Below are 288358 nucleotides of genomic sequence, written 5' to 3' on the forward strand. Positions count from 1 at the left end.
TCACACAGAGTGACTGAGGAAGAGTCTAATTTAGAATGAATCAAAGCTCTTGACTCTCTTAAGTCAAACTATAGGATGGTCCCTGGCTCCAGCTTTCTGATTATCTCAATATTCCTTTGTAATGAGAATATCTTGTCCTCCCAACACCAGGCAGTATTGTCAGGGGCATCTGCTCTTCCAATATGCCACTGAGGAGCAGTTTTGTGGCCACGAGAGATGCAAAGATAGTCTAGAATTGTTCAGTGGATGCATATTTTCACTGGGCATTCCAGGGACTCAGTCAAAGGGGTGGGAAGCAATATGGCTGCTGCTAGGTCTCTTTGTCCCGTGTGTGAGGAAAGTTCCTCTCTCTCTACAGTCTCTCCAAAGTGTTTGTCATTCAAAGTGCTTTAGCAAGGTGGGTGAGGAGTATTATCTCCATTTTACAGATGGGGAAACTGAGGCACAGAGAGGGGAAGGTCAACGTTCTCAAAAGCATCTACTGATTTTTGGGTGCCTTCATTTCTTGTGCCCAACTGGGGACACCTGGATATCAGTGGGGCTGTGAAGCCGGTACTCCCATTGCCTTCAACTGAATTTGGGGCTAGAGCTGGTCTGGAGGTAAAAGGCGTCTGCATGGAGAGCCCTAGCCTTCTGCGGTGCTCTGGGGATGTGCAGGGCTTGTGGCTTTCTTCCATCTTGGCCCCCTACCAGGATGATGTGGAGGTATCTCAGCTCGGGTCTCCTCAGGGAAATTTCCTCCCCCAGAGCCTTCTACCATGAGCTCTGCCCCTAGTTGGTTCGTCCAGCACTTGCACCAGGAAATTGTCCCCTACACTTTCCACTTCTACCATGAGTTTGACCATGGTGGTGGGATGACTTAGCCACAGAATCCCAAGAAACTGCATCCTGAAAACAATTCAGGTCAGATCAAAACCCACATTGGACAAAAGATCACGGTGCAGTATGAGCGAATGGTGTTAAGGAAAAGTTAGCACATGTGACTCCATTTCGGTTTGGGGCCCACCATTGTCTAAAAGCAAGCACATCATGCACCAGGAGGCATACTAGTTGAGCATGAGGAATGCACCAAGCAGGGATAGGTGGTAGATAAAAAAAGGGTTTGTTTATTGGCTACGGTTTCTGATGCACGAGGGCAACATGCTTTGCTAAAAAGTATATAACCTTTGTATAATCTGTATTCGGGGTCCCCTCCTGGCTAGCAGGGGGGCACTACGCTCGAGCGTAATAAACTTAGTGTTTTTTGGGAACTCTGCAGTTGTGGACTTTGTTAATGTGCCTCAGCCTAGATTCGAACTGTGCGTGACCTATCAGGTATAATTCGCAGCAGTTGTGTGCGTGTCCTACCAGGTACAATTCGTAACAATGGCAAGAACAAGCAACGGCTGTGTGGGACTTTCTGTACTCTGCTACTTTCTGGAAGCCAAATTCTTCAACATGGGAAATTCACTGGGCCCAAATTCTTCTCTTACAGAGATGTATCTTTAAATGACTGCCCTGGTCTGATTTCTAGCTCCATAATAACCCATGCTTATTAAACTCTTAGGGGACAATGTGAATGCCTATTGAGCACATTTGCAGAAGTGGAGACAGAGAGTCTATATTTTAATACATGATTGAGTTCAAGCTTCTCTGGCTGCTCACACTTCTGGGAATGATTTCAGCAACTGTTCTGATCATCAGAGAAGTTGTCACAACGAAGGCCCCGATCTTACAAGCTGATCATTGCGGGTGGCTCACTGCACCTAGGATGAAGCTCATCGAAGACTCTGCAGGCGTCCACCTACACGGAGCTGCTAGCAGGGTTTGAGCCTGAGAGGGTTTGAAATGGGGTCCCCTTTCTACCTATGATTCATTTACAATGCAGCTGATGTAACAGTGACAACATAGTGGTGTGAGTAAAAGTATTTGAAGGTGTAAAATTGCCATACAATGGGGTCAAACTCAGTAGAAGTCCCAGTGCTATCACTAATTAAAATGGATTAATCATCTCTCTTGCATGCAGTGATGACTATAAAGTAGCACATTAAAGGGGGATGTTTGTAAATGCTGAGATGAAAAAGTCGTATTCTTTCAAAGATCCCAGTTTTACAATGAGATAAGTGTGGGTGGACCTCTGCGGCTGTACGGAGCTCAGACATGTTTGGGGGCCAAAGCCACTGATCCTCTAACTGATCCACATGGAAGGACTTTTATGCATGTGCAGAGCCGCAGTGAAGTCGATTAGACTATTCACATGAGCAAACTCATGCAGAAGTGACACAATCCCGCAAATGGGTCCACTTGGGGGGATCCCTGCATGCATGTGGCAGACCCTCGTTGGCTTCCATGGAGCTGCTTGTAGGTGTAAGGACTCGAGTGCGCAGGGCCTCTTGTGGAATCCTGGCCAGTGTTTGCAGGGACAGGGCCTGATTTAAAAGAAGATGCAACAAGTGAGTGTGACGAACACTAGGAGGAAAGGGCATGTGAAATGAGAGTGACAGGAACAAGTCCAGCCTGGTCCATGGGCTAGTTGTGTGTGGTTGGTTTGTGGGTATTTTTATATCATAGATTACCCTATGTGGTTCTGTTCGGGAGTGTGTGTGTTTTCTCACATCTCTGCCTGTTTGTAGTCTGTCTTGTAGAATCATAGAAATGTGGGACTGGAAGGGATCTTGAAAGGTCATTGAGTCCATCCCCCTACCTTCATAGCAGGACCAAGTACCATCCCTGACAGATTTTTGCCCTAAATGGCCCCCTCAAGGGCTGAGCTCACAACCCTGGGTTTAGCAGGCCAATGCTCAAACCCCTGAGCTATCCCTCCTGTGGCCCCATTGCTGTAGCAGTTCAGCACCTCCCAATCTTTAAGGTCTTTATCCTCACACCGCCGCTGGGGGGCAGGGCAGGGCTGTGACCGCCCTTGCCGGGGTGGGGACCTGAGGCACGGAGAAGGTAGGACTCCAGTGGGGTTTAGGTGCCTAAACCCGGGAGGATCTGGGCCCAGGGGACTGGCCCCCCGCGGCCCTGGGAGCCTGCGGCACGGCAGGGCCTGGTTCCGCGGCAATCCCGGGGCTGACCCCATGGCCGTTCACAGCCGGGCCCGGTCCCCTCCCCAGAGCGGCGCGAGGGACCCGCCGGGGCGCGCGTCCCGCTCTTTCCCCGCAGCCGCCGCAGGGGGAGCCCGGGCCAGGAACCTGGGACCGGGGAGCGGAGGCGGAGCCCGGATTGCCCGTTGCCAGGCGACAGGGAGAAGCGGGACCCAGGCCCCGCCCCCAGGGCGCTCCCTCCCCACCGTGCCCCCCGGCACCGCACATGCGCAGTAGCCCACAGGTGCAGGATCCCCCGGCGGCCGGACTCCGGAGCTGTGTCTCCGCCCTGGCCAGGCCCCGGGGCCGAGGCACCGGCGCTGGAGCGGGCCGAGACGTTCCTCTCCGAGCCCTGCTTCGCCGACGGCAGCCTCCGGGGCAGGCGGGAGCCGGACCGGGCCGCCGCTAGCGCCGCCCCCTCCGGCCGGGAAAGAGCGGCCTGCGGGCGTCCCCCGAGCCGGTGTCCTGCGGGGTGCCGCTCGGCGTAGGAACGTGCCACGTACGGGCACTGAGCATGCTCCGTTCATCTGCTGAAGCCGCTGCCCTTCCCCCTGCCCTTACACCCGCAGGACTCTGCGGACGCCTTCTGGCCGGGGGGCAAAGGGGGCGAATCGTGGCCAGGGTCTGAGCAGGGGGTGGAAATTTACTGGTCTGGGGGGTGGGGCTGGAGGTTGATTCCATTATCCATGCATCCTTCATTCACACACCTGAACTAAGTTAATGAGGTTACAGCAGGGTTTTGCAAAATGGAGTAAGCATTTTAAAATGGGGTTTTAGTTACAATATGGAATCTTATTAAAACACGTGTAATGAATATTTAGAATGTTGGGGGGCAAACAGGAGTTACAATGTTAGAACAGTGAAGTTTGGTTTGTTCATTTGATGCAAAATAAAGTCAAATTTCATAAATTCAGCTCTACCTTTACCCTCAAATGACCCTTCAGTCCAGCGGTATTTATTACTTTATGTAATTGTCTCAAGGCTATATAATTTTTTTGAAACAATCTGAGCTGGTGGTTTCAGTATCCAACAGAACATACCACACATTACAATTAACATTAAACGTATCAGAATAAAGAAAAGAATAATTGGGTGTAACAATTTTTAAAGTTGAAGATCAACAGGGGGCCCATCCTTTAAGAATATCATACCAATGGTGTGTTTTAATTTGTTCTGCTTGTGCAGATACTCTTTATATTTCAGATCCCTGATATAAATTAGCCAAACTGCGTGTCTGAACCTGGGCCTGTGTGATTTCAGTCAGCTGGATAATTTGGTTGTTTCTCTTCATTAGTTTGTACGACCTTGTCCAATTGAGCCACAAAGAAAAGTTTAAGTTTATAATATTACTGGTATCCAGTGTGCTAGTTCTTTTATCCTCATGAATTGGGAAGTAATAGGTTAAGGTGGGAGTTTTTAAACATAATTACACATGCATTGGTCTACTGGTGGTTCTTGCCACAAAAGCTCCTCTAATCCAATGGCACTGTAGCGAGGTCGAGACTCGCCAGCACAGCACTTCCTTCTGGTCATCCAGGGAATTAGCTCTCCAGTCTATAGAGCGCCTCCTACTAGACAGTGTCTTACCTGCGACTGGCACCCATATCCCTGCTAGACTCCGGTGCCCTTCACCTTGGGGTGCTGCCCCTGCAGTAACCCCTTATTCTGGGTTTCCCCTCCCAGGGAACCCCAACCCTCTAAACCCACCTTACCTCAGTGGCTACCGCCAGTCATCATCTAGCCTCCACTCACTGGGGCAGACTGCAGTGTAATGGCCACTCATCATTGGCAAGGCGTTAGGACCTGCTGCATTTGCCTATCCCTGGGCTGCACCTCTGCAGCCACCCTGTACCTTTTCAAAGGCCTTCATCAGGGCCTGCAGGTTTAACAGGCTGGAGCTCCCCTTGACCTTCTCCAACAGTGTGCCCTTGTTGCCAAGAAGGCCAATGGCATTTTGGGATGTATAAGTAGGGGCATAGCGAGCAGATCGAGGGATGTGATCGTCCCCCTCTATTCGACATTGGTGAGGCCTCATCTGGAGTACTGTGTCCAGTTTTGGGCCCCACACTACAAGAAGGATGTGGATAAATTGGAGAGAGTCCAGCAAAGGGCAACAAAAATGATTAGGGGTCTAGAACACATGACTTATGAGGAGAGGCTGAGGGAACTGGGATTGTTTAGTCTGCAGAAGAGAAGAATGAGGGGGGATTTGATAGCTGCTTTCAACTACCTGAAAGGTGGATCCAAAGAGGATGGTTCTAGACTATTCTCAGTGGTAGAAGAGGACAGGACAAGGAGTAATGGTCTCAAGTTGCAGTAGGGGAGGTTCAGGTTGGATATTAGGAAAAACTTTTTCACTAGGAGGGTGGTGAAACACTGGAATGCATTACCTAGGGAGGTGGTAGAATCTCCTTCCTTAGAAGTTTTTAAGGTCAGGCTTGACAAAGCCCTGGCTGGGATTATTTAATTGGGGATTGGTCCTGCTTTGAGCAGGGGGTTGGACTAGATGACCTCCTGAGGTCCCTTCAAACCCTGATATTCTATGATTCTAAGTACCTTATTCCCCTTCCCCCTCACTCCAGGGCTAGAGTGAGACTTCTCCAGCTTGTGGCCCACAGCCCTCTTATCAGGGCCAGCTGGGCCCTAATTGAGCTGGCCACAGCTGTGTACCATCCAGAAACATATGTAAGGAAAAGGTCATTTTCATGTTTTGTCAGCACAGGAGTTAAGACTGTCATATCTTGAGCTTGTACCCAATCCATGTCACTTTCTGTTAGCATAAGAGCTAATGTTCAGAACACCACAAGGCTAACAGGTACGGCCCTTCGCAACTCTCAGGAACTGCTAATGGTAAGAATTCACTGAGGTCAGCTGATGTAGCTGATTGCTACAGATAACGGTCTCACATACCCATGGTGTGAGAAGGTCCTGCCTGTAGGAATTAGCTTCATCCCATTGCAGTGTCACAGGCAGCAGGGCATCCCTGCAGCTTGCAGCAGCGACAGGTCCAGCTTTGCTAGAAACCGTATTTCAAGCAGTCTCACGTAAAACCAAGCGGATAGCTTTCTTTAACAGTGTAAAAAGCCGACAAGCAGTAGATACGGTCTATCTTGCCTTTAGTAAGGCTTTTGATGCTGCCTCCCATGACCTTCTCATAAACAAACTATGGAAATGAAACCTAGATGGACATAACGATAAATAAGACGGGCATAATGAGTGGGGTTCTCCAGGGATCAATTCTGGATATGTTTCTATTCAAAATCGTAATGATTGAGATAATGGCATAGAGAGTACACTTATAAACTTAAGGTCTAGAAAACATGACCTATGAGGGAAGATTGAAATATGATAAGACTTTTCAAGCATGTACAAATAAAGTAGCATCTTTTTACAAAAGCTGTTTCTTACAATCTATACGTATCGCCAACTGCTATAGAGAGCACCTTTCTTCATGTAGTGATTTCACGTAAACTATAGTGCAAGAAACTGCTATCAATAGGCATTTGCTACATCAGGTAGCAGTTTAATACAATAGCAATTTCTTACAATCCATACGTACTGTGACAGACCCAGACCAGTGGGGTGCAGGAATCTGGTCTTATTGGGATCCGGGAAGTGGGCGGGCGAAGCCCTTCCACTGCTAAAGGATCCCCCCCAACCTAAGGTGGGGGGCGGGTCCACAGGATCTGGAAAACCAAATAATTACGGGGGACAACTAATGAAAAACAGGGACGGGAGTGCGGTCAAAGGGTCAAACGAAGGGAACTGGACGGGGACACTGAGCAGAGAACCCCGGACAGCGCCCACCGCTCCTGCAGGAGTCTGGTCCTATTGGGATCCAGGAAGTGGGCGGGCGGAGCTCGTCCACTACGAAAGGATCCCCCCCAGCCTAAGGGGGGGATCCACAGGGCCTGGAGAACCAACTAATTACGGGGGACAACTAATGAAAAACAGGGACGGGAGTGCGGTCAAAGGGTCAAACGAAGGGAACCGGACGGGGACACCGAGCAGAGAACCCCGGACAGCGCCCACCGCTCCTGCAGGAGTCTGGTCTATTGGGATCCAGGAAGTGGGCGGGCGGAGCTCGTCCACTACGAAAGGAGCCCCCCCCCAGCCTAAGGGGGAGATCCACAGGGCCTGGAGAGCCGACTAATTACGGGGGACAACTAATGAAAAACAGGGACGGGAGTGCGGTCAAAGGGTCAAACGAAGGGAATCGGCGGGGACACCGAGCAGAGAACTCCGGACAGCGCCCACCGCTCCTGCAGGAGTCTGGTCTATTGGGATCCAGGAAGTGGGCGGGCGGAGCTCGTCCACTGCGAAAGGAGCACCCCCCCAGCCTAAGGGGGAGATCCACAGGGCCTGGAGAACCAACTAATTACGGGGGACAACTAATGAAAAACAGGGACGGGAGTGCGGTCAAAGGGTCAAACGAAGGGAACCGGACGGGGAACCGAGCAGAGAACCCCGGACAGCGCCCACCGCTCCTGCAGAAGTCTGGTCCTATTGGGATCCAGAAAATGGGCGGGCAGACCTCGTCCACTACAAAAGGAGCACCCCCCCAGCCTAACCGGGAGATCCACAGGACCTGGGAAGCCAACTAATTACGGGGGACAACTAATGAAAAACAGGGACGGGAGTGCGGTCAAAGGGTCAAACGAAGGGAACCGGACAGGGACACCAAGCAGAGAACCCCGGACAGCGCCCACCGCTGCTGCAGGACTCTGGTCTATTGGGATCCAGGAAGTGGGCGGGCGGAGCTCGTCCACTACGAAAGGAGCCCCCCCCAGCCCAAGGGGGAGATCCACAGGGCCTGGAGAGCCGACTAATTACGAGGGACAACTTATGAAAAACAGGGACGGGAGTGCGGTCAAAGGGTCAAACGAAGGGAACCGGACGGGGACACCGAGCAGAGAACCCCGGACAGCGCCCACCGCTCCTGCAGGAGTCTGGTCCTATTGGGATCCAGAAAATGGGCGGGCAGACCTCGTCCACTACAAAAGGAGCACCCCCCCAGCCTAACCGGGAGATCCACAGGACCTGGGAAGCCAACTAATTACGGGGGACAACTCATGAAAAACAGGGACGGGAGTGCGGTCAAAGGGTCAAACGAAGGGAACCGGACGGGGACACCGAGCAGAGAACCCCGGACAGCACCCACCGCTCCTGCAGGAGTCTGGTCCTATTGGGATCCAGAAAATGGGCGGGCAGAGCTCGTCCACTACAAAAGGAGCACCCCCCCAGCCTAAGTGGGGGATCCACAGGGCCTGGAGAACCAACTAATTACGGGGGACAACTAATGAAAAACAGGGACGGGAGTGCGGTCAAAGGGTCAAACGAAGGGAACCGGACGGGGACACCGAGCAGAGAACCCCGGACAGCGCCCACCGCTCCTGCAGGAGTCTGGTCTATTGGGATCCAGGAAGTGGGCGGGCGGAGCTCGTCCACTACGAAAGGAGCCCCCCCCAGCCTAAGGGGGAGATCCACAGGGCCTGGAGAGCCAACTAATTACGGGGGACAACTAATGAAAAACAGGGACGGGAGTGCGGTCAAAGGGTCAAACGAAGGGAACCGGACGGGGACACCGAGCAGAGAACCCCGGACAGTGCCCACCGCTCCTGCAGGAGTCTGGTCTATTGGGATCCAGGAAGTGGGCGGGCGGAGCTCGTCCACTACGAAAGGAGCCCCCCCCCAGCCTAAGGGGGAGATCCACAGGGCCTGGAGAGCCAACTAATTACGGGGGACAACTCATGAAAAACAGGGACGGGAGTGCGGTCAAAGGGTCAAACGAAGGGAACCGGACGGGGACACCGAGCAGAGAACCCCGGACAGCGCCCACCGCTCCTGCAGGAGTCTGGTCTATTGGGATCCAGGAAGTGGGCGGGCGGAGCTCGTCCACTACGAAAGGAGCCCCCCCCCAGCCTAAGGGGGAGATCCACAGGGCCTGGAGAGCCAACTAATTACGGGGGACAACTCATGAAAAACAGGGACGGGAGTGCGGTCAAAGGGTCAAACGAAGGGAACCGGACGGGGACACCGAGCAGAGAACCCCGGACAGCGCCCACCGCTCCTGCAGGAGTCTGGTCTATTGGGATCCAGGAAGTGGGCGGGCGGAGCTCGTCCACTACGAAAGGAGCCCCCCCCCAGCCTAAGGGGGAGATCCACAGGGCCTGGAGAGCCAACTAATTACGGGGGACAACTCATGAAAAACAGGGACGGGAGTGCGGTCAAAGGGTCAAACAAAGGGAACCGGACGGGGACACCGAGCAGAGAACCCCGGACAGTGCCCACCGATCCTGCAGGAGTCTGGTCGAAGGCAAATATGCTGGCCACTGGATAAACAGTTTTCTGTTTCCTGAGTGACCAGAGCAGGGACTGCCCTAGCGCAATCAGGAACCTGCTAGAACCAATTAAGACAGGCAAGCTAATGAAGACACCTGGAGCCAATTTATAACATACTAGAACCAGTTGTGGCAGGCAGACTGATCAGGACACCTGGTTTGAAAAGGACCTCCCATCAGTTAGTAGGGGTGTGTGCAAGGAGTGAGAAGGCAAGCTGCTGGAGGACTGAGGAATAGAAGTGTGATTAGGCTTCAGGAGGAAGATCCTGTGGTGAGGATAAAGAAGGTGTTAGGAGGAGGCCATGGGGAAGTAGTCCAGGGAGTTTAGCTGTCACACAGCTGTTACAAGAGACACTGTAGACAGCTGTAATCCATAGGGCCCTGGGCTGGAACCCAGAGTAGAGGGTGAGCCTGGGTTCCCCCTATCCCTCTCAACTCCCTATTTGAGAGGAGGTGACCTAGACTGTGGGTCCCACCAGAGGGGAAGGTCCCTGGCCTATCCCCTGACCCACTAGGTGGGTCAGCAGAGACTGCGGGGATTGTTCTCCTTTCTTTCCCCATGCTGGCCAGTAATGAGGTTAGCTGAGTGAATGGCAGGTTTGAGCCACTAGCAAAAGTGGCCAAACTGAGGGTGGCTGTGAGTCTCTGAGCCAAGCAAATCTGCCGATAAGCGCAGGACCCACCAAGGCAGAGGAAGAACTTTGTCACTGTATTCATAAGTGCTACTGGTAGCACATTCCTACGTGGAGCAGTGTCCTTCACTACAGACAAGATGCCCTGATTTTATAGGGACAGTCCCAATATTTGGGACTCTTTCTTATATAGGCACCTATTACCCCCCCCCACACACACACACACCCTGTCCTGATGTTTCACGTTTACTTTCTGGTCACCCTAGTTAGAGAGCAGGGTACCTCAGGGTCACCTGCAGACAATCCCAGCTGAGTCTCAGGCCCAGCACGACACAGGCCCCCCGCTGTGGTGTACAGGCAAATGTGGCTGCAGGGAACACCCCCCACCCCCAAAGTAGCGGTGGGAGTTCATTCTACCCCCCTGCTCACAGCTGAGCTCCCGGGGAGGTGCCAATACTTAGCCCAGCAGCAGGGCCTGCTCGGGGGGGTCAGGTTGAGTGTCTCCTGTCTGCTGGTGCCCACACAGATTCCGCTGGGGGAGGAGTGTTAGCAGTGCCTGGCGGGGGCTGGGCTCCTCAGGATCTCTGGCGCGCGGTTGCCCCGTTCCCCTTTTTTAAGGGTCAGGGCCAGCCTTAGGGGAAATGGTGCCCTAGGTCACGGGCTCTCAACCTTTTCCTTGCTGAGGCCGCCCCCATGCTATAAAAATGCCAGGACCCAGTGGTAGGGTGGAGGAGGAGAGCTCAGGCCTCCTGGTTGGGGATCCTGAGGCATAGGGAATTTCACTTCGATTTGGGGGGTGGAAGTGAGGGGTGACAGGGCTTGAGTTAGCTCCGCACAGTAAGGTCTGGGGGGGGGGGGTTTGAGTGCCACCTTCACCCCCTGGCTCAGTCAAGAGGCTACTCTGCCTGTCTGGGCTGTGGGGGACGCAACCAAAACATAACTCAAAGGGGGAACTCAGTTCAGAAAGTTTGCAAACTGCTCAGGGTGCAGCGAGAGGGTAGCTCGGAGCTGTGTGAAGTGAAGGGAGTAGCTCAGGGTGCAGGGAGGTGTGGCTGGGGCTCTGTAGGGGCAGGGGGCTCCTAGTGGAGCCCCCAGCCTCAATGTGGGGGCGCTGGGGTTCCCGGCTTCAGCCATCTGCTGCTCCTGGCTTGGGGGGGCACCAGCTTCAGCCCCGCTCCACTCCTGGCTTCAGCACTGGGGTTTGGGGGCACCGGGTTTCGCCGCGGGACTCTGCGGCCCCCCTGGAAGGGCTCACGGACCCCAGATTGAGAACCGCTGGTCTCATCTAAATGCTGTTTGCGTTTGACCCTTCAGCTCGCAGATTATAACCCAGCACACAGATCTCTGAGTGCAAGCCAAATCCTTCCCCAAACTGACAGTTTAAACAGTAACTCCCTTTAGAAAGAGCAGGATTTTTGCCTTAGAGCAGAACAGTGTACTTCCTTTGTTTTTTATCTACAGCGAGAGATTGAAGAAGGTCAATTGATTTCACTGAATGGAAGTTAAGAGGCGATTTAATCAGCGTTTTAAATACATTGTTTTAAAAATTCCCAGAGGGGGGAATATGTGATTTTAAAGGGTTCCTTAATTCACCAGAGGAAGGTTGAACAAGACCCCTTTGGCTTGAAGTCGATGTCACAAAATCCCGACTGGAAATGACCATTTATAACAGTGAAGCTAATTATCCAGCGCCACAAGGGGCGGGGTCGATTCCCCATCGATTGCAGTTTGTAACTTAAGGTCGCGGCTCTGGCTGCGAGACACCCGGTGTGTGGGTGCCCCTGTTCCCCTTTTATAACCTCCAGTACATGGGATCCTTCAGGACCCCCAGCGGGCGGGTGCTCCCATCCCCCCATCCAGGATGGCCGGTGGGTGTGTGGACAAAAAGAGACCGCGTCTCCCCGGCTTGCCCAGGCTACGCTGCAGGGACTATTCACAGGCGCGATCCCACTAGGGCTCGGCAGGGGGGTTTTGACCTGCTCCGTTTCCGACCTGGGCCGGTTCACCCCTCCTTAGGCAACCTGGTGACCCCAAGCTCCCCAGGGCTCACCATATCGCTGCCGAGCTTAGTGCGGACACCCGCTCGGCACCGCCCGCCGCAGCCTAGAACCCCCGAGATCCAGCGATCCGCCGGCCTCAGCCTCCCCAGGAGCTGGGATCACAGGCGCCTGCCACGGCGCCCGGCTGGGTTTCCCCGCTCCCATCTCCGGCTTTAAACGGCGCTGGGGAGCTGTGTGCCTTGGCCAGACGGGGGCAGGCTGCCATGGGGGGATGCTCCTGCTCCCCCCGGCCTCCGGGCTCTCCTGTCGGTGTGTGGGCTCCGCTGTCCTCCCAGAGCAGACCCCGGTCCCCAGCTGGTTCGGTGCCCGCATCCCCCGTCCAGGAGCCCAGGTGCGGGGAGCCCAGCCCCGCATACAGAATCCTGGACGTGTCGGTGTCCGTCCCTGTGTAGAGGATCCGGGAGTGTGGATGCCCTTGTCTCCCCATGCAAGATCCTGGGTGTGTGGGTGCCACTCTCCCCCCACAGATCTCTGGTGCGTGGGTGCCGCTGTTCGCCCTTACAGGGTCCCTGGTGCATGGGTGCCTCCCTCCACCCCAATTCAGGATCCCCAGGGTGTGAGTGCGCCCACCCCCGATAAAGGAGCGGGGGGGGGGGGGGTGTATAAGAAGAGACGGGCTCTCGCTGTCTTGCCCAGGGGTGCTCCAGCCGCTGTTCACGGGTGCAGCAGTCCCCCTATCAATCCCCGCGGGAGTTTTAACTTGCTCCGGGGGGCCCTCCTTAGGGAACCTGGGGACCCCGAACTCCCCAGAATCACCATCTTAACGCCAACCTTAGCACAGACACCTGCTCAGCATAGCAGGGTGCAGCCCTGAACTCCGCCAGCTCGCCTCAGCCTCCTACTACATAGCCAGGATTACACACAACGCAGGAGCCCTTCTACCCAGCGTGCCCAGGTCCCTCCCAGCCCCCGCTTGCAACGCGGCTGGTCAGTTCCACCCTTTGGCCAGACGTGGGCAGCACTAGCGGTCTCATCTAAATGCTGTTTGCATTTAACCCTTCAGATCGCGGATTAACACCCACAGACAGATCTTTGAGTGCAAACCAAATCCTTCCCCAAACGAAAAATGTAAGCAAGCACTCCCCTTGGAAAGATCAGGATTTTTGCCTTAAAAAACAAGGAAAACGTGCACTGTTCTGTTCTATCTACGCCAGAGATTGAGTTTCAATGATTGTAAATCAAGATCGCAGCTCTGGCTTCAAGACACCTGGTGTGAGGGTGTCCCTGTTCCCCCTTCAGAGCCTCTGGCACATGGTGCCTCCCTCCCCCCCATCCAGGATGGCCGGTGGGTGTGTGGACAAAAAGAGACCGCGTCTCCCCGGCTTGCCCAGGCTACGCTGCAGGGACTATTCACAGGCGCGATCCCACTAGGGCTCGGCAGGGGGGTTTTGACCTGCTCCGTTTCCGACCTGGGCCGGTTCACCCCTCCTTAGGCAACCTGGTGACCCCAAGCTCCCCAGGGCTCACCATATCGCTGCCGAGCTTAGTGCGGACACCCGCTCGGCACCGCCCGCCGCAGCCTAGAACCCCCGAGCTCCAGCGATCCGCCGGCCTCAGCCTCCCCAGGAGCTGGGATCACAGGCGCCTGCCACGGCGCCCGGCTGGGTTTCCCCGCTCCCATCTCCGGCTTTAAACGGCGCTGGGGAGCTGTGTGCCTTGGCCAGACGGGGCCAGGCTGCCATGGGGGGATGCTCCTGCTCCCCCCGGCCTCTCCTGTCGGTGTGTGGGCTCCGCTGTCCTCCCAGAGCAGACCCCGGTCCCGGGCTGGTTCGGTGCCCGCATCCCCCGTCCAGGAGCCCAGGTGCGGGGAGCCCCGCCCCGCATACAGAATCCTGGTGCCCGCTGCCAGGTGCGACCCGCTCGGCGTAGGAACGGGCCACTTTCTGCCCCAGGCAGCTCGAAATTTTTAATCCTGGTTTTGCCATAGCGCAGCTGAATCCTGCACCCTGAGCGAAATATTCCACGTCTCGCTGCTGCTCCTCGTTTGGAAATGGGGGAGCGGGCAGCTGTGCTAAAGGACAAGCGGGCTGTAGCTCAGGAAAGCTCATGCTCAAACAAATTGGTTAGTCTCTAAGGTGCCCCAAGTCCGCCTGTTCTTTTCGAGCATGCTCCGTTCAGCTGCTGAAGCCGCTGCCCTTCCCCCTGCCCTTACACCCGCAGGCTTGCGCGGGCGGCTTCTGACGGGGGGCAAAGGGGGGAATCGGAGCTGGGGCGGGCAGGGTCTGAGCAGGGGGCGGAAAGTGGCTGGTCGGGGGCGTCAAGCAGCCGGAGGCAGCAGCAGGAGAGGGGCTAAAGGCAAAATCAGGAATGCGGGGGGGCGCTGGCAGTACACCGGCCCGGGGCGAAGGGGAGCGTGGCGCGGCCCCACCGGCAGCGGCCGTCCCCCCCCGCGCCGCGCGGGGCTCTCGGCGCCAGCACGGACCCGCCCCAAACGCGCCGCACAAGTTGGTCTGCCGGGGCGTGCCGTAGGGACGAGCACTGCGCATGTGCGGCCGCTGGTGTCTGGGAGCGTGAGGAGCCAGGGGCCGCGGTGTGTCAGGGGCGTCCCGCCATGAAGTCCCGCTTCAACACCATCGACATCCGGGCGGTGCTGGCCGAGCTCAGGGACAGGTAGCGTCAGCGCCCGGCCGGGGCCCGGGGGTGTCCGGGGACCCGCCTCCGCCGAGAGACCGGGACCCCTCCCTCAGACCCCCCCGTCCCCACACGGGGTGCTCCCGCGCGCTGGAACCCCCTCCACGGGAACAGCCCCCCCCCCCCGACTCTGCCGCCCTCTTGGGACCAGCCCACTGCCCCCCAGCCACCCCGACCGGTACTGCCCGCCACAGGGGACCCCCCAACCACCCCGACCGGTACTGCCCGCCACAGGGGAACCCCCAACCACCCCGACCGGTACTGCCCCCCCAGGGGACCCCCCAACCACCCCGACCGGTACTGCCCCCCCACAGGGGAACCCCCGTATGGGAACGCCCACCCCCCAACCACCCCGACCGGTACTGCCCCCCACAGGGGAACCCCCAACCACCCCGACCGGTACTGCCCCCCCCACAGGGGAACCCCCGTATGGGAACGCCCACCCCCCAACCACCCCGACTGGTACTGCCCCACCAGGGGAACCCCAACAACCCTGACCGGTACTGCCCCCCACAGAGGAACCCCCAACCACCCCGACCGGTACTGCCCCCCACAGGGGAACCCCCACCCCCCCAACCACCCCGACCGGTACTGCCCCCCACAGGGGAACCCCCGTATGGGAACCCTCACCCCCCCAACCACCCCGACTGGTACTGCCCCCCCACAGGGGAACCCCCGTATGGGAACCCCCACCCCTCCAACCACCCTGACCGGTACTGCCCCCCCACACATGGGAACCCCCCACATGGGAACTCCCACCCCACTGCCCCCCAACCACCCTGACTGGTACTGTCTGCCCCCATGAGAACTCCCCCCATGGGAACCCCCACCCCATTGCCCCCCAACCACCCTTCACCCTGTCACACATGAGAACCCACCATGGGAACCCCCAGCCCACTACCCTGTGTGAGAGACTGGGGCACCCCCCATCCTACTGCCCCCTGGGAATGCCTTTGCCCTACCAACCCCCCCACCCTATGTGAGAAACTGGGAACTGCCCCCATAGGAGCCCCCTAGTCAAATTTCCCCCTGCCCCCAGGAACCTCTCACCTCACTGCCTGGTGTGAGAGACCTGGGAACCCACAGCCCTCCCACAGGAACCCTTGTTGCCCCATGTTAGAGATCTGGGAACCACCCTACCCGATGGATCCTTATGGGAACTCTGATGCTCCATAACATCCGTTGCCCCATGTGAAAGGCCAGGAGAACCCTGACCATCCCACCCCACTGTCCCCCAGGGGAGCCCTGACATCTCCAACCCCATTGCCTCGCATGGGAGCCCTGATTCTTCTGCACACACACCCATTGCCCCATGTAGGAGACTAGGGGCGTCTTGACCCCTGTGCGCACACAATCCATTTCACCCCACTGGAGCCCAGACAAACTGCACCTCCACCTCCATTCCACTGTCCCTCATGGACGTCCTGAGACCCCATCCCACTACCCCCTGGAACTCATATAGTCCCTCCACCCTTCCACCCAGGAGACCCTGATACCCCTCAAGGTGTGATTTACATGGGAGTTTTATCATCCATGTTATGCTGTCTTGAATAACTATGAATGAAACAGCAATGGCATCAAATCTCAGTTGTGCTTTCTGTGGTGGTGCTGAAAGTGCTTGAGTCCCATCCAGGCTAGCTCGTCAAGCATTCTCAGCACCTGTTTAGCCAGATGTACTGCTGACAGTCATCAGCCAGGGGGGCTAGTTTGCTAATGTAGTGGCGCTTCAGTGATAAATTGCTGATGCAGAGATATGCATATGCATTAGTGTCTCATAAAATGAATTGTTGCTGAAATTCTGGAGTTGCTTTAAAGTCTTGTTCAAGTGGCTATTCTATTTTAGTTCCTTTTTGCATTTATTTCATTAATAGTGCTCCCCGCATATTCTAATTGTATCATAATTTCTCCTGGAGCTTGTCCATTTTACTGCGTCTACCCTATCACCTCTTCAAATGCTATTTGTATAATATATTGTAACCTAGCAAACTTATTTATGTACACATAAATTCAGTTGTCACTGAATCTTTCTGACAGGCTTGTATGAATTCTATACTGGATTCACAAAATGTATTTATTTTTTATTTAACAGCTTATTGGGAATGAGAGTAAACAATGTCTATGATGTGGATAATAAGACCTATCTTATTCGCCTTCAAAAGTAAGAACTCTTAACATTTGTGAGCTCTGTTTTATTCCTCCTTAAATTTGAGCCTGTTTGTCTTGTATTAATTGCTGCTTATCGAGCCTTTATAACCAGTTTGCTAAAAACTAGTTTTGTGGTGTTCCCTGGAAGAAGAAAAATATTTTTATCATGGGAATCTTAGGAAATATCACAGGAAGATAATTGTTTTTGCCCTTTTTACAAACAAAATACAGAAAATAAGTGGAAGAGCAGGTGTGTTTTGCACCCAAAAGTTTTTTCTCGTAAATACCAAGAATAGTGCATATGCTGTGGTAATGATAAGCAGTTATGACCACAGGAGTTGCTGTTCTGAAGCAATGAGTCTGTGTAGTCTGATGCGTTTTACATAGGGCCAGAAAAGTCCCTTTTGGTCACCCAGTTTCTGTGTTGGACTGTTAGCTTTCTCTTTTCCTATTTGTAATGCACCTGACCAACTGGACAGTGCTCTGGGTGGGTGGCCTTTCAAAACGACTTCCTGCAAAAGGTAATCCTGGATATTTTTGGAGTACTCAGTAATCTCAGTATATCTAGCCTTTAATTTAGTTTATCTTAAACTTAGTTTTTAACTCCGTCTTTTTGCTACCAACCTGGCCTCAATATATCTCAACTGTTCTAATATTTTTGACCATAGCTTCCTCTGAAAGATTTCTTTGACTTATAGTTGAAGTTGTAGGGCTATCTGTGGTACTTTGGCGTGCAGCTCTAATGAAATGTCATTGGTATAATGACAAATTGGTGGCGTTTAAAGTGTCAAACTAGTCTTTATTTTGTCAACAGGCCAGACTGTAAAGCTACACTTCTAATTGAATCTGGTATACGGATTCACACAACAGAGTTTGAGTGGCCAAAGAATATGATGCCATCTGGATTTGCAATGAAGGTAAATTAATCTTTCTCTTTCTGAAATTTCCTTCAGAAGAGAGAGTAATGCTGTAGTTTCACATCTGAGATGTAAATGAACTATTAAAGTATTGCCAACTAGCTGAGTGGGTCTTGGTCAAGCTGATGATGATGATGTGGGGACTGGCTGAAAGAAAGGGCAACTGCAGAATGGTGGGGGACACAGAACTGATGCTTGGTACCTGACAACAGTCAAAATGTAGTTTTTAAGACTTAGGGTACGTCTACGGTACGAAATTATTTCGAAATTATTCTATTCGAATTTTTGGAAGCGATTTTATACATTTGGTCTTGTGTATCTCCACTAAAGAGCGTGAATTCGGTGGAGTACGTCCACGGTACCGAGGCTAGCATCGAATGTCGGAGCGGTGCACTGTGGGTAGCTATCCCACAGTCCCCGCCGCCCATTGGAATTCTGGGTTAAGCTCCCAGTGCATGATGGGGCAAAAACATTCTCACGAGTGTTTCTAGGTGTGTGGTGTAAGTCTCTCCTCCCGCCGTGAAAGCTATGGCAGACAATCATTTCGCGCCTTTTTGGCGTGCAGACGCCATACTGCTTTCAGCAGACAGTGTAGTATGGTGAACCGCTTCTCTCCTGGTACTATGAATCCATGTCGCATTTCCTCTCCACTTTCTGTGTAATCTCTATAAGTATCTACTCTTTCTCTTCTTCATCGACCGCTTCCGCTGCCAACTCTGCTCAGCCATTGTGAACTGAGCAGCACAGCTTCCACCGCCAACTCTGCTCTACTGCTCTTGCCGCGCAACTGAGCTTCTCCATGTTGTCTGTCCTGGGCTCCCATCTCCGTGAAAGCTACAGAAGACAACCATTTCCCGCCTTTTTCCGGCTATCGTGAACCGAACAGCACCTCTTCTGCTGCCACTCTGCTCTCCTAGGTTTCATGCCCTTTTTCCAGGATTACCCGTGCAGGCGCCATAGCATGGCAAGTATGGAGCCTGCTCAGATCTCCACTGCAGTTTTGACCACTGTAAATACCTTGCGCATTATCCAGCAGTATGTGCAGTACCTGCAAAACCGGGCGAGGAAGCGACGACAGTGCGATTACAACAGTGATAAGTACATGGACACAGATGTTCCTAGAAGCATGGCATGTGGCGATTGGGAGATCATGGTGGCGCTGGGCCAGGTTCATGCCGTGGAACGCCGATTCTGGGCCCGGGAAACAAGCACAGACTGGTGGGACCGCATAGTGGTGCAGGTATGGGATGATTCCCAGTGGCTGAGAAACTTTTGTATGCGTAGGTCCACTTTCATGGAACTTTGTGACCTGCTGTCCCCTGCCCTGAAGCGCAAAGACACCAAAATGAGAGCAGCCCTCACAGTTGAGAAGCGAGTGGCCATAGCCCTGTGGAAGCTTGCAACGCCCGACAGCTACCGGTCAGTCGGGAATCAGTTTGGAGTGGGCAAATCTACTGTGGCGGCTTCTGTGCTGCGAGTAGCCAACGCAATCATTGACCAGCTGCTATCAAGGGTAGTGACTTTGGGAAATGTGCAGACCATTGTGGATGGCTTTAATGCGCTGGGGTTCCCAACTGCAGCGGGGTGATCGATGGAACGCATATCCCTATCTTGGCCCCGGAACACCGGGTCGGCCAGTACGTAAACCGCAAGGGTACTTTTTCATAGTACTGCAAGCGCTGGTGGATCACAAGGGATGTTTCACCGACGTCAACGTGGGATGGCCGGGAAAGGTGCACGACACTCACATCTTCAGGAACTCTGGTCTCTTTGAACAACTGTAGGAAGGGACTTACTTCCCAGACCAGAAAATTACTGTTGAGGATGTTGAAATGCCTATAGTTATCCTCGGGGACCCAGCCTACCCCTTAATGCCATGGCTCGTAAAGCCGTACACAGGCACCCTGGACAGTAGTAAGGAGCAGTTCAACTATAGGCTGAGCAAGTGCAGAATGGTGGTAGAATGTGCTTTTGGATGTTTGAAAGCGCGCTGGCGCCGTTTACTGGCTCAGATCTCAGCACAACCAATATTCCAACTGTAATTGCTGCTTGTTGTGTGCTTCACAATATCTGTGAAAGTAAGGGGGAGACATTTATGGCGGGGTGGGAGGTTGAGGCAACTCGCCTGGCGGCCAATTTAGCACAACCAGACAACAGGGTGATTAGAAGAGCGCAGCAGGGCATGCTGCACATCAGAGAAGCTTTGAAAGGCAGTTTCATGACTGGCCAGGGTACAGTTGTGTTTGTTTCTCTTGAAGTTACCTGCCCCCTCTATATATAAGTCACAATTGTTTAAAAACCATTCTTTATTATTTGTTGCACAACACATTGAGAGAAATCAGAAGGTAGACTGGGGGAGGGGAGGGTACTGGGAAAGGGGGGTGAAGGAGGAGGGAAGGACAAGTCCAGAAATCAAATCAAAATTTTGGATATGCCAGCTTTCTGCTGTTTGTGCAATCCTCTGGGGTTGAGTGTGTGGGTCCCCGTAACACCCCCCCCCCGCCCGTGTTCTTGGGTGAGGAGGCTGTGGAACTTGGGGAGGAGGGAGGGCGGTTATACAGGGGCTTCAGCGGCAGTCTGTGGTCTTGCTGCCTTTCCTGCATTAGATCCACCATACAGTGGAGCATGTCCGTTTGCTCCCCCATGAGCTTGACCATAGCATCCTGCCTGCTCTCATCGCACACATCCCTCCGCTCTTTGTATTCATGTAACGCTTTATGGGACTCCGCAATTGTTTGCCTCCACACATTCAGCTGGTCCCTATCAGTGCGGGAGGACCGTATGAGCTTGGCGAACATGTCATCCCGAGTTCGTTTTTTTCCGCCTTCTAATCTGGATCAGCCTCTGGGACGGAGTAGATAGGGACTGCGTTGAAACATTTGCACCTGCAGGAGGAGAAAAAGGGAGGGTAGTATTTTAAAAGATATCTTTTTAGAGAACAAAGGGGACACTTTCTCAGTGAAAGACAATTCGTAGTACACAGCACATGTTTTTTCTGTACAAGGTCGCAGTTTGCCTCTTATACTGAAGTGCCTGCCACTTTGGTGTAAGTAAGCCATCACACATGGCCGGGCAACAGAATTCAGCTTGCAGGCAGCCATGGTAAGCCCTAGGGGCACATGGGGTTCTGCTTCTTCCACATTCATTTCAATGCTTTCAAACTGTTGGGCCCCCTTTCCCATAGCAAGCAATGCCTGGTGGGTTTGCCATATAAAAGGAGGGTCTGTGGGCTCTCTGGGATGATCACTTCACACAACACCCGTGGCCCAATCCCCCTCCCCCCCCCCGTGTGGCTCCGATGAGGCTCTGAGCAGGGATGAGCCCTTTAAACTAAACGCGAACAGCCCAGTGTGGCGGGTTTCCTCCCACCGCGTGGCTCTGATCAGGCTCTCACTCACCAGAAGTGCCTTCTCCAGGGTCATGGTCCGGGAGGCGACTGGGTCCAGCGTTAAGAATAGTCCTGGCTAGGGGGGAAAAAGGATTCCCCACTTGCCGTCTGTGCACTGTTCTCCTCCTCCTCTTCGTCCTACAATAACTCATCCTCCTTGCTCCATGCAGCTCCCCCCTTACGGGTGTCCATGGACAGTGGTGGGGTAATGGTGGTGTCACCCCCCCATAATTGCACGCAGATCACAGTAGGAGCGGCACGTATGGGGCTGTGACCCAGAGCGCCCATTCGCCTCTCTGGTTTTTTGGTATGTTTGCCTGAGCTCCTTGATTGTACAACACTGCTCTGTGTCCCTGGAGTAGCCTCTCTCCATCATGGCCCTGGAGACTTCAGCGTACATATTTGCCTTTCTTTTTTGGAATGTAGTTCTGCCATAACAGATTCGTCTCCCCAACGTGCAATGAGATCCAGTACCTCCGCTCAGGCCGTGCTGGAGCTTGTCTGAGACTGCATGGTTGCCTGTGATGGTGGATTGTGCTGATGGTCACCTGTGCTGATGGTGACTAAACTGGAAATTCAAAAGTTCCTGGGGCTTTTACTGCCTACCTGGCTAGTGCACTGGAGTTGAGAGTGTTGTCCAGAGCAGTCACAAGGGAACATTCTGGGTTAGCTCCTGGAGGCCAATAACATCAAATTGTGTCCACAGTACCTGTAACCCGGATCTGCGATCTCGATTTTTAGCGCTACTCCACTTGCCGAGGTGGAGTACAGAAATCGGATTAAAGAGCCCTTTTAAATAAATAAACGGTTTGGTTGTGTGGACGGCATCAGTTTTATTTTGAATTAACTCGGCTAATTCCGAAATAACTGCGTACTATAGACCAGGCCTTTGATACTCAAGCTTATAAATGTTCACTCACAAGCCATGCCTGTTGGAATTTTACTTTGGCGAAGTGAATATATTATTATCTTATTTTGTTATATAGGCCAGATTCTGAAGCCTCTGAATAGGCAAAACCCAGAGTGAATGGGAGTCTTGCATAAGTAAGGACTTCTGAATTAGACTATCTGAGGTGTCAGGTCTTGAAGTGAACTATTAGGCTCCAGTTCAGCAAATAGAGCCGTTGTGGATGCGTCTGATTGCAGAATCAGATTACAGATCTTGTTAGCTCCCCACTCCTGCGAAGAGACCGCACACAAGAGTGCCCATGAGGAGCTTCATTGAAATGCCTCTCTGCAAATCCCCCACTGAAGTCGGTGGGAGTCTTGTGGAAGCAGGAGTAACCCTGAGTGGAGGTCATTGCAGGATTGGGGCCTTAGGTTACACTAGCTCTTTCCCTCCTTGGGATGGCAGAGACATGCAGGTTTCAAATAGTACAGCTGTTTTTATTACTGTAAATGCTGAATGCTTAACAAAAATGTTTAATTTTTTGCAATTTGGAGCTACTGTTTTTCTTTAACAAGCAAGAGTAGATCAGAGCTTGATGGCTGTCAAAGTTTGAGCAGCTCATGTATGTAATATTCAGTTTTGTAAATTTATACCAGGTCTTATCTTTATTCCACTTATTATAGACAAATACAAGCAAGATAAACAAGAAATGTTCAGATTTTCACGGGCATACACACACAGTCGTTTAATTAAATATTTCAGTTTAAAATACTATGAGTAGGACCTTTCTGTTTACACCTTATATACATATGCATATTTTAATATTTTTTTTCTTCCATATCATCAGTGTCGTAAGCATTTAAGGAGTAGAAGACTTGTCAGTGTAAAACAGCTGGGGATAGACAGAATTGTAGACTTTCAATTTGGAAGTGATGAAGCAGCCTATCATCTCATTGTTGAGCTTTACGACAGAGTAAGTCATAAAACTGTTTAGTCTATAATTAGTATTTAATCTGGACTATAATAATCAGTTTTGTTGCTATTGCAGGGAAACATTGTTCTGACAGACTATGAATACTTAATTTTAAACATCCTGAGGTTTCGCACAGATGAGGCAGATGATGTCAAATTTGCAGTTCGGGAACGGTACCCAGTTGATAACGCTAAAGCATCTGCACCATTACCTACCTTGGAAAGGTAACTTTATTCTGTGCAACAGGCATATTATAAATAAAGCAAAGACCATTTTTACATATAAAAATTTTGAGTCTGAATAGTCTGTTTTAAGCTTTGAACATTGTGTAGGTGATGCAGTTCTCACAGAATTGAAATTGTTTGCTTTCTTCTCTAATTCAGAAAACATGGAAAATCAATTCAACATTGTACATTTATTCTTTTGAATAGCAGCAATTCTGCTTATTATGTCTCTTAGGTTGACTGAAACAATATCAAATGCACCTAACGGGGAACTGCTAAAGAGGGTCCTTAACCCACATCTTCGTAAGTAATGGCATTATTACAATATGAAATGTGCAAACTGTTTGCATTCATATTAGATGTAATGTGAAAATTTAAAATAAAAAAGACACAACTGTGTTTCAGAAGGTTCAAGACAGTCTCCTATGTATAAAATGCAAAATTATTTGTTAAGACTAGAATTTTAACACAAAGGTATAGAAACTTGGCTGCAATCCTTTAATATGCTTTATATGGGTGTAGGGATTTGTCCTTGAAGCACTTATAGTATCGGGACCTTTGCTGAATTTTCTCAGTGATGGCTAGAATGTCTCATTCAATTTTGGAAATTAATCATTCTTAATACAGATTTCAACCTTAATGTTTAAACTGCTTCTATAGTTGGTTCTTTCTACTTTTATAGCTTATGGAGCCACACTCATTGAGCACTGCCTTATAGAAGCTGGATTGTCTGGTAATGCCAAAGTAGATCAACAGATGGGAAGCAAAGGTATGTAGGAGTATAATATTTGTGCACTTCAAAGGTTTGCTTGACTATATTTGGAGGGGCAGAGAAGACACCTAGGCACCCTTCACTGAGGAAGTAAAAGAACAGTGGCTTTGTTTCATGGGAAAAGGGTGCTCAGCCAGGATTGGCTGAAAACGCTGAAGGGAACTTTGGGTGAGAGAACCTTCCATCGAACGATGTTTAACTTGTTAGTTAAGCTTGGTCTCTAAAAGCGTGTCATGATTTATTTATATGTAACCATTGGTTTCCAATATTCATACTCGCTACTCTGTGAATCTCTAATCTGTGATAATAAACTTATTCTTGTTTTCAATATAAATATATCGAAGTGCTGTGGTGGTAAGCAAAGCGGTGGTCCTCAGTTGAATCTTAAAAGCTGGTATGTAGTGTTCCTTTGGGAACAGCAGGCCTGGTAATTCTGTGAGCATTCAGTGGATAAGGGCCTGGATGCTGCAGGGAAAAGTCCGAGGATTTGGAGACTGGTGTCTGCTTATTGCTACCTGTCCAGAGAAAGCAAGGCCTGGAAGGCAGTGCTTGTGTTGCCAGAGACTGGTGGTTTCAGGGAGCTGACCCACAGCAGGCACAGATAAGACTGCTTCACACTAAGCAGATAGTGGTGAGGCACCTCACAACCCAGGGTACCCTTGGGGAGCATCACAATGGATATGCAGTGTAAGTTTTTACAGGCTGGAGACTACTTTAACACTATTCTCTTAAAGCCCTAGCATTGCTTATATACTAGTATTTTTCCATCCCTTTTAGCCTCAATTCTAAATAGTTAACTTTATGTCATATGATGAAGTGCTACTGTAATTGTGATACTGGAAGGATTACTAAGGGACTTACTATACAAGAGTCATGTGCCAAAGTGTTAATCGTGAAAAGAATTATTATATGGTGGATTTTGAATGAATTAGAACAGTTGCTTTTGATTTCTTTGGAATATACAATTATGGGTTGAGGCGGTAAGGTCAGAATGATTAGTTCTGTAGTCGTACTTTGCTATGAGTGTTTTTTCGGAGGGGGAGAACTATGTTAATATGATGATCTGTAATTAATTAAAATAATGTAATACCTGATATCTGTTGTTATCTGAAGTGCTGTAATAAAGAAGGGAGTTTTATGGCTAATGTTTCAAAAGTAGGGACTTTCATTGTACACCCTTGCCAAGACAGGTAATTGCACGCATCCAGTCCTTGTTTTTTATGTGCGATTGTGTTTATGCCAGCACTCTTATATTTTATGCATGTAGCTGCAATACGTATTTTTTAAAGAAATATCTCAAAGTTTAAAAAGGACACTAAATGAGGCTTTCTTCAAAATGGACATTTGTTTCTAATGCAAGGAGTTGATGGTTAAAGATGCTTATTAAAATGCGGACTTTTTTGAAATTTGCAAGAATCCTGGTTTTAGAGTATTTCAGAGAGTAGGATTATTGAAAATCTCATAATCCAGACTTCCCACAAGAACTGTATATTGGAGAAAATTCCTCTGTACCCCTGGCTAGAAATGCAGTTAGTAGCAGAGGTTAGTTTTTGGTCTGTCAAGCTTTAGCCTTCATTGGTTAAGTAGTGCACTATGTGTTTATGTAAAATATCCCAAAATTCTTGCCTCTTCAAAATCTATTTTTTTCTCCTTTAGAAAATATTGAAAGGGTACTTGCTGCTTTACAGAAGGCAGAAGAATATATGAAGATAACTAACAACTTTAGTGGAAAGGTAAATTTTAATTGATATCTGCATAGTTCAAAGTTAAACCGTCTAAGAAACGAACATGCATTATTGTTCTTCTATCATGTCAGACATTTGCTATTGGTTTAGCATGCCTATCACATCTTTTCATGTTGTTGTCTTTCTATTTTTGCTGCTCTGATGTCCTCCAGATACTAATAAGGAATACACCGGACCCTCGCTGGAACGTGGGATTTGGGATCCATACACAGTACCGCGTTAAAATGAATTCCAATTAAAGTAATTAAATTTGGGATCCATTGCTGCAACCACATTATATGCGAATTTGCGCTACATAGACGCAGGCTCTAGCAAGGGTCCGGTGTGTATATATGATGCTTGTCTTGGACGTGCAGCTTGTAAATGAGCTAATGGAGTAAAAGGGACCTGTCTGACTTGTGTGTCACCACTGTATTTAAATACTGATAGTAATTTTAATGTATGAAGTGTTCAGGGATATCAAAATAATCTCAGTCTGTAGTTCAATGAGGAACCAAAATTTAATTTTGCAGTTGTGTGTCTTCAAGGTATTCATGCGCCTGGCGAGCAATATGATTGTAATTTATCCTTCTACATCGATCTTAATGCAACTTGGGAATAAGGCCTGAGTAGAAAGACTGCCAATTACCAGTAGGTAATAGAAATCATTCTTTAACCCTGGGAATGTAGTCCTAATTTTCAAACATGTATGTATTTATTTATTGCAATAACTATTGAACATCCTCTGTGGGCCCGTGCCAGTGTTTCTGATCATTTTCACTTCTTGGGGAAAAATTGTGCTATAGCCCATCCACTCCTCTCTCTTCCATGTTCTGAGTCTGCTGTCTTATAGCAAGTTCTTCTCTAACTTCAAGGCGGAAAGGATTGCTCAGTTTATGGTACAATTCATTCTGATTCTGACTTGCCCATCACTGCATTCTTAACAAACAAGGGTTGTTTAAAATGTAAGGTACAAAGTTTGTGTGATGCATTGTATGCTTGGGTTTGTTATAGAAGTTCAGTGTTCATTTGGAATATTTTAGAATAAAGGTGAGTGGCCAAAATTTTACCTGCAAAGTCACTTAGCACCATAAAGTCTCTATGAAAAAAGAGCTTACCAGCGGATTTAGTGTCAGATGTTTGCAAGGTGTTAAACTGTTCCTCCTTTGGCAAGAAAGGAAAAATAACTTTTAAGATTCCTGGAAAGAAATGAGTGTGAAAGTGGTGTCTTATGGGTTTTTTTTTTTTTTTTTTTTAAGGGTTATATCCTCCAGAAACGGGAGAAAAAGCCAAGCCTGGAGCCAGATAAACCTGCAGAAGAAATCCTCACGTAAATATTTGAAGTATTAACTCCCTTTCTTGCTAGAAAACTAATTTATATTAAGCATTCAAGTGATACTATCAACTGTATATTTTACAGATATGAGGAATTTCATCCTTTCTTGTTTTCTCAACATCTAAAGTGTCCGTACATGGAATTCGAAACATTTGATAAGGTATAGTGGTTTTGCTGATACAGTACTAAGTAGTTCAAATGACTGATACTAAAAACGTGAAAGAAAATATGGTGCTGGAAACTATTATGTTTTTATGCTTTATGACTAGGTAGTTTGGTGTGTAAAATCAGTAAGTATCATAGTAAGATATAAGCTAAATAAAATATTTCTTGGTAACTACAGTTGACCCATTTATGTTCCCAATTTGTCTGTCATGTCCAGTAACTGTGGTGTTGTAACTGTGTTGGTCCCAGGACATTAGAAAGACGAGGTGGATGAGGAAATATCTTTATTGGACCAAGTTTGTGTGTCTCACCAATAAAAGATATTTCCTCACTCATCTTGTCTCTCAAATGTCCAGTAGCTAAAATATAGCATGTAGCATTGGTGAAAGACGTATTTGTGTCCAGAACCAAGCTACTCTCTGTCTTCACTTGTTTAAACATATTTTGCTGGTGGTTATATAGGTGTTTATAGACAGTTGGTTTATAGCTGAGGGTAATAGCAAAAATATAAATATGATGAATGTTTGACATGGAATTTCACTAAAAATGAAATCTTTGTCCTTTCTGGTTCTTGGCTAACTAAGGTTAACATAACCTATAGATAATTATTTTATACTAAATCTGATCTCTAGATTCCCTACTTTGCACTCTCCTGCCATGCCTCCCCATCATGTTTGTACCACCTGCCTCACAGTGCTGGTGATTTCCATAGCATAAATAAACTCAGAAACTTTATTGTAAGCAGTTTCTGCCTGTTGAAACCAACCACAAAGAACTGTATTGAACTTCATATGCTTGATTTGGAGATTCTGTTCTTATTAACCAATTGATTATTATGCTTATGCTCAAATAAATTGGTTAGTCTCTAAGGTGCCACAAGCACTCCTTTTTCTGTTTGCGAATACAGACTAACACGGCTGTTACTCTGAAACCTTGATTATTCTGATGGCTCATTGCAGAGATGGCTGTACCTACGGTAGTTTCACAGTTGTTACATACTTAGATTAAAGAACGTGTTCCTTCCTTCACTACATCATTTGCTAATATAGAATTTGGCTCCAGTTCAGTCCCATGGTTAAAGCTAGGCCTGTGCTTAAGTACCTCGCTGAACTGTCCCTTGACTAGGTAGAGCAGGGGAAGTGTGTTGAAACCTAGTTTAGGATCAGACTCCTTTTTGCAGTCTTGCAGTCTCCTCTTAAGAACAGAACCACTCCTGTCTGCTTACTCTTTCCTGATCTAGGTTATTGCATCCTTTGAGATCCTTTAAACTGACTTTTTCTCTTGAAGGCCGTGGATGAATTTTACTCCAAGCTAGAAGGTCAGAAGATTGATTTGAAAGCTTTGCAACAGGTACAGTCTCATTCACAAGCAGAACAGCTGATTTAACTCCTTTAGAGCTTCAGGATGCTGGACATTTGCCTGATTTAGGGGCCCTTGCTCTTTGTAGTACCATGTGGGTGCTGTCTTGTTCAATTAAAGATAATGGGTTGCCTTGTATGGGGCAGGTCTGAAGCTGCGTGCACCAGGGCAGTTCTTGTTGGGAAATTACGATCACTATGACAGCTACTATCATTAGTGTTACGATGCTTCCGTGGATTCCTTTTAAACTGTGCAGACACGGCATTGAATAGCTAATCAGCAAGAACATAAGAATGGCCATACTGGATCAGACCAAAGGTCCATCCAGCCCAGTATCCTGTCTATGAACAGTGACCAATGCCAGGTGCCCCAGAGGGAGTGAACCTAACAGGTAATGATCCGTAATGAATGGAGTGTCTGTCCAAAAATCACTGAAGTGGCTTTCGCTACACTTTCTATGACAGTGCTCAACAAAATCCTGTTTCCATTTCTTTCCTCTCCATACTGTAATAGGATACAGTTGGGTGTTGAATATCTAACACTGTAAAATTTGTAATATGCAGAGTCGGTCGGCGCTACGCCCGGCTCTTGAGACAGCTCATGGTGTCTGACACCATCAGGTGGTCCAGAGACCTCTACACGGAGCACGTCATGGGACACTGTCAGTACTAGGATGAGTAAACAAAACCACCGGTCAGGGAAATAACCCACTTCCTCCCCTGACTGACTAAGGGATGCACCCCACCCATGTACTTATTCGCTACACCAACACTGACTTGGACTCTAAATAAATTTTATGGGTGGCATACCCGAGATCACTTATTCACTGATTTTTTAAAAACTCCAGTCTGGGTCTGTGCTGGTTATGTGCTATGTATGTATCTTGTGAACCTTGTAACCAATACTTGTAATCTCTCATAACTCAAGCCTGACCCCAGATGTACAGTACCTTCCCTCTGAACCTGTGTAAATTTGATTTTAAACATTAGCTTTAATAATCTTTTTCCTTTCTTTTCTTTGGCTGTCGAAAGGAAAAACAAGCACTGAAGAAGCTGGAAAATGTTCGTAAAGATCATGAGCATAGACTAGAATCTCTTCATCAAGCTCAGGTAGAGCTATCTGTTTTCATAAGACAAGTTTTAAAGAGAAAATATTTTTAATATTCCATGTAGTATCACTTCCACCATAAGTTGTGTTCCTTAGTGTTCACTTGAGATAACAAATCGGAGTATTTATTCACTAACAAGTTCACCAAAAAGGGAGAGAAGCTAGAGGGAAGTGTGAACTGTAGTGATGATACACTGCTTCTTGTCAATGCTTTGCGTGCCCTTGGAAGAGGTCATCTTTTGAACAATGTGTTTAATTTTAGTGCAGCTGTATTAATTGTATAGATTTGTTTCTTTAATCATCATTTTTATGAAATTTAATTGGTTTTTAGTCTGAATTGTAAGAAAGCTTTTTCTTTCCTGAAGGAAATTGATAAGGTAAAAGGAGAACTCGTAGAAATGAACCTGGACATAGTTGACCGAGCTATCCAAGTGGTCCGCAGTGCCTTAGCCAACCAGATAGACTGGACTGAAATTGGAGCAATTGTAAAAGAAGCTCAGGCTCAGGGAGACCCTGTTGCGAGTGCAATCAAAGAATTAAAGCTTCAGACAAATCATATCACAATGCTACTAAAGTAAGTATGTTGTAGATCAACAAGACATTAAGAGGGACTAATCCCACAACTAGCAAGTTAACTAGGAAAAGAGCATCTTCATTTGAGCTTACGTTATTTTGTCAGTTAATATATGTCAAATGTATTCATGGTGCTGGGTTTTAGCAACATTAAAGCGTGAGTGTGAGGGCTTTGTGAACAGATAGAGGCACTGATCCGATATGCACCTTTCTTGGTTTTCCTTTAGTTCGGTAACTGAAATAGACTCTTCAAGCATATAAAAGCAAGAGTTAACTGGTCACATTTTAAAAGTGGTGGGAAATGTCTAAGAGGAAAGGGCAGTAGTGAACAAAAGCACTTTTACCTGCATGTCCTAGGCAGTTCCGGGAAACGTGCCTCATTTGGTTTGATGCAACAGGCAACACCAAGCATATTATGCAAAACAAATGCATTTAAAAAATCAGTAACTTAAATAATCTTGACATTCCTTGATGCCCAAAAGAGGGAATCTAGCTGAAAGTTTAGCATGCTGCAGGCTGGCTGGACAAGATGGCCCAGTAAACAAGTTAGAGTTCAAAATTCAAACTGGTATGAGCTGTGATTTAGATCATTCTGCTCCCTCCAGGAAAATCATCACAAGGAGCTTGATACTGGATCAGTGCCTTGCCCTTGCGGACACTTAAAAATAAAAAAACTAAATGAGGTACAAAACATAAGGGTCCTGCAGGTATCGGCAACAAACTAGAAATATATTTAACTGTGTAAATGTACTGGAAATCCCCTAAGCCTAAACCCAAATATAAGAGATCTTCGTTTGAGTTTATATATAGACCCCCCCCACCCCCCAATTAGGAAGCCTAATAGAGTAAAAAACTGATAGTGGAAAATACCTTAAGTCAGTATGGAAAAGAAGGATATGAGAATTGTACCGATAAGCAAAAAGTGAATATAGGGGTTTCCAGATATATATTCCAGCTTTTGAGTAGAATGTGGGGCTGAAATAATCTCGCTTCTGCTCACTGTCACAATTTGCTTCCTGTATTATTTTGAGGAAGTTCTATGGCCTGTGTAATGCAGGAGGTCAGGCTAGATCAGTGGTCCCCAAACTGTGGGCTGTGTGAAGGAACGTCCGGGGGAGGCGCAGTGGGACCTGGGCCAGCCCCTGTGGGGCGGTGGGAAGGGAGCACCACCTAGCTCCACTTTGCCTCCAGTTCAGCTCCGGCCGTGCTCCTGCTCCCGGCCGTGGTTCAGACCCCTTCCCATCTCTGGTCCCTAGTCTCGGCTCCCGACCACAGCTCCACTCCTAGGCCTTGGCTGTGGCCACCAGGTTGGCCATGATTCCACTCCCGGCCCAGGAGTGTGGGGGGGGCATGCACATTCCATTAGTGGTACGGGGGGGCGTGCAAGAGGAAAAGCTTGGGTACCACTGGACTATATGATCACAATGGTCCCTTCTGGCCTTGGAATCTATCAGTGTCTCTGCTATTTCAGTTTGTTTCACAATATGAATTAAGGTCACACAGCTAATCATACACATCATCTAAAGACAGTTGAATCTACAGAAGATAATGGAAACAATAGTATACTTTGCTGTGTGATACAGAGAAAACATTATTTATGCTGTATGCTCCTCTACCTCCTTAAGGCTACACATGTCAAACATAGCAATAGAAGGCAGAGTTTACTGTGCTGATGAGTAGCAAAGGCAACTCAAAGTAATACATGCTCAGAATAGCTTCATGATAATGGATCAGATATTTCACAAAATCTCGGACTGTTACCTAGCTTGCATTTGCTTTGATTAAACATAATGAGCCACTATCTAGTCTTCATTTTGCACAAAGATCAAGGGTAAAATGTCCTGTATTTGTTTCATCTTTGTTCTCCTTCTCTTCCTCCTGTGTGAAAGTGCATAATCAAAACTGTTATAATTATACATTTATCTTTATTCATAACCATAGAGCCTTCTTCAGATTGAAAACAAGAGTGTGTATCTTTTGTAATATTATTTACAAAATTAATGGAAGGAGGAATGCATCTTGCTAACTTTTACAATAAAAAGTCTGGAGTACTTTTTAAGACAATCAATATACTTTTATATTTTGATAGAAACCCGTATGTATTATCGGAGGAGGAGGAGGAGGAAGAAGAAGATGACGAAGCTGATCATTGGAAAGAAGTTGAAGAACCAAAAGGGAAGAAGAAAAAGCATAAAAATAAACAGCTGAAGAAACCTCAGAAAAACAAGCCATTGTTGGTTGATGTTGATCTCAGTTTGTCTGCATATGCCAATGCTAAAAAGTAAGATTTAAAATGTGTATATTTTTAGTAGTCTGCTCCTTAGCTTAATTTCAATAGACTCTGCTACTATCATAGAAATTAGTCTTTTTCCTACAGAAATATTTAGAGTGTGTAGCCTTACCTTAGTTATAGACTGTCCATTCCTCCGCCCCAGAATGTTGTCTTGCCATTTCTGTGTTAACCAGTCTCTGATAATCATTTTAATTTAATGTTAATTACATCAAGCATAGAAACAGACAGAGGACATAATGGCTACTTTCTCTGCAAAGTAAATATAAAGGCAGGGCTCTACATTTCTAGTGAGGGTAATAAATTAGTAACTTCATTTCAACTGATACAATTTTCAGATTCACTGTGATAGGCAATAGGCAAAAAAGCTAAGCCAAACATAACATTTTCCTTATCAGAATGAAGTATTTACTGCTGGCACGAAGTACCGTGGGAAGAAATAGCTCTAAAAATGAGTTAATATACTGGGATCTGAGATGTAAATGAATTTGTGTTTCACAGATATTATGATCATAAGAGACATGCAGCCAAAAAAACGCAGAAGACAGTAGAAGCTGCAGAGAAGGTATTTATTATTACCTTTTCCTGGTTTGTTTCAAATGTACCTTTTTTGTGTTAATACTGTTACGCTGATTTAATGTTTCAACCCCCTCCCATCAAGCTTGTCAAAACAATTTAACCTACATGTAGGGCTGACAAGTTGCAGCCTTGAATCATTTAGTTTCCATCAACAGTTATGAACTCCTTAAAAGCATTTTATAATGGAAATGCTGACAGACCAGTAGCTGAGGCAGCATTAACAAGAACCATTATGATCAGGTAGCTGATGTTATTTTCAGAACACACATTTTAGAGAAACTACATGACAGAATAATGGAGACATGCCTTTTCAAAATTATGAAGATTTTAAGACAGCCATTAATGAAGTGCCTCTGATTTTGCACGGGCAGAAATGGTTTTTAGGCCTGCAAATTGAATTATGTGCAAAACGAGTGACTATACTGTCTCAAACTACATTTTGGGGGTATTTTTCTTCATATTGTCTTACTGTTTGGCTCTTGCTTGTATGATCACTGCATTTGTAGAATTGGGAATGTCCATATTTCCTAAACAGGCATTCAAATCAGCAGAAAAGAAGACAAAGCAAACATTGAAAGAAGTTCAAACAGTTACCACCATTCAGAAAGCAAGAAAGGTTTATTGGCAAGTAAACTTTTGATAGTTACCCTCTCAGATGAGTGTGTGAGTCTGTGTAAATTGAAAAGGACGTTGTTGACATGAAATCTAATTTGGTTTTTTAAAAAAAAGTTAAAAGTAGTGTTTTGGTACTACACCCACCCGTATGTCCCTTGTCAGTTGTTGTGGTTTTAGTTATAAGCCCCAGTCCTGCCGGTAGATCCACCTGGGTGGGGCCCTTCAAGAGTGCTCTGCATGGGTGCGCGGATCTGCCTATGTGGATCCTCTTGTGGGATTGAAGCCATGTTTTCCTAAAATTTTAAACATTTTCTCTTTCTGCAATATAAAAGATCCACACAAACAACTGGGGAGACTGACTGTACACAAAGTGATTTTAAATGCACACAGAGTAAACATGGAAAAGAAATACTTTCTCTCTTTTTATAAACAGCTGTTTTAAAAGTAGCAATTATAGTTAAAAAAAATAGATCGTGAGATTTGCTTGATGTGTCCTTTTAAAGAATATGATTGACAGTCCAATTACATTTGTACAATACCTTGAATTTATGCCATATACATATGTATGAAACTGTAGCTGATCAACAAAACGAAGTATCTTTGAGAATACCTGTCTTTCCACCTGTAATACATTAAAGTACTGAGACCCTGGCAAAAACCATACTTTCTGTAATAGGCAAACAGTTCCAGTTATTTTATACAGCGTGGTTTGATGTAATTTGACAGGTTTGAGAAGTTCCTGTGGTTTATTAGCTCTGAAAATTACCTCATTATAGCTGGAAGAGATCAACAGCAGAATGAAATGATTGTGAAGCGATATTTGAAATCAGGTTAGTAAGATTAAATCAAGCATGTCAGCATAGTTTTTGTTTTCTTTGCTGATTGTTATAAATGCTTGTATTGTACATCCAAAACTGAGGAACACTGTTAGATCTTTATTAGCTTGTGTATAAAATTCAGCTTGCTTGTACGCATTCTCATTTTGCTACATTGTCTGGAATTTCAGACTGAAGTTCTTTGGAGCTTTATAATTATGTCCATGTGTGAGGTGTGGTATGGAATGCAGCTTCACCCAATAGTTTTGAAATTGCCTGAACTGAGTTAAAAAGCAAACTAACAGACTTTACCTTTTGCAGTTGTACACTGTTCCACATGGAGAAGCATAAGACCATGGACATAAGTTATAGCTAGTATTTTCCTGCAGCAGTGGTTCTCAACCAGGGGTCCTGGATTCCGTAGGGGGGCTGCGAGTGGATTTCAAGGGGCTGCCAAGCAGGGCCAGCATTAGACTTGTTGGGGCCCAGGGCAGAAAGCCAAAGCCCCACCTCATGGGGTTGAAGCCTGGGGCCCTGAGACCAGCCACCACATGCTGAAGCCTGAGCAACTTTGTTTCACAGGGCTCCCTGTGGCGTGGGGCCCCAGGCAGTTGCCCTACTTGATACCCCTAATACTGGGTCCTGGCTTTTATATGCAGAAAAACAGTTGTTGTGGCACAAGTGGGCGGTGGAGTTTTTATAGGATGTTGCGGGGGGGGCCCTCAGAAAGAAAAAGGTTGAGAACCCCTGTTCTACAGCAGAATACAGAATTCAGAAGTATTGCAATATATTAGCATACCAAAGGTCTTAGTTCACCATGATATTGATGTCAGAATAAATGACAATTAGTATGGGGTATAACTGACAAGTAGACCTAATTACTTCCCCTGAATATGTGAATGTTTTGGCAGTGATCCAAGTAAATCAGTTTCTAATTCAAAGCTTGGAACCCTCTTTTAATGATCAGTGCAGCAATTAAGCGTGCTCAGTGACGTGTCCCAATCTTATCTCTTCTGTTTTAGGAGATATATATGTGCATGCTGACCTACATGGTGCAACTAGCTGTGTAATCAAGAATCCTACAGGTAATTAAGTCTGTGGTTGGCTCTGATTTATAATCTGTTAAACACAAACAATTTGAAATTTAATGGACTTCAGTAAAAATGTACTGCTACATCCTTGTCCGCTCTTCATTTCACTTCAGACATCGAGTTGACGAGGTTTAGTCTGAAGTCCTTCCTTATTAATGTGCAAGCCAGTGAGGAAGCCATAATAGCACAGTACTTGTTTTGTGCAGGAAAATTGCCTTCAGGACCTGCCTCTGTAGATCCCCACTCGGAGATGCTTTTGTACGATGTCTGGTTATTTTTTTAAACGTGTGCTCAGCTAACGCAAATGTGGTGGTGTTGCTGTTACAGGTGAGCTGATCCCTCCCCGGACCCTGACTGAGGCAGGCACCATGGCATTATGTTACAGTGCTGCCTGGGATGCTCGTGTCATCACGAGTGCCTGGTGGGTCTATCATCACCAGGTGAGGAGATCTTGCCTGTTCGTTTTGAGAAGTTAATCTCTGAAAGAATGAGTGTGGAACTGTCGATGTAAATGTCACCACCGATGAAATTAAAGACTGAAAGAAACAGTTGTGTATTATATGTGATGGTCCTTACAAGTTCTCCCTGGCTCTACGACAGCGGCCTTGGTTTGTGAATATTTAGTATAATGGGCCCAGGACCCAAGAAATGCTGTGGGTTCAGCATCTTTTAAAAAGAGGTTAAAGGTCTGTGATGCGCTGCACTCATCTCTTGTGAGCGCCTCCTGTGGGTGCAAACCTGCACTCTCTCTTGGCTCAGGGTGCCCGTTTCCTGTTGCCCTCATCAGGTGGGTCTTCAGTGGCTCAGCCCTCTGGCTAAGTCACACATAGGCCACGGCTACACTATAGAGTTTACTGTGGTGCAACTGCTGTAAGCCAACAGGAGAGAGTTCTCCTGTCGTCTTAAATACTTCAGCCTCCACGAGTGGCAGTAGCTATGTCGTGGAAGAAGCTCTTCTGCTGACATAGTGCTGTCCACGCCGGCGCTTATGTCGGTGTAACTTGTCTCTCTCAGGGGGATGATATAAGTTATGCCAACATAAGCTGTAGTATAGACCTAGCCATAGTCTAAATGCAAGAGGGAATCCCTTCCAGGTGACAAAGTTCCAACACGGACTATCACTGTGCCCAAGTAGGCATCTGCGGCCCTGCCTTTGGGCTCAATTCTCAGCCCCTTCTGGGCTAGCTTTCAGTCTGTCCCTGCCCTGTTAGAGAACACTGCCCCCAAGGCGTTCTCCCTGGAGACTTTGTCATCAGCAGTTCTCTGGCATCCCAGCTCTCCAGCCAGTTTACGCCTTAACTTCAGTCCCCTTCTGGCGGTAACAAAGTTGAAAGAATGGTTGGCCCTCTTCAGGGTCTTTGGCCCCATCCCTGGTCCTGTTTAAACTCCCAGCCCCTTTCTTGGGCTTTTTATGCAGAGTCTTATCACCTCCTTGAGACTTAAGCCACTTCTCCTGTGGACGGTGGGGGAACCCGGGCCCACCCACTATTCCAGGTCCCAACCCAGGTACCTTATAGACAACAGCCACATACTATTTCCTCTACTTGGTTGCTGCTGGTACTCCTGGATGGCTTCCCACTCGGTCCCATCACCTTCACCCATTACCTTAGGTCAGTGGTTCTCAAACTTTTTTTTTCACGGACCACTTGAAAATTGCTGAGGGTCTCGGTGGACCACTAAATGATCTTTCCAAACATTGTTTGTACCGTTAGCTAACTATTGTAAAGTGCTTTGGATAAAAGCACTATATATAAAAAAATTAAATTAAAAAATTAAAAAAATTTTTGTTCTACAAATAAAAGCACACAACTCATATTTTAATATCAGTAGTCTTACCTTTCTAATGCAATGGATGTGCCCTCTCTCTCCTGCTGTGGCAGCCCCCGAGCTGGGGCTGGGAAGGAGGGGGGCCTCTCCCTCTCTCCTCCGCCGTGGCAGCCCCTGAGCTGGGGCTGGGAAGGAGGGGTGGGGTATCTCCCCAGCCACAGAGCTGAGGCTGGGAAGGAGGGCCGTCTTTCTCTGGCAGCCGCAGCCCTGGAGCTGGGGAAAGTCTCCTCCTTCTCTGGCCACCACAGCCTTGCACGTTCTAAATTCTGCCCCCCCGCCGTCTCACTCCACTGCCCCCTCCCACCTACCCCCTGTTTCCCCCAAAGGCCATTACCTCACCTTACATGTGTGTCTTCTCCATGGTCCAGGAACCTAATTAATGGAGCCATGCCTGCACGGCTCCACTAATCAGGTGGGTGGCCGCCCAGGCGTGCACCTTAGAGGGAACTATCCGCGGACCATCTGAATGGAGCTGGCAGACCACTGGTGATCCATGGACCACAGTTTGAGAATCTCTGCCTTAGGCTATAGTCCTTGGGTTCTACTTTCTTGTTCCCTGTTTGCGCAGGGTCTCACGCAGGCCTCCTTGCCTGGAGAGTCTCTGTCTTTTCCCTTTCAGTCCCCGTCAGGAACTGACTTGCTCCGGTGGCTGTGCTGCTCTTTTTAACTGAGTCTGCTAGGGTCTGATTGGCTGCTCCCCTGCAGCCTTTCAGCACAGGCCTGGAGGACCTACCTTTACTATGCCTTTTCTGGAGCGGAGTGTGGTAGGACCGCAAGGCCTCCAGCAGGCCTCCTCAAAGGGCGTGGTGCACCCCAGCACAAGGTCAGATTGGGAATGATTTTTAAGAAATGTAATCAGTTTTTAATGTTCTGTTAGAACTTTAATTCACATATTAAATAAGGGTTTGTTTGTTTTGTCGTAAAACACCTAGAACGTTGGAATGGGCAGGCAACATGAAAAGCTGATCTGTTTTCTAGATACAGTCATTTGACATAATTTCACCAAGCCTGCTGTGGTTTACCCTTTTCAATATGTTCTTTCTTCATGGCACTGTATTGTAACTGAGGCTAGCTCATGTAAACATTTCTAGTATCTCTACTTAGGTATCTGTATGTGGTTTTAGTTGTGTCTTGGGCACTAACAGTGAAAGACTGGTTCCCAAAAAGTTGTTGGAATCTCTCACTGCTTCCCTACTGGGAAAACAATTTCTTTCTGCTGTGATTTGAACCTGTAATCTCAAGACTGATTAAGGACTTTCCCTCTGGCTAAGAAGGCTGGTCTCAAAAGGAACCTCCTGCAAGCAGAGCACAGTATTGCCCTGGGAGCAGTGGAATGGGGAGTCTTCCATTGCAGAGCCCACTTAAGTTAGGTGTGGGAAGAAACTGAGGGCTTGTCTTCACTACTGGGGAGATCAACACCCCTACGGGTGTTAATTTAGTGGGTCTTACTTGACCCGCTAAATCAACAGCAGAGCGCATTATTCACGTAGCTGGAGTAGTGTATCTTAGGTCGACTTACCCCGGAACTGAAAACAAGCCCTCAGATTCATAGATTTTTAAGGCCAGAGGGGACTGTTATGCTCAAATCTGATCCCCTGCATAACACAGTCTATAAAATTTTATCCAGTGATTTCGACATCAAGGCCAGTAACTTCTGGTTGAACCAGAGCATCTTTTAGGAAGACATCCAGTGATGATTTAAAGGCTTCAAGTGATGGGAGGTTGTTCCTCAGCAAATCCTCCCTATAATACTCTTCACTTTGTGAAGTTAAAAAGCTGTCCTTAGAAATCAGAAATTCAGTTAGCCTAAATGCTCATTTTTATTACCGTTATTACTCAGTGAGGCACCGTTTTCTACGGTACTTTCTTAAATATACAATATGTGATGCTCTTCTCAGGTGTCTAAAACAGCACCAACTGGAGAATATCTGACTACAGGGAGCTTCATGATAAGAGGTGAGAACTTGAAGAGAGACCATCAATTTGTAAACCACAATTGTCCAAAAAATCTGTATCTTCTACAGTGGCAAGGATCACTGCAAGAAGCTGGCAAAATATGTTTATATATTTAAACCACCTTATGTTTTCCTTTTTTTCCCCAGGGAAAAAAAACTTTCTTCCACCTTCATATCTTATGATGGGGTTTAGCTTCTTATTTAAGGTACTGTCCCATTCATTGGTTACATTTGTCTCCTTTTTGTTACATAAACATAAAGCTGTAATAGTTCATAACAATCCTTAATTCCCATAAGCACCATTCCCTTCCAGTAGGTCACTATCATTCTGTTTGCTCTGAATGGAAGAGAAACCTTTAATCTAGTTCATGAGAGTGGGCATGCAGCTCAGAAACAGCCAACTGAAGAAACAAACTAAGTACAATGGGCTAAGCTTATCAAAGAAGCTGCCACTCTTTAAATACTTTCCCCCCTGCAGTGGGATTCCTGTTTTTAATTATTTATTTAGAACAAACCCTGTGACCATGGCACCTCCAGATATTATTATTTTTTTTAATAACAAGTGTTTAAAGTGTTAGCAGGAGTTTGTGAAGCTCCCTTTTTGTGGGCAGTCTGATGGGTGTGTGACTAGCTACAGTGGGCTCCCACTAGCCTTCATCTTCTAGGGACATGCTTTCAAACTTTTTTCTCCTTTTTCCTTTCCACTGGTAAAGGAGCTCAAAAACTTAGGAGACTTTACATAAAAATAAGGAAAAGAAATGGAAGTAGGCAAGTCAGTTGTTCCATATAAACGCTGGAAATTAATCACCAGGGAAGGCAGTTTCAGGAATGTGTAAATGAGTTCAAGGGACACACAGAATTTGTTTCTGGAGAGGAATAAGATTGAAGGACATGCTGAAAAAACAGGAAGATGATGTCAAGACAAATAAGGGACACTAAGATTTGCCAAATGATTTCCACACAAGAGCTTGCATTAATATAGTAGTTTTCAATCTCTTGGCCAGATCCAGTCCTCACAGAACTCAATGGGATTCTGTCCATTGAATGGAGCCCATGATGAACATTGTTGTTGGGCTCCTAAGAATCAGTAGAAAGATTTGAAGTTCCACGTGTTCATTCACTACAGTTTCTCATTGGGTTTGGTATAAGCCAGTTTCCTTGGAAATCCTTTTGCTCAATAAAAAGGACCTGCTTCTGTTATTTAGGTGGAAGAATCTTGTGTTTGGAGACACAGAGACGAACGAAAGATCAAAGTGCAGGATGAGGATATGGAGTCTGTGACCAGTAGTACCAATGAACTGGTGTCAGAAGAAGTGGAGCTACTAGGTATTATGCAGGGTTTAATATATTTTACTGTGGGCATGCTGGGAACTCTTAAAAATACAATGGGATGTGCATTCAGCTCCCTGAATTAGTAATGTGTTAGTCTAGTGTCTGTAAACTGAAATGTCTTTTCCCCTACCTCATTTAGAAGAAGCACCAGAAGGAGATGATAGCAGCACTGATGATGAGAAGGCACTGCCTCAAGAAATGCCTGATGGTATTGAAGTCAGGTCTAACAGTAACCACGAGGAGGACGTTGCTCATGCAGACAAGGATGGAATAAACAAGCTACCAGCACAAGAGGGAACCTCTGAAGACTATGATGTAGAATCTGAAGAAGAGGCTGAAGGTCAGGAGCTGATGAGTGAAGTAAAGGAGGAGGAGATAATTTATCCAGACACTGCAATTGACCTGTCACATCTTCAGCCACAAAGGTAACCAAAAGAGCCTCCACATTTGTCAGCGATATGAGCCATTCTAAGAATGTCAGTGCCTTAAAACTATGTTTATATGATAAGAGGGATTACAATGAGTACATAAGATTTAATCCTAGTGTTCAAAGATGCAGGCTGCCTGAATACCAAGTAAAACAAGTGTATACATGTCTGGTAGTGCTGCCCCACCCTTCCTAGATGGTCTTCTCTACACAGTTCTTCATTTTGGGTTATCTTATTCCCCCTTCTCCTGACTGTAGTAACCACCGCAGTAATGCATTCTCTGGCTGGGGCATATGTAGTATTTTGGCCATTGCCAATGCTATTATAGAATCATAGAAATGTAGGGCTGGATGGAACCTTGAAGTCATCAAGTCCAGCCCCCTTCCCTGAAGTGGGACCCAAGTAAACCTAGACCATCTCTGACAGGTGTTTGCCCAACTGGTTCTTAAAAATCTCAACAATGGGAATTCCATGACCTCCCTTGGAAACCTGTTCCAGAGCTTAACTACCCTTAGAGTTAGAAAGTGTTCCCTACTATTTAACCTAAATCTCCCTTGTTGCAGATTAAGCCCATTACTACTTCTCCTATCTTCAGTGAACATGGAGAACAACTGATCACAGTCCTCTTTATAACATTCCTTAACATACTTGAACACTTACCAGGTCCCTCCTCAATCTTCTTTTCTCAAGACTAAACATGCCCAAGTTTTTTTAACCTTTCCTCATAGGTCAAGTTTTCTAAACCTTGTTTTGTTTTTGTTGCTCTCCTTTAGAGTCTCTCCAGTTTGTCCACATCTTCCCTAAAGCATGGTGCCCAGCACTGGACACAGTATTCCAGCTGAGGCCTCACTAGTGCTGAGTGGAGTGGGACAGTTACCTCCTGTGTCTTACATACAACACTCCTGTTCATACACCCCCAGAATGAGATTAGCCATTTTCACAACTGCATCACATTGTTGACTCTCCTTCAATTTGTGATCTACGATAGCCCCCAGATCCATTTCAGTAACGCTACCGCCTAACCAGTTATTCCCCATTTTATCGTTGTGTGTTTGATTTTTCCTTATTAAATGCAGAGTATTTCACTTATCTTTACTGAATTTCATCTTGTTGAATTCAGCCCAATTCTTCAATTTGCTGAGGTCATTTTGAATTCTAATCCTGTCCTCCAAAGTGCTTGCAACCCCTCCCAGCTTGGCGTCATCTGCAGATGTAATAAGCATACTCTCACTTGTTGTTCAGGTAATTAATGAAGATAGTGAATAGTACCGGACCCAAAACTGACCCCTGCGGGACCCCACTAGATACATGCTCCTAGTTTGACAGTGAACTGTTGATCACTGCTCTCTCAGTAGGGTCTTTCAGCCAATTGTGCACCCACCTTGTAGTAACTTCATCTATACCACGTTTCCCTAGTTTGCTTATGAGAATGCCATGTGGGACTCTATAAAGAAAAAAAAAAAATCAAGATATATTGGCTAGGGGTGCTTCAAGCACAGGGCATTTTACAATTTTTTCTACTTGGGGAGACCAACCTTCTTCCACTTAAGTGTTCTACCAGGACCCAGGAAATGGGAAGCCTAATATCACTTCTGTTCTTATTCAAGATGGTAGTGAGTGAAAATTATTGCCACCTGAAATGAGATGCTGATCTCCAGTTAGTGCCAGTGGCTAATCTTCCTACCACTTACCCTGCTGTCTTCACAAACGGCACTACTTAGCAGCTTGAAGGGAACGAGATGAATGGGCATATGAATGAACCACTCTCACCCTAGACATTGAGGCACTTAGGGGTGAGTCGGGGAAAACTGCCACCCGTCCTCCCAAGAAATCAGACTTCAGTTTCCAATTCATTCAGTCTGGGTTTATTTAATAGGTATTACAGCTGTAAAAATAATGCTTTGTGTGCGTGGGATTTGTGTGCATGCAATAAAGACCTAACAGGGGAAGATCTCTGAGAGCCTACTTCACAGTTTCTCTGTCACTTAATTTCATTTATCACAGCTGGGGCTTTCAGAGGCACTCAGTTTCCTTAGGCTCCTTTGAAAATCCAAACTCAAGAGATTTGGATTCAATGCTAGGTTAAATGTGTCTGGTCACTAAACAAAGAGACTTCATTACCCATTCTAGAGGGTACATTGGGGTGGTGTGCAAAATCCCCTGGATGCAGCATAGTGCTGACGCTATTTACCTGTTCAGAAAAGGAAAGGATCTTTCCTGGACATGATGCCCAATAGACAACTCTGAATTAGTTTGTCTCAGTTGTGGCAGCTGCTGCTATGTCAGGACTGTGTTATCAGACTGTTATTTCTCTAACAACATGCTGCACCTTTCAGTCTTCACAGATCCCACCAGAAAATGGTTACAAAAGAGGAAGCATCTAACCTGGTAAGCTCCCGGCTAAGATCGTCAAACAAGTAACACGGCATGTGATTTCTATGAGTGGAAATAATGAAATATAACTTTATTTCACTTTTTTAGAGTGACAGTAAGTCACATGGGCGAAGACACTTATCAGCCAAGGAGAGAAGGTAAGAATGTCTTCATTTTAAGGAAGGAAAGGTCTAAATATCTCCATGTATGAAAGTCCTCATTTCTTAAGGAGGAGTTAACCTTTTTTGAAGAAGTCACTTGCAGTGTGTTTCTTGCCCCTTGAAATTAACAATATGGATATAACAGACACTGTGAACACAAAGGAGCTGGTTTTTATCAGCTGGAAGAATTTGATTTTTTTGATGGGATACTGGGTTATTTCAAAGGTCTGGTTCAGAATATAAAGGGTAACTTCTGCACTGTGGAAATTAATTTTTGAGGGCTTGTGATCTAGTTCAGGTTTCTATGCCACAGAATACTATTTACCCCAAAGATGCAGTGGTGATGGTCCCATGCTTCTGTGTGCAAACAAGGCAGGAACTGAATCCAAACTCAGTTCTAAGCCCAGCAGCCTCTCTTGCCAGCCCTTGAGGTGGAACATAGGAGTTGGAGGCAAAGGGGCACCAATTTCCTTTCTGGATGTGGTTTCTTAAGGAGCTTCCCAGTTTCCAGTTAGGTGGCTGCCTGACCCATGTTGATATCAGCTAATCTGGCCATATCTTCTTCTAGGCATCCTCTCTTTCACTCTGGTTACACTTGTCAAAGCCAGGGCTTGAACCAGAAACCTTTAGGTCTTCAGCCAAATACTCATCCAACAGAATTAGTTTGGTGTGTCAACTTGTTAGTGCTTTTTTATTCATTTCTTTTAAAAATAAATAACTGACAGTTTCTGCTGGTGATCATTTCCATCTGTGTTGATCACAACTTTGATGCAGTAGGAGCTGTGGGTCTCGGAGTGCTTCAGTTCTCTTTGTTCTTGGCCTTTGTGCTTTTTGGTGGTTGGTTTGTTTTTTTTTTGCCTGCATCTCTTCCTCTTCCCCTTCCCCTTTCATGCTTTAAAGATACAGAGAGTCAGTCAAACATTCCAGTTGATTGCACCAAATATTGCTTTACCATGTCCCTCCTGGACAGGCATGGTTATGATATCCTGTGCCCCAGAGCAGAGCGCAGCTACCTCTGCTTTGGGAATCCCCACAAGCATCTGGATCATTGACAGAGCTACAAACAATTTTCTGGCTTTTTCCAGTGTTTCCTATAAGTGTGACATGAAGTTGACTTGGAGGAGAATTTCAGCTTGGTGTCACAAATGTTCCTTGAAATGGTTGATGTGTTTAGGATCTTGACTTATCAATGTGACTGGCATGTGTCAAGACTTCGATGCCTTTTAGTGTCTCACTCAGATAACTTATTATTGACTTCTCTTTGGAGCAGGCAATGCCTTACTGAAAGCACAAGATGAGATCTGTGTTGGGGGGAGTTACTGCTTGATTTCCAGCATGCCACCAACTTTGTCCCGTGTTCTGGCAGGCAATCATCTGAGTCTTCATTCTACCCGAACTCATTGTATAGGAGTAATAAATTAGATAATTGATCTGAGAAGACATCAAGAAATATTAATCACCCTAGTATTTCTTTCAGTTGGATTGTTTGTTTGGGTTGTCAGTCCCATATATCAAAACTAGATCCTGCTACCCCATTCTGGATGGGCTAATGAAGGAGGTGTGACTATTTTCATTCTGCCATGGTTATATCAAAGGCAAGAGGTAGGAAGTATTTCAGCAGGAAGTCACCAATGATTCTTTTCACATTCCCCTTAAGAGCTTGGGGGTGAAGGCTACTGTAGTCACTCAGGACTGGTCTGACATCCCTTTCTCTGAGACACAAGGACACCTTTGAGAGCAGGTTTTCCAATATGCAGCGCTTGCAACTTGCATTGGGAACAGCTGGTCCATGGGCCAGTATTGGATTGAGCTGAAGCAGGCAGAAATGCTCGAGTCTGTCTCTAATGCGAAGGGAGACATGTTCTGGTAACTGAATTGTGAGGTTGTGGAGAGAGCTGGACATTAGGCGCTTATGTTCTCCTGTCACTAGCACTGATGCTCACAGGTTTGCATGGCTATGCTAATCAAACCTTCATGCAGAGAACCTGACACAGGACAGAAGGAAATAGAAGGTATTTAGTTAATCGTACCTTTTGGAGCAGAGGAAGTGGCTTAGTGGATGCTGTTCTCTGGAGAAAGATGGGCCTCCCTTCAGAAAGAAGAGTTCTGTATTTTTTTGGACAATATGTTACTTATTTTGATAGGAATGAACGAAACTGGCTGAAGCAGCAGGGCTGCTTGCTGTTCCAAGGTCAGGGGAGGGGAAACGAATAGCTTTGAGCTTGGCAAGTTCCTACCTTGGCCTCCTCTGGGAACTCGGACGTAGCCTTGTATCCCAGTGTATATCTTCCGGGATCAGTCGTGGCAAGTAAGCCGTTTCTCCTGTGTTGTTGAATCACTTTGTCATTGGCTTCTATGTTTAAATGTTGAATTTTTATCATCAATGTGACCTATTTTCCGTGTTCTTGATTGGTCTATTGACTGAACTTGTAGAAATGTATCCTTTGGGAAGTCAGGTGCTATGTTAACGTATGATCATTGTCGTTTCATGCAGCAGAACCCTGTAGGAGGGCATATCCCAATGATTATTTTTCTCTTAGGGAAATGAAGAAAAAGAAGCAGCAACATGACATAGAGGATTTAGAACCAGCTGAAGGAAAGGAAAGAGAGACCAGCACACAGCTCCCATCTTTTCCTGTTTCAAACAAGAGCATGTCAGCCCCTCAGCCCATGAAACGAGGGCAGAAGGTAGAATGGATGAAGCTGCAGAATTGATTAGATTTACCCAATGAAAAGGGCCCTCTGAAAGACACATTTCATATGTTTAATTTTTTTAGCATTTGCCCAATATTCCAATTTGCATATTCAAACATCTCCAGGCATCTGACAAATTTAGACTCAGTTGAATAGTTGTCTGTGTTTAATAACAATTGTTGATTGACTAACTTTCAGCATTTCATATTTCTCTGAATAGAAATGATGTCTGTTGGGTTAATACAGTGCTTAAACTAAAAAGAATTAGAGACCAAATCCATATACCAGTGAAGGGTTGAGCTCTATGTTGATATTTGCAGAAATTCCTTTTTGTTGTTTGCTAAACTATTAACCCCCATTTTTCTTATCTGTAGAGTAAAATGAAAAAAATGAAAGAGAAGTACAAGGACCAGGATGAAGAAGACAGAGAGCTCATAATGAAGCTATTGGGTGTAAGCCAAAATAACTATGGCTTTTCCTTTGTATTGTTTGTTCTGTGCTTGAGTGTAGATTTAAATCATTTTCATATGTGAAATCTAGTCTGCAGGGTCAAGCAAAGAAGAAAAAGTGAAGAAAGGTAAAAAAGGAAAAATAAAAGAATCAGTAAAGAAACAAGCCCAGAAACCAAACAGAGGCCATCAGGTTGATGCAGGTCATAAAGAAGAAACCCCCACGGTAGAAGTATTAACACATGAGTTACAGGACATGACCCTGGAAGATCAGCAGGAGGAGAAGGTAAACATTCTAGACACGTTTCATTCCCCACACTTTGCTGCTCAGGCTGTTAAATCATTACTTTATTGTACTATAAATATTAAACTGAGTCTGCGTAGTGCTTGCAGAACTACTTACTCTACTGCATTTGTGTAGTTGCCGCTTTTCTTAGATCAGGTTGTTCTTTTTGAGAACAGTGTATATAATGTCAGGACTAACGTTTAATAGTTGTAAGAGGCACCAACCCAAGAAACCAGGAGGGTGCTTCGCTGGAGCACAGACACACCAAAACTAGACGTTTGAGGGGTACGATGTGTGGCTGAGCTGTGCTGAGGATCTCTTAATGTCATACTGTATCAATTGTGCAGTTAAAAAAAAAAAATAAAAGCTTTTGTAGATTGGCAGCTTGAATTTCAGTATTTCCACCCAAATCTGTCTCCTTCCACCTTTGCATGTGCCAAGGGAGTTTGGGGATAGAAAGAAAAACCCTATATAAAAATGCACTTCACTTAGCTCTCCCTTAAAATGGCATTCCATATGCATTGAGGAGACTGTGCCCACACATGGCTTTCTATCTGCTGTGAATATGACCCTTCTGGGAGAAGGATTCTGATGTTCTACAAGTGTTAATGTTTCCTTTTATTTACATATGTGGTGCAGGAGGAACAGGATCAAGACCAACAGGAAAATGAGGTAAATATTATCACCTTTACACTTCTAATAAAGTGCTAGAATAAAAGTGCTTAGAAAAAGTTTTTAAAAGTCTCTCTGCTCAACGCTGCCAATGGCCTGGACCCCAGGGTCCTATCCGCTAACCCAGTTTGAGGAGTGTCAGTGAGGCTAACAATTCCTAACTTGGAGGAGATCGGGCATGTCACAAAGGTGAAGCACTTGGCCACTATGCGTAATGACAGCTGAGGTTTACTGATTGTGACTTTGGTACAGACCCCATGAGTTCAGACATATCATCACTGCATTATAACTTGGCTTTTTCAGTCACAGTTAGGTTGCGAATGGTCAATCCAGGTATAAATGTTCCTTTATTATAAGGATCAAATCAGTTAAAGTTTTTCTAGTGGGGAGCTGAAATGTGACCTTCCTAGTCTCTCAGTTGTATGGCGGTATTAGTGCATAGTATTAAGGTAATAAATACACAAATTCCAACAAAACTTGGGTAAAATAACAAGGATTTGACAAACCCATTAAGTAGTTTTCCCTTTGTCTTCACCTGATTAACTCCATCAAGACCTCAGAATAGTGGAGGATCCCAGATCCCTGATAGGCTGACACAATAAGTAAAATCTAACTGTGATAAAAATAGTTCTTAAGACAAAAAGTTCCAGTTTACTTAAAATTGTTTACTGTACTTTTTAAAAAGCCCTTTACCTTCAATGTACAAAGGATATATTTTCTCAAAAGCTTTCAGTAGATGTATTCCATACTTAGACAATTTGAAGAAATGGATTTATCTAAGAGGAAAAGTATAAACTTTCTTTCTATAATAACAAGTCTTAATTGACTATGCCAAAGTATAAACCAAATTTGGAAACTCCCCTTTACCTCATTTAAAACGAAAATCCATGTAATCTTGGACCTTCAGATTTTAATTATCAGATTTTTTTTTTTAAACTAGAGCTTCACCAATAGCCCATCATCTTTTGATAAATTGACTACATTTCAGTAATACTGTGACCACAGATTATGGTATGATATACACATGGGAATTATGACTTCTCTGCACTTGGGCTGTGAGGGAGAAGGACCAAATTCCAGCCTCTTCGGTAGTAAAAGATTGGGTTTATTTTTATTGCTTTAATTGTTGCTTTTTGTTTAAATGTTGTTTTTCTAGTTTGACAGCAAGGAATGTCTTTGCTATTTTAGGAAGGAGAGAGACTGCTAAATTCTTTGACAGGCCAGCCTCACTCGGAGGATATCCTCCTCTTTGCTATACCAATATGTGCACCTTACACTACCATGACAAACTATAAGTAAGTTGCAGCGAATTATCTGAAGAAGTAATGAATTTTAATTTGACAGATTGGCAGCACTTTGAGTTAGTTCCTTAACACCCGGTAAATGGTGTGATTTTTTTTTTTTCTTTTACAAGATACAAAGTGAAGCTCACTCCAGGCACCCAGAAGAAAGGAAAAGGTACTGTATACAGCACAAGTAGTCCTTTTCAACCCAGCAGCTCTTTAAGCTGGCACATGCCATTTAACATCTTCTTTCATGTACTTTTTACAGCTGCCAAGACTGCTTTGCATAATTTCATGCATTACAAAGAAGCTACCACAAGAGAAAAAGATTTATTTCGCAGTGTAAAGGTAAAGAGCCATCTTCTTGGCTTGTTCAAACTATTACAGCAAGAATGAAAGGAGCATTTAGTGCTATTGCTTTCTGTTTTGTCCTTGCATTACTATCTCTTCAATCTTGTATTTAGCTGTGACATTGAGTACCTTTCCCAGACATGAGGAAAAGCTCTGGGAAAGTCTCTTCTGCTCTCTTCCTCCTCCCTCCCCAACCCCCCCCAAGAAGTTGGTCCAATAAAAGATCTCTCACCCACACCTTGTTTCTCCCTATTGGCATAGGAGATTAATAGACTTTTAAGGCCAGAAGGGACCATTAAATCATCTACTCCCAACCCCCAAGATTTACTCAGTTTCCCATCTTGAGCCTAATAACCTGCATTTGACTAAGTATACCTTCAAGAAAAGCATCCAGTCTTGATTTGAAGACAGCAAGAGCTGGAGAATCCACCACTTCCTTTCCAGTGGTTAATCACTGTTAGAATTTTGTGCTGTTTTTTTTTAATTTGTCTGATTCCAGCCATTGGTTCTTTTTCTGCCAGATTCAGGAATGCATTAGAACTGGGTATTTTCTGTACATGAAGGTACATACACACTGTAATCAAGTCACCTCTCAAATCTTCTTCTTTTTGATAAAATACACATATTGAGCTTAGTCTCACTGTAAGGCACTTGCTCCAGCCTCCATTTTTGTGGGTCTTCTATGTATTGTCTCCAATTTTTAAACATCAGAACTGTACACAGTATTCTAGTGTCTCATCAGTGCCCTGTACAGAGGTAAAATCACCTTCCTGCTCATACTTGCTATCCTTGTTTGGCAGTCCCACCAGAGCTCATGTTCAGCTGCTTGTCTGGGATCCCTAAATCCTCTTCTGAGTGACTGCTGTCTAAGAGAAGTCTCCTGTTTGTGTCTGCATGGCCTGCATTATTTGTTCCTAGATATATGACCTTGCATTTTGCTGTATTCAAATACATTTACCAAGCAATCCAGATTACACTAACTGCCCTGTCCTCCTCATTTACCATTCTGCAAATTTTATTATCAATTATCTTATTTACTTCTAGATCCCTGATAAAAATGTTGAATAATCTGGCCGACCAACAGTTGTGGTGGAACCTTATTAGGAATGCACCCATTTGATGATTCCTTGTTAACAACTATGTATATTGAATACTACTGAACAAAGTTATGTTCAGATAGCTGGAGTGTTAAGCATATATATGATCTGATGATCCATTGTTTTCCCTGGAATGGGTGGGAGGTGCAGTAAGTGTTAATGGTTCTTTATTCATTAAAAAGGGGAAGGTCTGAGCACACTGCATTTTCATCAATCATTTACTGAACTATCAGAGGGCCACTTTCTTTGGAGAAACAAGCAGAGACATGCTGTACTGTAAAGTGACAGTGACACATGGTTATCACTGATTCATGTGACTATTACTTTGCAGCTGGTATTCAGAGAGGACATGGGAGGCTGGGAAGGAGTGATTGTTGAACACTTCTTACTTAATTTTGACTCTTGATTTGGTTTTATAGGATACTGATTTATCAAGAAATATTCCTGGTAAAGTGAAAGTGTCTGCACCTAAGCTCCTGAACATGAAAAAGAAGTGAGTTTTGATCGTAAATCATGAATATGTGTTTGAACTGCTACTCCTGCTTCAGAAGAGGATAGACACAAACCTGCCATCTGGACCTCTTCCAATTTTGCTAATAAAGTAAAATAGCTATAATCAGTTGGACTAAATTTAAGAGGCAGAGGTGAACTGTTGCCTACATCTATTTGTATGGACTTTAAATTACATGTAGCATGTGACTCCTCCTGAAGTGCACAAGTAAAGTACTACTGGCCTTAGCTGTCAAAGGCAAGACTGATTTTGGACTGATCCTCTTTCTAATGCTGTGAGGACTGGCCCAGACCCAGTCCACTCTCCTTACTGCCTGCTCTAGCTCATGCTGCAGCAAAAGTCCTGCTGCTTGTTCTTTTCAGTTCTCCTTGGGCAAAGGCCAGGATTTAAACATATTACCCTGGTTGGAGCCCTCTTTCTAGTCAGAACATCTACTCCCATGTTTGGGAATGAAGATAGATTGATAATGTTTACCAAAAGCCTGTACAGTCAAATCTGTCATAGGGTAAGAAAAGTCCTGCAAGGACAAAAATCCAAGTCTTGCTTCTGACTAGTCAGCTGCAGTCACTTACTGGCAGTGGAGCACCACCATGCCACATTATGAATGAATGGGGAATAGTATAATACTTTGTCCATATTGGGGGGATTTTATATGTACTATACCTCTGAGCAGACAAAAAACAAAAGGCCAGAGTAAAACAGATGAATGGTGAGCTAAAGCTTAAAAATCACAGCTCAAATAAAATACCACTACTGTTCACCCTAATGGAGAGCATAAGACAGCTAATTAAATTATAGTCAGAATATTCAGTTTATTATAAAAAGAAATGAGACAATAAGGGGAGTGCTGAAGTCACATTGTTCCAATATTTAAATCACAAGTCATTTATTAGTTTCTCAACCCCTCCACTGTATCAGTGGTGGCCTATGCCTCCTGGGAGACAATGAGCACAGTTAAGGCAGAGCCAGAAGGGCCTTAGTGCTGGTTGCTGCTCACATACAATCTACTTTCAGTAGTTTTAAAACTAGTGAAGCTGAACAGAGCCTGGCAGCTGTTAGTCATCAGCTTCACAGCATGCATGAAGCTCTGGATCTAGAAGCTGCTGAAGGAAACAGCACATTAATAATCAAGTCATTCCTGGGAAACTGGCAGTTGGTACTTTTGGCTACTCCTAGACATGCATGGTCCAGTTTGACTAAAGCATTTTCACAATTAAGACAGAATACATCTACTCACACTTACAGCTCTTGAATAACCCCACAACATGACACTTAGTCACCATCCCTCTGTTTGTTTTTAAACAACTCAAACTAGACCTTAAATTGGTGAGCTAATCCCTGGACTAAATTAGAATAGCAGTTTCTCTAACCTTAAACTCATGTGGCCAAACATGTTAGGAATCTGTCTTATTCCTATCAGTGAGATGCTAATACAGACTAAAACTACTTTATCATGTTGAATAATGCTAGAGTGTCATTGTTCTTTAACATTAATGGTGTCCCAAAGAACATTAGTGCCTGAAAATACTTCTAGCATTTGCCAAACTTTAAGGCCCAGAAATTCAGCAACAACCTACAAATCCTTGAAGGGTAACTCCTTAAACAGCATTTCCCTGCATTGACACACTCTGAAGTAATTTAGGTTAGAGTAGTTTTCCTATCATCACATAATGAAGTGAGTGGCATTAAGTTGAACAAACCATTACTGGTTTAACTTAGCTTAGGCACTGATACATTTCAACTTGCATTAAATACATTTATTGCAAACATCTTTACACAAAAATAGGTTCTCTCTAAGCCATTCACATGCAACTTACAACCAACAAGCTACTACCACTGACAATGCAGATATTTATACAAGTTTCACATCTGCCACAGGTGGTTGGTAAAATTATTACATCTTTTAGAATTGCTCATCCACACACACCTTCACAGAAGTAACTGATAGAAGTCTTAAGAGCCAGATGTATTGTTACTTCCAAACCGCTGATTGACACTGTGAAGCAAGTGCTTTGGGAGGCAGGTCCATGAGTTGGCTAATATCTCTTTGAAGCAAATGACTGCTTCTAGGCACAGCCTTGGAAAAAGAATGAATATTTCAGTTACTATTAAGAACATAAGTGAAATAGCACCAAAGGTAAGAATTCTGTTTCTTAAAGCTGTTTAGTTGACTTGTCCCCCCCAAAGTATTAGCTGTTTTCATTGTTAGAGGATTATAAAGTCTTTACATAAGAATGGAAGCAGCAAGACTCCTTCCATTACTGAATGCTACTTCAGCTTTCCTTGGGGAATGTTATTAACTCAGTCTCCCAAGTATGCCTAGGAACCATGATTTGGTACTAAAGTCTATGTAGTCAAAGTACAAGGTATTAGTAAATGAGAAGGGAAGAACAAAGGTGTTAGATTCAAAAGTGTATTTTTTTTTTTACCTTACAAGAGATTTTGGTTGCAGAGAAAACACAAGTATCTCATTACTATGAGCCTGGAAAGAGAGATGTTAATTAATATTTGAAGCCTTATTGTTAAATGCATTGATAAGTTAATTCCTTAAAAAGCAGCAAAGTTTCTCCTTTAAACACAGTGAAATTTTCCTGTGGCACTGAAAGTCTTAGTCGCTGATGACAGAGAAATGCGTTTCACAATTGGAGGTTGCAGTTGAAGTGACAGATGCTAAGGGGGGTGTCTCACTTTTAAAAAAACTTGTTCTCCACACAGCAGTACTAGAAATTCTTAAAACCAGACTTACGGCTTTGTGATGGGCAAGTAAGTTGTTGGCACAGCCACCAAAAACAATGACCTCTCCTTCTTCACTCGCACAAGCTGTATGCCACAGCCTGTAAAATGAACAAGCCCCACATTTATTAAAGACAGAGGGGAAGAGACCGAGTACAGCATTAATACCATTAGAGACACGCTGTGAGATAGGAGGTGATATTTATACGCAAGGTTGATGCAGGCAGCTTATTTTAGGCATGTAATAACTTCTAGCAAAAGTAAACAATGACTTCAGTGGCTAAAAGTTACTATTCTTTCTACACAAATCATATTGGAGATATCCACTTTGTAAGATGTCTGGGTGGTTCTAAGGTCTGATGACAGGCACTCATGAAGTTCATCTTTTGAAAGTAAACTAAAATTTACGGTAATCCTAGTTTGGGTAGCTGAAGGGTTTGTGAAGAAATATTGTTTGAAGGTAGAGCATTCTGTTTTTTTAAATCAAGCCAGTCATATCCGAGGCTTCCAGTTTTTGAGCCGAAGGAATCAGTTACAATAAGATTCTCCAAACAATGAGACAAGGTGAACCCTCACCGTCCACACTATCACAGTCCACCTGCTGTCTAACTCATATTACCGATACACCTTAGCTGCCTTAGAGTACTTAAGTCAAATTTCAGTGTTTTTAATCAAGCATCTGAAAAAAATGTTATTTAAATTTCAACATAACTATTTAAGGCAGGTTTCTGAACCCTGCAGGAAGATCAATTGTAAGAAAGGTGCTTGGGGTAGGACAAAGGTTAGCTCTAGTAGATTACTACAGTCTGACTACAAAATTTTGCACAGTGAGGAAAGAGTACTTCCCCATATTGCCCTTCCTAAAAGATTAGCCTTGTTAACTAGCTATAGTATGCTCAGGGCTGACCACCGCATAAATTATGATACTGGATCAGACCAGTGGTCCATTCAGTCTGGTATCTTGCAGCTGGGGTCAGTACTAGACACTTCAGTAAGAGATAAGTAGTGTCATACTAAGCAAGTTATCCTACACCTGTCCCATCACTTGAGGCTGGCTTATGCCTAGAAGCATTATGGTTTATCGTCATTCTAAAACATTTTATCGAACGTGGGCTTGTCTACACTACCGCACAGGGTCGATCTAAGATACGCAACTTCAGCTCCGTGAATAACGTTGCTGAAGTCGACGTACTTAGATCAACCTACTGCGGTAAGTCGGCTCTCCAGTAAGCTCCAGTCGACTCAGCTTGCGCTCCTCGTTCTGGTAGAGTACCGAGTTGAGGGGAGAGCGCTCAGCAGTCGATTTATCACATCTAAAATCGACCTCTGCTGGATCGATCACTGCTGGCACGTAGTGTAGACAAGCCCTGTGACTGTGCTTAGTCTAATCCATGAGTGCAATCTTGGATCTCTGTCTCAGTTGCAACTTGTACCAACACGTTCCATGGACCACTTATGCAAAAGAGTATTTCCTTCTCTAAGTTTGTTACCTTCCGCTTTTATTCAGCGTCCCTTTGTTTTTAGTACAATAAAGTGTAAGAGTACCCCTATGCCTTCCCTATAACGTTATCTTGTATCTTTCTCTAAACAGTCCCAGTTGTGTGAATCTCTTCGTATCCAAGTCTTTTCATGCCTTTAATTATTTTTTTGACAAACATCTCTGAACTCCCTCTATTACGGCTTGAAATTGGGTGACCAGAACTTGACAGTATTCCAAACGAAGATGATTTATGGTGACATTACAATGTTTTCCATCCCATTTTTATGCACCCTAACACTGTTAATTTTATGACTTTGGCCATGTAAAAGATAACGGTCTCTATTTAGACAAAGTCCATCCAGCAAAGTACTCTGACGCAGAGCCAGCTGTCAGCCAGGGCAATCAAAGCATTGTGATTCCCCATATGTCCAGAGCAGCAGTTTTAAAGAAACATTCTGCTAGTAGACTGAGCATGGATTTCCAAGTCTGGCATGTTAAGGTCTACTCTGCCTGTCGAGTACTAGAACTTTGTGTACTAACACCACTAAAATGGACATTCTAGTTAGTTCTCTGCCATTTTACAGGCTAATAGTTACGCAGATAAGTAAAGTATCAGCTGATAGCTGAGTTCCAAACAGTGTAGGCAGAGAGATATGCTGGAGTCTGTATCAGTATAGACATACAGCTACCTTAATCCTGCACCTTCATTAACAGGATGTATTATTGTGGTGGGGTAAGAGAAACCAATCTGATTTATCACTACTTTACTTTAAAAAAAAGATGCTGTATTACTGAAAGAGTGATCCGAGTCCTATGTGTGCCGTATCAATGCTACAGACTGCCCCTTAAGATTTCCTAGATACACATACTGGTTTTTATACATTTCCAAGAACGTGTGTACATCTTACCTCGGTTTTTCAGAATAATTATGCTCAAACTGTTTCCACTCATTCTTACTGATACAATAAATCCAAGCATCACCTATAAACACAAAGATATATTAACCCTTGTCACTGTTGCCAGAACAAGCATGTTCTGGTATAACATAAGAATATAGTGTTTAACCATGTGTGTGTCCAATTCTTCAGGACTGAAATTTACAATTTTTGGCTGGCTGTGTGAAAACTTGCTCTCACTGGTGGCTTTCTGTGGCTAGGACAGAGTAGAGAGAGGCAGATGGGGAACCTATGCTTTTATCCCTTGCCCATACCCACAGCAAAACTTTCATTTAGGAATAAAGTTTATAACTTTACAAACTTCAAAAATTGTAAATTATCAGCTCTGAATGAGAAGTGAGAGTGTAGTGGTTTTGTAGAAAAAGAAAAATACAGCCACAAAGTTGAACATAAATTACTAATCATCTCCTCCTCTACACACAAACACTGAAATCCTTATTTATGTTTTTGAATATATGTGCTGTTAAGTCAAGTCAAATTATACACATGTATAGGTATATAGTCCTCTTTACGTCTTTCCATTTATGGAAGGAAGAGAAATGTCTTATTTTAAATTCCTTCTAAAACACAACAGACCAGACAAATGATGGAACGCTTTTCCTTGCAGAAAACAGCGTACCTATGAAAACTAGATATAATATTATTAATGAAGTTTTCATAAGCCTCTCTAAATGTGCATCTGGTCTTGATAAAGTTGACAAAACAAAAAGCTGATTACATGTTGAATTAGACAAGAGTAGTGTTGCTTTTCTAATAACCATAAGAAATCATTCACATGATGGCCAGTCTGTTGATGATGCAATTCTTGTTTTCCCCTGGGGCTAGACAGTGTAACTCCTACAATTTGGGGGACAGGTACAGCCATCTTACCGCTCTGGGAGTAGTCTGCCATCACATGTTCCATTCGTCTGAATGGATTTTACACCACACAAGGGAGTTGACTATAATCAAATAGCACTTTTCAAAGATAAGCCTAATAACCTTCAGTATTGACAAGGCTGAATAAGTCTACAGCAGGTCACCTAACTACACAGATTTGCACATTGCTGGAAAGATTAAGAAATGAGCTCTCAGTGTCTGATTGGGCGTGGGATGCTCTATTTAAAAAAAATGCCACTGCTGCTGTGAGAAGTGAACAATGAGCACTGCAAAATGTCACCCACGGGAATAGTCAATGGCTAGGACACTAGAGGGGGACTCAGGAGACCTGGGTTCAATTCCCAGCTCTGCCACTGGTTTGTTGGATGATTGGGCAATTCACTTAACCCATGCCTCAGTTTCCCCATCTGTAAAATGGAGACAGTGATATTGACCTTTATAAAGCACTAGGTATTACCGAGGCACTGTTAGTACAGAGTTTACAGTTAAACAGACACTTGAGCATGCAACTGTATAGAATTTGGAGAGTATAAAGTTTCCTTGGAATTACTTACTCAGTGGCTGCTTATCGGTGGTAAACCCTCCAAAGAGAAATAGGTGATCTGATGAAACTGGAGTTAAGGAATGCCAAGATCGGCCTACTGGGCAAATGCCTTGTGTAATTCTGCATTTAAACAAAAAAGCACCCCAAGTTACAGACCAGCTAAAACACAATGCAGACTTTTTGGGTTGCAATGATTTTTCAGATATTAAATCCATGCAGCTGAGTATTGGATGCTAACTTTGACCAACTATTAGCAACAATTCAGTTCCTTGTTGAGGATGGCACAGTTCATTTCTCAATGATTATAGGTCAGACTTCCTGGAAAGAGTTATTGCAGACAGACTAATCCAATGAAGACAGAATAATCTCAAATAATGGCAGTCTGAATGGCAGAAGGAGTTTTCCTCATCTCCAGGCACTTTAAAATTAGTGATGGCCAGTGAAACAAGGTACTAGAACATAAACATTCAAAAAGCAGTGCATTTGATGGTAAATACTTTGAAGTTCTGTTAGAATGATTTGCAGGTGAAAAAACACATTTACAAATACAATGATATACTGCCTTGAAAAAAAAAAAGACTAAAGAGCTTTGATACCTACATTTCATTCCACTCCCATGTGTCCAAATTAAGATGATAAAGATCATTCATTCTAGAATCCTAAAATAAAATAGATAGAAGTTGAATGAAATATTCACTTTAGAGATTCAGCAGTAACACTGTAAAACTGTTCTTACACTTACTCGGTATCTGCCTCCAAACACATAGCCTCTGTTCCCAACTGTAGCGCAGGCATGGGCTGCTCGGGGTGAGGGGGATTTACCCTGACATAAGAAAATATTAAAATTAGAAGGAAGACTTGTTCGATAGCGTTATTCAGATAGTGGTATTGAGCAGAGGCTGGAAACTAAGAAAGGAAATCTGGTCAGAGATCTTTAACAGCTCCATAATTACACAGATGTTACATTCAAGATAAAACCAAATACCATTTCCCCCCAGAAATTCATGATTGGCTAAGAGGGCAGAAACCCTGGGTTAATGGTCTGATTTAAGGTGACCAGCAGCAGGTGGGGACAGGGGAGAAAATGGGGTTGCATTCATCTACATAAGGGAGGCCCAGGAGACCCAAGTTTTACGTGTTTGGGTGGGAGGCAGTTGGGAAGTCACCTAAGAAGAGAGAAAGGAAAGGCTGCATTTAAAAAAAAAAAAACCCCTAGGAATATCAAGTCTGGTTTTGCTGGAGGACTTATGATGGACACAGATGTATATGAGGAACTCTCTCAGATCTTAATTGAAAAGATGAGGTGGGGAAGTGATAAATATTTTTCTTACAGCTAATTCCAGGGCATGAGATCAACTGTTTCAAACTCTCTGTCTTAACTATCTGAATGTCACTTCCCATCAGATTTTACTTCCTTGGCATCCATGGCACTATAATCCTATGAGTTTGCTTCTGAACAATTCAGACAGCTTTAGTGTCCAATGTATGGCACTATAGCACGCAGTCATTTTTCTTTATTTTGACCCTTCATTCACCAGCCAAGTGGGTTTAAGAGTGCGAAACGCGAGCTAAGGTGGGTGAGGTGATATCTTTTATTGGACCAACTGCTATGGGTGAGAGAGACAAGCTTTCACCAACAGAAGCTGGTCCAATAAAAAGGTATTATCCATCTTGGGAACCAAAAGGGCTACACAACACTGCAATCTCAAGAGCTGTCAGTTGGTCAACAACAGGTTGGAGTTAGGCTGTAAATTTCACTTTGCTGATTTCCCTATAAAAGCAGCAACTAGGGAATAGATAGGTTCCTACCAATTCACATTCTCATAAGAAAACTAGTGAAATGAGGTCTAGACAGCTAACTACTGTAGGGTGTGTAAAGATATAGCATCTCTCCAGGCGCTAAGTGCTGCCAGGTGTACGTGGATAGAGGTGAGAGCTAAGCCTGATGTTTTCAGGGCAAAGAGGTAATTTAGGACAATGTCTCTCAACCTTTCCAGACCATGGTTTCCCTTTCAGGAGTCTGATTGGTCTTGCGTACCCCCAAGGTTAACCTCACTGAAAAACTACTTGCTTTCAAAATCAGACATAGAAATAGTTAAGTGCTGGATTACTAAAAACAAAAACAGGGACTCCAGTAGGGCCAGAATGAAGGGTCCCTCAGTCTGGGCGGTCCCCAGGAGAAGCAGTACCAGGCTTCTCTGGGGGTGGGGGGGTGTCATAAGGGTGCCTCGGCTATCCATCTGGGTTCCTGCATGGCAGCAGAGATGTTGGTGGGGCTATTTCCTGGGACTCCTCTGAGTCGGATGATGGTGCCATTGGAAACAGCAGGACTGTCGGTACTGGATGGCCCTCATCTGATGGATGGGAAAAGGGCTTTGCTGCAGAAGGAGCAGCGATTCATCCTCAGGTGTGGGGACATCCCGAAGAATTGGTGGGCCCAAGAGGAGTGGAGACTGCGGGTACGCAGGAACACCTCCTCTGGCATTTGGAATGTCTCTGTACATCCAGCAATCCGTGAGGTGCCACTGAGACACCGGAGGGAACCAATTCAGCAGTCACGGCCAGCCAGTCAGCATGTTGGTGGAGTGGCTCTGACAGAGCATCTGGAGCCGCGCTCGTAGATAGGTGCTCTAAGAGTCCCAGAACCGAGGGTCACTGGCGGTACAGATGGATCTCACTTCTTTGCCATAGCCTCCAGCCAGGGGACCTTTGGTGCCAGTTCAGCAGGATCCATGTGCGACATCTCTCCCGACCTGATGCGGCTCAGGGAGGGAATGTGTCTCTTATGAGCAGTCTGTTGGGGAGATCTGCTCTTATGCCCAGGAGAGTGTTTCTTACTCTTGCGGTGGCGCTTGTCTTTAGGCTCCACACCATTGCTCGTGCTCAGAGGGGCATTACATGTTGGTGGAGGCCGCTGTACAGAGCGGGGCCTAGACATAGTCCCTGGGTGACGGCGTTGTTTCCCCTGATCAAGGAGGGTCTATACTATATTACACTAAACCACACTATGAAAACTATGAAAAACTATTTACACAAAAGTGTGGAGACAACTCTCATCAAAATAAGAGCAAAGGAGAAAGAGGGGTTCCAACTCAGGCCATGCAGCAGTGAGAGAGAACTGGAGTGGCATTGACCCACACTGCCCCTCAGACTCTTGATCGGGAGCATAAGGAGACATACTGCACGTGTGTGTCAACGGACACTGCTGGGGAGAAACTTCCGGACTCAAGTGCATGACGCGCATGAGCACCCATGTGTGGAATACACATGGAGATCATCACTCGAAGAAGAAACCTGACCTGTGAGGAAAGGTTAAAAAAACTGGGCAAGTTTAGCCTCGAAGAGAGGCAGAGGGGGAACCTGATAACAGTCTTCAAATATGTTAAGGGCTGTTACAAAAAGGGCAGTGATCAATTGTTCTCCATGTCCACTGAAGGTAGCACAAGAAGTAATGCGCTTAATTTGCAGAAAGGGAAATTTAGATTAGATTTAGGTAAAAATCTTTCTAAATTATAAGGATAGTTAAGCACTGGAATAGGTTACCAACAGCGTTGTGGAATCTCCATCACTGGAAGATTGACAGGTTGGACAAACGCCTGTCAGGGCTATGTATACCTGGTCCTGTGTCAGTGCTACAATTCTACGTTTCTGTTATTTCACTGATGGGAAAACTGAAGTGCAGAAAATGAATACTAACCACACAGTCAGGGTCAGCAACAACTGTGTGGATTGGAACCAAGATCACCCGACTCAGTTGTATGCTTTAATCGCAAGACCATCATTCCGTCCTTTGAACTCTCCTGCAGATCAGAGTTAAATTACATGCTCTCAGAGGACAACTAGGAATGACAGTTACTTGGATTGTTGCAAAGGCCGTACTATTGTTCCATAGCAGAGGAAAGCTGAGGGCGCATTACATCACCGACTAGTGATCCCTGCAACTGAGCGAAATGGAACCAGGGTATTGCCATTCTGAATCAGATCCACGCTCCATCCTTCCTGTATCCTATCTGACAGTGGCCAGCACCAATACCTGAGAAAGGTCCAAAAAACCTCCTAATCCCTAGCAGCAAGAGACTGGCTGAAGACATGCAGCACTGATGGGCTCCAGAAAACTGCCCTCTCAGCTAGGAGGCTTGTGACTTGTACACAAGGTCATAGGGATGGAATGTGTGCGTGGCTGGGGAGAGAAGAGATTCAAGGCACCAACTGGGACTTCACACACTTCATACTAGGGAACAGTAATTGCACAATACCACACCTTCTATCATTGTATCAGGGGAAGACAGACTAGAGCTAGAGCAAAAATGTGAGGCTGGAACATACAAGTAAACTTTTAATATGAGGAGAAGACATGGGGGTGGGTGAGAGGGGAGTGGAGAGGGAGGAAGAGACAGGCAGATCCGCCAATAAAATAACTACTGAATTTATAGGACTACAATACAGAAGTGGTACTTCAAGACAAGTCAATTGCTCAAAGTCACTGCTGGAAGCCCCTGGAGGCACCTATGCAGAGCAGCCTTTTGATTTGTAGACTTCCTCTTTCTTAATGAGGATCAGAACAAAACTAAAAAAACCATACAGGCCTAGCAAGTGATGATACTTTGCATAGTATTGCTACTCTTTATCTTCATGTCCCTTCTAGTGTCAATCCTAGAAAAAGCAGCCATTTCTCCTGAAGAGTTATGTTTTACTCACTGTCAAAATTCTTTTAAAAATTACCGTGGTTATGGGCTGGCTCCAAGAAAAGGTTTCAGTGTCCAGAACATGTACGTGATCATTCCATCCTCTAGGCTGACCTGAGTTCTTTGGAAAATTGATGAAAAAACTATTACATTTCCATTTTAATGAACATATTATGCACTAGCACCAGAATGTTTTCTGCTGAAAATTACTCTTAGGTGGAGAAAGAAGGTTACTTACCCAAAAAGAGGTTTCATCAAATTCAAAAGTTCCTATTGGTATCCCTTCAGGCGAATAACCATAACCTCCAAAAAATATTAGCCTGTTCAACAGAAATTACATCAAGATTATCAAAAGCAAATACCATTGTATGGCAATCTCTACTATTACAACTTAATGCTCAGTAAAGGCTTTTCACACACAGCATATGGGAAAACCCACTATGCTCCCTTGACTTTGTTACCAAATTACAAGTAAGGCTTTTCTTATTTTCAAACATGTTTAGGGGTGAGCACTTTCAAAATGTTTATTTAGAATGAAACCCAGCATGAGATTCAATGTATAACATGTATTCCCTTCCCAGTTTTGTTCCTCTTAGATACAATACACCAACAAGAATGACAATCTTATTAAAAAAAAGTCACAAAGAGAACTGCAATACTTTTGGTCATGCTTGCTTACTTATTTTTATAAACCCAAACTCCAAGTTTGTCCTTTGATGAGGGGGGAACACCTTGACATTCTACTCTAACCCACTGCAACACTTTGTCCTTGGATCTGGAGTTTAACATGTAGAACTGCAACACAATAAAAATAAAAGTTTTTTAACCCACACAGTTAGCATAAATCTAAAGACTAACAAATGTTTCAATATACTGATTAGCATGCACCAGCATAAAAGTATATAGTTCTTTTCCAAGCTCAGAATACAATGATGAAATATTCTGCAGTCACATGGAAGGATCCAACACCACCCAAAAGTAGGCCCTTAATGCTGTTCTACACCTGTGAAAGGAGTATTAGTACTGAACTTTGTTTACTCGCATCCCAGGGTGGAAAGCTGTAGTACTCTCTCAAGCTCCAGCCATTTGAGTGTAAAATAGTCCACTCAGCAGATTTTTTTATAATATGATCATCTCTCCTTTCTTGCACACTTGGCTGTGCAGAGGGACAGCTGATGTTGAACTGAACTTGTCATTATGCTAATGATGAAGTCTATCAGTGACATGAATATGAAGCTGGTTAGGTGTCAGAGCTATTTTATTTCAGCCTATCAGTTTACACTCTAGTTTATGATTTACTGGTATCCTTTTTTAAGTGAAAGCTTAGATTCTCCAAGCCTGAGATAGATGGAAAGAAGAAAGAGAACCATTTTCACCAAACTACCACAAACCAGCTCAATTTGTCGCCACTTCTATCCAGCTGCAAGCTTAAGGTTTAAGTGGATTTTTTAAGCTCTCAGCCTTCAAAATTAAGTAGACTCAAAGGATCTATGTAATATGACTGCAGGGTGAATTTGGCCAGTACACTAGGATTAACACCACTTCCTCTGCAGTAACTACAACTACTGGAGAGGAGGATGTTTTCCAGCATTGCAGTCTACTCCCCTCAGTCATGCCAAACTATCTAGGGTTGGACATGATCCATTCCCAAAAGCCGTATCAGCCAACAAAGTTACAGAGAAATTGAACTGGTGGAAATCACTGTGTCAGTCATCTGGATGAAAAGCTCAGAGTGGTAAAACTACTACTGTAAGTTGTTGCTTCTTCAGCAATTGTAAAAAAGTATCATTTGTTTGGATTACTTCAAGTTTGAGGACGCGATTGAGGGAAAGAAAACTAGTTTCTTAGTTCCAAGCAATGAACATATAGACAGCAGATGAAGGTATGTTGTAGGAGAGAATGTGAAGGACCTAATGACTTGCTACCTATTCAGCATTCCCCAGTCATTAACATGACAATATCGAGGTTTGGTTAACACAGTCCAACAGACATACTATAGCTGTTCAGAAGGAAGAGGGTTTGTAGGTTATGAAATGTGGTATTTTCATGTTTAGGATGCATTTTAATGTGCTTAGAAGTCAGTCTTACCTTTAGTACAGAAGGGGGCTACAAACATTGTCTACTGGAACCTCTTTAATAGAAAGGGTATAATTAATCTTCAGACACTGACCTTGTTTGTATTGCCACGTGCATGATGCCCTCCAAATAAGTACAATACTTTGTCTACACACACAGCACAACTGCCTGACATGGAAGGTGGAACATCTCCTTCTGTTTTTTTTTTATTCCTGGAAAGATAAAATGCATTTAAAAACTGATAAAAAGGAAAAAATTATTTTGTCTGAAGTCGAAGCATTCAGTCTGACTGGCTGAGTTATTAACTGCAACAAAAAGGAGTACTTGTGGCACCATTCAGACTAACAAATTTATCACGAAACCTTATGCTCAGATAAATTTGTTAGTCTCCAAGGTGCCACAAGTCCTCCTTTTCTTTTTGCGAATACAGACTAACATGGCTGCTACTCTGTAACTACAAGTGCTTGTGGGATATTGAGGACTCCTGTTTTGAGTCATTTGGATCTTGATAGGAACAGCACTTCAAAAACACTGAAAAACCCTCCTTTTACAAAGATGTATTTTCAGGGGATTCTCTATGCCCAATTCAGAGGACTAAGGATTCTCCTCCCCCCTCCACCTTTTTGAAATAGAGATTCTCAGACACAGAGAATCCTCCGTTAAAACACATCTTGGTAAAAAAAAGGAGGGTTTTTTAATGTTTCCAAAGCGCTGTAATCACAAGGATGCATTTCCAAACTCAAGGCTCCACATGACCACAAGGACAGCAACTGCCAAGAAAGACTGGATGGGATTCCCTTCAGAACCAGTTAATACTACTCCTTAAAGAGTTTAGAGCACTTTGCAGGATAAGTCCTTAGTTGTCTAAAGAGATGAAGCAACATATAACCCCCCACCACCAACAGCAGGTATGCAGCTTCTGAACAACTTGCGGGGTTTTTTGTTGGACTAGGAGGCAAAAATAGTATATGTCGCTGAACAGATGTTTTTAATTTAAAAAAAGATATTGTACCTTCACAGCACAATGAAGAAAATACTACCTGAACATAGGTTTATTTCATTAGGTTATTTGCTGTAGTATGTTACAAATATCTACAATCTATGGAAACTATGTTTGATATCAGGGGTTCTCAAACACTCCACAGTGTTTGTCACACCTTATTGGAGAAACTGTCTTGGGAGCCACCTCCTCTCCCATTTAGAGTCAAGTGACATCCCTGTGGCAACTACAGCAATCACTTACATGGAAAAATAAGATGAAGAAAACTTGATATTTAACTGTTTTATAATGCAGTTTGCAGGGTGAATAAAAATCAATGATTAAAAAAACCAAAGTCAGTTTTAATTTTAATTAAATATGGACTTCTAAAAAATAAATGCACTTAAAATTAAAAATTTGAAATTGACAACCTATGTTAAGGCTTAAATAATTATTCAAATCATTTCAATTATACAAAAAAAACCCTAATAGTACATATTTGTTGCCAAATTTTAAAGAAGGTCAAACCACTGAACTGGTGGAAGCCATTGACTAAGCTCCTTGAACTACAGTCTGTTGAAGTGCTAACCTAATTTTTGACAGCAGTAGCCTCTTCTGCAGATGCAGAGAAAATATTTTCTTCATTTCACTTTATTCAACTAGTTCAGCTCAGTTACTAATTTAATTCCAAGTTAAGAAACCAATTAGGAGTTGAAAAACCAGGAAAGCTTCTTTTCCACTTACTGTTTAAGAATAAAAACAAGGGATCAGGGGATGAGATCTATTAGTTCTAAAATCATGAAAAACAGTGACCAGAAACATCAGTTCAATTCACTAACCATAGTTAATACTGCCTTTGTTTAATAAACCAGTTTGTTTTGAATGCAAAACATATTTTGATTTTTTTCCCTCGTTTCCAGCTCATTAAGGATAGTTTTATTTAAAAAGTTGTTTTTGTGCATTTTTAATTTATGTTTCCATCCAAGTAGAGCATGACACAGACCACAAGTAAAAAATAATCATACTCTAGTAAATGAGAAATGCATCACTTTCTAAAATAAAAAAGGTAAAAATTAAAAATCTGAGTAAATGTATGTGGAAGCGTATAACTGCTTAACTAAATGTGTATAGATATAGTGTATCCTCCTGGTTAGCAAAAAGAACCACCAAATTTAGTGTACAGGCTATATTTACTTGCAAATCAAATCAACCTTTCTTTAGAAAAATAACTAAAAGGTACAAATGCAAAACATGATTAAAATGGATTTAAATCAAAGCTCCCTGCTTGCTGATTTAAACAATGATTAAAGTCAGTGATTTAAATTGCTTATATTTACATCAAAGGACCTTGGGGTGGCAGTTTGTCATCTGGAAATGAGGAAAGGCAGTGCCATACTGGCCAGACATGCACCAGCAATTCCTCCGTGGAGCATCAGTATGATTTATAGATCAGTTTGACAACCTCTTTAAAATACAGACACTGGCTTAAGAAAGGAAAAATAAAGTCACTCATGTACTGTACCATCTTCCAGTTTCCATGCTGTAGATCCATATTTCATCTCTAGGCAAATAGAAGTCATAAAATCCCCTAACTTGAGCATTCTGCAGGGACAGCAGAGAAGAGAAAAGGCACTATTACAAAAGGCTCGACATTTTATATCATGTAGAATCAAGTGTTTTCAGGCCTGCCCTCCTTCCCCCCTCAGAAACAATTCCACCTATTTTTAAATGTTTATGAAACAGAAAATAGCATCAGGAGCCAGAGGAGGGATGAGTAGTGGTGTGACCAGTGCAGGCTGCACTCCAGTGACTCCCGCTTGTGTAACAGCCCTTAGGGAGCAGTTACACACTGTGACAAATTCAAGCTGTCTCAGGGCTACTTTAGCTTGTGCTGGGGACTGCACCAGCTCACTGCAGACTCCAGGATCAGAGGAGTATTAACATGGGTTAAAGCCACCTTTGCAAACCCCCTCCCTCTGGCACACTAAAGCTCTAGCATGAGGATCTGCGCTCAGACTTTTTTTTTTTTAAAGGATTTTGCCAGATGTTAATGGAATACACTAGGCACCTTGTTTCCAGATATCTGCAAAAAAATTAGTTTGATGTCATGTGAAAAATAAATTTGGTGACCTTACCCTTGTGAATTGGACCAACAAGAACTAGATCATAATATGGTTTTATTTTCTTTTTAAACTACACATACGCCAGCATGATTAGCAGTCTACTCAGGACCTCTGAACTCTAATGTATCTCCAAGTAGGGGTGTGCTGGAAAAGCTATGTGGATAAAATGGTTAAGTGCCGATCTGCGCAATGTCTGGATCAATCAACCAACCAACAGTATTTCCCTATCTTCCAGAGGATTAAATAGCTGGCAAGAAATAGAGACAAGAAACCCCATCTCCTACAAATAGCCATTGATTAGTCTCCAGAGCATTTATTTAACATCATTTTACAAGGGTCACGCCATTTCTAACTACTTACATGTCACCTTAAAGTTATAAAGTTCAGTACGTGGCATGTCAAACTTTTTTTGAGTGGTTATATTATGTATTTAGAGTTTTGTCAAAATACTGAGGCCGGTCAACCTCGATAGCATCACCAATGACAGATGCCTGGGTTAGTGCAGAGAGAAGCTGTTTTGTCAGATAAGGAGGACTCAGCTGTAGTAATATTTTAAAAGAATAACAGTTTGAGAATGGTACCTTATAGCCTCCCCAAACAAACATGCAGTGTCCATCAGTGACTGCTACATGCCCACTGCGCTCTGCAGGGCTGCTGTTCTCCAGCTGCTCAAAGTTGTCCTCAGCTGGAGCGGGGAGCTCTTCATCTGCCTGCAGCTCTTCATTATCATCAGCCATTTTGATACAGGGCTATGTTCCTAAAACAGACATGTGGGCCTTTTAATAATCACTGGGTGAAACAAGGAGTAGAGAAACTTCACAGAGCTGCTTCCCTCACACAGGTGAAAGATGCCAGATGGAAACAAGAGACAGCCCCACGGTGGAAGGCAGTTTCCTCGTGCACTCTCCTGCCACTTGGAGCGGAAGGCTCCGCTGTGTGTTTCTTGTGTGTCACTTCGGCTGCGGCCGCCTTTACGGACGAGCACAGAACTCGGGCGGGCCACACACGCTCAGCGGGATTTAACGGCCTTGCTTAGGGACTCTTGGCACAAGCTGCTGCTGCCGCAGCCTCCCGGCAGCGCGTCTACCCCAGCGACGCGGCAGCAACACCTACCCCGCCGGAGACACGGCCAAACGCGACGTGACCGGCGCAGATACGGGGGGCGCCTCACAGGCAGCCCGGGGCCGGGCAGCCGGCGGACCAGGGGCCCCGCCAGGGCGGCCGAGCCGCTTGGCGGGGGGGGCGAGGCTGGCGCTGCGCTCGGGGAGGGGGGGCGCTGGCCGCCCGCCTGCCCCTCGCGCGCAAGGGTCAGGCCCCTCCCCGGGCTGCCCCGGGCCCTGAACCCGCCGGGCCCCTCGGCCCGGGCCGGACACTCCCCCGACGCCGCCGCAGGGCGGGGGCAGGCGGCTCGCGCCACCCCCTGACTCACCTCAGCGGGCCACCCAGCCTGTTGTGGGCCACCGCTGTCAACATCCGCCGCGGCGCACTTCCGCTCCCGGCAGCCTCCGCGCCCAGCGCCGGCTCCGCCCCCCACGGACCGGCGCGCGCGCGCCTCCCCCGCCCCCATGACAACCCGAGGAGGGAGGGCGGGGCAGGCGTTGGCCCCGCCCTAGCGATGCCGCCTGGCCGCAGGGTAGGAGCTTGGCTGTGCCCAGGCCAGACCCCGGGGGTCCTGGTTCCCGTCCGTGGACAGTCCTACAGCAGCCTGGCTGGGGATGATCATGTCCTATTACCACTGCGCTCGGCGCTGTACAAAGCAGGGCCGCCCGCTGTCCCAGGTGTTCTGGCGTCTGGAAATCTTTCCAGCGCAGTAAAGATGCCGGGTTTGGTCAGGCACGCCCCATTGGCTCCCACAGCCCCTTTTGTCGGGACAGCCTGAGGGCAGCCGTGCCCGCGCCCCGGGCGCTCTAGCTCCGGAGTAGTTGGGAACTGCAGGGATGGGGTGGCTCGGGAGCAGCCAGTGGAATGGGCAGAGCAGGTACCGGCTGTGGGGTCACCGCCAGGTGGGAGTACGATGGATCGGCTGGTGCCATACCCTGTTTGCCACGGTCAGTGGCCAGGGCAGCCCTGGCAGCAGGTGGCTGTGGGGGCTGGTGTGATCCCCCAGGGATGGGATAGCGAGCCAGTGCCGGGGTGGGGAGAGGAGGCCAGGTGTATGTGGTAGAAGGTAGGGGGCAGGTGGATGTCCTGTGTTTTTGCACCTCAGAGGGCAGATGCCCCATATTTTTTTGTATGCAGAGGTGGCAACCCTCATGCGAGCACAGAACAGAAATAGGGTCTCTGCCTCAAGATTACAATATTAAATTATTCACTACGTACTCCCTGTCCCATACTCCATGATGACCTGGACTTCATGGTGGTGGGGGTCACATACTGACCTTTAGGACACTTAATTTAGACCTTGACCTTGCAGCTGATTCTATTCAAACAGACACTTGTGTCTACATGTAGCCCATACAAGAATAGGTCAGGGGTACTAGAAAGGGCTCCTGAAACTGCAGTACCAAGAGGTGCACTGATCCTTCAGGGATTGGTCTGAATGGACCTTCCTGGGTTCTGGAATCAACAATCCCTCCTGGCTCACACATTGCTCCTGGGGGTGTGACTTTTTTGAGTGCCCCACTGCGTCCTTACAAACACTTGGTGCCTTCTTCTTGCAGAGTCCGGTACCTAGGCTTTAAGAGACTTAACACAGTCTCTTCTTAGGATTCTATTAGAACATGAGGAGCATGCCTAACAGACTCGGACTTCTTGGTACTCATTCTGACAGCAGATGATGTGCAGACTCCATGAGCATGTACTTGAATCTGGCAATTTTGTGACCTTTTTCGAACAGGGTTTGAACCCTCTACAAGTGTGGTGTTTGTCACATGTGCCTTCCCAGACACTTAAGGCAGATGGAGTTTGGGTTGCTCACTGGCAGATCTGTTACATGAACAGACTGACCTTGAAGCCATGTGAATGGGGCATCAGTCCGAACCTGGAGCCCAACCAAGCCAATGGTAGCTATATACTAAAAAGATCATAGAATCATAGAATATTAGGGTTGGAAGAGACTTCAGGAGGTCATCTAGTCCAACCCCCTGCTCAAAGCAGGACCAACACCAAATAAATCAGCCCAGCCAGGGCTTTGTGAAGCCAGGCCTTAAAAACCTCTAAGGAGGGAGATTCCACCACCTCCCTAGGGAACCCATTCCAGTGCTTCACCACCCTCCTCGTGAAATAGTGTTTCCTAATATCCAACCTAGACCTCCCCCACTGCAACTTGAGACAATTGCTTCTTGTTCTGTCATCTGCCACCACTGAGAACAGCCTAGCTCCATCCTCTTTGGAACCCCCCTTCAGGTAACTGAAGGCTGCTATCAAATCCCCCCCCCCCCCTCACTCTTCTCTTCTGCAGACTAAATAACCCCAGTTCCCTCAGCCTATTCTATTCCCTCAGTATTCTAAATTTATTCCCGAAGCTATTTACAGATATTCTGTAAAAACTAAAAACAAACACTAAAGGTACTATTTACACTAAAGGAGGGAAGATATGAAGAAACAAAGACTGTAGCTGCAACAGTAACTATCACTGGCAGTAGGAAGGAACTGAGGGGAGTCGGGAGCAGTGCAGCCCTTTATACCTACATGCAGTGATGCGAGGCACTAGAGGGCACTCATGCTGCCCCCACCGGTACTGCTAAGAGAAAAAACTTCAAGGTGCACACACACCTACAGTGGAATGGACATGTGCAATCACTTGAAGAAGAAGAATTAGCAAAGTTTTTAGACAGAAGTTAGAAGTAGTGGGTGGAAGAAAATTGTGAAAGACTGGTACAACTAATTCAAAATATGGGACACACTGATGTCAATGAGAGTGTAAGGATCCTTTTGTCCTAAAACAGTATGCTTTTAGGAATTAAATATTACAGATAGTACTTTAAAGTGTGGCACAGTCACGTATTTTAAAGGAAACACGTTACTTATGATAGAATTGTAAAATATTTTGCAGTCTGTGATCATAACTGATTTACAATGTAGTCTGTCAAAAACTCACATTTTTATTCTAGTTTATAACAGTAAACAAAGACGTAACTGCAAATATTCTGAAACATTAATGAAAACATAACATGGTGCTAAAGGCACTTTTGATAATGTCTATAACTGAATCTGAACATAGTCTCCATAAAAAAAATTGCTGGTATTTTACCTCTTTTTTTATACTAACTTCTTTACATAAGAACATTTACCCAAGTGTAATAATAACAAAATTGCTTGTCTTAAGATAATTAACACAAATTTTCCACTGCTACATACAGTCTGAAATTAATCATTTTGAATTCTCATAGTGCTAAATGTTCCCCAGGAACATTCCTATAAAGTGCACTTGCTGTGCTGTTGAATGTCCCAGGTACATCTAACATTCCACTGATTTTAAATGTTCACAGCAGCATATGTGCAGTGGCAAAACTATAGCAAATGGATTAAGGATTACATATTGCCACAAAATGTTTTGATCCTATTTCCTCTGTAAATCAATGGGCAAAATTCTCCTCTCACGTCTGTACAGTAGAAATAGCACTTCAGTATTCCTCTATGCATGTAGATCTCTCAATGATGTCATTGTGAATTCTGCACATATGGGGAAGCAGAACACCAGACTTGCGTACTATCATGTGGATCTGAGAGGGAATTGTCCCTAGTATCATTAATACAGATACTCATGGGAAAAGTTGCCTTTTAAGGATTTATAATTAATTCCAAAATGATATTATCTATCCTTAACCGTAACTCCTATCTGAGAAAAATATAATTCCTTATGTGAAAGAACCAATTTTAAAAGGACTTTCAAAACTTCTGAACTCCAGTCATAAAAGCTGGAGGATGGAGGTCATAAAAGCTGGAGGATGGAGGTGGAGCCTGGAGGTGTTCTCTTCAAATTTGATCAGATCAGTTCAAATGATGGTCTAAAGAGCTCTTATAGGCCCTGATCCTTTGAAGACTCATATATGTGCATAACTTTAAGCATGTGAGTAATCCCACTGAACAAAATGGGACTATTCATGTGCTTGAAGTCAAGCATGCATATGAGTCTTTGCAGGATGAGGGTCATAACAAATTCTAAGTAATTAATATATGCATTGTGGTAGGATGTATTTGAAATTGTCCCTTGTTCTGCAGGATAAGAGCTGCAAATCCAGCTATATGTTAAAAAGTGGAAGGAGTGGATGCTTATACCTAAGAAAATTTTACAGTCGTTGGGGCCAGTTTAATCATTTGAACCATTTCCTTGTGTGTGGGAATCCCTTTTAACATAAAGACCACAAATCTGGACAATTTACACTCCCACTTCACTTTTTTTTTTTTTTGCTAATATCAAATGTCTCCTTAGTTGAAGAAAATAGGAAAATATGGCTCAACTGTGATACTCAGTCATAATATATTTTCTTCTAAGATACACATTCACTACAAAATCTCCTTTCCTAATTACATAGGATTTTGGAGTCAGATTGTAAAAATGGTAAAAACTAATCAGAATGGTCTACATTCAAATATACTGTTTACATAAAATTTTAATGACTGGGTCCCAACTAACTAAATACCCAAAACAGATAGGAAAATAGTAATTCTATATAAGCTTTTTACAATAAATAAAATATTTTGAACCAAAATTAAATATAAACTTTACACATTCAAAATAAAAAATATATATAAAATCTATTTTGAAAAAATGTCATTGATTAGAGAATTACAGTAAAACAATGTTATGAACTGCATTTGAATTTTCACATACAAAATTATTTAGCTTAGTATCTTTTTTTTTTTTTACTTTTAAAGTTCCACAGTTAGCCAACGTGTTGATTTTTTTGCTTTTGTGTAGGATGGTTACCTCCCAGTATCAATAGTCAAACTTTCATATGCTGCTGTTAAATTAAATAAATCAAACAAAAGGATTTGCAATTATAATCATATTAACAAGAGTTAAATTAACACGGATACTGTGTCAAACTAATTTTGTCTTCATCAGCAAGTGCTGATGTGACAAAACTGGAAATAAGATTTTAGATCCGAAAGAGAAATTTTTATGCCTCTGAAAAAGTTCTGTCTTCTGTTACTTTACAAAAGAGTACTTTTTATGAAGTCGCTTACCAAGACCATAAGAGCAGAAGTTAATTTCTGCAACCTCAAGTGGTGTTATTACAACACAGAATATTTAGTTTTCACTCTTTGCAATACCTCAGGAAACAAAAAGGACTTTCTTGTAGAAACTCAGCCTACCAAATACCTTATGTGTACTGCTAGTAAACAATCGCTAACAAAAATCTTTGCTGTATACTATAAATACATATAGCGGTCAATATCTTTTTTGTCCTTGTTCAGGTGACATTTATTTGCTCTTGTTTTTCAATTTCAGCTTTTTTCTCTTGCCGATGGTTAGATGCAGCCCAAAAGGTTATTTTTTTCAACACTTGTGGCAAAATTTTGGATGGTAACCAGGATATTTGATTCTTTAAAAGGCTGGCATTTTTACCAATGCAGTCAAGGCACAATCTGAAAAGAATGTCAGAATTAACTAAGGTCTTATAACCTAAAGATAAAACACATGAAACAAACTTTTACAAAAAATGTTAAATTAAAAGTATATGTAATTTATGTATAGTCCATTCCATAATAATACCAATGCTTTAAAACTGTTTTGAAACATATTTACAGAGCATATTTACATTATTAACTAGAGTCATAATTTTGTTTCTTACCTACTGATCCAGGTAAGAATAGTTAAAAGTGCCTTATGTTAAAAAAAACTATTCAGTTATAAAAAGTAGTACCATAATTATCTGTGCTAGACTCTTTGTGCCACTATATAATCTAAACTCACCTGAGAAGTGAGTAAGGTTGAGTTTGAAAAATCAATAAATCACTGCAGTGACCCTAATGAAGAAGAACAGCAACAATCAGGAGAATGATCAAGATTAACTGTCAATTTAAAAGTTATCCCAGGAATACCTTTATATTTGTTTCAACAGGATGATATAAAATGGATTACCATAAATATAATTAAAATCTATGAATATTTAAATTAACAATTATATTATAAAGATTAAAAATACTTCTGAGCCCCCACCTACATGCCTACAGAGGCAGGACTTTGGGGACACGTCTTCTTCAACCTCCCCTCTCAGCAACATTGAAAGGCCACATCTTTACAGCATCAAGTTCCCCTGACAACTGCTTTGTGGGGCTGGGAGATGGATTTTTGAATTGGAAAGATGTGGGAAAGTGGTAAGAAGGGATTTAGGTAATGGGCAAACTCTAGTGGCATCTTCACAACCCTGGACAACAGTGATGTCAGAATATATGTTTTACTATGGATTGATGGAGTATGTGCCATCTGGCACCTTCAGGGACCCAACCCTGGTCCCTGAACAACAGAAGAGCTTTGATGGCCTTCCAGCCCGATCTGAGGCAGGACTTCTAGGGGGAGAGAAGTTTAGGAGTTTATATTTTAAAAGGAACTAATAATGGTAGATAGAAAGATGTTTGGGAATAGTCAGTAGAATAGAATGAAAACAAACAATTACAATAAATAATATACAAATAATGGGGTCTATGGTTAGATAGCAAATGTTTAAAATGGTAATTGACTAAAATTAAAACATAGTTTAAATGAGTCAGAACCATCAAGGTGTACACACACTCTTAGCTTATGTAACCAGATGATAACTATTACTTTTACCATAATCTTCCTTCCCCTTTCCCTCTTGTTTGTTACACTTACTTGTGGAGTCTTGTTTTTGGTTTTTTTTAGGTTAAGATATGCAGACATTCACACATGCCCATAACTATTCACATGACTTCAGTGGGACTACTCACAGGAATTATGCACACAAGTACATGTTCTGTGCTGCGCGGAACTCAGATCTACAGATGCACCTATATAGCAGCATAGGGAGTGGGTGATCTGTAGCTATGCAGATGCGTGTCAGTTCCTGCAGGAGTGGATGAAGCAGGCTCAGCAGAGTTGTGCCATTCATTTGGAGGGTTGGGGTATGGAGTGTGCCTCTCTGGCTTTTCCCCTGCACATCTACATAGCACCCAGTCCCACTAATTGGGCTGTTGCTATGCTCTGGATATAGGCATTAAGGCACAAAAATTAACACACTATATAGTAATACCAAACAATCCATGAATGATGATGAATTGTAGTTCTTATAGGAACCAAAACTTTATAATGTAAATCAAGATTGCTCCACTGAAGAGAGTAGTCACAAGAATGATGAAAGGAAACATGCTTTATAATGATAGACTTAAGGAGCTCAATCTATTTAGTTTATCAAAGAGAAGGTTAAGGGGTGACTTGTTTATAGTCCAGTAAATATTTGTTTCCATGTAGGTACTTACAAAAGGGCTCTTTAATCTAGCAGAAAAAGGTATAACAGGAGGCAGTGGCTCAAAGTCAAAGCTAGACAAATTCAGACTGGAAATAAGACATACACTTTTAATGGTGAGAGTAATTAACCATTGGAGTAATTTACCAAGGGTCGTGGTGGAGTCTCCATCCCTTACAATTTTTAAATCAAGATTTTTCTAAAAGATCTGCTCTACGAAGTATTTTGGGGAAGTTATGGCCTGAGCTATACATGGGGTCAGCCTAGATGATCACAATGATCCCTTTTGGCCATAGAATTTAGGAATCTAAGTCAAGACATTATACTGATTTATACCAACTGAACAGTTGGCCTTGAATGTCCTGATCTTCATGCACTTAAATTCTCAGCAATAATGTTGAATTCATGTTTTTTTAATTAAATTATACTAAGACTTCATTATTAAATTTACTGACTGTGTCCAAGAAATGCAAGTCATCTTTGCTCCCACCAAAGATCATCACTTCTCCTTCTGTGCCAAGACAGGCTGTGTGCCACAACCTACAAACAAATTTATAAATAAAATGAATAGCTTAATAAATAAAATAATAATAATGGTTTATTTGCATATTATCAACTAAACAAATCTAAATTAGTTAATTTTAAATGTTTTAATATAGGATTCAGGGAAGCAGGACCTTTACCTGAATGAGTATAACCTCATCCACATCACATGATTTCCCCCTCATTTCTCATATCTCAAAAGATTCATTTGAAAAGAAAATTGAATAATGACATGATAAATTTGGTTAAATGGAGCAGTCAATTTTATAAATGCTATGAATCCAATACTTATGAACAGACAAATTGAATTCTTACTGGTCTTACACTACTTACCAAGAGGAATTTTATTAAATTCTTATTGTATAAAAAATATTTCAGGAGGCTTCAACACTCAGGAACCATGCCTGAAAGATCAAATTATTCACTTCTATACTTGTATGAGAGGATTAAAAAGTAATGGAAAGGAATATGACTAGCCATTTTACCTTAAGAGAACTTTCAGACCAACATATTAATGTGGCTGTCTGGCTGATTTGTAGTATAGTTTTTCTATTATATATATACACACACACACACACATATACATATATTGGCTTACCTATCGTTATTTTACACAGAACACTACAGTGGAAAACTCATAAGTATCTTGATAAATGTTTACATATAGTAAGTATTTTATTTTTATATCAGTTTTCCACTTTTATTTTTTAATTAACAAGTACTAGCAAATTGGGATTATGGGCTCATTTATGTTGACTCTCATTCCTGAATTTTAGGATTGAGTCTCAGAACACAGGTTTTTCTCCATCAGTTCCCATCCATCCTTTTTCTGCCTCATTCCAATGCATGCAGATCACTTTCTGATTGTGACAATTTCCACATTCATGCTCAGCAGGAGAAGTTTTGTTTGTGTTGTGTATATAAAATGTTTTGGAGAAAAGTGATTCTTATAAACTTATTATTTTATCAACGATTCATATAAGTAGGTTTTCACTGTACTGCATTTAGTTATTGTTATTATTATTAGAATTAACTGATCGAATTCTGCACTGTCTTGTGCCAAGTGTAACCCCACTCAGGTAAACAGGATAGCATTGGGTGTAAGTCAATGTAGAATTTGGCCCCTTCTGTTATGTTTTAACTACTAAAAAGTACGCATAAATGGAATTTTCATGCAAAACTAAATTCACTCACATTTTCTTACGTCATTCATTTCAGCAATTATTCACTGTTCTCCTTACACTAAACTATCCCACCTTTTCTCTTCCTCATACCTGTAGATAGATCTGTCTCTGTCTTATCTGCATTAGGAAAACTCTGGCCTGGACTTGATCATCGAAGAACACTGGAAAGCCTTTCCTGCCTTGACTTTCTTGACATTCTAGCTTGAAACCTGATGCTTTTTTCTATAGACTGATAGAGTTTATGTCCTCTCACAGCTGCTCTAACTTATCACCTAAACATTCTAATAAAGCATGTTATTTACATAGTACATAAGCTGAATTAATGTAACCTTTTTACACAGACTCTCTACCTAGAATTATAGTGATGACATAGTTTATCCTTTAGTTAAACACTGGGAGTTTATAACAAACAAAAAATTCATGCTGGAAAGAAACTTGGCATGCAAAGTCTTAGCCTAGCTGCAATTAAAAACCAAACCAAAAAACAAAACACTTTTTCCAGCAAGACACACAAGGTTCATTCAATACTGTAAGTCTATAATAAGAGTGACAGTTTATTATGCATAATTAGAAACAGAAAAACAGTCTCTTACATAAATTATTTTGGGGGATTGTCATAAATGAAAAAGTTTTGTAGGAAACTCAAGAAAATACATTCATGCACTTATGCATGTGATATAAGCTATATCTTTATATAGGGACATACACATGTATACTTTTTTTGCCAACACATTTTAAGCACAGGGTTGCCAACCTCCAGGATTGGCCTGGCGTCACCCAGAATCAGCATCCATCTTCCGGTGACTATTGAAAGCAATGCAGGAGATTTTAATAGGATATTTTAAGAAAATGACATTATGTTATGTTGGAAAAAAAAATCTCCTGGAATAGCTTCAGTCAGAGTTGGCAACCCTAATTTTAAGACTCTGTTCTCAAATTCATCCCACTGCAAAAGGCCTGCATAAAGCTGCCTGTGTTCTGAAGGCGCTGCAATAACCCTATACATATATCAGGAGATAGGGCACAGATACAGTACTGAAAATGTGCTCTGAACCAACTCCAAATAGGTCAGCATGGAAGGGGATTTCCAGAGTTGGCCAGATTAGAAGCCAGTAGATCTGTGTTTATATGGCCTGATGCAAAGCCCATTGCAATCAATAGAAAAACTTCCGTTGATTTCAACAGGTTCTGCATCAGGCCCATATAGATCCACTGGCCAAGAACCTAAGCACAGGTGCCACAGATACTATTTTAACCTACAGTCTGGAATGGTGACTACGCTACAGCCCTTTGGCTGTCCTCACACTGGACACTCACCCACAGCTTGATTACTCTGTGGGAGGCAGTGTGGCCCAGCAGTTACTTTAAGAGAGGCAATGTAGACAGGGGATTGTACTGGGAGTCAGAGGACAACTGTTTCAATTCTTACTCTGCTACTGACTTGATATATTACCCAGGACAAGTCACTCCATTTCTCTGTGTCTCAATTTCCTCATCAGTAAAACATGGATAATGATACTCACCTTCTTGCCTAAAGCACGTTGAGATCTATAGATGGAAAGTGATGTCGAAAGCTAAGTATGATTATTAATACTTGTGCTTTAAGGTGTTTTCCTAAATTTCAACCAGATCTGGTGTAACAATCCTATTATAATTAAACTAAATATAGCAGATATATTGCAGTGGTAATTAATTCAGGAAGAAACCTGGAAACACCCCGGTTAACGTATAAAGTCCTTTTAAAAACTGGCTATGTACCACCTGCAGTAATTAAATTTACCTAGGTATTTACAGTATTTTGGATTCTAAATATAGTGAATGCTGCAAATGTTGGCAAAAATAAAAAAGTGTACCCTGATGCAGTAAGTACCCATTTTCAATGGCACTATCTGTATAACATCCATGTTTACAACATGAGACTTACTTACTTCAGTCAGACATGGAACGAATCACACATTTCCTTTGCTCTTAATTCCATAAAATTAAATTATGTTTTTGTTCTACGCAAGCTCTAAAAAAAGTCTACTTGTGCAAATCTAAAAGATGTAGACATTGGATGTTTGAACTGGACCCTTTTTGGTCAGTAATTAAGTCCACTAAAAAGTTATAGTCTTTCAAAATACTGCAATTTAAACCCAATCACTGTTGTTCTGTATTAAATTAATTTATGCAAAACAATAAGTGTCATTAGCTACTTCTGTTCAGGAAAAAACCAGAAAGAACTATTATTTAAACTTCCTTTGAATCCTAAAAGAGTGCAACATCATTTCCCTGGTTCTGTCTCTTCTAAAAATAATGAACTTTCATGATTCATTTAGTTGTATATTATTAAATCTAATGTTAATTAGTAAAAGTGCTACACATTTTACTTTTACATATTTCTGATATCTACTTATTTGGAAGTAAAACATCAAGTGAATTTAGTCTGCACCCCTTTCATTACAAACACCCTGTTAGTGCCAGCAAGCATTTTAAATAATAAATCTTGAAAATAAAAAAAGACTATGCCTAATAATGAAAAAGAATAAAACTACTTATATAAAGCAAGCTGTTCAATTATGTCGAGCTCATTTTGTAAAATATTTTAATACGTTATTTTAAAGGCAGGTGTTCTGATTTAATACCTTATTTAATCATATTTCAAAATATTCAAAAATTTCAGCAAATGCTGACTTTTTTTTTATACCTAGGCCTACTCTTAGGTAAGTGGGTAAGTTGTTTCCATCCATTTGTTGTGACATTATGAATCCAACCGTCACCTGCAAATAAGGAAAATATGTATCTTAGAATTATTTCTTGGTGAATAAGATATTACCTTTTGTTTTGTACAAAGAGCTCTACAGTCTAAAATATCTAACATCAAAAGAATGACTACCATGTTAATGAATTGACTACCATAATTTTAGAGTCTTCATGACTTAACTTGTGAGTTCTTTTTTGTCACAAAAGATAAAGTTAGCTACACTGAAATCTGGAGTTAAAAACACAATATAAAATATACAAGTCAAATCAGAGACTATTTTGAAATGACAGGACTATATTCATCAGAATGAAGACTGCTGTGTCCCAGGGATTCTACAAATCTTAAAGTACTCCCCCAATCATAGAATCATAGAATATCAGGGTTGGAAGGGACCTCAGGAGGTCATCTAGTTCAACGCCCTGCTCAAAGCAGGACCAACACCAACTAAATCATCCCAGCCAGGGCTTTGTCAAGCCTGACCTTAAAAACTTCTAAGGAAGGAGATTCACTACCTCCCTAGGTAACCCATTCCAGTGCTTCACCACCCTCCTAGTGAAGAAGTTTTTCCTAATATCCAACCTAAACCTCCCCCACTGCAACTTGGGATCATTGCTCCTTGTTCTGTCATCTGCTACCACTGAGAACAGTCTAGATCCATCCTCTTTGGAACCCCCTTTCAGGTAGTTGAAAGCAGCTATCAGATCCCCCCATATTCTTCAATTCTGCAGACTAAATAATCCCAGTTCCTTCAGCCTCTCCTCATAAGTCATGTGCTCCAGCCCCCTAATCATTTTTGTTGCCCTCTGCTGGACGCTTTCCAATTTTTCCACATCCTTCTTGTAGTGTGGGGAGCAAAACTGGACAGTACTCCAGATGAGGCATCACCAATGTCAAATAGAGGGGAATGATCACGTCCCTCAATCTGCTGGCAATGCGCCTACTTATACAGCCCAAAATGCTGTGAGCCTTCTTGGCAACAAGGGCACACTGTTGACTCATATCCAGCTTCTCGTCCACTGTAACCCCTAGGTCCTTTTCTGCAGAACTGCTGCCTAGCCACTTGGTCCCTAGTCTGTAGCAGTGCATGGGATTCTTCCATCCTAAGTGCAGGACTCTGCACTTGTCCTTGTTGAACCTCATCAGATTTCTTTTGGCCCAATCCTCTAATTTGTCTAGGTCCCTTTGAATCCTCTCCCTACCCTCCAACATATCTACCACTCCTCCCAGTTTAGTGTCATATGCAAACTTGCTGAGGGTGCAGTCCATGCCATCCTCCAGATCATTAATAAAGATATTGAACAAAACCGATATTGAAACAATATTCCCTCACTTTCTTTATCTCATTTTCTTTCTTTTTTTCTCTTCCTCCTTCTTCCAAGTCTCCTTTTTGCTTGATCTCCAAGGTGCCAGACAATGAAGAAGGAATTAATTAAGGCCTTTATTTTGCATAATAGATATTTTCATGCAGTAACAGCAAGAGTAACACTGACTACAACAAGAAAAGGAGTACTTGTGGCACCTTAGAGACTAACCAATTTATTTGAGCATGAGCTTTCGTGAGCTACAGCTCACTTCATCAGATACATACCGTGGAAACTGCAGCAGACTTTATATATACACAGAGAATATGAAACAATACCTCCTCCCACCCCACTGTCCTGCTGGTAATAGCTTATCTAAAGTAATCGTCAGGTTAGGCCATTTCCAGCACAAATCCAGGTTTTCTCACCCTCCACCCCCCCACACAAATTCACTCTCCTGCTGGTGATAGCCCATCCAAAGTGACAACTCTTTACACAATGTGCATGATAATGAAGTTAGGCCATTTCCTAACTTCATTATCATGCACATTGTGTAAAGAGTTGTCACTTTGGATGGGCTATCACCAGCAGGAGAGTGAATTTGTGTGGGGGGGTGGAGGGTGAGAAAACCTGGATTTGTGCTGGAAATGGCCTAACCTGACGATTACTTTAGATAAGCTATTACCAGCAGGACAGTGGGGTGGGAGGAGGTATTGTTTCATATTCTCTGTGTATATATAAAGTCTGCTGCAGTTTCCACGGTATGTATCTGATGAAGTGAGCTGTAGCTCACGAAAGCTCATGCTCAAATAAATTGGTTAGTCTCTAAGGTGCCACAAGTACTCCTTTTCTTTTTGCGAATACAGACTAACACGGCTGTTACTCTGAAAACTGACTACAACCATGATTTCCATAATTAAATATATAAATGATCATCTTATACCTTAATACAAATAAAATTCCTTAATTTGCAAGGACAGTAGTAATATTTTTATTATTTGATTAATGCATAATAGATGTTAAGTGACGGGCTTTTAAAAAAAATGGTTGCTAAAAAGTGATTGCAGGGACAATCACTCATATCTGTAAAGGACAGAAGACGCAATCTTACAGTCCAAATTATTATCCAGGCAAAACTCTTAAAATGAATGGGAGTGTTGCCTGAATAAAAGAGTGCAGTGTCAAATCCCAAATTTGTGCAAATCATAGAATCATAAGACTGGAAGGGACCTCAAGAGGTCATCTAGTCCAGTCCACTGTATTAATGGCAGGACTGAATATTATCTAGACCATCCCTGAGAGGTGCTTGTCCAAAAGGCTCATAAAAATCTCCAATGGCGGACATTCCACAACCTCCCTAGGCAATTTATTCCAGTGCTTAACTAGCCTGACAGTTAGGAAGCTTTTCCTAATATCCAACCTAAACCGTCCTTCCTGCAATTTAAGCCCATTGCTTCTTGTCTTATCCTCAGAGGTTAACGAGAACAATTTTTCTCCCTCCTTGTAACAACCGTTTATGTACTTGAAAATTGTTATGTCCCCTCTCAGTCTTCTCTTCTCCAGACTAAACAAACCCATTTTTTTCAATCTTCCCTCAGAGGTCACGTTTTTTAGACATTTAATCATTTTTGTTACTCTTCTCTGGACTTTCTCCAATTTGTCCACATCTTTCCTGAAATGTGGTGCCCAGAACTGGACACAATACTCCAGCTGAAGCCTAATCAGCGCCGAGTAGAGCAGAAGAATTAACTTCTTGCGTCTTGCTTACAACACTCCTGCTAATACATCCCAGAAGGATGTTTGCTTTTTTTGCAACAGTGTTACACTGTTGACTCATATTTTGCTTGTGATCCAGTTTGACCCCCCCGATCTCTTTCCACAGTACTCCTTCCTTGGCACAGTCATGTCCCATTTTGTATGTGTGCAACTGATTGTTCCTCCTTAAGTGCAGTACTTTGCATTTGTCCTTCTTGAATCTCATCCTATTTACTTCAGACCATTTCTCCAGTTTGTCCAGATCATTTTGAATTTTAATCCTATCCTCCAAAGCACTTGCAACCCTTCCCAGCTTGGTATCATCTGCAAACGTCATGTGTACACTCTATGCTATTATCTAAATCATTGATGAAGATACTGAATAGAATTGGACCCAGTACTGATCCCTGCGGGACACTTGATATGCACACACATTAAATACATTCAGATTGATGGGTCAAGGCACCTTTCAAAATCTGGCCCTGAATATTTGTGAAACCTGAAGCTCCACCATTACCACCAACTGTGCATTTTATCAGTTATACAGGCTGCCTTTATTAGAAAAAGAGCTTTGTAGCAGGCTCTCTCACTTTTTACGTGAAGGTTTTATAGGTCAGATTGGAGCAGAATGTGATTAACGTTTATTCACATATTGTGTTGTAATTATATTTTGTTACTAGTTTTGCAATTTTATTGTCTTTGATGGAGTTATTCCTGATTTAGACTGGCATGAGTGAGACTCTAGCTCTTATTTTATCAGATGGTAAGTTGTTTGGTGAAAAGGCTATTTGTTCAACACATATACTCATTGTACTGTGCTATGTCCATCATCAGTGCTATATAAAACAACAATAATAAAAAGTGTCTGAATAAATATTCACATAGAGTGAGAGTCATATAACAAGATCTGGACCAAACATCTTTATGATGAAGTTGAATGCATATAACATCATGGTTAGCACTAAAATGTATGATGGAATCTGTATGTTTTGAAGTACTTACTTAGAGGAACATTATCTGAACTCAGTCCACCAAACAGGAAAAGTTTATCATCTGCTATAGGAGTCAAAGTGTGCCACGATCGATCTTTTGGTTTCTCTCCACTAATATGAATTCTTGGTAAAACAAAAAATAAGAAGAGAACAAGTTAAGAAGAATGCTTAAACTGAACTGGACTGGCAGCTCATCGTTTTCTAGAATAAGAATGGGCTCTGTCCTGATTCAACAGGCTACAGTGTAAGCAGAGCAAACTGAAACAAGAAATTTCTTGTAACAATTGCTCTTTGGAAGTAGCACTTATGATAATGATCTTACACTTATATAGCATATTTTCCTCCCCCAAGATACTTTACAAATCTTAAACTTATGTACGAAACACAGGGACTGCTTTTTTAAACCACTGAAGTGATTATTTAACACACAAGAACAGTTTTAGGATGGGAAGTGAAGAATAATGTGTCCAATTGAAACTGAATAGAGTATTTAAGTAGATAGATTGCAGTTGCTCAAACTAAAACGTAACCAGGATAGTAGAGTTATAGTTCTCTTGGTCCTGAGAAAAGAAATAAGATCTTTAATGACTACAAATGGCTGGGACCTTGGCTTTACTTCTTATTCCCAAGATACCACACTTCCACAGACACAGTGCCCTCTAACAGAATGGCAGGACACAGGCGCATACAGACTTTGGGTGAAGAGTGCCACCTTCTGAGCCTCTTTACAAATCATCTGAGCCACTTTAACTATTTCCTGCAACAGCTAGGTGCTCCTGGGGACTCTCCCAAGAACTTGATGCTTAGCTTGGGAGACCTGAGAGAATCACAGAACAAGATCTATGATACTTATTGAAAAAAAGAGTTACTTACTTTATATTAACCATGTTCTTCAACACGTTGTCCATGTAGATCCAATTCTAGATGTGCATGTGCCTCATGCATGTGAGATAGGAATCGCTGAATAGCAGTGTCCGTTGTGCTGTGCATATCCTCATACTTTCCCACCCTAGGGCATAAATGGCAGAGTGGCCGCAACCATCCCTCAGTATCCTGACTAAAAAAAAGTGGGGATGGAGGGCAGGTCGTGCGATCCGCCAGAAGACAACATCTCAGAGAAGAAATGGTTACTTACTGGAACTGTGGTTCTTTGATTTGTAATGCAGACATGTATTCCACTTAGATGTGTGCACACCCAGCGCACCAGAGCCATAGAAATTTGCCTAGTAGTATCCATAGAGAGGTGGCACTCATGCCTGGTGGCCATAGCCCCTCTCCTAGCTACATGAGGTGGTGCTGCCCCAACCCTCCCTCAGTTCCTTCGCACTGAACACCCAGGAACGAGACTCTGATGCAGGGGGGATGGAAGGTGGGTCATGGAATACACATCTGCATCACATCTCGAAGAACCAGTTTAAGTAAATAACCATTTCTTCTTCTTCGAGTAGATGCAGACGTATATTCTATTTAGGTAACTCACAAGCAGTACCTCCCCCAGGACACAGGGCTCAGAGCCTACTTAAACAAGGACTGCAGGACCACTCCATCAAAGGGTGCATCCACCCTGGAATATGCAGTTATGGCACAATGGTTTGTGAATGTATGTATCAATGACTATGTAGCAGCCCTGCAAATGTCCAATATGGAAATGTCACTGAGGAATGCTATGGATGTTGCTTGCGCCCTCGTACAAAGAGCTTGCACTCACTGAGGGAGCTTACCCAGAGCTATTTCATATGCAGTCTTGATGCAGGATGTTATCCATTTGGAGATTGTCTGTGAAAAGACCGTTTGACCCTTCATGCGATCTGCATATGACACAAACAAACCAGGCAAAGCACAAAACAGTTTAGTCCAGTCCAGATATCGTCTGACTTCTAAGGTACGGAGATACCACTCCTCTGGAGATGAATGCGGCTTAGGAAAGAACACAGGTACCGCATGGTTCCAATTAAACTGAGAAACCACTTTAGAAATTTTTTTTGGATGCAGTTATAAGGTCACTTTGTCTTTGGAGAATTGTGTATAAGGACGCTCTGCCATCAGAGCCTGCAACTCACTCGCTCTCCTTGCAGATGTTATCACTAACACGAATGCAGTTTTCTGACACAAAAGCGGAAAGGGACAAGATGCCAGGGGCTTCAATGGAGGTTCCATTAAGATTGTTAGGACTGAGTTAAAGCCCCACAAAGGAACAAGCTCTCAGACCGGGGGATGTAGATGAAGGAGTCCTTTTAAGAATCTTGCTACCATGGCACTGCAGAAGATTGACCTTTTTGGAATGGGGAGATGAAGTTCCAATAAATGCTGCCAAATGCACTTCCAGTGAATTAAACACAAGCATCAACACCTGAAGGTGCAGCAGGTAATCCAAACTGTCCTGGATAGAGACCAGTGTCGGTTGGATTCCATGGGCTATTGACCACACCAAAAATCACTTTCATTTAGCTGAAAAGGGACATCCTGGTGGAGGGTTTTCCATTGATAAGGAGAACTTGTTGGACAGCCACTGAACACAGTTCTTCCTCCTCATTCAGGCAGGCAGCAGCCACGCTGGGAGATACAAGGAGTGAGTGCAAGGATCCAAGGATGACCTGAGGGATGATTGGGACCAGTGGAAAGGCATAGAGAAGAGCCCTCTGCCAGCTGAGGTGGAAAGCATTGGACAGGGAGCTGGACTGATGCCCCCCGACAGCAGAATAGATGACATTTCCTGTTGTCCCTTGTAGCAAACAGGTCGATCGTTGGGATGCCCCAAGCTGTAAAGATGACCCAAAGGACACTTGTCTTCAGGGACCATTTGTTACTCAGGGAAAAGCAGCTGCTGAGATGGGCTGTGAGATGATTATGAACCTTGGATAAGTGAATAGGTATCAGAGTAATGGTCTCCTCAATGCAGAACTGCCAAAACCTGACTGTCTCTAGGCAGAGTAATCTGAAGTGTGCTTCCCCTTGTTTGTTCACATAATACAACATGGTGTAGTGTCGGTAAGTATGTGAACCACTGAGTCTCTGATATGGTCCTGAAAAGTGTGACATGCATTGTAGATGGCCTGAAGCTCTAGCATATTGATATGGAGTAAGGCCTTCTGCTCCTACTATAGTCCCTTCACTTTCAGTGACCCTAAGTGTGCCCCCCAACCCATTGGGGAGGCATCAGTAACAACTGACCTGGTTGGCGAGGACCAGACAAAGGAAATATGTTGCCAAATGTTCTCTGGATGCATTCACCGCTGCAAGGAGTTCAGAGGAGACAGATGAACCAGTCTGTCTAGAGGGTGAAGCGTAGAATGGTAAATCATCTTGAGCCACATTTGAAGGGGGAGAAGGCACAACCTTGCAAACTGGACCACCTGCATGCAAGTGGACATGTGGCCCACAAGCCTCAGACACATCTGAACTGTCATGGAAAGCTGAGACTGCAGACTGAGGCAAAGACGGCGAATAGTCTGAAAACAGTCAGTCAGCAGAAATGCTTTCAATGTTGTGGAATCTAACAGGGTCCCACTGAACTCGATTTTCTGAGTGGGAGCCAAGGTTGACTTCCCAGTGTTTAGGCTGAGACCCAGATGCTTGAACAAGAGCAGTGTGGTGCCAGTGTGAGCAAGAACTTGCTCTCTAGATCTGCCCCTCAGTAACCATTTATCCAGATAAAGGAAGATGTGAATTCCTTTCTTCCTGAGATATGCCATAACAACGATCATGCATTTGGTTAAAACCCGAGGGGCAGAAGAGAGGCCAAATGGAAGCACTGTGTACTGAAAGTGGCATTCTGCCACAACAAATCGAAGGAATTTTCTGTGGCTCAGCAAAATCACCACATGAAAGTACGCATCCTGAAAGCCCAGAGCAACAAACCAGTTGTTCTGCGACAACAGACGGAGACTAATCAACAGAGTGACTATTTGGAACCTCACAGATCTGATACATTTGTTGAGGCTTGCGAAGGTCAAGGATGGGTCTTACTGCTCCCTTGCTTCAGGGTACCAGGAAGTGCCAGGAGTAGAAGCCATGACCCAGTGTTCCAGCAGAACCTCTTCCACCACTTCCAAAGCCAGCAGAGAGCAGACCTGCTTGAGAAGAAGTATCTCATGAGAGGGGTCCCTGAAGAAGGATGGGTGGAGAGGAACTGCATGGCATAACATGATCTGAAGGTGCTTAGGAACCAGCTGTTGGTGGTGATCAAATCCCAAGCATTGTGAAAGTGGGCCAGCCTGTCCCCAAAGTCGGGGGAGATGAGGAGAGAGGAGCAATGACTGGAACAGTGCTTTGGAGCAAGGAGTCAAAATGGGTGCTTGTAGGACAGTGTATGGATTGGCTGAACCCCAAGCCTGACTGCTTTCTCCTATGGGATCTATCCCTCTTTCTGGGGTAGTCCCATTGCCTTGGATGAGGGAAAGGCTGGCCAAACATGCACTGCAGACGATACTGCTGCTGGTGTTGCTTTTGAACGCCGTAGTGGTGTCTCTGCACCATCAGAGTGTATACTCCTCACATGACTGCAGGGTAGCCCTGGAGTCTTTGAAGGAGTGCAGCATCTTGTTAGTTTTGTCCAAAACCAGGGTTTGGCTGTTGAAGGACAAATTTTCAGTGGCTTGCTGGACACTGGTGGCAATGCCCAAATTCTGCAGCCAAAAAGCCCTCCTCTGGGTGACCTCAGAGGCCATCATCCTGACTGAGGTGTCTGCAATGTCTAGCGTGGACTGCAAGGACGTTTTAGGTACCAAGCAGCCCTCAGTGACAAATACCCAAAATTCCTCTCATGAGGCCTTGGGCAGCTGGTCTGCGAACTCTGACATAGCTGTCCAGTTAATGAAATCGTATTTGGACAGCAGAGCTTACTGGTTAGCAATCCGCACCTGTAAGGAAGAGGTATAAATATTCTTTCCCATGAGGGCCAATCATTTAGAGTCCCTATCTTTGGGTGTGGACTTAAACCTGCCCTGCCGGGCTCTCTCATTCACTGTAGTTACAAGGGAATTGGGGGTAGATGGGAGTAAAACCCTTCAAAAATCCCTGCAGAGGAACAAAATAGCGCTTTTCAATTTGCTCAGCTGCAGGCGGTACCAAAGCCAGTATGCTCCATAGAGCCGTAGTCAATTCAGGGAGCACATCACTGATAGGGAGGGGGACTCTCCCAGGAGCAGATGGCTGCAAGATATCCACTAATTTGTGCAAGAGAACATCACTGGGATACTGAGGGAAGCAGCTCCATACTGCAGAAGGTCTTGGTACATCTTAAAATTCTCTGGTACCGAAAGGAAGGATGAGCCAGGCAGCACAGAATTGTCTGGAGACAAAGACGAGGCCCTTAATTGAGTGAAAGGAAGATACTTTTCCAGTGCGGACAGAAGGACCGCCAGTGCCTGTGGCATATTGATGGTCACCACTGCAGACCTGGCTGGCGATCTCACCTTCAAGCGAGACAAAGAGTGGGACCTTCGTGACTGAAGAGCATCTGATGGATTCTATAGAGGCCACTGACATGGATAAGGCATTGGTGACCAGTAGGCACCTGGCCAGGGGATGCTGGTCAGGCACTGGAGAGTAGGAGGATGACAACCCCAACTCAGACGCTGAGGAATCTCGGGATCCAGGAGATAAAGACAGAATGAGACCAGAGGGAGTGAGTAACCAGTATGACTCATCATTCACCTGGAATGAGGCAGGAAGCAGTGCTTCCAAGGGAAGCGGTACCATTGGTATCAAGCATGCTCGTGCCGGAAGCAGTGTCAGTCCTAAAGTCAACAGCGGTAACAGAGTATCTGGCAATACCAACGTTAAGAGCAGTGAAAGCCGCCACCGAAGCATTTGCAGTGCCAACAAGATTCCCAATACAGAGGTCCCCTGTACTGATCCTGGTACCAGCCCTGCTTCCCCAATCTGTGGAAGGGGAACATGGGGGTGCAATGCCAAAAGACCCAAGGCATCAGCAGCTCGTTCAACCGACAGGGCTATAGATGATGTGACCCTGGCAAAGTCATGGACCAAAGGAGAGGTTGGGAACAAGAGGCAGAGAAGGTCTGTAGCTGCCTGGTATACCACCGACATGGAAACAGTCAGTACCAGCATCTCTCTCGTCAGTACCGGACTCAATGCACACGTGGAGGACGGAAACACAGTCAACGGTACAGGGTTTCTAACCTCTATACTCAGTACCAGGGAAGGGTTAGACATACCCATGCCATCCCATGTGCTTGCACCAACTCCCGGTCAGTCCACACTTTTTCTGGAGGAGGTGGAAGAGTCACACTGAGATCTGGAGCAGTCCTGACTGGTCTTATGCAACCTTTTCCTCGGTGCAGTCAATGAGGAATGCTCCTCCATTTCTTCAGAGAGGCGCCTGCTCCAGAACATGAAGCAGTAGCAGTTTCGGAGCCTGAGGGCAGTCTCTCACCCAATGAGGACCTCTGTAATGAAGCAGACTACATGGCCTGTTCAAACAGGTGCTGCTTCAGGCAAAGGTCCCAAGCCACTTGAGTCCATTTCTTAAATGATCTGCAGATCGTACAATGCTTCTTGATGTGGGCATTGCCAAAACAGAGCAAGCACCACGTGTGGGGATTGCTGCTGGGGATCGCTCCCCCAAATGAAGGGCAATGTTTAAACCCTTGTGAGGGCATCACCAAGGAAACAAACTACTACAACTAACACTAACGGTACTACTAACCATGTACAAGGGAAAAAACTAAAATAGTTGAGAGGTTATGAAGTTAATACCACATAGAGCTCTGACTCTAACTATGGGTGGTAAGAAGGAACTGAGGGAAGGTCAGGACAGCACCACCTCATGTAGTTAGGGGAAGGGCTACAACAATGCAGCGTGAGTGACATCCCTCTATAGGTACTGCTAGGCAAATTTCTACAGCTCTGGTGCGCTGGGCATGCACTCATCTAAGTGCAATATATGTCTGTATCTACTAAAAGAAGAACCACAGTTACCAGCTGAGTAACCATTTTTTTCCTTCTCTGAGTATAAGTCTGTGGAGCTCCTGGAGCTCATTCTAGGTGACTGATAAGCAGTGCCCCATCTGTAAGGTGGGACTGAAGAATCGTAACTGCCACTAACTAAAGAGTGATTGTAACACTTCCCTACCAAATTTGGCATCTGATCTTGCTGCCAAGTCCAGGGAGTAGGGTTTAATAACCGAAAGGGGAACATTGTGTAAAGAGCATCAGATGTGAGAGCTTGGAGTTTGCTGACCTTCTGGCTGACAAAGTGGTGACCAAAAAGACTGTCTTGAGAGTAAGGTGGTGTAAAGAGCAGTTCAAGATAGGATCAAAGGGGAACTCCTGTAGGCTTGAAAGGATAGTATCCTATGCCAGAGGGGGTTCCTTTACTGGTAGTTAAGTACAGAGTAACCCCTTTAAAAATCTGAATGCAGTGGGGGGGAACACGACTGAGTGGGGGTGGTAGCATGATGAAATCATCGCAAGGTGGACCTTAATGGAACTGAATGAAAGTACAGAGTGTTTCAAATGCAGAATATAATCCAGGATTTTAGGTACAGGGGCCTCCAATAGGTCAGGTGTTGGGTTGCCCAAACTGAAAATTATTTCCACTTTGAGTAAGTTTTCCTTGTGGGCAGCTTTCTGCTTTGCAGTAGGATTTCTAATATCTCTACTGAACAGTCTCTGTCAGTAGCATTCAACCTGCTAGCATCCAGGCTATCAGGTGTAGCAATTTCAGGTCTGAGTGAAGTACCTGACCTAGGTTCTGTGACACTACGACTTGACAGTCTGGAAGCACTATCGGAGCTTCAGTTGATATTTCGAGGAGGTCTATTACCCAGAACTGTTTTGGCCAGTTTGGAGTTATCGGGATTCAAGTGGCTGCCCCACGTCTGATTTTTCATATTAACCTGGGTGTCACTGTGCCTCAGTGGGTCACAACTGAGAATACCAAATTCAGGACAAACTGCTGAGAAATAGGGAGGATATACCCTAAAACTGGTGGTTATTTTCCCATAAGATATACCAGACCAGCAACAAAAGTAAACTTCTATTTCACCACACTGGCTAACAAAAAGTCAGAAAAGCGGTTTCCTTAGGTATTCCAGTCCTTGTATCACCACCAAAAACACTAGACTTAATGATGATTTATTAAAATGATGATGGTTATTTAAAAACCAATTTAATCAACCAAAGGGTTCTTCGGATCCCAAAGGACCAGCCTCATACCCAGGTCAATATATAACTCAGATCTTACCCAATAATTACGCTGTTGCCAATCCTTTAGTATCTAATATCTAAAGGTTTAATTATAGAGGGAAAGAACGGTGAGAGTTAAAATTGGTTAAAGGAATCAAATACATACAATAAATGCAAAGTTCTTGGATCAGGCTTATAGCAGTGATGGAATAAACTGCTGGCTTGTTAAGTCTCTGATTGCTTCAAATCACTGGAAGGTCCTCAGTCCTTTGGATAGAATGCTCCCACTAGTATAAGTTCATAGTCCAGAGGCTTGAGCAGGAAAGAGGCAAAATGGAGGTATTTCCAGGGCCTTTTATAGCTTCTGCCATGTGGAGGGAAACCCACTGTTTCAAACAAACCCCTCCACACAGCTTGTGGAAAAATACAGGTAACAAGATGGAGTTTAGTGTCACATGGTCTCGTCACATGCCCTAGCATGCTTTGCTGAGTTATAGCAGAGGCCATTACCCATACTCTAGCTAGAACACAGGAAAGTCCATTAGGTGTAGATAGGTGTCTTTCATGGTCCGTTGTGAGTTAAATGTTCCTTGATGGGCCATTCAACTTGAACAGTCCCTTTACAATGTGCTGGCTAAATACCTTGTGGGTGATACCACAGGAGCAAATTTTGAAACATTTGAAATACAGGTACATAGTTAACATTCATAACTTTAGATATACAAATGATGCATGCATACAAATAGGATAATCATATCCAGCAAATCATAACTCTTTCATAGACACCTTACTTGACACTGTACAAGGTTTGTTGCGATTATATAACAGTGGTAGCAACAATGATCTACATAGTCATAATTTAATCAGATAACGTCACACTGGGTATCAGTGGGATCGGTGGAAATGTGTATGCAAGACCTTGATTGCACAGTATGAGATAGGTGTCTTTCAAGGATCCTGGGCTCATGCCTCCACTGAAGCAAAAGACACTGTGTTCGCTTTTGTGGCAAACATGTCGATAGTGGGGTTTCCCCATCAGTGAAATACTGCATATATGCCAGCCTTGCTCTGAGACTTTTTGGGACATTAGGGAGGTTGCTTGGACCTCTCTCCCCCTTTCCCTCTCTTCTCAGACACTGGGACCTCTCTCTCCTCATCTGCTCCTCTCCCTGTGGAGAAACTGGGACCTCTCCCTTCTCCCCTCCTATCATCTCCCTGTCTGTGGCCAAGAGGGGACAGAGTTGACCCCTGGGCAGTGTTCCCTCTAATTTTTTAAGTGCATATGCAGAATGAATTTTGTTATGTGCACCAATATGGAGGTGATTGGTGGTGGGGGTTTGGCCAAGGGGTTCGGAGGGTGGGACGGGGCTCAGGGCTGGGGCAGAGGGTTGGGGTGCGGGCTCTGGGCGTGGGCTCTGGGGTGGGGCCGGGGATGAGGAGTTCAGGGTGCAAGCTGCCCCAGGTCCAGGGACAGAGGACTCTCCCAGCCTTCTCCCTGCCGGCAGCACGGAGCTCGGGGGGGCGGGGGGGAGGTCGTCTGTCCCCTCTCTCCCCGCTGGCAGCACAGAGCTCTGGGGGAGGTGCCTGAGGCAGCCCTGCACGCTCCAACTTGCTCCTCTCTCCAGTCCCCGCCCATGCCCTACCTCTCTCCTCTCGAGGTCCCTGTGGCTGCATGGCCCTTTATAGCCTGCTGCGTAGCCACGCATCTTAGAGGGATCTTAGCCCCTGGGACACACCCTCATTGTGTCCTTGAGCCCCATCCCCCAAAGAGAAAGAAGGGGAGGATTGGCCCTAGGAAAGCTGCCCTCCTATGAAGTTTAGGGCTTGGTCAGTCCCAGGCCTGGACATCCTTCCCAAAATGGTCCTCCTTCTCTTCTACTTCTTCTGTCGCATTCCTTCTTCTCCTCCACTGCTGCCTTCATTTGCCCCTCTGGCTTCTCCTTCCCCACAGATTGTGCAGAACGCAAGCCGCAGCAACTGTCAGCTAGGTCAGGGGAGCTGGATTCACTGCCCAAGCTGCATGTTGAGCTCCAGCAATCCTGTGTAGACCCTTCTGGTGCACTCTACATACCTAGCATCATAGTTCAGGGCAACCGGACCTGTATTCCCCTTTTCTGGTCCCCTGAGGGCACCCATTCTAGGCTCCTGGTTCCTCAACCATCACTTCTCTTGGACAGACACCTGCACCTCTCTCCCTCCCGACCGGGGTTTTTCCAGGCTGCACAGTTCCCTGGGTACATTGTGATAGCCTCAGCAAGCCAGACTGACCAACCAGGCCAGTCTGTGCTTTATTTTCTAGGTTTAAGCCTGACTTTAGGGTAATTGATAGAAGTTATTAGTCACCACACAGCTCTTTATAAGCCAGCACATTATTCTTAAAGTGAAAGCGTTACAGAAAAAACATACTAAAGCAATAAAAGAACCTAGAAACATGCTAAAAAGCTTACTAGAGATCACCCCAACTCCAACAAGAGCTCTTGTAGGAGTCTGTCCTTCAAACTCCTCAAAGGGGTTTCCCTGTGGTTACAAGTTCATAATAGCCTTAGCTCAGAACAAGCATCCCCATGAATAGCTTGGGCCTTTGATCTTCAGATTCTGGGAACAGATAATTAGTACACAGTAGTCCTCCCCTCTGGAAGTAGCTTCAAAAGGCTGGGATTCTGCATAACCAGAGGCAGGAAATTTGCATTCACCTCCCCCTAGAGATGTGACACACAATCCCAGCTCACAATAATGAATATAAGGCATTCATTTAATACAATGGACCCCAAAGCTACTTAAACTTAATTCAATAAGGTCTCTAATGGATATGGCAGGAATTGCCTTCTCTGTCACACCTACAGTGCATTAACATAGTCCATCAGGGTCCACACGGGGCAGTCAGAACACAATATGCAACCTGTGGTCTGGACAGTGAATCCACCAGCAACCCATCACATTCAAAATTGCCGCAGCTTGCCTCCCATCAGACCCTCACTGTGTACTCTGTGCACGTGCCATAGGGATGGTGGAGAAAAATGCTCCCTGTGGCCGAGGTGCTATTTGCTGAGTTTGTCGGAACTGAGTGGTTGAGAGTGACAAACAGATATTTGTATATAGGCATATAATGTGTGTGCTTGCAAAATTAGTAGATTTAAGCCTGAATTAGTAATTTTGTAATTACATATAAAAATCAGGAGGATTATGGAAAATTAGGGAGGGTTGGCATCTCTGATATTGGCATGATACTATTCAGGGTTGATGACAGATTGTCTCCTTACAAAGTCTGCTAAATCATAGTTGGCTCCTGTGAGATGGAGATTTATTGGGGTTATCCCATGTTTTTGACACCATGTCCACAACTTGATTCTGTCCTGGCAAAGGGGTGGTGAGCGGGCACCTACTTATTTATTTACATAAAACATTTCAGACGTGTTGTCCGTGAGATCCTGCATAGCAGAATTCTTTAAAACAGGAAGGAATGCTATGCAAATTAATCTGATCGCTTGTAATTCTAGAATATTTATGTGTAGGATATTGTTCTTTTGAACCCAAGTTCCTTGTATTTGGAGGCTGTCCAGGGGTATGTCCCAACCTGTTCCTGATGGATCTGGATCAGTGTCTTTTAAAGCGGTGGTGTAGAGAAGAGGACCCCATTCTGAGCATTCTTGGGTCGGACCAACAATTCAATGATGACAGAATGTGAGTGGGAATCACGATGTGCATGCTCATTTGATGATCCAAGGAGTGAAACACGAACCTTAGCCAATCTTGTATTGTATATAGATAAGTTTGGCTACTGGTGTCACATACATGCATACTGACATGTGATTTAGGAGTCTGAGGCAGGTTCTTATTGTGGTTGGTGGATTCATTTTCATGCTGGTGGTCATCTAGTGAGGGTGAAATCTGTCTGCAGAAAGGTATGTGTAATAAGGCAGGTCCTCCTGGAGCGTCCCCTCATGGCTAGAGGTGCCACAGCCTCAGTGTCTCCAATATACAGGTCTTCATAAACTCCATCTTCATTTTTTTGTTCAATAATGCCTTTGCTATGGGCTAATTTATTAACATAAATGCTTCAAAATAACCCCCCCAACGTATAGTCCTTCATCATAATACAAAAGCCAGGCTCTTCTTCAGTCTCCCTTTTTTAATCAGATTGGCGGGTACCAAGATTTCTCCCTGGTGTACCTTAGCCAAACTCAAAGCCCAAATGAAAAGTGCAAAATAAACAGAGTCTGCCTGCCTTGCGTTTAACAAAAATGAAAAAGTAACCAAGGTCTGCCCACGCTGGGCTTATGTTAGTCCTTCCTGGGTTCTCCCACCATATCAAAATTATTCTCTTGGACTTCCTTCTCCCTGAAAGAGACAAGCTCAAAGATGTCAGCCGGCAAACTTCCCTCCACTGCTGTCCTGGTTCTGAGCTTTGTATATTCTGAAGATCTACATTTTTCCTGGTTTCTTCCCAGCTCCCTGTTACTTATCTGGAACACCAGCCCACATAATTGTTTACCTGGATATTCCTTCTCCGTTGGTTCAAAAGAGGTCAGCGGGCAAACTTCCTCTGCTGCTGTCCTGGCCCTGAGCTTTTACCAACTCTCTTCCCGCAACAGCTCTCCACTATTGCTCTCTGGAGAAATTCCAGCAGCTTGCTGTCTTTTGGGACCTTCCACCCAATCCAAGCTGCCCCTTCTTGTCTCCCCCTTCCCAATTACTGCCTGACCCTTTATATATGCCGGGTGTCTTCTCTTCAGTCCCATTAGAAGGCAATTTACCAGGCACAGGTCGATGGGCCTGCTCCCTCTTAAAGGAGCCAGTCCCCCTATGACAGTATGTTTTTGTCAGTCTGGAGTTGATTAAGGCTTCTGTAAACTCTATTGTCTATAATGGGTTGTGGGAGGATTTTTTGTAATTCATCATGAGGCCCAGCTGTCTGAAGAAGTGAAAGACATAGTTCAGGGCTCTGGCAACTTCCTGATGAGACTTGCCTTTGATCAGCCAATTGTCAAGATATGGATAGACATGAATGGCATGTCTCCTCAGATAGGCCACCACAACAGGTAGGTATTTTATGAAGACTCTCGGTGCTGTGGACAGGCTGAATAGTACAATCTTATATTGGTAATGACTGGGCTCTACCGTATATCAAAGATAATTCCTGTGGGTTGGATGGATTGCAATATAGAAGTACATGTTTTGAAGGTGAAGAGCCACAAACCAGTCTCCAGCCTGAAGAGAAGGGATGATGGAGAATGTTACCATTCTGAATCTTAGACAGTGTATATATTTCTTCACTCTTTTCAGATCTAGGATAGGATGAAGACCCCCTTTTTTCTTCGAAAGTTAGGTGTTGCATGCCAGCTAATACGGGCACTGCCTACCTGTGACTTAGAAGTGACCGGTCCCATTTTAGATGTTAATGCCCTTTTTTCAAGGTCTGAAATTTCTCTCACTGAGATCTCAAGAAGATACAACTTTAACCAAGTTTCCCTGGATTTCCTTGTTCTGGTAAAAAAAAGAATGGCAAACTGAACAGTGATCTGGCACATGGTTCTTGTTAAGACAAAAAAGGTAGTGGTTATTTATGGCTGACTGTAAGAGGAATGAGTCCATCACAAGAAGCCCAAAGGCTTAGAATCTGCCACTGTAGGTTATAATATTGATGCAAAGCGGCAGAGAAAAATTAAATGTTTAAAAAAAATTAAAGAAAAAAGATGATTTGATTGAGAAATTAACCATAACTGACTAACTAGATGACAAATATCAAAGGAGAAGATAGGTTTCAGAGTAACAGCCGTGTTAGTCTGTATTCGCAAAAAGAAAAGGAGTACTTGTGGCACCTTAGAGACTAACCAATTTATTTGAGCATGAGCTTTCGTGAGCTACAGAAGTGAGCTCACGAAAGCTCATGCTCAAATAAATTGGTTAGTCTCTAAGGTGCCACAAGTACTCCTTTTCTTTTTGCAAAGGAGAAGAAATTTCCACTAAGTGGTAGCAACAGACATTGCTTGTTTTATCTCACTGCAATGGACAACAAGAAGGAAATGAGGGGCAATCACGGCCACTCTGCACTTGGATGGCGGTGAGGGGCGCAAGACCATGCAGGTGCAGGAGTGGCCCAAAGAACACTGTTGTTCAAAGATTCTCATCTTGTGCAAAAGTCACATGCACTTAGAGTGGGATCCACATGGACACACTCGAAGACACTGTATTCCCCTGCCTTGCATGAAATGACAGTTAGGCAACGTAGGGAAGAACAGACACAATGGCCATCAAATGACATTTGTCTAAAATAGCTACATGAAAATCAATATATAAACAGTGACTCCTCTTCTCTAGTGGGTTCTATCATAAATGCTCCCTACCAAGTGTAATAATAGGAAGCAAAAAAATAATTTGACAAACTTTATCAAAAAGTAAATATTTACGAAAGAGTCTTCCCTCGTAAATTCTACTCTTTCTTAAATGTTTGTCTTGATATACACTAAAACCTTTCCCCAATCTAGAATATAAAGAAGAGCCTCATCTACATAACATAAGACATATAGGGACTGTAATGTTAAAAAGACATATGAAAGTAAAATTTCAGTGGTAATTTACCCATGTCTGAAAATGAGGCAACTAAATCACTACATGCTGTGCTGAAAATTTGCCTGATTGCATCAGTGGTCCTTGGAGCACAACAGAGAACAGTTTAGTAGCCACTACAAATTAAATTGAAATAATAATGTAACAGCTGTTGAAATAGTTCAAAAACTCCCATTCTCCTCCTAGAAAAGCTACTATAATAGCATTAAAACATACTGTTAAATAGTTCCAATCTGTTATCTATAACTAAGTGGCACATGGCCAAACTTACCTTCCAGACCAAATCCAAGTGTCTAAATTCAGACAATGCAAATCATTCATTCTAGTTTGCTAAAAGAAAACAACAAACAAAAAACCGCTCAAAAACAGGTGTTTTAAATTAGGCATGTGATAAAGTAGAGTATTTCAAAGATCTTCCTAGATACTATGTATTTAAGTAACATTCTATTAAAAGAAATTTGTACCCATGTAGCTCAGCACAACAGTCTGAAAAATCCCCAGATCAGGAGAGAGGGTTATTCACTCTGTGCAGTAACTGAGGTTCTTTGAGATGTGTGTCCCTGTGGGTGCTCCACTTTATGTGAGTCTGCTTCCCTGTGCCTGTGATTGGAGATTTTCAGTAGCAGAGCCCACTTGGACTGCACATGCGCTCCCCCATCTCGCGCTGCTTTTGGAGATTATATAGCGCTGTGCGGCCAAACCAGTTTCTTTTCTACCGCATAGTCCGTGTCTGAACTCCAAAGTAATGGGGAGGAGGGTGAGTAGTGGAACACCCATAGAAGGACACATCTAGAAGAACCTCCGTTACTGCACAGGGTGAATACCCCTTTCTTCTTTAAGTAGTGTCCCATATGGGTGCTCCACTTTAGGTGACTGGAGAGCAGTGCCCCTTGTTGGAAGGATGGGGCTTCGGAGTTGGGATTCATGAGCGATGATAAGACAGTCAGTCGTAAGAGAGCATCTGATGTTAAGTCCTACACAATCGCATAGTGCTCTGTGACTGTATGGGCTGATGCCCAAGTGGCTGCTTTACAAATTTCTGTAATTGGTACATTGTTCAGGAAGGCTATAGAGGTGGAAATTGATCTCATGGAGTGTGTTTGAGTTCCTGGGCAGGGGGAGGGTTTGCAAATCATATTGACTATAGTAGAAGTGAATGCAACCGGAAATCCATTTTGAAAGCCTTTGTTTAGATATAGCTGAACCTTTTGATCTTTCAGTAATAGAAAAGAATAATTTTGGCATATAAGTCTAGCATGTGGAGCATGGCCTCCCTTTTATTCCCATGTGGCTTGGGGAAGAATGATGGGAGGTAAATAGCCTAATTCAGGTGGAATGAGGAAGGTATTTTAGGTAGGAACTTTGGATGTGATCGTAATGTATCTTTATCTTTGAAGAAAATTGTATATACCGGGTATATCATGGGAGCCACTATTTCCCCCACTCTTCAAGCGGATGTGATGGCTATGAGAAAGGTTGTCTTCATAGATAGATGTATGAATGAGCAGGTTGCCATGGGCTCAAACAGTGAGGCATCGTAGCATCAGATAAAGGTCCCAAGGTGGAGTGGGATCTTGTCAAGGATAGAGGTTCCAAATACTTGTGAAGAACCGTTTTGTTATAGGATGGGTAAATACTGAATGTCCATTAATCTTGCAGTGGAAAGCCACAACAGCTGCAAGATGAACTCTAATTGAACCTGAGGATAGTCCTGATTTTTTTAGTCCTAGGATATAGTTAGGGCCCTACCAAATTTATGGCCATGAAAAACGTGTCACAGACCATGAAATCTGGTCTCCCACTGTGAAATCTGGTCTTTTGTGTGCTTTTACCCTATACTATAGAGATTTCACGAGGACACCAGCGTTTCTCAAATTGGGGGTCCTGACCCAAAAGGAAACTGCAAGGGGGTTTCAAGGTTATTTTAGGGAGGTCGCAGTATTACCACTCTTACTTCTGTGCTGTCTGCAAAGCTGGGTGGCTAGAGAGTGGTGGCTGTTTGCCAGGCACCCAGCTCTGAAGGCAGTGCCCCACCAGCAGCATTGCAGAAGTAAGGGTGGCAATTCCATACTGAAGGGCTAAAATCCATATGCTGTTTATGTTGCAACCTGATATATAGACTATGCCAGCTCTTTTTACAGGCCCAAAGTCCAGAGTTTGGTCAAGATGCCAGAGATCTAAGGCAAATAGTGAACAATATTAGCTAAGAAGCAGAACAAACAGAAGACAACCTTCCTTATTGCTGAGATAAGCTTGGTCAACAAGATGCCAGATGGAGAATTATAATTGGTGACTTTATCTAAAAGTTGCAAACAGACCTAACGAATGAAAGGGGCCCTGTTTCTTCTGTAGAAGAGGTGTCTTCCTACACACCAACCTTGAGTTTATGGAAGAGGTTCAAACGAGTCAGTATGAGATATGACATCCTCCCTCTCACAGATGTACATCCCTCCTCCAAGCCATTACCAGTGCCTGCCTTAGAAACACAAATGAACAACTAAAAAGCAATCTTTATTGCCAAATACTTTTCATTTGTCTCTTTGCTTTAACCCCCAGGTATGTACCTGTTGGACAATCAGAGGAGCTACTTCGTTCCTATGGACCCCAAATCAGAATTCAACATATATATTTTATACTAACACAGTTTATACATTGTTTAAAGGAAAACACCTGTGTACTAATTGTATGTTACTTGTTAACCTGAAACCATGGGCGGAGACATTATGTAATCTTGGACTATTGGCTACTGTGCTTATCTTGTCTTGCTGCTAAACCTATCCAGGGGTTTGGGACTGCCTACCCTGTCACTTCCCTCCACCCATGGAAAATCCATATAATTCACTGTAATCAATTGTTTGGCAGTGTCTCTGAGCCTAATAAGCAAGGTGACACTCCGCCAGCGCTGTGCATAATAAACCCACCTTGATTATCATACACATTGTAAGGAGAGTGATCACTTTAGATAAGCTATTACCAACAGGAGAGTGGGTTTGTTGGGGAGGGTGGGGAGAAAACCTGGATTTGTGCTGGAAATGGCCCACCTTGATTATCACACACATTGTAAGGAGAGTGATCATAGAATCATAGAATCATAGAATATCAGGGTTGGAAGGGACCCCTGAAGGTCATCTAGTCCAACCCCCTGCTCGAAGCAGGACCAATTCCCAGTTAAATCATCCCAGCCAGGGCTTTGTCAAGCCTGACCTTAAAAACTTCCAAGGAAGGAGATTCCACCACCTCCCTAGGCAACGCATTCCAGTGTTTCACCACCCTCTTAGTGAAAAAGTTTTTCCTAATATCCAATCTAAACCTCCCCCACTGCAACTTGAGGCCATTACTCCTCGTTCTGTCATCTGCTACCATTGAGAACAGTCTAGAGCCATCCTCTTTGGAACCCCCTTTCAGGTAGTTGAAAGCAGCTATCAAATCCCCCCTCATTCTTCTCTTCTGCAGGCTAAACAATCCCAGCTCCCTCAGCCTCTCCTCATAAGTCATGTGTTCTAGACCCCTAATCATTTTTGTTGCCCTTCGCTGGACTCTCTCCAATTTATTGGACTCTCTCCAATTTATCCACATCCTTCTTGTAGTGTGGGGCCCAAAACTGGACACAGTACTCCAGATGAGGCCTCACCAATGTCGAATAGAGGGGGACGATCACGTCCCTCGATCTGCTCGCTATGCCCCTACGTATACATCCCAAAATGCCATTGGCCTTCTTGGCAACAAGGGCACACTGCTGACTCATATCCAGCTTCTCGTCCACTGTCACCCCTAGGTCCTTTTCCGCAGAACTGCTGCCTAGCCATTCGGTCCCTAGTCTGTAGCGGTGCATTGGATTCTTCCGTCCTAAGTGCAGGACCCTGCACTTATCCTTATTGAACCTCATCAGATTTCTTTTGGCCCAATCCTCCAATTTGTCTAGGCATCAGATTTCTTTAGATCACTTTAGATAAGCCATTATCACCAGGAGAGTGGGGTGGGCGGAGAGAAAACCTTTTGTAGTGATAAACACCCATTTTTTCATGGTTTGTGTGTATAAAAACATCTGTATTTTCCACTGAATGCATCCGATGAAGTGAGCTGTAGCTCACGAAAGCTCATGCTCAAATAAATTGGTTAGTCTCTAAGGTGCCACAACTACTCCTTTTCTTTTTGCGAATACAGACTAACACGGCTGTTACTCTGAAATCCACGTGCTTGCTTCTACACAGTGTCCATACTTTGTTCCTTCAATACCATGCCACCCTTACTTCTGCACTGCTGCTGGTGGTGGCTCTGCCTTTAGAGCTGAAATCCCAGCCAGCAGTTGCTGCTCTTCAGCTGCCCAGCTCTGAAGGCAGTGCTGCCGCCAGCAGCAGCACAGAAGTAAGGGTGGCAGTACCGCAACTTCCCCTTACAATAACCTTGCAACTCCTCCACAACTCCTTTTTGGGTCAGGACCCCTACAATTACAACACTGTGAAATTTCAGATTTAAATACCTGAAATCATTAAATTTATTATTTTAAAAATCCTATGACCATGAAATTGACCAAAATGGACCGTGAATTTGGTAGGCCCTAGATATAGTCCAGTATCTGTGGCACGGGTGAGGTGATAGCCGAGGCATGTCTGTTGGCGCACCAAATGTGGAATCTCTTCCATTTGTGCAGGTAAGTAGCTCGCATAGTCAATCTTCTCTGCTATTTAATAGTATCTCCTTTACATCTTCAGAACAGGTCATCTCAATATTCTGGAACCATGCAGGAGCCATGCCTTCAGGTGGAGGATCTCTCGGTTTCGGTGGTGAGTCTGGCCTGCATCCTGAGACAGGAGATGTGGAACAGGGTGAAGAATGACTGGTGGGCATACTGTCATCCATAGGAGGTAAAGGAACCATGTTTGTCTGAACCATGTTGGGGCTATCAAGATGACTCTGACTTGTTCCTCTTTTATCTTGCAAATTACTTTGGGCATTAAGGGGATCAGTGGAAAGGCATACAGCAGATGTGTGTCCCATTTGATGAGGAAGGCAACCCCCAGAGAACAGTAGCCCAGTCCTGCTCTTGAGCAGAACTGTGGGCATTTGATGTTCTCAAGTGTGGCAAAAAGGTCTATACTTGGGAATCCCGAATGTCTGAATACCTTGTATAGGATCATGGTATCTATCTCCCACTCATGTTCCTGTGAGAATGTTTTGCTTAGTGTGTCTACTGTGGTGTTGTGACCTCCCAGTAGGTAAGTCCTGAGATGTTGATGTTGTGGTGAATGCACCAATTTCATAATTTCAGTGCTCCGACACACAGTGATTGCGACCTTGCTCCCCCTTGACAGTTCATGTAAAATATGGAAGCAATGTTGTCGGTCATTATTCTTTTGTCCTTGTTTCTGAGCAGTGATAAAAAGTGTGAACATGCATTCCGGACTTCTTGGAGTTGCAATAGGTTGATATATAAAGTTGACACTGAAGTTGCCCTGTACTCTGTAATTTTGCAAATATGCTCCTCGATCCAACAGAGACATGTCTGTTGTCAGTATGAGTGACAGAGGTGGCTCTGTGAAGAACACACTTTGTGGGGCTTTGTCCACCAGGCTAGTGAGCTTTTGACTGTGACTGGCATTAAGAGACACTTGTTCAAATTGTCTCTGTGCGTAATGTATACTGTCCTGAGCCACTCCTGAAGGCAGCGCATATGTAGTCTGGCATGTCTTACAACAAAGGTGGTCATTGCCATAAGTCCTAGTTGTAAGCATGTTCTGGCTGATACCTGTGGGCTGGATTGCACTGTAGAGATCAAATTGATTAGTGGGGGTAAATCTGTGAGATAGTAAAAAAAGCAGGAGTACTTGTGGTACCTTAGAAACTAACAAATATATTAGAGCATAAGCTTTCGTGGCCTACAGCCCACTTCATCAGATGCACAGAATGGAACATATAGTAAGATATATATATATATATACACACACAGATAAGTTGGAAGTTACCATACAAACTGTGAGATAGTGTGACAGAGTGGACTAGGCCCTGAAGCCTCCAGCTGGAGGCCTCACGGTCCTGCCACACATCTCCCCATCCTGAAAAAACTGCCTAGAATGGCTGTGTGGGACGCAGCCAATAAGAAGGGGCTGCAGGGAGCAGCCAGTCAGGGCCCAGCAGGCTAGTATAAAAAGAGTCAGAGTGAGTTCAGTTCCTTGCTGGAGCTGGAACAGTGTGGATGGTGTGCCTGGCTGGCTGAGGCAGCTACAGGACCTTGGACAGAGCAGTGCTAGCAGAGATGCGGGAAGGGAGCAAGATGGTGTTCTGGGCTGGCTGCTGGGAGTCAACTGGGACAAGGCCCTGAGGTAATGGTGAAGAATGTGCTGGGGCCATGGGAAGTGGCCCAGGGAATTGCAGCAGTGATGCAGTGGATGGCTGCTATGTATAGGGTCCCCGGGCTAGGATCTGGAGTAGTGGTGGACCTGCATGTCCCCCCTGCCACCACCATTAGCCGCTGGGGAAGTGGCCTGGACTTTTGATGCAGCCCAGAAGGGGGAACTGAATTCTTTTAGTGGCCCAGCAGGAGAGCTGGGGCCAGAAAGGCCCCAAGAGGGTGAAAACATTGCCTCCAGGGAGGGAGCCCTGGGGCACAGTTCTATGCCAGAGCAGGGGCAATTTGAGCGAGTATAGAAGGGGCTGAGAGACAGTTTGAACCAGAGTACTATGATAGGCCCTGCTGGACTGATTGAGGAGTGAGCCTAAGGACAGGGCTGCAGGTAAAGAGATGTTACAGAGGGCACTGAGAGAGGTCCCAGTTGGACTTGTACCCCTGAAGGGTTTTGCTTTTTATTTCAAACACAGACAGTGTGTGACTCGGCTGGAGAGCTGAGTTGCTGAAGACTCACTGCAAGGGATACAGAAAGGGTGGGCACATGCACTCTGCCAAGGGGGGTGCTTGTGAGCGGTGAATGCCACCCTGTTACAGTTGGCAATGAGGCTTTGGCCTCTAATGCATTGAGGTAGGCCCCAATAAATTCTAGGTGCTGTACAGGTATCAGTATCGATTTTTGAATGTTTGATTGGAGGCCTACTTGTGAGGAAAGGGCCATTGTCCTTTGTGTTGCTGCTAGGGTATCTTCTTGAGAGGGGGCTTTGAATAAACAAAACATTCAAGTATGGGAATATCATAATTCCCTGTTTGCAGGGGTGAGCCGTCACCATTGCAAGGATCATGGAGAACACTCTGGGTGCCACAGAAAGGCCAGACAGAAGTATCTTGCACTGGTAGTGATCCTGCTCCAGAACAAATCTGAGGAATCTCCGATTTGATGGATCTATAGTGATGTGAAAATATGCATCTTGGAGGTTGAAGGTTAAGAACCAATGCCCCTGTTCCAGTGCTAGGATTATTGTTGCTAATGTGACCATCCTGAATTGGTGAACTTTGATGGGTTTCCATGACTGTTCTTTCTCGGGATTAGGAAGTAGTTGGAATACAAGCCCATCCCTCTGTTGTATCGGAACAGGTTCTACAGCACCCAAGTGCAGGAGGTGGTTTATTTCCTTCCATAAAAGGTGCTGATGAGAAAGGTCCCTGAAGTAGGATGGGGAGAGAGGGCAGGAGGGAGGAAAGTAAATTGAAATGAGTATCTGATGTTGATAATTTCTAACATCCACTTATCTGAGGTGATACTCTGCCATACTGGGTAGAATGGAGTCAGGCAGTCTCGAATCTGATGGTGGTTGGAGCAGATGGGACTAGGGAAAGCAGTGGAGGTGGCCTATATTTTGTGACCCTCTGTCTTTGCAAATCACATCGTCTCTGCGAAGGAACGTATGGAGCAGGTCTCTATCACTGTGCAGAATGGTATTTATTCGGCTTCTCTTTTGCGCGGGTGTGTAGATATATAAAGACTGAATCCTTTAAGTAATGAAGGGATTCATCCATCTTGTCCACAGTTTCAATCCTTTGAAGGGAAGATCTTCAACCATAGATTGTACCTCTTCAGGAAATCCTGAGAAGTGAAGCCATGATGCCCTTCGCATGACTACAACTGGAGACATTGACTGGGCAGCTGTGTCGGCTGTGTCTAAGGAAGCTTGTAAGGCCATCCTAGCCAGAAGGTGACCTTTGAGATAATTGCCTAGAATTGCTGTTTTTTCCCCCCAAAGATGACTGAATTTATTGAGTCATATTTGAATAGTTGGTGTAATTAAATTTGGCCATCAGTGCTTCATAATTGGCAATTTAAAATTGCGGAGTTGCTGATAAGTAGGCCTTGCACCCAAAATGGTCTAACCATTTCCAATCTTTATTGTACGGGGTATTTCTAGTATGGTGTTGCCTGCTCCACTCATTCACCGCCTTGACCACCTACTAATCTGGGGAGGGATGTGAAAATAGAAACTCCTTGTCCTTAGAGGGGACAAAATACTTTTTGTCTGTTCTTTTGCAGGTGGTAGGTATTGTGGCAGGTGTCTGCTAGGCAGCCTTAACTGGGTCCATCAGAGCCTCATTTATGGGGAGTGCAATTTTTGAAGAGGTTGATGTTTGGAGTATATCCAGTAACTTATGTTGAGACTCTGTAACTTCTTCCAAAGATATTTGTAGTGAGTCTGCAATTCTTTCAAATAGTTCTTGGAATTGATTAAAATCATTGGCTGCCGGTGGAGAAGGCATGATAGTATTTCCTTGTCCTCTCCAGATGAGGTTAGTTGGTGGGGTGACTTCCTGATCCATCCTCTCCTCCTGGTCCTCAAAAGTCTGGTCCTGAGGTTCAGGGGGGGAGGGTGTGTGTGTGTCTACTTACCGAGGCTGATGCGGAGCATCTTGAGCTCTCAATGGGTGCTAGGAGGCCTGGAAAATTGTTGCCTGTATGCAGCCCATGGATCCCAGTAAGGCCATTGTTGTGGGAATGGCATGTGTGGCATCCATGTATGTCTGTACCATCTATGTGCATAACCCTTAGGCTGACATCTGGCCTGTACCAAAGGGTCTGGTCTAGTAGTTGTCTGAGCGGAGTGTTGATGAGAAGTAAATGTCCTTTTCCTCATTATTGTCCTCCTCACTGGATAAAGGGGGCAGATCTGGATGGCGGTGTTGAATGTGACAGTGTCGAGCGCACTGGGTATGCGATGTGTACCAGAGCAATATCGGTACCAAGGAGATTCCAGTATTTCAGATACCAACAAGTTGTAACCTTTTATTTTATTTCAAGTGAATTTTGTAAAGTGGTATTACATCACCAAAGGTTCGGCTCTGGTGGCTACAGTTTCAAGCTCAGAGTGAAAGTCACCTCTGCTACTTGTTTTAGACGTATAGTCTCTAAGAACACATAAAGACCAAGGATAGTGACACTCATACATTTACAAGTACAAGGTTTAGTCTGTGTTTCAAGTTTTATTAAAGTCATGATTACCCAATGTGATACAGGAGGGCCAGGGAGCAGTGGTAGAGGGGAAATATATAAGCCCTAGCATATTAAGGCGTGGTTCCCTGTAGACTAGGGAGGGTTGCTACAGGTTAATTGGAGCACCTGTAGTCAATTAAGGCCCTGTCAGGAACCTAATAAAACCCCCTGCTTCAGAAAGTCAGGGAAAGAGGAGGAAGGAGAGAGGACTGGAGTTTGGAGGTGTGTTGTGAGAGCTGAAAGACCAGAGAACTGAAGTAAGGGAGACCCGGCCCTCGCAGGGCAGGGAGATTCCCTCCCCCAGCGTCTAAGGACCAAGGATAACCCCACCCAAGGAGGAAGAGGGTAAGAAACCCGCAGGGGTTGAGAGGGGCTGGGACTCAGAGGGAGGAGCAAACCCACACCACCACCTTCCCGGGCCACTAGCAGGGCCTTTGGCACCCAAGAGCAGGGGCAAAGGGTGGCATCTTAGCCCCTACCCCAGAAAAGTTCAGGACCCACCATACGAAATCGGCCATCTTGTCACACCAAGCATATAGAAATCCTATAAAGACCCATGCACAAGTTACATATGCATCCTTAATGATATTCTTAAACTCTGATGGCTGCCTTGCCAATTGATCATCAGTAGAGGGATAGTTCCTGCTGGAGTTTTCCCATAAGGAACTCAACTTGCCCAATCTGGGCACCCTCTTTTTATAATGTGATTCCAACTATACCTCATTAACATTTACGGATATAATGCACCCTGTAATTAGGGTGCACTAATGCACTAGGATGCACCCTGTGATTGGGGTGCACCCTGTGATTAGGGAAAAATGTGATTACCAGGTATCTTGTAAGCAAAAAACTACTCTTATTGTTAATTTTTTGCAATACCACCCATACGCACATCTTTCCCCATAATCTTGTACCATTGGGTCATTCTTTAGTCACTTATTTATGTCAAGCATTTCTTAAGCCTATGGCCTACTATGGCTAAGCTAAAATCCTACGGGCCTCAGCCTGTACGCATTGTGTTTCAGCCCTACTTATTTAGATACCTAATATATACTTATCCCTTCTGGCTACCAATCAGTCTTATATTTCTATAATCCTACAATTTAAATCTATTGAGAATACAATGATTATATATGACATAGCATGTTAATCATTTCACACAATAAATGAATGATAAAATTAACTAATTGGCTATAAAGTCCTTCTGAAAACAAAATTCTTGTGGTACCACAGGGAGACATTAGCAGTAGTACCACTATAGTTGAAGTGGTTATCAGTGCCAATGGGGTTCTGTGCTCTGCTGAGGGACTGGTAAATTGTTGTGGTGCCAATCTGCTTGGTGCTGCATGTCTGAGTGGCTCAGTTGGTACTGGCATGGAGGAGCTAGGCTTATCTCTGCCACTCCTTTCTGAGCCCACCCTCTTAGGGTCCTTGGCTTTAATGGTACCAGCGATACCAGAGGATCCCACCAACTCAAAGGTGTTCAACCTTGCTCTGGCCAGTACCAATGTCATCAAGCATGCTGGGGATCTTTTCTTTTTAGCAGGTTCCCTGGTAGAAGAGGTTGTTGTCCTCTTCATGGTGGCCTTTTGCGAGGACTGCAGCAGTTTCCTCTGTGAGGGAAGCAGGAAATGTTTCTCTGAACCTGCCGTTGAGGTCAATGGGGACCAGTGCTCAGAGGGAGTCTCTGACCCCGGATTGGAAGCTGGACACAGCGAGCTTTCCATCATGGTAAATTTTAACTTGAACACTGACTCTTCTGCTGCATACCTTGAAGTTGAGGCAATGCATATACTTTTGTGGTATGCGTGCCTCTCCTAGACAGCGGATGCACCAAGAGCGCCCATTGCTGATGGGGATAGTCTCCCGGCAAGAGAGACTATATGAATTTGGAGTATCTGGGCATGTCCCTCTTTCCTGGTATCTTTCCCTAACGGGAAGGAGCATTGTGGAAAAAACTACACTACTCTACAGATAACAGATTCTTAGCAGAAAAAAAATTTTTTTTTAAACAAGAAATAAATAAATGAGGGAAGAGCATAGTTCTAACTATCACTACAACAATAACAACACAACACTAAATATGCTCTGCTGAGAGCTCTGTCTCAGGCCAAGGGCAATAGAGAAAGAAGGAACTGAAGGCAGTTTGGTCACACAGCGCTATATAGCCACAAAAAGCAGCACGAAATGCAGTATGTGTGGCCCAAATGGGCACTGCTACCAAAACTCTCTGATCACAGGCACAGGAATGCACACTCCCCTAAAGCAGAGCACCCATATGGGATACTACTTGAAGAAGAAGCATTTATCTTTTGTAAAAAAAGTCTATTTGAAAATAAACTACTGACACTTGCCTCCTTCCTAGAAAGTTTTAGGGGCTAGTTTTCTACTTCTTTCAGTAGTGTTTTAAGTTTATTATTAAAAAAATTATTTAAGTATTATCCATAATAGCTGTAGTAAGTGTTACAATATGGGTAGCATTCTGCATATAGTTTAATTTTACTTTATTGTCTTCTCATTTTGGCCAGATCTACTGACTTACTATCTACTTAGACCCAGATTTAAGGTGCCTAAATACCTTTAAAAATATGGTCCTTGCTGATGCCCTCTCTCTGTAATGCCCCAGAATGCATTTGTAATATAGAGAGAAGGGTAGCATAAAATCCCTCCTTGGCAGCTGTACTGAATCGCTTTACCTGTAAGGGGTTAAGTAGCTAAAATAGCCTAGTTGGCACCTGACCAGAAGAAACAATGAGGAAAGAAGATACTTTCAAATCTGGGGGGGAAAGATTTGTTTGTGGCTCTTTTTGTTTGTTTCCTCTCCGGACGGGGGGAGAGACCAAGCAGGTACAACATCTCCTGAAAATACACCTGGAATGATATATCTAAAATTACAGAAATTGTAAGTAGGGCAAGGACATGTGTTAGGTTATCTTTTGTTTTGCCTTGTGAATTTTCCTATGCAACAGAGGTAGTTTTATTCCTGTTTTTGTAACTTGTGAAGCTGAGCCCAGTGGGGAATCCTCCATGTTTTAAATCTTTTTATTACCCTGTAAAGTTACCTTCCATCCTGATTTTGCAGGTGTGATTTTTATTTTTTTTCTTTCTAAATTGGTTTGAGCATTAGCCTGCTAAACCCAGGGTTGTGAGTTCAATCATTGAGGGGGCCATTTGGGATCTGGGGCAAAAATTGGGGATTGGCCCTGCTTTGAGCAGGGGGTTGGACTAGATAACCTTTGCGGGGGAGGGATAGCTCAGTGGTTTGAGCATTGGCCTGCTAAACCCAGGGTTGTGAGTTCAATCCTTGAGGGGGCCATTTAGGGATCTGGGGCAAAAATTGGGGATTGGTCCTGCTTTGAGCAGGGGGTTGGACTAGATGACCTCCTGAGGTCCCTTCCAATCCTGATATTCTATGATTCTAAATAAAGTTTTTCTTTTAAGAACCGGATTGACTTTCAGTGTCCTGAAGACACAGGGTCTGATCTGTGCTCACATTGCTAACCAATTGGTTGGTATATTATTCTTAAGCATCCCCAAGAAAGGGGGGTGAAGGGGCTTGAGGGAATATTTTGGGGGGATAGGGATTCCAAGTGACCCTTCCCTGAATTTTTGTGTAAATCATTTGGTGGTGGCAGCAATACTGTCCAAGGACAAGGAAAGGAATTTGTGCCTTGGGGAAGTTTTAACCTAAGCTGGTAGAATATAAGATTAGGGGGTCTTTCATGCGGGTCCCCATATCTGTACCCCAGAGTTCAGAGTGGGGGGAATCCTGACAGCATTATATTGGAGGGGAGAGAGAAAGGGGGGAGAGAGATTGGTAGTATTTATTTACATGAGACAGCACATAAAACATCAAAACCACTCAATTAAAATGTACCACTTGCTATTATTTCATTCACTGATATAGAAAAAATAAGTGGTTTGACCATATAAGCCCTTCAAACTGTGTTTAGCACAGATTACAAACATTCTGCCACTTATTTGAAGCTTACCTACCGTAAGTCATACTTTGGCAGGACTTCTTTGAAAGCAAAGCTAATGGAGCTTACACACAGCTTACCCATTTTACTGGGTTTATGAACATTTTATGGATACCTTATCTATCCTTATAAGACAACAAGTATATATATTTCTATCATTACCTTTGAAATGCCTCATGTCCTGGATTCATCTGAAGATGTGATCAATGACATTTGCACAATGTCAATGGACTGAGTTATTCTTCCAGTACGTGACACTTACCTTACTGCTGAAAGTAACATTATTGCTTCAATTTGAGACTTTTTTAAATATTTACTTTGACTAATTGCCATGTGGTGTTTTAGCTCTAGCTTTGTTATACTGTTTCAGTACATATGTACAAAAAGCTCTTTGGTTGGATTCTTCTTTGAATTTACTAATAAATATGCAAAACACAAAAAATATTTTATGAGCTAAAGACAAAAGATTCCATTAAAATAGAAATGAACATCATTTAGGGCTAAATTATGGAATCTAGCCATAACTCTAAGCCAGAAGTAGTGCAGACCTAACAGTTACACAGACCTAAAAGTATACTACATGCTTGTCTGGATGTGCCCCCTCCCTATGGCCAGCCATCTTTGTAGACCAGTGTGAAGTGGTATATGACCAGGGCCTACCACTTGCCTGCTCTCTTTTGGGCAATTTGTGCTTCCACCCTTAGGGTTGCATAGAAGAAGCAGATTGTCCATAGCCTATTTGCAGGTGCACAAGGAGGTAAAAAGACATCTTGGGACTTCTCTCCGCGAACATATGGGTTAGGAGCAAAGACATTCTGGGCTCTGTTGGTACTGCATAAATAAATTGCTTTCAGTAAGTAATTAGCAAAAAATAATATTGTTGCCAATAAAATATTAATTAAATAACTACTAACCAGCACTCGTCCTCCAAAGATGTAACCCTTATTTCCCAGCACAGCACATGTATGAGCTGCTCGAGGCTGAGGTGGAACTCCACCCTGAAAGTGCCAATGCAAGATTTTTTAGAACATAAACCTATACAGTGTCCGTAAATGTCTAACTGCAAGTCAATAAAACATGAAATGCAACGGTAAGGTTGAAATGTACCCCATATCTTCCAATATGAAGGCAAAATTGCAAACTTGCAAAACAATTTGTGGGAACACCCAAAACTCCCAAGGCATTAGATGACACATTTTATAGTACAGTTCAGCCTTAACTAAATTGCCATAAATTTTGGTGTTCAGTTTATTCTCTCAGCACCTGATTTACCAATGCTTTATTCCAGTTTTACACCAGTGATACTCCACTGATTTCTAGAGTTTCATCAGTGTAAAACTACAGTAATACTGGTGGAAAAGTCCTCTAGGGCCTGTTTTTCAGAGGTGCAAAGTACCACATGTGGTCACCTCTGGGGGTGGGGGGAAAGCAGCAGCACTTAAAATGCAGGAATTTTGCAGAGGGTTTAACAAAACTTTGACTACTCAAACCTATGGAGTTGGTTCATGATCAGGATTTATGGTAACTCCTGGGGATAAATTTTAGACAGTAGGTTCGCCTTCTTAGGCTTAAAGATCTTGTATGTTGCAAAGGTTATTTGTTTGAAGACAAAAATATCCCCATGATGTAATATTGAGAAATAATAATGAATACCTAGCTCTTATATAATATGCTTCATTCATAAATTTCACTACTTTACAAAAATCAGACTCTTAAACTTTGTATGTAATAGCCAATCACCTGATGCCAGCGGGAGTTTTCCCTATGTAAAAAAAAAAAAATAGGGATTGCAACACTGGGGCCTTAGCTTTTAATGGAACTTTTCACTTAAGAATTTTATAGAATCATAGGAAGTCACATAAAAGAAACATGAAAGTGTCAAACAATCTTATTATGTTATAATTCTTCCACTGAGCTCTTAATGGAGTCTGTGTAATCTTACCAGAATTTTATGAGGCTCTTCATTATGCTATAATATTAATATATAAAAATGTTCACATTACAGTTTTATTGAGAGCTCACTGAGAATATATGCCATCATTGGAACAATATTAATATAAAAGAATTTCTTACATGCAAGACATCAGTTACTGCTCCTGTTCACACTTAAAATAAATGTTAGTCTTTCTAAGCATTAAACCCTTGATGCAACGGAGTTATGAAACACAGCAACTGAATCTACACAGTATTCATTCAAGTGTATATATCCCTTCAATATTAAACCATTTTTTTTCACAAATATCAAAAGGCTGAACAGCTACTCTAATGACTAGAGACCCAATTTTGCAATTGGATCTGCATGGATGGAACCTGTGCCTGCCGGATACCCCACTGAAGTCAGTGGAATGCAACATGAGTGCAGGAGTCCATTAACATGCATCTGATTGCAAGATCATAGGAATGGCCATAATGGATCATGCTTGTGGTCCATCTTGTCCAGCATCCTGTTTCGAACACCAGAGGACTCAGAGGAAAATGCAGGTAGGTAGATACGTGGTGATCCTAATCCTTGAAAGTTAGATTGGCTTAAACCCTCATTTCAGGGTTCATCTCCCTTCCAATACTCTTTTTGTCAGTATTAACTACTTTAACTCTGGATATTCTTGTTATCCAGCCCCTCTTTGAATTTTACTATGTTCTTGGCCTCAACAACATCCAGTAGCAATTACTTCCAGTCTAATTACATCTTTTGTTGAAAACCGGCTTTGAATTTGCCACTTTTTAGTTTCATTTAATGTTCCCTTACTCTTATGTTATGAGATAGGGAGAACATAAAAATGCACTCATGTTATGAGCCTGAGAAATGCCACATGTTCAAAATAGTTCTCCCTGACATCAGTCTCTAAAGTACAGTTATTATTCAATATGTGGTGGAGTTACAAAAAAGTACAGAATGATTAAAGATTTAAAAAATACTCACTCTAATTGTTGGTTGAAACCAAGTTTGTGTGTTTGTATCAAAAGCATGAACATCGTTATGCCATCCCCAAAATATCTGCCCTTCCTAAAAAGAAGAGTGAAATATCTAAAATTATATTTTTTTCATTTACTTAATCTCATAATCCTTTTGTTTCATCAAAAGGGTTTAGGCATAAAAGTGACAGACAAATTATTTTCTGTTTTTAATCAGAGTAAGTATAGGCATGCACTAATTTTTATTTTTAAAATACACATGGGGTAACATTTACAAAAGTGACAAAACATGTAGGTGCCTAAATCTCATTGAATGTCAATGGGATTTAGGCCCCCTAGTGCCAAAGGCACTTTTAAGAATGGCCATACTGGGTCAGACTAAAGGTCCATCTAGCCCAGTATCCTGTCTTCTGACAGTCACCAATGCCAGGTGCTTCAGAGGGAACGAACATAACAGATCATCATCGACTGATCCATCCCCAGTCGGCCATTCCCAGCTTCTGGCAAACAGAGGCTAGGGACACCATACCTGCCCATCCTGAATAATAACCATTGATGGACCTATCCTCCATGAATTTATCTAGTTCTTTTTTGAACCCTGTTATAGTTTTGGCCTTCACAACATCTGGCAAAGAGTTTCACAGGTTGACTGTGCATTGTGTGAAGAAATACTTCCTCTTGTTTGTTTTAAACCTGTTGCCTATTAGTTTCATTTGGTGACCCCAGGGAGTAAATAACACTTCCTTATTTACTTTCTACACATCAGTCATGATTTTATAGACCTCTATCGTATCCCCACTTAGTTGTCTCTTTTTCAAGCTGAAAAGTCCCAGTCTTATTATTCTCTCTTTATATGGAAGCTATTCCATACCCCTAATCATTTTTGTTGCCCTTTTCTGAATCTTTTCCAATTCCAATATATCTTTTTTGAGATGGGGCAACCAGATCTGTATGCAGTATTCAAGATGTGGGCATACCATGGATTTATATAGAGGCAATAAGATATGATATTTTCTATCTATCCCTTTCTTAATGATTCCGAACATTTTGGTCGCTTTTTTTTTGACTGCTGCTGCACATTAAGTGGATGTTTTCAGAGAAGTATCCACAATGACTCCAAGATCTCTTTCTTGAGTGGTAACAGCTAATTTAGACCCCATCATTTTATATGTATAGTTGGGATTTTTTCAATGTGGATTACTTTGCATTTATCAACATTGAATTTCATCTGCCATTGTGTTGCCCAGTCACCCAGTTTTGTGAGATCCTTTTGGAGCTCTTTGCAGTCTGCTTGAGACTTAATTATTTTGAGTAGTTTTGTATCATCTGCAAATTTTGCCACCACACTGTTTACCCCTTTTTCCAGATCATTTAGGAATATGTTTAATAGTACTGGTCCCAGTACAGACCATTGGGGGACACCACTATTTACCTCTCTCCATCCTGAAAACTGACCCATTTATTCCTACCCTTTCTTCCTATCTTTTAACCAGTTACTGATCCATGAGAAGACCTTCCCTCTTATCCCATGACTGACTACTTTGCTTAAGAGCCTTTGGTAAGGGACCTCGTCACAGGTTCTCTCAAAATCTAGGTACGCTATATCCACTGGATCACCGTTGTCGACCCCCTCAAAGAATTCTAGTAGACTAGTAAGGCATGACTTCCCTTTATAAAAAACACATTGCCTCTTCCCCAACAAATCATATTCATCTATGTGTCTGGTAATTCTGTTCTTTTGAGAATGGGATGTAGGTTCCTAAATCATTTGGGCACTTTAGAAAATATTGCCTTCAAATGTTTAGTAGGATATGCTTTGTATAAGCAAAAGTTTTTATTCATTAGGAAGACATTTTTCTTATAGATTAATACTAACATTTGATATAAGGGATCTGTTCTCTCCTTGATGTATCTATCTCTCGTTAATGCCAACAACAGTTGAACATGCATAATGATTAAACAGACTTCTATGTCATTTTCTAATTATGAATACCGTAACCAGAGCCATCCCTTGGGTATGGTGAATTGAGACAACCGCCCTGGGCCCCGTGCTTTGGGGGGCCCTGTGCTTCGATAAAATCATGAAGAGGCGGGCACGGAGGTAAGGCAGGAGGCAGGCGGCAGGCAAGCAAGGTGAGGAGGTGAACGGGGAGGTGAGTGGCAGGCGGACGGCAAGGAAGAGAGCGGTGGGCGGGCAGTGAGGAGGCAAGCGGCGGCCACTGGCAGCCCCCTACCAAAACCTCCCCCTTCCCCCAGCGCCTCCTGCCTGCCGGTGGGCCCTGCCAATCAGCGCCTCCCCCTCCCTTTCAGTGCCTACTGAGGATCAGATGTTTCATGGCATCAGGAGGCGCTCGGGGGGAGGGGAGAGGAGCAAGGGCGCAGCGTGTTCAGGGGAGGGGGCGGAACTGGGTGAGGAAGAGGCGGGGTGGGAGCGGAGCAGGGGTGGGAAGAAGTAGGGTGGGGGCGGAGCCTTGGGGGAAGGGGTGGAGTGGGGGCAGCACCTGGGTGGAGCTGGGGGGAGCACCCCCCAGCAGATTAGAACCTCGGCACCTATGACCCAGTCCCCAAACCCCCCCTTGGGACAGTCCTGATTGTAACAATTCACTATGGGAAACTAAGTAGTACCTTGTTCCAGGCATCTTATGGTAAAGGTATTTACTCTGGTTAATAAATTAAGGGAAGGTATTTGTGGACAGATAAAGCTGTGAGGCTATAAGTTCCTGGCCATTACTTCAAAGAGCTCAATACTATAATTTTTTGTAAGTGGAAGCATCTAATTGGAATAGAGCTATTTCACTTTTTCTACTTTAACAGCACTTTGCTCTTACTTTATCTAGGAGAGTTCAGCCTTGGGTACTCACAATAAATTATAAATTGAAATCACAACTGATTTTTCAAGATTCAATTCTGTATTACTGTTGATGCAATCTAATAGAAACAAACTAAAGAAGAAACAGTCTAATATCAAAGGGCTGCAGTACAACATGATTATTTTACACGTCTGCTGAGATTATTGTAATCTGTAGATGTAGTATATGGTAAATCTAGTTTGAATGTATGAGCACAAAACAACAAAAATTAGAACAGTTTTCAAAAAGTGAAATACTACTTTTTAATCATCATTAATCGTCTTAATTAACTAGCCTCTTACAGTCTGTATGGCAACTTCCACCTTCTCTGTGTTACGAATTACACCTGGTAGGACACGCATACAACTGCTGCGAATTATACCTTGTAGGACACACATACAAATGCTACGAATTACACCTGATAGGACACACACATCAATGCTGCGAATTATACCTGATAGGTCACGCACAGTTCGAATCTAGGCTGAGGCACAGAAACAAAGTCCACAACTGCAGAGTTCCCAAAAGACACTAAGTTTATTACGCTCGAGCGTTGTGCCCCCCTGCTAGCCGGGGGGGACCCTGAATACAGATTATACAAAGGTTATATACTTTTTAGCAAAGCATGTTGCCCTCGTGCATCGGAAACCTTAGCCAATAAACAAACCCTTGTCTTATCTACCACCTATCCCTGCTTGGTGCATTCCTCTTGCTATACCAGTATGTTAATTACACAGCATGGTCCTAAAGTCATGCATCAGTAACTTTTATTATCAGAATGGGAGGCCTCACATCAAAGCCAAGAGACAGGGAGTTAGAGACTGACAAAAACCAGATACTGGGAGTCAAGGCAGGCTGGAGACAAGGAGGAGGATTTTCACAGGGATTCAGTATCTAAGGATCACTCCTCCTGGTGTATGATGTGTTGGCATTTAAACAATGGTGGGCCCCAAACCAAAATGGAGTCACATGTGCTAAGTTTTCCTTAACATCTGTATGTATATATCTTCTTACTATATGTTCCATTCTATGTATCCGATGAACTGGCTTGTAGCCCACGAAAGCTTATGCTCTAATAAATTTGTTAGTCTTTAAGGTGCCACAGTACTCCTGTTCTTTTTGCAGATACAGACTAACACAGCTGATACTCTAAACCACTTTTTCAATTATCCGTAAATTTAAAACAGCTTGTATCTTTAACCTCATACATTTTTTAAAAATCTCCAATGACCTAAAACATATATAGAAAGCCAAAAGGACCTTCAGTGGAAGTTTCTTGAGGTGAGCAAAACTGAGCGTAAAATGGAAAGCATTTTACAGTTTACTTTCCATTTTATGCTCTATTTTGCTCACCTATGGAGTCATTATTATAACTCCATAATAACAGATATTGGAAACGTTGCTCCACTAAAATGAGAGGATTCCTCTGAAGAGAGAAAAATATTCAAACAAAAGTAAATCAACATTAATATAACAACATTTTCATTATGAAGTATCTCTAAATAATCATCTCTGGGTGAAATCCTAGCCCCATCAAAGTCAATGGGAAATCTGACATCCACTTCAATGAGGCCAGAATTTTACACCCTAGTTTTAAAAAAATGGAGTAAAGCCCAGAGTTTTCCTAAATCCAATCCTGGTGCAACCAGGTGCAGTTCCATTAACTTAAATCACTGTCCATCACTCCCCTGAAGAGGACCTCCACTGCACCCCTCCTCACAATATTGCCCACTGTACCTGCTACACAGAGGAAACACATCACCTGTATAGGGTATACACAATAGAACTGTTGTTAAACCCAATATACACCATACTGTCCTGAGATCTCTCTTTCAATTGAGTTAACTATACTTACTCTAGGACTGAATCTGGCCCCTTGTTTTAGTAGCTGTGGTTCCTTTAATAATAGTCATGTGTTTAATAATGCTTTTCAACAATTAGAAGGCACTACTTATTTTAAACAGTAAAAAAATCTTACCCAAAATGCATCATGAACATCAAAACAATCACTCAGTTCACTGTGTTTCCTACATCCATAACCACCAAAATATATTAATCTGGAAGAACAAAAAAAAAACTATTGAACTTCATTTGTTTTAAATTAATGTTCAATTTGATATTTTGAAAAGCTATTATATTTAATTAATCAGAAATTTCAATTATCTCTACTATTAATGTTTAAATGTGTAAACAAAGAAAAATATTACATACTGTATATAATTACTAAACAAACTTTGTGTTGCTACACACATAAACATGCCTGATACAAACCCACAAAACCAAGGAAATGAAGTTAAGATACATGCTCTACTCCTCCACATACACGTTTATCACACCTCAGCATTGCCAAAACTACTACACACCACAGAACAAGGCTTAACTCTGCCCCCGTTTCATACTTCTGCACACACATCTTTACCAGACTATATTTTCTTCACCAATAGTGGTTGTGAACATTTGGTGTTGTAGTTGGTTGTTTTGGGAGGTGGCAGTTTGATGATGATTTTGTACAGAAGAGAGGTTACAAGGGATGACGGAAGGCTCGCATCCCTAAGAAAGCAGAATTACAGCAGCTCTCTAGATATTTCCCAGTATTGTGCAAGCTTCTAAGAAATACTCATCTTCAAATTCACATCTCCTGAGGACTGATGGCAAATTTTCAAAATGGAGCGTAGTTTGCCCCCAAATACGTACATTTAACAAAAATGTAGAGTTAGTTACATACTTCCACCAGAAATGGGTGGATCTTCATTCTGTACATAAATTAAACTTGACTCTGAATTAATTAATTCATGCTCTTGAACACCCTGGTATCGACAGCTAAAAAGAGATGCATGGCTGCATACATGTTTATACATCTTGCAGCTAATTCAGAGTTTCAAAACCAAAATGCAGTACTAAGTACTAAATGTGTTGGGTTGTTGTTGTTTTTTTGTCACACCCTGGAGGACCTGGAGTCCAGAAATCAATAAATGAATTAAATGAATAAATTGTTTATTTTGTTCATTATATATCATGTAACTCTTATGTGTTTACAATAGCTTGTACAGCAAATAGCCCATATATACAATTGATTTATTTCTCAGTGACCAATTCTACCACCATAGCTACCTTTAATGGTTAATATAAAATCTAAAGACATTTTTTACATTTGTTTTTTAGTTTAATATGTTTAAATAATTTAAAGAACTTTTACAACCAATTTGGCTAAATATGCTAAGAAGCAGTTACAATACAAATACCTAGCTTGTATTCTCAACTTGGCTCTTTGTACCAGGGAGTTATCATTGAAATACCCTTTCTTATTGTCAATACTTTTGCTAACAAATATAATTTGAAATTATACCAAATCTAACAATGTTTTATAGCATAATCTATGTAATTTCATCAGCAATTAAAAATTCAGTAAATTAACTTTAATACCAGTTTAATAATCATCAACTAAATAAAAAGTAATATTTAGCACCTGAATAGTGTCTTGCACCCAAGGATCTCAAAGCACTTTAAAAAATAATTAAATTTAGGGTTGGTAAGTATGATTATTCCAATGTTACAGGTGGTAAAACTGAGAGACAGAGATGTTAAGAGATTTGTCCAAGGTCAGAGAGTAAATCACAGTCTGAATTGGAGTTCCAGTATTGTGTTCTACCTATAACATATCACTTCTTCCCTTTGGTTAGTAGGTATTAAAAATACTCTTGATGTATATTACCTGTCCTTATACACCCAGCAGGAAAGCTTGTCACGTGGTGTAGGAGGTTGACCTTTAAAGTCTGTAATTTTTTTCCACCTATAGGTTCCATTTCTTGTTCGCAAATTAACATAATACAGCTTAAAAGAAAAATAATATTTTAGTATAAAATAAATTATTTTGAAGAATCAAGCACAAATCAGCAATAGATATGATTACAAAGAGCAAAAGAACAATCATTTTCTTATTTAAAAAAAAAAGAAATCTGAGTGTAATTGACAAATTATAATTCTTATGATAGTAAGAGATTGGTTTACTCACTAATCACAAATAAAATGCAGGAAGAAGCAGCAAAATCTCCCCCTCTCCGCTTTGCTAATGCCCTTTGGCTGAAATCCTGGCCCTGCTGAAGTAAGAATTTTGCCATTGACTTCAATGGCACTACTATTTCACCTGTTAGTCTCAGTCTAATGCTCTCGCCACAGACAGATTACTATAAATGCAGCGTACACAGAACCTAACTAGGTGCAGAAGTGCTGCAGGTTAGTTAAACTATCAAACTCATTTCACTTGTTTTCTAATCTACACTGAAATTCTGGTTTCCATTACATTAATCCACTGAATACCCATTTTCCCCATTTCATTCCTTATTAGTATTTAATTACCTGCAATCAACAGGGAAACTAGCAGTCATATGTTAATGTTAACTAGTTATGATCGGACTTTCCTAGAAACGCAAATGCCGCTTGCCCACTAAAGAGCAAAGAAAAAGCAACAAATGTGAGGTAAGTCTAATTATGGTTGCAAATATATTTTTCTCATAGAAATACAATTAAATTTCAGAAATACTAGCAAACTTGAGAAATAAAAATAAAAAACAAAACATACTGGGCATTATCTTGCAGTCTTAACCCAGTCAAAACTCCCAATGCAGTCAACAGGAGATGTGCAGATGCAGAGGGACTAAAGAATCAGATCTACAATTTAAAGTATTTTAAAGTGCACCTTTTCTAAAATAAAACCAAAATCTCACCCTTAGATTTTTCCCGCTAGTTAAATGCAAGGTTAAATGCTTTGTTAAACGAAGTTCTGCATTAGTAGTCATTCGATTAAAATACACTCCAGAATTAAAAGATTACAATACCCGATTACTGTATCCTTTATCATCAAATCCTCCAAATATATACAGCTTCCCATTAATGCAAGCTCCACAACTTCCTGACATAGAGGTAGGTAGCTCTCCTTCCATTAGGTGCATTGTCCTGCCGTTTAGTAAATATATTAAAATTTCATAATTTTGCTCCCAAACAAACCAAAATACATCAAAAGCAAAGTAGTACTAGTAGGAGATATAACAGGATAGGGAACACACAGTTGCTCTGGGAGGAGGGCATATTAGTAGGCTGGTCAGCACTATCAGGTGTGCTCATTAAGGACAGAATCTTTGAGACTTTTTGTAGTTAGGCTCTAGCAAGTCTCTACTGAACATGTGCAAACTGCAGTTTTTCAAATACTTTAAATTGGCCAAACCTGGGTGGATGTTCACAGGCATGGCAAAAGACACATCCCCCAAACAAAAGCCATACCCTTGCCAAATTTCAAGTCCCTGCACCAAAGCATGGAACATTTCAAAGATAAGGGCTCAATAACTTTTTAACTTGGGCAAAACAGCATATTTTCCCCTAGCCTCGTTCTTAAACAGCTCAACCCATTTTGGCTGAAATTTAAAATATTATATATATATATCGCAGACACCCAGCATGGAAAATTTCAGCTCACATGGCTAAAGTTTGGCAAAATTATAAGCAACTAAAAACAGGGTCTGATAATGGGAAGTATCAGCCGACTTTAATAATTGGCATTGCTACTAGACCCACCTCCCCAAAATGCATAAATAAAATTTGAATAAATAAATAAATTAATTAAATAAATAAACTTAAATATTATATTGCTAGTGATGTGTAAAATTTTAATCTGATTTAAACATTTAAAATATATTATCTATGCAAACATATTTCTGATATGATTAAGTAATAACAACAAAAAGGAAGTAACCCTAAATGGATCAAGCACCCTAATCTTGTTGTATTTAATATTCATTTTAACATAAAAGTTTATTTAGCCAGTATAAATACATAAGTGGCTCTTTACATTTAACAAGTCTTAAACTATGTTTAAAAAGTTCACATTGGAAACATCTCTTTGAAAAAAATTACTGTGCTTACATAGGTATTTTCTTATCTGAAGACATTATTCCAAAATATATATCAGATATTAAATTTTACACTAAATGAATGCAGGCTATTTAAGTAGCCAAGAGACAAGAAACAGACCTCATTTATGTATCTGAAATAATAGTAATTTTACCATAGGTAAAAATACTCAGGTGTAAATAGCACATTTTTCAAATTCATTAAATATAAATAAAATGGCTTACCATAACCCACTATCAATTTCATAGAGCCAAAGCTCATCATTAGGCAAATACACTTCATTTTCTTCAATTGACTAAAAGAAAACAAATATGCAAAATATTTCATCAGTTATGTATCATATGTCATTACAATTCAAAAATCATGAAAATACATGTTAGGAACATTTCACAACTTTTAATGAGACAATTCACAAAGACTGCATAAAATTTTTATGCTCAATGTGTACTCCCTGATAATTTTATCTGGAAACACTCAATAGTTCTAGTATTTTTATATTTAACATTGTAAGTTCAAAACAAGTTTTTATTTTTATTTTTGAAGCATTATAAAAAAATAAAGCATCTATGCAGAATGGTGTCCCTATGAAATAATTTTATTAGTTGCTGAATGCCAACCCTGCTCACTCACTTGCACATGGGTAGACTGGGAAAAAAAATGTTTGGCTTTGCAGTAAATGAGAGAGGGAGAGGAGTGGTTCCATATTCAACTAGCAATATCAGTTTAATGCACAGTGGCCATCTTGCAGGAAATGTAAAAAGCAGTAGCAACTCAGGAAAATTATTAAGTGCCATCAAGAAATATAGTAATTATGACTAAAAGCCACTACATTTTGCATTGTAGATGCAATATGAAGCAAAACACTGCAAAACCAGTGCAAGAAACCACACTTAGGCAAGCTTCTTTTTTAAGAGACTACCCAAAAGTATCTCCAAAATAGAGAGCAGCTATCTGCTTTTATTAGAATACTACTGATTAGTAAGTGTAATTAAATAACTGATCTTTCCTGGTCCCTTGAGTGGTTACTTTAACCAGTTTTCATTGTATTGTAATCCTTGCTACTCTAATACACCTATATAACGCTGAAGATGACCTCCAAAGGAATAAATAATTAATTAGGTTTGTACCCTTTTGCTTCTTTTTGATATGGCCTCAAATACTTTTTAAACGGGTTTTTATGTTTTTATTTCTCCCCAATACCAATTCAGGTCTCACCTGTGTTTTCTGGAAGTCTCTATGGAAGGCTAGGTAACTGGTAAGATTATGATAGCAGTGAAATCATGAAGTGAAACCCTATTAATAGAGAGGGGCTGTGATTTATTTTAAGACTTCATTTTTTTAAACACCACTTTCACTCAAATACTTGAATAAAGAGTTGAAAGAAAACTACTTTTTTTTAAAATGGGATTCAATACCTTGGGCGCTTCAGTTGAGGACTCAGATCTCCCAATCAACATGTCTGTGTCCTCCAGTAATGACATATAGCAAATGAGAGGCCAAATTTTAAATTTTGGATAAACAAGCAAACCACAAAATAAAATTAAAAAAAAACTTAAAAAACTAAGGGCTTCTTTTTATATCATAAAATAAAGAAAGGCACAAGATCATTTTTTGTTTCGTTGAAAGCCATCTTTAATTGGGAGGATTTTCCAGGCATAATTGAGAAGGCCTGATGACATATATAAGTGAAAGAGGTTGTGTGTGGTGGTAGGGGGAGAGTGGAAGAGTATAGGAAAAGAAGAAGGCAGAGATATAAGATCTTAAGCTATGGAACGCCATAAAGAAGAGGAGAAGCTTAAATTTAATGCCAGAGATAGAAAACCTGAGAAGGTTTTCAAATAGGGGAGAATGGTTGGGAAAGGAAAATTATTTTGGCAACAGTGGTTTGAATGAATGGAGGGAAGAGATATGAAATCAGAGAGGAGGAGGTTGCAATATTAAAGTTGGTGATAATAATAATATGAATCAGTGACTTTACAGTGTAGGCCTGGCTTGATATCAGTAACTGGACATGGGTGAGGCCTCGTTTCTTGGAAGACAGGATTAGGGAGATTAGCAGGCTGGAAACAGAATGTATGCACTAGCTAAAGTAAGGGGGAATCACCAAGGGAATAACTTCAAATGGACAAAATAAAATTGATAAGATAAGCATGGAACATAAGATGAGGTAGAGTAAGTCATGCATGGACAGTGCGTGGGCAGAGCATGCTGCATAGGGACTCGTGCCTACAAAGTGACCAAGACAATTCCAAAATGTCTGATGCAAAGTATAGTAAATGCAATGTAATGTGTAAATGTATATAAAGGAAGAGGTTTAGTGTTTCAGAGTAACAGCCGTGTTAGTCTGTATTCGCAAAAAGAAAAGGGGTACTTGTGGCACCTTAGAGACTAACCAATTTATTTGAGCATGAGCTTTCGTGAGCTACAGCTCACTTCATCGGATGCATACCGTGGAAACTGCAGCAGACTTTATATACACACAGAGAATATGAAACAATACCTCCTCCCACCCCACTGTCCTGCTGGTAATAGCTTATCTAAAGTGATCATCAAGTTGGGCCATTTCCAGCACAAATCCAGGTTTTCTCACCCTCCACCCCCGCACACAAATTCACTCTCCTGCTGGTGATAGCCCATCCAAAGTGACAACTCTCTACACAATGTGCATGATAATCAAGTTGGGCCATTTCCTGCACAAATCCAGGTTCTCTCACCCCCTCACCCCTCTCCCAAAAACCACACACACAAACTCACTATCCTGCTGGTAATAGCTCATCCAAAGTGACCACTCTCCCTACAATGTGCATGATAATCAAGGTGGGCCATTTCCAGTACAAACCCAGGTTTTCTCACCCCTCCACCCCCATACACACACAAACTCACTCTCCTGCTGGTAATAGCTCATCCAAACTGACCACTCTCCAAGTTTAAATCCAAGTTAAACCAGAACATCGGGGGGGGGGTAGGAAAAAACAAGGGGAAATAGGCTACCTTGCATAATGACTTAGCCACTCCCAGTCTCTATTTAAGCCTAAATTAATAGTATCCAATTTGCAAATGAATTCCAATGCAGCAGTTTCTCGCTGGAGTCTGGATTTGAAGTTTTTTTGTTTTAAGATAGCGACCTTCATGTCTGTGATTGCGTAACCAGAGAGATTGAAGTGTTCTCCGACTGGTTTATGAATGTTATAATTCTTGACATCTGATTTGTGTCCATTTATTCTTTTACGTAGAGACTGTCCAGTTTGACCAATGTAAATGGCAGAGGGGCATTGCTGGCACATGATGGCATATATCACATTGGTGGATGTGCAGGTGAACGAGCCTCTGATAGTGTGGCTGATGTTATTAGGCCCTGTGATGGTGTCCCCTGAATAGATATGTGGGCACAGTTGGCAACGGGCTTTGTTGCAAGGATAAGTTCCTGGGTTAGTGGCTCTGTTGTGTGGTATGTGGTTGTTGGTGAGTATTTGCTTCAGGTTGCGGGGCTGTCTGTAGGCAAGGACTGGCCTGTCTCCCAAGATTTGTGAGAGTGTTGGGTCATCCTTTAGGATAGGTTGTAGATCCTTAATAATGCGTTGGAGGGGTTTTAGTTGGGGGCTGAAGGTGACGGCTAGTGGCGTTCTGTTATTTTCTTTGTTAGGCCTGTCCTGTAGTAGGTAACTTCTGGGAACTCTTCTGGCTCTATCAATCTGTTTCTTTACTTCCGCAGGTGGGTACTGTAGTTGTAAGAAAGCTTGACAGAGATCTTGTAGGTGTTTGTCTCTGTCTGAGGGGTTGGAGCAAATGCGGTTGTATCGCAGAGCTTGGCTGTAGACGATGGATCGTGTGGTGTGGTCAGGGTGAAAGCTGGAGGCATGCAGGTAGGAATAGCGGTCAGTAGGTTTCCGGTATAGGGTGGTGTTTATGTGACCATTGTTTATGAGCACTGTAGTGTCCAGGAAGTGGATCTCTTGTGTGGACTGGACCAGGCTGACGTTGATGGTGGGATGGAAATTGTTGAAATCATGGTGGAATTCCTCAAGGGCTTCTTTTCCATGGGTCCAGATGATGAAGATGTCATCAATATAGCGCAAGTGGAGTAGGGGCTTTAGTGGACGAGAGCTGAGGAAGCGTTGTTCTAAATCAGCCATAAAAATGTTGGCATACTGTGGGGCCATGCGTGTACCCATAGCAGTGCCGCTGATCGGAAGGTATACATTGTCCCCAAATGTAAAATAGTTATGGGTAAGGACAAAGTCACAAAGTTCAGCCACCAGGTTAGCCGTGACATTATCGGGGATAGTGTTCTTGACGGCTTGTAGTCCATCTTTGTGTGGAATGTTGGTGTAGAGGGCTTCTACATCCATAGTGGCCAGGATGGTGTTATCAGGAAGATCACTGATGGATTGAAGTTTCCTCAGGAAGTCAGTGGTGTCTCGAAGGTAGCTGGGAGTGCTGGTAGCGTAGGGCCTGAGGAGGGAGTCTACATAGCCAGACAATCCTGCTGTCAGGGTGCCAATGCCTGAGATGATGGGGCGCCCAGGATTTCCAGGTTTATGGATCTTGGGTAGTAGATAGAATATCCCAGGTCGGGGTTCCAGGGGTGTGTCTGTGCGGATTTGATCTTGTGCTTTTACAGGAAGTTTCTTGAGCAAATGCTGTAGTTGCTTTTGGTAACTCTCAGTGGGATCATAGGGTAATGGCTTGTAGAAACTCGTGTTGGAGAGCTGCCGAGCAGCCTCTTGTTCATATTCCAACCTATTCATGATGACAACAGCACCTCCTTTGTCAGCCTTTTTGATTATGATGTCAGAGTTGTTTCTGAGGCTGTGGATGGCATTGCGTTCCGCATGGCTGAGGTTATGGGGCAAGTGATGCTGCTTTTCCACAATTTCAGCCCGTGCACGTCGGCGGAAGCACTCTATGTAGAAGTCCAGTCTGCTGTTTCGACCTTCAGGAGGAGTCCACCTAGAATCCCTCTTTCTGTAGTGTTGGTAGGGAGACCTCTGTGGATTAGTATGTTGTTCAGAGGTATTTTGGAAATATTCCTTGAGTCGGAGACGTCGAAAATAGGATTCTAGGTCACCACAGAACTGTATCATGTTCGTGGGGGTGGAGGGGCAGAAGGAGAGGCCCCGAGATAGAACAGCTGCTTCTGCTGGGCTGAGAGTATAGTTGGATAGGTTAACAATATTGCTAGGTGGGTTGTGGGCCACAGCAATGGCCTATCCAACATACTAATCCACAGAGGTCTCCCTACCAACACTACAGAAAGAGGGATTCTAGGTGGACTCCTCCTGAAGGTCGAAACAGCAGACTGGACTTCTACATAGAGTGCTTCCGCCGACGTGCACGGGCTGAAATTGTGGAAAAGCAGCATCACTTGCCCCATAACCTCAGCCATGCGGAACGCAATGCCATCCACAGCCTCAGAAACAACTCTGACATCATAATCAAAAAGGCTGACAAAGGAGGTGCTGTTGTCATCATGAATAGGTTGGAATATGAACAAGAGGCTGCTCGGCAGCTCTCCAACACGAGTTTCTACAAGCCATTACCCTATGATCCCACTGAGAGTTACCAAAAGCAACTACAGCATTTGCTCAAGAAACTTCCTGTAAAAGCACAAGATCAAATCCGCACAGACACACCCCTGGAACCCCGACCTGGGATATTCTATCTACTACCCAAGATCCATAAACCTGGAAATCCTGGGCGCCCCATCATCTCAGGCATTGGCACCCTGACAGCAGGATTGTCTGGCTATGTAGACTCCCTCCTCAGGCCCTACGCTACCAGCACTCCCAGCTACCTTCGAGACACCACTGACTTCCTGAGGAAACTTCAATCCATCAGTGATCTTCCTGATAACACCATCCTGGCCACTATGGATGTAGAAGCCCTCTACACCAACATTCCACACAAAGATGGACTACAAGCCGTCAAGAACACTATCCCCGATAATGTCACGGCTAACCTGGTGGCTGAACTTTGTGACTTTGTCCTTACCCATAACTATTTTACATTTGGGGACAATGTATACCTTCCGATCAGCGGCACTGCTATGGGTACACGCATGGCCCCACAGTATGCCAACATTTTTATGGCTGATTTAGAACAACGCTTCCTCAGCTCTCGTCCACTAAAGCCCCTACTCCACTTGCGCTATATTGATGACATCTTCATCATCTGGACCCATGGAAAAGAAGCCCTTGAGGAATTCCACCATGATTTCAACAATTTCCATCCCACCATCAACGTCAGCCTGGTCCAGTCCACACAAGAGATCCACTTCCTGGACACTACAGTGCTCATAAACAATGGTCACATAAACACCACCCTATACCGGAAACCTACTGACCGCTATTCCTACCTGCATGCCTCCAGCTTTCACCCTGACCACACCACACGATCCATCGTCTACAGCCAAGCTCTGCGATACAACCGCATTTGCTCCAACCCCTCAGACAGAGACAAACACCTACAAGATCTCTGTCAAGCTTTCTTACAACTACAGTACCCACCTGCGGAAGTAAAGAAACAGATTGATAGAGCCAGAAGAGTTCCCAGAAGTTACCTACTACAGGACAGGCCTAACAAAGAAAATAACAGAACGCCACTAGCCGTCACCTTCAGCCCCCAACTAAAACCCCTCCAACGCATTATTAAGGATCTACAACCTATCCTAAAGGATGACCCAACACTCTCACAAATCTTGGGAGACAGGCCAGTCCTTGCCTACAGACAGCCCCGCAACCTGAAGCAAATACTCACCAACAACCACATACCACACAACAGAGCCACTAACCCAGGAACTTATCCTTGCAACAAAGCCCGTTGCCAACTGTGCCCACATATCTATTCAGGGGACACCATCACAGGGCCTAATAACATCAGCCACACTATCAGAGGCTCGTTCACCTGCACATCCACCAATGTGATATATGCCATCATGTGCCAGCAATGCCCCTCTGCCATTTACATTGGTCAAACTGGACAGTCTCTACGTAAAAGAATAAATGGACACAAATCAGATGTCAAGAATTATAACATTCATAAACCAGTCGGAGAACACTTCAATCTCTCTGGTTACGCAATCACAGACATGAAGGTCGCTATCTTAAAACAAAAAAACTTCAAATCCAGACTCCAGCGAGAAACTGCTGCATTGGAATTCATTTGCAAATTGGATACTATTAATTTAGGCTTAAATAGAGACTGGGAGTGGCTAAGTCATTATGCAAGGTAGCCTATTTCCCCTTGTTTTTTCCTACCCCCCCCCCCCCGATGTTCTGGTTTAACTTGGATTTAAACTTGGAGAGTGGTCAGTTTGGATGAGCTATTACCAGCAGGAGAGTGAGTTTGTGTGTGTATGGGGGTGGGGGGGTGAGAAAACCTGGGTTTGTGCTGGAAATGGCCCACCTTGATTATCATGCACATTGTAGGGAGAGTGGTCACTTTGGATGAGCTATTACCAGCAGGATAGTGAGTTTGTGTGTGTGGTTTTTGGGAGGGGGGTGAGAGAACCTGGATTTGTGCAGGAAATGGCCCAACTTGATTATCATGCACATTGTGTAGAGAGTTGTCACTTTGGATGGGCTATCACCAGCAGGAGAGTGAATTTGTGTGCGGGGGTGGAGGGTGAGAAAACCTGGATTTGTGCTGGAAATGGCCCAACTTGATGATCACTTTAGATAAGCTATTACCAGCAGGACAGTGGGGTGGGAGGAGGTATTGTTTCATATTCTCTGTGTGTATATAAAGTCTGCTGCAGTTTCCACGGTATGCATCCGATGAAGTGAGCTGTAGCTCACGAAAGCTCATGCTCAAATAAATTGGTTAGTCTCTAAGGTGCCACAAGTACTCCTTTTCTTTTTGAGGTTTAGTGTGTAACTTTGGATATGTGGTATGCACTGTACCCATCCCCAGTGCTTAAGTCTGATCAACTCAAGAGTAGCTTTGCTGTATGCCAAATAAAGGAACCTGAGTGATGAGATTGGAATCAGACTGAGTTCTTGGGGAAACACCAAAAGGCAGTAGGAATTGAGAGCAAGGGAAAAAATATAGGAACGTAGCAGAGGAAGAAGCAGAGGGATCTAGAAAAAAGTCTGGATCAAATGGGAGAAGAGAGAGAGGAATCAAAGTTAACTCCAAGATAGTAAGTTCGTGCTACAGTTGCTTATATGAACATCTTTACTTTAATTGATGCCTTATAACTATTCCCTTCCAAATTTGGGTAGTGTATTCTGGAAGTATAACTGCCACCGTTGGTTATCTACGGAACCAGACTTTTGAAAGCACCTGTTAGGTTCTGTTCTTAGATGTGCAGTTTGCAGCTTTCACGTTATACATAATATATAAGACCATGTGCAAATGGATTTGGGGGCTCCTGTGATGGGAAGCCAAGCATTTATTTTATGAACAAGCCCTGAATTAATATAATTGGTGTTAAGAATAAAAATGCTGATTTCACTGAATGCTGGTCAACTGCAAAGTGTCATGCTAGTATTAATAAAGCACTTTATATCTTTAAAGAACTGTTAAAATAGTGACCTAATCCTCAAAACACCCTTGTGAAGTAATATGGGAAAATTGATATACAGACAGAGGTCAAAGCTCACATTTTCAGGAGTGTTCACTAATTTTATGTGCCCAATTTGAGGCGGACTGGGGACCTGGGCCTTTGTGCGTGACTATTGGTGATGCTGAGAACCCCGCAGCTTTTCATGGGAAAACCACTGAAAATCAGACACTAGTTGTCTCAAGTTGGTCTCCCAAAGTCAGTGAACAGAGAATTAGGGTACACAAAATTAGTAAACACTTCTGAAAATGTGTTTGTCCAAGGATATCCAGCCAGTCACTGGCAGACGCAGTATTAAAACTGAGGATTTTCCAGCTGTCTATTCTGTGCTTAGACCTATGGTAAAGAATTCTTAGGCATAAAACCAGTGGAATTTGGATATTTACTTAGGCTTGATTGTTTAGTAGGATATAAATGAAAATACAAAATACTGCTTGTGCTATTTGAAACATGTTACCACCTTGTACAGGCTTGGGACTAAGAGAAAGGGAGACTGTGGTCCTCCATATTTTGCCATCAATCTTCATTAAAACCTTTAGTGGAATGAACTGCATGCTTGTGTTTGTGTGGGGCATAGATGCCAGTGTTTGAAGGTGTGACACATGACTGGAAAGGGTTAAGCATCCTGCAAAATAAATAACTCAAATTCAACTCTTAAAGACATATGGGGAGATAATGTTTGTGTTTTTGTGTATTTACCTATATATTGGTAGTGATCAATAATGTAATCGAACAGTCCCTGTCTATGCTGTATTCTGTTAATTCAGAGATTAGAGATCAAAAGGACATCTGAATATTTAAATGAACTGTAAACATAGGATATCGCCGTATTCATCTCTTAGAAATGTATGGCAAATCATCTGTGAATGGTGGAAAAACAGGCAATTGCCTTATGTTAATCTGTCTGGATAATTACCAGCGACGCTTAGGAAATGGGTCCACCTCAAAGTTCCCATGAGGGCCTATTGTTCACCAAAGGACTCCGAGCTGTCAAAGAAGGCCTGAAACTGTATAAAAAATTGCTTGGGTCCTGATCCTGTTTATCTCAGATCTGCTTGAGGCTTCATGCAAGGGAAGCCTAAACCATAAGGACTGAGATCCCACTCCTGACTGGACTGCCCTGAATATAAACATTGAACTATAACCTATGAACTATTTCTGAAAAAACTCTCTGCATTTACAAAGTTCACCATCTCTGCTATGAATTTGAATTTCAAGATTGTTCTCAAGTCTGTATGTATACTGATCTTTTAACCATACTATCTTATCTTTTTTTTAATAAATTTTAGTTTAGTTAATAAGAATTGGCTGTAAGCGTGTATTTGGGTAAGATCTGAAATATTCATTAACCTGGGAGGTAACGTGTCCAATCCTTTGGGATTAGTAGAACTTTTTTATATGATGAATAAGATTTTCAGCAATCTTCATCATATTTGACTTGGGTATCTAGGGGAGGCCTGAGGCTGGGTTACTTTCAGGGAACTGTGTTGTTGGCTTCTGGATAACCAGTAGGGGATTATAGAATCTGTTTTGTGATGGCTTGGTAAATCTAAGTGTTGGATATTTTTGGATGTTTTTTAAAGTTTAAAATATATTTATATTAGTTACAACACAGCATACGAAGTGTACAGTGCTCACTTTATATTTTTATTACAAATATTTGCATTGTAAAAAACAAAAGAAATAGTATTTTTCAATTCACTTAATACAAATACTGTAGTACAATCTCTTCATAATGGAAGTTGAACCTATAAATGTAGAATTATGTAAAAAAAATAACTGCATTCAAAAATAAAACAATGTAAAACTTTAGAGCCTACAAGTCCACTCAGTCCTACTTCTTGTTCAGCTCAGACACACAAGTTTGTTTACATTTGCAGGAGATAATGCTGCCTGCTTCTTGTTTACAATGTCACCTGAAAGTGAGAACAGTCATTGCATGGCATAGTTGTAGCCGGTGTCACAAGATATTTATGTGCCAGATGTGCTAAAGATTCTTATGTCCCTTCATGCGTCAACCACCATTTTGGAGGACATGTGTCCATGCTGATGACGAATTCTGCTCGATAACAATCCCAAGCAGTGCGGACTGATGCATGTTCATTTTCATCATCTGAGTCAGATGCCACCAACAGAAGGTAGATTTTCTTTGTTGGTGGTTCAGGTTCTGTAGTTTCTGCATCAGTGTTGCTCTGTTAAGACTTCTGAAAGTATGCTCCACACCTCCTCCCTCAGATTTTGGAAGGCACTTCAGATTCTTAAACCTTGGTTTGAGTGTTGTAGCTATCTTTAGAAAACTGATATTGGAACCTTCTTTGTGTTTTGTCAAATCTGGAGCGAAAGTGTTCTTAAATCAAACAACATATGATTGGTTGTCATTTTAGACTACCATAGCACAAAATACATGGCAGAATGCGGGTAAAACCATGGAGCAGGAGACATTCAATTCTCCTCCAAGGAATTCAGTCACAAATTTAATTAATGTATTTTTTTAAGCAAGCATCATCACCATGGAAGCATGTCCTCTGGAATGGTGGCCAAAGCATGAAGAGGCATATAAATGTTTAGCATATCTGGCACGTAAATATCATGCAATGATGGCTATGAAAGTGCCATGCAAATGACTTTTCTCACTTTCAGGTGATGTGAATAAGAAGTGGACAGCATTATCTCCTGTAAATGTAAACACACTTATTTCTCTTAGCAATTGGCTGAACAAGAAGTAGGACTGAGTGGACTTGTAGGCTCTAAAGTTTTACATTGTTTTGTTATTGAGTGCAGTTATGTAACCAAAAAAAATCTACATTTGTAAGTTGGACTTTCACGATAAAGAGATTGCACTACAGTACTTGTATAAGGTGAACTGAAAAATACTATTTCTTTTGTTTGTCATTTTTACAGTGCAAATATTTGTAATAAAAAGTAATATAAAGTGAGCACTGTATACTTTGTATTCTGTGTTGTAATTGAAATCAATATATTTGAAAATGTAGAAAAACATCCAAAATATTTAATACATTTCAATTGGTATTTATTGTTTAACAGTGCAATTAAAACTGCAATTAATTGCAATTAATTTTTTTAATCATGATTAATTTTTTAGAGTTAATTGCATGAGTTAACTGCGATTGACAGCTCTAAAAATTACACCTTATTTCCAGTCTTAATTTGGGTAGATTCAATTTCTAGCCACTGGATCATGTTATACCTTTCTCTACTACACTAAAAAGCCCATTATTAAATATTTATTCCCCGTGTACTGTAATCAAATCACCCCTTAACCTTCTCTTTGTTAAAATAAACAGATTGAGCTTCTTGATTCTATCACTATCAGGCATGTTTTCTAATTCTTTATTCATTCTTGTGGATCTTCTCTGACCCCTCTCCAATTTATCAACATCCTCTTGAATCGTGGACACCAGAACTGGACGCAGTATTCCAGCAGCGGTCGGATGAATACTGAAGACAGATATAAAATAACATCTCTAATCTTACTTGGGATTCCGCTGTTTACGCATCCAAGTATTGCATTAGTCTTTTTGGCCACAGCATCACACTGGGACTTAATATTCAGCTGATTATCCACCACGCCCCCCAAATCTTTTTGAGTCACTACTTACCAGGCTAAAGTAACTAATAACCCATCCTGTAACTAGGCCTATATTCTTTGTTCCTGGATGTATACATTTACATTTAGCCATATTAAAATGCACTGTTTGCTTACACCCAACTTACCAAGTGATTCAGATTGCTCTACATCAGTGACCTGTCTGCTTCATTATTGACCACTCCCCCAATTTTTATGCTATTTGCAACTTTATCAAGGAGGATTTTATGTTTTCTTCCACATCGTTGATAACAATGTTAAATAGCATAGGGCCAAAAAAACAATCCTTGTGGGATCCCATTAGAAACACACTAGTTTTATGATTCCCCATTTACAGTTATATTTTGAGACCTATCAGTTAGCCAGTTTTTAACCCATTTAAATATATGCCATGTTAATTTTTTGTAGTTTTTTAATCAAAATTTTGTGTGGTACTAAGTCTAATGCCTTAAGAAGTCTCAATATATCAAACCTTTATCAACCAAACTTCTAATCTCATCAAATAAAGATATCAAGTTAGTTTGACAGGATCTATTTTCTATAAACAGAGGTTGATTTACATTAACTATATTACCTGCCTTTAATTCTTTATTAATCAAGTCCCATTTCAGCCACTCCACTATCTTGCCCAGGATCCATGTCAGACTAACAGGTCTATAATTAGGCAGGTCATCCCAATTACCCTTTATAAATATTGACACAACATTTGCTTTTGTCTGGTGTTCTGAAATTTCTCCAGCGCTCCAACACTTATTGAAAAATTAACAGTCCAAAAAGCACCTCAGCCAGTTCTTTTAAAACTCTTGGATGCCAGTTATCCAGACCTATTGATTTAGAAGTGTTTAACATTAGTAGTGGCTGTTTAACATTCTTCAGAAATATGAGTGGAATGAACAGAGTGTTATCATCTGATATGACTGCAACTCTTTTTCCCCAGAAAACACAACAAATTTTTATTGAACAATTCTGCCTTTTCTGTATTATTATTAATAATTCTATCATTTCCATCTAGTGATGGACCTGTGACAGGGCCCTATTAGTAGAACCCTGGTCACTGATGTTGCTGCAACATGGAGAAGGCTATGAGCAGTTAAACACTTTCTGTTGGGGGATTATGAATACCTGGGTGGTAATCTCTGGGTTAAGAATGTAACTGGGAGGACATAAAAAGAGAAGCTCAAAGGAAAGCTAGAGGGTAAGCCTGGGCTGAGAAGTGAAGGCTGCAGGAAAGCCTCTCCTCGCTGTAAACCTGCATTACACAGTGATAATTTGTAAGAAAGGAATAAATACACACCTTGGTGAAAGGGTAATAACACGGTGGGTGGGTGTGACTGAGACACCACACGAACAGTACAGGCAGTAAAGTACATTTGGTAGTGACGTAGGTGCCTTGTGACAGGAACCAATGGCATTGTTAGGGTGTTTTTTGTTCCTATTATACTTTAAAAACTCTTCCTCATTGTCCTTAACTCTCTTAGCCCTGATTTCTCCTTGTATCCCATTGCTTCTCTTATCAATTTTCTACGATTCCTAACTTCTGATTTATGTTAATTACGATCAGCTTCCCCTTTCTTCCATTATTATATTTTATTTTTTACTTTTTACAGCTGCCTTTACTTCCCCTCTACACCAGATCGTTTTTTTTTTTTCCTCAACTGTGGGATTATGGCTTTTGGGGCACCCAGTAAATTGTTCTTAAACAATTCCCAACAATCATTTACATTTTGCTAATTAAATTCTTCCTCTGAGTTTATCTGGCTCATAATATTTTTCAGCTTTGTGAAATTGGCCCTCTGAAAGCACCAAGTATGTATCTGGTCTGGACTTTATTCTGTTTGCACATTATAAATGTGATCAAATCATGATCACTTATACCTAGATTACCATTCATTTATAGTTCTGTGATCAGTTGCGCTTTTTCTGTCAAGACACAGTCTAATACAGAATTCCCCCCTGCTGGTGTAAAGAAGTGATACAGCGATTAGGTGCATGTAAAATGGTAAGGGCCTAATTGTATTTAATGGATTACATCTTGGTTAGCAATACATAATAAATGCATACACAATATATAAGCAATATAAATGTTGGCCTAATAACCCGATTGGGAAGGAGTGCAAATAAGGCCTTCTTGGCTTACTAAATATCCTGTTATTCAGTTTTTGGAATGTCTCCACTGAGTACAGGAAAAAGAAGAGGTCATTGTGACCTGCTAAAGATGATCAGGATAAACAAGGTACACCCCTCTTAAATAATAAGATTAATAGTTTTGTTATTGTTAATAAGTAGATAAACATGTTATATAATTGAGTATGTAATGTGGAATTGTATGTATGGTCATAAATATTAATTATTATTATTACATAACAAGTCAGAGGAGGGGTGTTGATAAAAGTAGAGTGTCATCCTGGATATAAAAATGGTGTACTGAGATTTAAGTATTTGCCTTTGTGTACTTCCAGTCAATGCATTGGCCTGTTACATCCCAAGTGATCACTAGGGCAGTGGTTTTCAAACTGTGGGTCACGACACAGTAGGGGTCGCGGAATGTAAGGCACTGGGTTGCGACAGCTCTGGTCAGCACCGCTGACTGGGCCATTAAAAGTCCCATTGGTGGTGCTGCCTGGCTAAGGCAGGCTAGTCCCTATCTGTTTCAACATTGCGCTGCACCCTGGAAGTGGCCAGCAGCAGGTCTGGCTCCTAGGCGGGAGGGACCACAGAGCTCCGCACGCAGCCCCCGCCCTGAGCACTGGCTCCACACTCCCACTGGCCGGTTCCCAGGGTGCAGCGCAGTCCACAGTGCCAGGAAGTTAGGAAGCCTGCCTTACACCCCCACTATGCCGTTGACCGGGAGCCGCCTGAGGTAAGCCCATGCCCCAATCCCCTGCCCCAGCCCTGAATCCCCCCCCCAAACCCAGAGCCCCTTCCTGCATCCCAAACCCCTCATCCCCAGCCCCACCCCAGAGCCTGCACCCCCAGCCCAGACCCTCTCCTACACCCCAACCCCCTGCCCCAGACCAGAGCCCCCTCCCACACCCTGAACCCCTCATTCCCAGCCCCATCCCGCAGCCTTAACTCTCCTAGCCATGAACCCCTCATTCTCCCCCACACCTCAATCCTCTGCCCCAGCCCTGAGCCCCTCCCAGACCCCAAACCCCTCATTCCCAGTTCCATTGGATCACAGGCATCAACAATTTTCTTCAACTGGGTCACCAGAAAAAAAGTTTAAAAACCACTGCACTAGGTGTGGCATTCTCTACCTATGCTAAAATAAACCTGTTCCTTGGATTTGAATGTGGAATTACAGTGGCATTTGTCTGCTACAGCAAGCAATGGTTGTCTGCTTTGCTAGACTCATAAGGTAACCTGTGGGCCTGATTGGTGGTCCTGAAATATCCTTACAGTTGGATTCAACACTTTTGAGTTAGGAAATTGTCACTTATAAAATTTATAAATCCATGGTACGCCCACATCTTGAATACTGCATTCGGATCTGGTCGCCCCATCTCAAAAAAGATATTTTGGAATTGGAAAAGATACAGAAAAGGGCAACAAAAATTATTAGGGGGTTATGGAACAGCTTCCATATGAGGACAGATTAATAAGATTGGGACTTTTCAGTCTGGAAAAGAGACAACTAAGGGAGGATATGATAGAGATCTATAAAATCATGAGTGATATGGTGAAAGTGTATAAGAAAGATTTACTTTTTCTTCTAACACAAGAACTAGGGGGTCACCACATGAAATTAATAGGCAGCAGGTTAAACACAAACAAAAGGAAATATTTTTTCACGTAATGCACAGTCAACCTGTGGAACTCTTTGCCAGAGGATGTTATGAAAGGCCAAGACTATAAGAGGGTTAAAAAAAGAACTAGATAAGTTCATGGAGGATAGGTTCATCAGTGGCTATTAGCCAGGATGGATAAGGATGCAAAACCATGCTCTGAAGTGTCCCTAATTTCTGTTTGCCAGAAGCTGGGAATGGGCGACAGGGAATGGATCACTTGATGATTACCTGTTCTGTTTGTTCCCTCTTGCATTGGGCCATTGTCGGAAGAGAGGATATTGGGCTAGGCGGACCACTGGTCTGACCCAGTATGGCCGTTCTTATGTTCAAGAATGTTTTAGTATTGGAAGCCATAGACCTCTAGCATGTGTCACTAAAATTTAAAGTTGTCTATGATCATGCAGCTTTTCCCATCTACACATTATAGATAGGGGCATAAGGAGCCAGTCATCCTGTTCCTAAGTGTGATTTGGTGGTCTGTAGCAGACACCAACTAGTACCCCATCTTGGGCTTTATCTGTTAGGACATGTAACCAGAAGCATTCGAGATCATTTTCTTCTAAGTTATCTGTGACCTGGAAACAGGTAATGCCATTTTTGACATAGAGTGCCACTGCCTGTGCCCTTTTGCCCACTCACTCCTTCCTAAATAGGTTATAACCATTGATTTTAACATTCCCAACGTGGGAATCATCATACCAGGTTTCAGTAATACCAGTTAGATCACATTTATGCTCATAAATGAGCAATTCCAATTCCTTTTGTTTGTTAACCAGGGTCCTAGCATTGGTGTCTCTATCAAGCATTCTTAAAACTACAATACCCACCTGCTGAAGTAAAAAAACAGATTGACAGAGCCAGAAGAGTACCTAGAAGTCACCTACTACAGGACAGGCCCAACAAAGAAAATAAGAGAGTGCCACTAGCTGTCACCTTCAGCCCCCAACTAAAACCTCTCCAGCGCATCATCAAAGATCTACAACCTATCCTGAAAAATGATCCCTCACTCTCACAGATCTTGGGAGACAGACCAGTCCTTGCTTGCAAACAGCCCCCCAACCTGAAGCAAATACTCTCCAGCAACCACACAAATAAAACATTAACCCAGGAACCTATCCTTGCAACAAAGCCCGATGCCAACTCTGTCCACATATTTATTCAAGTGACATCATCATAGGACCTAATCACATTAGCCATGCCATCAGGGGCTTGTTCACCTGCACATCTACCAATTTGATATATGCCATCATGTGCCAGCAATGCCCCTCTGCCATGTACACTGACCAAACCGGACAGTCTCTACGCAAAAGAATAAATTGACACAAATCTGAGATCAGGAATCATAACACTTCAACCTCTCTGGCCACTCAGTAAAAGATTTAAGGGTGGCAATTTTGCAACAGAAAAGCTTCAAAAACAGACTCCAAGGAGAAACTGCTGAGCTTGAATTAATATGCAAACTAGATACCATTAACTTGGGTTTGAATGGAGACTGGGAGTGACTTAGTCATTACACATGTTAGAGAGCTTATTCCTTCACTCTCCCACTTCCCTAGTCCTTCTCGCATGAACAGAGAGCAACAATACCCGAAGTCCGAAGGTGCAAACAATTCGATGTTTATTGGGGTGAACTTCCAGCAAGCTTAAATACAAGTTCCTTTTTCCTTATTTTCGAATCCCAACTTACTTCCTGTTTGCCCCTAATTTATATAGTAATATTCTTACCTATACCTTAACCAATCATTCTACTGAAATTTAACTAACCAATCCTAACATATTGTAACATGATTAGCTAACCAATTATATCCCACCACCTTAATTAGTTTACACCCAGCAAAATTAATTATACAGCAAACAGAAACAATCACAGAACCAGACAGAGACCATGCCAATAAACAATAGCAAAGTGGGAACTATAATGACAAAACAATACAGAAGTGAGGATTTCACAACTACATCTATAAAGACATAAGAGTTTCCCAGCTGTGTCTATTGATAAGTGAGTTCTTACCAGACAGAAAACTATCAATCTCGATTTCCTTTTACATCTTCTAGGCATTTCCCTTTCTCTGGAGGTGATAGGCACTATCAGGACAGGACTGTATTCCTAACAGCCCAATAGCACCTTCTTTCAATGTGACTACTTTGGAATGTGAGGATGTGACCAGTCGCTTCCCAGCTTATGGCTGCCTCTGTCGCTTAGCCAAAGGCCTTAGCCTAAGAACAGGGCCTCAGACTGTCACAGTAAGAGAAGGACCTTACACTGGCAGACAGTGATTTTCATTCTTTCTTTTATACCTCTAACTAGCCAAGTGATAAGAATACACCTAAATTCTTAAAGTACAGGCCTTTGCAGACAGGCCTGAATATCTATATCCTAACACGACATATTGAATCTATTTCTCTAAGTTAAGTATCCTCACACCTTCTTGTCAACTGTCTAAATGGGCCATCTTTGATTAAAACAAAAGGTTTTTTCCCCTGCTGATAATAGCTCATCTTAACTAATTAGCCTCTCACAGTTTGTATGGCAACTTCCAACTTATCTGTATATATATATCTATAGATATATCTTCTTACTATATGTTCTATTCTATGCATCCGATGAAGTGGGCTGTAGCCCACGAAAGCTTATGTTCCACCCCCCACTGTTCCTCAGATGTTCTTGTCAACTGCTGGAAATGGCCCACCTTGATTATCACTACAAAAGGTCGTCAGTCCTTCGTCCCCCCCCTCCCCCCCCCACTCTCCTGCTGGTAATAGCTCACCTTAAGTGATCACTCTCTTGTTACAGTGTGTATGGTAACACCCATTGTTTCATGTTCTCTGTACATAAATCTCCCCACTGTATTTTCCACTGAATGCATCCGATGAAGTGAGCTGTAGCTCACGAAAGCTTATGCTCAAATAAATTTGTTAGTCTCTAAGGTGCCGCAAGTCCTCCTTTTCTTTTTTCTAATAAATTTGTTAGTCTCTAAGGTGCCACAAGTACTCCTGTTCTTTTTGCAGATACAGACTAACACGGCTGATATTCTGAAACCTTGATTAATTTTGTTCTCAACATCTCAATTTTGTGGTGAGTGCTCATATCTTCTCTCTTTTTACCGTTCCCTTTTGTTATTAGTTGAAATCCCTCCTGACTACTCTAGCCAGCTTGTGCCAGAGAAGACACACTATACAACCCCCTTTTCCCACAAAAGGTGGGCCAACCAATGTTCCACAAAACCAAAACCCTCCACCCTGCACCACTTATGTAGCTAGAGGTTCACTTCTGTCTTCCTTTGCTCATGGGACAGGAATGATTACAGAGAAGATCATCTGGACATTCATCTTCAGCACTCTTCTGAGTTCCATTAAATCATCTACTATCTGAGAGAGATCCTGCAACACATTGTCATTGATGCCAACGTGAACCATCATCAATGGATCCTTTCCTGTCAACTTCAAAAGCCCATCCAATCTTGGAGTAATGTCTCAGGACTTGGCTTTGGGAAGACAGCACACCATTCTGATGTCCACCTGCCCCTTGAAGAATGTTCTTTCAATTCTTCTGAGTACTGAATCCCCAACAAAGATCATCTGTCTTCTTTGGACAGCTGTAGAACTCTTTGTGGGAAAGCTTGATTTTCTTATAGGTTGGCGTAAGCTGACATCAAGAGGTGTGTCCTGTACAACTCACCATTCCCTTGCGCCAGCAGGATTTTGTTTCCAAACTGAGGACCTGTTATTGAATGGAAACTACTGGCTGTGTGGAATTCTTCCTAGCCCTCTTCTCTCTGATGGCCACAGCCTGCCCATCCTCGTCTATCTCCATCCATGTAGGATGCTTCCATGATCTCTTGCAGCCTGGTGGTTTGTAACGACCAGAAGCATCTTGGACTTCCTTTCTGATTCCTTGGTGGCCAACTCTGTTCTTCCTTGAATCTGGGGTACCAATGTTTTCTGAACCTGACTGTCTAGGAATGCCTCAGCTTCTCAATACTATCTTTATTTGCCCCTCCAATCCTGAAGCATGGCCACCAATTTGCATTTCATGAACAGGAAGTCGCTTCTGGCAGTAAAGAAAAATGATACATCCATTACAGGTCACCATCAATGTTCATTGCTGGCCATCTTGAAATTGCATGCAGAACCAAATCTGGAAGAAAACCTCTCACAGTCTTTCTCTTAACTCCCTCTGATACTTTCCTATTAGTTGCCCTCTGTTCAGGGCTCTTGAGTTTGCCTAGCAAGTGATCAAGTCTCCATGCTCAGCTCAGTTCAACTCTGCCCCTCATCACCAGGGAGCGATTAATCACTCAGAGACTTCAAACAGCTATGCTGATCAAAGCTCCAAGGGTTAGAACCTCATGGCCTTTACCAACGCACCAACAAACAGATCCATTTCAGCTGCTTACTCAGGTACCTATTGCCCAGCTGTGTAGTCCCTACCCAGAGAGCAAACAGTCAAAGAACCCACAGCCAGATCAAATGCACGACTCATCAAGTTCTGCTGCCTCCAAGCACAGACTCCACAGCTATAGCCTCCCAACTCCTGTTAGCTGCCTCTGTTCTGATGACAGTTAACACCCTAACAGTCTGGTGTATTAAAGTGTCAGGGTGGTTTATTTGTGTCACACTTTCCATGCTTAATGAACACTCACATGAGGTACGTTTGACAGAAAAGGTGGCTGGGGACAGGTGGGTATGAGAGGAGTCCCAACTTGGGATCCCCTCCCACAGCAGCTGGTAAATGTACTGGGTGGACAGTACATAGGTACAAATGAAATGGAAGCAGTTTTGCTAAGGAACCCTTCCCAGCGCAGATTGGAAACAGGAAGGGGGGCAGACAGCTGTGCCTGTGTGTTTTATTCAGAAAACCACTCCCCAGTGGAGCAGATGGGAAATGTGAATAGGGCACAGGGGTGTCTGCGATCTTTCTCAGGACACCCCATTGGAGCAGAGGAAAGCGTATCTGGGACGGGAGCGAAGTCCCCACTCTCATGTTCTAGGCTTGGACTCCCTGGAGGCACCAAGCACGTGCCCCTTCACCTCGACAGGCGGCCGTTATGGCGGTTGGGAATCGAGCGCAGCAGCACGAGCGTTCGACAGCTGAGACTTGAAACACCCGCTCCCTTCCCGCGCGGCATGTCCCGCCCCGCCAATCAGCGACCGAGCTGACGTAACGAACGTGCACGCCCCCTCCGCCCTGTCCGTGTGGCGGTTGCAGCCCTCTCACGAGGAACAAGGATTAACCCGCAGCTAGCGGTATTTCCTTTGGGGGCAGCTGAGGAACCCGGGTGCTACTAACCACTGCTCCCACCCAGCCCAGGGTGCCGTGGGGCACAGTGCGTTGGCCCGGCCGTGTAGCAACAAAGCCCGCCCCCCATTGCCACCCCTGATGCCCCAAGCCGCCTCCTCCCTGCTTACCACGTATCCCCCCCACACATAGAGAAAGTTCCCGTCCACCACGGCGCAGTGGCCACTCCGTTCCTCGGCCACGCAGAACTGCTGAGAAGGAGGTGGACCCGCCGCCATCTTATGAAGGGGGGAAGGGAGGCGTCTGCCGCAACGACCGCGACTCGCCACCCCCTTCTGGAGCGCCACCTGCTTTCCGCCGCTCGGTCACCCTCCGGCGGACGGGAAGCGGAGAGGGTCCAAAGTGTGGGGAGTAGCGGAACGAGCAGCACAGCAGCGCCTCCTCTCCTCCCGCTCCAAATCAGGCGCTCACGTGGGAGGAAGCGGGGGGGCTGCGGGATCAGCGAGGCGACTCGGAGCCAGGTGTCCGGCGCTGTGGCTCAGCTCCTTCCATCAGCTTCAAAAAAGAAAGTGGGCCGCTCACTGGTAGCAGGTCGAAGTGGGTGCAGTTTGCACCTCATGTAGAGGGTGCAGGGCCCCTTGCTGTGCTGGTTTGCTCCCCCTTTCCGACAAAATAAGAACCGTCTCATGCTTTTGCTGTAGCCCGTCAAGATGAGGGGCCCCTCTTTCGTGGGGGGCATTATCGCCCCCATCCCGGGGCAGCAGGACCTCGGGCACCCAACACCCAGGCCCGCTGGCTTTGAAATTGAACAAGTGATCACATGGGGTCGCGGGGCATGTGCACCAGGGGTCTGTCTATATTACAGAATTTTATTGCGCTTCAACATGTTAGTGAATGGCCCATTTAAGATGATGCTGACCTTGTCTGTGCTGACTGTTAAACTGTGGTCAGTGACCTTATGTCATCCAGCGTGGGTCAAACACAATAGGAACTGTTGTACTGTATTGGGTCAGACCCCTAATCAATCTCATCCATTATTGGCCTGCCTCTGAGGGTGGCCAACATCAAATGCTTTCAGAAAAAGGTGCAAGAAACCCCACAGTGGGCGGATATGGGATAATCCCTGCCCGTTATAGTTTTAGCCTACTCCTTATTAGAGACTGGTTTAAACGCCAACGTTTATAACCTTGCAAATACCATTATGGAATGTAGACAGACCCCGTGGAACAGTAAAAGCCTGTGGGGCACAAGATCTGGAAAGGTTTCAGAGTAACAGCCGTCTCCACGGTATGCATCTGATGAAGTGAGCTGTGGCTCACGAAAGCTCATGCTCAAATAAATTGGTTAGTCTCTAAGGTGCCATAAGTACTCCTTTTCTTTTTAAGATCTGGAAAGAATCATTTAAACCCCTTGACTTGCATAATGTCAGGTTTCAGAGTAGCAGCCCTGTTAGTCTGTATTCGCAGAAAGAAAAGGAGGACTTGTGGCACCTTAGAGACTAACCAGTTTGTTCGTCTCTAAGGTGCCACAAGTCCTCCTTTTCTTTAAACCCCTTGGAAATTTTAGAGGACATCTGGGGATGCCCCAGCAACTTCATGCTTCCCCCACTCCCACGGCTCAGTGTCACAGATGATGTGTAGGAGTCCCCCCCTCCCAGAATAGGACCAAGGCCTGGGTCTGCCGCTGCTACTGGGAATGGAGGCGATTGTGAGACAGCTCTCCCGCATGACCCTCCCTACAAGCACTGCCATGCCCGCTCTACCCGAGCTAACCAACGCCCGCCGCCGGCCCCAGCTGAGGTGAGCTTGGAGCAAAGCTTGAGAGCCGCTCGCCGAAGTGGACGCGCGCCCTTGCGCCCGCCGCCCCGCCCCATTGGCCGGGGACAGGCCCAGGACAGCCCCTAGAGGCGGGGCCGGCGGCCGGTGGCGCCAACGGTTCAAGATGGCTGCCGAGAAGCTGAGGAGCAAAGTGGGCTCTGCCTTCAAGATGCACGGGTTGCTGCTCCGAGCGTGAGTAGCCGGCTGGCTCGGGGCTCGGGGCCTGCTCTCCGCCCGCAGCCGGGCCCGGGCCCGGGGTGGCGCAGAGCGGGCGGGGAGAGTGGCAATGTCACACGAACCCGGGCAGAGTGGCGGGGACATGTAGCGCCCCCTTCCCTTGCCCGGGGGAGCGGCTGACAAGTGCCACTCCGCCCCGCTCCCGTCCCGTCCCAAGGCGGCGGCGGCGGCGGGGGGAAGCAGCTGCCATCCTATTCCTCCTCCCGACCCTGGCCCTCCCGCGGGTGACCCACCGTCCTCCATCACCAGTGGGAGACACTGATACTCAAAACATACTCCTGAGTGGTGCTCCGAGTCCGCGAGAACGGGCCCATATAAGAGTCTGGGGAGGTGGGAAATACTTCCCTCCAGGCGAGAGACAGCAGCAATCAGGCAGTTTAATGTGCAATGTCTCTTCTGCCCAGTAATGAGAATACTTGGTATGAAATCTGTGGAAGTCAGGAGCCTAAATACCTGTGAGGATCTGGGCCTTAATCCCCTCTCTTGGTGTTTTACTAGAACAGAATTAAAACTCTTCCTGCTAGTGGTTGAAGGAATCCTTTGTCATTTTAAATACTGTCTTCAGAAAGTAAGTCCAGCTATCACTCCCCAGACACGCTTTGGGTGTCGGAGCTTTATAATATCTGGTGTCACTTCTGTTCCTGCAACCCAGCTGGCAGGCTTTTATTTCTCTTGCACTTAGAAGTATTTTAACAGAAATAATAGAGTACCCAGCTGGCAGGCTTACTAAATAAAAGCCTTGAGAATAGGAGTAGGTTCTTGCTACAGATTAGAGTTCATCATAAACTTTGTGTATGAAATTTATGACCTATGATCTCCCTTTACATGAGTATAAAACATATTAACTACTATGGTTTAAATCTCAAATAATTAGGCCCTACAGATATTTAGGCACATGCTTAGTTTGCGCACTATGAGTAGTCAAAGTGCATAAAGTCAATCACGTACCTAAGTTTTTTCAGAATTGGGGCCTATGATTGCAAAGGAAATGAGTTTATTTTCAAGTAGGTTCCTCATGGAAATTAACATGGCTTTGTAGAGCATTCTGTGCATCTCAACACCATTGGCAGCCTGATTTGAGGGCAGGCCTAGGGTTAGTCTAGAAAGAATCTAAGATTATGTCTACACTATGCACCTTTTAGCAACACAGCTGTGCTGCTAAAAGGCATGCAGTGTAGCTGCTGTCTGTTGGCAGGAGAGAGCTCTCCCACTAACAAAAAAAAAATTTCCACCCCCAACGAGCGGCAGTAGCTTTGTTGGCAGGAGAGCTCTCCCGCTGACAAAGCACTGTTCACATCTGCACTTTTCGTCAGCAAACTTTTGTCGTTCGGGGTGTGTGTGTTTTTTTTCAACGCCCTGAACTACAATAGTTTTGACGTTCAGGTTCCAGTGTAGACAAAGCCTAACAGGAGACTTGCCCCGAACCACTAATATCCTCATTTCAGTTCTCCATTATTCACTGATAATATGATTCTGTTGCTCATATTTTTTCCTCTAGAGAACTTAATACAATAGTGATTATCTTTTTCTTTTGGCTTGAACAGGGGGTTCAATTATGCAGGGCATTAATTTTTTTTTTTAATTTTTAAAAACAATTATTTTGGACAGTGTCCTACAGTCCTATATTACTGAAATCTCTGAGGATTCTAAGTTTAGAACTCCTGGTACCCAGGGGTTAAATGTGAAATATTTTGAAGTTCAGACTGTTGACCAAAATGTCATTTTTGATCAATAGTTAGATGACATTTATCACAGAATTGCTTTTCTTTAAATACTGGCCTTTACTTTGAGTTTTAGGGAAGCACTATAGATGAAAAAAATTATTTTAAGTGGAATTTTGTATAGCTTTTAAAAATAATCTCTTAAATTGATTTTCCCCCCTTTCTATTGCAAAATAGTAGGTATACTGGCAGTGTAAGTCATCTGACAGCCCTGTCTATAGATACACATCTTCAAACTACTCTGTCAAATTTTTTTTGTAAGAAGAGAGCTTCTATTCTTCCTTTTCAGTGCTTCCTTCAGATGAGTGGGAACTCCAGAACTGTGGGAGCGAGTAGGTGGTATTTTGAATATAATAATATGAGTTTCTGGTCCAAGTGGAAGGAATATTTTTCCCTGTGTTTTCTCTCCTTTTTTCCTTCATTCCCTTCCCTTTTATATGTCTATCTTCTCTCCCTTTTATTTTTAATGTTTCCATGGATAGTATTTAGAGCATCATACTTCACTGTGTCAAGATAATAAGAGTCTCCCCAAGATGATGAGGTCTCTAGAATAGATCAAACTTTGTCTTGCCTTCTCCTTAAAAACCCACATAGTAAGGTAGGACATTGGATTGTACAGTGAACATTCTGCCTGTAGGATCTGTTGAGATCACCAAGGCCTGCTGCTTTATACTTAATTATTCTATTCTTGGGACTTTTTAATTTCCGAGCATATTTGATTTAAATGGGATCAGGATAATTATTTCTATGCTCCTTCTCGCTAATAACCACAAGCCTTACAGCAGTTGTGTGTGCACGTGTCAATATTATAATAGTGGACTTAAAGCATATATTTTATTTATTGAATATTAATTTCTTATCTTGGCTAACTTATTTTTTCATTCCAATTAGTGAAGCTAATAAATATCTTACTGAAGCTCTTCAGTCTGTCAATGAATTAGAGCTTGAAGATGTAATAGAAAACATCATTGATGCTGTTGAAAAACAGCCTTGTAAGTAACATTTTTTTTGTAAACCTTCTAAATTAATCCTGCCTTTATAATGTTATCTGTAAAAAGAAAAACCTACTGACAGCTCACTAAGGTGTTTGTTCTAGTGAAGCTGTTTGAACATAGATGAATGTTACATATATTTACTGTTGACTTCCTGTTTTGCTAAATATTAAGGTTTATCACTTCATCAAAAACTAGTGTAATTTTGCCACTTCAGAAGTCTGGCAGCCCTGCTTCTCCTGACTGTCCAGACTGTGTTAACCTATTTGAATAATAATATGACCCTGAATAAAAAGCTTCTGGAACAATGAACCTGCAGCATATGAAGCTTCTGTAGGCTATTTTGGCAGGCTTACAGGGATTAACTATAATACTCTTGTTCTAAATTCTGAGTTAACTACAGATACAGTATGAAGATTTGTGTAGAGATGTCGTTTTCTGGCAAATATATTTAATGAACTGCCTTTAGAAATTTGCCATAGAAAATTTAGGGTACCATATGTCATTTGCTGAAAATATAATGATTTGTAAAGAATATTTAAGAGACACTTTGAAGGAGGCTATTGAATCATTTTTGTAAAATATTTGAAACATATTTAATTTAATACTTGTCATTTTCCATAGGCTATATTTTTTATCTTATAAAACATTCTTTTCAGTGTCATCTAATATGATTGAACGGGCCACAGTGGAAGCCGCAGTCCAGGAATGTAGCCAGTCATTAGATGAAACTATGTATGGTGATACAAATTTATTTTTATTTGAAATTTATGGCTAGATAGTGTGCATTCACTGATTTCTTCTTAGGGAATAAATGTCCGATGTTTTCTGCAATGCTAATCATACAGTAATTGTTCCGTGTTTTTTGTCTCCTGATATTTAATTTAAAACTGAATAATCTTCTTTCTTAGGAAATTTGCTTCCCAAGTATAGACCTGTAAGGATTGTGATATGGTTCTAACATTCTTAAATTAAAATGCTATGGCTTTGTGTTACACACATTATATACTGAATATCAGCCAAAAAAATAGAAATAAATATTTTTGAGAATGAACTTTATTTTTGTGCATTTTCAGTTGGACTTTCTCTTTTCCATTATTACTCATCAATATCTTATTATTATTCTGCATTTCTTAAGATATCTTTTGTTCTTGAAACATTTCATGATGCTCTTTTCTACTCTTTGCTTTTACTAGACTGTTACTGAATTTTGAAAACTGACCCATTGTTGGGGCTGCTGAGAGTATTGTGTGTGTGATATACGCACACACATAGATAATATGAAAGGATGTATTTAAAATTGTGTTTATTGGGATTATAATACAAACTGACTAAAGCAGATAAGTGATTAAGAAAGTCAGTAAGGTGGTGCAACCCTATAGTTCCCAGGTATGAGGTTATATCCCCACCTGACTTGGAATACTTTCTCTTTTGCCAGTTTGTTAGAACTGTAACAACATAAGTAGTTTTTTCACATAGTTGCTCTCACATATGTAGGTCTCAATCCTGAAGAGAAATCTGTGTGGGTAGATCCTAGTGCAGAGTACCTCTGAAGTCAATAGAGCTCTGTGGACCAAAGAGTCTCCCTTCCTGTATCTCTTGAATTCTGTTGTGATAAACTCAAAGACAAAGCATCCGTCAGAGAGCCATGTTGTTCCATAATGAAGGCATTTTCTCCCTTAGGCAATGATGGATGTTTTCTGCCTGTAAGCTTCAATACGTCCTGACATTACAAATCAACGCTGTAATTTTTATCAACTCTGAAGCTGTTACAATTATAATAAGAGGATTAAAACTTAGATTAATTGTTGGAAGGGAATCAACAATAAATTCAGTGGCATACAACCCTTCCATGAAATGGTATGAAAAGGAGCATGCATACGTAGTAGCCACTTTTTAAAAATTATCTTGACCCATACCAAAGCTATTTTATTTCAAACTAGGTACCAGTGCATATTAATAAATAATCTTGACAAATTCTGTTTAAAAATTTGGCAATTTTTGTTAAAGAAAGAAAGAAGAGCACATAATTTATTTTCTCTTTAATTTCCATACAGAATTAAAAAACAATACTTTCTGTAAATGAGATGCAGATACAACGGTCAGAGGTGCGGGGAGGGAACTGGAGGGGAAAAGAATGAAAGAGTTAACAAAAGGGGTGTGTTGACATTCTTTTACTCAAAACGAGGTTTCTGTGGAGCACTGAAGTTAGCTGTTTCCTTGAAATAGTTCTTTTCTCAAATAAAGCTTTAAATCTGTTGTGGTTTCAGAGAACACATTTTCAATATTATCGGGGCCTTTGATGTTCCACGTTATGTTTATAATTCAGAAAGGAAGAAGTTTCTACCGTAAGTCTTTCCATTTCTTAAGTCTCAGCTGCTATTTTTATGACATTACTAATTGTCCATGTATCAAAGCCTTTATTATTGTATGGTTAAAATTTGCTATCTATGAACTTTCATTCTTGGATTGTGTGCTGGTCTCAAGATGGATGATATGTGATTCAAGAGTGAGCATGTTGTGGGCACACTACCTTTAGGAAACTGATTATAACAAACTGTTTTGGGGGGGGGGGGGGGGGTTGGTTGTTTTTTTTTTGTTAAATAGGGTTTACAACTTCTATACAAAATTAGTTGAACTCATTAGGTTACTCTGTTTTAAGGGTCATGGTAAATAATGGCAGATAAATATATTTACATCTGGGCCATGGGTCAAGACTTTCTCTTTCAGTAGCATGGAGTGAGAATAGGTAATCTTTGTCCTGTGATGATTGGTACAATATATGCAGTACTGCTGGTGATGATAGTGGCCCTAAGTTGTATGTATTTGTCTATCAGTTCTTTGGTTTGAACATTTTGTTATATGGTATTTGATGAGGGACAGAAAAAGTCCATATAGCACTTAATCCATCCCTTTCGATGAGATGGCATTCATGCCTCACAAAGTGTGTGTGTTTTTTTCCTATTTGTCTGATTTTGTAGTAAACGCTATAGACAAGTTGCTTATGTTGCAGCACACAGTAATCTATTCATAGCTACCTGATATGTGTGAAGGAATTTACACCTATTTTCCTTTAGAGTAGAATCCTTTCTTAACTTTTGTTCATGATTCTGCTGGCCTATCTAAAGCATCCTGCACGGTTGCTGTAGATTTTTCATTCTGAATCCCACTCTATAGCTTCCAAGGTTGGCAGGAGCTGGGAGTTCTGTGAAGATGTGCTGCTAAGCCAGAACAAGGATAATATCTTTATTCATTTAAGAAACAGAGTTGTGTCCAGTGCTGCTCAGCTGGAAAGATGTGACAAAGATGTAACAAACTCCTCTGGTGTTAAAGGGGACAAAATGAATGTAATCTTCCGTATACATAAATACATGGGATTCCTAGCAGAAAACTCCCTCACTGACCAAATAAAATACGCAATGGCGTTGAAGACTTTGTAGCTTCCTACTTATATAGAGATTTAGATTAAAGTATCATTGGGTCTTTGTTTTCTAAAAATAAATAAATAAATCATGACTAACTTTCTTCCAGTCTATCAATGACCAACCATCCTGCACCAAATTTATTTGGAACTGCCAGGGATAAAGCAGAGTTGTTTCGTGAACGCTACACCATCTTGCAGCAGGTGAGTGAAAGAAAGGTTTTGGTTTGTTTAATGCTGTCATCTCATGTTCTGAGAGAGACATATATGTATAGTAAGGCATTTATAGTTGAGCAGCTAGTGTGAGCCACAGTTGTAAACTTATAAAATCAGGATATGTTACAGATTGAATTGACTATCCTTTGAAATTATATGGCGTTATGGATTCTGATGTATCTGTTATCATGTTTGAAAGGTGATCTGTGAATAACATTAAGAATCACACACCAACTTTTGAACTATATGCTGAATGCACCAAACAGATTCTATTTTAGCCTTAAAATTTAAGGTCCACTGAAACTGTGGACTACCAGCTACTGCTTCAAGTGATGCTGCAGGCAGTGCTGCACTAGCAACATCACATGCATAATGGAAACTGCTAGAGTTTGGAGATGTTGCGGGAGGAGGGATTAGGGAGGGAGGTGGAGATGGAATTTATTTCTTAATTGATGTATATTGCACAGGTTTGGAAAGGCTTTTCTATTAATAGTCTTACTATGTACCGTGTGGGTACAATAAAAACTTTGCAAATGAGTAGCATGCACCAAACTTTTCTCTGACTTATTTTTAATAGAAACCATTAAAAATTTAAAAGAACTAAATGTTCATTTTTTAAAAAAATGTATGTTTGTGAGGGAGGAATGTGTGTGACTCTTTAATTCTCACGTAGGCTGGCTCCGTGCTTCACTAAGGGTAGTGTCATTACTATAGTGTGGGCTGGGACTCTGGCAAGTTGAAAGACCAAAAAACCCATACTTTCTTTAATGTTTGAGGCATCTTGTTTGCTAAGATATTTTATTTAGTCATCTTTTCATTTAGAAAATGTACTATTCCAGGTTCCGGCTTTCTTCCTTTGGATGGAGAATCTCCTCACAGCCATCCATAATTTTGTCATTGCCTGGTTAGATTTGTGCTATGTGCTCTATTGGGAGCTACCCTAGAAGACCACTTGGAAGCTTTAGTTGGTGCAGATGCAGCCGTCTGTCTGATTAGTAGAATTTGTTGGTGTGAGCACATGATCCCTGGGTTCCATGAAGTGTACTAGGTGCAATTCAAGGTGTTGGTTCTGATCTGTGAAGTTCCAGGTCATGTGGAATCTGATTACCATAGATGCCTCCTCTTTTCCTATGCAATATCATGGTATCTGTAATAAACTGAGGCACTTCTTCTGAGAGTTTGAGATGTGCATTCCTGATTGCTGGAAGCAGGGCATTTTCAATAGAGGGGGCTTTGGCTATGGAACTCACTCTTTTTGGTTTTCCAGAAGGCTGTTTTATTTTAATTTTAAAATAGAGGTGCCAGTCACATTTTGTTTTGGTCAGGGATTTATTAGCTTGTGGATCTTCTTGGGTTATTGCTTGTGCTATGCTGGGATGGTATGGGGTTGGAGCAGTTTGAGTTGCCGATTGGGGTTCAGTTTTATTTGTTGTTGCATTTATTTTTGGGTCAGGTGTTCAAGTGCCATGTTAGTGGGTGCATAAAAGTCATTAAAAGAAACAAAACCATTGTAAAGCTGAAAACTTTTCTTCATTCTCTTTGCCATTGACTTTTAAAATATTGCCTGGTAAACGTAGGCACTGTCGTTCAAAGATTAATGCAGGAGCTTAACTTTTTAGATTGTAAGATCTTTAGGGCAGGGGCTGCCTCTTCGCTACATGTTTGTATACAGCACTTTGTACAATGGGTCCCTCACTGAGACCTCTTCCCTGCCTAGACACCAATGTTGTTATAAATAATATATAACAAGACCTCTTTCATGGCTTTAAAAAGTTACCTCTTAAACTTCTGTTTTATTGCCAGGTATTATTTATGGTTTATTATTTGGAAGTAAATTCTTGTTAAAAAATATTGTGGTTTCCAAATCAAAAGATGTTGGCTGAAACTGAATAAGAGAATTTTAAAATAGCATTTCATATAGTGTGTATGTAGTGAGTCGTCTTTTCTTTTTTTGTGGTGGTGGTGGTGGTGATCATTTTTAACCAGATCACATTAATCTCAATTTTTCTAGAGGACTCATAGGCATGAGTTGTTTACTCCTTCAGCGATTGGTGCTCATCCTGATGACAGCAGGAGTAAATTCCAGGTAAAAATATTGGTATTTTCTTGGGGTGGGGGAGAAGTGTATGCTCAGTGTGGTTTAGTTAATTAATATTTCCCTACTTGATACCCAAGTGTTAATCCTGACTTTCGTAACCAGTGAACATGAGATATTTGCTATTGTCTTAGTCTCTTTCTACATCACAAAATCCTTGTATCTGGCACAATTCAGCATAATTAGTGGGCTGCTCAAAAACAGCTTTTAACTGGAAGAGAAGAGGTCTGGCTGAGGTGCATTGGCAGAGAACCTTCCCACACTGCCTCCATTAAGCTTGAGATATTTTCCCCATCCCTCACTTTCATAAGCACTAAATTCACAAATTTAGAGCTAATAAAGTCATCAGCCTACTGCTAATAAGCTCTCTCTTTTTCTGTATCCTTATTTGTGCTGTGAGTTGGGAGCTTCAGGTACCAAATGGTAGCCTTTCAGTTATCCACTGTCCTGACCCTTCCTTTATTTCCATATCCAAAGCACTGCAAGGGCTTTGAAAGAGCAAAATAAATAGATCTAAACTGAGCTGGAATAAATCCCTCTTAATTCTATACTAGCATATTACTTTCTTGACTGCTATGTCTCCCCCCGTCACTAGGAGTGTGCATAATGCATATGCTGACACTAAGAAGGTTGCTTCTTTTTATTAGAGTATAATGCCAATCTGTGACCCAATAAAATATGGTTTCTTGGTAGTGATATAGACTGCACCTTCCTTGCACAGGACTTTTGGTATCAGCTGCATCACATTTCCAGAACTCTGGAGACCCAGGTGTTGTCTTGAGTCCTTCTAACCATTCCTCTTAGTTTAAAAGCGACTGATGTTACCAAATGACTTGTAGGCTAGCTCTGTGGTTCAAATTCTGTTCTGCTGATAAATGTATGTTACTATCATTGACAAAATGTATTCCAGGGCCAAAATTTGGCCCGTATGTTTAATTTTAATCCATTTGTAAATTAAACTTCTCATATTTTTGCCATTTTTGTTTCCCCCACTGAAAAATTTTAAGCTAGTAGCCATTATTATCAACTTTTTCCCCCTATACACAGGTGCATATGACACATAAATATATCCTCAAGTTTACAGTAAAACTGAATCATATTGTAACTAATTTATGTATATAAACTATATCATGTACTGTGCAGTACTTAACTTGCTTACTTAAGAACAGATTTATAGAAGGTGTAATTTAAATCTCACCTAGTTCACTCTTTGATTCCAGCTTAAAACAATAGAAACACTGTTGGGCAATACAGCTAAAGTTGGGGAAGTGATTGTTCTTGGGATGATAACACAGCTAAAAGAGGTAGGATACATTTTATTGTGGGGTCTTTTAGTTGTCATGCTTTCAGCAATACAATATTTTTAAAAATTATATGGCTTAAATATCTCAGTTACGGTCTGATCCTCCATCTATTTAAGTCAATGGCAAAACCCCGATTGACTTAAATGTTGCAGGAACAGTCTTTTATACGGAACACTTTCTTAGGAACAGTCAATAACTTACACATAAGGGATCTGCATTTTTCTCTTCAAAGGACAGAATTTTGTAGAACTTCAACTTCCTGTAAATCTGGACTGTTAGTCAGACAGTTTCTAGAGAGTTCCAACTTCAATCACTGAAATCCTGAAATGTTATGTCTGAACTTGCCAGTGCATTTTTATATACCTCTTGCAATAAAGAAGGATATAAAAATCAAAACAACTTCTGCAGTTAAAGGATGAAATTGTAAAATTTAAACATCTGACATGATTTTTCTTTAATAAGTGTATCAAATGCTTTCCCTTTATATGCCCTGACACTTGTTAAAAATTAAGATTGAAGCCAAAAATATGCAGTGTGCCTAATGATAATCTGGTTCTATCACTGATGTAAGTTGTTAGCTAAAATCAGAGGTGGTTAGGTTGAGGTTGGTTTTAGAAATTGGTTTGTTTGGCATGGACCAGCACAATGAAAATCTTTGTTTTTGTTATGAAGAAGCCAGCAATAGGTCCTTTTGGTACCTGAGTAATCCGTTCTGTAAGAATGGTTTGGGAGTTTGTGTGACATCTCCGTTGTCCAAAAATCCAGCAAAGGGTGATCGCCACTGGAGTCATGAATTCTCTGAACCAGTGTCTAAGGATAAGTAGGTACTAACAATATAGGAACAAGGGTTAACCCATTTTCCCATAATGTCTTCCCCAGTATGCAGCCACATGCAGTGCTTGCTGGAGATGGGAAATGGAGATGCTTTTACCCTGTTATCAGCTCTGATTTGGGGGTCAAAAGGGTCCCTGACCATAGTGTGGGCTCTGTATTGCTTCTCTCTGGAGTGTGGTAGCACAATCTCCGTTGATCTAGAGGTATACATTGTTTTGATATGCTTTTGATTTTTTTTTTTTTTTTTTAACTTTTAGGGGAAATTTTTCTTGGAAGATCCTACAGGAGTTGTTCAGCTAGACCTTAGTAAAGCAATATCCTTTCTGAGAATCTTAAGGATTTAAGAGGTTTTCAGAAAAATTACTGTAGAACTGCATCATTTCACACTTTAAAAAGGCGAACGATTACATTTTAAAAGTACACATACACAACTGCAGTTCTCCACTTCTTTCCATGCTAATAACTGAGTTTGCCTCAGCTCAAAGACACAAAAAGGGCTCGTTGTAATGGAGATAGGCTTGTTGCAGTGGGGTTTGTATTCTGCCTCTTGGAAACCTGTCTGGAGTTGGGGGATGTTCCTGTTCAACATGCTATCCATCCAGCCAACTACCAGGTTGATCACCTTACTCTCACTCAGCGTGTAATGCATTTACACTGCCACCAACCAGCCTTACTACACCACCTGTAAAATAGATTTTAAAGGAATTTCTTTCAGTATCCCCATCTAACAAGAACATTGTCCTTAACAGCTTTGCACCAGTTCCACAGTGGCCTATATACTGAATCATGCTTTGTTTTGGCAGAAGGTAAAACAAAATTTTTTGCTAACTTTTAAAATGTTATCCTTTCTCTTCGGACCATTATTGTAACAATATACACTCTTGAGGTGGATAAAGAAGCAAATGATTTAAGTCAGTATTTATGCTACTGAGGTTTGTCTGTGAACTGAGTGTGTGATTGAAACTGTTGCCCCTGAGCTTGGATCTTTCACAGCCAATCGCTGTATTATGGGTTTCACCCCTGAGAGGTTCTGAGTACTCTTTTTCCAGTGAAATCAGTGGGACCCAACAGTGCTTAGCACCTCTCAAGATTGGGTGTTCAGTTTGTGTGGACAGAATGTGCATGAAGAAAAATATAATTAAACTAGGGAGAGGAAACAATGGCAACATCGGTGTGGGACTAGAAAATAATTTAATGAGGCAAATATGTTATTTTCAGATTGCAAAATGTTTTATCTTGTTAGTAAGGCGCTAACCCTGCAAACACTATGATGGGACTACACACAGTAGTAAATCTGAGCACGTGTCTAAGTGCAGAATTGGGGCTTTTAGTGTCTATGTTGGCATAAGTTCAGGTGGACAATTTTTCTTATTGTTGGCACTTTATTTTATAATATATAAATAATTCCAACATGCATAATATAATATAATCTACATAATATGAACAATTTCTTGTTTTATGGTAATACATAATGTTTTAAAGATTTCATAATTAACTAAATGAAAAATAAATAAGAAAGGATGGAATTAGTGTCATTTTCATATTTTTCAGCTTTTGCTTTTTATAAAATTGGAACAATGTTAGTATAAAATACAGCGTTAAAGATATGTTCAATTTACTAAAATGTATTTCTGTGGGGTGGGGATTAAACTTCCTAGGCTGGTATGAGGATCAAGTATTCCACGTGAATGCTTTTGGATTTCCACCCACTGAGCCTTCTGCTACCACTAGGTATAAAAATGACTTAATTCTGTCTTCTCATATTTTGTTACACCCATTCAAAGTACTACTATTGTTTGTTATTTGTAGAACATCAACGATGTGCTTTCCTTTCTTAAAAACGTTGCATTGACTTTTATACCTTGCTGATCCACTTGAGCCTGATGGAAACCCCACGGTGTCAGTGGAATGTGTCCCAGTGGTTAACGGGCTTTGGATTGGGCCTTTTGTGCATTAATATTGATGATAATATAAGCCGTTGTTAGATGGAGATAGGGAAACTACTGCATGGGAATGAGGAAATGGGATGCAAGGATTGCTGTGAGGATGAATGTGCAAGAGAACCCAGGACCAAGACACCAATGAGAACGTGTTGAAGTTTAGCAAGTCAAAGCCCATGCTTAATGTCTGGATGACTGCTTTTTCTGTCTTCACCCCTCTTCGACCCCCATCCCCCATATAGATACTGAATGTCATCTTGTCTAATTTTCAGTTAACAAAAAATTTTCATAATAAAAGTTCATATTAATTGGGAAAATGGGTCATAGCCAGAAGCTAGAAATGATTTGGGAAGAAAAAGGGGTTAACCAGAGACTCCAGGCAGAAACTCCAACAAGTAGAGGCAGAAGCAGCCAAACTAGGGACTGCTGCACAGTAGGAGGGAGTGGAGGGGGAAGTAAGGGATAAAATGGCAAACAGCTGGGCCCACCCTTTCCCCCAGCAGCCTTCTGAATCCAGAACTATGCAGGGCATTAGGCCCCAGGTTGTGTCCCCAGTGTGGAATGCAGAGAGGAGCCAGCTAGAGATTCGAGCTGGCAGGGGTGGAAGAAGCCAAAGCAGGGACCTTTTAGATCTCTGGACGTTCAAAGTACTTTCTACAGTTTGACTGTACTTTCTCTGCCCTGTACTGATTAACTTGTTTGCTCTGACCCTTCCATTCCCCTGACTCCTCCTTCACTGTCTCTTCACCTCACCTTCACTCCACATCTGCCCATTATCCTCTTCTCCCCTGCCCTTTTCTTTCCATTTAGCTGATCCACTCCTACGGTAAACTCACCCAAAATAAATAAATTAATTAAATTAAATTGTGGAACTAAGATGCTGTTTGCTGCTACCACATTGTTCACTCTGCTTGTGTGTTCTACCCCTTTCCCATCCTGCATCTGCCTGGTATATTTAGATTGTAAGCTCTTAAGGGCAGGGACCATCTACTACTCTGTACAATGCCTAGCACAGTGGGATCCCACTCTTGAGTGGCCCTTAAGTACTACAGCAGTAAACATGTTAAAAGAAATAAAAACCTGAAGAATGACAAAATATTGTTTTTAATTTTGTAGGGCATATTATGGGAACATAAATTTTTTTGGAGGGCCTTCTTCAACTTCAGTAAAAGCTTCTGCAAAACTGAAACAACTGGAGGATGAAAATGAAGATGCCATGTTTGTTTTTGTTTCTGATGTTTGGCTGGATCAAGTGGAAGTGTTAGAAAAGCTTCACACTATGTTTTCAGGTAGATGCAGTGTTATTTGCCTTTTTAGCTGATCCTTATGTTGAAGAATGTTTAAGCAGTTTGGTTGGGTTTATGACTTAAAATAGGTTCTTTTGCCAAAAAAGGAGTTTTCCTCAAGTTGTGATATGACAGCTAATCTGTCACTGTTAAGCAGATGCTGAGAAAAGCTGGGGCAGCAGCATAATAGTCACTAGCCACATGCCAATGTCGGCATGAACACATGACTGAATAACCTTCCATTTAGAGAAGGAGTTGGGACGGAGTGGGGCACATCTTATTATGTTTAGAACCCTGCCAAACCTATGCCCAGTTCTGATGAAAAGTCAGTCTTTCTTCAAGTGGTTGCAGCGCTGATTCATGGCTTGTATTATTTTTCTAATTTGGACCCCTCTCTAACAGTTTTTAAAATCGATTTGCATTGTGTTTTTGCAAAAAGTTGTAAGCTCAGATACCTCTCTATATTTCATTTAGTAACAATATTGTTTTGAATTGTAGCTATGTTATGTGATGTGACATGACAAGAATGGTTGCCTTGTTTCTTCCTTGGCTTTTTTTTTTTTTTTTTTTTTTTTTTTAAGAAATCCTTTACTTTATTGGAATCTAATACTCCCTCTTGTGCTCTTGCTGGTTTTAGCAGTAAGAACATGCTATGATTTATTTTTAAAATATGCACTGCTTTTTCCCCTCACATATTACATTAGTAATGTTGACAGCTCTTGTACAGCAAATGTCTGAGTGATCCATGAGTTGCTTCTTGGTGTTCCAAAATACCTTTGGAACAAAATGTATTCAATCATTTGCATTCTATCCAAAGCAGAGGAGGTGGAAAAAACAAAATCATAGGTGGGAAATTACTGTTAATTTATGGAAAATGGGAGACAAATTATCAAACTCTATCCTAGTATTACGTTATGGAAACTAATTAATTATTTTGACAAAGGTTGACAAGAAGTGACTTAAACTGATCTAAGATTGCATATGATAAAGTAATAAAGGGATCTTGATCAGTTAAGTATCCTACTATCTAGGATGCATGTAATAGATTTACTATTTCAAAAATTAGGTCAAATAAGAGTTTTATTTATGGCACGCTTTTTAAAAAAATATAGTAATATTTGGGAGAAATATCAGAATAGAGACATTGGTTAGGAGTTTAATTTTTTTTACATAAAACCTTTTGTTAGATGCTTCATTTATCAATTGCATTTTAAGCCAGTGGAACAAAACTTGAGCCTGGAATAGAATAATTTCAAATATTGGGATGTAAATCAGAGATATATATGAAAGCCTCAGTACTTGTTCTTGTTAATTTTTATTGGGAATTTGGTTTATTTTGGTTATTTAAATTTGTCTTATTACTTACTAATATTTTGTGTTATCGGGTTGCTGTTTCTTTTTGTGATTTGTTGTATTTAAAATATTTGTCAGAGACTCTTAGACTGTTTAGAGAGGTACCTCTAATTAACAATCTAAAGAAATAATAAGTAAGTACGCTGCAGTGTGTTGGAATTACTTTTTAGTGCAGAGAGAGGCGTGTGTTTGCGCACACAAACTTTGGAACATGTATACACATCCTTACAGTATCTGTAAGATGTATCTGTCCTTTTTACTATTGTAAAGGGAAAGTAGGTATTTTTAAAATTGCAGTGTATTCATTTTTAATTAATCTGGTGTGATTTGATTGCTTTTGTGTGGAAATACTAACTATTGGCCTTCTCTGCTCCTACTGAAGTCTGGAGCTGGAGCAGACCTTCTGTTGTTATTGCTGCAGATAACAGAGAATTCCCTGTAAATGAGATGGTGCATCTCAGTCCTGTTCCCCTCTAAATAGTTATGGGTGAGCTGTTCATCAGTGAAGAATCCTAAAGTACAAAGTAATACTGAGTGTAATATTCATGTATCTTTCCCAGGTTACTCCTCTGTGCCTCCAACTTGCTTTTTCTTTTGTGGAAATTTTTCATCTGCACCATATGGAAAAAATCAAATTCAATCCCTAAAAGGTATGAAAGTCTTTGTAGTCAGATATTTATTGTACATTAAATGGGCAACAAATACTGATTAAAATATATACTTTTTCACTTCTATAACATTTTTAATGTTTTAGGAGAGACAGTATTTTAGACATATTAAAATGTATGAATAGTTCATGAAGTACATAATTTTAGTGTCCAGACAGATAGTGTCATAAGAAATCTTTAAATGCATTTTTTTCTGACTTCAGATTCCCTCAAGGCTCTTGCTGACATAATATGTGAATACCCCAGCATTCATAAAAGGTATGTATCAAAATGCTACATAATGGTAAAGTTATGTTTGTTATGTGAAAAAGTTAACAGAATAGTTGTGCTAATGACTTTTAAATACTTTATTAATTACTATGGGTCAGCTATGATTGTGAAGCTGTTCACAGTACCATGCCACAGGGTTGAAACAAGGTCATGTTGTTATTTTTGGAGTTGTGTAAGGTTTGGATCCAGCCTGTGATAGCTGTGTAATGTGAGCAACTGTTCGTTGAACAAAGGTTAGACCAATTCTCCAGCTCTGGAACTGTTTTCATGTATACTAGTTATAGTCCCTGATCTTGCCAGAGTGCTATTCGGGTGAACTTCTGTGCCTGCCTGGTGCCCAGTGCAAGATCAGGGCCTAAGTTGGATTTTATAAATTCAAATGTAAGATTTTACGCTGCTGGAAGCAACAGCAGGCCTTCAAGCTGTGCAAGCCCCAGAAAGCTTCATCTGAAATATTGGCTTGATACAGATGCACTTTCTTTCCACCTCTCCCCCAGACAGCTTTCCACAGCCATTATTTTAGGAGCGAACTAGTAGAAGGGGAGCTCCTGTAAATGATCTCGCTGCACTATGTTGTTCCTGTTTCTGTGGATCTTTCAAAGCCTCCTTCCATGGCTGTGGGGCTGATACTCCCTACAAAACCCTGTTTAAAACTCTCCTTTGCTGTGATGCCTGCAAAAGTGACAGTGGTTAGGCCACTCCTTTGCTGATACCATTGCCAATCATGCTGACCCATATTCTTATTGTTCCCTTGTGCTCACTTGTCTGTTTGTTCATTTGTTGTCTCATCTTATACTTTGATGTAAGCTCTTTGAGCACAGGTTCGTTTTGTGTTTGTACAGCACCTACCACAATGGGACCCTAGTCTGTGAAGGCTCCTGTGGTCATACAAATAAATACTACTACTACATGGATTTGAGGGTACGGAGGGAAAGGCAGGGGTAGCCAGGCTCATCCTCTCCATCTTCTGATGCTCTGAATTTGTAATAACAGTTCTCAAATTACTGGCGCTGGTCAGCTGAATGGGTACCCATAGAGTAACATTACTTAAGCATCTTTGTAGTTTGATTCATAATATGTAACTTAAATTTAGATAATTGGAATTATGATTATATTAAACATAAGTTATGCATTAAATTGTTTATAGCAGTCGATTTGTGTTTGTTCCTGGCCCTGAAGATCCTGGTCCTGGTTCAATTTTGCCAAGGCAAGTTTGCTACAGAGTTTTTCTAATTTTAAGAACTTTCTAGTACAATATTGCTAAAGAGCATACAAATCTTCTGCAATGTTACTCTTTGTTGTAGGCCACCACTAGCCGACAACATCACTAGTGAATTCAGACAGCAGGTGCCATTTTCAGTTTTCACTACAAATCCTTGCAGGTAAATGTGTGATAGTAACGAGAGAATGCAAAACACTTGCTATTTTTCATATTGTTTTAGTGAGTGACCAGTTTGTGTGTAGAGGTAACATTCTTAAAATGTATGATAGCTACAGTAAATATATTAGAGGGAAATTAGTTTTAAACATTAGCAGTAAAAGGTACATTTTACCTTGTAACCTCTTCTACTTGTTATTTATTGAGGAATAAATAAGTTTATGTGTCCTTTAAAATCACTATCTGTACATAGTGTGCAATTATCTTATATTCTTCCCTCACCTAAAAGTTCAGTAGCAGAAATATAAACAAAGACAGCTCGGATCCAATATGTTTACTTTTCTATTTGAGAGGAAGGGAGGCGTGATGTCAGGATTTGGAGAAAGTGGTTTTAATTGCAATTTATCTTCAATTTTTGTAGATATAAACAATAGGGAAGAGATTGACATTGAAATATTTTTCCAGGCTTTCATAACATTTATTACTTCATTCCAATGCCAGGAAAATTAAAATTTCATTCGGTATTTTCTATTCAGGGTTCAGTACTGCACACAAGAAATAATCATCTTTCGTGAAGATTTAGTAAATAAAATGTGCAGAAACTGCGTCCGCTTTCCTAGCACCAACTTGGATATTCCTAACCACGTAAGTTAAGAGTACGATGTAGCCTTTTATTCTATTTAATGTTAATCATACCGCAGTGGGTTTGGCTCTGTGGCTATAGTCTCCAGTTCAATAGAGTCACCTCTGTTAGCTCTAGATTTAGAGTTCGTAGGAACACATGAAACCATAGGCAAATAACACATACAATTACAAGAGCGTCTATCTTTTAGTAGTTTTATTAAAGTTACCAACAAAGCTGTAAATGTCACCACATATACAATTTCTATGGACGCGTATAATGAACTAGTTATACCTACAGACATACTCACATCCTCCTAGATGGCGATACCATCTGATGGCCCTCTCATGGATTGACTATCAATATAAGAGTGATTCCTGCTGGAGTTTCCCGTAGGAAGCCCAATTTCCCTGCTCTGGACAACCCTTTTATACTCTGAATCCGTTTATACCTACATTCTGTGCATGTCCATAAGTGTCAACCCTCTCTTTCTTATTGATTTGTGTCTCCTGGAAACACAAGGCACTCCAAATTTTAAAGGGTGGGTAGGTTCTCGTCAATATTGACATACTACCTTTGTCTGCGGTTAGGGCACGTGTTAAGAGACTATTTGTTGTTTCAGAATTTTATGATTTAATTTTAATCTTCCTAGCTGTACTTTTTGCAATCTTACCAATTAATGCCTCTTTTTCCCATCATCTCTTGGGTTATTTCTCGGTCATTGTCTTGCACAATAATTTCTTGTCTCCAAGGCCTAAAATAGTTAAGCTAAAATCTTGCAGGCTTCGGCCTACAGGTCTTGCATTTCAGCTTGTCTTAATCATTAAACTAATACTTGGTTCCTCTAAATACTGATTAATCATCCTACAGATCAACTCTAATTAATATACAATGAACATATAGTATAACATATTGATTATCATATTGCATGATATATGAATACTAAAAATAATAATTGGCTACAGTGCCCAAAATTTCTTGTTAAGATCTCCTTGATTTACAGTGTTTTATAGTTCTGTATCACTTACCTCCCTATAACAAAACCTCATAATAGAATGTTTGATGACTGAGGACAGTATTGTAAAAAGAGTTCAGTGCATATGTTACTATTTCAGAAGTAAGTTCTATAGTAAAATAACTGAAGATCTAACACAAACTGGCAGCATTCAGAGTTCTTTGAGTCCTCGTCTCTCTGGATTCCATTGCTGGGGCCCATGCATCTATATCAGGGGTTGGCAACCTTTCAGAAGTGGTGTGCCGAGTATTCATTTATTGACTCTAATTTAAAGTTTTGCGTGCCAATAATAAGAATCCATGTGAGCCATGCTGAGCTGCACCCCTTCTTGACCCTGTCTGTACCCCTTACTGCCCCAGGCTGGGGCCAGAGGGCCACAGCTGGGGGCGGCAGCAGAGCCCCGGGCCAGCAGCCAGGACCGCAGGCCAGCAGCAGAGACCCCCGGACTGGTGGCTGTGGCTGGCAGCAGGCTGAGCGGGGCCGGTGGCCGGAACCTTGGCTGGCAGGGGGCTGGTACCCCAGACCGGGGGCTGGGACCTGGGGCTGGCAGCAGGCTGAGCGGGGCTGGCGGATGGAACCCCAGGCCGGCAGCGGAGCCCCCCGGACTGGTGGCTGGGACCTGGGCCCAGCAGCAGGATGAGGGGGCCGGTAGATGGAACCCTGGCTGGCAGTGGGCTGGCGACCGGTACCCCAGGCCAGCAGCGTGGGACCGGTGGCCAGGTGACCCAGGGCCAGCAGCAGGCTGAGTGAGGCCAGCGGACAGAACCCTGGCTGGCAGCGGAGCCCCCGGGACCGGTGGCCAGAACCCAGGCATTGTGACTGCCACTGAAAATCAGCACGTGTGCCATAGGTTGCCTACCCCGATCTAAATGCACAAGTTTGGAACTTTCTAGCAATCAGTGTTCTGGGTGTGTATGTTGCCAGTAATAGCCATTGTGCCAAGTAATTCTGACTTCTTAATAAAAGGTTTAGCACAATATATCCTGTTGTGCCTTGATATTCCAGGGGTCAGAATGGTGGCTGAGTTTATATTGCTCTTTTGTTTGTTTGTGGTACCCAAGGCTTGTACAGCTTGGCACCTATTTGTCTCTGAGGTTTCCTTCCCTTACTTCGTCACACAACAGTGGAACCTTTTAGTGTCAAGAGCTACCCAGTCAAGAACAGAAATTTACAAATCTTCATTTTGTGCGTACATGCATGCCACAAATCTTTACTTTCTATATTAATGACAAAAACACCTTTCTCCCTCCTATTGTATGTGTCCGCAAGGATGCTTTCTGCATGACTCCACAGCATTTTCCCTCTGAGAGCTGTGTTGCATTGTACCCGTAGTGCCCTCCTCCTTTTCAGTCTGCCTCCTTAAAGCAATTTAATGGGAGGGGAAAACCTTGTCCTCATGTTGACTTTATGGCATATTCAGGTCTTCATTAATATCAGTGGAACCATAGAGTCATATGCATGTAATGCTTCCATTAACAGCGGTTGGTGGTCCTTCAAACTCAGTATGATCCGTGGAATAATTCTGATTTGACTATATATATATGTGTTCATTAATCTTACTGTTCTTGAGATTGTAACTGAGACCTCACAATTAGTTGTTGTGGTGCAGACATGATTAGGACTTCTAGTGAGACATAAGCAGAAATAGATACTCTTTTCACAAACACGTGCTTTTCTGCAAGTGTCACTGATTAAAAAACAAGAGAGGAGAAATACATGAAAACTATAAGCATCTCTGAGTTGCTTTTAAGATGGAGAATTGGTAAATAATTATGGCAAACATGAATTTCGGTTGATTGAACATTTCATTATTTTCTTTTATTTTTTGTCTTGCAGTTTGTAAAGACTATCTTATCACAAGGACATCTGACTCCACTTCCACTTTATGTCAGCCCTGTATTTTGGGCATATGATTACTCCTTGAGAGTGTACCCCGTGCCAGATCTGATCGTCACTGCAGATAAATATGATCCTTTCACTGTTACTAATACTGACTGCGTTTGCATAAATCCTGTAAGATTTTCTTTATGCTTTACCAAAATAAGGACACTACATCACCAATAAGCAGAGAATTGTATAATATCTTTAAAATTGAATTTATTCCATTAAATTATTTTAAGTATTCGTAGTAGGCCAAATATAGAAGGGAAACTACTGTATGGTTAACAGACAAAGAAAGCAGTTACGCTTTGTTCTTTGCATAATAACACTACAAGCTGCTGACACAAGTTTGGTATATTTTTCATTATAGGGTTCTTTTCCAAGAAGTGGATTTTCTTTCAAGGTGTTCTATCCCTCCAACAAAACAGTAGAAGACAGGTAAATAGCTTCAGGACCCGATGTTATTAACAAATGATTAACATAACCACTTTCTGCTGGCTTTCTTCTCAGAATGAACAGGAATATTTAATGATATAGACAAAAGATCATCATCTCTTGTTACCCCAAACATAGCATACTTGTACCCATACATAGCGTACTTAAGGACAATGAAGCAAAGTTCAGATTTTGCCTTCAGAAACAAACATGCAGCTCCCATTGAAGCTAATGGGAGTGAAGTACACAAACCTCAGGGCAGGAACTGGCCATTTTCCACTACCATGAATTTGTATTTGCTTATTTATTTATTAAATGCAACAATATCTTAACAGTATCTGGATGCAAATGTTCCAATAACTAACACGTAATTTTTGACTTATACTTTATTATTACTTTATACATAAATGTGTGTAGTCAGGGTCCTGAATCCCTACAATAAAAATAATAAATTTACAAATTATAGTAAAAATTTAGGTAATAAAATAATAAAATCAGTAAGTAGAGGGGAAAAAAAAGAGAGAGTACCTTATGCTTTTCAGTACCTCAAGCCCAACTGCAATGCTGAAAGAAAGTAATTAACTTATGGAGGTTAGGGTTGCCAATTTTTCTAATTTCTGAAAACCGGACACTACAGCAGGAGTGCCGGAACCTTCCCCAGTCCTGCCTCTTCCCCCATGCCCTGCCCCCCCAGCTAGGCTCCCTCTGCTCCTGCACTGGGAAGAGAACTGCAGCCCCTGACGGGGAGGCTGCCTGCCCAGGAGATGCAGGTAGGAGTTGGCCCCAGTTGAGCAGTGGCTGGCACAGGTTGATGACCTGGTGCTCCTTCCCACCTACACCCCTCCCCAGTAATTGGACTTTTGGTGTCCAGTCAGTCATCTGACAAGACACTGTACATGTCCCCTTTCAACTGGACTTTCTGGTCAAAAAACGGATATCTGGCACCCTCAGTGGAGGTGGTGCTATATTGTGCCTAGATCTTGGAAAACATTTGCTTCTTCCTCCATGCAGTGTCCATAATGTGTTTCTAATATAGTTTTGTTGTTGTTGTAACTGGAGCTAATTAAATCCCAGTGCAATTTTCTCTGACATGCTTGGGATCATGATCTAGTCAACAAGTGATTGTGGGTTAGTTTTAGATTTTCAGTATTTTACACCTGTAAACTTCATCTGGTCTGGACAGCGATTGGAAAAAAGGCCAGTCAAAATGTACTGGCAATAGAAAGCTTCATATAGTAGGTTTACTGTTGTGATGAGATCTGCTTCAGTTTGAATCCATTACAATAGAAGCTTATGAGAAATGTGAAAAGTATTTCTTGTATTAAATAGAACTCTGTGATTCAGTTAATAAGTCTGTCTAGATTTTTTTTTTAAATGGCTGATATAAAATAAGGGAGTCTATAATAGAATTGTTCACACAACTTTGACCAGAAGATAGAAAATACCCCACTAAAAGACAGTAAATCTGTTCAAATATTTGAGACTTTATTAAACCTTTCAGGTATGAAAGAGCATAATGGTAAGTGAATTGGTTTCAGGAAACAATGATGTATGTTATACAAATTAAATACTGTTTTTAATATTTTCAGCAAACTTCAAGATCTCTGAATTTCTGAAAGACTGCATGAAGAAGTCAAACATTCTGTTCCAACATATTGCAGAACTAATTTGAGATTGTTTCATATGCTTATGGATTTATTTTATTGTGTGTTAGATTATTCATATTTAAATGTCAATGCAAAAGACTGGTAAATTTTGTAAATAAATTTTACAGGAAAAAATGTCAGTGTTAGTTTCTTAGAATAATTAAGGATTCATAATATACTGTGTGTTTGAGTTAACCTGCAAGATCGAAAACTAGAAGTGGAGATGCAATTAAAAGATATTCAAAGTGGATATATTTTATATTTAAACTTTAAGTACATATTCAAAATTATGTGCTTCTTCTGAAAATTTTGTTTTTTTACCTTGTGCTGGTCTATTTTTTTTAAAAGTCAGGATCTACTTCTGAGACAGATATAGAAGACCTCTTTCTTGAGCAGTTTTTTTCCCCTTTACGGTAAAATATGTATGTTTTATTCTACACTTGCTTTGACAGTTTAAAAATAAGTATGTACCTTAAATATTTGCCTAGTCTCCTTTGAAACCAGCATAGAGTAGCCTGCACCTTGTCTGAGTCTAAAACTTGGTTTTGCTCAGGCTATATTACAGTGTTTGATGAAATCAAGTGAAATACCAGTGAAGGAAAATCAAAGGCTTCCTTTGGCATACACAAAAAGATTTGAGCTTCGTTGCTAAAGAGTATGACATAAAACGAGTGTGACATAGCTCACTGAAGTATTTTATGCCATAGAGTCTGTACAGAATTAAAAATATTTTTGAAATGTAAGTGTTAGAGGCATTTGGACAGACACTGAATCACATGATAGACAAAATTATTTGTGTGAGGCAGAATATTCTTTGAAGAGCAGCTGCAAAAATATTTTAAAAACTAGTAATTTTGACAGTTCTGCACTAACACCATTTTTGTACCTGATTCAGTAAAGCCACCTTGAAAACAAGCAGGAATATTAAAGTATCTAACTGCTTGATCTTGTTTGGGTAGGTACCAAGGACATAGGGAAAGGTAGGAGACAGGTTCCGGAGGCCAAATTTAGGCTTAGAAATAAGAGATTGAAGTCTAGGACCTCCATAGTAGCATTCTCTGAAATGCTTCCAGGTCCACGTATGCAGGGCCAGTTATACAGGCAGAAAGGCAGAGACTCAATGCATGGATGAGATGATGGTGTGGGGAAGAGGGATTTTGGTTTATTAGAAACTGGGAAACCTTTTGGGAAGGGTGGAGCCTGTATAGGGAGGACCTAAACCAAAATGGAACCACATTGCTGGCATGCAGAATTTAAAAGGTCATAGAGGACTTTTTCAACTAAGGACTAGGGGAAAGCCAACAATTGTGGAGGAGCACACAGTTTGGACAGAGACATCCCTTAGAGCAGTGGTTCTCAACATTTCTAGACTACTGTACCCCTTTCAAGAGTATGATTTGTCTTGTGTACCCCGAGTTTCACCTCACTTAAAAACTACTTGCTTACAAAATCAAACATAAAAATACAAAAGTGTCACAGCACACTATTACTGAAAAATGGCTGACTTTCATTTTTACCATATACTTATAAAATAAATTGATTGGAATATAAATATTGTACTTACATTTCAGAATGCTACTTGAGCCTGTTTTTCCACTTATGAGTCTTGTACGAAGCCAAAGCTCCGCTGCCTGTGGCTGAAGCATGTAACTTAGCTTTGTGGTGCCCCCTGTGGTGTGGCTGGTAACTGCGCTGCTTGCCATTTCCTAATGCCAGCCTTGCAACTCCCCCAAACCCATCCTGTGACCCCCTAGGGGCTGCAACCCTCATGTTGAGAAACACTTCTCTAGATGAGTTGAGTACCCCTAGAGGTACACATATCCCTGGGTGAGAACCACTGCCTTAGAGCATCCCCTTTAATAAATCCTCCCTATATCCTAGTAAAGAGGAGAGGCAGAAACAGTCAAACAAAAGAGGCCCACTCAATTACATCACATGAATGCAGACAACTAAATATTGACACATTTTATATGTGCTTGTATACAAATGCTAGAAGTCTAAACGCTGAGATGGGTGAACTTAAGTGTCTGGTATTAAATGAGGATAGTCATACAACAGGCATCACAGAAACTCAGTGGAACACGCTTAGGGTACAAAATACAAAGGAATAACAGAGTAGGTTGAGTTGTTGGGTAAGTGGCACTGTATATGAAAGAAGGCATAGTCACATATAGTAAAAATCTTAGGTGAATCAAACACTACCATAGAATCTCTATGGACGGAAGTTCCCTGCTTGAATAATAAGAGTATAGCAGTAGGAATACATTACCGACCACGTGACCAGGATGGCGACAGTGACTGTGAAATGCTATGGAAGAGTAGAGAGGCCACAAAAACGTACCTCAGGATGGGAGGCAGAGATAAAATGTCTGGACACCATTAATGACTTTTTCTTGGAGCAGCTAATTCTGGAACGCACAAGAGGAGAGGCAATTCTTGATTTAGTCCGAAGTGGAGCACGGGATCTGGCCCAAGAGGTGAATATAGCTGAATCACTCAGTAATAGCAACTATAATGTAATTAAATTTAACATCCTTGTAGGGGGCAAAATACCAAAGAAACCCACCACAGTAGCATTTAGCTTCAACAAGGAGAATTACACAAAAATGAGAGCTAGTTAAATGGAAATTAAAAGGAATAGTCACAAAAGTGACATGTTAGATAGTTTCCAAGAAACTTGCAGACAACACCAAAACAGAGGCTTGGGGCAGGTCTACACTACTGCTTAAGTTGATCTAACTAACATTGCCTAGGGGTGTGAAAAAGATGCCCCCCCCCGAGCAATGCAAGTTACAGCAACCCACACGCTGTCCACACTGGTACTATGTCGGTGGAAGATGCTCTGCCGCCAACACAGCTTCCACCTCTCATGGAGATTAAGTAATTATGCTGATGGGAGAGTGCTCTCCTGTTGGCATAGACCATCTTCACCAGACCCGGTGCAGCTGCACCAATGTAGCACTTCTAGTCTATACTTGCCTCAGACTGAATGTGTACCTCAAATTAAAAAAACAAAACAAATCAGTAAGAGGGCCAAAAAAAATGCCTCCATGGCTAGACTGCATAATTAAACAGACAAAAAAGCATCTTTTAAAAAGTGGAAGTCAAATCCTGCTAGAGGAGAATAGAAAGGAAAACAAACTCTGGCAAGTCAAGTGTAAAGGTATAATGATGCAGGCCAAAAAAGAATTTGAAGCTAGCAAAAAACTAACAGCAAAAAATTAAGTACATGAGAAGCAGGAAGCCTGCCAATCAGTGGGGCACCTGGATGATAAAGGTGCCAAAGAAGCACTCGACCAAGACAAGGCTGTTGCCGAGAAGCTAAATGAATTATTTGCACTACTCTTCGCTGCAGAGGATGTGTGGGAGATTCCCACATGTGAACCTTTTTTTTTTTTTTAGGTTACAAATCTGAGGACCTGTCCAAGATTGAGGTGGCTGTAGAGGAGATTTTGGAACAAATGGATTATTTAAACAGTAATAAGTAACCAGGACCAGATGGTATTCACCTGAGTTTTGAAGGAACTACTAACTGTATGTAACCATTTGTTTAAATCATCCTCAGTACCAGAAAACTGGAGGGATAGCTAACGCCACGTAACACAGTTTTTAAGAAAAAGCTCCAGAGGCGATCTTGGCAATTACAGGCTGTTAAGCCTAACTGCTATACCAGGCAAAGTGGTGCACACAATAGTAAAGAACAGAAGGATCAGACCCAAAGATGGATACGATATGCTGGGGAAGGATCAACATGGCTTTTGTAAAGGGAACTCATGCCTCACCAATCTAATAGAATTCTTTGAGGGTGTCAGTAACCACATGGACAAGAGTGAAGCAGTTGATATATGGTGACAGGACCTTCAGAAGGCCTTTGACAAAGTTCCACACCAAAGGCTCGTAAGCAAAGTAAGCAGTCATGGGATAAGAGGGAAGCTTCTCTCTTGGATCAATAACTGGTTAAAAGATAGGAAGCAAAGGATAAGAATGGTCAGTTTTCATAATGCAATGTGGTAAACACTGGGTCCCTCAAATCTGTACTGGGACCTGTGCCGTTAAACATATTCATAAATTATCTGGACAAAGAGGTAAACAGTAAGGTGGCAAGTCTGCAGATAATAAAAAATTACCCAAGATACTTAAGTCTAGAGCTAACTGAAGAGTTACAAAGGGATCTCATACAACTGGGTGGCTGGGCAGCAAAAAGACATGGAATTCAATGTTGATACATGGAAAATAATACACATTGAAAAACATTCTAACTATACATATAAAATGATAGGTTCTTATTATCTGTTACCACTCAAGAAAGGGATCTTGGAGTCATTGTGGCTAGTTCTCTGAAAACATCCACTCAATTTGCAGCGGCTGTCAAAAAGCTAGCATAATTTTAGGAACCATTAGGAAAGAGATAGACAGAAAATATATATATATATATATATGCACTATATAAATCCAAGATACACCCACACCTTGAATACTACGTACAGCCCTGGTCTACGTCCCCCAAAAAGATACATCAGAATTAGAAAAGATACAGAGAAAGGCAACAAAAATGATTTAGGGGTATGGAACAGCTTCCACAGGAGGAAAGATTAAAAAGCATGGGACTGTTCAGTTTAGAAAAGATGATAAGGGGGATATAACAGAAGTCTATCAAATCAGAAGAAAGTGAATAGGGAAGCATTAGATCTCTTTACAGAACACAAGAACCAGGGTCCAATGAAATTAATAGGCTGCAGGTTTAAAACAAACGTAAGGAATACATGCAATGCATAATCAACCTGTAGAACTTGTTGCCATGGAATGTTGTGAAAGCAAGAAGTATAACGGGGTTCAACAAAACTTAGATTAAGGATAGGTCCATCAATGGCTATTACCCAAGATGGTCAAAGGTAGCAATCCTATACTCTGGGTGTCCTTAAATGTGTGACAGCTGTAAACTGGGACTGGACAACTGAGGGTTGATCACTCGATGAATTGCCCTATTCTGTTCTTTCCCTCTGAATCATTTGGCACTGGCCACTGACAGAAGACAGGATACTGGGTTAGATGGATCATTGATCTGTCCCAGTATAGCCCTTCTTATGTTGCAGAACATATAAAAAAGAAATTAACCCTATAATTATTACAGCTAGACCCACATTTAAAGTTGGAGGCTAGAAATAAAAAAATGTTATAAATAACTTAAATGAAGTAACAAGGTTGTTTCCAGTAGAAAGCTGGGCAGTAATCAATGTGCTTAATGTGCTGTAGATACCTGAAGTTTGAGCATCATGAGAAAAACCTTCCATGTCTGAGAGGTGCTTCCGTCTAAGTCTCAATCACTTTAACAAGCTATTTCACTCAAAATTAACAAAGGGGAAACAATTTTTAAAAAAATTATTTGAAGAAATAAGTTTCTTAAAGTACTTTTCAAAAAAAGGCTAGTCTTTTCTCCTCCTCTGTGTAAACTTGAATAGCTCTTACCCACAGTGGCTTTTAACCTTGTTACTTAACCATATTATTTTAAAGCACCTTAGTGGGAGACCTCACACCTTAACTGAAAGCTTTGACCTTTTTTTTTTTAAAAAAAAAAAAATAGAAGTTTAAAGGGACTCTGAAGCTTAACATGACACAGGGTCTTTAAGCTAGATGCCTCTGCAGGAGGTGGAAGAGAATGTGTTGCTACCTTCAAAAATTCTTTGCTATCGTGGAGAGATTTCCAGCTGGTGGTAAGATGACCGCTACAGGCTGGGGACCTACTGGCTAAGCAGGAGTTCTGCAGAAAAGGACCTGGGGATTACAGTGGATGAGAAGCTGGATATGAATCAGCAGTGTGCCCTTATTGGGCTGCATTAGTAGGAGCATTGTCAGCAGATCGAGAGAAGTGATTATTCTCCTCTATTCGGCACTGGTGAGGCTACATCTGGAGTACTGTGTCCAGTTTTGGGCCGCCCACTACAGAAAGGATGTGGACAAATTGGAGAGTGTCCAGTGGAGGGCAATGAAAATGATCAGGGGACTGGAGCACGTGACTCACGGGAAGAGGCTGAGGAACTTGGCTTGTTTAGTCTGCAGAAGAGAAGAGTGAGGGGGGATTTGATAGCAGCCTTCAACTACCTGAAGGGGGGTTCGAGAGAAGATGGAGCTCAGCTGTTCTCAGTGGTGGCAGATGACAGAACAAGAAACAATGGCCTCAAGTTCCAGCGGGGGAGGTCTAGGTTGGATATTAGGAAACACTGTTTCACTAGGAGGGTGGTGAAGCCCTGGAATGGGTTCCCTAGGGAGGTGGTGGAATCTCCATCCTTAGAGGTTTTTAAGGCCCGGCTTGACAAAGCCCTGGCTGGGATGATCTAGTTGGGCTTGGTCCTGCTTTGAGCAGGGATTGGACTAGGTGACCTCCTGAGGTCCCTTCCAACCCTGATATTCTATGGTTCTATGGAGCCACACCAGGCTATGTGCCAATGAACCAGTCCTGCAGCTGCACTCAGAGGGGGTGCACTCAAAGCAGCAAGAAAAAGTCAGGAGGCATGGCCCCCCATCCATGCCCTGACTGCACCTCAGCCTGGCTGGGGGGAGGGTGGCCTGTGCCAGCCGGCGGCGGGCCTGCTGAGCGAGCAGAGGGAAATAAGGGCGCCCCACGGCAGCCGCTCGGGGCGGAATAGAACCGGGGTACGCGGCTGGCGCCATGGCGCCCCCTAGAGGCGGGAACAGGCAGAGCGGCGGGGCCGCCATTTTGTTTGGCGCTGTTTCCACGGAGACCAGCGAGGGTCCGGCCGGGGTGAGCGGGCGAGGCCGATGGCGGCCGCGGGGCGCTCCGGCCTGGAGGAGCTGCAGCTCACGGCCGAGGAGGTGGAGCGGCTGAAGGGCGCCTTCCGGGACGAGCGGTTCCGGGCGCTGCTAGCGGAGTACGCGGCGGAGCTGGCCGACCCGGAGCAGCAGCGGCGGTACGAGGCAGAGGTGGCGGCGCTGGAGCGGGAGCGCGGGGTGGAGGTGCGCTTCGTGCACCCGGCGCCGGGCTACGTGCTGCGGACCAGCCAGGGGGGCGCCCAGCGCTGCTACCTCAACGTCTGCAGCGACCCGCTGCTGGGCCGGCCCCAGGCCCGCGCCGAGCCCCGCGGCCAGCGCTGGGCCCTGCCCTACAGCCTGGCCCCCGGCCGCGAGGAGCTGGGCCGCGCCGGCCGCCGGCGCCTGGTCTACGACGTGGTCTTCCACCCGGAGACGCTGCGCCTGGCCGCCCGCAGCGCCCGCTTCAGGCGCATGGTGAGCGACACGGCGCTGGAGGCGGTGCAGAGCCGCTTCGGGGTGCAGCTGGACCGGGCCAACGCCGTTCCGCTGCGGGGCACCGCCTACAAGGGGGTCCCGCAGGCCTCCGTCATCCGCACCCCGCTGCCAGGGGGCGCCCCGCCGCCGCGGGCCGAGGAGCCCGGCTCCCCGCTGCCGCCCTTCCCGTCCCCCTACTCCTACCCCGCTGCCCCCGGCGGCAGCGCCCAGCCGCCGCCGCCAGCCCCCGCCGCGCCGCCCGGCCCCCAGCCGGGTGACGGGGCTCGGCCCCCGGCCCCCACCGCGCCCCGCTGGAGCCTGCGGCACCGCTCCTACGTGGACCTGCAGGACTATCGCTGCTGCCGGGACTCGGCGCCCAGCCCGGTGCCCCGGGAGCTGGTGGTGACCATCGACCTGCCGCTGCTGAGCTCCGCCGGCCAGGCCGCCTTGGAGATCCGGGGGCGGGAGCTGCGCCTGGACTCGCAGCGGCCCGCCTACCGCCTCCGCCTCCGCCTGCCCTACCCGGTGGACGAGAACCGCGGGCAGGCCACCTTCAACAAGGCCAAGCGGCAGCTGCTGGTCACGCTGCCCGTCCTGAGCGTCGCGGCCCCTGCCGAGCCCAGCGGAACGAGCCTGGAGGAGCCCGAAGTCGGCCCGGCTTCCTCAGGAGGCCTTGGTCCGGGCCAGGAGCAGCGGGAAGAGGCAGGGCCTGCAGCCGGGGAGGAGGAGGAGGAGCTCGGGCTGCCGCCAACTGAGCAAGCGTGTGTGCCAGGCGGTAGCGGCCGGGCCCCCAGCAGCCTGACTCCTCCCGTGACACCGGTGTGCCCCGACAGCGTGGATCTGACCTCGTGCACCACCACCAGCAGCCAGGCGGATCCTTCCCTGGCACCCAGTAACGGGACAGATCTTCCCACTTCTCCCAGCAACAGCCTGTACCCTGCCGTGCCCACCGAGTGCCTGAGCCGCAGCGCAGAGCCCCCCATGAGCTGCAGCGGCGACCCAGACCGTCCTGCGGCCCCCAGCACCTTGACCGCTCCGGTTTGTCCCCCCTTCCAGTGCACCCAAGACGAAGAATCTCTGACCCTACTCTTGCAGGTGCCAAACATCCAGCCAGAGAGTTTGAAGGGGGAAGTTGGCACAAATCACTACAGACTCAGTTTCAGTTCCAAGGACGCTGCTTCCTACTCCTTCCTTTTACAGTTTCCTCTTGAAAACAAGCTGACCCCCCCAGAGGCTGGTATTAATGTCTCCCCCAACAACGCTGTAATAGGACTAGCCAAATCTCCTGAGAGTGGTGGACTTTGGGGGAAGATGTACTTCGGCTTAAACAGCAACACTCTGCAGGTAATTATCTCTAAAATGACACATCCAATATATAATGATCCCAAAATAAGCTTAAATTTAGATGTGCTTTGGGGAAGGTCATAGCTTGATCTAGTTTAAAAAAAAAAAAAAAAAAAAAAGATGATTGACTTGGGGGATAGTTAATGGGCTATAAAGCTTTTCACTTCTAGGCCACTAGTTCAGGTTTAAACCAGGTGGGTAGTGCCTTCAAGTCCATTACCATCTGACAGCTGTTCAGTGGCCTATTGTAAAATGAACCAGTACCTGTGATGGCCCTATTCTGATTCACGGACGGTGGGCAGACGTTCACATGGCAGAGATCACTGCTACTATTAAGAATCTTAGCAAAAGCCCAGCATTGAATGGGGTGGAATACAAACTATTATTGCTCTCAGAGGTGGTGCCTCTAAGGGCTTGTCTACACTGGCAACTACTCTGCTGTGACAGCGCTTTAATGTGCTTTGTGTAGTCACGGCACAGTGCTCTAAAAAAACACCTCCACAAGGGGAAAGGCTAGCAGTGCTGAAACTTGCAGCACTCAGGTGTTTTTTCACACCGCTGAGCGAGAAAGTTGTAGCATTGTAAATTGCCAGTGTAGACAAGCCCTAAATAACTAAGGGTGAAGACAGGTAGGCACAAGGGTGTGAGGGAAGCAAGGCCTAACCTTGCTGTACCTGTTTTGTGGTTAAATAATTGGCTTTAATCTCCAAGGCTGTCAAGCTGTCCTCTTCCACAAGCACTAAATTCACATGAACAATAGTGTATGTATGTGTGCACACATACAATTATTTTGAAATGAAAGTGTGTGAATATAGTATACACCAGTGGTTCTCAACAAGGGATACTCAGAGGTCTTCAAGGGGGTACATCAACTCATCTAGATATTTGCCTAGTTTTACAGCCAGCTACATAAAAAACCAAAACACTTAACGAAGTCAGTACAAACTAAAATTTCATACAGACAATAACTTGTTTATACTGCTCTATAATCTGTATACTGAAATGTAAGTACAATATTTATATTCAGATTGATCTATTTTATAATTATATAGTAAAAATAATAAAGTAAGCAATTTTTCAGTAATAGTGTGCTGTGACACTTTTATATTTTTATGTCTGATTTTGTAAGCAAGTAGTTTTTAAGTGAGGTGAAACGGGGGGGTGTACTCAAGACAAATCAGAGTCCTGAAAGGGGTACAGTAGTCTGGAAAGGTTGAGAGCCACTGCTATACACAACCAATTTCAAGATAACTATATACTGCTATAACTGTTGAAATAAGATTGCTAAAACAAGCAGGTTATCATAAAAAGCAGCTTTAAATGTTAAAAAGCCATTGATTGTCATCTTGAATTAGAGCTCCAGTAACGTCATGTGAGCAATTTAGATGTGATTTCTCGCTTAATTTTTTCCTTATTCCCTGTGCCATGGGCATTCAACGTGACTTTGTTTTTTCAGTAGTCATCTAGAAATACCTGTTTCCAACATATGGAAATACTCAAAACTGGTTTTCTTCAATAGTGAAGAGCATTCACAGAGATTTCCATGATAAAGAACTGGACTTTCCTGCACATGGAGCACTTAAAACAAACTTTCCATGTATAAGTACCCAAGAGAATGGAGTTTTGGGTTCAACTTCACTATATTGTAGAACCATGAAATCCTTTACAACTTGGAACACACATTGTGAGATGCCCATTTTGTAAAGCTGACTAATGTCTTCAATATATTTGCTGGGCTGAGGGCCTGGAGCATGGAAAAATTCTTTCCAAAATCTGCAAAAAGAAAAGGAGTACTTGTGGCACCTTAGAGACTAACCAATTTATTTGAGCATAAGCTTTCGTGAGCTACAGCTCACTTCATCGGATCCAAAATCTGAGGATTGCAAAATATTGTGTGACACTTTCAGGGATTCTGGGACTTCTTAATTTTTGTTTTTTTTCCCCCCAGTTAGTATAGAAAGGGACAAGTTTTTTGAAACCTGGCTTCTAATTTTGCATGCCTACATGAAAGCCATCTTATATCAGTGTGGGAGAAGTTGCTGGTGAAAGGAAACCATGTCATTACGGGGCAGTGTAAAAAGTTGAGAATTCATTGGATGGCCCTTCACTATAGCTGTTGTGGTGAATTACCTGGGACAGATTCATGGGCATTTTCTTCAAAGCAAGAGCTTCTGATGTACATCAGTGGAACCATGAGGCATTATCCTCAATGTTTCTAATCCATGTGACTAAGAGCTTTTCTTACCTGATATGGCATTGGCCCTATCTGTGCAGATTTCAGTAGACCACTGTCACAGAGTATAGGAATCTTTGACTGTTTCCTGAAAAGTCTTAGACACGCATTCTCCTGGTGCAGCTTCACATGGGTATTTTCCCTTTGTCATAATTATTTAGCATGGTGTGTACTCTCTGTATGAAATTCACGTGCATGCAGGAATTACCAGAAACTCTAGCAGCCTGTTGCGCATTCTTGCATCCTAGTACTTGCCAAATCATTATGTAGGGTGCTCAGATAACACCAAAATGTTGCACAGTATTACATTTTTTGCACGACCTCCCATGAGTCCCCTCTGTGATTCTTGTGGAGGTAATGAACCTCAGTTTGGGACACTCTGATGTAATATAATGTGCTTGTAATGAGGTGAATGATTATCTGATTTAATTTTCATGTACCAGTTGAACCTGACTGTTGGTGTTTGGTACATGCATTCATGAGGAGTTAGAATCATAGAATATCAGGGTTGGAAAGGACCTCAGGAGGTCATCTAGTCCAACCCCCTGCTCAAAGCAGGACCAATCCCCAACTCCCCAGATCCCTAAATGGCCCCCTCAAGGATTGAACTCGCATCCCTGGGCCAGACCAATACTCAAACCACTGAGCTATCCCTCCCCAATTTTTGCCCCAATCCCTATATGGCCCCCTCAAGGATTGAACTCACAACCCCGGGTTTAACAGGCCAATGCTCAAACCACTGAGCTATCCCTCCCCTCTCCTTGTGAGTATAAATGGGGAAGGTCACTAAAAGGTTATTCAGGATATCAACCAATCAAAATAGTCAAATACCTTTCTGAGTTAAAATTTTGAAATTAGATAATCTCATTCATTTTGGACTACTAAATGTGTGTGTGTAGGGGAGAGGATGTTTAGGACTTATCAGAGGCCATCAGCAGTTCATTAACGTAGTAGATTAAAAATTAATTTATTCTGAGAGACCGTTTTTTTGGGGTATGAGACTTCTGAATTTGAGAAATTAAGGTAAATTGAAGTAATTAATTCTGTTTATTGGATTTTTAGCTAAGAAGTTTGCCAAAGGTGACTAAGTGTACCAATACTGATAGCCATGCCTACTGGAACAGGGAAATGATCATTAATATTTAAACATAAGCACCTGTATACCCTATGTTTTCTCTGCTCTTTCAGAGCTCTGCTTATTCTGGCCCTTTGATAGTTTTTCAATCTATCCTGCAAAGAACTCTTCTAGTTCTCTGCCAAATCTTCTGGTCTTCCTCTGCTTTAAATGCTTTTGTGTCAGTCAGAGCCACATTTCCTATAAACAGGGTCTGGAGAGTGTAAGTCAAGCATGGATACATATGTGCTCTGTGAGAAAAGATTCTTTTGGAATGTACAGAAATGAAGAGCCTGGGGAGCTGACACATTTCTATTATAAGGGGACTTTCAGCACCCAAACATATTCGTGTAGTGGGTTGGGGTCATTGGGATTTCATCCTTACTTACCCATTCATTTTGAACTATCAGTTTCTCCTCTGACAGTGCATTATGTTTGTAGGAGTAAAGGCTGACAAAACTTCTTATGACTGCGTAATACCCCTTATGACAATGTAATACTTGACATTCTCTTACTCCACACTGGAGACTAGGGATTGCACTTCTTTCAAGTGTTGTCCCTATTAGCAAACCTGAATTGTCTCAAACCTAGAAGATAGGACACAGTCTTTGAGTTGACATAGTACCACTATTTTCAAGAAGTATAGTTCAGGGAGTAATATTTTTTTATTTTTCTTTGTTAGACGAGGTCAGATCTTTTAGGGTCTCTGGGCTGGCATACATTCATACTAAATATTTAGGTTTCAATTTTCATACGTGCTGAGCACTTGTAGTTCCAGTTGAAGTAAAAGGGAACTGTAGATGTTCAGTGTTATCCCCAACTGTCCTCTTTGTAACGTGGTGTCAGGGACAAATCAAAGGGGAACACAGCGCATCCATCTGATTAAATATTGGCACAAACTCAAAATGCTTTCATCCAAACTTATTATTTTATTAGATCTCAAGCACACACAAATATGCAAAAGGGTTAGAGCGCCCCCAAACAATAGTCTGGAGGTGTCTCAAGTGGTCAAATGACAAGGTTCAAGTGGCCAGCAATCCGCGTGACACTGGGGATTCCAAGAGATGTCCAGAAGGTCAGATCCAAATCACTCAGACTTCTTCCCCTTTTTATGCTCAAAATGTCACTAATAACCACTGAGCAAGAAGTTTGTTAAGCAAGAAATTTCGAGACATTAATTATACAGATGTTTTTGCAGAGTCTGCAATCTCATGGGCCCCAACACACACACACCAGAAGTCAGATATAGACAGACTCCTTGTCTTTTCAAAACCACATACTTCAGCAATTTGAAAGAGATATATAAAAAAACAATTCAGACATATATTAACCAACCGTTTGAGGGTTTTTTAGTAGCGTGAGGGAATCTGTCTCTACTGTGGGATTTGCGGGATCTAAGGTTTTTGTGGGTGGTAATGGGATAAAAATGCAAGAAACAATGCAGGAACGGGTGAGAGTGGGTATTGTGGGGCGGGATGGGAGTGGGATTAAAAAATATTCCCATACAGGGCTCTGATTTAGGGTACTGTCCCTCAAGGCCTCTTCCAAAATCCCCTCCCAGGCTGTTTGCCTAGATTTACCCAACAGCAGATCGTGATCTCTCCCACTGTTACTTATATTCTAGTCTACATCTCCTGTGTTCACACTGGACTACATTCTCCAGAATGCTGTGGTCCTAGGCTGACCCAGGAACAGGGCAAGTGGAAAATCCTGACCCCCCCTCTTAAAGGGCTAGCTTGCCTCTTGACATTCAGCCTATGAAATGAAATACTTAATTCTTAACAGAAATAGAAAGCAGGTTTTGATCTTGTTGGGTGAATCAAGAATATATTCTGCTGTCAATAGACTATTTCGTAACAGTAGTTTAAACTATATTCAGAAATGGGAAGCAGACTCAGAGAGGCAGTTAATTTAGGCAGACCAACCGCCTGCAGCTTTTGGGGGCAAAAGTGCCTTATTTTATTTAATTAGAGAAATGTTAGTTAAAGTACTAACTGAAATGTATTTAATTTCCTCCAGGTTAAGTGTAAGAGACATCAGGTATTCCTCAGAGTGCTGAGGAGGCTATGCTCATAGGGTATATACTTTTATCATTGGTGATTGTGCTCTAAAATCATCATCTTTGGAGGAAAAGTTACTGAATACTTAAAATCCTAAAGGCTGACCGCCCTTTAGACATTGGCATTAGGTTTATTCCATAACATACTAGGAATAAGATTACATAGAGAATTGTGCTACCTCCTTTTGTGGGCTATGTATATTATCACCTGTACATGGAATAATCCCCTTACTCTTATCTTTGATTGAGCCCAGTGTTTATGGGATGTAGTGGTGCTGGAAAAATATTTAACTTTTCCAAATATACTTTTTTCATTACTACACTATCTGGTTCTCTTTCATCACTGAAGGACACAATCCTCTGTACCAAAAAACCCAAGGTCAAACAAACCTGCTTTTGATGTGTGTTGGGACTTCAGCTCATGAGTTGTGGTCACAATAATGTCCTCTTTTTAATCTTAAATAAGAACAGTCATACTTTACCATAATGGGAAGTAAATTAAACTTGGGCCTGTGGACTGGTTACAGAGAATGGTAATATACCCCATTTTCTAAGTAATGTTAGACATGCTGTGTTAGTTCATGGTTCGCTCTTATAGTAGATAATTACAAGTTTTATTGTTTGTGAGAAGTTAATTAAGGCATATGTCTGAAAGGATAGGAGAGCTCTCTTGGACCCTTGCATCAACATTGACATGCCTGTGGAATACATTTTAGATCTGTGTGCAATCAAGTATACCCAAACGACAGTGGATTGACTGTTATCCTACACAGCTGGACCTCCTCATGAATTGACAGTCTAAGATAAAGCAAGCATTGTTTTTTCTTTTCTCCTCAGATGCTTATATTAGTTTTGTAAGAGTTGGACTCGTGAAATGTATAGTCTTACTTAACTGCATATGTTAATGCTTCCTTGTTATAATGCTGAGAATCTGACTGGCCCCTTCATAATAATTGATTCTGTATATAATGCTGTAACAGCTGTAACTTCTACCTAGTATTATCTTAAGCACATGTGTAGATATGTACTTTAGAAATGTCGTATTTTCTAACATCTAAACTCCTATGCTCTTTTTTGGTGATAAGGCACATTATAGGGAAAATCCTATTTTGTTAAAGGTAAATGTCCTCCACAGTTGTCTATGTCACAGAGATGTTGACAAGCGAGGCCATGGGAACTTTTTATATAGTCTAAAGAGAAAAGGAGTACTTGTGGCACCTTAGAGACTAACCAATTTATTAAGTGACTACAGCTCACTTCATCGGATGCATCAAATAAATAAATTGGTTAGTCTCTAAGGTGCCACAAGTACTCCTTTTCTTTTTGCGAATACAGACTAACACGGCTGTTACTCTGAAACCTGTCTTTATATGGTCTGTCATTTTAAAATTTTTTTTAAAGGGACTCTCAAGGCTGACAGTCCCTAAAAGTAGTCAATCTCACAATATCTTTAAAAATACCATTTTTTTCTTTTATAAAAATTTCTTCTGACACTTAAAATTATCAACCTTTCCAAAATCAGGGCTGCATTATGGATACAAGTGTGGTAACCCACTATATATGAACCCAGAGGGCTGTGTTCTGAAGTGCAGGGTTCATGTATATTTAAAGCCCTTTCCAACTTCCAAGAATAAAGCTGTCCATGAGAGCTGAGGGGATGGCACAGTGCACCCACAAAATCTGCTTCCCTGCAAACCAAAACAAAGCTGGTGGATCTTACTGATGTCATTTATGAAAGTAGTGGTAGCCTGTCTGTCTTCAGTGCTGGACAAAACTTTTCCTATTATTTCAAAGCAATTTTGAATGTGACTACAAGTGTTGAAAATTTTGTCTTTGTCTATATAGTTGTTTGCAGGTTCTGTAGAGTACTCTTTTTTCCTGTCTAAAAAAGAGTTAATATATTGTGATTGGGGCTAGGTTACTTATTATAAGACGATGCTAGAAACTAAGACTTTCAAGATTACTCCTGTGAATGTTTTATTTTGGGTTCAATTAATTCTGTACTGAAGATTTCGAGACACTTACCAAGTTTTTGGCAGGTCACAGGAAGGAAAAAAAGAGAACAGAACAGATTCATTGCTTGGTTTTGAAATAATCTCTTCCCTAAACTACATTACGAATAATAATAGGTTTCCCTCTCATATAAAGCAAACTGATTTCTGAAAAACCTTTAATTGTTAGGTGCATTATGGGACTGGACTAGGTGACCTCTCGAGGTCCCTTCCAGTCCTATGATTCTGTAATTCAGCACTCAGATTGTATGTGATCAAGAGGAGAGTTCAACAGAAACCATTGACGTCTACAGTTGGTTCTTCAGCACGATCAATCAACAGAGCAAACTCTACAGATGGCAGATGCAGTACAAGATGCAAGGATTCCAGACAACCAGTCATTGTAACTAACGGACAGCCAAATGAACAAGTTCTTATGCAACTAGGTCATGTAATTAGAAAACCAATACCATTCAGAGACACTTATCAGACAAATTTCAGAGTAGCAGCCATGTTAGTCTGTATTCGCAAAAAAAAAGGAGTACTTGTGGTACCTTAGAGACTAACCAATTTATTTGAGCATAAGCTTTCATCTGAATGCATCCGATGAAGTGAGCTGTAGCTCACGAAAGCTTATGCTTAAATAAATTTGTTAGTCTCTAAGGTACCACAAGTACTCCTTTTCTTTAACAGACAAAGACAGTGTGATAGCATAAATACTGTAAATGATAGGAATGTAGAACTTAAAGGGGGAGATATAACAGAATGCTAAAGTTTATTATACTGTTCTGCCACTTGGTGGCACTGTGTGAAATACCGTCTTTAAGCTAACCTCAGTCATAGCTGGCAAAGCATTAAAGGATTTTATGATACGCACTAGATGTGTTCGTCTCGCTGAGAAGCAAGCTGGGTAGTTAGTCCACGTCTGGTACAGGAGCATAACAGGGATATCAATGGCTAAGTCCTTTCTACAAAATGCAATCACCATTACTACCATTGGTGGTGGATGCTGCTAGTGTAAACAAGCCCCCTACTGTATTCTGTTCATGAATAATCTCTCTGCACCCTCCCTATCTGTCCTGCTGTCTGTGTACGTTTCTTGGATTGTAAACTCTTCGGGCAGAAAATGGGTTTAATTCTATACTTTGTAAATTGGCAGTATACACATGATCTCCAAATTTTCATTTAATATTGTATGACTATGGAACTATTTCATGTTCCCAATTATAGCTTCTTTTAGCGATCAGAATTATATCTTTGAGAGCCCAGACACAGTTGGATGAGAGAGCTGAAAATATTTAAAATTGTCTCATTGCATCTAACATCAACAGGACTTCCCTGGTGGCTGTACTTTTCTGGTATTCCAGCTCTTATTAGGTTGATGAAATGAGGGAGTAAAAAGGAATGAGGGATTTAAAAGTGTGTATATTTAAAACAATCCGAGTAATTGAGAATCCTGGAAAAAGGATTTAGTAGGATTTAACCTTTTTCCTACTATTTTACATAATGGAAGAATTTATTGTTAAATAGAAAAAGAAACAGATGAATAAATCTATAAAGTATTATTGTCTTTTTTTAAACAACAAGATATTCCTGGTTGTATTTTTTGGACCATTAATATCCACAGCTAGTTTGAGTCATAAGATGAGTAGCAACATGCTTCACAGTGTACCTGAACCACATCTGAATAGCCCTAAAAATATACCCTGGAGTATCTTATTTAACTGTAAACTACATTTCATTCCATTCCACTTGTATTTACTCATACCTGAATGAAGATCTAAAGAGACAAGTTTGTTACACAGATCTGAAATGGATGTTGTCATATATATATTTCATACTCTCCGCTCTAGAAAGCCTAGTCTTGAAATCTGATGACTAAATGAGCTGGAATTACAAACTAATCAGATGTTTGTATTTTTCTTAAGGGAAGGTAATTAAGCAAACCCAAAGATCCAGAACTTTTTTTAATCGAATATCAAAAGAGAAGGGAGGGCAATTGAAACATTTTTTCATTGTAATCGTTCCTCAAATGGAAACTTAAACACATTACATGTAGAAAACATGCCTCCCTTTAAATCATTGCCTCTTGTGTGAGTCAGACCCATATTTTGTACAGAAATCATTTAAACCATTTTCTTCATGTTCATCTCTCACTACTTCTGAATGTCTTACTGAAAATTAATTAAACCAGAGATTTAAACAGATACTTTTTTCACAAGCAGTGTGTGTGTCTCAGCTGCACATTCAGAATCAGAATTTTATGTATATATTTAGTGGGGTGCTGAATACAAAAGCACTGATACATGTTCCTTTCACATTATGTAAACGTAACTTTGTTTCATTTGCCTTTAGGAAAGGTTGTTTGTCAGTGAAGAAAATGTTGATGAATTTCTGGATAGTGTCTTGTGCCCTTCATTCCTCAAACAGACAACACTGGAAAGCCAACCATTAATTGAAGTACTTGATGTTACGGAGGTCAAAAGTCAAATCAGATTAAAGGTAAGGATCTGCTTAGCAATCATACATGGCACTTCTATAGTTAAACAAGAATAGTGTGTGAAACCTCCCTCAAATGGAGTCATTCCTGCTTTGTTTGGATACTATTGAAAATCATGTATAGGATGTGATGTTTGCAAGTGTAAACATGAGTTTTTGGAAAGGCAGATTTACTTTAAACTCCATTTAATTTAACTTGAATGGTGAAGTGGAACTACGTACAGTTCTGGCTTGGCAACAGTTTTATTGGGATGACAGTGAAACATTGTGTTGTCTCATGTATAAATACCTATATGTTAAATCCCTCCTTCATATTAAAACAAAAATAGTCTCAGATTTCTACCTCAGTAGTGTTCAGGGGATACAGATACCCAGAAAGTGCTTCCAGTTCACAGCCACTTGGCTGTGCTGGAGTCTACACGCTCTAGACAAACCAGGGGTAGGGACGTCATTGGAATAGAACCAGTCTGAGGCCTTGTCAACACTGCAGAGTTTTGGTGGCAAAACTGCGAAGCCACTTTTGGCGACAAAACTCTTCAGTTTTTTGGTGACAAAAAACCACCTCGATGAGAAACATAGGGCTTTTTGCATTATGCAAATTTGCATCATTATGTCGACATAACTGGCCTCTCCAAGTATCACACATTATGACTGCTATGACAGCTTGGCTCTGCTCGCTGTTTTCAACTTGGCTGCCCTGCAGGCATGCGCCTCTCCCCTTTCAAGGCTCCAGGAAGCTTTGACATTCCTCGCCCTGGAGAGCTCACCCAGCTGTTGAGGAGGCTGTGGGAGAGAGAGCTCAAGGGAATTGCAGAACTGCAGGTAGGCAAAGCAGGCTGCTGCTGTGGGGGAGGGGGGAGCGAGAGAGACTGTTGTGGATTGATTGCTCAGGCTGCTGTCTGAACATAGAGACAGCATGCCATCACACTCCTCCCCAACACACACACTTCCCCAACACGAATGCACACACTCACACACACACCTCTTCCCCCTCCACATACACTTCAGTTGAAAAACAGCTGGCAATCTAGTGGGATGCCCAGGGAACAATGGGATTGAGAAACCTGCATCATGTGACACTGTACTTACCCCATGAGGCATTGCAAACCCTTCCCAAAGCACCATGCAACCAATTGCACAGTGGGATAGCTACCCACAGTGCACTGCTCTGTGTGTCGATGCAAGAGCTGCTCGTGTGGATGGGCTCTGCCAACACAAGGAGCATAGTGTGGATATGCAACAGTGGATAATTAAAGTGCTTTAATTAAAGCGGCATAACTTTTGTTGACAAAACTCTGCAGTGTAGACAAGACCTAACTCTCCAACTCTTCTTTAAGGATGTGCTCAATATGAATAAGTGAAGAGTCCATGTCCCTCCATATACACAATTTTGAGTAAAGTTTTGGAACCCTGTGGATATAGTGTACAGTACTTCAGTGGTTCTCAACCAATATCTAGATGAGTTGATGTACCCCCTGGCCTGGGGGTACATGGATCTTCCAAGGGGTACATCAACTCATCTAGATATTTGCCTAGTTTTACAACAGTCTACATAAAAAGTTTCAGAGTAACAGCCGTGTTAGTCTGTATTCGCAAAAAGAAAAGGAGTACTTGTGGCACCTTAGAGACTAACCAATTTATTTGAGCATGAGCTTTCGTGAGCTACAGCTCACTTCATCAGATACATACCGTGGAAACTGCAGCAGACTTTATATATACACAGAGAATATTGAAACAATACCTCCTCCCACCCCACTGTCCTGCTGGTAATAGCTTATCTAAAGTAATCGTCAGGTTAGGCCATTTCCAGCACAAATCCAGGTTTTCTCACCCTCCACCCCCCCACACAAATTCACTCTCCTGCTGGTGATAGCCCATCCAAAGTGACAACTCTTTACACAATGTGCATGATAATGAAGTTAGGCCATTTCCTGCACAAATCCAGGTTCTCTCACTCCCTCACCCCCCTCCAAAAACCTACCCCTAACCTGGCCTAACCTGACGATTACTTTAGATAAGCTATTACCAGCAGGACAGTGGGGTGGGAGGAGGTATTGTTTCAATATTCTCTGTGTATATATAAAGTCTGCTGCAGTTTCCACGGTATGTATCTGATGAAGTGAGCTGTAGCTCACGAAAGCTCATGCTCAAATAAATTGGTTAGTCTCTAAGGTGCCACAAGTACTCCTTTTCTTTTTACATAAAAAGTGCTAGAGAAGTCAGTACAAACTAAAATTTCATACGTTGACTTGTTTATACTGCTCTATATGCTATACATTGAAATGTAAGTACAATATTTATATGCCTATTTATAATTATATGGCAAAAATGAGAAAGTAAGCAATTGTTCAGTAATAGTGTGCTGTATTTTGTATTTTTATGTCTGATTTTGTAAGCAAGTAGTTTTTAAGTGAGGTGAAACTTTGGGGTACTTAAGATAAATCAGAGTCCTGAAAGGTGTACAGTAGTCTGGAAAAGTTGAGAACCACTGGCATACTCCATTGGGTTGAGGTACCTCTGATTTAAAATCTTTCATGCTTATGGATGCGGCTCAAGACAGAAGGCCCAAAATTTATACTTTGGAATGTGGGGGTCACAGACGGGAGGCTTAGGGAGAGGACAGAAAACTCGTTGTTTTGGGGATTGCAATGAGGATGGACTATGCTGAGATGGACAGGGAGGTCACAACAAAGAGGGACTGTTGGGAAGGTAGTGAGGGTACCTTGGAAAGTTTGTCTGGATAAAAATCTCAACTTCTTCTATTTGAGCTGAGCTAAACCTTTGAATCTTGTGAGTTTTCTGTGTCAGTTAGGGCATACTTGTGAGAGTACAGGGCTCTCGTCTACAGAAGAGCAGTGTGACTAGAGGATTAACATGGGACTGGGAGGCAGGACTTCATGAATTCTAATCCCACCACTGCCATTCATGTGGTGTCAGCTAACTGACTCTCCTCCCTCAGTTTTTCCATTAGTTCACAGGGTATCTGAGGGGTACAGTAAGCTTAAGCATTGTCTCCATTTTATCAAACACAAAACTGTGGTACATAGGATAAGTAACTTGCCAGAAGTCCTACAAAAACTACATGGCAGCGTCAGCCACAGGAAATCAAACTCTCCTTGCTCCTTGTCTCCTGCCTTACCCAGAAAACTATCCTTTCTGCCCCCTTCATTGTCTAAATACACGGAGGTACAGCCACACTTATAACCCCCCCCCCCCCAAAATTAATTACATCTGAACCCTTTACAATAACTGAACAAGTTTGGAAAAAGCTTTCTCTGCTTTTTCAGTTTAACTTTGTCCATAGTAACTTTCACTGTTTCCCGTCTCTAGTGAATGTTTCCTCTCTTGTTTGTATGAAATTTTCAGAGTCATAGAGAGCACAACGTTTTTAAGATAGCAAAATGTGATGGTAAAACTACCAAAACTGATGGGGATTTGGGAAGGCATAGCACCTGAAACTTCTCTCTTTTTGAAACCCATTACATTACGTTTCAAGTTGACAGGGTCTGTTTAGGTCCCATCTACAACTGTATGTTGCAGCTCTAGCCAACACTTAAATGCTAATCCAAAAACCGGTTTCAGAGTAACAGCCGTGTTAGTCTGTATTCGCAAAAAGAAAAGGAGGACTTGTGGCACCTTAGAGACTAACCAATTTATTTGAGCATAAGCTTTCGTGAGCTACAGCTCACTTCATCGGATGCATACTGTGGAAACTGCAGAAGACATATGTCTTATGTTATTATTATATTATATTATTATTATTAATATTATAATATTATATATAGTATTATATATATAATGTCTTCTGCAGTTTCCACAGTATGCATCCGATTAAGTGAGCTGTAGCTCACGAAAGCTTATGCTCAAATAAATTGGTTAGTCTCTAAGGTGCCACAAGTACTCCTTTTCTTTTTGCGAATACAGACTAACACGGCTGTTACTCTGAAACCTGTCAATATATCACTGCATTTCTAATCTATGAGAGCATTGTAGAAGTCTTTGGAGGAAAGCTGGAGATTTTGGACACTGAATAAACCAGGGGTTCTCAAACTGCACTGCACCCCCCCTTCTGACAACAAAAATTACTACATGACCCCAGGAGGGGGGACCAAAGCCTGAGCCTGCCCAAGCCCCACTGCTACAGGCAGAGGGACCAAAGCCAAAGCCCAACCCTCACCGCTGCAGGCAGGGAGGCCAAAGCCCAAGCCCTGCCATTGAAGGAGTGGGGGAAGGAGCGCAAAGCCTGAGCCCTACCACCCCAGGCAGGGGGGCCAAAGCCCAAGGGCTTCACCCCACATGAGGGGCCTGTAACCTGAGGCCCACCGCCCAGGGCTGAAGCCCTCGGGCCAAGCTTCAGCCCCGGGCCCCAGCAAGTCTAACACCAGCCCTGGCGACCCCATTAAAATGGGGTCCCGACCCAGTTTGAGAACCGCTGGGATAAACAGATTTGGCTTTTGGCACCAAGGAAGTGAGGGAGAGAGGGAAGGTAGTTTGGGGTGTTGGTACCCAAGAGGTGGGTGAAGCTTTCGTCACTGGTAAGGGAATAAATCTTCTCTTACTTTCTTGTTCACAGGGTGACAGTAACTCATCTGGGGGATGGGGAGTAGCCTAGAGAAGATTTGGAAGGGTAACAAATCTTGAAATTGCTAGTTCCCGGAGCTAGGCAGCTGCCTTTGTCAACATTAAGTCACTCCACCACAGCCAGCCACACCCTATTTATTAACAATGAATACACACTATGTAAAAGCTTCTGCTGAAATAACCAACAGCAAAAAAGTGAATGTGGATCTGTGGTATTCAGTCATCTGTTTCAGAGTGCTCACCTTAGTGAGATGAACAAGAACAGTTCTCTGACATTGTTTTATGCACACTCAAGAAGACAACACTGCATTAGTTAAACTTTCCACATGTGACAGGGACATAGTTTTCACAACCCTACAGGCTAGGAACATTTCCTCAAATTAAAGTTTATATTCTGGGGCCAATTTTGCAGCCATGGATTTATGCAAGGCTGTGTGTAATAATCCAACTGAAATCATTTGCTTTTTCTTCCACTATTAACTGTTGTACATCATTACCAATGGGCAGCTGTCCAGCAGCTCTTTCCCACCATAAGGTTTTACTCTGCTGTGGAAAGAGTCTCTATAATACACTCCCACATGCATTTTGATTACAGTATTGGGAAACCCTCAGCACAGGTCTGATTTATCTTTCTGAAAGCACAGATTAACACAGATTGTAGATCTCATAGAAATAAATGCATCCTGAGTTATTCAGTGTCTAGGGCCTGCCATTGATCGTATTTTTGTGTGTTCAGTCAACATTAAGTGTTAGGGTATCAAAGTACAATTAATTTCCTGCTTTTTTTCCTCAACAGTCACAGGAGGTTAAACATTGTGAACTTGGTGAAAAAGAACAAAGAATTAACAATTCAGGAAGAGATCAAGTTGAAAAAGAGAACAGAAACTATTTAAAAACAAATATAGAAGCTAACCATATTGCAGCTGACACAGCTGGAGAACATGGTACGGAAACTGACATTACTACTGGATCTTTTACAACTGCTAAAACAATAGGAGTAGTAGATTGTAGTTCAGGCCATTGTTTGCAAGTTGAACCTATTGACACTAGTTTAGCAATTTCTGGGAAATCTCAGATAAATGAACCACAGTTAGAACTTGCTTTCACAACAGGCAAAAGTGCCACATCCTCGGACTGCGAAAAGCAAGAATTACTTCATTTGGAAGAGCAGGCAAAAATAAGAAGGGATGAAGAAGTCCTGTCTTCAGAGCCAGCAGAAGAGAATCAGCACCATTTGAACTGTAGACCAGTTTCTCCAATTATAAAGGAAATGAATATGCAAGATGGAAGTGTGCAGATTGTTAGAGATCATACAACACACGGTGCATTAATTTTTCAAAATTCTTTGTTGTATGAATTGGATTAAGTTATGTCAGTTAGGATTTTAATTGTAATGGTCAGTTTATTATCTGCAGTTCAGGCTTCTGTTTTTTTTAGCATCTAAATCATTGCACGGAAAGCAGAAATCTGAACTTGAGTCTGACAACTTCAATAAGAGGAACCAATTTAATTGTTTTGTTTACAAGTCAATTTATGATAATTTTGATTTTTTTACAGTTTTAACTTTCTTTAAAATAAAAATATTTTCATAAGAAATGTTCAATTGAGTAGAAATTTAAAACATATAAACAGCAACAGTGGACTATTTTCCCTTCAAGGACTTGGATCTTGATTAGTTGTGTAATCTCTCTAATGTAATAAAGTTCTTATATATGTTTATCTACTGTGTTTTTGCAATGCTTCTCTCCAGATTTGCTATCTTTGTTCAACTTAATGACAAACAATACCCATCATTTGAAGTAAATATTTGCCAATATTCATTTTGTGATGATTGTAGGGTTTTTTGGCAAATAACATTTTTCATTCCATGGAGAGGCCCACTGTTTAATTAGTCTCCTTAAAATAAATGTTTATACTGCTATCTTAGCCTACTACTTTCCTTCAGATACACAGTATCCAAATACACCATTTAACTAATTTGTTTCCTTGTTATCCAGTGCATCAAACCCTGCATTTCCCAACATCTCTGCATTTATTCATGTATAGTCATCTTCTAGTATGGAGTCAATTCGTCTAAATTATTCTTACCACTCAAAATAAGTTTCCTGTGGTTTAAATGTGCTGCACGTTGGATTGCATGGCAGTGGAAGTGCAACAACAAGCAAGAACACTTCTGAGCTTTGATATCAAACTTTCAGATCCCTTTTCTGTCACTTTCAAAGAAACAACCACCCATTCCTTTACAAACTGTTGTACATGCTGAAGAAAATGTACTTCTGAACAAAATGAGGTTAAATTTGATTTACAGTTCAAATCTCCCACGGTTAGGTTGTTTACGTAGCTGTGCCAACCACAAGTACTTCTTGGGGCTGCATATACTTAACAGAGCAAGTACTGAATTTTATTGCTTGTGACAACTTTAAAATGTATATACTGTGTTGGTTCCAGGACATTAGAGAGACAAGGTGGGTAAGATAATAACTTTTATTGGACCAACTTCCTGTTGGTGAGAGACTTACACCAAGCTCTTCTTCGAATCAAATCTGAAGAACAGCTCTGCATAAGCAGCAAAGCTTCGCGCTCTCTCTCTCTCTCTCTCTCACACCAACAGGAAGTTGGTTCAGTAAAACATATTACCTCACCCACCTTCTCTAACTCTAAAGTTTGACAGTTAAATTACCCAGGAGAACAATTTGTTTTGGCATACATTCTATTTTTTAAAAAGTAATAAACATCCACATATTGAGATGGCTTCATAACAGTTGTTTTGTTTCCTCTCCAGTGAATACATTTAAGCAATTTATTCACATACCATAAAGTAGGAGAGAAAATTAAGAACAGAGTTTTGTTGAAAGTTACGTCTCCTCTATCAGCACACAAGTTAACCAGTTTCATTGAGCAATAATTATTTTTAGACAGGAACAAAAGGCCACTGACCCTCTCTTATCCTAATACAAGTGCAGTAGAGTTTTCTTCAGGCTGAATGTAACAAATTTATCCAATCACTTTATTAATGTCTGTAAGTCATCTAGCTACATGAAAGTACTTTTAGAATAATTCCTGTCACCCCATTTTTAAAACCTTGGTTTGTATGTATTTGATATGGTTTATGGGGACTAGCTGATGTTTAGAGAGTGACTGCATTCCAGCTGTCACGTACATTCCCCCTCTATACTTTGTCTAAGTTGTTCAGTGAAATCTGTTTTAAGTCTATTCCACAAAACTTCTTTAACTAGTATTGACAAGTTTGTTGTACTTCAATGGTAAGTGACATTTTTTAAAAAAAATGCATCACTACAGTTAGAACAGACAAATGTTTCACTTTAACAAATGGCATTGTTTCGTATTGTTTCTGGCTTTCAGTTCCAGTTCAATATATGTTTTCATTAAACAGTACGTTTATTCTTTTTATATGGCTGACTAATTTGAAAGCTAAGTGTTGTGATTACTTTCTGCCAAAGGAGGTTAATTTTGTGTTTCTCTATTTTAACTCAATTACTGATTTTTTTAATGAAGTTAGATGTACGGTCTTTGAATGGGTAATGATGACATTTGGTGTATGTTTAAACCCCTTTTGTATTAGGAAAACTGAATTTTGTCATAGCAGGAAAGATTTAAACTAAACTAATGGTTTTGCAGAATCAAGGACTTTCATGGTATTACAAATGTGAATTTTATTTTGGCAGAACTAAAAAAAAAAGTATATTTCTACATTAAACTGAGCAATGATTTGTCCCTCTTCATATAATCAAATACATAGCAAATAAGAGAATGCTCTTGCAGATATGCACCAAATCTCAAGCAAGCCTAATAAAATAGTACAAGCTTGTGGAATATTGAATGATTTTACTCTGTCACTGAATTTAAACAATAAGTAGTTATTTAAAACAGTACAGGGCTGCTGGACTGCAAACTGACTAGAATTCAGTCAAGCTTATTCCATTCCACCCTTACTCTTCTCAGTACTTTGAGTATCATGGATTTGCTCATTTCAAAATGTATTTTACATGGAGTTTAAGAGATTCTGAAAGTGAAAAGCCCTATAAGGTAATAGAGAAGATGCATTTTAATGTTGTTTATCCTTGTCAGTAAGCACAGCATAATGGCTACTTTCTGTATGTGGGCTTAAATTTTGTTTTCCAGCTGATCTCAGCAGTAGAGTCTGTCCCATTTAAAAAAATCTAACTGGGAAACATGAAAGATTACTATTTTTAGACACCTTTTACAAGAATGTTTATTCATCTTAAAGCAGAAACCAATCCAGAAACCCTTTTATACACTTTTGTCCATAAGACAGTATGGAATAATTCACAAGAGAGGCTATTTGAGAGTTTGATTTTCACTGCAGTCTGCGATAACTTTTACAGAGTTCATGGTCTCGAATATCTCCCCACCCTCCGTTTTTCACGTGAGGGGAGAGAGGTGCCATGGAGTACCTTTTACTGACACTCATTGTTTCAGGAAACAGGAACTGTTGGTTGCTGCTTAAGAGCGAGTCGATTTTGGCACTCTGGGTGGAGGGTCTGCAGGATTTCTTGTGGTGCATGCCACAGTCCCCTGTATGAAAAACCCTGGGGATTTCGGGTACTAGCACTTTCCAGAACTTTGGAAGACAAGAGACAGTCAAATGCTGCAGCGTCCAGTCCCAGTTGTAGTCGTCGTACGTGCAGAAGGCATCCGTGCACTCGATCAGTTGCTGGTACGTGTCTCTGCTGAAGGCCATGCCCATGTTGTGCTCGGTGGACTTCCACGTCTTCATCTCCACCTTGTCGGCTTTGCCGGAGAAGCCACCCCGCACGACGTTGTAGCTGCCAAGGGAGAGGACCTGGCACTCCGGGCACTCCCGCTGCTTCAGCGCCCACAGCTGCTTGAGGACGTGGTAGAAGTCGGGGGCCAGGTAGTGATCCTCCTCCAGGAAGAGCACCAGCCCCGTGTGCTCCCGCAGCGCCCGCAGCCGCTCCCACACGAAGTGCAGCTTCCACCACCAGTGGTGCTTGGTCTGCGAGAACTTGGCCTCGCGGTAGTGGCCGAAGGAGTCCGGGAACTCGGCGTTGATGCAGCCCAGGCGCCGCGCCGCCTGCCGGTCGAGGTCGCGCGGGCAGTCGCGGGGGTCGTGGCCGGGGAACTCGCGCGGGTAGAGCTGGCTGCTGAAGGGGAAGAAGATCTGCAGCACCTGGCAGAACTCCACCTGCGCCGCCAGCCGGTTCAGCTCCTCCGACCACAGGTCGTGGCTCAGCACCAGCAGCGCGCGCTCCACGCCCGGGGCCCGGCGCAGCGAGTCCAGCAGCAGCCGCAGGTGCTCGGCCCGCTCGTGCACCTGCACCACCAGCACCAGCTCCAGCTCGCCGGGCGGGCGGCGGGGGAAGCGCGCCAGGTTGCGCACGGGCTGGTCGAAGTTGAGCTGGTAGAAGAGCGAGCGGTAGCCCAGCGTCCGGTTGGCCGGCTCGGCCCTGGGCGGCGGCGGCGGCGGCGCCGAGGCGTTGGCGGCCCGGCGGCCGGCGGCGGAGGCGGCGAGCTCGGCCGCCCGGCTGGCGGCGCGGGGCGCGGGCGGCTCGCCGGGCTCGGGCTTGCGCGGGCGGCCGTGGCTGCCCCAGAGCGCCAGGCCGCAGGCGGCCACCAGCAGCGCCAGCAGCAGCACCTTGCGCTTGTAGATGCGGAGCCGCATGGTCCCGGGGCGGGGGGCGGAAGCGGGGCCTGCCGCTCGGCTCGGCTCGGCTCGGCTCGGCCCGCCCCTAGCTCATCGCGGGCGCCGCGCTCCCCGCTCGCCCCAGGCGGCGGCGGCCAGACCGAGCCCGGAAGGGGGAGGAGACGCCCCGGGGCCGCCCCTCCGGCATCAGCGCCGCGGCCCTCCCGGAGCGCGGGGGCGCCCAGCCCGCGGCGCGCGCATGGCCCCGGCGGCGGCGGCACCTCGCGGCCCGGCGCGGAGGGAGGCGGACACCAACTGTCACGGCGGCGGCGGCCGGCGGCGGCGCGCGCGTGCGATGCCCGGGCTGCGCCCGCCCCCCACACCGGACACGTCCCCGGCCGCCATAGGGCACGCGCCGCACGTGGGCCCTGGACCATTGGTCAAACGCGCTGTCACTCAGCGCCCGCCTGCCCCCCCCCTTCCGCTCCCCGAGGGGCCGGTTGATGTTGAGCGCGGCTCCGCCGGCCGAGCCCCGCGGATAGGGGCGGGGCCGGTTCCCGTGGCGGGGGGAGGGGGAAGCGTGGCCCAGTCTGGGCCTGTCCCGTCCCGTCCCGGGGGCCGGGGTCTGTTCCGGGGCCTGTCCCGCGGGCTGGGGGGCCGGGGCCTGTCCCGGGGGCCGGGGTCTGTTCCGGGGCCTGTCCCGGGGGCCGGGGTCTGTTCCGGGGCCTGTCCCGCGGGCTGGGGGGCCGGGGTCTGTTCCGCGGGCCGGGGGGGGCCGGGGGGACGCGGGGCCTGTGTCCCGCGGGCCGGGGGGGCGCGGGGCCTGTCCCGGGGGCTGGGGGGCCGGGGCCGAGCGGCAGCTGGCCGGGGACGCAGCCGTGTCGGTGTCGCTGGCTGCTCCGGGCAGAGCCTCCAGCGGTCCCTGGAGACGGGCTGAGCGCCCCCCTCCCCGATTGTGCGGCCCGGGGGCAGCGCCGCGCGCCTGGCAGCCCGGGCCGCCGCCCCCTGCCCTGTCCCCGTGTCTGGAAAGGGACGCGAGCGCCGGGCTGGGCCTGCGGACGGCCCCCGGCCCGTGTCGGGCCAGCCGCCCCGGAGTCTCCGCCGGCCCCGGGGCCGCAGCGCGGAGCTGCGGTTGCCCAAGACCGGTGCGGCGCCGGGGGCCGCTGATCAGTGTGTGTAACCGGGGTCGACGAACCCCGCGTCCGCTGCTCTGCGAGCCCAGCCGGGCCTGCAGCCCCGAGGCCGCTGTCACCCCGCACACCCTGCCCAGCCTGGGCGCCGGGGCGGGGTCTTTGTGTCCTCCAGTGACCTCATTCGGGCAGGGGACAGGAGCGCCATCGGTGCCCTTCCCTACAAAGAACCCCCGCCCTCCTTCCGCAGGGCCCAGAGAGGAGGGCTTAGCTTCCCCTCCTTCGCGCTACCTCCCGCGGCGGGGAAGGAGCATCAGCCCGCTGCCCTGCTCTTCCTCAAGGAAAGGGGAGGTCAGAGCAGGAGAGAAAAGAAAAGAAGTGGGTCAGAGCTGTGCAGTGAGGGATGCGGGAGTCAGCTCTGCCTCCTCAAACCTCTCCCTTTCTGTCCAAATATGTCCCCACAGTGCTGAGAGCTGGATGGGGAGGTGGGAATGAACATATTCAGTGCATGGTGCAGGCCGAGCTGGGGGGAGGAGCTAAGAACAGGCATGCTTGTTGCAGGGCCCAGGCATACAAAGCAGAGACCCAGGTGAGCGGTGAAATCAGGATGTTTGATATATGGCCCTGAGAGTGCAGTTGGGAGGTGCGAACCAGCAGGTGCAAAATACACAGGCCTGGTCTACACCTACAACTTAGGCCAACCTAGCTACCGTGCGCACCCCTGAAAGAGGTAGGGTACCTCTAGGGTCCTGCAGCACAGCTATGCTTCTCTACTATAGATGCTCCTTCCTCCACTGATGAAAGGGTTTTTTCATTGCTGTAGTTAATCCACCTCTCTGGCAGGCAGTGGTTAGGTTGACAGGAGAATTCTTCTCTCAGCCTAGCTGCAGCTACAGCAAGGGGTAGGTTGACTTAACTATGGCACTTAGGGAGTGAAACTTTTCACAGCCCTAAACAACATAGCGAGGTCAATCTAGTTATTAGATGTAGATCAGGCCATAGTTAAGCTGACATAGGCCCCAGTATAGATACCACTAAGGTGATGGAAGAATTCTTCCGTCAACCTAGCTGCCACCTCTTGAGGGTGTAGATTTACTACAGTGACACAAATCTTTTCCAGCACAGTACCAAGTGTCTATGCTACAGTAGCATAGCTGCAATTGTGCTGCTATAGTGTAGACATAGCCACAGTGTTGAGAGCAAGGTGAGGAGCTGAGAACAGGCATACTCCATGCACATAATAGGCCCACAATTGTTATAATTGCAGGAGTTGGGGCAGAAGGGAATGAGAACACTCAGTGAGATGGTTGGAGCTGAACACTGCTCAGACCTATTGTTTCAGGCTGCATTCATCTCCCTGGGGCTTCTCCAGCTGAGACGAGCACACTGAGATGAACGGACCACTTCACACCTCTCTGAGTTTCCTATACTGCTAAGAGTCAGCTGGAGATGGGAAAGAAAGGAGGTGGGATTTGGAAGTGCTGGTGGAGGAACTACACTTTCCTGAGGTTTCCCACGATCTCTCCATTCCAATGGCCACTGAACCTTCTGATTCTAACCTTCCATGCTTGGTAGGAGATCACCTCAGGCATTCTCACAGGAACATAAGAACGGCCATAGTGGGTCAGACCAAAGGTCCATCTAGCCCAATATTCTGTCTTCCGACAGTGGCCAATGCCAGGTGCTTCAGAGGGAATGAACAGACCAAGTCATCAATCTCATTGCTCTTTCAATAGCAGTGGAGAGGAAAATCACAGCACCCATGTGTTCTGGTACATAAGCCATTTAACCCTACCAAATTCACAGTCCCTTTTGGTCAATGTCACGGTCCTAGGAATTTAAAAATAATAAATTTCATGATTTCAGATATTTAAATCTTAAATTTCCCAGTATTGTAATTTTAGGGGTCCTGACCTGAAAAGGAGTCGTGTGGGTGGGTTGCAAGGTTATTGTAGGGGGGGTTGCGGTTCTGCTACCCTTCCTTCTGCGCTGCTGCTGGCGGCAGTGCTGCCTTCAGAGCTGGGCAATGGGAGAGCGATGGCTGCTGGCCCCGGGAGCCCAGCTCTGCAGGCAGCGCAGAAGCAAGGGTGGCAATACCACGAGCCACCTAAAATAAGCTTGTGACCCCCCCTGCAACTCCCTTTTGAGTCAGGACCCCCATTTGAGAAATGTTGGTCTCCCCCATGAAATCTCTATTGTATAGAGTAAAAGCACACAGAAGACCAGATTTCATGGTGGGAGACCAGATTTCAGAGTCCGTGACGTGTTTTTCATGGCCACGAATTTGATAGGGCCCTACATATAACACAATATTGTAATTTGTAATATGTCCTTATTAGCCACAAACAAACATAGCAGCTACCTGAGAGCTCCTCAGTTAATGAGATGTTCATGCTCTGGGACAGTGTACAGCTGAGCACTACGCATGGAAATCACACTGTTAAATTTATCTGCAATTATCAAAATGGTAAAAGGCACTCTGATGGAAAGCAAGGGTAATAGGAAATCTGAGAAGGAATTTACAAGGATGGGCCTGAAATATTTCTCAGGCCTGGTCTATACAAGTTGACTTGTGTTGACCTAGTTGTGCACGTCTACACCAAAGTTTGTCTCCTGCTGACATAAGTACCTTATTACAGCAACACACCACCACCACCTCCCCAAGCGACTCAGAGCCATGGTTTAACTACTTAGGTCAATGCAGTGAGAGTACAGACACTGCATTACTGAGGCAACCCTGACAGTCCTTCAGCAGTTGTCCCACAGTGCCCATCTCCATGACAGTGGCTGCTTCAGTCACAGCCTTGAATTTCACTGGGTCACAGACACTCTCCCCACAGTCCTCCCTGCCTTTTTAAAAATTATGTTTTATCTATGCCTCTTCCTGAATGCCCACCTTGGCCAGCACACCTACCAGCTCACCTTTGTTGCGTGCATCTGACCAGAGTGCCCCCCCGACCAAGCTGCTAGGAGCAGGCAAGATGTCTTCTCCCCATAGCCCAAGAGAATCCAAGAGGCTGTACAAGCCCAGCTACAGAACAGCCATAGAAACACAGACATCTACGTACAGATTGCACAGGGGACGGTAAAATGGGAGTACAACACAGAGGGGCAGCAGTGCTATATACAAGCCAAGGAAATTCTCCAGGGATACCAGAAGGTGAGGGAGGGCAGCTAGAAATCTGGTGCAGCTCTGCAGACCTGCCATTTTTACTGCAAACTGCAGGCCATACTTGGCAGTGACCCCACCAGAAGCCGGCAGATGACTGTGATCAGTTCACAGGAGCCGGATACAGAGTCCCGTGCTGTGAATAGTAAGGAAGAGGGGGAAGAAGCAGCAGGGAACTCAAATCATGCCACGAGCCAGCTGCTTGAAACTCCATCAAGTCATGCCAGTCCCACCAGCTGAGCACAGATGATACCACTGGTGAAGAGGAAGGGAGCTCAGGCAAGTGTGTGCATGCTTTCATGCATTTTTTTTCTTTTGGTTGCCCAAAACTTCACCACCCTTCCTCTGCTAACAATTTTCCCCATTTACAACTGGCACCCATCCATCCGCATGTGCACAGAACAAAGCCACTGACTTCTGATTGCTTACTTTACTGGTATTATGTTTGAATTTATTCCCTATTGTTTTATTTTCTAAGAAATTAGTAGGGAAATCTGATCACACAATCCCCAGCAGATCAGTGTCCTGTGCTCAGGTAGAGGTAGAACAGAGAGGTAGAGGTGGCATCTGCTTTTCAGTTCTTTTGGCGTGTTAGGCTAGGCAGGGGAGGCCATCTGGAGTAGTTTGTTAGTCTGAATAGGGATGTCCCTTTTATCCTCTTGAAAGCTCTTGATGAAACTTTCATGGAGATACTCTGCAAAACTCTCCCGAAGATTTCTAGGGATGGCAATCTTGTATCTTCCACTGCCAAAGAAGACTTTCCCATGGCACTCTGGCACCGTTGCAGTTAACAGCTGGCAGCATATAGGCCCGGCTGGCTTGGGGACATCAGTAGCAGCTGGGATCTCTGAGCCTGCGTCACCCTCAGGAGGGAGATAATGCCAAAAGCACCATTGCCTGTGAAAGTATTCCCACTATTTATTGAACTCTCTCTAAACCCACAGATGGGGATGGGCACTCAGCATTTAAAGCTTCAACTCAACAGAACAGCCCTCCGCCCTGCTAGGTTAGGCCACCTTCACCGTAGCTTGAGCTGCAGAGCTCCTGTAGTGAGGCACTCCAATGTTAAAGTGACAATTCTCATTTCTGATTAAAGATATTGATGGGAATAATTTAAGGGAGTTTTGAGACTTCTCTCTCCCTTTTTGTTGTGACTGAAATATGTAATGGTGTTTAATCAGCAGCCTCTGGCGGGGTGGCCTAGAGGGATGCACCCAGCACACCTACTGAGTGTCTGACGGTGATCAAGACGACAAGATGAGGACTACGGAAGATATGTGCACGCCCCAGCCTCCGACTGTGAGCACAGGGCTTTGAGGGGCCATATGACTGTGACCATGGACAAGGACCAAGAACGAGGAACACAGGACTTGGAAAGGAAAAAGGACTGAGATGCAGACTGGGAAATAAGCCAGGACATCATGGGTTTGCTCAGGCCACAAACTCAGATGTTGCAGAGAATTACTGACCTACACGCCCAAGGACCCCAGACTCAGCAGCCTTTCCAATCATTGGAGAACTCCACAGTCGATGCTCCCTACACCCCTCAATATCCCCACCCTACTACTCCATACCAGGGGAGAAGGAGAACTAGAGCTACTCATACCAACTGGTGAAAACCACAGGCAGGTGCATGTGTAGCCCCGGCTACTCCATTGTAATGGGTTTTACATAGATGAGGAGGTGTTCACTGTTTAAAACCCCAAGCAAAAATGGAAGTGAAGTATGGTTCACCCTGTTACAGTGTTAGTAAAATGTTTTTAACCTTGAGTTAGTTTGCATCTTAATTTTGTTGCCCATTTCTTTGCACTCAAAGTTCTATTTTTGAAAACTCTGAATATCTTTATGAGTTTACCCCTACCTAGCATTACAGAATTCAGAGTGGGAGGCAAAGACCCATCCATATTTAATCTCACAAGACACTCTGCAACTGCTGAGCAGATAGTTGAATCTTTCTTTGGGGCTGTCCAGCTCCTCACTGTACGGTTTCACAAGACAGGGAAGCAAGGGGTAGGCTGGGTCACCCAGAATCACTACAGGCCTTTCAACATCGCCAGTGGTAATCTGCCGGTCAGGAAAGCATTCCAAAACCTACAAGCTGGGACAAAGTCCTGTGTTCTTAAAGATGCGAGCATCATGCACCTTCCCTGATGAACCCACATCAATATGAGTGAAGCATCCTGATGATCCACAAGCATTTGCATAGATATGGCAAAGTAGCTCTGTCTGTTGGTCTGCACAGTAGCAAGATGGGCTGCTGGCAGGAAACAGATGTGTGTATGTGGTCTATTGTCCCATTGCAGTTCAGGTTGCTGAAAATCCATCCATTATTTTCTATATACAACCCAGAGTCATGGTCCTGTGTAGCATAAGACACAACCTCCCTACACTCATGGATGGCAATGGCCCCCCACTGTGGATTTTCCATTTCCAAACTGATTGCCTACAGCAATTCAGCATTGCGAGCTCCCAGAGCATAATTGTCTCCACTTGCAGTGCAGCTTTCATTTTGGTGTCACTGCACTGGATGGCTCAGACCTGCCTTACAATGCAATCCCCCCTATCAGTCCTCATTTCTTGGGCCTAGGAACAGCAATCCACCGTGTGGAGCAGCAACCTGGCTCCCCACCCCTCCAACACAGCGTGTCCCTCAGCATCCAGTACATCTCTGCCTCTTTCTCATTGCAATACTGGTTGTAGTATTACTCATTCAAGCCCTGGAAATACAGGAGAATCGTGCATCCTGTATTAGCAGTGGCCATTCTGTAATTGCAATGGCCACCCCACTGATCTCTTCAGGGCCCATATATCTGCCAGAGAGATGGCAAAGACCAAAAAGCAGCAAGAGGGACTGAGAGTTTAAAAAAAATAGAATAAAAAAGTGCACAAATTATGGAATGTAGAAAGCATTATGGGATGGAGAAAGTGGCATGGTGGGAACTTGACCCCTAAATCCCTTGGTAAATTGCTGGTATCCCACAAGACATTGAGCAGGACAATGGCACAGGGCATATTGGGATACCTACCTGTAGCACACTGCATTCTACTTCAATGCAGGCACTCGTGGTATGTGCACCAATGCAAGCTCCCAAGTGTGCATGAGGCAAACTGATACATAAAAGGCATACACAAAAGTTGACACAGTTTGCGTTGACCAAACGTTGTAGCGTAGACGTGGCTGTAAAACTAGCTAAAAGGTAGTTTGTGGCAAACGGATCTAGAGCTTTCCTCCCTGATGGAATTCAGTGACAATATTTAAAAGTAACACCCGGAGACTACATTCTGCCACTGCTTTAAAGTAGTTATGTTGGTAGTAGGATAATGCCCCATGCAGCATGCTTCTTTGAGGGTTAAATATCCCTTCCCTCTTCACACACAATTGCACAGATGGCTGGAGCATTCTAGCACCACTTTGTGGTTACAGAAGGGAATTTTTGTTTTAGTGCAAGCTATGCTTCACATAGGTTTATAAACCTAATAACAAAATGAAGACTTTAGTTGCAGACAAACCTAATCCAGATGTTTGTCAGGATTTTATTTCACCACCTTTACTAGCATTATCTATCACTGCTACTGTTGAACAAAAGCACTGCTCTCACGTTTCACCTAGAAGCTGGTGTAAGTTTCTTATTGTAGTTCTCCATCTTTCCATGCTGGAAGTGCTGCATTTCATCACTGCTCTCCCTCAGATGATCAGTTTCCCTGGTTTTCTTTATATTCCTCTGGTCCTGAAGTGAATCTCTATCCTTGCAATTTAGAGCAAACATACACTACCCTCAATTTTGTGGCAGATTGCTGCTGCCTAGTCACAGCCTCTGTGCAATGTGGTAGTTACAGTTTTACAGATACAGTTGTTTGTAGTTATTGTATCAGAGGGTATTTGAACAGCATTGTTTATTTCCATATTTGTAAATGCTTTGTGACTAAATGAAGACAAACCAATCAGGCTACCTATTAGCAATCTTAAATTCAAATTGTAGATTATTTCTGTAAATTTTATGGGGTGCGGTGAGGATAAACACATTAAAGATTATGAGGCACTCGGATATTACAATAATGGATACCAGGAGTACAATAGCGCTAGGCTAATTTTATCAAGTAAATCCACTTAAAAGGTAGCCGATAGTTAAGTGCCCTTGAAAGTTAGGCTATGTAAAACTGCAGTGTTAGTTAAGTTTGTTTATTTTTTTTAAGGTAGAAGGCTAAATGTGAGGTACTAATTACATTTCAAAGAAGTCTCATGTTTGAGAATCCTTAACTTCAAAATGATTTGACCAATTGCTTTCACATTTGCAAGAGAGATTCCAGTCTATTCAGAGTAAATCCCAACATAGTTTCCCTGTGCAAAGTTATAGGGATTTATAATGGAATTCTGGTCACAAGATTAACTAAGGAGCTGCTGCAGACTGTTTCCATGTTTGGGATAAATTTTAATATCTGTAACTCCAAAACAGCTTGACCAAGTTTCTTCATAGTATTAAAAAGTTTTCCTTAGCTTTAAGCATACACCTGGCAATTTTCAAGTCAAAAGTTAAAAAGGACTTGGGCTAAAAGTATTGGAGCACCATAATTGTGAGAGAGAAGTTGGTCTCTCCATATCAAAATAAGTCAACTCACCCAATGTGTTCAGGTTGGATCACATAGTGTATTTCATGGAATATTCTGATATGTAATCAAAGAACATACAAATGAAAGTAAGTCTTCATAGGAAGTTCTCCCAGAATCACATTAAATAAAAATGCAAGTGACTTCTATGAGAACGCAGAAGTTTTTCACTTATTCATGTCTTCCCTTTGGGAAGTCCTTCATGTGCTTCATGGTCACTAAGCGAACTGGTCAAATGACATGGACTCAAATGCCAGCAATACACAGGTGACACGCAGCTCTACCTACTCTTCACTACATATGACCATATCACTACCACCACCATGGCCCAGTGCTTGGATGAGATCAGTTCATGAATAAAGAACAGCTGGCTGAAGCTGAACCCAAGCAACGCAGAGGTGGTGCTGGTGGCAAGAGGAATGGACTTTGGAGTTGCAGTCTCCTTTGGTTGAAGGTTGGAGCTTCTGAGCAATCAAGCCACAGACAAGACATGAATTAGCAGTATGGAAGCTCTCTAAACATTTCAATATCTTGGTCAAGATAAGAGACTGGGACTAGTGACCGGAAAGCATTAGATGATCATAACGGACAAGTGCAATTGTAACACAAAGCAACATTTGTATAAATTCACATGTGCAAGAAAAAGAATTTCACCATTTAATAATTGAAGTAATCACATAATGAACATCCCAAGAACCTTAAAAATTTGCATGATGCTTAGAAATAGTAAACAATTTAGGTTGTGAATGTGAAGCTGTCATTTCTCTCTCATATGACAGTTATAAAAACACACAAACATTTGTTCAGATAAAAATATCATAATACTGTTTCCTGTTTGAGGTGAGCACCCTATACATGGAATTGTTTATGGCACCGAAAATACCTGAAGAGTGTTTTAGAACTAGTCATGCTCTTTGGCAGCAGAATACTTTGTTGTTCTGCAATAAACTAGCGAGTGAATAGACATAGGACTCCTGCTCGCTGGCAGGAAAGGCACCACACTGTGCTCTTACGAAGGAGAATAGGAGATTCTGGACTAGGAAAAAAGTCTAGTACTCTCTAACTGATAGAATTCAGAGCATCAAGCAAGGGAGGGTGTACAAGATTGACAACAGAAACAAGCAGAAATTCACCCAACTCTCTCCTTCTGGCAAGGAGAGGTCACCTAATCCATTTAAAAAAAAAAAAGCATAAAGAGAAAAAATAATGAAGCTTTGGAGAATGTTACAGCCATATAAGCAAGCTAAAATACATTCTTACTAAGAAGATTCAAGTTGGGAGCGATCTCTCTCTCTCTCTGCACTAAAGTGATAGCTACTTAAGATTAAAGAAACTTTAAAGCACAGATACACCACATCAGGCTTACGGTGAGAAGACTTTGTAAGTTTGACATTATTAACTATTTGTAGTGCACATTCAATGGTTTGTCTCCATTTCATAATAGCAAACAAGGACAGCCAAGCAACATTTGATTTCAGAGTCCTCCATCACTGGATGAAACTTCCCACAACAGTGCCTTTGCTGTCCCTTAAGGTCACCTATTACTCTGCAGATATCTATCTAGAAACTGGGAATAACAAGTTAGAGAGCAAAAATAACAGACAATGGGTGCCTCTGTACCTCCCATGTTATCTACAAGGACCACAGTATGAGCTACGTGGTGGAGATTCATGGTCACTGTTGTCTGAATGAAGCAGCTTAGACAGGCACTTCCACATTGACATGTTTTAGCTACTTCCAGATCTTCACAGAGGTGAGAAGGAAGGAGATGACGACTGTAAGGGATTCTGTTGAAAAAGATGAGTTTGTGTGAACATACTGCAACATTAACCAATACCAGTCAAATTTAGTGATTGACACATGCATTGCTAACAATTGTGCCATGAGATAACCCTTTATAAGAGGAAATAAACATAATTCAAGTCTGAAAGAGCTGTTCATCATCTACAATGACAGACTAGCGTTACAGCCAAGATGGAAGTAAATAAATTGCAACCATGTTCCTGGTTGCTTTGTTAAGAATCAGGAACCTGGATCAAGACAGACACAGTGAAAAAGAGCCAGAGGGCCATGCTGGTTATTAAAAAAATCATTACAGTGCTAGGACAGATGCAGGGAGAAAAGAAGAGGGGCAACAAAAATTTAGCCACCACACCACACATTTATCCTCTCCCCCCCACCCCTTCCACGGTCAGCAAGGTCTCTGTATGTTCCCCCCCACCCTCCAATCCATTCATAATACATCAAATATCTCAAAGCCGGTGACATAGAAAAGACAGTGATGTCAAATATTACTCTTAGGATAAATTAGATATTTATAAAAACTGCTTTGAAATAAACAAAATGGTAGTATGTCCTAGACACCCTAACTCGGACTTCTTGCTGACTTACCTACCTTCTCTGTCATGACACTCAATAATCACTTCAGATCAAGAACTAGAACCAAGGATTCTCCCTCATGCAATTATTGTTTTAAATAACCATAAGAGACTCTGTCCCCGCAAATTAGTTTGCTGCCTTTGATCTGTTCCCAGTTCCCTCTAATTAGAAGAGTGAAACCACAGATAATCCAAATTCCGATTTTGATTATGGAATACTATGCTGCTACAAAGTATAAACACAGATCCCAAATATAGTTTAGGGGTTTTGGGAAGGGTTCCTTTTGAGGCCTTGTCTATACTACGGGGGAGACCGTTACGCTACTTCAGCTAAGTGATAACGGAAGTCAATGTACTTAGATCTACTTACCATAGGGTCCACATTACACTATGTCAATGGGAGACACTCTCCTGTCAAATCCCCATGTGCTTCTCATTCAGGTTGAGTATAGGAGTCGATGGGAGAGCGACCTGCGGTCGATTTAGCGGGTCTAGTGAAGACTCCCTAAATCGACCACTGATGCATTGATCCCCTGGTAAGTGTAGACAAACCCTCAATCTCCCCATATCCTTGGAGTCAATTAGCAGCAATGTATTAAAATGATTACGCTTGGCATATTAACTAAAAGAAGCCCTCCTGAAATCTAACTGGCTAGTGTACTGGCATTAAGTTCTCCAGACAGACCCTACTAAAAGGGAGCTGGTAGCAACCCCTATATTTAGGTTGCTTAGCACTTTTTTGAGAAGTATATACTAGCTTGTCACAAGTGTACTTTGTATTTGGAAGTTGGGAAAAAAAGTATTCACAAAACTTCATCAGGACTGTACTGAGTAACTCACCTGCGAAGGGGAGGTCAGTGGCAGTGAGAATATGAACTAGATATGAGCTAGCCAGTGAGAATATGAGATATGAACTAGTCAGTAAATTCACATTACAAGAGTGTCCCAAATACCCGTAGGTACTTGTAACCTGTACTTCCAGACCAGTGGACAGGGCTTTACAACAGCTTATATTTTAGAGAAAGGGCTGGAGAAAGATTCCAGAATTTTGATAATCTACATTTTATTTCCCCTTTCTTCTGTCTCTGGGTCCTATGTTAAACCTTCCCCACACCTCTCTTCTAATCCAAACCCCAATTTCTTGAGTAGTCCAGAAACAGCAGACTCTTACGTCTTGCAGCTTGGGACTTGAGCATTTTTCCTCTGCCTGTCTCCCCTAGGGGTTGTTAGTGGGCATGGCAGCTCCACTCCTAACACAGCTGCTGGTTTCTATACAGACCGACAGGCAGTAACATTTAGCTGTTGCACACTGTAGTAGACCCCGGGGAGTACAGATGGCAGACACTGGCCTTGCAGGGAGGCTGCTTATTTCCTGCAAGAGTGAGACAGTAATTATTTTTAGGCCACGTCTATACTGCCCACCAGATTGGCGGGTAGTGATCGATCTATCAGGGATCGATTTATCGCGTCTAGTATAGACGCTATAAATCAATCCCCGATCGCTCCGCCGTCAACTCCGGAACTCCACCAGGGCGAGAGGCGGAAGCGGAGTCTACAGGGGAACGGCGGCCGTCGATCCCGCGCCGCGAGGACACGAAATAAGTGCTTCTAAGTCGATCTAAGATACGTTGACTTCAGCTACGCTATTCTCATAGCTGAAGTTGCGCATCTTAGATCGACTCTCCCCCCAGTGTAGACCAAGCCTTAGTTACTCAGAGCTGGGTCTTTTCAAGTTAGAGGTGAAAAGCTCCATATCCTAACCCCTAAAGCCAGTTAGCAATCCTGATGCTGCAGTGCTTCAAGAAAGCCAGTGGTAAGGTAGATAGAAACCTCAATTGGAATGATGTAGCTACAGCTATACATTTACCTTCCAAGCAGTCACCTCACATTTAACCAAAATCTTTCCAACGCTGCTCAGATCTTCAAGGCCCTGTCCATACAAAGAGCAGAACAAGCTACAAACACATTTGCAGCTGGCAGTTTCAGTGTGGATGGGTTTCTTTTCCTTTTCAAAAACCAGCATATTAGCAGAAAGTGGATACCCACTAGCAAATATTTAGCATGATTTCTAACATGGGTGCGTGAACACAAGCTGAGTGGCAACCATGCGTGAAAGCAGCCTCAAGCCATAGTGGATAGGACCCAATATGAACTATACACCCACATGACAAAACCTCCCCACAATAGGAACCCTGCACTGGTAGTTTCAGAAGAGACCAATATTCATGGAAACAGGTGTATTCTTATAACTTGAGAGAGCAGATGTTCATTTCTGAAACTATACCTGTTCTGTGGATAGAGGGTGTCAATCTACAGGTTTCACTGACCCCAACCCCTTCAAAAGCTTCAAGTTACAGTTAAAACAATCTCAGACTCTCACCAGTATTACACTGAGCCTTGAGAGATGAACTTATATTGAGTTTAAAGGAACTTTTCTGCTACCCTGTAATTTACTGTAATTGCATATGTTAGAAGTCAAAGTTAAACACTTGCCAGGTTGTTTATCATTCTTTTTCAAAGCTATAGATGAATCATTCTATTCTTACCTGTAATTTACTGTTGCTCTTGCAGCAGATTCTAGTAAAGTTAATGGTATTTTTAGCTGTATGCTGGGAACAAGAGGATTAGGCTGTTCAAAAGGGTTTCCAAAGAGATCTAACTTCTCAAGTGAGAGATTTCTGAAGTCACTGGGCAAAAAAGGAAGCTTATTACGGGCTGCTGACAGGAAGCGCAGTTGACTTAGCTGGCCCATCTTGAACGGCAACCTAATCAACTCATTATCATCCAGCTTTAAGTGAATGAGTTCTTGCAGTTGACAAAACTGAACTGGAAGTGCTTTGATTTTATTTTGGCTGAGGTCCAAAAACTGGAGAGACTTCTGAAGTGTGGAGTTGCACAGAGCTACGCAGAAGGACTCCAAGTGATTGTTGTGCAGATTAAGCTCCTGAAGGCTGACGAGGTCACCAATAGTTTCTGGCAGCTTTTTTATATGATTGTGGCTTAAGTCTAGTTTTCGGAGTTTTTTCAGACAAAGCATTCGCATGTCGACTCGGGCGAGTTTGCAGTATGAGGCCTGCAGTTGTTCAAGGGAGTAAGGGAAATTTTTGGTTAGCGGATAGTCTCGTCTCGACGTAATGATCATCTTAGTTTTAGGTTTTTCAACTTCCGAAGTCTTTGCTGGTACCAAGACTGAGAGCGGCAGGGCTTCAACATCGGTGCCTCGGTGAGCCAGCCTCACTGCTGCAAGGAAGCTCTTTAAATTGCTAGCATTTGCCTACAAAAACAAAAACAGAATAACTCTAAACATTTCACTTTTACACCTCCTGGACTTGTGCTAGTGCTTTCTGAACTCTTTTGTACAGAAGGGTGTCCAGTGATGCTGAGTCAGCAGAGTAATGAAAATGGCTAGGGGGAAAAAGAGGCTTAATTCAGGCTTGTTTTGAATTCTCTAGTAACTGCATTTAAGTGCCAATGATAAAAAATTCAGGTAGGGAAGTTACAACCTCCCCTAACCAGTCAGAGCAAACAAAATGCACTACATAGCTCAAAAAAAGAACAAAGCGCAAGAGTTTGAAGCTGAGAATAAGGGTTGGAAAAGGAGGGCAGCAAGTCACAGCTGGAACAGGTTAACATGCCTGTTTCTATAGACTACACACATGGGGTGGAGGGGGAGACAGAGCTTTAAGGCTATAAACAGTGTTTCTGACAGCCCCTAGGCAGGGAGGGAAAAACAAACAAACCAAACACCCACCCCCCCAAAAAAACAAACAAAAAAACAAAGGTTGAGCATGGGTGGCATTTGAAGTTTGAGGCACAATGGAAACTCTGGACTATCAGGTTTAACATCCGTAGAGCAAATTCAGATGTTCTGAGACAGAGAGGTTAACTGGTTGCCCATAGTCACACAGGAAGCTTCTGGTAGAACCAGGAAGCCTCCCTACTTTTCTGAGGAAACAATCATCCTTGCTTCAGGTTGGGTGCAGCATGATGATAGCACCACTGACATATCACATGGATCGGTTTGAGGAATACCAGATGACTTGCATGTTGAGTAAAGATCTAGCACAACTTTAATAGATTTAAAGGAGATCTGTATTGGTACAGTTGAGGTTAAATAGTATGGCGTCACTTTCAAATGCCTCAGCTCTTTTGAAAGCCTCTCAGTACAGATCTAATCCAAACTACTTCTCACAGAAAATTAACTGGCATGCGGTAAGCAGCCAGATTAAGCTATTATGCACCTCAGAAAAACAAAAAAACCAAAAAGGAAGCAGACGATGAGGTGTTCCCACAGACAACATCCACTTCTCTCTCAAAGCAGGAGAGGAAGAGGAGTCTTGTGCTTCAGAACTGTACAGAGACTTGGAAGATCTATACTCTATTCCCAGCTCTGACAGCTCTTTGAGAGCTTGGCCACAGTCGCTCAGTCTATATGCTTCAGTTCTCCATCTGTAAAATGGAGGATAGTAATTCCTTTCTTCCAGCCATTGTCTGTTTAGATTGTAAATTCTAGAGGGCAGTGGACTGTCTCTTACTATGTGTCTGAAGCACCCAGCACAGTGGGGCCCTGATCCTGGGGGCCCTTAGGCGCTATGGTCATACAGATAAGCCGTATTTGATTAAGATAGCAGTAAGGGCCAAATAAACCTGATTGCACTAACAAACAGTATGACTGGCTTTCTTACTAAGCCCACAAATATCTAATGTAAATTAACTCCCCGTTTAATATCAAAGGTGGCAAATCAAATCTGAACATAAGAAAAAATATCCCCCCGATCATTGGGGAAGTGGGTAGATTTGTTGTGACTATACGCCAGAGAACAAAAGTTATAGGTAAGATTTCCTTTGCTCTAGAAGTGGATATCACAGCAGATGCCAACTCTTGGAAACTAAGCAGCTCTGGGATGCCAGAGGCTGAAGGTAAAACATTCTGCAACTTCAAGATGACAATACCTTGTCTTTTGGTGTCTCAAAAAGAAAATCCTACCACATTGTCTAAGCAAAGTTAGTATGATACCCCTAAACAAGAACAAGTTGAGGAGAAAACCCAAAAAGACATGCCTATGCAAATAAAATAGGCAAATGGTTACTCTCAGAAGTGCTCTGGAAATGATCCTGTGATAGTAATAAGTGAAAACTGGAATCAAAATATCAGAGTCCCAGCAATAAAAAAGGCTATTGTAAAAGTAAGCAGTCTGTGTTGCTGCCCTACAAATCTCTCGGACCGGAACTGATCTGAAGCTGGCTATGTAAGTAGACATTCCTTGGATCTAATGATTCCTTCTAATGATCTTTTGCTCCAGGGTTATAAAATAAAGCACTGGATGGATGTTCCAAAGATCTTTAGTCTACTCCAGAGAAATTAGGAACCTGTCTACAACAAGGTTATGAAAGAGAACATTACCAGAAAGGATATGGAAATATTGTTGGCAGGGAGATTGACTAGTTAAGCTAGAATTCTCACTTTTGGAAAGAATCTAGGATGAATCCCTCGGGTAGACAGTGCCCTCTGCCCCCTTCAGGCTATGAGGGGCCAAGCCTTGCATTGCAGTCCCACATCCTGCTTAGCAGCACGGGGCAGGGAGGCAGGTTCTGGGAGACCAGCCCAAGGGTGCTGGGGTTTGGGCAGATTCCTCCCTCTTAGGGCATAGGACTGTGTTTTGCTAGGGACATTCAGCAATCACACCCCCACTCTGTTGCCATAAAAAAAAAATATGTGCCAGCTCCATAAGTAACCTGTCCCCTCACCTCCAGGAGCTCTCCTGGACGGGGCTGCTGTTGAGTCTCTGGCAGGAGGCTCTTCTTCTACAGGCTGCACAGAGGTTTGTCTTCTCCAGGAAGGTGTGGGACATGGAAGATGTTCCTAGCCCTGAAGAAGCTGGTGGGCTTGGACCAGGCTCCAGTCAGAGATAAGAACATGCTTGTAGGACTGCAGTCCATGAACCAGTCTCTGCAGAACAGGTTTGCCAAGGGGTCCAGTATAATATGAAAATTGTTATCTGAGGGGACAGGAACACAAGGAAAAAATCATACTCTAGCACTGACTCCAGGGGAAGAATTTTGTTGAGGAATATATTCCTACTCAGGAGATCCAAGTCACCAGCATCCACTGGAACTATGAAACCAATGATGATATCATGAAGGCTGTTGTCTGGGATGTAGCTGACAAAGGAAAATACAAAGCCAGAGCACCACTAATTCTTAAAGAATTTAGAGTGGATGTGTTCCTAGATCGTGAAGCTCATTCTAGAAGCTGAAATCACTGTCATCTGAAAATCTGAACTCAAAATTAGAGTGGCTCAGAAGGGGGTTGCATCAGTTTTGTGAAATGTCAACATTCACCTACAATGAAACATGGAGCTTTTTAATAAAAGGTTTTAAATGTAATAAGCAGCTCATGATTTACCTTCAACTGCTTCACGGAATGCTGAAGTTAGCCACTAAATAAACTCTAAATGGATACTGTAACCTAGATTGACAGATGAAGTCAGTCAAGCAGTTTTTCTGTAGATATGTAATGAAATCCAAATGGGTCTTTAAGCCACACACATTTTCCACTTCAATTTTTATACCTCTTGTAAACCTCTGAGCCGCCAGCAGGCCTTCAGCCTTTTGCTCAGAAACAAACCTTTGGATTTGTACCATTTCAGAATCAATACTGAGAGAGAAGGACCTTCAATCAGGATGCAAAGAATAATCCTGGGGGCATTCTGCGCCATTAAAAATTCTGCAAATTTTATTTGTCAAAACAACACTACATAATCACGCCAGTTTCAATTATTTTGGTAATTTATTTCAATACACCTGTCAGCAAGTATGTCTGCAACAGTACAGAGACAAAAAAATTCCCCCAGGAGTAAAGAGTTAAAGAAACCCCGATGACAACCCAGTTCCTGTTTCTCTACCCCCTCCCCCACCACCCCACCTGCAGGGTCACCCCCGCCAATACACCCGAACCACCTCCTCTCCAGCGCCCAGCTGCCAGGAACCCTCGAGCTCCGTGGTTCTCAAACTGTGGGTCGAGACCCCAAAGTGGGTTGTGGCCCCATTTTAATGGGCTCACCAGGGCTGGCTTAGACTTGGTTAAGGTTACAGGCCCCCTGCCTGGGGCTGAAGCCCTTGGGCTTTGGCTTTGCCCCCCAACCCCGGGTGGGCTAAGGTTTTGGTCCCCCCTCTTGTAGTAATTGTTGTCAGAAGAGGGTCGCAGTGCAATGAAGTTTGAGAACCCCTGCTCTAGCTCCCTCTCCCTCCCTCCCTCCAGCAATGTCTTCTATGTGCAAGTTGGGCTCTGCAGAGTAGAGTGGCCCCTAGTGATGGCCAGCAGCACTGCAGCCCATTTCTGTGGGGGAAGGGAATCTCTGCATGCACGTTAATTTCTGCAAAATTCTGCATTGCACAGTGGCGCAGAATTCCCACAGGAGTAAAAGCAGCACACTGGCTCTGAATGATCTTATGTGACAAAGTTTTCCTCCTACACAGGATGCAGCCATCGTTATCACAATTTTGAATCAGAAGAATTTGCAAGTCCTTCCCCTACTGCAGATTTTCCCTATATCAACACACAGACAGTGCATCTGAGAGGTCAGTTATCAGAATGCAGAGAAAAAGTGTGTTTTATCACCACCACATCCAGCACATTCTATCAGTTAAACAAACACAGCTCAATCGTCAGGCCAAATACTCTCAGCAACGATGTTCTTGAAACTTGCAGGCTCAGATCAATCCTCTCTGCTAGATCCATGAGTTGTGGATCCCTTCTTGGTAAAATAATTCTTGTAACTATTTATACCTAGCAGGGCTCCTATGTACTCTGGTTATCCTTGAGAAACAATCTAAGACTGAATAGTTTAATATGAACCCTAACTCCAGCATGACAGTGGTAGGACAGGCAGGTGCCATCCCACGGCTTGTAAAATCACATCTGATTACTCAGTCATCCTGACAGGGAAGTTATGGACTCCTACCAACCAGTCAAACAGCACAGCCACACACAAGATCTGCCGAAACAACCACCTTTAAAGAAACATCCTACTGAAACTGGAAAGGCACTACATGCTCTACCAATGCTAGAAACAGACTTCAACCCTAACATAAATAATTGTTGGTCTTATAAAGGAGGAAGGTGAGACAGGACAGAGTCGGCCCTAAAATGAACAGAATTATATTGTTTTAAATTAATTTAAAGTATCATTTTAATTAATTTAACACATTTAATTTTTTTTTTAAATACCGTATCCACCAAACTGAAGTGCTAAGGTTTTGAATGGCTTCAGAAGTGAGTGGAGGCACGAAGTCCTCAGGTGATGAGCGCTGTATAAATGGCAGGCAAGGAGGTTGGGGGTAGAACTGGTAGGTGAGAAACTCCCTGCCCCCATAAGCAAAACCATTTTCAGGGGCTGGAAGTGCTGGTTCAATGGGTTCTTCCCAGAACCTCCAGTTCTCAGAAGCTTACTGTTCGAATCCATTAAACAGATAAATAAATGCTTATTGCAAGGATGTTATCAAGTGTTCCTAGCATTGCTTCTAAGGTTTCAACTTTTCTGTAAGGCTACTGAAGCTATTTTTCTGTTCACAAGGACCATAAGCTGTTGTTAAATTTAAATTCTCTGAACAACTTTTCTTCAAAGATAGAATATATTTTCCTCATAGTACCTACATTTCCTTCTTCGCATAAATCCAAAAATTGACTTCATTTAGATTAGAGACTCAGGAATACAGCACACAAGCGGAAGGGCACCGGGAACCAGTGCGGCTTCCTAAACAAAAGGGTAAACAATCTACTTTTCTTCTAGCCACACAACCCAATTTTGAGATTTTAGAAAAATAATCCTAGAAAGATTCGAGGTTTTCCTAAATTTTGCATCAGTTCTAGACAGGCATTAATTGAGCAATAAGAGAGACAGCAAATGTATTGCTGGTACATTAACAGAGGCCTCTAATTTTGCAGCACAAGCTGAATAATCATTTTAACAGTGCATTATTCGTACATTCACAGAAGCATTGAAGCAATTGTAAGGAAAATCCCTGTAGTAAGCTGTTTTGGAAAAGAGACAACGTAACGTGGGAGGAGTAACGGAGGACTGGCTAGATGAAAAATAAAGAGATAAGGGATGCTGCTTTTTAAAGGAAAGAGGAGAGAAAAAACACTAGACAAATGAGGAAACCGAGTGGCAGAGATAGAACAGCGGGGATTTGGAAAAACAAAGGAAAGAAAGTTAACGTATCAAAGCAAAAGCAGCAGGGCTCAGCTTTTTCTGCAAAATGAGGGGATAACCCAAAGATCCCTCCCCATTTTAAGATATATATAACAAGTTAATTATATTTCTGAATAATCTCCGACCATATATCAAAAGGCTATTCCTTTGTGCCTGGTTAAGTTTGTGGGCCCCCAAAATAATTGTCTGGCAGGCCCAAATTGCTAAGACTAACACTGATTACAGCCTAAATTTTCCTTTAAAAACATTAGGGAAAATTGCTCAGGTATCTGCATTGTGACTTCTCATTCACTCTGAATAGAGAGATGCCTTATACAGTATAAAGGCAGACAGAAGCAGATGACATCCTGTCAAACTTCCTGGCTTGAGCATTTATACTCTATATGACATCAGTACAATATAGTTTTATTTCTATACAGCAGACTTCATACAGATCACCCCAGAATACTTTCTAGTCCAGATATTTGCTTTGGACAACAAGCAATTAAAGCCATGCAAACAAATATGCACAGGCACCTAGGTTATGGAACACTTAACTGTGGAAACCTAGCTAAGGCTGGTCTAGTGCCAGTGCCATGAACTCCTACACAGGGGATCCACCTCTAACACCAGATTGAGACCTCACACTACATGCACCAATAGGTGCCGCGAAGAGTCAGAACGCATGTCAGGTAAGAAAACACCTCAGGAAGGTTTTATACGCCAACTTTTCCAGGGCTTGACATGTGTTTACTAGCTACAGAAAGAGCAACATTCAAGACCACAGAAAAAAGGGAGGGGTCTCCCAGTGAACCACCCACATAAAATAAAAGAAAGCCAGACAGAAAGCTAGCCCGCTATCAGTTCTCTACCTTGCTGAGACAGACATCCACTGCAGGTTCCTTCAGACGAACAGTAGCTTTCCCTTCCTCCACAAATTTGGTGAAGAACTGCTCAATGTTCTCCTTCAACTGTTGAAAGAAAGAGAGGAAAAAAGTGGAGAGCTTGAGTGTAAAGTCTTCCCAAGAAATCAGGGGGTATTTAATTTTGGTTAAAACAACAGTAAAAGCACCTTTCAAGATACAGTTTCAAAGTATAATTGGGCTTAATAACTTTTCCTGGTGTAGTACTAAGTACACAATTTCTTTTTTCTTTATCTAGTACAAATCAAGTTTGCAAATCCTTACCATGTAAATAACAGAGAGATCACTACAACAGTGACCTTTCATTTAGAGAAACATTATACAGTAACAATAATCAGATCTCTCTATTTTACAAGTTATTGCCATATTACAGAATGAGCATATTTACACATCCCAAGACATGTCATTTCTAATCATTCTATTAAAAGTCTTTGCTCAATTTATTACATACATTTAACAACCCAGGCATAGCTATCAAATGTCAATATTAAAAAACACAACGTTTCTAATGCAGACATAGGAATCTTGTAGGGATGGAGAACACACTTGAGCTTTGCTAGTGCCTAAGTGAAAAGCACAACCAGATACCCAATGTTGTGCTGTTCTGTAACCTCTATTGAAAACGTTCAGCTATATCTGGACTAACAAGAAGTTGAATACATACAGTCCCATCTGATTTTAGAGCCTGTTTAATTTAAGTTTAGTTTCTTCAGGATACTCTGTCTACTGAACAGTCATGTGGCTAGCTGGCAGAATCACACAATGAAAGGGACATTAACTCAAGTCGTACTTTTGTCTGAAATGTTTACATGCTATTGTTATGAAGACCAAGAATTGCCAAGATCCCAAAAGGTAATGGCTTGGAGTGGTTAGTCTCAGTTTATTCATTTTGCAGACAGGCAGCTTCCCCTGCTTGAATGGGTTGTTCTCATTGCATCAGAAGAACCACTTTCAAAAGAGAGGAAAAGGGGAGGGAGAAGCCCCTGACTCTGAGAGAGAGCTAAGGCGCTGGTGTACGCAGGTAACACTCTCCAGCCATGCCTCGAAAGGGACCATTGTTTCACAGCACTCTCAGGGGTGCCACCTGCAGGGAGACGGGGCGGGCGTCTCACCTTAGGTAGCCCGGGTGCTGTGGCCACAGGAAATCTTACCCCCTACCCAGCTCGGTGAAGTCACACTGGGTCCAGTGTGTGCAGGTCTCCCCTTGTACCTTGCCTTGGGAGGGGACAGTCTCCCCTTGTACCTGACGCAGCCCAAAGGAGAGAAGGAGCCGGTGACTATTACCCGGACGAGGGTTGGGGAGTCTCCCCTCGGGCCGGGGCCGGCCCCGGCGGGGGGGGGGGGGGGAGGGCGAAGGCGGGGGGGAGTCTCCCCTCGGGCCGGGCCCGGCCCCGGGGGAGGGCGGAGGGGGGTCTCCCCTCGGGCCGGGCCCCGGGGGGGGGAGCGGGGAGGCGGGGGGCGAATGGCGGAGGTGGGGGGTCTCCCCTCGGGCCCGGGGGGGAGAGGGCGGAGGCGGGGCCTCACCTTGTACCTGGCCCCGGCCCGGTCCCGCGCGGTGCAGACCATCAGGTAGACGCCGGCGCCGGGCCCCCCGCGGCCGGGCGGCCTGTCGGGCTGCCGGCCCAGGGAGAGCAGCGCGCGGGCGCCCTTGGCCCGGCCCCGCAGGCCGCAGGCGGGCAGCAGGCGGCTCCGCACCTCCACCTCGCACTGCAGCCTCATGCCCGGCCCGCTCAGGCAGCGCGCGCCCGCCCGCCCGGGGGTCCTGCGGCCGCTCGGGCTCCCGGCGCAGCCTGGCGGAGCCGCCCGCGCGCTGCCTGACTCCTCTGGGCCCTCCCTCCGCTGGAGCTTCGTCTGTGCGGCGCGTTTGCCACGACGGGGCCCGAGCTGCGGTCTCCGCCCCGGCCAGGGACCCCCTGGGCGAGAGCGGGGGCCGCCTGGCTGCGGGAGTTTTACAGGCAGGGGTGAGGACACCCCGACCGCGTGAGGACCCCTCGCGGGCGAGCGCGGGGCCCCTTGGCCCCGCCCCCTCGTGGCTGCTCCTGCGCCGCCTGGCGGTGGAGGCCGGCGTAGCCCAGGGGCGGCCGAGCCCCGCTCCGGGGGGTTCGGCGGGGCGGGGCTCGCGCCAGTCTCCTGCTCGCTCCGAGCCTGGGCCGGACTCTCCCTGCCCTGCGTCGTAGCAGCGTGGGGGCAAGCGCCAGCCGGCGGGATCCGGGGGAGCCCCAAATGACCCCAGGCACTGGGGGGCGGGCAGGGCCCTACCTGTGCTTCGGTGCGATGGGGTCACTAACTTACCTACGCTGCAAGTCCCTTGGATCAGGGGCTGTCTAGTGTGTGGCTTGTCCAGCGCCGTGCACACCGTCAGCACTTAGCTACTGGTAACAATCATACCTGCCTGGGGCAGCATCCGCCTAGCCCAACTGCTTACCAGATCAAGCTACACCCCTGTAACCCTTGCTGTACATCAGGGCATGCATCTACGATGGCTACCAAGAGTAGGAGTAGATTCTTCGTTTCTTGATGTGTTAGGCTCAAGATGGGATGTCTTTCTGGAACGGAAGATATTGCGTTAATGAAATACAGATTATTGGGCTCAGTACAGGGTTAATGGAGTGAAGTTCTCTGGCCTGTGTTATACAGGAGGTCAAAACAGATGATCTAATGGCCCATTCTGGCCTTGGAATCTGTGAAGCTGAAAAGATGCATATTTCTCTTATGTAGACAGGGCCTTTTCATGGCTGTGGTAATCGATAATAACAAAAAGGTGTTGAACAGAAAATATTTTCTTTATTACGTATTGTCTCCTCCACAAAATCTTCTTCCTTGCGTGAATCTCATCAAATGAGTCCTCTGTGTGATTCCTGATCAATGTTGTATTCTCTATTATAACACATGCTAACATGTCAGGGCTGGCCTTACCATGAGACGAACTGAGGCGGCTGCCTCAGGTGCCAGACTGTGGGAGGACGCCACTAGGACCCAGAGTTTCAAAGTTTTGGCCCAAGTGAGGGGGCATGGGGGCGTCATTTGAGCTCCACGCCTCAGGTGCCAAAATGTTGTGGGCCAGGCCTGTAACATGTCTTTGTTTATCAACTCCCGCCACTTCTTCTTGGGTCTGCCTCTCTGTCTTTTTCCTTCAATCCGTTCGATTCTCTTACCCATGTAGTTGTCAGGATTGTGCTTTACAGACCAAACCATATGAGAAAAAAATGGAGTGTGATGACATTTACAAATGATACCTGGATTTTAGCTTGATTTTATTTTATTGACATAAGCTTTCCTGCTGATGTAAATGATTGTTGGTTTTAATTTGAAAGGTTTTATTTCCTTACACTTTGCACCACTAGTGAATGAGTCCTAACGTCTATGAGTTGAAAAAATACTCCATCTAGTGTCAACATCTCAACTTGCATTGCATTTAAATGTCTGTGCACTGTATGATGTCCTAAACTTTTAAAAAGAAAAGGAGTACTTGTGGCACCTTAGAGACTAACCAATTTATTTGAGCATAAGCTTTCGTGAGCTACAGCTCACTTCATCGGATGCATACTGTGGAAAGTGTAGAAGATCTTTTATACACACAAAGCATGAAAAAATACCTCCCCTCACCCCACTCTCCTGCTGGCAATAGCTTATCTAAAGTGATCACTCTCCTTACAATGTGAATGATAATCACGTTGAGCCATTTCCAGCCCAAATCCAGGTTTTCTTGAGCTGGAAATGGCCCAACTTGATTATCATTCACATTGTAAGGAGAGTGATCACTTTAGATAAGCTATTGCCAGCAGGAGAGTGGGGTGGAGGGAGGTATTTTTTCATGCTTTGTGTGTATAAAAGATCTTCTACACTTTCCACAGTATGCATCCGATGAAGTGAGCTGTAGCTCACGAAAGCTCATGCTCAAATAAATTGGTTAGTCTCTAAGGTGCCACAAGTACTCCTTTTCTTTTTGCGAATACAGACTAACACGGCTGTTACTCTGAAACTAAACTTTTAAAACAACATGAGAATTTGAGGCCTATAAAATGTCCAGTACTGGAGAAATAGGAAGAAATGGCACAGAACTGTGAACAACGACAACAACAAAACTCCGTGGTGAAAAGGTGGTGTCAGAGGGGAGAAGCTGGTAAACTATCTGTGCCTTGTGCTGAAAGCACTCATTCTGGATTGCAATGTCCTGGGAAGATCCATCCTATGTTCATGTATGTTGGAAGTCTGGAGTAACTCCATTGGAATCAATTGAGGTGTAAGCCAGATCAGCCTCATGGTCTTTGTATTTGGGAGGTTACACAGACTAGCCTGATCGTTTAATCAATACAGTACCAACTTGTTACTGATTCTAATGACACAACAATGTCTTGAACTCCTATCCCTTCATGAGTATTACTGGTCTGATCCAATGCCCACTGAAGTCAGTGGGAGTCTATTCACAGATTGCAAGAAGAAAAGGAGTACTTGTGGCACCTTAGAGACTAACCAATTTATTTGAGCATAAGCTTTCGTGAGCTACAGCTCACTTCATTGGAAGCTTATGCTCAAATAAATTGGTTAGTCTCTAAGGTGCCACAAGTACTCCTTTTCTTTTTGCGAATACAGACTAACACGGCTGCTACTCTGAAACATATTCACAGATTAAAATCCAAATTGGTGTAGGCCCTAAGTGAACTGAGCCACTTTCTACTTTCTATCCTTCTTTATTTTTTTTCTAAGTCATAATTTCTGTTTAGAAGTTGCTATATAATCAAACCTTGTTTTTAAACTAACATTTTTTAAAGTAATGATCTAGAGGAGTTTATGTGTGCTTAGACACACTGTTAATTTAGAACCTGATCTCTCTCTGATTAAAGCCACTGGAAAGGCTCCCATAGACTTCAGTGTTTTAGATTAGAAACAATGATTATGGTTCCTGCAGTCTCAGGTCCTATGTAGTCTTGTAAATATAAAAAGAAAAAAAAATTAAAATAGGAGTTGATGGAATTTGAGGAATCAAAAGGTTCTGTGGCAGAAAGAATCCAAGAGTCAGATTCTGATCTCAGTACCCCTAGATTATATCTAGAAGGACTAACTCTGGATTTACACCGAAAGCAGAATTTGGCCCCAATTGTCAGTGCTTGGTATCTTGGGCTGAGTGGGGTGGCAAGGAAGAAGGTGAGAGATGCTTGAAGGTAGCTGAGCTGAAAAGGAAAGGGGACTTAGAAGAAGGATTCAAGGGGAACTAAGCACAGCTCTTGAGTGAGAAGGAAAGCAAGACCTTTGTGGATCATTAAGCATTTATTTTATTAGTTGTTAAATCTTATTTTATTCTCTGTCAAAGAAGTTGCATCTTGTATCTGCAAGATGTGAACTGTTGGTGAAAATAGAATTAAGATGTGTGTTGGGTGGAGTCCCTTTAATATTCCCATGTCCCTTATATATCAATTGATAGAATATTCCTATTGATCATTTTCTCCCTTCTTTCAAACCCATGCTTCCTATACTACATATGTAGCCTATATCTTAAACCATTGTTATTCTTTTTGTTTTGAGCATCGATCTATTCCCCTAGTTCTGGGATCTGACCATTGGGACAGGTGGAATTTGTTGGGCTTGATTTTTTTCCTCTCAGTCACATTGCTGTTACACCAATTACTTTAATCTCAGTGGCGTTATGGCTCGTTTACACAGTTATGCGAGGACAGTTCGGATCGCTGTGCGGTAACTGGAGGGAAAATGACACAGCCCTGGTTCTAACTTCCCCCACATTATGAAAAGTCTGTGGCTCACCATCTCCCCCATTTAAAAGAGACTGGGGCACCCCTATTAAAAGAATCGTATTTCACCACAGCTTGTTCCCCTTTATAGAGAGTTGTGTCCCGCCTTCCTCTCTGCTAGAAAATCTCTCACTGTCTTGCCCGGGCTAAGCTGGGAGTCGGGTTAGTGCATCTCTCCTCCGCTTGTCGCACAGAGCAGAGACTGACTTAGGGACATTGATTCAGGCACGGGACTGACCCCTGCCGGCTGCTGGGGCGAACGCAGCGGCTCCGAGCTGCATTTCCAGCCTGGGGCCAGTGGGAGGCAGAAGGAGCTGAGCGAGACTCGCAGAGGTGAGGGTGCTGGTGTCTCCCAGGGTCAGAGTGAATAGTGGGGTGGACCGTGTGAACAGCCACTGGAGCTTTGCACTGGGTGGGTGGGTGGGTGTGAGACAGAGAGACAGGCTCCCTGTCTCTCCAGCCCCCCGGCAGACCTTCCCCACCAGTGCAAAGGGCCATGGCACCCCGGGGCGGGGACTGAGCCTCTGAGACCCGTCTCCTGCAGTAACCATCCTGGGTGCCCCGGACCCCCACCCAGTTCAGGATTCCAGTGGTGGGTGGGTGCCCACCAGTAAGCACCCTGGGTGTGTGTGTGGGGGGGGCCCTAACCCCGCCCAGAGTATCCTGGTTTGTAGGTGCCCCATCACCTCATTAAAAATCCTGTTCCCTTGCCCCCAAAGGATCCTGGGGGCCGTGTCTCCCCCCTATACAAGCTCTGTGGTGGGTGCACAAAAAGAGACCGTGTCTCACTGTCTTGCCCAGGCTACGCTGCAGTGGCTATTCACAGGCGCGATCCCACTACTGATCGGCACGGGAGTTTTGACCTGCTCCGTTTCCGACCTGGGCCGGTTCACCCCTCCTTAGGCAACCTGGTAACCCCAAGCTTCCCAGGGATCACCATATTGATGCCGAACTTAGTGCGGACACCCGATCGGCATAGCCCACTGCAGCCCAGAACTCCTGAGCTCAAGCGATCCACCGGCCTCAGCCTCCCAAGTAGCTAGGATTACAGGCGTGCGCCACCGCGCCCGGCGATGCAGTGAGGTCCCAGCCTGTTACTAGAGGCTGCTGCGATGATGACGTCACGAGCGGGAGGGAGAAGCAAAATATTTCTGCGCCTGCGTGTGGTTGGCGCGGCGCTCCCCCTTGCTCCACTCGCGCCTGCGCACGCCGGGGGACACGGGCTCCGATCTCAGCTGCGCCTGCGCAGTCTGCAGAGAGCCGAGCGATTTCGCTGTGCATGCCGGGACGTTCCGGCCGGCCAGGGTTGATTAGCGCATGCGCGGCAGGGCCCACTCCCTTTCGGCGCGGTGCGAGCAGCGGGCAGGATGGGTCACCAGCAGCTCTACTGGAGCCACCCCAGGAAGTTCGGCCAGGGCTCCCGCTCGTGGTGGGTGCCGCCGGCTGGGGCCCGGGGGGCCCGCCCCCCTCCCCCCGCCCGGCCGACTGCCATGACGGGCTCCGCGCGGGGCTCGCGGCCTGGCCGGGCGGGACCCGCTGCGGGAAGCGGGCTGAGGCGTGGGGGTGTCCCGGGGGGGGAGGGGGTATCGAGGCGGGGGCCGTGGGTGGGGCCGGCCCGGAGAGGGGGGTCCGGGGGGCCGCTGCGCTGACCGGCTTTTCCCGCTCTCGCCCCGCAGCCGCGTGTGCTCGAACCGCCACGGCCTGATCCGCAAGTACGGGCTGAACATGTGCCGCCAGTGCTTCCGCCAGTACGCCAAGGACATCGGCTTCGTCAAGGTGAGGGGGGGGCCCCCCGGGCCCGGCCTGCTGCGCCCCCCGCCCCGCCTGCCGCGGGTCTCCGGACTCGGCTCGCGCGGGCGGCCCGCTCCGCAGCTAATCCTTGGGGGAGGGGGGCTCCATGCGGCGGTGTCAGGCCTGGACCTGTAAGTCCTGTAGCTGGTTTTCACGGAGAAGTCCTCAGTGCAGTGGCCTTTATGCAGTCCCTTAGGTCGTTGTCTGTATAGTTACTGTTTGCCCTAAGAAACTGAGCCGTTCCCGAAATACATGTGCTGGAAGGAAATCTCCCTGTTTATTGAGGGGCAGCACCAGTCTTTGTGCTCTAATGTGATGTCCAGACAGGCTCGTTGTAGTTGACTGTACTGTGCTTCATGAAAAGAGGGGGTACTTGGGAGTTGGATGGTTGTAACTTTGAAATCATCACTTAAATGGCTTGGTTCTGATCCTTGCCATCTGTTCCTTACTAGCAAATAGCTCCTTCAGATGTTACTAGTATAAGCCTTCTGCTGTAAGACTGAATCCTGATGCTTAAATATCCATTTAATGACTGGAGAAAATGCATGATTTGGAAATTGGTAATTTGTCTAGATATCAACTTTACACTTCACAACTTTTTTTTTTCCTCTTTTCAGTTGGACTAAACACTTCTCAAGAAGATGAGATGTCACAAGGAGACTTCTGGACATAATTCTGTGCCTAATTTGGATAACTGGGCACACTAAATTTACCAAGTCTTTGCCATGCTATTTTGTATATAAAATAAAATGGCCAAACAGTCAATTCTGCTTTGTTTAATTTGTGGATACTTGAAATTTAAACTTCCATTGTAAGGAGTTCATAACATTAAAGCTAGTGAACTGATTCTGTTGATCGTTGGTTTGGACATTAGCACTAAATGAGACTCTTTAAAGACTGTAGCTTCAGTTATTTTTCAAGTTAGTGGAGGACCAAATTTCTACTTGAGTTCAAACTGTTAAAACCATTCAGGTAGAATGGTTTAAAAGTTTAAACTCTAGCCTTGTGTTAAATTCTGTAGTCCGATACTGGGTCTTCTCTATTAGTTTTGAAGTAGTCTCCAGCCTTTGGGAACTGAAGTCTGGATTGATCAGCATAAAACAGCAAATTCAAAGTGGTTTAGCACTAGAAGCAGTAACCCATAGCATTTTTACCTGCTGTTACCAAATCCCTCATCCAGTTAGCTTAATCTTATTCCTTTTATTTACTAAAAGTACTACACTTCTAAAAAGAAAAGGAGTACTTGTGGCACCTTAGAGACTAACCAATTTTTTGAGCATGAGCTTTCGTGAGCTACAGCTCACTTCATGGGATGCATACCGTGGAAACTGCAGAAGACATTATATACACACAGAGACCATGAAACAATACCTCCTCCCGTCCTACTGGTAATAGCTTATCTAAAGTGATCATCAAGTTGGGCCATTTCCAGCACAAATCCAGGTTTTCTCACCCTCCACGCCCCCCCCCCCCCCCCACACACACAAACTCACTCTCCTGCTAGTAATAGCCCATCTAAAGTGACCACTCTCTTCACAATGTGTATGAATCATAGAATATCAGGGTTGGAAGGGACCTCAGTAAGTCATCTAGTCCAACCCCCTGCTCAAAAGCAGGACCCATCCCCAATTAAATCATCCCAGCCAGGGCTTTGTCAAGCCTGACCTTAAAAACTTCTAAGGAAGGAGATTCCACCACTTCCCTAGGCAACACATTCCAGTGTTTCACCACCCTCCTAGTGAAAAAGTTTTTCATAATATACAACCTAAACCTCCCCCACTGCAACTTGAGACCATTACTCCTTGTCCTGTCCTCTTCCACCACTGAGAATAGTCTAGAACCATCCTCTTGGAACCACCTCTCAGGAAGTTGAAAGCAGCTATCAAATCCCCCCTCATTCTTCTCTTCCACAGACTAAACAATCCCAGTTCCCTCAGCCTCTCCTCATAAGTCATGTGTTCCAGACCCCTAACCATTTTTGTTGCTCTTCGCTGGACTCTTTCCAATTTATCCACATCCTTCTTGTAGTGTGGGGCCCAAAACTGGACATAGTACTCCAGATGAGGCCTCACCAATGTCGAATAGAGGGGGACGATCACGTCCCTCGATCTGCTCGCTATGCCCCTACTTATACATCCCAAAATGCCATTGGCCTTTTTGGCAACAAGGGCACACTGCTGACTCATATCCAGCTTCTCGTCCACTGTCACCCCTAGGTCCTTTTCCACAGAACTGCTGCCTAGCCATTCGGTCCCTAGTCTGTAGCTGTGCATTGGGTTCTTCTGTCCTAAGTGCAGGACCCTGCACTTATCCTTATTGAACCTCATCAGATTCTTTTGGCCCAATCCTCCAATTTGTCTAGGTCCCTATTATAATCAAGGTGGGCCATTTCCTGCACAAATCCAGGTTCTCTCACCCCCTCACCCCCTTCCAAAAACCACACACACAAACTCACTCTCCTGCTGGTAATAGCTTATCCAAAGTGACCACTCTCCCTACAATCTGCATGATAATCAAGGTGGGCCATTTCCAGCACAAATCCAGGTTTTCTCACCCTCCGCCCCCCCCCCCCCCCCCCAGACTTACTCTCCTGCTGGTAATAGCCCATCCAAAGTGACCACTCTTTTCACAATGTGTATGATAATCAAGGTGGGCCATTTCCTGCACAAATCCAGGTTCTCTCACCCCCTCACCTCCTTCCAAAAACCACACACACAAACTCACTCTCCTGCTGGTAATAGCTCATCCAAAGTGACCACTCTCCCTACAACGTGCATGGTAATCAAAGTGGGCCATTTTCAGCACAAATCCAGGCTTTCTCACCCCCCCACCCCGGGGAACGAACACACACACACACACTCTCACTCTCACTCACTCACTCACTCACTCTGGCAATAGCTCATCCAAACTGACCACTCTCCAAGTTTAAATCCAAGTTTAACCAGAACGTCGGGGGGGGGGGGGGGGGGGGGGAGGGGTAGGAAAAAACAAGGGGAAATAGGCTACCTTGCATAATGACTTAGCCACTCCCACTCTCTATTTAAGCCTAAATTAATAGTATTCAATTTGCAAATGAATTGCAATTCAGCAGTTTCTCGAGCCTCTGATAGTGTGGCTGATGTTATTAGGCCCTGTGATGGTGTCCCCTGAATAGATATGTGGGCACACTATCAGAGGCTCGTTCACCTGCACATCCACCAATGAGATATATGCCATCATGTGCCAGCAATGCCTCTCCGCCATTTACATTGGTCAAACTGGACAGTCTCTACGTAAAAGAATAAATGGACACAAATCAGATGTTAAGAATTATTCATAAACCAGTCGGAGAACACTTCAATCTCTCTGGTCACGCAATCACAGACATGAAGGTCGCTATCTTACAACAAAAAACTTCAAATCCAGACTCCAGCGAGAAACTGCTGAATTGGAATTCATTTGCAAATTGGATACTATTAATTTAGGCTTAAATAGAGACTGGGAGTGGCTAAGTCATTATGCAAGGTAGCCTATTTCCCCTTGTTTTTTCCTACCCCCCCCCCCCCGACGTTCTGGTTAAACTTGGATTTAAACTTGGAGAGTGGTCAGTTTGGATGAGTTATTGCCAGCAGGAGAGTGAGTTTGTGTGTGTGTGTGTGTGTGTGTGTGTTCCCCTGGGGACAAGAAAGCCTGGATTTGTGCTGGAAATGGCCCACCTTGATTACCATGCACATTGTAGGGCGAGTGGTCACTTTGGATGAGCTATTACCAGCAGGAGAGTGAGTTTGTGTGTGTATGGGGGTGGGGGTGAGAAAACCTGGATTTGTGCAGGAAATGGCCCACCTTGATTATCATACACATTGTAGGGAGAGTGGTCACTCTGGATGAGCTATTACCAGCAGGAGAGTGAGTTTGTGTGTGGTTTTTGGAGGGGGGTGAGGGAGTGAGAAAACCTAGATTTGTGCAGGAAATGGCCCACCTTGATTATCATACACATTGTGAAGAGAGTGGTCACTTTGGATGGGCTATTACCAGCAGGAGAGTGAGTTTATGTGTGTGGGGGGGGGCGGAGGGTGAGAAAACCTGGATTTGTGCTGGAAATGGCCCAACTTGATGATCACTTTAAATAAGCTATTACCAGCAGGACAGTGGGGTGGGAGGAGGTATTGTTTCATGGTCTCTGTGTGTATATAACGTCTTCTGCAGTTTCCACGGTATGCATCCCATGAAGTGAGCTGTAGCTCACGAAAGCTCATGCTCAAATAAATTGGTTAGTCTCTAAGGTGCCACAAGTACTCCTTTTCTTTTTGCGAATACAGACTAACACGGCTCTTACTCTGAAACCTCTCCTTACAATGTGTATGATAATCAAGTTGGGCCATTTCCAGCACAAATCCAGGTTTTCTATTGCCTCAGTTTCAATACCTCTGGGAAAGTTTTGATTCTCATTTCTGGTGTGAGAAAAACATATCTTAACTCAATTTTTTTTTTTTTTTTAAATTACTAAGAAGAGCCATAAAACTAAATTTAGGAGATTCCAATCTAGCTCACCTCAGGAAGCCAAGGCCCTGATGACTGCAAACACTTGGGCAATCACTGAAACTACCTACCATAGTATAGTTAAGAACATTTATAAGTGCAAGATCAGGGCACAAAAGTAAGTGTTGATGTGTGGAATCTCCAATGAAGTAGAATTGTAGGCAAGTAATTTTTCATTTTTTTATTCCTACAACCAAAGGGCAACTTCAGCTGGTGATGCTGTTTGTCTTTGCTGCTATGAAGATCCTGGGCTAGATTCTCCAGAACACTCTGGCAATAATCCAGGTTTATAGTTGCTTCATGTAGGTGTTTGCATCACTGGAGCCATGCAAAGCAGCTGGAGTGTACTGCTGTTCTTTGATCCTGGAAATCAGAGAAATTATTACTGAACTGAATTATTCCTTGTCTTGATTTTTTTTTAGGAGACTGTTCAACATAAAGGTCAGTTTCTACATTCAAACTGTAGAAACAAAAGGTTAATTACCCTGTGAAGCTAACTAGCTCTGCAGCCTCTACCAATTAATACAAGTATAGGAACATCCAGTTAGAGGGTGGCAGCCAGCTTCTATTTGGCTTGACTGCCGCCTTAAAAATCAGAAATTTACTGGCTTAATTTTTGTACCAAGTATTTAATTGTTAAATCTGTCTGGTGTTCAGTGGACACTTATTGATAGACAACATATTTGACTTTTCAGTATTTTTAATTTGTTCCATGTTCTGCTGGTAATTTACTTTTTTAATGAACAGGGGAAAGCCAATTAATTTATATTTGCCCATGTAATTTGTCAAAAGGAGCTGCTGTTAATTGAGGTCATTCGCAGAGAATTTGGGGCTCTAGTATCAGGGTCAATTTCCACATAGAGTGATTCACTGAAGCATGCAAGCATTTGAGAGAGATTTGCAGAAATGTGGGATAGGGGATGGGATTACATTGGCTTTAGGCATAGATCCAGAGCTCAGTGACCAGCTCAACCAGGTAGTGGGTAGCAGTGGGAGAGGAAGAGGAACGGAATCCACCCCAAGCTGTGTAGCTTACTCCAACCCAGTAATGAATATGATTTCTGAATCTTCAGGCATCTTCTTTCTCCAGGGGTACACTGTTTCTGGGCAGTCTCTACCCCCGCATACAGATTGAGCATGTTTCCACTGTGTGTAGATTCTCAGTCTAGAAATGGAATTTTTGTGTATTTCAAACAGGAGCTTTGCGCAGCCATTCTATCAAACACAAGAAAACTTATGTAAATTCTAACAACCTGCTTGCATCAACGCAGCCTTAGAGGGTAAACAAGTCCCCAGTGCAGATTCTCTGCATCGCTGCTGCACGGTGCGAGACCTTTACAGCAGAGAGAAAAATCAATATGCTTGAACTAAGTGCTAAAGCCACCAACAGTTACCGCATCAGAATAGATAACATGGTATTAAGCTTAGAGATGCTTTTCATTTTTATTTCACAAAAAGAAAACGCATATTAAAGGATTATATGCAGTGTTGTAGCCGTGTTGGTCCCAACGTATTAGTGAGATCAGGCGGGTGAGATAATATCTTCTATTGGACCAACTTCTATGGCTGAGAAACAAGGTTTCAAGCTTCAAGTCCCGAAGAAGAGCTTGGTGTAAGCTCGAGCTTGTCTCTCACCCATAGAAGTTGGTCCAATAAAAGATATTACCTCACCCACTTTGTGTCACTATTAGAAGACAGCCAGCTCTAAACAGGCACTGAGATGAAAAAAATTAAGCAAAGCAAGGAAAAAATGAACCTCTGGAATTTTATTATTGGAATCCATAATCTACTGCATTTGTTTCACCTTCAGTTATTTCATGTAGATATAAATAAAACTTAATACTGGTGACATTTTCTGTCCATAAATCTCAAAGTCTGGAGGTTAATATCCTCCAGAAATTGTGTTGAAGAGTGTAGTATAAAAGCCTAGACAGCTTTGCAAAGGTTGTTAAGTATTATTGCTCCGGCTTGGATGTGAAAAATCATCTCCAATACAGAGAGGAAGGATGGCCCAGTAGTTAGGGCATTGGCCTAGTGTTTGGAAGCCAGAGTTCAATTCCCTTCTCTGCCACAGGCTTCTTGGGTGACTTTGAGCAAGATAGAAAAGGAGTACTTGTGGCACCTTAGAGACTAACCAATTTATTTGAGCATGAGCTTTCGTGAGCTACAGCTCACTAGGTAACCTCGCTGGCACTTGACCAAAATGACCAATGAGGAGACAAGATACTTTCAAAAGCTGGGAGGAGGGAGAGAAACAAAGGGTCTGTGTGTGTGTCTATATTCTGTCTTTGTCGGGGATAGACCAGGAATGGAGTCTTAGAACTTTTAGTAAGTAATCTAGCTAGGTACGTGTTAGATTATGATTTCTTTAAATGGCTGAGAAAAGAACTGTGCTGAATAGAATAACTATTTCTGTCTATCTTTTTTGTAACTTAAGGTTTTGCCTAGAGGGGTTCTCTATGTTTTGAATCTAATTACCCTGTTAAGTATCTACCATCCTGATTTTACAGGGGGGATTTCTTTATTTCTATTTACTTCTATTTTTATTAAAAGTCTTCTTGTAAGAAACCTGAATACTTTTTCATTGTTCTCAAATTGGTTAGTCTCTAAGGTGCCACAAGTACTCCTTTTCTTTTTGCGAATACAGACTAACATGGCTGTTACTCTGAAATTTGAGCAAGATGTTTTAGTACAGATCCGCAAAGAGATTTAGCTGCCTAACTCCCATTGACTTCAGTTCAGATACCTGTGAAGACCTGGGCCTCAGGTCCCTATTTATAAAGGTGATAGTAGTACTTCCCCATCTCCCAGGTGTGTTGGGGGAATAAACACATTGAAGATTGTGAGCTGCTCAGATACGAGGATGATGACGGTCATGTAAATGCCTAAGAGGTGAGAAACAGTGAATTAGTGGCAGTGCTGAGTTTAGAATAGATCTCACTCCTATGTCCTGTCTACTGGAGCACTGTCTGCGTAACTGTAATTAGTATTTATATGGGCCCCAGTACCATAGGATCTGAGCACTTCACAATTGTTAATGTATTTAGCATTTATTTAATGCCTCACCTCCCATGTTGTAGTAAAACAAGCCTGCCCTCCCCTTGATGTGTTTTTAACTCGCATTAGCATCATCGGATCTGTGTTTGTGCAAAATGTCATACAGAAAGGGGGCACTAAATACTATAAGAACATAGGAATGGCCGCACTGTGTCAGACCACTGGTCCATCTAGTTCAGTATCCTATCTTCTGCCAGGGGCCAGTGCCAGATACTTGAGGGAATGAATAGAACAGGGCAATTCATCGACTGATCCAGACTTTGTCGTCCTGTCCCAACTTCTGGCAGTCAGAGGTTTAGGGACACCCAGAGCACAGGGTAGTGTCCCTGATCATTGTTAGGGGGCTTATTCCTTCACCCACTTACTTCCCTGGTCCTTCTCGCATGAACAGAGAGCAACAATACCTGAAGTCCAAAGGTGCAAACAATTCAATGTTTACTGGGGTGAACTTCCAGCAAGCATGATTCCAGTTTCCTTCCTTAGTGTCCCCACTTCCCAGCTCTGACACCACAGAGCCTTACCTGTGGCCCTGTTCCCATTCCTGCTCTTATCTAAACATGATTCCAATTTCCCTACCCCCATTCCCTGTTCCCATTTCCCCCCTCCACACACACTTCGTGATTGACTGCAGACTATATAGTAAAACTTGAGTTCTGCTTAGCTATACCTTAACCAATCATTTTACTAAAAATTTAACTAACCAATCCTAACATTGTAACATGATTATTTAACTAATTATATCCCACCACCTTAATTAGTTTACACCCAGCAAAATTAATTATACAGCAGATAGAAACAATCACAGAACCAGACAGAGATTATACAGACAAACAATAGGGAAGTGTGGACCACAGTGATAGACCAACAAAGAAATGAGGAGTTCACATCCTAGCTATTGATAAGTGAGTTCTTGCCAGACAGGATGCTATCAAACTAAGTTTCCTTTTACATCTTCTAGGCACTTCCCTTTCTCTGGAGGCGACAGGCATTATCAGGACAGGATTTTATTCCTAACAGCCCAATAGCACCTTCTTTCAATGTGACTAGTTTGGAATGTGAGGATGAGACCATTCACTTTCCAGCTTATGGCTGCCTCTGCTGCTTAGCCAAAGGCCTTAGCCTAAGAACAGGGCCTCAGACTGTCACAGTGAGAGAAGGCCCTTACACTAGCAGACAGTGATATTGATTCTTTCTTTTATACCTCTAGAACTAGCCAAGTGATAAGAATACACCTAAATTCTTAGAGTACAGGCCTTTACAGACAGGCCTGATTATCTATATCCTAACAATCATCTTGGCTAATAGCCATTGATGGACCTATCTTCCATGAATTTATCTAATTCCTTTTTTGAACCCAGTTATACTTTTGACCTTCACAACATCCTCTGGCAATGAATTTCACAGGTTGACTCTTGTGTTGTGTGAAGAAACATTTCCTTATGTTGGTTCTTGCTGCCTATTAGTTTCATTGGCTGACCCCTGGTTCTTGTGTTACGTGAAGGGGTAAATAACACTTCCTTGTTCACTTTTTCCACATCATTGTAATTTTATAGACCTCTATCGTATCCCCCTTTAGTCGTCTCTTTTTCTAAGGTGAACAGGCCCTGTCTTTTTAATCTCTCCTTGTCTGGAAGTTGTTCCATACCCCTACGCATTTTTCTTGCCTTTCTCTGTACTTTTTCCAATTCTAATATCTCTTTTTTTGAGATGGGACGACCAGAACTGCACACAGTATTCAAGGTGGGGGTGTAGCCTGGATTTATATAGTGGGATTATGATATTTTCTGTCTTTTTATCTATCCCATGCCTAATGGTTCCTAACACTACGCTTTTTTGACTGCCGCTGTGTATGGAGCAGATGTTTGCGGAGAACTATCCACAACAACTCCATGTGATGTGTGTACAAACCCTGCACTCGGCCCGAAGGCATTAAAGGGCAATACTGGGCCCAGAAAGCCCCAACCCTCCAGACCTGCAGCGCATGCTCCAAATGAAGAGGAAGCTTGAAAGGGCGTGACCCAGCTCAGAATGGGAGGCTGGGGAGGACGACAGATTTACCCTGAGGGCTTCTGGACAAGGATGCTGAAGAAGCCTCCCTCTAAGGAGCAGGGCTGCACCTGTAGCTGGGTTGGGGCTGAAGGTTTAGTTCTCTCTCTCTTTCATTGTTACCTTACATTGGACTTGGAACTGTGGGGAGAGGCAGATGGTAGGAAGTGATCCAGGCAGGGTAACTCCGAGGGCACTCCAAGGGATGGACACTGTTGACACTCAGATGGCCCTGGGTCAGAGCCCAGTGGAGTGGGAAGGCCAGGGCTCCACAACAAACTGCCACTGCTGCAGGAGGGGTGTAAGCCACATTTCAGTTTCACCCCCCACTGATAGGAAGAGAGCAAGGACACCACAACCTGCATTGAATTTCATCTGCCATTTTGTCACCCAGTTTAGTGAGATCCGTTTGTAATTCTTTGCAGTCGGCTTTGGACTTAACTATCTTGAGTAATTTTGTATCGTCTGCAAACTTTGCAACTCACTGTTTACCCCTTTTTCCAGATATTTTATGAATGTGTTGAACAGCACTGGTCCCACTACAGATACCTGGGGGACCCAGCTGTTTACCATTCTCTACTGTGTAAACTGACCATTTATTCCTACCCTTTGTTTTCTATCTTTTACCCAGTTACTGGTCCACGAGAGGACCTTCCCTCTCATCCCATGAGTGCTTACTTTGCCTAAGAGCCTTTGGTGAAGGACCTTGTCAAAGGCTTTCTGAAAGTCCAAGTATACTATATCCACTGGATCCCCCTTGCCCACGTGTTTGTTGACTGCCTCAAAGAGTTCTAATGGATAGGTGAGGTATGATTTCCCTTTACAAAAGCCATGTTGACTCTTCTCTAACAAATCATGTTCATCTCTGTATCTGATAATTCTGTTCTTTACTATCATTTCAACCAATTTGCCTGGTACTGAATTTAAGCTTATTGACCTGTATTTGCCAGGATTGCCTCTGGAGCCTTTTTTTTTTTTTTTTTTTAAGTTTGGCGTTATGTTATCTATCTGCCACTCATCTAGTAGAGAGGCTGATTTAAATGGTAGGTTACATATCACGGTTCTGCAGTTTCATATTTGAGTTCCTTCAGGATTCTTGGGTGAATACATTTTGGTCCTGGTGATGTATTGCTATTTAATTTTTCTGTTTGTTCCAAAACCTCGTCGACTGACACCTCAATCTGGGACAGTTCTCCAGATATGTCACCTAAAAAGAATGGCTCAGATGTGGGAATCTCGATCACATTCTCTGCATCAGATGCAAAGAATTAATTTAGTTTCTTTGCAATGGCATTATCTTCCTTGAGTGTTCTGTTAGCACCTTAGTTGTCCAATGGCCCTACTTATTGCTTGGCAGGCTTCCTGCTTCTGATGTACTTAAAAATATGTTGCTGTTTACTTTTTGCTAGTTGCTTTTCAAATTCTTTTTTGGCCTGGCTAATTATACTTTTATACTTGATGACCAGAGTTTATGCTCATTTCTATTTTCCTCAGTAGGATTTGACTTCCAATTTTAAAAGTATGTCTTTTTGTCTCTAACTACCTCTTTTACTCTGTTTAGCCATGATGGCATTTTTTGGTCCTCTATTTTTTTTTTATTTGTGGTATACGTATTGTTTGAGCCTCTATTAAGGTATTTTTATATGGGCCCTGGTCGTCCCCCCTGAGATGGACTTTGCTGAAAGTTCCTGATTTCTGTGCCCACCAGATCTGTTCTACGCTGTGTTCCTGTTGACTAATAAACCTTTCTGTTCTACAATGCTGGCTGAGAGTCGCTGCTGACTGTGAAGTTGGGGTGCAGGGCCCCTTTGGGGCACGCAAAAGCTTCCTGAGGTGGCCCATCCAGGTAGATTCACTGCAGGGAGCTCTCAGTGTTCCCATGTAACATGCAGCATTTCACTCTGGTCACTTTTTCTTTTAATTTCTGTTTGACTTGTTTCCTTGTTTCTGTGTAGTGCCTCTTTGAAATTAAATGGTACTGTGGTGGGTTTCACTGGTATTTCCCCCCCTACCAGGATGTTAAATTTCATTACATTATGGTCATTATTACCGAGCGGTTCTATATTCACCTCTTGGATCAGATCCCGTGCATCACTTAGAACTAAATCAAGAATTGGCTCTCCTCTTGTGGGTTCCAGGACTAGCTTCTCTAAGAAGCAGTCATCAGTGGTGTCTAGAAATTTTATTGCTGCATCCCATCCTGAGGGGACATGTTCCCAGTCATTATGGGGAGACTTGAAATCCCCCATTATTACTGGGTTTTCTGTTTTTGTAGTTAGCTCAGCCTCGCCTCCAGTGTAGATGCAGCTAGGTTAACAAAAGAATTTTGTCAACCTAGCAACTGCCTCCTGGAGAGGTGGCTTAACTACATCAGTGGAAACCCCCTTTCATCAAGATTGGAAGAGTCTGTACTCCAGCTGCATGACCCTATCTGGGCTGCTGCAGTGTAGACATATCCTCAGGCAGTTATTGCCTCTCTCCCTAAGCTAGGAGCCCCTAGTTCTTCTCCTGGGGCACAGTGTCCTTTAGCTTACCGTGGGGCTTTAGCCAGCTACTCCCTCAGCTGGCCCCACTTAGTCTTGAAGCTCAGCAGGTTTGGCAGCCTTCTCCTGCTAGTGTCTGTCCTGTTATGAGGGAGCAGGGAGCCTATATCCTTTTCCCCATCTCCCAGCTCAATCCCAGTTGGCTGGGTGAGAGGGGAGCCTGGCCCTGCCCTCTCTGCAGGGTTCTCGGCCTGGAGCCCTTACATATGCAGTGACAGGATTTCCTCCCATGCACCACTCATTCCTGGGACTACTGCTTCTTTATCTATAAGCCCCTTAGGTCTTTGTGCTGGACCTTTCAAACCCTTAAAGGGCCGTGCCAAATGGCAGGGCGAGCTGACCACTAGGTGCTCCTGCCTTTAAGGGGACGACCACCCCATCAAAGGAAGTTGAGTTAAACAGTTGAATTAAGAATCATGTGCCATTACAATGGATACTTCATTCACGGATACGAGAACAGGATTGTGAGATCTGCATACCCAAGCGTTCTTTGAGTCTTTTGTTACGAACACTGAGGGCTGTGTCCTCTGTTGTGTAGTGTCGTGAGCTATGCAGTTTACAGTAGCTGAGGATCTGGCCCTTGAAGTTAAGTATCAGACAATCTGCGTTTCCTGCAGAATGAAAAATAAAAAGTCTATTGTACAAAATAGCAAGGGTTCCCAATTGAAAAGCAACTTCCCACTTGAAAACAAGACTCAAATGCTTTTTTGAATTACTCTGTGCTCATTAAAATACCTAAATTTTCACCTTGTAATTTAGTAAATGCCATAAATGTCCTTGCTTCTTTTCTATTCTATTACTCCCATCTTTTAAGTCTAGCAGAGAACTGCTGTAGTACAAACTATAATTCCATTTTACCCTTATTGCCGACTTAACTGTGTATTTATTGCCCAATATACAACAAATGGTAGGCGCCGAAACCTTGAATTTCCTGAGCTTATAGTGCAAATTGTATTTTGTTTCCTCCTAGAGCTGATGGAAACAAACTACTAATGTGCATAGATCTGAGGCACCGCACCTTACTTGTAAGCAAAATTATTTCTAAAGAGCCATAATTTTACCTGAACAGGTAAAACCAGAATATTTTTCAAGGACATTTACATTAATACCAAACAGTGACTGATAATCGTATATTTTTCTTTAGGGAATAAAGCTGTACATCTGAAGTGAAATGAAAGGTACTGATGCATTTTAGTTTAAAACAGATGAACCAGTAATTGTTAAAATACATTTTAGGTGGGATTGGGAATTTTTAAAAAACCCTGAAATCACATCAAGTTATATACCAGATTAAATCTCTGATTGTTAGAGGCTCCAGCTGGAGTTTGCAAAGCTTTGGGTAAAATGCAGGCTTTTGAACTTGTCCCCAGGCTAGACAGTGAAGCTCTTTGACATATTCAAATGAAAAAATATGACTACTGCAGGCATGTTATTGCAGCGTGATTCCTGTGAGAATGCAAAATTCTGCATCCTACCAGAAGCCTCCCCTACTAGAACTGTTGCCTATAGAAAGCAAGATTAATGAGCTCCAGTTTTGTCTGTAATATCATGCAAGATACACACTGCAAGTTCAGCCCCAGAGGAGAAGGCTCCACTAACTGGTCCACTTTAGCGTCTGGCAGCCATTTGCCAATATCTCATTCCAGAACTGGTCTTGATTGCTCTTTTTGTCAGCAGAAAGGACCTTCTGGTGAGTGACATTAGGGCATCCTTCTGCCCTGTACCCTCAACTTCACTGCAGCCAAAGTGCTTTCAGCCCCTGCCAACAGCTGAGCTTAGGAGCTAAGCCCAGGGGTCTCAAGGGTGATCTAGTGCAGTGGTTCTCAACCAGGGGTACGTGTACCCCTGCGGGGTATACAGAGCATCTTCCAGAGGGTACTCAACTCATCTAAATCAGTGTTTTTCAACCTGGCGGTTGTGGGATGGGTTTAGGGGCGGTCGCAAGTGAAGGGCTGGCGTTGGGGGTGGCAAGCAGGGCAATTGCCCGGGGCCCCATGCCACAGGGGGCCCAGCAAAGCTAAGTTACATTCTTCAGCCCCGGGCAGTGGGGCTCAGTCTTCAGACAAGGCTCACAAATGAAATGTAAGTACAATATTTATATTCCTATTGATTAATGTTATATGGTAAAAATGAGAGTCAGCCATTATTCAGTAATATGATACTGTGACACTCTTGTATTTTTATATCTGATTTTGTAAGCGAGTAGTTTTGAAGTGAGGTGAAACTTGGGGTACACAAGACAGATCAGACTCCTGAAAGGGATACAGTAACCTGGAAAGGTCGAGAACCACTGATCTAGTGAATAGAGTACTAGACTGGCCCTCAACAGACCTGGGTTCGAGACCTGACTCTTCTGAAAATTTCCTGTGTGATCTTCGACAGTCAGTTAATCTACCCTGTGTCGTGGTTCTCCATCTGTGTATTACAGATAATGCCTCCCTGCCTTACAGGAGTGGTGGGAGGAAATACTCCTGTAATCGGGGTTGGGAATACCTATGGAGCTAGATCCCACCTGGCAGTACAATGCTTTGGTACCAGACCACTAGGACAATCCTTGGACTAATGCTTGATGAGCAATCTGTCTGAGCCAAGCTGAAAATGAGAGAGTCTGTACAATTTGCCATGCAGTTAAGCAGACGGAACTTCTACTAGGATAAGGGCTTTGACTCTTATCTGTGGAGGTGGCAGCTACACCAAGGCAGACTGAACTGTCCTTAGAGTCCTAGTCAGGGCCCTGGGTTTTCTGCAACCATTACATTTATGGCAGAATCCAGCCCCTGCTGCAAGATTATGCTCTAGAATTTCAACTTGCTTTAAAAACAAACTTCCAGCTTTAGTGGTTGTGAAGAAAACCTTCAGAATGTGAACCTGATGCAGCAGTGTTGTTTGCCTAAGGCTGCAAAGAGAGAGCCGGGAACAACAGTACTGTGCCATTGACTCTGAACCCTAATGATGTATTTTAAAAATGTCAGTGTTGACTGTTTCCTGACTGGCCATTTTAGCAGCCACATCTGGTTAATGTTGGCACTCTGTGACTACTGCATTGTGGCAGATATTGGAGTGACAATAGTGGGGCACTTGGCTGGTGTCCAAACCTGCTAAGGTAGAGAAATAGGCAGATTAAGCCTGGCCAAAAATTTCAATTTGCTTCCATCCCTGCCCACCCTAGGGAATTTAATATTAGTATAACGCTCAGCAGATACTGCACTGACTATCACCCATTTTCATGCTGAATTCAGTAAAAAACCTCCTTTTTTTTAGTTGTGTAAGCAGTGTCAGGATGAGCTCCACCCTGACATCTGGTGGTGAGGTGTGGCAAGTTGTGGAAAAGAACTTCAGGGGCCGATGTCATTTGCATAGGCACACCCACCACGCCTAGAATGAGACCATAGCTGCTCAAATGGTCACTTTGGCTGCTGTGGGATCCCCAGCGTCTCTGTTATTGGGGCAGGAAGAATAAATTGTTATTACCCTGATTATGGGAACTGTGCTTGGAACTGTATGTGGCCTTTTGTTATGATGGAGGGATTCACCATCAACTAAGTAGCACTCGCTAGGCAAGGGTCATGGGTTCCAAAACTGTGTGAATAGAGAGAGGCTGGGGACAAGTATTAATACTTGGTGGCATGGGCCCCTTGGTGAGGGCCTTACATGCTAATTGCACTTCCTCCTCTCTCCACTGTGGAATATCAGAGCTAATTTTGATTTCATTAGAAGTCTAGTTATAGGCTGCTGAGCTCACTTTGGGCTGACAGTGCACCAGCACTGGGGCTCCCCTACTACAAGCTGAATTCACCTAAGAGCTGAAATCACTGAGTGTTGTGTTAAGTAGTGGGGGAGCCTGAAGATATATTGTGGAGCAGTTTGCGGCACGGCTGGTGAAGCAGTTCAACGCGGAGCAGTGTGTGGATGGCAGGAGCTGCTTGTGGGTCGTGGAGCTGAGCGAAGGAGTTCGTGGGGCAGCTGGTGGAGCGGAGCGCAGCGGAGCGAAGGAGTTCGTGGGGTGGCTGGCGGAGCGCAGCGCAGCGGAGCGAAGGAGTTCGTGGGGCGGCTGGCGGAGCGCAGCGGAGCGAAGGAGTTTGTGGGGCGGCTGGCGGAGCGCAGCGCCGCTATGGAGCTATGGGGCGGTCAGCTTCAGATCATGTAAGGTGCCTCTTACCCCCGTCCCATTTCCACCCAGGTTGGGAGGTAAAGCTCCGCAGATAAACTTTCGAACTCTGGGGCTGCCCTGACCAGGGACAGAGACTTTTGGGGCATTGGACTTTTGGGACTTTGGGTGATTTGGGGTTGCTGGACTCAAGAACCAAAGGGAAAAGGGCATGCCCCAATTTGCCTGGGGTGGGTTTTTTTTGCTCATGGGTTGTGTTATGAATCCTGTTGGTGGTGTTTCCCCAACATAATGCCACATTGTTTCTCTCTGTTATTAAAAGGCTTTTGCTACACTCAGGCTATGTGCTTGCGAGAGGGGAAGTATTGCCTCTTGGAGGCGCCCAGCGGGGGTGGTATATATTTGTCCCAGGTCACTGGGTGGGGGCTCGAGCCGGTTTGCATTGTGTTATTGGAATGGATCCCCTAGATATTGAACCCGGCCCTTGTTGCTGCCAACTCTGACGGGCAGAAGGGTTACATTTTTGGGGGCTCGTCCGGGATAGCCTGGGTCAGTACCCCTCGCAAGCACCTGTTGAGTGATCCACTACATTGGGAAACAATTTATATTTTTTTTTGTTTTGTTTGTGCTTATATTTTGAGGAAATTACTGTTTGTATAATGGCTAATATGTCAGGTTTGTTGGGCCCTGGCTCAGCAGCTTCTAGCTCAGGGGCTGCAGCCTCGGCTGATGATTGGACAAAAGCTCTGGGGCAAATATTGGAAAAGGTTGTGCTGCCCCATGCTGAGTCAGACTCTTGTCGTAAGTTAAGATTATTTGCTGGGGAGGAGGAGTTTGAACCCTGGTTAGAGCATACCACTGAAATGCTGCAAGAGTGGGCCGTACCAGATGCAGAAAAGCGAAGATGCCTTATAGAGAGCCTTGGCGGCCCAGCATTAGATGTGATTCGCACCCTGAAGCTCATTGACCCTGGGGTCAGTGTGAAGGACTGCCTAGAGGCCCTTGAACACAACTTTGGGAGCGTAGAGGGCCCTGAAGACAGCTACTGTAAGTTCCTTAATTCCCGACAACAAAAGGGCGAGAAGGCTTCAGCCTACATACAGAGACTGGAGAGACTGCTTCAGAGAGCTGTCATGAGGGGAGCAGTGACTGCTGAGCAGATGGATCAGACCAGACTGGCTCAAGTTGTAAGAGGAACTCAGTATCAGAACCCGATTCTACTTCATCTCCAGCTAAGAGAACGACGGGAACATCCCCCAAGTTACTCCCAGCTGATAAAAGAGGTCCGAGTGGAGGAAGAAAGGCAGGCTGCCAGTGAGTTTTGGGAAGCCCAAACATCGGAGCCAGGCAGCACAACACCACTGCAAACGGCCAGTGTACTGATGGTGAGCACCAGAGAGGAACTTGCCCAACAAATGCAGGTCCTGACGGAACGGATAGCTGAGCTGCAAAGTACCGTTGACCGAGTTAAGACTTCCAGGAATAAGAAGCCTCAAACTGTGGCGATTGAGAAGCCCGCACTTAGAGCCACCATCCCCCCCAGGCGAAGGGGAAAAGGTCAATTCTTCTGCTACCGATGTGGTCAGGATGGACACAGTGCTGCCAAGTGCCGTAATGAAGAAAACCCCTCCTTAGTGTATGGAAAGCTGAGGATCAGTTGGGAGAGATCCGGTAGCTGCCAGAGGGTCTGGGGACGGGGACCCCCCAGGTCTGCAGGATTTGAAGATTCCCCCAGAAAAGACTGTCCAGCTGGGATCCCTGCAGGACTGATAGGGCCTCGAGCAGAGGTCACGGTGAGGATTGAAGGGGTGGAGTGTAAAGCAGTGCTTGACACTGGATCTCAAGTGACTATTATATTTCAGTCATTCTACCAACAGATGCTTAGGCACCTGCCTATACAGCCACTGACTGGCCTTGGCCTGTGTGGCCTCAGCATGGATGAATACCCCTATCAAGGGTATGTCATAGTGCACCTGGAATTCCCAGAGGAGGTTGCTGGGGTAAGAGAAGAGGTAGACACAGCTGCCTTAATATGCCCTGACCCTAAAGGGACTTCTGATGTGTCTGTGCTGATAGGGACCAACTCCAGTCTCTTCAAGGTACTCGCGGATTACTGCAGAAGGCGGGCTGGGGACCAATACCTGAATACCCTGATGATCCATACGCTTTGTGCTGAAGCCTATAGGAAAATTGAGAGCGCTAAAAGGGACACATCTGAGCTACCGCTTGGGGCACTGAAGTACGCGGGCACAACCCCCTTAGTAGTGCCTGCAAGGACGGAGCAAGAAGTGCTTGTCATGAGTACCTGTCTGAAAGGCAGTAAAGGGACATTAGCAATGATAGAGCAGCCGATGGGAGGAGAGCTCCCTGAAGGAGTGTTGGTCCCCAGTGGAGTCATAACCCTACCTGCTGAAGCCCAGGAAAGGGTGACTATACTGATTGCTAATGAAACGAGTCGTGATGTTGTTGTGAAGCAAGGACAAAAGATAGCAGACCTCTTTGAGCCTGAGTCGATTGTAAAACCCCAGTGTGAAACTCAAGTTCCGACAATAGACCCAGCAAAGTTTGACTTTGGAGATTCACCAGTGTCCGAGGACTGGAAAGATCGCCTGAGGAAGAAACTTTGTGAAAGATCCAAGGTGTTCTCACTGCATGAGTGGGATGTGGGATGTGCAAAAGGAGTAGAGCACAATATCAGACTACATGACTCTCGACCTTTCAGGGAGAGATCTAGGAAGATTGCTCTCTCTGAGATGGAAGATGTGCGACATCATCTTCAGGAGCTGGCTGCGAATGGCATCATTACAGAGTCCCGTAGCCCATACGCCTCACCCATTGTGGTAGTCCGCAAAAAGAATGGGAAAATCCGGATGTGTATTGACTACCGCACCCTAAACAGCCGTACTGTGGTCGACCAGTACACTATGCCTCGAGTGCAAGATGCCTTAGACTGTTTGCTGGGAAGCCAGTGGTTCTCTGTGTTGGATCTTCGAAGTGGATACTACCAGATCCCTCTGGGAGAAGAAGATAAGGAGAAGACAGCCTTCATCTGCCCATTAGGGTTTTATCAGTTCGAACGCATGCCCCAAGGGATTTCTGGAGCACCTGCCACCTTTCAACGTCTCATGGAGAAAGTTGTGGGAGACATGAATTTACTGCAAGTGTTAGTTTATTTGGATGACCTGATTGTGTTTGGAAGAACCTTAGAGGAGCATGAAGAAAGACTTCTTAAAGTGCTTGATAGGTTGGAGGATTATGGTCTGAAGCTTTCAATTGACAAATGCCAGTTCTGCAGAACCTCAGTGAAGTATGTGGGTCACATTGTGTCCCAAGAAGGTGTGAGTACTGATCCTGATAAAATAGAAGCACTCACTACATGGCCACGTCCAAGTAACTACAGAGAACTCAAGACCTTTCTTGGATTTAGTGGCTACTACCGCAGATTTGTGAAAAACTATGCTACGATTGTAAAGCCTCTGAATGATCTTACCAGGGGACATCAGTCCAGCAAGAACAAATCTAAGTCCAAGAATAAGGGGAGGTCCCCAAAGCCTCCTGTGCAGAGACACAATGGCCCCTTTGCACCATTTGGGCCACGGTGGGATGAGAGATGTGAAAGGGCTTTTCGAGAAATCATTACTTGCCTAACTCATGCTCCAGTCCTAGTTTTTGCTGACCCAAGCAAACCATTTATCCTGCATACTGATGCCAGTTTGGAGGGTCTGGGAGCAGTCCTGTACCAGGAAGTGGAAGGCAAATGTAAACCTGTAGCCTTTGCCAGCCGAGGATTGTCTGATAGTGAAACTCGCTATCCCACCCACAAGCTGGAATTTTTGGCCTTGAAATGGGCCATCACTGAGAAATTTCGAGACTACTTGTATGGTGCTCAGTTCCAGGTGTGGACAGACAACAATCCACTGACTTATGTGTTAACAAGTGCTAAGCTGGATGCTACAGGGCAGAGATGGGTGGCTGCCTTGGCTAGCTATGAGTTCAGCATTCAGTACCGATCAGGGAGAAGCAATGTAGATGCAGATGCATTGTCCAGGCGTCCGCAGGTTCCAGAAGTTGCTGTGATACCCACAGATGGAGTGAGAGCTATTTGCAGTGTAAGTCGCCGAGAGCCAGAGGCCCGTGAGGGCTTTCAGGGATGTGTTGCAGAAGCTTTGGGCCTGCCCCCTGAATGCATGCCTTCTGCTTCAGTGAACTATATTGCATTAGACCAATCTCCTTTGCCCATGCTCAATGCGGCTGACTGGCAAGAAGCCCAGCGGCAAGATATTGACATTCGTGATACACTACTTGCCAAAAGGGAGGGGCGAAGCCCAGCTGCGGTTGTCCCACCTAACCCGGAGGGTAAATTACTATTGAGAGAATGGACCAAACTAAAACTGATTCAGGGAGTGCTACACCGAATGACCACTGACCCTTTACAAAAACAACGAGCACAACTAGTACTGCCAAAAAAGTACAGAGCCCTGGCCATGAGGGCCCTGCATGATGACTTTGGGCATTTAGGGATGGAGAGGACCCTGGAACTTATTCGTAGTAGGTTCTATTGGCCCCGAATGGCTGAAGATGTTCGCAGGAAATGTGAGACGTGCGCTCGATGTGTTCAAAGGAAAACTCTGCCCACGAGGGCTGCATATCTCAAGAACATCACCAGCAACAAACCTTTGGAGTTGGTATGCATTGATTTCTTGTCTGTAGAGGTAGACAAGAGGAATGTTGGAAACATTCTAGTAGTGACTGACCATTTTACACGGTATGCACAAGCATATCCCACACGTGATCAGAGGGCCACCACCGTTGCTCGAGTATTGTGGGACAAATATTTCTCAGTCTATGGATTCCCGGCTCGGATACACTCTGATCAGGGGCGGGATTTTGAGAGTCACCTTCTGAAGGAGGTGCTGAAGATAGCAGGAATTAAAAAGTCTAGGACAACGCCTTATCACCCCCAAGGTGATCCTCAGCCAGAGAGGTTCAATCGAACCCTATTAGATATGTTGGGAACTTTGCGACCAGAGCAGAAGGCAACCTGGAGCCAGCATGTCGCATTTCTGGTGCATGCCTACAATGCCACAAAGAACGATGCTACGGGAGTCACCCCATATCTCTTGATGTTTGGGCGAGAACCAAGATTACCCATAGACTTGTGCTTTGGTGTATCAGAGGATGGAGACAGCTATGAAACTCATCAGCAATATGTATCCCGACTAAGAGAAAAGCTGCGGGATGCTTATCGCTTAGCTACCGCTGCGGCTCGGAAGAACGCAGACCGCAACAAACATCGATATGATGCTAGAGTGCGTTCGCAGGAGCTCCAGCCGGGGGACAGAGTCCTGCTGCGAAATTTGGGTATTGCTGGCAAACACAAGATAGCTGACAGATGGAAGGCAATACCTTACCTGGTGATGGAAAAGCTGGGAGATCTGCCAGTCTACAAGATCAAACCTGAAGACGGTCCAGGGCAAATAAAGACGGTGCATAGAAACCTTTTGCTCCCTGTGGGGGAATTGGTAAGCACCCCTTATGAGATGGGCCACGGCAGGGCCGCCGGGCAGAACAGAGGTGCTAGACCAAAGCCGCCATCCAACACAGACAGTGGGCCCCCTGCAGCTAACTTACCCCTATTCTGCACATCTGAGAGTGAGTCTGAGGAGGAAGACACAACCCTGGTGTATCCTGGGATGGAGACAAGATTTCAGTCTCGATCAGCTGAACCAAACGAGAGTTTTCCCTCTTCCGCCCTAAACCCAATGGCGGAACTATTTAGGCCCCTTTCTGATACCCCGGTGCTGCTGATGAGACCCCCCTGTGATGACACACACAGGTTACTGGACAATGGGGACAGACAGGTAGAGGATGTCCTGGGCACCTTGGACCCTCCAGCGTTAGAACTAGGAGTGCAGGGGCCTACACCAGTAGCCGAGGGACCCTCCAGGGAAGCCTCTCCATCCGTCACTCAAGAGGATGTTCCCCCTACCTCGGCAACAGAGATTCTCAATAGACGAGACAGGGTGATAAGACCAGTGAAACGGTTAACTTATGATGCACCTGGGGTGACTAGTGAGGAGCCAATACATTTAGCACACAGGCTTGTGGAAGCTAAAGTGGGCTTCCTGAGGCCCTTTGGAGGAAACCAATGAGTTGGTATAAAGGGGGTGTGATTTGTCGGGACGACAAAGTCTCGGCTGGGGGGAGGATGTAAGCAGTGTCAGGATGAGCTCCACCCTGACATCTGGTGGTGAGGTGTGGCAAGTTGTGGAAAAGAACTTCAGGGGCCGATGTCATTTGCATAGGCACACCCACCACGCCTAGAATGAGACCATAGCTGCTCAAATGGTCACTTTGGCTGCTGTGGGATCCCCAGCGTCTCTGTTATTGGGGCAGGAAGAATAAATTGTTATTACCCTGATTATGGGAACTGTGCTTGGAACTGTATGTGGCCTTTTGTTATGATGGAGGGATTCACCATCAACTAAGTAGCACTCGCTAGGCAAGGGTCATGGGTTCCAAAACTGTGTGAATAGAGAGAGGCTGGGGACAAGTATTAATACTTGGTGGCATGGGCCCCTTGGTGAGGGCCTTACATGCTAATTGCACTTCCTCCTCTCTCCACTGTGGAATATCAGAGCTAATTTTGATTTCATTAGAAGTCTAGTTATAGGCTGCTGAGCTCACTTTGGGCTGACAGTGCACCAGCACTGGGGCTCCCCTACTACAAGCTGAATTCACCTAAGAGCTGAAATCACTGAGTGTTGTGTTAAGTAGTGGGGGAGCCTGAAGATATATTGTGGAGCAGTTTGCGGCACGGCTGGTGAAGCAGTTCAACGCGGAGCAGTGTGTGGATGGCAGGAGCTGCTTGTGGGTCGTGGAGCTGAGCGAAGGAGTTCGTGGGGCAGCTGGTGGAGCGGAGCGCAGCGGAGCGAAGGAGTTCGTGGGGCGGCTGGCGGAGCGCAGCGCAGCGGAGCGAAGGAGTTCGTGGGGCGGCTGGCGGAGCGCAGCGGAGCGAAGGAGTTTGTGGGGCGGCTGGCGGAGCGGAGCGCCGCTATGGAGCTATGGGGCGGTCAGCTTCAGATCATGTAAGGTGCCTCTTACCCCCGTCCCATTTCCACCCAGGTTGGGAGGTAAAGCTCCGCAGATAAACTTTCGAACTCTGGGGCTGCCCTGACCAGGGACAGAGACTTTTGGGGCATTGGACTTTTGGGACTTTGGGTGATTTGGGGTTGCTGGACTCAAGAACCAAAGGGAAAAGGGCATGCCCCAATTTGCCTGGGGTGGGTTTTTTTTGCTCATGGGTTGTGTTATGAATCCTGTTGGTGGTGTTTCCCCAACATAATGCCACATTGTTTCTCTCTGTTATTAAAAGGCTTTTGCTACACTCAGGCTATGTGCTTGCGAGAGGGGAAGTATTGCCTCTTGGAGGCGCCCAGCGGGGGTGGTATATATTTGTCCCAGGTCACTGGGTGGGGGCTCGAGCCGGTTTGCATTGTGTTATTGGAATGGATCCCCTAGATATTGAACCCGGCCCTTGTTGCTGCCAACTCTGACGGGCAGAAGGGTTACAGTTGACTTGAAGTTGCTGCAAAATTTTCACTATGCTGCAGAATTCAGCCCTGCCTTGAAACCAGGGGGCCTTGCTGGAAGACAGGTCCAGCTTGTCACAGAGCACACAGGACCACAGAGTAATGGGCGGTGTCAGGAGCCATAATCCTCTGTTAAAGGCTAGAGAGCTGAAGCCAGATTTCCAGGTACGCTATGGCCCTTTCAGGCAGATTCGGGAGGACAAAGGAGCCCAGAAGTGTGGAGAAAGGGCCCTCGGAGAACACCCCTTGTGCAAGTGGCCTTCCTGGCTGGTGCACAACAGATGTAAGTGTTCAGCATCAGCCCCTAATATGGGGGCGTGGGCTGCACTCTGGCTATTCTCTGCTTTCCAGAGCCCATAGGGGACTATGGAACACTGTAAACTGGAGAAGCCCTGAAGATCTGGGCAGCGTACTGCATAACCCCTGCATATGTTAAAGCTGCTCTTCCCCCTTGCTCTTGCCCCAAATGAGGAATGGAGACGTTAGCTGAGAATTGGGCCCCTGGACTTTAAGTCCCTGCCTTCATCACAAGGCCTGCTTCGGGCAGGTTCTGGACTGAGTCAGGTTTTGGACTGAGTCAGGTTTTGGTTCCAAATGGGGGGTGTAGAATGGTGATGTTGCTCTGTGGTAACACATTAGGAGTTAATCCACTGTTCCTTCAGGTTCAAAGTCCCCATCTCAAATGCGTAAGTCCCCAGAGAGTGGCACAGGAAAGTCTGAAAGCTTAAAATGTCAGCGAAAGGGCTTCCTCCCACATGGATGATCAACCTCCATGTCTGGAGACGCAGACCATGCTCACGAGTGGGTCAGGACCATTTGCTTCCATCCTTCCTCGACTGTGAACTGGTTGGCATTAGTGAGGTAAAAAGGAAATGCCAGGTATCCCCTCTCCTGACTTCACAATACAACTCCAGAGTGAACATCTGTTCAGCGATCTAACGGTGAACGACTGAGAACTTCTATCTTACAAACTACCTCCTCCTGTCCTACTTGGTAAGAAGAGCAATTGACAAAGTGTGTGGGAGACTGAGGAAGATTAGAAATTCCACTGCTTTCAGCCGTATTTACTGTTCATTAGGCTGGGTGAAAGCAATGGATGAGTTTCATTTCCCATTTTGTCTCCCATTCAGCATTAACCACATTTAGTTTTATTACCAAAATCTTCATTCTAGGGATTGTCAAGGGGACCAGCAAAAACTGTTTGTTTCAAGTAGATGGGACCATTACAGATCAAACAAAATTGTACTATAAACCTTGGGGTTACTGTTAGGATATAGATATTCAGGCCTGTCTGTAAAGGCCTGTACTCTAAGAATTTAGGTGTATTCTTATCACTTGGCTAGTTCTAGAGGTATAAAAGAAAGAATCAAAATCACTGTCTGCTAGTGTAAGGGCCTTCTCTTACTGTGGCAGTCTGAGGCCCTGTTCTTAGGCTAAGGCCTTTGGCTAAGCAGCAGAGGCAGCAATAAGCTGGGAAGCGACCGGTCACATCCTCACATCCCAAACCAGCCATGTTGAAAGAAGGTGCTATTGGGCTGTTAGGAATAAAATCCTGTCCTGATAGCGCCTATCGCCTCCAGAGAAAGGGAAGTGCCTAGAAGATGTAAAAGGAAACTTAGTTTGATAGCATCCTATCTGGCAAGAACTCACTTATCAATAGCTGGGATGTGAAATCCTCACTTCTGTATTGTTTTGTCATTATAGTTCCCACTTTGCTATTCTTTGTTTGTATAATCTCTGTCTGGTTCTGTGATTGTTCCTGTATGCTGTATCATTAATTTTGCTGGGTGTGAACTAATTAAGGTGGTGGGATATAATTGGTTACATAATCATGTTACAATATGTTAGGATTGGTTAGTTAAATTTCAGGAAAATGATTGGTTAAGGTATAGCTAAGCAGAATTCAAGTTTTACTATATATTCTGCAGTCAATCAGGAAGTGAGAGGGTGGGTGTGTGGGTGAGGGAGATGGGAACAGGGAATGGGGGTAAGGAAATTGGAATCATGTTTTGCTAAAGGGGGAAATGGGAACAGGGAATGTATGGAAATTGGAATCATGTTTTGCTAAAGGGGGAAATGGGAATGGGGGTAAGGAAATTGGAATCATGTTTGGCAAAGGGCAGGAATGGGAACAGGGACACAGGTGTAAGGCTCTGTGGTTTCAGAGCTGGGAAGGGGGGACACTAAGGAAGGAAACTGGAATCATGCTTGCTGGAAGTTCACCCCAATAAACATTGAATTGTTTGCACCTTTGGATTTCGGGTATTGTTGCTCTCTGTTCATGCGAGAAGGACCAGGGAAGTAAGTGGGTGAAGGAATAAGCCCCCTAACAGTTACTTTAACGTGGTGGCTTCAAACAGAGGACTACCAACTGGAGGTGCTTCTACAGCTTGATCCAAGGCCCACTGATTCCATCAGGAGTTGTTCCATTGACACACTTGATGCTCTGGTTCAGATATCACTGTATAGCTAGTTTACCTGTAAGCTGGTGATACTCTCAACTGAGAGCTAGTAACTCGCATGTGCATTGACAACCTTCCAGAGCAGTTTAAAGCCAGTTTCTTGAAGAAAAAGATTAACAAAATTCCTAACATTGTTTTGCAGCCAGTGTGGGAAGATACTGGTTTAATAATGGGCATATTTTAAACCTCTACAACAACAAGCTATGGCTGAAAGTAAGTTTAATAAATTCCCATGTCTGAGTTTAGAAGCTAGATGGCAGAGTCATCACATCATTGCAGCAGGAAGTTAAAATGGCCTGTAGTAACTGTTGCATGGATGGATTGCTTTCCTAGCTGTAAACAGGAAATAAAAGATGTCTAAAAATGATCCCCTTTCCATAATAAAGATGTACTTTTCTGAAAGGCACTACAGTGTACTCTTCGTGTAATGCATGTCACAATCATCCCCTGTGTAATTGCAAGAGCCTGTTTCAGGAAATATATTTTTCGTTTGGAAAGCTTAGGAATGCAGGTGCTCTAGCGAACTAGACTGTGACAAATTCACTCCTCCCATGGGGTCTGTTCTGCTCTCCTCATTCATGCGCAACTCCTGTTTGACACTAATGGCAGTTACACATGTGGATGAACAGGAGGAGAAAGAAAAAGCGACATTTCCAGTCCTCTCCTTTGATTTTTCTGAGTCTCCACTTTTACGCGCACAAGGGATCACATCTCCCAAAGTAGGCGCTGCGCTCATTGTCCAGCTCATGCAGCCATTTTAAAAGAGGGCAACTCACACCGTTTTAAAACTCGGGCACGCTCTTCTTGGCTTGCTATTAGTTTGGATTTTCCTGCTCTTGGGCAAAGAGACCGATTCCCTGGCGGTTTCACTTTTATCTGTAGGCAGGCGTATGTCCTGGTTCTCATGCTGTAGTGAGACACTGTCCTTTGGTCCTTTCCCCTTTTGTAGAATCCCAGTGTTGGCTCTAATGTTGTCGCTGCACAAGACTCAGCCAGTGGGTGTCACAAACATAGAAGGAATAGGTGGGGGGATCAGAGGGGCAGGGCTAGGAACACACAGTTACACAGACTAGTTGTGTGCTCACTGCAAGATGGACATAAACAACTCTGTTGACCTTTGTCACCCCTCCTGGTTGCCTTCGTGTGAGGAAGAGGCAGCCTGGGAGAAAGCACAAGGCTCTTGTGGGAGAAATGCTCAAACAGTCACTGGCTGCTGAAATCACTGGCTGAGCAGGGAGGGTACCACGCTAGGCTACGGAATAGAGGGGAGGGCCGTAGCGGCGTGAATAAGGGACTAGTTCAGCTCTTGTGCCCGCTGAGTTCTCAGGCTCTGCTTGGGTTGCAGCCTGGAGGAGGTGGGGATGACACTTTTAGTGAAGTGAATTTGTGTCCACACCGGGAAGTGCGCTGAACCCCCAGCTCACTTGTCATGGACTACAGCACCATGCAGAACTGGGTCTTTCACTACCAACCTGGGCTGATCCAAAACCAGCCGTTTGGGGAAGGAAGGTCACTATCTTCCATTGAGGAGCCCCTGGGACATTTGGTTCCATCTCCACTGTATACTCACTGACATCCTCCTCACACCAGTCATGGTAACTCCAGCACTTGACTGCTATTTAACTTCACTCCACCACTAATTATGTGGCTCTTGTGTGGTCCTATCTGACCATCTGGAGCATCCTGAGCTCCCACTGCCTTCAGTTCACTTAAATCCATGGGCCAGTGTTAGATATCTCTACAGGATCCTAGGAGTCATGGGGGGTTTCAGTTCCCCACAAAAGACATAGATGTCAGTGAAGTGGAGGTTTGTATCTGAAACTGCCCAATTAAGCGTCGGGGAAGATCAGATCCAGATCCAAACTTTCTATTTGAGACATATGAATTGGAGCCTCAAATGCCACTAACCCCAATCTCTGGGGAAGTTCAGATCTGGACAAAAGCGTTACGGATTGGGAACATCACCAAAAAAGAAAAAAAGTAGCCACAGTGACAATCCAAGAAAAGGACAAATGAATGGGGCTATTCGACTTCTCCAAGCTCTCTCTGGGGCAGAGTCTGCTGTGTACTGTGGCACCTAACCCAAGGGAGCCCCAGCCTGGTTAAGGTGACTGTAATATAAACAATAAATAAAAATGACTATGGTGAAATACCTGAACCCTTTCACAGAGGCTTTCTGCAAACTGCATAAAACAGAGAGCAGACCAGCCCCTATGAACGTGTCTGGCCCTTAGGTAGGGGCATGAGGCACTGTCCCTGCTCTGTTTCCCAATTGCTCACCAGTGCAAAATCTGCCACAATCAGTCTCTTAACTTCTTAGAATTAACAGAAATTATTTTGCTAGGGATGTACTGAAAACTCTCATACAAGCACTGCTGTTGCATAGCAGAATCCGTTTTATTTTCTTCCCTTACTCTGCATTACTAAAGATGTTTGCGTGGAAACAGGGTATTTGTTTCTTAAGACTTCACCTGCTCCTGCTGTTTATTCTCCAGCTGAAATCACGTAATACTGTCTTTGTGCCATCATAATCATCTCCACGGCCACGAAATGTGATACCAGCAGAAAATCATCATTTCCTGTGAGAAAAGAGCAGCAGGAACCAACGAACTCTGAAAAATAAAGAGCCTGTTTACATGCAAATACCTTAATCAGGGGCCCAATCCTGAATTCCTGGGTTATTAAGGCCCATGAAAGTTACGTCTCAGTCACGGCCAATGGCCTGATCATCAGTCCATCTGCTTTGGTGGAGGTAGGGGAGCCTTCTCTATGACTGGAGTTATGGAAGAGGGGCATTACAGCCTCACCTTGTGTTTCCCCTTGCCTGGAGCCCTGTGAATGTCCTTCTGCCTGGACTCCATGCTTGGTGATGGGAGCAGGTGGACCTGGGGAGAATGTTGCCTTCCAACACCAGATATTCAATCAGGAGTTCATGTCCCACTACTCCCACAATATCCTTTACACAGCCAGTGGCATGAACAGTGTGGAAGGTCTGCAGCGTAATGTTGGAGGCTGTGAGATCTGAATTTCAAGAGTAGAACTCCGAGGTTCCCCCACATTTCTCCCCTGTGAGAGGAGCATATGACAGAAACTCCACTAGTTAAACCTTAGTGGGTTTCCTGGATTCTCTCCTGCCTCCAATATGGCCCCAAGGAAAGGAATTCTGGACTGGGCCCAAACATTAGTGCAGAGGACGGCCCACATTATACTGATGGCTACACTTATGCAATCCCACTGCAATTCTGGTATCCAGACAAGATGGTGATAGGAACGTTAGAAACTCAGACGGACAGAATTTGACTCAAAGTGTGGTATGCAGAAGTGCTTCTGTAATGAAACATTTTCCAAGGTTGTCATTAGGCATTAGTGGTCTTTGAGTCTTGCCGCTTGTTCAGAGTGTATATTCATCTTCAACAATGTTTATTTATGGACTGTAAAATCTATTTAAATCAAATAATTTCCATAACTGAATATTTATGCCAACATCTATTGAATGCTCATTGACTAAACTGAAAACTATTTATTCACTTATAAATGTTTACTTCTTGAGCGTTAAAACTGCTTTACACCAACTTAAAATCAAATTGATTTCTCACCTATTAGTGCATTCTTCACTTTATTCTACATTTGACTTCCTGGGAAATGGTTAAATATTTTATTATTATTTCATTTCAAATCTAATAGCCCCTGTATATTTATCACGTCATATAATAGCACTGATGTTCATGGCACTGGGATAGATTTGCAATGCAACTTCTGCGGTTATCAAATGCCTCAGCTTGACTCAAAGCATTTAATCAGTAGCCCTTTATTGCATCATGCAGTCAGCATTAGCTCTTAAATAATATTGTACTAAGTAGACTCAAAATCTCAGCTCCATTGACAGTTATGGAATCCAAGAAACTCCCTTTTAGTTATGTCAAGTCCGTGAGTGTGCGAGTGTTTGGAAATTATATTTATGTCTTGAGGGCGCACCATCTACCCCTTGTGTGTTTGTATTTATTGCTTGTGAAGCTGATGGTTTTATAGTCCTTGGAAAAATTACCGGCTTCTTTTCCATAAAAGGCACCCACAGGGCAGGTGTGACAGCTTTGCTAACATGCTATAATACCCATTTTCTCTGAAACAGAGGACAGCTACATTTGCTTTAGCCTTTGCAATGAAGTTTCTCAGGTCTGTTTTTTAGAATTCTTAGGATTTGTCAAGATCGCTCTTCCAGGGTAGTTAGGCCAACTGGACATGGAAGGCCTAAACTTTGCAGTGAATCCAAAAATAGGCTCTGCTTGGAGGAAATATATTTTTGTTACTTTAAAAAAATATGGATCAAGAACACCCCGGAGGTGACTGTGTTTTGGGGGTTTCTGTAGTGATCCATCTATAAACCTTAATCACTTCTTCATTACTCAAGTTTTACACCGGTTTAGCTTAATAGATTTTAGTGGAATTACGTGGGCATAAAACTGGAGTGATGCAGCGGTGAACCAGGGCTGTAGTTTTTAGTTTAGCTTTTTAAGTCTGTAAAGCACTTTGTGTGAATCTGGTGGGATGCGGGTCTATGTAAATATAACTTCTTATTCTTGAAGTAATGGTCGTAGTATGAGATGCAGGTAGCAGAAGTAAAACCAAGCCTGTTGCTTTTTGGCATTGTGACTCAGATCCAAACTCGTATTCCATATGCAGGGCTGCATTTACAAACCTAGAGGCTCAGAGATCCCAGGCAAGAAAAAATGTTTAGGTGCACACATGGCGAACAAGCCACTCTGGCTGTGGTTAGGCAGATGCATTCAATTGGGCCTAATGACCAAAATATCTCAAATGGTCTCAAAATGTAGAGTCGGCCTGAGGCAACCTCATCATGTTCTATTCAAGCCCCAAGAGCCTTTATTTCCTGTGCATTATTTTTTACTCTGATTTCATGCAAACAGAAGGAAATTCAAATTACTGGATGAAATGGAAGTTACCACACAGGGGCAATGCGTTATTCATCAGACGTAAAACAAGCTATTTCCTACCTTCTGCTCCTTGAGATGTTGCCATTTCCTCTGTGCTTCCCTTCAGATCTCAAGGAGTAACTCAGCGTCATATCAAGCAACATTGTCACGTTGCTGTTTTTAGCGCAGGCAGATTTGATTATTTTCTCTTGGCACCACCTTTTAGGAGAGACGTGTCAGGCGGCAATGATGTAAGGTAGTTTAAAATAAATATTTCATCAGAGTAAGAGCATGTGGGAGACCATCTCACAGCTGTAGTTTGTGTTTTTATGTAAAAGCTTGATAACTGTTGCTACCCCTTTGGATGGCGTGATCAGCCAATATTTGGGGTCCTGCAGGTTGTTTCCTTTTGGAGGAGAATTTGATGATGGAGTCAGGTGTTTCTTTAGTGCAGTACTGTTTATTTGCGAAGAATGTAGCCAGTCCTGTTTCCCTGAATACAGTCAAATCAAACAACAAAAGATAGGGCTCTCAGCTTTCTCTCAGGGTCCCACTACAAGTGCTTCTCTGGCTCTCTTCCACCTTCTCTGCTTCGGTGGTGCTTTCTGCTCTCTGGCTCTCTCTCACCCACAGCTCCACCAGAACAATACCCAGCCCTCAGCCCGCCTAGCTCAGCTCCTGACTGGCTTTCCATGTACCATGTGTTCTGGATGTATTGTTTCAGCTAGCTGACTACAAAAGAAGCATAACTGTTTCTTACGTTTATCCTCAAAGCAGGGTGGCTATCATGCCCACCAGCATCCAGGAAGTCTCATCCAACCTCCAGAATAACACTATGTACTTTTTGATCACTCCCTCCTGATCCATTTTGACTTCTGTGTGAGCAGGATCCAGGCCCATGGTGCTTAGAAACGGCATGCTAGAGACTTCATGGGCATGCCCTGTCTCTGGACAGGTAGTGAAGGGATTAACCCTTCAGCTTTGGGTGCAACTGCAGCTGGCTATGATCAGTGTAAAAGGAAGTTGGGAAGGGCCAGCTGATTGCTCCTATGAATAAAAGGTAGGGCTTGCTCCTCACTAGATGTGATGCTAGGAAAGACCTGGGAGAAGTCTGCCTGTACTTACTAGTCTCCTGTGTGTTTTACTGATTGGGTGATCGGCAGCGCTCACACTCTTAAATTGCCCCCTCACAGGGCCACATGGCAAGCTTCTCATATGTGTGTGTATGTGTGTGGGGTTAATTATTTCCAGTCACACCCATAATGTGCTAAAGTGTCTTCCCAAACAGAAGAGAAGGCACAAGCTCTAAAGAGCTCACCATCTAAATACAGACAGACGGGGAAGGGAGAAGGAGCAATGAAAGTAAAGTGACCAAGGTTTGGGGTTTGGTTATACAATATTGTATTAATGCAAGGTTAGGCTTTATAACTAGCTTATACAAATAACTCGCACTTGCCAATAGCAGCCAGCTGTCCTCCCATGGGTATATTGGCAGAAATCCCTCTTCCAGAGGCAGAAGGGATGCTGGCTTTACAGATGGCCTCTGTGTGTCCCATGTGTTCGGGAACCCTCCTGGGAACACACCAGTCCCCTGATGACTATGCTGTGCTGCTGAGGGATGACTGCCCGTGGCTTGAAAATCTTATTCCAGGCCGTCTGTGCCCCAGTGAAGCTGCCATGTAAGAAATGCCTTCTGTCCTGGACAGCTGTCCTATGTTTTGACAATCTTGGCTCTGAGATTTGTGTCTGTCCTCACTCCTTATCTTGCAGAGCTCTTGGCTATCAGGCTAGTGGGTTTAGATCTTGCTGTCTTTCCTGTCCTCGTTCAAAGGCTGATAACGTTGATGGGCTGATAGCTTTTGACTTTCAGGACTACTGGGCACTCCTGTCCTGTGGCACTAAAATCTGCAATCAGCTTTCCAGAAGCTGCATTAATGTCTATATACCAACCAGGTGCATAAATAACATTCTCTTTTCTGCTTCCCTTTTCCTCATGGAAATACAATGAAATCTACAATTCTGAATAAACAAGATATGGTTCAGTAACCTGAGAGGCAGGGCTCTTGTCTTGCTTTTTCCATTTCTTTATTCCCTTCTTTCCTTCCAACTTTCTGCTTTTATTTGGGTTTTCTGGCCATTCCATTGACTGTCTCTTGTCTGGTGTCTTTTCTTTGCCTTTTATTTCCTCTCTTTGCAGCTGGCTGCCTCTGCACCTATCTGTCCTCCAGGCAGAGCTCATGGAGCCCGGGGAGGGAGGCCCAGCTTGGCTAGCTCAGCCTTCCAGAGGTCTGCCTGCGTGGGATACTGCACATCCCAAAATATTTGCTTTGCGGGATGAGGCTGTAGCATTCAAATCCTTATTTATCCATCACTGAGCTCAGTCCTGTTGTTACCAGCAGACACTGCACACACAGGGAGTTTCCTTGATAGGGAGAGTGTGTTTTTGGATTTCTGCTCTGTTTGTCAATAGAGAATTTCACTCCCCCTCTATTCCTTGTCCTCATCTTTTGTGCCGACATGTTGTAGGTACATTTGCTCTGACATTGATGTACTGGAGGGTTATACTGTATGGCAGAGGAGGATTGAATCTTAGTAGTCTAAAAACCCCCACCAGGGATGAATTCATCCCTAGCAGAACTCCCCCAAAGTCAATGGAGTTCTACCAGAAAGATTTTGTCTCCATGTGCAGTAAGTCTCTGAGAGATTACTTGCGTGTTCCATGGTGTTCACAAGCCTGTGTCTTAAGCTGACCTTGCTGGTTTGTCAGGGGACAGATGCATTTGGTTTTATTGGGCCATTAGGTCATTATCATGCTGTAAGTCAATGTCATATCAGCAAGAACTTGGCATTCTAGATGACATTGTCCCCTGGCTTTTGTCCAGGATCCAAGAGTCTGGGTCTAGCTCTTCTGCTAATGCCCTGTATGTTCATTGTAGATCATAGAAGGAATAACCCTAGTACAATACAGGTCTTGAGAGGATGTACCAACCTGTCTGTAATCAGGGATGCTGGGGATCTTGCCAGATACACAAGACTATATTCACCAAGACCCTGATCCCAAGCCCATTTTAGCAGAAGGAAAGATTCCCATTGACTTCAAAGGGTTTGGAATCTCGCCCATCAAAGGCAGGTCATATTTGATAGCAATACAATGTTTCAAGCAGATCACTTGTTCCATATGTAATGCCAAGTACACAAGATCATATTCTTCAGGACAAGATCCCTCATATCCCTGATTAAAGCCCAGGTGGTAAATCCTCTCTGAGTTGAGTTGTACTAGGATTATTGCCTTTATGTTCGACAATGAACATGACAGGACTTTAGCGGAAGAGCTAGAACGCCAAAGATGAAGCTGCTCCTAGAGAATCCTTCCAAAGTCTTACACGAAGCCAATGCATGATAGTACATGTGCTTAAGAAGTGCTGTGTAAATAATCTGGCAGCATTGATATGATCAGTAAAGCTCATAGTTATGTTCCTCACTATCTTGTCTTGGTGGTTTGATGTAAAGAGTTACCACTAAGTGGAGATCCAAAATCTTATCCACCCTCCGTTGTCTTTAAAACTTCTGTTATACTTAGAGTTCTGATCCTGGGCCTCCGTCCTACACAATTTAACGCAAATGGGATCTGGCCCTCCTATTGGTGTCCCATAGTTTCAAAACTTCTCAAAATTACGTTCTTAACTAGAAGGTCACTTAAGGTTCAACTCCAGCTTCAGGGTTCACAGTATCACATTCCTCTCTCAGCAGTTGTTGGATTTCTTGGGGCAGAATTTTCAAAAGCACCCAAGGGAGTTAAAATATGGCTAGTTGCTTCTGAAATTCTCACGTATGTTCTTGCTGGATTTGGAAATGCACCAAGGTACAGCCTCAGTGCTGTCCAAGTCTCTCAGCTGCCTGCCTGGAGACACCGCCAGCCCCATTTTTACACTGGAATGATTTTTTTGGTTATTCTGTGTCCTGGGGACCATAGTACGCTCTTCCCTAAAGCACCTTTTCTGGATGGCTAATAGGCTTCTCATTGTTTGTGCAGGCACGCTAGTTCTCAGAGCTTCTTCTCCATTTAGGAGCCATCTCCATTATACAGCTACACGACTAAATCAAAAGGAGCAGCAACCGCTCCCCCAGATGAAAGAAGAATCAGTAACTCAGCACCGGCAGCTGAAGAGTAAGGAAGCAATGTGTAACCACTTAGATCGGGGGTGGGCAAACTTTTTGGCCTGAGGACCGCATCTGGATATGGGAATTGTATGGCGGGCCATGAATGCCCGGTGTGGGAGGGGGACTCTGAGGTGTAGCATGGGGGGGCTTTATAAGGGATGTTACCGAGATGAGGGGAGGGGAGACTCACGGGGTGTGTGTGTGCGGTGGGGGCTCTACAGGGGTGGGACCAGGGACTCCGAGGGGCCCTGCCAGCAGTGACACCAAGGCGGCCGTACCAGGCACTGCCATGGGCAGAGGCACCCTCGCTGGGACAGATAAGGCCCCTGGGCAGTTTTGAGGCTCTTGAGGGTGGGGCCGTAGGAGACCGCCAGGCTCAACGAACACCATTGTTCTGAGGGGCGTTTTAATCAAGAGACCCTGAAAGCAGGGAAACAATGGGAGTGAATGTACAATGGGGATGCTTCAGGGTGAGGAGTCTGGCTTTTTTCTTTGGTTGGGTGGGGTGCCACTAATCACTGTTCTGAGGATCTGGGTGGATTGAGGCTACACTGGGCCGTAATCCATCCCCACCCCAGCCTTGCCCTAGACAGACAGCAGTATTGCCAGCGTCAAAAGGTCAAAAAGCACGAGATGGTTTTCTTAAAAAATCGTATTTTGTTGTCGGTCTGTCTCCTGAGTTTTGAACTCCCTCTGCCCACCTCCAGTTGTGGTGTGCAACAGTTAGTGTTGCCGGCTCTCCCATGCTTGGTGAGTGAGGGGAGTTTGGGCCCTGCTCCCGGAGCTCCCACTGGCTGCCTGATGGTACAGAGCTTCCAGCTTCTCCCCATTGCGTGCTCACATCTGCCTGTCCCCCAGACCCCACAACTGTCCCCGCAGCCTCAGCTCTTCATGCCCTCTCTCCCAGGCCATGGGAGGCTGCAGAAGAGCCCCCTCTCCCCTTCCCAGGGCTGGTGTTGTGGGGGGAGGAGCAGAGGAGCTGTCCCCATTGCTTATAGGAGAGGAGGGAAGAGCTCCAGTGACCCTGATTGGCTGCTCTAGCCTAGGAGGTGGGCAAGTGAGGAAGGCAGCCAATCAGAGGTGGCTTCCCCCCAGGCGGGGCTGAAATTTGCAACAGGGCTGGAGATTCTCACTCAGTTGCGAGGTTGGTTCCAGCCCCGGCCAAAAACCCATCACCGGTGAAGAAATCGTGAGTTGGGTAGCACTGAGAGGGACTGTGTACGTCCTCTTGGGTGTGCTCCTCAAGTGGGAGCAGGAGGGTGGCTTTGGGGTTAAGGCACAGGGCTGAGTCTCAAGACATCTGCTGCAAGCTTTCTGTGTGACCTGGGGTGAGTCACAGGTCTCTGCACCACAATTCCCCACCTGTAAAACTGTGAGCATAATCCTGCCTTTCTCCCGCCCTGTCTTTTCTATTTATACTGTCTGGGGTAGGGACTGTGGGGCCCTGATCTCAGTTTAGACCACTCAAGGTAATATAAATAATATTACACATTCAAAACAATGTTAAAAGAACATTATTAAGGTTGCAAAGTCAAGCATGTAGAAGTTAGAAAATGCCAGAATTAAGGTTGCAGAGGCGTATGCATTATGACCTAGTTCTTAATTACATGATCACATACTAGTTTTTCCACAGGACCTGGGTATCATAATGCACATGCACAAGGGGTCCAAATTAAGGTGACAATTCTGGCATTTCCTAACTTTTGAGTGCTTGACTTTGCAACTTTAATAAGGGGAAAGGAGGGTTGTGTGTAATTTCCAGGGTTTTTTTTTTTTCAAAAAAAAAAGCAAACTGGGGAAAAAAAAGTAAATTCAGTCATGTGGAATCATATTGACCCCTACGTGGCTCATCAGCAAGGTTGGGATGTGTAGATCTATCGCACAGACCTCTGCCACTACAGCTAAAAGAGTAACTGGTAGCAGTAGTAGGTTGTCATCCTGTATGTGGACCAGCAGTAGAGGGGCTGAGACAGTTTGCCAGTAGATTTCACAGGTATTTTGCTGACAGCAAAGGACAGGTGAGAGTCAGGAATCTTGGTTCCATTCCAGGCTCTGGAGGGGAGTGTGTTCTAGTGGGCACAGCCCTTCTGCCTGTTCCATCCCAAGCATGACCCCTTCTTCTCCCATCCCCTCCAACCTGTCCCTGTCTCAGTCCTGTCTCTTTCCCACTCCGACTCCCCCCACCCCCTCCTTACTCAAATGGCTTCCAAATTCTCCCTTTCCTCCCCTCTATTTCCCTCCCTGCCTCCCAGCCCAAGTCTCCCTGGCCGGACAACCAGACACCTCCCCTGCTCCAGCATCTAGTCCCAGTTTCTCTTTCCCCTCCCTCCTCCCTGTTGCCTCCTGGGTCTGGCATTTGTTCCCTCTGCATTCGAATCAGGTATGCTCTTCCCGACTGTCCTGGCCCGCAGGGAGGCACTGCTTGCACAGGAGAGACAGTTTCCCCCGCTCTCCCTCGTGGTGCCTGGCTCTGGTGTGCCGTAGCGAGAAGCCTTGGGAAGGCGCATGGCCCATGTGGATGGAATCTTTGGGGGGACTTAGCTGTGACGCTCTAAAACAAACTTGCTCTGGGCAAACGGAAATTTTTCAAAGGCTTGTCATAACTTGCCGAATTTGGATGGGTTTCTCAGGGAAAGCACAAGGCACAGCCGTGACACGAAGGCCAACCCCCTGCCAAATTTCAATTCCCTGCTCCAAAGCCTGGGGGTGCTAGAGCGTCATCAAAGAAACGGCTGCCAGAATTTTTTAACATGGGCAAAACAAGGTATTTTCCCCTCTAATCTCATTCTTGGAAATGGCTGAACAATTTTGTCTGAAATTTTCCAGGAAAATTCAGCCTGAGGCAGACACCCGGTATGAAAAATTTCAGCCTAAACAGTTAAAGTTTGGCAAAGTTATAAGCAACTGAAAACAGATCTTATAATGGGAATGTATCTGGCCACCTTAATAAAGGGCGGTGATCTGTGAGACAGTCCAGCAACCCTGTTCTGCTGCCTGCTGGTCTGTCTTTGCTTCATGAGGTCGTATAAGCCCCCATCCTACAGCTGGCTCAACAAGGGCAGATGCTGCAGAAGCCCCAGTGGTGTGATTGCAGAACTGGGGCCAAGGTTAGGGGCCGCTCGGCCCACCATGTGATTTTATGGCTAACCTCTGGTAAGTGATTATTTTAATATTCTTTACTTATATAGGGTCTTATTTTCTGGAAAGCTTCTCCTTCCATCAGGAATGATTCAGCTAGAATCAATGACAGACAGACATAGACTTTTGTACGTTTAAATATCAACACACTGCAAAATCAGATACTTCAATATAAGTCAAGGGAGGAGGGCGGGTGAGAGTGGTCTGTGGGGAAAAAATTGGTGTTTAAAAAAAGTCCTTTCTAACAACGGAAGAGGTAATTTGTGAGTGATGGAGATGGGACTGTGTGTCTCAGCTGACTAAAAATGCCAGTATTTTCTCCTGACTTGGCTAATGGGATATTTATTCATTTAATTGCATAGAGGAAAATTTATTTGGGTTTTGTGGAGAGGCAGCTGGACCTTCCAGAGCTGTGCACATGAAATACTGCTGTTTATTTTGCTTTTAATTTCTCTCTGTCTCTTGCTAAAGTAATTTCTGAAGGCATTAATCTCTCCAAGAGCTTGGTCTCCAAGCCACAGTCTATCACTTTCTCTGCGGTATCTGAGTGGTAATGGTGACGGCAGAGGTTTCCAGCTGGGTGCTGTGGAAGCTGAAAATCTATTACCCTCGTGGGATCTCTGGGGTAACTGAGGCCTTGGTCATAAGCATCCTGTAGAAATGGAACAACTTCTCAGAGCTGGACACTCTGATGATCAGAGGCGAGGAGAAGGTATACGTTGACCTATTGGGTAGCATGAGGCGAGTGGCTGAGACACCTTGCGGCAAGGTTGGAGTTCGGGATTAATAGCCTCTGCCTTACATAGGCAGGAGGCAGGGTGAGCCCCGTGGTTTCCCAATTCATCCATGAGGACATTCAGGGAACGTATTGGGAAGAGAAGAGATGGTGGATCCAGCCCTCTGTTCTGCTCCGGCAACTTTGTGCTGCTCTGCTGCCATAAAGGAACCAGCCCCCAGCCGGTCTGGCCAGTTGTGAGTTATCCAGGCATGTGGGGTGGGGGGAGGGATCCCCGGGTAGCACAGAACTGCTGTAGTACTCCGGCATAGGGAGTGTGGCCGGACGGAATGGGGCGTGGGCTGTAGCTGGAGTGTCTAATCCAGATATGCTCCGCTGTGGGAATGGCCCTTTGGAGCCATAGGCAGGTGGGTGCAAGTCAGAGCAACCCTGAGGGAGGTGGTGCTGAATATAACTTGGGAAGGAATTTGGGTAGATGAAGTCTTTGCCAGGAGCATTTTCTTTATGGAGAGACACTGGTTTAAAAATAAAACAAAACCACACCGAGTAACTTTTAGATTCTGCTGGAGGGGATTTCCTAGTTGCCCAAACATCCCATTTGACATGCTTAGTGTCCTCCAAGGCATAGGTTCAAATCTAGCCAGGGCTAGCTCAGTCCTTCATGCGCAAGGTTAATAAAATGGGTGCTTAAATAAACCTGCAGTTTGTTTTCTGGATTTTTCCAGACCAAACCTGAAAACCTGAGGTTCTTTCTGTGGCTTATAGAGCCCACCACATACTTTGTAAGGGTATGGTTCACTCCTGGTGTCATTGTACAAAAATTCCCTTCCCCTCACCATTGTGCAGCATACTGTGTTCTGTTGGGTCGCTGCTGCTCTCCACCCCAGAGGTGACTGCAGTTTAGCACTGCTAACTTCGTAAAGTGCTTTCAGATGGAAGGTGTTATATAAATGTAAAATTGTCCTACACAGTATTATCTACTCAATCAGGATAGCTGGCCACTTCACAAAAAGAATATGCCAGGTTTCTGGATATTTATATATCTCAAATGATTTTTTAAAAAAGGGTTGGGATCGTCACAAATGGATACTGAAACTTCCTGTATGTAAGGTAATATAAGAAATTCTAGTTAGTTATTATATTTGATAGTATTTATAGATTTTTATAATGGCAGACAGAGAGAGACCGCATTTTAGGATTACAAAGATCCAGAAAGATGTCATATTCCTTTTAGGCTCTGGTCCGTTTTACAGATTCCCAGCTGTACAATTTGGGAAAACACATAACTAAAGCTTTGGCTCCCATTGATAATAATCAATTATTCCCTCAGAGCAGTGCACAATTTGCTGAAGCAGTCATCAAAACTGGAGGATCATTGTGATACTTATTTTAAGCCTTGGGTGTCAAGATCCTGGATTTAGAAATATTGATTCCTATCCTTTGGTTTATGGGTGGTGACAATGACATGTTCAGAATTGGGGATAAATGCAGCGGAATGTTTCAGAGCAGCTGTGTCAGTCTGTATCCTTAAGAAGAACAGGAGGACTTGTGGCACCTTAGAGACTAACAAATTCATTAGAGCATAAGCTTGCGTGGGCTACAGCCCACTTCATCAGATGCATACAGTGGAACATATAGTAAGAAGATATATATATATATATATATATACATACAGAGAATCATGAAAAGGTGGGAGTTGCCATACAAACTGGCTACTCCCACCTTTTCATGATTCTCTCTATATGTATATATATATATATCTTCTTACTATATGTTCCATTCTATGCCTAAGCTTTCATGGGCTGTAGCCCATGAAAGCTTATGCTCAAATAAATTTGTTAGTCTCTAAGGTGTCACGAGTACTCTTCTTTTTGCAGCGGAATGTGTCACTGGTGCGTTTCTGTGTGAGACCTGGAAGTGGGGTTTTGTAATGTGTGTAATACTAGACCTGGGTGGGCACGATTTATCAGTGAAAAATGGGGCACTTCCTCTATTGTGGCTCAGGGAATGGAGGCCTAGAATACAGGTGTTCTGCATGCATAGACCAAAGGGACTTAGGTACTGCTAACTCCTAGATGCTTTGCTGCCCAATGGAATTCCAAACCTGTGGTTAGGTGCCCAGGTTCTCCCTGCATTGTAGGGGGAGAGCTCGGTACCTAAGAAAGGGATTCTCAGCAACCAGCAAACAGTGAGGAGCCACCTCAGCCAGCCAAAAGTGAAATGCAAAGGCAAGGAGCCGAGCATAGGGCACATAAGAACAGCCATACTAGGTCAGACCAAAGGTCCATCAAGCCCAGTATCCTGTCCTCTGACAGTGGCCAATGGCAGGTGCCCCAAAGGGAATGAACAGACAGGTAATCATCAAGTGATCCATGCCCTGTCACCCAATCCCAGCTTCTGGCAAACAGAGGCTAGGGACACCATTCCTGCCCATCCTGGCTAATAGCCATTGATGGATCTATCTCCCTTTTGAACCCCATTATAGTATTGGCCTTCACAACACCCTCTGGCAAGGAGTTCCAGAGGTTGACAGTGCATTGCGTGAAAAAATACTTTCTTGTGTTTGTTTTAAACCTGCTACCTATTAATTGCATTTGGTGGCCCCTTGTTCTTGTATTATGAGGAGTAAATAACACTACCTTATTTACTTTCTCCACACCACTCATGATTTTATAGACCTCTATCTTATCCCCCCTTAGTCGCTTCTTTTCCAAGCTGAAAAGTCCCAGTCTTATTAATCTCTCCTCATACGGAAGCCGTTCTATACCCCTAATCATTTTTGTTGCCCTTTTCTGACTCCAAGATCTCTTTCTTGAGTGGTGACAGCTCATTTAGACCCCATCATTGTATACGTATAGTTGGGATGATGTTTTCCAATGTGCATCACTTTGCATTTATCAACACTGAATTTCATCTGCCATTCTGTTGCCCAGGCACTCAGTTTAGTGAGATCTCTTTGTAGCTCTTTGCAGTCTGCCTGGGACCTAACTGTCTTGAGTAGTTTTGTATCCTCTGCAAATTTTGCCACCTCCCTGTTTACCCCTTTTTCCAGATCATTTAGGAATCTGTTTCACAAAGGTACTTAGGCACTAACGGTCCTGGACCCGGGCCTTAGGCTGAGGGGCCAGAAGGAAGTGCCTGTCTCTGCTCAGATCTCTCAGCTACGACCCCTTTCCTGGAGTCAGGCACCACAGTCAGGTCAGCCCTTTCTCAAGAGAGAGAGAGAAGCTGGCCCCCACCCCATTAGCCCAGTGGCTGGGGTGCTCAGCTGGGGTTGGGGAGAGGTGTTTTCAGAATCAGGCAGAGCAGGGACTTGAACCCACGTCTCACACCGCTCAGGTTAGTGTCTGGGCTCTTGGGTCTCTGTCAATATCTCCTGTTGAAGCTGGTCCTCTTTGTATAAATAACTAAATATTTATTGGAGCGGGGGCTTGAACTTGCCTCTCCCACATCCCGGCTGAACACCCTGGGCGGTGGAGTCAACTGCTTGCTTCTCCCCGCTGCTCTGTCCCAATAAAGAGAAAGTGATTCACACATCTCACCCCATTTTCTTGCTGGGAAATTGGTTTGAGGATGAAATCATCCACATCTGCTGTGTGTATTGCCTTCCAGGTGGACAGGTATAGAAATCACAGGCTGGAGCCTCAGCTGTGTAAACTGATGTCATTGGTGTGAGCGGAGCAACACTGCCTTGTGCCAGCTGAGGATTTAGCCCAATATGTCTACTTTTAGGCAGATCACCTTTTTATGGTCCAGCTGCTAACTTGGGGAGGGAAGGGATTGGACGATGCTAGACGCTTGGCATACCGCTAGGATTGGGGTGGCTCCATATTTTGAGTGGAACAGATGGATATCCAGAACTAACATAAATATGAATTAAATGGCAAAAAAACTTTGTTAATGCAGAGTTGAGGTTGCCTGATGTTAGCTCCTTGCAGAACGGCAAGTTCAGCAAAACTCACATTTCTGAAAACCAGGCAATGCAGAGGTAAGGTAAACCCCCACATAACCTTAATTCTGCCCCCTGGAGCTGGAAATAGCTGCTGGGAATTAACTGCACACGCTGCAGTTGTTTCCAGTATTTCAAGTGTAGCTGTACTGAATGGCAGAGGCGGTAGGGGGGACAGGTAAGTGGAGCTCTGTCTGTGATACGAGGAGATCGGGGGATTAATGTGTGGAGTGTCACAGAGCTGGGATTGTGATATGGCAGACTGAACATTAACCTTGTATCTGCTGAATTGCATGTCTGGAATATCATTTAAATGTGTCACCCTAGTAAACACAGTCTTGCATCATGGCCTTTGGGCTTAAACAAGTGCACTCTGCTAGAACTCCTAACTACAAAAAGATCCTGATTTACTTCTAGAAAGTGAGGACAATGTAATTAGCAAACACTAGCGATGAGAAGGTCTTTCCTGGTTAGCTCCTAGTAGGCATAGAGGCAGTGGTGCTGGAAGTAGGAGTGCTGGGGGTGCTGCCACGGGCTTGAAGTAGCAATAACAACCACCTAATGCAGGGTTTCCATCATCAGCAAACCCACTATAAACATTATTCCAGCCCACCTGCCTAGAGGTAACCCCTGCATCTCATAACATGCAGCACTGTGAGAGAGATAGGTGCACTTACAATGTGGACATGCTTTCTCTCCCTAGCTAAGGATTTTCCACGGTGTCAGGCAGGTTCTCTTTGGTCCAAAACAAGGCATCCTGCAGTGGTGGGAGAACACAGACATGCCAGCATCTTATTACCTGATGTTGAAGTGGGGATGCTGATTTCCTGCTGTCCCTTTAACTATTTCACAGACAGCTTGTTCTCTCCTGATGTATGAATTTTGTTCTCTCTCCTTCTGTTGTTCATGGTTTGGATGAACGCCTTGCTCAATGAACCTTTCCCAAGGCTGTAAGAAAACCGCAGGTGGTAGTTTTGTTGTGGAAAGTGCAACTTTTAACACTCACGACAACTTTATATGTACCACGAGTTTGAGTGGTTATGCAACCCCGGGCGCCAGGTCACACTGCCACTCACTCCGATGTGGCCCGGCTGGCCCTTCGTCAGGACGGAGGGGCGGCCAGGCTAAATCTGAGTGAGAGGCATTGAGACCGGTCGCACTCAAATTTGGCCCCAAACCCGCACCACAACTTTAACAAACTGTGGCCCCAACTTTTGAACCAAAAAACCCACGACTTTCTTACCCATTACAGAGAAGCAGTTTGCTGGAGGCTGCTCTCTGTATCAATTAGGCTAACAGAGTAGCAGCTCACTGGACCTAGCTGTATGCTGGTCAGATTTTCCAAAGCGCTCAGCACCCCGCATCTGATGTTGTTCTTAGCTAGACCTGCTGGGTGCTGAGTCCTCTGGAAAATCTGGCCAGTGTGTGTGTGTGTGTGTGTGTGTGAGAGAGAGAAAAGGGGAGAGAAAGAGAGAGAATGTTATATTGTGATAGCAGGAATGGCTTAGAAGTTACTGATTTGGATTCACTCTAGAGGAGGGGTGAGCAGTGTCTACACTGTCTGTCAGCGGGAGGCGTCTTAAATCCATGGGCGGTGCGTGAACCACCGGCTGGGGGAGGCTAGCCCCCAGCCATGCCCCTTTTACACCCCCCCACTGGAGTCCAGAGCCCCCTTGCCCAACTGCCAGCTTCCCCAACCGCAGAGCGCTGGGAGGGAAGGTGGCGTGTCCTGAGCCAGGGCCACCCCACAGGGAGACTGGATTCCAGCCGTGGAGTGGGAAGCAGGAGTATGGGGGAGGCGGAGGTCTGGGGGTGGAACAATACAGCTATACAGACAGACTCCTCAGAGATATTCCCCACCCCTGCACTGTGATTAACATACACATCATCTTCTCAGCAGCAGAGAACTAGTTAGCCACTGGAGCCTTCCCAGTTCAGGAAAACAAATGGGCCTTCCAACATGCCCAGAAAGCCAATGAAGTAGGATTGCTCCAGACCAGAGAGAGCAAGTTCCAAAACTTTTGGGTGCTGTGACATTATCTGATTAAAATATGACTATATAGATCATTGTTGCAACCACTGTTATATATTTTCAAAAAAAAAAGGAGTACTTGTGGCACCTTAGAGACTAACCAATTTATTTGAGCATAAGCTTTCCAATGAAGTGAGCTGTAGCTCACGAAAGCTTATGCTCAAATAAATTGGTTAGTCTCTAAGGTGCCACAAGTACTCCTTTTCTTTTTGCAAATACAGACTAACATGGCTGTTACTCTGAAACCTATATATTTTCAGCAAATCTTGTACAAAGGTTGTCAAGTGAGGTGTCTATGGAAAGTTTATGATTTGCTGGTTATGATCATGCTGTCTATATGCATGTATCATTTTTGTATTTGAAGTTATAAGTATTGGCTCTATACCTGGATTTCAAATGTTTGCTCCTGGGGTAACGCCCAGGAAGTAGTTAGCCAGCACATCTTGGAGGGACTATTCAAATTGAGTGGCCCATCAAAAGGACACTTAACTCACCGTGGACCTTGGGAAATGCTCATCTACACTGAGTGGACTGTCCTGTAAACGTGCTGTCTGGAGTGCAGGTAAAGGCTTCCTGCAATGACTGAGAGAAATTGGGCATGGACATGTGACTTGCCCATGTGACTCCAAACACTGTCTGGTCACCTGTGATTCTCCACTAGCTGGGCTGAGGTTTTTGTTTGAAACAATGGGTTTCCCTCCACATGGCAGAGGATATAAATGGGCCTGGAAACCCCTTCATTTTGCCTCTATCCTGCTCCAGCCTCTTTCCTGCCCAAGTCTCTAGACTATACTAATGGAAGCATTCTAACCAAGGGACTCAGGGCCTTCCAGTGATTTGGAAGCCTACAGAGATTTGATTTAAGCCAGCAGTTTATGCCATCACCGCTACAAGCCTGAATCAAGAACTTTGCAATTACTGGCAAAGAGTCCTGTGGCACCTTATAGACTAACAGACGTATTGGAACATAAGCTTTCGTGGGTGAATACCCAATTCATCGGATGCATGTAATGGAAATTTCCAGAGGCAGGTATAAATATGCAAGCAAGAATCAGGCTCGGGATAACGAGGTTAGTTCAATCAGGGAGGATGAGGCCCTCTTCTAGCAGTGGAGGTGTGAACACCAAGGGAGGAGAAACGACTTTTAGAATTGGCGAGCCAGTCACAGCCTTTGTTTAATCCTGAGCTGATGGGGTCAAATTTGCAAATGAACTGAAGCTGTGCAGTTTCTCTTTGAAGTCTGGTCCTGAAGTTTTTTTTGCTGCAGGATGGCTACCTTTAAATCTCCTATTGTGGGTCCAGGGAGGTTGAAGTGTTCTCCTACAGGTTTTTGTATATTGCCATTCCTAATATCTGATTTGTGTCCATTTATCCTTTTACGTAGGGAGTTTGCCAATACTGTATGTATTTGATTCCTTTAACCAATTTTAACTCTCACCTTTCTTTTTTTCTTTTTATGATTAAACCTTTACATTTTAGATACTAAAGGATTGGCATCAGTGTGATTTTTGGGTAAGATCTAAGTTACATATTGACCTCGGTGTGTGGCTGCTCCTTTGGGATCCGAAGGACCTTTTATTTGATGAGACTGGTTGTAAAGAACCACTCACCTTTAAATCCAGTGTTTTCAGTGGTAACATAAGGACTGGGATGCTCAAGGAAACTGCTTTTATGACTTCTTGTTAGCCAGTGTGGTGAAACAGAAGTTTACTTTTGTTGCTGGTTTCGCATATCCTATGGGGGATTAGCCACCAGTCTTGGGGTGTATCTGCCCTGTTTCTCAGCAGTTGGTCCTGATTTTGGCATCCTCACTGGTGACCCATTGGGGCACGGTTACACACTCACCTCTCTATCAGAAGGATGTTTTAGCTCTTCCCAAACAAGAGCTGCAGCAGCTTTACATCCATCTCAGCTCCCAGGCCCGGTGACTCAAAACCAATCAAGAGAGGATGGAATTGAACTTGACAAGCTCCTTTGACTCTGAAATGCACAGAGGGCAGGGGTCTTGTCAATATCACTCCCCAGCCAGCCTAACCAAGCAGGTGGAGAGTGTGCAATATACATGTATACTGTATGTTTGCAGCATGTTGTAGCCACGACAAAGGACCGGAACCTGAGCGGTGCTGAGCCCAACCAGCTCCCATTGTCTTCAGTAGGTGCTTAAGGTGCTCAGCTCCTCACAGGAGCCCCTTTAAGGATTGGCCCATGCCTTACAATTGGAGGTAGCATGACCTTACATTCTGATTTGTTGTCACACTGATTCTGCTCTGCACCTTGTCTCTCGTCTCTCCAACGTTTGGTGCTTGCTCTCAGTGGTCACAATTCAGCAAAGCTCTAAAGCGGCTGCTTACGTCCCATTGAAGGAAATAGAACGTTAGCCCCTATTTTCAAATTAAGCACATACTTAAGTGCTTTGTTGAACCAGGGCCAGCGTCTGCTGTCCACACTGCAGGTGTCTTGTGCTATATTGTTTTGTTGCAAGCCACATTATTTCCACGGTATGCATCCGATGAAGTGAGCTGTAGCTCACGAAAGCTCATGCTCAAATAAATTGGTTAGTCTCTAAGGTGCCACAAATACTCCTTTTCTTTTTGCGAATACAGACTAACACGGCTGTTACTCTGAAACCTGTCATTATTGTTTAAATAAGACAATCCATTCTATTTGCTGCTCTTGGCTTTCGGAGGTGCTTTGCAATGTAAATGCAACATACTTGGCTTAGCCAACCTCTCTTTAATTGTTCTGCAGCAGGGTCTTGTTCCTCGTCTACTCTATCACTAGCATGGTATTTCATTCTGCTGGTAATAATTAAAAGAGCTAATGAAGAAAAGGGAATCAGGAACTGTTTTCTTTTTTAACCAAATGCCAGAAATTCCTAAGAGAATTTTTGACATTAAAAAAATATTTTTGATAGCCCCTTATTTGCATGGTGGTTTATGTAGTTCACAAAGGCCCATCTGGAAACCAGTGACTTCAGGTCCCACATTTGTCCATGCTGTCAGGGTGGTAAATCATGTTGTAAACTTAAAAACATTCTGTCTGGATTTTCAATTCTTGACAATGTGCCTGAGGTTGCTCAGTTCAAGGGTAATGTAGCAATTGAAGGGACAAACTGGGGGGAGGGGAAGGAGGGGAATGAATATTTTTTCTATAAAACATTTTATACAGGAGTTAATTTGTAGGAAAAATCCAATTAATTTTAGTAAATCAGAAGTTGCCTGGCAGTGACTAGAGGTGGGCAAACGACTCATAAAGAATAATTTATTCAATGAATCTAGCCCACAAATTGTGCATGAACGGAATATGTATGACTCTGAGCATGAACGGAATATGTATGAATGCGTTAGTTGACACTATCTGACAAATATGTAATGCAAACCTATTTCAGCCTGTGGATTGCTTGCAAAAGGTCCCAGCAACTACTCACTTCAGTGTGTGCTGCCTGTGAGCTGTGCCCTGTGATAGTTGCCTTGGTCACATGATTTCTCACCTTCACTGGAGTGATTGCAAACAGAAGGCTTTTAACACATGGCTTCTAGTGGGAATTAGGGTTGCCAACCCTACCGGATTGGCTGGGAGTCTTCCAGAATGGGCCTCAATCTCCCGGTGACTATTAAAAGCAATCTGGGAGATTTTAATAGGCCAAAAATCCAGTCAGCGGCGCAGCAGGGCTAAGGCAGGCTCCCTGCCTGCCCTGGCTCCATGCAGCTCCCGGAAGCAGCCGGCATGTCCGGCTCCTAGGTGCGGGGGTTGCCAGGGGGGTCTTCTCCTGCTGCCCCTGTGCCCCACCCTGAGCACCAACTCTGCAGCTCCCATTGGCTGGGAACTGCGGCCAGTGGGAGATGCAGGGGCAGTGCCTGCAGGCAGAGGCAGCGCGCAGAGCCACCTGGCTGCCCCTTAGCCTAGGAGCCGGAATGCTGGTCGCTTCTGGGAGCTGCCCAAGGTAATCGCCACCCGGAGCCTGCACCCCTCACCCCCTCCCGCACCCCAATCCCCTGCCCCAGACCTGAGTCCCCTCCTGCAGCCAAACTCCCTCCCAGATCCCACTCTCCCTCTCCTGCACCCCAATCCCCTGCCCCAGGCTCAGCCTGGAGCCCCCTCCCACGCTCCAAACCCCTCGGCCCCAGCCCAGAGCCTGCACCCCCTCCCACATCCCAACCTCCTGCCCCAACCTGGTGAAAGTGAGTGAGGGAGGGGGGAGAGCGAGCGATGGAGGGAGGGGGGATGGAGTCAGTGGGGGGCATGGCCTCGGAGAAGCGGCAGGACAGGGGTGTGGCCTCAGGGAATGGGCAGGGCAAGGGTGTTTGGGTTTGTGCAATTAGACAGTTGGCAACCCTAGTGGGAGCCCTGGCACAGATCCATATCTGCACAAGTATCCATGCTTTCCTCCACCATTCCTAGGAACAAAATGGCGCTCATGTTTGCAGAAACTCAATAAAGTGGATGGCAAATGCCATTAAAGCAAAGGAGTGGGTTTTATTTGAACGCATGTTGGCCAATGCTTCCTTGTTAGAGGTGATTGAGCACTCCAGGAATGTTAGTGATGTGGAACTTTTCCAGCTTTGTTTGATTTCCAAATCTATTTGTTTGAATGTTAAACTGTGCCATCCATTACTACTGAAGAAGGCGGTGGGTAATGACTGGAACTCTTCAGGACAATGACACTTGGATAGCAGATTCTAGCTGAAAATACACACGGATACGTTATATTATCTACTTATGGTGCATTTTTTTGCCTGAAAATATGATCTGGGGGTGACATTGCAAAGTATTTTGACATTCACCCCCCAACAGAGGTCCAGCAGAAGATCTGCACTCCATTTAAGCCATCAAGCCCTGGCTGGGATGATTTAGTTGGGGATTGGTCCTGCTTTGAGCAGGGGGTTGGACTAGATGACCTCCTGAGGTCCCTTCCAACCCTGATAGTCTATGATTCTATGATTTAGAGCTCAGAGTGAGAGGTCTTTTTGTGGGTATATGCCTTGTGCTGGCTTTCTGCACTGAGGTGAATTCCACCCAAGCTAAGCAAAACTGGAAAGATTCAGTATTGTTGTGTGACTGGTGTGACTTTTTCCTCACATGCTTCCTATTCAGACCCCAGCTCTGAGTTATAAATCTGTCAGCAGTGACCCTGCTAATCGGAGTGAACAATGTCAATTTCTTGATAACCAAGAGGAGGAACGTGTCTCTGTTTTTATGCAGCTGCAAATGTCTTCTCTGTGATCTGTTTTGATCGCTGGGCCTGATCCAGCTCCCAATTAAATCAAAGGAATGCTTCTCATTGATTAAATAGTAGCTGGATCAGGGTTATAGAAATCAAAGGCAGTCTTTCCATTGATTTTAATGGGAGCTAGATCTGCCCTTCTGTAAACACTGGTCAATTATTTGTATGTGAATGGTAATTTATTTGAATTGGGGCAAATGTTGCTTCTGCTCCTCATCTGTGGCTGTGGAGGGCCATGCATGCCAGGACATGATTGTGATTCCCCTGAACGTGGTAGGGATCCCAGAAGCCAGGATTCAGGGTCCATATGTCCGTGGCAGTCGACAGCACACAGGTTTGTGTAGGATCTTTGCCTCAATGGCTGGAACGTTGTGGTTGGGTGGCGTTGGGGAAGGGGACAAGGGTGCCTCAGAAATAGAGAGCCTGGTGCAGTCCTGACATGCCACAGCATGGCAGGCTGAATTCTGTCACTCCCCGAGTCCCCGTGGAACTTCCAGTGTCCAGGTCAGGAAACTGGATCAATACCTTCAGTTGGTTTACATTTAAGTTGACCTTTCTTGTCATTTCTTGCCCTTTTTCCTGATTGGGAGCGGAATAGGAACTACAAATGGATGTTTACAGTGTTATTTTTATGACCAAGATACCGCAGGGTACCCTACCAGCAGCACATAGCTGGTTGCTTACAGTGGGGTGTAGGGTCACTGTAGTGAAGGGTGACTTTTCTAAGTGCTCTAAAATCCACATGCTGGATTCAATATTTTACTGTTCTTATCATTTAAAAACTTTATTTTGTGTACACAGGGGGCTCAAACTATGGCTCTGACCCTCCCCAAATTGATAGCACCTGCTGGGGATTGATCTCTGCGAGGGTCTGGCACCCACTTTCTTTGGGGAAGCAATATTTAAAAGATATTTGGGATGAAATATGGATCTACAATGTGGCTTGAGCCATACTGATCAACTAGAAAATGTCACTTGTGCATGAGCAGCAGGACGCGGCTGTGTTGCAAGCCAGAGGGTTTGCAGAGAGGTTACTATCATAGTAACTGAGTGGCTCAAGGTAACATGCTGTGGTTGTTAAATCCATGAAGCACCCATAGGTTGTGAGTTTTCATCCCATGCTTAGTTGCTTTCTGAGAATGTATGGTATGCACATTAGCTGCTCTCTGCCGGCATTTTCCAGGGGCTGCTTGTGGAACTTTTGCCCTGAGAGTAAAGTTTGTGATTTAAGAGCCGATATTTGAAAGTGCTCAAAAATTCAAATACAGACACAGATTTTACTTTAGAAGTATAAGGTGGACTATAAGGTGGATAGAAAGCTGGCTAGATTGTTGGGCTCAACAGGTAGTGATCAACAGCTCGATGTCTAGTTGGCAGCTGGTATCAAGCGGAGTACCCCAGGGGTCTGTCCTGGGGCCAGTTTTGTTCAACATCTTTATTAATGATCTGGATGATGGGATGGATTGCACCCTCAGCAAGTTTGCAGATGACACTAAGATGGGGGGAGAGGTAGATATGCTGGAGAGTAGGGATATGATCCAGAGTGACCTTGACAAATTGGAGGATTGGGCCAAAAGAAATCTGATGAGGTTTAACAAGGACAAGTGCAGAGTTCTGCACTTAGGACGGAAGAATCCCATGCACCGCTACAGACTAGGGACCGAGTGGCTAAGCAGCAGTTCTGCAGAAAAGGACCTGGGGATTACAGTGGAAGAGAAGCTGGATATCCGTCAGCAGTGTGCCCCTGTTGCTAAGAAGGTTAACGGCATATTGGGCTGCATTAGTAGGAGCATTGCCAGCAGATGGAGGGAAGTGATTATTCCCCTCTATTTGAAACTGGTGAGGCCACACCTGGAGTATTGCATCCAGTTTTGGGCCCCCAACTACAGAAAGGATGTGGACAAATTGGAGAGAGTCCAGCGGAGGGCCACGAAAATGATTAGGGGGCTGGGGCACATGACCTACGAAGAGAGGCTGAGGGAACTGGGCTTATTTAGTCTGCAGAAGAGAAGAGTGAGGGGGGATTTGATAGCAGCCTTCAACTACCTGAAGGGGGGTTCCAAAGGGGATGGATCTAGAGTGTTCTCAGTGGTGGCAGATGACAGAACAAGGAGCAAGGGTCTCAAGTTGCAGACAGGGGGCCTAGGTTGGATATTAGGAAACACTATTTCACTAGGAGGGTGGTGAAGCACTGGAATGGGTTACCTAGGGAGGAGGTGGAATCTTCTTCCTTAGAGGTTTTTAAGGCCCAGCTTGATAAAGCCCTGGCTGGGATGATTTAGTTGGGGTTGGTCCTGCTTTGAGGAGGGGTTTGGAGTCGATACCTCCTGAGGTCTCTTCCAACCCTACTCATCTTCATGAGACTCTAATATATAGCAATCATGCCTCAGGCTTCTCTCCCCTTCCCCGGACAATGGCAAGGGAGTGTGATCAAAGAAAAGCAAGTAGCTGCAACTCTCATCAGTGTCAGCATGTTGATGAGCATTAGGAAATACATCTATCATAGGGAGCCCTATTCTAAGGGCTGCCCTAAAGTTGACATTGACTAATGTAGTGCCCCGATACCGTCCTTAGTCAAAACAGAAAATTATGTTTATCATGAAGTAAACACTGAAAACGAATTTCAGCTTTCTACAAGAATTCATCCAGTCTGCACAAATGCGGGGATTGCACCTATCAGTTTCACCCCTCAAAGTGCTGTACTTTTTGGGGAAAAAAGGGGTCCACAGTAAATATCAGGCTCTAGAAAAACTTGAGTACCACTGTCTTTATAAAACAGCCATTGCAAGCCGCCGTTGATATTTCCCCTCCCCTCAGAACAGCTGTAGAAAAATCAACAAGTGCACAAACTACAATAAACACGTACAATGATGCTCTAATCTAAAAGACAGAATTTTGTAGACTTTTTTCACACCTGTTAAAATGGAAATCCTAGTGCTACCACCCCACCATAATATTGCTGTGCCACGTTAGGGCCAGGGATAGAGTGAGTGGTGCAAACTGGAATCAATTGGTCTAGGGCCTCAGATATAACCCCCCCAACAAGAGCTGATTTTAATCAGTTTACTTCCAAACCCAGGTACATAGGAAGATTGTCTTGATTTCAGAACAGGGGCTGAGGTAGATTTTAGGAGAAAAGGGAGGAGGACACTGTGACAGGTTGGACCCCTTGGGAAGTCACCTGATGTGCTGAGATACCACTGAGTCTACCTGTTCTGCCAGCCTGGGCCCCCGTTAGCCTGTCTTGCTGAGCCAGGCTCTTAAAACCTCCTCTAACACACATGTAGGCAAGGCCACACCCAGCTGCAGATCAGCTCTGGGAAAACTCAGCTTAAGGGACTTGCTCCAGCACTCAGATGTCCCCCTCCCTTGGCGTACAGACCCAAAGATATATTATATTCGCCTCTTCCCTCAGTGTAGAAGAGGGTATGCACAATTTCTCACCCCTCCGCTCCCCCAGTTTGAAATCACATAAACTGGATTGTATTATAAACCAGAAATAAATGTATTAACTATAGCAAGTGTATTTTAAGTAGTTAAGGAGGTAGCAGACAGAACAAGGCAGATTACTAAGAAAATAAAACAGAGCATGCAAGCTAAGCTTAATACAATAAAGAAACTGGTTACATGGGAGTTCTCACCCTAAATGTGGTTCTAATAATCTTCTTCACAGACGAGATGCCCTTCCAGCCTGGGTCCAGTTCTTTCCCCTTGGTCAGTCTTAGTTGCTTCCAGTCATCATCTTGGTTGGGTTTGCAGAGGAGAACTCATCCACTAGGATGACCTCACTCCCCACCCTTAAATAGGATTTGCATAAGGTGGGAATCCATTGTCTACTAGTTTGACCCCCCCCTTCCCTTAAGTGGAACGTTACAAGAAGTTCTAGGTAATGTTTTAGTATCAGGGTGACAAGACCACCTTACTCTGTGGGGCCCTTGTAGCCATTCTTCACAGGCTGACTCACACGTTCACAGGAAGACTAAGCTCTTTCACAGTCCATTGTCCTTGTTGATGGGCCATCCGCCCAGTCTGGCTTTTCCATTGTTGCACCTGAAGTGTTGGCAGGGGGCGCCACTCAAAGCAGCATAGTTGAAATGCAGCTGCATAGTCAATGTTCTTAACTTCAGATACAGAAATGATACATGCATACAAATAGGATAATCACATTCAGTAAATCAGAACCTTTCCAACCATATCTCACATGAGCCATCTTGCTTAAAGTGTCTCAGTTATGTCATATCCATATCATAAGCATATTTTCATAAAGAATATGGACACCCATTGAGATGAATGGAACAGCTTGCATCACTCCAGAGATATTGTGTCTGGCTGTATTCATCCAGGGGATACTCTGAGTCATCTGAGAAAAACTTTAAAAACCCCAAACCAAAATTACACCAAAACAAAACAGGAAAACACGGACAATTCCCTGTTTTTATGACCAACCGTAGAGCTGGTTGAAAGTTCAGAAAACCACAGGAAAAAATTTTGAGGGAAAAATTGCCCCCACCCCACAAATGGCAATTTTTCTACCTTTTTGGGAACAGCTTTTATTGTAACACTATCTCCTGTGTTCTTGTGCTTTAAAATGTACATCAAGGGTACTTAGATCTTTGGATGGGTGTCCTTTGGGGTGTTCGGATAAGACTGAAGTCTAAGTAAATGATCCAATGGACAGGACTAGAGCGAGATGAAAAAATTGGGAGGGGCTTTTTGCTTAAATGTTTCCCAGAACTTGAAATGATTTTTTTTTTTGCCCAGCGGTAGGTGGGACCCACTACCCTTCAGAACTCCTTCCTAGTACTGTGCTGATATGAGCCCAAATTCTGGTGTGGTCTGTTAACCTTGAACACAGAGTGCTGCTGTTTGAGCCAGACTGACCCTTGTGGTTATATTTCCTTAGGTGCATTGATCGAGTAACAGCTGCTTATCTAAAACCCCACCTTATGGGTCTGGTATGGTCAGATATGAAAGTTGTGAGTTGTCAATTTGTAATATGAGAGAGGAAGGATGCTCTTGTGGCTAAAATACAGGATTGGAAGGCAGACAGGCTGGGTATTATTCCTGGATCTGTCTTGGATGTCCTATCTGATGCTGATTAACTTCTCTGAGCCTTAGTTGCTGCATTTTACAGATAGGATGAATAATATTTACCTGTCTTGCAGGGGGATACTTGTATAGCAAGCATTAGGAGTGCAAAGTAAATGTTCTGGATTCCTGTTGTTTGCTTTTTCCCTGCAGTAGGATAAGACCATGTAATGTACCAGTACAGATCACTGTCCCAAAGGATACCTAAACTAAAGTCTGTTGAGAAGATGGAGAATTTTTTAAACATTCCCTCCCCCCACCCAAGTGTTCTTTCTGGAGGGAGCTGGACAGGGGGAGAGAAGAAAGAAAATGGTGCCACATTGGTAGGGTCAGCAGAGGCCAGACTTTAAAAGTGACACATGATTTTTTGGGGGGGAGGGTGCTGTTAGTGGTGTAGGAGTTCTGTGGTTGGGGCCCACTTCTACTCGCTGCCTTCTACCCACATGAAAAGCTGTAAAGTGCAACATCTAGGGGAGGTAACTTTTAAAAAAGTTACTTTACAATCAAAACCAAACATTTCCAGGCGAGTTGGCTCCATGGGGTAGCCTTGCTCTCTGCAGAGGGACAAAAAATGCCCCCTGAATGTCTCTCGTACACTGTAGCTATATAGTAGGATACGGAAAGGTCTCCTAACATCTACAGGGAATAACATGGATTGATTTATGATTTTAACAAGCATGGTTGAGTAGGGAATCATGCCTATATGGTTTCAAAGTCATGAAAAGATATTAATCATAATTAAAGCTGCCCAAGAAGGCATCTGAACCAGTGGTCTGATGCCTGGCTAATTGATTACACGACTAAAGCATAGTTGTCCCTACAGAGACCGGTAAAGGACAGTTTAGATGTGGCATCTAAATATTTAATACCAGATGGGAAGCACAGAATTGGAACAAAGGGCATAATGAGGAATAATAGAAATCAGTTAGAAGGACTATGGACTTGTCCCCATTGATTATGTAGTGTGTAAAGAGAGAAAGTGATTAATAGAAACAAGTAAATGAGAATCAGCTATGACATTTTTAGAGCTGCAGACTGAAGTCATGCATCTGCAAAGGTCAGAGCTGCTCATCTAGAAATAAAATATGCCGCGGAGAGAAGTAATGTTGCTTAAACTAATGCACAGGCAGAGTTGCCTTGTTTTTGCTAAAGATTCCAAATTTTCTAGGCAGAATCCTTGCATGGAAAATAAGTTCATAACAGTTGTTCAGTGTAAAAGTGAGGGACCAAACCTATGAAGCCGTTTTTTATCTGAATCACCAGCTACAATCAAGGTATTTTTAAGTTTCCCTGCTGTTCAGGTGTCCTAGCTTCTTCCTACTCGAGGATGCAACACAGCTCCTTCCAGATGCTGAGACCACCCACTGCACAATAAGCGGAGTTCCGTCACCAGCAACACCGCTGCAAATGGGGAGTAACTTGTCGGACTTAAGGGAAGTTACTCTTAATTTTGGACTGGTATTAAGAGCTGGTCACCCAGGAAGCCTTTTGCTGTGAAAGAACTTTATGAAAGTTCTACAGTAAGAGCTGTGTGTCTGTCTGTCCAATAAACAGGCCGTCAAGGCTGATTCCCCACTCTGGCACTTCGAGTGCGGAAGGTGGGGGCCCGCAAGGATTCTAAAAATTAATACTGGCCACTTTAGACTTATATTAAACTCTCAAGGTTACAGCTTCTCTCTGACCTTGGATGGGTAGATGCTGCCACCACCCGAGTGCAAAAAAAGCCCCTTTGGACCCAGGAAGACGCACTTGGGAATTCCTCCCTGTGGGGTACCTGCAAGCCCTTTCATCCTCCCCCCAGGGAAGAAAGAAAACAAACAAAGAAAGAAAGAAAGATTAGCTATTGCCACAAGCTAATTAAACAACATGCACAAACCTCTCAGGACACAATAAAACCCCAATCCTGTTCTTTAAAAAAAAAGGGTAAATTTTATTAAAAACAAAAAAAAGAAAATACATTTGGAACTTAGGCTATTGCTAGATTTAAAAAGAGCAAATATAATAGTTAAGCATCAAGAATGGTTTTTTTGAGGTCCAGCTTAAAAGGTTGCAAGCAAAACAAAAGCACCTGGGGTTAGCACAGAGGAGTCCACAAGCCTTACAGAAATAAAAGAGAAATAAACCTAATCGCATCTTTCTAGACATTCCCTGATCTGCTTACATATCTGAGGTTTCAAATTGAGTAGTTTTGAGGTATGATTTGGTGATTTTGATACCTGGTTCACAGCTTTTTACAGCATAGCTTCTGCTCTCTCTCCACGCTCTGGAGAACAACAGACAGACAAAGGGAAAGTTCCCCCGCCATTTTAAAAAGTTCTAGCCCTCCTATTGGCTCTTTGGGTCAGGTGCCCACTCCCTTTCCTTTTACCTATGGGCTTTTTTAACCCCTTATGCGTAAATCAAGTAGAGAACAGCTACTAACAGGTATTATGTAGCTAACTGGCTGGCTGGGTGTCCATAAAAGGGAGTTACCCCCCCACACCTTCATTTATCATACAGGCATAACCTGAAAGCAGAATTTGGCCCAATGCTTGTGTGCAAACCAAAGACCCCTTTTCATCCCTCTTGAGTACGCCCATTTGGGGCTGGTTTCGCTTGTGACTCAGCTTGCTGGAACAACAATAGTAGTGAGCACAGGTGGCATCATGGGTTGGCTGCTCAAATACATACGCAGAGTCCTGGGCAGGGCTCTTGCTGGAGCTAGCTTGCTCGTAGATCCCGAGGCCAGAACGGACCACTGTGATCATCCAGCCGGATTGCCTGTATAACACAGCCTACACGGGCTGCCGATACACTTCTGATCGCAGCGTGGTCATAGCCTCAGCCTAGATCTCTGGGCTGCATTCCCCCCGTTTCCTCACTGTATCAGCCGGACAGGCCCCACTGAGTCTGGCACCTGTACACCCTTTACCTGCCGGGGCCCATGACAGCAGCCGAGTCAAAGGACTCAAAGACAGCTTCTTCCAAACAAAGCCAGGTTCATCAGAGGTACAAAGCACGCGGAGCAAGGAGAGTAAAACAGTAAAGACCCATGTGCCGAGATTTTCCCCTATCTACACTTTAACCTTTCCTTGCAGTCAGTTGTTCAGTCCCCTCAGCCTAGCCAACGCCCATATCCGGCAAGGGGAAACAGACCGTCCTAGCAGCACGTGCCTTCTGTCTCCTCCCCTACTGAGCAGCTCTCCCTGACTCTCTAGGCAGCTTCTTTTCAGTCACCCCACCCTCCTTCCTTTTCCAGGCCTAGGGTCCTGTACCAGCTGAATGTTCCCTTTGATTTCTCTCTTCTCAGATTTGGCAAAACAGTCATGTGTGATGGGGCTTAACCTCCATCACCTGCGAGGCAAAGAGAAGAACTCCAATTAGTCAAGCTCTGCACCTGAGGTGTGTGCGTAAGGAAGTAACTGCCTGCTGACCAGAGGTGGAGAAGCTAGGCCATATAAGTAGGCTGAGGGAGATCACTTAGAGAGAAGCCCTGGGGTAAGGTTTAACCAAATAGGGGCAGGTGGGTGGGAGGGAGAAGAGAAGCCCTGTGGTAGAGTTAACAAGGGAATGATACTGAAGCACGAGGGGCTGGAAGGGCTCTTAGTTTGAAGGTTTGTTTGGACTTGTTCATGCTACCTTAGAAGGGATTTAGGCTTTTATGCAACCTGGCCAGACCACCAAGCTACAGAACCCCCGGAGTGGGCGGTGAGAGAAGATGTAGGTCTGAGGGAGAGCCTGCTAGGGGCACCAGAGATGAGGACCCCTTGCAACACTGTATCTAGGCATGAGGGGGGTGACCCAGAGGTGAGGATCTGTGCTCACACCATGTCCCCAGGATTGGGGCTGAGGCATCATATGTGTGCTCTTGGCTTTCCTACTTGATTCTCCTTACAAGCCCTTTGATCTGACACCATAGCTAGTCAGCCATCATAAATAAACATGGGGGCATGCACCATTATTATTAAAAAATATTTCTGCTATGTCCTGGTTCATCCCAGCCTGCTTCAGGCTTGTGAAGTCTCCTTTTAGTTTTACCTTTTGAACGTGCTGACTCTGTGGCATAGCGGCCCGTGCACTATGGGGCCAAAAGCACTACACTAGAGCTATCAATATAAGGTTTGTGGCCTCACTTCTGAGCTCACCTTGGTGTAAATCAGGAGTAAGCCCACTGAAGTTGGTGGAGTGGCATTGTTTTTCTGCTGGTGTGAGTGAGGAGAGTCATGCTCTGAGAAGGACTCTAACCATCTTACACTTACGTACAATGAGGAATAAAGAAGTTTCACATAACAAATTGCGGACGTAGCTGGGAATGGAAACCAGGAGTCTTGACTCCCAGTTCCCCGAGTGAACACCTAGAGCAGGCTCTGTGTTTGGGTTGGATTGCAGTTTGTAGAAGAGCAGATATTCTGTGCTCACTATCTGAGTGAGGTCTCAGCTGCCTATCTATCTTTTTGGTTTTTTTAAAATGCTGCTGAAAGCTGCCAGTTCAACAGTGCTGGAGAGTGATAGTTTCTATTGATCCGCAAGTTCAACGCAGCTCCTGGTGCTCCTACTGGAGTAGTTTACTGCTGCCATGGCCCCAGAATAGCCAGTGCCTATAAGGCCCAATCCAGCCCTGAGTCTTTCTGGGATGAAGCTAAAGCCATGTCTCTT

General features: G+C 43.9%; 8 protein-coding genes and 1 long non-coding RNA gene across 14 annotated transcripts; 4 read left to right on the forward strand and 5 right to left on the reverse strand.

Moving 5' to 3' along the window:
- Positions 1–14590: 14590 nt before the first annotated feature.
- Positions 14591–51357, forward strand: NEMF (nuclear export mediator factor). 3 transcript variants are annotated; one of them, XM_077819694.1, is made up of 33 exons: positions 14591–14708; positions 16819–16887; positions 17689–17791; positions 22916–23041; positions 23117–23265; positions 23501–23568; positions 23948–24034; positions 25694–25770; positions 27021–27091; positions 27182–27257; positions 28550–28612; positions 29653–29730; positions 30094–30302; positions 32391–32582; positions 33093–33156; positions 33706–33794; positions 34512–34615; positions 35623–35685; positions 36019–36131; positions 39417–39474; positions 39621–39679; positions 40679–40799; positions 40945–41230; positions 43570–43621; positions 43715–43764; positions 46308–46455; positions 46836–46913; positions 47002–47196; positions 47836–47868; positions 49057–49163; positions 49283–49326; positions 49420–49499; positions 51019–51357. In XM_077819694.1, the coding sequence occupies exons 1-33, from the start codon at positions 14650–14652 to the stop codon at positions 51094–51096; spliced, it is 3249 nt and encodes a 1082-aa protein (XP_077675820.1). In that variant the 5' UTR covers positions 14591–14649; the 3' UTR covers positions 51097–51357. The 3 variants fall into 3 exon arrangements, with proteins under 3 accessions (XP_077675820.1, XP_077675821.1, XP_077675822.1); XM_077819695.1 differs by having other exon boundaries at positions 40948–41230; XM_077819696.1 differs by lacking the exon at positions 22916–23041.
- LOC144266269 (uncharacterized) lies at positions 31875–34521 on the reverse strand. 2 transcript variants are annotated; one of them, XR_013346468.1, is made up of 4 exons: positions 33930–34521; positions 33818–33839; positions 32704–32770; positions 31875–32179 (listed from the first exon to the last, which is right to left on the reverse strand). It is a non-coding gene; the product is annotated as an uncharacterized LOC144266269 (long non-coding RNA). The 2 variants fall into 2 exon arrangements; XR_013346467.1 differs by lacking the exon at positions 33818–33839.
- Positions 51358–51963: 606 nt separating the features above from the next.
- Positions 51964–69088, reverse strand: KLHDC2 (kelch domain containing 2). Of its 2 annotated transcripts, none has more exons than XM_077819697.1 (14): positions 68995–69088; positions 68147–68322; positions 66965–67044; positions 64558–64675; positions 63067–63182; positions 62626–62707; positions 62425–62508; positions 58445–58525; positions 58303–58361; positions 57713–57822; positions 56232–56304; positions 53857–53944; positions 53540–53592; positions 51964–53187 (listed from the first exon to the last, which is right to left on the reverse strand). In XM_077819697.1, the coding sequence occupies exons 2-14, from the start codon at positions 68300–68302 to the stop codon at positions 53064–53066; spliced, it is 1224 nt and encodes a 407-aa protein (XP_077675823.1). In that variant the 5' UTR covers positions 68303–68322; positions 68995–69088; the 3' UTR covers positions 51964–53063. The 2 variants fall into 2 exon arrangements, with proteins under 2 accessions (XP_077675823.1, XP_077675824.1); XM_077819698.1 differs by lacking the exon at positions 68995–69088 and adding an exon at positions 68679–68780.
- A 2505-nt stretch (positions 69089–71593) lies between these two features.
- KLHDC1 (kelch domain containing 1) lies at positions 71594–145768 on the reverse strand. Of its 2 annotated transcripts, XM_077819699.1 has the most exons (13): positions 145552–145768; positions 124409–124479; positions 123116–123233; positions 121993–122111; positions 120259–120337; positions 115439–115522; positions 113433–113516; positions 99445–99503; positions 84466–84578; positions 80351–80423; positions 76393–76477; positions 74428–74480; positions 71594–74099 (listed from the first exon to the last, which is right to left on the reverse strand). In XM_077819699.1, the coding sequence occupies exons 1-13, from the start codon at positions 145657–145659 to the stop codon at positions 73925–73927; spliced, it is 1221 nt and encodes a 406-aa protein (XP_077675825.1). In that variant the 5' UTR covers positions 145660–145768; the 3' UTR covers positions 71594–73924. The 2 variants fall into 2 exon arrangements, with proteins under 2 accessions (XP_077675825.1, XP_077675826.1); XM_077819700.1 differs by lacking the exon at positions 115439–115522.
- Positions 145769–147261: 1493 nt separating this feature from the next.
- POLE2 (DNA polymerase epsilon 2, accessory subunit) lies at positions 147262–172150 on the forward strand. Its single transcript, XM_077819701.1, has 19 exons — positions 147262–147390; positions 150048–150148; positions 150808–150883; positions 152419–152496; positions 153680–153773; positions 155797–155871; positions 157101–157184; positions 158276–158332; positions 158776–158824; positions 159677–159749; positions 161075–161247; positions 163158–163247; positions 163469–163523; positions 164683–164742; positions 164840–164917; positions 165450–165558; positions 168387–168563; positions 168802–168869; positions 170456–172150. Exons 1-19 carry the CDS (start codon positions 147323–147325, stop codon positions 170472–170474), a joined length of 1584 nt encoding a protein of 527 aa, XP_077675827.1. The 5' UTR covers positions 147262–147322; the 3' UTR covers positions 170475–172150.
- A 5139-nt stretch (positions 172151–177289) lies between these two features.
- Positions 177290–195294, forward strand: DNAAF2 (dynein axonemal assembly factor 2). Its single transcript, XM_077819702.1, has 3 exons — positions 177290–179098; positions 188851–188997; positions 194372–195294. The coding sequence occupies exons 1-3, from the start codon at positions 177290–177292 to the stop codon at positions 194939–194941; spliced, it is 2526 nt and encodes an 841-aa protein (XP_077675828.1). The 3' UTR covers positions 194942–195294.
- A 2489-nt stretch (positions 195295–197783) lies between these two features.
- MGAT2 (alpha-1,6-mannosyl-glycoprotein 2-beta-N-acetylglucosaminyltransferase) lies at positions 197784–199470 on the reverse strand. The gene has a single exon (XM_077819703.1). The coding sequence runs from the start codon at positions 199238–199240 to the stop codon at positions 197915–197917; it is 1326 nt and encodes a 441-aa protein (XP_077675829.1). The 5' UTR covers positions 199241–199470; the 3' UTR covers positions 197784–197914.
- Positions 199471–208125: 8655 nt separating this feature from the next.
- Positions 208126–222373, reverse strand: LRR1 (leucine rich repeat protein 1). Its single transcript, XM_077819705.1, has 4 exons — positions 222125–222373; positions 220550–220648; positions 213030–213757; positions 208126–209892 (listed from the first exon to the last, which is right to left on the reverse strand). The coding sequence occupies exons 1-4, from the start codon at positions 222317–222319 to the stop codon at positions 209640–209642; spliced, it is 1275 nt and encodes a 424-aa protein (XP_077675831.1). The 5' UTR covers positions 222320–222373; the 3' UTR covers positions 208126–209639.
- A 5243-nt stretch (positions 222374–227616) lies between these two features.
- On the forward strand, positions 227617–228903 carry RPS29 (ribosomal protein S29). The gene is made up of 3 exons (XM_077820811.1): positions 227617–227776; positions 228024–228123; positions 228756–228903. The coding sequence occupies exons 1-3, from the start codon at positions 227715–227717 to the stop codon at positions 228762–228764; spliced, it is 171 nt and encodes a 56-aa protein (XP_077676937.1). The 5' UTR covers positions 227617–227714; the 3' UTR covers positions 228765–228903.
- Positions 228904–288358: the final 59455 nt, after the last annotated feature.

Source organism: Eretmochelys imbricata, chromosome 6 (assembly GCF_965152235.1).
Source record: "Eretmochelys imbricata isolate rEreImb1 chromosome 6, rEreImb1.hap1, whole genome shotgun sequence".
Lineage (NCBI taxonomy): Eukaryota > Metazoa > Chordata > Testudines > Cheloniidae > Eretmochelys > Eretmochelys imbricata.

Coding starts and splice junctions, on each gene's coding strand:
- RPS29 (XM_077820811.1), top strand. CDS start 227,715: ATGGGTCACCAGCAGCTCTACTGGAGCCACCCCAGGAAGTTCGGCCAG. Junction 227,777..228,023: donor GGCCAGGGCTCCCGCTCGTG/GTGGGTGCCGCC, acceptor CTCGCCCCGCAG/CCGCGTGTGCTCGAACCGCC.
- MGAT2 (XM_077819703.1), bottom strand. CDS start 199,240: ATGCGGCTCCGCATCTACAAGCGCAAGGTGCTGCTGCTGGCGCTGCTG.
- LRR1 (XM_077819705.1), bottom strand. CDS start 222,319: ATGAGGCTGCAGTGCGAGGTGGAGGTGCGGAGCCGCCTGCTGCCCGCC. Junction 220,649..222,124: donor GGGCCGGGGCCAGGTACAAG/GTGAGGCCCCGC, acceptor TTCTTTCAACAG/TTGAAGGAGAACATTGAGCA. Junction 209,893..213,029: donor AGAGCAACAGTAAATTACAG/GTAAGAATAGAA, acceptor CTTTTTCAACAG/AATCCCTTACAGTCGTCATC.
- KLHDC1 (XM_077819699.1), bottom strand. CDS start 145,659: ATGGCGGCGGGTCCACCTCCTTCTCAGCAGTTCTGCGTGGCCGAGGAA. Junction 124,480..145,551: donor ATGTGTGGGGGGGATACGTG/GTAAGCAGGGAG, acceptor GTTTTCTTTTAG/TCAATTGAAGAAAATGAAGT. Junction 99,504..113,432: donor TCTTTGGAGGACGAGTGCTG/GTTAGTAGTTAT, acceptor GTTTTCTTTTAG/CAAACTAGAATGAATGATTT.
- KLHDC2 (XM_077819697.1), bottom strand. CDS start 68,302: ATGGCTGATGATAATGAAGAGCTGCAGGCAGATGAAGAGCTCCCCGCT. Junction 62,708..63,066: donor GTTTGGGTTTATAAAAATAA/GTAAGCAAGCAT, acceptor TCTGTTGAACAG/GCTAATATTTTTTGGAGGTT. Junction 58,526..62,424: donor GGAGCCAGCCCATAACCACG/GTAATTTTTAAA, acceptor TTCTTATGTCAG/GGTAAATCCCCCTCACCCCG.
- NEMF (XM_077819694.1), top strand. CDS start 14,650: ATGAAGTCCCGCTTCAACACCATCGACATCCGGGCGGTGCTGGCCGAG. Junction 35,686..36,018: donor TGTAATCAAGAATCCTACAG/GTAATTAAGTCT, acceptor TTGCTGTTACAG/GTGAGCTGATCCCTCCCCGG. Junction 36,132..39,416: donor GGTGGGTCTATCATCACCAG/GTGAGGAGATCT, acceptor TGCTCTTCTCAG/GTGTCTAAAACAGCACCAAC.
- DNAAF2 (XM_077819702.1), top strand. CDS start 177,290: ATGGCGGCCGCGGGGCGCTCCGGCCTGGAGGAGCTGCAGCTCACGGCC. Junction 179,099..188,850: donor TAAACAGCAACACTCTGCAG/GTAATTATCTCT, acceptor ATTTGCCTTTAG/GAAAGGTTGTTTGTCAGTGA. Junction 188,998..194,371: donor AAAGTCAAATCAGATTAAAG/GTAAGGATCTGC, acceptor TTTCCTCAACAG/TCACAGGAGGTTAAACATTG.
- POLE2 (XM_077819701.1), top strand. CDS start 147,323: ATGGCTGCCGAGAAGCTGAGGAGCAAAGTGGGCTCTGCCTTCAAGATG. Junction 153,774..155,796: donor GCTACACCATCTTGCAGCAG/GTGAGTGAAAGA, acceptor CAATTTTTCTAG/AGGACTCATAGGCATGAGTT. Junction 158,333..158,775: donor AGCTAGACCTTAGTAAAGCA/ATATCCTTTCTG, acceptor ACAGCTTTGCAC/CAGTTCCACAGTGGCCTATA.